Source organism: Microcaecilia unicolor, chromosome 9, assembly GCF_901765095.1.
Source record: "Microcaecilia unicolor chromosome 9, aMicUni1.1, whole genome shotgun sequence".
Lineage (NCBI taxonomy): Eukaryota > Metazoa > Chordata > Amphibia > Gymnophiona > Siphonopidae > Microcaecilia > Microcaecilia unicolor.
Genome location: NC_044039.1, coordinates 165,306,824 through 165,578,168, shown reverse-complemented (window position 1 = coordinate 165,578,168; position 271,345 = coordinate 165,306,824). Strand labels below are relative to the sequence as shown.

General features: G+C 44.3%; 2 protein-coding genes across 3 annotated transcripts; one reads left to right on the top strand and one right to left on the bottom strand.

Moving 5' to 3' along the window:
• Positions 1–117,627: 117,627 nt before the first annotated feature.
• Positions 117,628–223,449, top strand: NID2 (nidogen 2). Of its 2 annotated transcripts, none has more exons than XM_030214717.1 (20): positions 117,628–117,912; positions 121,935–122,237; positions 124,908–125,140; positions 131,797–132,500; positions 134,598–134,747; positions 134,828–135,073; positions 143,159–143,359; positions 146,818–147,045; positions 161,179–161,328; positions 166,455–166,598; positions 176,713–176,838; positions 179,415–179,657; positions 182,473–182,694; positions 198,343–198,512; positions 211,364–211,493; positions 214,163–214,334; positions 215,319–215,476; positions 220,313–220,436; positions 222,264–222,376; positions 222,686–223,449. In XM_030214717.1, the coding sequence occupies exons 1-20, from the start codon at positions 117,715–117,717 to the stop codon at positions 222,688–222,690; spliced, it is 4,020 nt and encodes a 1,339-aa protein (XP_030070577.1). In that variant the 5' UTR covers positions 117,628–117,714; the 3' UTR covers positions 222,691–223,449. The 2 variants fall into 2 exon arrangements, with proteins under 2 accessions (XP_030070577.1, XP_030070576.1); XM_030214716.1 differs by having other exon boundaries at positions 131,797–132,524.
• Positions 223,450–224,652: 1,203 nt separating this feature from the next.
• On the bottom strand, positions 224,653–242,261 carry RTRAF (RNA transcription, translation and transport factor). Its single transcript, XM_030214974.1, has 8 exons — positions 242,076–242,261; positions 240,471–240,595; positions 238,813–238,912; positions 237,762–237,839; positions 234,165–234,253; positions 228,963–229,031; positions 226,823–226,871; positions 224,653–224,965 (listed from the first exon to the last, which is right to left on the bottom strand). Exons 1-8 carry the CDS (start codon positions 242,134–242,136, stop codon positions 224,811–224,813), a joined length of 726 nt encoding a protein of 241 aa, XP_030070834.1. The 5' UTR covers positions 242,137–242,261; the 3' UTR covers positions 224,653–224,810.
• Positions 242,262–271,345: the final 29,084 nt, after the last annotated feature.

Here is a 271,345-nt window from a genome sequence, read left to right as displayed (position 1 = left end):
TACAACAGTCGTACAGAGGACTCTAAACCATGAAGGGAGCCAGCTTTTCAAAATGATTGAGGGGGGGGGGGGGGGGGGGGGAGGCTTAACTCAACACAAGTGAATGCTCTCTGATCACAGTAATGGAGCTTGCTCAATATTGGGGGTGCTCAAGCACCCACAGAGCTGGTTCCTATGAGCTTTACTGAACATTTGCTCTTTAATACGTGTTTATTACCGGCAGCTGTGCAGTATCTAATTCCTCTGACCTGTAAGTGCTACTGGTGACTGAGGATCCGGCGAATCTGTTTTTTTTTTTCTGTCTGCCCTCCCCTCCAGGGACCTCACACCGTCGGGAGGCATTTTGTGGGCTGTCACTTTACGCTGTTAAACGCATGGCGCCCTTTTAGTTAAACACACTTCATCTTGTAAGTCTGATAAAAACGCAAGTTGGCTGAATCAGCAAGGGAGACGTGCATTATCCATTCAATTTTTGTACTCGTAGGATTCTTCATTGGCATTCAAGGAAAAACTTGTAACAAATTTGGAGCCACTGGTGTCTGAGGTAGGGATGGATGGGTGAGTGAGGGCACAATATCAATTTGTTGTTTATATACCGCTGTATCCCCAGGAAAGGTTTACCACGATTTATATAGGAAATCAGTGAGCCATTTTCATATGTCGGTGTGCCTTATACATGAGATTGTATCCATTTTACAAACGGTTTATAGAGGGTCGTCGTTAAGACAGTAATCAATTTTCTTATCGTTATAACAGCAACATCTGAGCCTCAGAGATGTGACCAGGTTACAAGCCTTATCTAATATTTGCATTAAGGAGATAGTACCAGTTTTACTTCTGGTATCAATCATCATATAGGAAAGCTTTCAGTTTCTGAAAGAGAGATAGGAGGGTTCCAGAATGGAATGACTATAAAGCGAATGCTACATACCTGTAGAAGGTATTCTCCGAGGACAGCAGGCTGATTGTTCTCACTGATGGGTTGACGTCCTCGGCAGCCCCCTCCATCGGAAACTTCTCTAGCAAAGTCCTTTGCTAGTCCTCGCGCGCCCGCGCATGCGCGGCCGTCTTCCCGCCCGAAACCGGCTCGAGCCGGCCAGTCCAGTATGTAGCAAGACAATACACTTCAAGGGAAGACACAACTCCAACGGGGAGGCGGGCGGGTTTGTGAGAACAATCAGCCTGCTGTCCTCGGAGAATACCTTCTACAGGTATGTAGCATTCGCTTTCTCCGAGGACAAGCAGGCTGCTTGTTCTCACTGATGGGGTATCCCTAGCCCCCAGGCTCACTCAAAACAACAACCATGGTCAATTGGGCCTCGCAACGGCGAGGACATAACTGAGATTGACCTAAAAAATTTACCAACTAACTGAGAGTGCAGCCTGGAACAGAACAAACAGGGCCCTCGGGGGGTGGAGTTGGATCCTAAAGCCCAAACAGGTTCTGAAGAACTGACTGCCCGAACCGACTGTCGCGTCGGGTATCCTGCTGCAGGCAGTAATGAGATGTGAATGTGTGGACAGATGACCACGTCGCAGCTTTGCAAATTTCTTCAATGGAGGCTGACTTCAAGTGGGCTACCGACGCAGCCATGGCTCTAACATTATGAGCCGTGACATGACCCTCAAGAGCCAGCCCCACCTGGGCGTAAGTGAAGGAAATGCAATCTGCTAGCCAATTGGATATGGTGCGTTTCCCTACAGCCACTCCCCTCCTATTGGGATCAAAAGAAACAAACAATTGGGCGGACTGTCTGTGGGGCTGTGTCCGCTCCAGGTAGAAGGCCAATGCTCTCTTGCAGTCCAATGTGTGCAGCTGACGTTCAGCAGGGCAGGAATGAGGACGGGGAAAGAATGTTGGCAAGACAATTGACTGGTTCAGATGGAACTCCGACACGACCTTTGGCAAGAACTTAGGGTGAGTGCGGAGGACTACTCTGTTATGATGAAATTTGGTGTAAGGGGCCTGGGCTACCAGGGCCTGAAGCTCACTGACTCTACGAGCTGAAGTAACTGCCACCAAGAAAATGACCTTCCAGGTCAAGTACTTCAGATGGCAGGAATTCAGTGGCTCAAAAGGAGGTTTCATCAGCTGGGTGAGAACGACATTGAGATCCCATGACACTGTAGGAGGCTTGACAGGGGGCTTTGACAAAAGCAAACCTCTCATGAAGCGAACAACTAAAGGCTGTCCCGAGATCGGCTTACCTTCCACATGGTAATGGTATGCACTGATTGCGCTAAGGTGAACTCTTACAGAGTTGGTCTTGAGACCAGACTCAGACAAGTGCAGAAGGTATTCAAGCAGGGTCTGTGTAGGACAAGAGCGAGGAGCTAGGGCCTTGCTGTCACACCAGACGGCAAACCTCCTCCACAGAAAGAAGTAACTCCTCTTAGTGGAATCTTTCCTGGAAGCAAGCAAGACGCGGGAGACACCCTCTGACAGACCCAAAGAGGCAAAGTCTACGCTCTCAACATCCAGGCCGTGAGAGCCAGGGACCGGAGGCTGGGATGTAGAAGAGCCCCTTCGTCCTGCGTGATGAGGGTCGGAAAACACTCCAATCTCCACGGTTCTTCTGAGGATAACTCCAGAAGAAGAGGGAACCAGATCTGACGCGGCCAAAAAGGAGCAATCAGAATCATGGTGCCTCGGTCTTGCTTGAGTTTCAACAAAGTCTTCCCTACCAGAGGAATGGGAGGATAAGCATACAGCAGGCCCTCCCCCCAATCCAGGAGGAAGGCATCCGATGCCAGTCTGCCGGGGGCCTGAAGCCTGGAACAGAACTGAGGGACTTTGTGGTTCACTCGAGATGCGAAGAGATCCACCAAGGGGGTGCCCCACGCTTGGAAGATCTGGCGCACCACTCTGGAGTTGAGCGACCACTCGTGAGGTTGCATAATCCGGCTCAGTCTGTTGGCCAGACTGTTGTTTACGCCTGCCAGATATGTGGCTTGGAGCACCATGCCGAGACGGCGAGCCCAGAGCCACATGCTGACGGCTTCCTGACACAGGGGGCGAGATCCGGTGCCCCCCTGCTTGTTGACATAGTACATGGCAACCTGGTTGTCTGTCTGAATTTGGATAATTTGATGGGACAGCCGATCTCTGAAAGCCTTCAGAGCGTTCCAGATCGCTCGCAACTCCAGGAGATTGATCTGTAGACCGCGTTCCTGGAGGGACCAGCTTCCTTGGGTGTGAAGCCCATCGACATGAGCTCCCCATCCCAGGAGAGACGCATCCGTTGTCAGCACTTTTTGTGGCTGAGGAATTTGGAAAGGACGTCCCAGAGTCAAATTGGACCAGATTGTCCACCAATACAGGGATTCGAGAAAACTCGTGGACAGGTGGATCACGTCTTCTAGACCCCCAGCAGCCTGATACCACTGGGAGGCTAGGGTCCATTGAGCAGATCTCATGTGAAGACGGGCCATGGGAGTCACATGAACTGTGGAGGCCATGTGGCCCAGCAATCTCAACATCTGCCGAGCTGTGATCTGCTGGGACGCTCGCACCCGCGAGACGAGGGACAACAAGTTGTTGGCCCTCGTCTCTGGGAGATAGGCGCGAGCTGTCCGAGAATCCAGCAGAGCTCCTATGAATTCGAGTTTCTGCACTGGGAGAAGATGGGACTTTGGATAATTTATCACAAACCCCAGTAGCTCCAGGAGGCGAATAGTCATCTGCATGGACTGCAGGGCTCCTGCCTCGGATGTGTTCTTCACCAGCCAATCGTCGAGATATGGGAACACGTGCACCCCCAGCCTGCGAAGTGCCGCTGCTACCACAGCTAGGCACTTTGTGAACACCCTGGGCGCAGAGGCGAGCCCAAAGGGTAGCACACAGTACTGGAAGTGGCGTGTGCCCAACTGAAATCGCAGATACTGTCTGTGAGCTGGCAGTATCGGGATGTGTGTGTAGGCATCCTTCAAGTCCAGAGAGCATAGCCAATCGTTTTGCTGAATCATGGGGAGAAGGGTGCCCAGGGAAAGCATCCTGAACTTTTCTTTTACGAGATATTTGTTCAGGGCCCTTAGGTCTAGGATGGGACGCATCCCCCCTGTTTTCTTTTCCACAAGGAAGTACCTGGAATAGAATCCCAGCCCTTCTTGCCCGGATGGCACGGGCTCGACCGCATTGGCGCTGAGAAGGGCGGAGAGTTCCTCTGCAAGTACCTGCTTGTGCTGGAAGCTGTAGGATTGAGCTCCCGGTGGACAATTTGGAGGTTTTGAGGCCAAATTGAGGGTGTATCCTTGCCGGACTATTTGCAGAACCCACTGATCGGAGGCTATGAGAGGCCACCTTTGGTGAAAAGCTTTCAACCTCCCCCCGACCGGCAGGTCGCCCGGCACTGACACTTGGATGTCGGCTATGCTCTGCTGGAGCCAGTCAAAAGCTCGCCCCTTGCTTTTGCTGGGGAGCCGCGGGGCCCTGCTGAGGCGCACGCTGCTGACGAGAGCGAGCGCGCTAGGGCTTAGCCTGGGCCGCAGGCTGTCGAGAAGGAGGATTGTACCTACGCTTACCAGAAGCATAGGGAACAGTCTTCCTTCCCCCCAAAAATCTTCTACCTGTAGAGGTAGATGCTGAAGGCTGCCGGCGGGAGAACTTGTCGAATGCGGTGTCCCGCTGGTGGAGAGACTCTACCACCTGCTCGACTTTCTCTCCAAAAATGTTGTCCGCACGGCAAGGCGAGTCCGCAATCCGCTGCTGGAGTCTATTCTCCAGGTCGGCGGCACGCAGCCATGAGAGCCTGCGCATCACCACACCTTGAGCAGCGGCCCTGGACGCAACATCAAAGGTGTCATACACCCCTCTGGCCAGGAATTTTCTGCACGCCTTCAGCTGCCTGACCACCTCCTGAAAAGGCTTGGCTTGCTCAGGGGGAAGAGCATCAACCAAGCCCGCCAACTGCCGCACATTGTTCCGCATGTGTATGCTCGTGTAGAGCTGGTAAGACTGGATTTTGGCCACGAGCATAGAGGAATGGTAGGCCTTCCTCCCAAAGGAGTCTAAGGTTCTAGAGTCCTTGCCCGGGGGCGCCGAAGCATGCTCCCTAGAACTCTTAGCCTTCTTTAGGGCCAGATCCACAACTCCAGAATCATGAGGCAACTGGGTGCGCATCAGATCTGGGTCCCCATGGATCCGGTACTGGGACTCGATCTTCTTGGGGATGTGGGGATTAGTTAGAGGTTTTGTCCAGTTCGCAAGCAATATCTTTTTTAGGACATGGTGCAAGGGAACAGTGGACGCTTCCTTAGGTGGAGAAGGATAGTCCAGGAGCTCAAACATTTCAGCCCTGGGCTCGTCCTCCACAACCACCGGGAAGGGGATGGCCGTAGACATCTCCCGGACAAAGGAAGCGAAAGACAGACTCTCAGGAGGAGAAAGCTGTCTTTCAGGAGAGGGAGTGGGATCAGAAGGAAGACCCTCAGACTCCTCGTCAGAGAAATATCTGGGGTCTTCTTCTTCCTCCCACGAGGCCTCACCCTCGGTGTCAGACACAAGTTCACGAACCTGTGTCTGCAACCTCGCCCGGCTCGACTCAGTGGAGCCACGTCCACGATGGGGGCGTCGAGAGGTAGACTCCCTGGCCCGCATCGGCGAAGCTCCCTCCGCCGACGTAGTCGGGGAGCCCTCCTGGGAGGTGGCCGCAGTCGGTACCGCACGCGGTACCGACATCGGGGACCTCACCCCGGGCGATGGGCCAGCCGGCGCCACGCTCGACGGTACCGGAGGCGCAAGCACTGCCGGTACCGGAGGGGTAGGGCGCAACAGCTCTCCCAGAATCTCTGGGAGAACGGCCCGGAGGCTCTCGTTCAGAGCGGCTGCAGAGAAAGGCAAAGAGGTCGATGCAGGCGTCGACGTCAGAACCTGTTCCGGGCGAGGAGGCTGTTCCGGGCTGTCCAGAGTGGAGCGCATCGACACCTCTTGAACAGAGGGTGAGCGGTCCTCTCGGTGCCGATGCCTGCTGGGTGCCGACTCCCTCGGCGACCCAGAGCTCTCGGTGCCGACGCGGGGAGGCGACCGGTGTCGATGCTTCTTCGATTTCTTCCGAAGCATGTCACCGGAGCTCCCCGGCACCGACGAGGAGGACGTAGAATCCAGCCGTCGCTTCCTCGGGGCCGAGGCCGAAGGAGGTCGGTCTCGGGGGGGCTGTACCGCAGGAGCCCTCAGGGTAGGAGGAGACCCACCCGAAGGCTCACCGCCACCAGCAGGGGAATGGACAGCCCTCACCTGCACTCCTGACGATGCACCACCGTCCGACGACATCAGCAGACGAGGTCCCGGTACCACCGACGTCGATGCAGCTATCCGATGTCTCGGCGCCGATGCAGAGGCCCGATGCCTCGATGCGCTCGATGCAAGGGCGGCCGAGGAAGATGGTCTGGACGCTGACGACGTCGATGCACTCGAAGATCCCGGTGCCGATGCCGACGAAGAGCCCGAGAACAACACGTTCCACTGGGTTAGTCTCGCTACCTGAGTCCGCCTTTGAAGCAGGGAACACAGACTGCAGTTCTGAGGGCGGTGCTCGGCCCCCAGACACTGAAGACACGACGAGTGTCGATCAGTGAGCGAGATAACCCGGGCGCACTGGGTGCACTTCTTGAAGCCGCTGGAAGGCTTCGATGTCATGGGCGGAAAAATCGCGCCGGCGAAATCAAAGTCCGAAATGACGGAAAAAGAGCACCAAAAAATTTGTAAGGGAGAAAATCTCGACCGAGGCCGAAAAGAGGCCTACCCCGACGATGAAAGAAAACTTATCGGGGCAAAAAGCTGGAAGTACGGGGAGGATTAACACGAAACCCGGGGGGGGGGGGGGGGGGGGGTTCCGGAGCACTTCCCGACACTTGAAAGACTTTTCCGAAGAAAAAACACGTCAAAATAAATTTGGACGCGCGAGGTCGACTTTCCGGGGCTCGACACGGCGAAAACACGACCGTACCGAGTGCGGACAAAAGAAGACTGGCCGGCTCGAGCCGGTTTCGGGCGGGAAGACGGCCGCGCGAGGACTAGCAAAGGACTTTGCTAGAGAAGTTTCCGATTGGAGGGGCTGCCGTGGACGTCACCCATCAGTGAGAACAAGCAGCCTGCTTGTCCTCGGAGAAATTAAAATAAAGCATTAAAGAATTTGAAAAGGCGGACATTTTTGATGTTTTGGGGCAAAATATCAGAAAACTAGTAAAAAAGGCCCGTTTCTGACACAAATGAAACAGGCGCTAGCAAGGTTTTCCTCGGAGTGTGTATGTTTGAGAGAGTATGCGTGAGAGTGACTGTGTGAAAGAGTGAATGTGCGAGTGTGTGTGTGAGACAGAGAGAGAGTGAGACTGGGTGCGAGTGTGTCTGTGAGAGAGAGAGTGTGTGTGAGCATGAGAGTGTGTGCCAGGCCCCCTTCCCTCCCAGTTCCAGGGTCCCCCCTCCGAGTTCCAGGGTCGTCGTCCCCTCCCTCCCTCCGAGTTCCAGGGTTGTTGTCCCCCTCCCTCCCTCCCTCTGAATTCCAGGGTCATCCCCTCCCTCCCTCCCTCCCTCCAAGTTCCAGGGTCGTCTCCTCCCTGCCTCCCTCCGAGTTTCAGGGTCCCCTCCCTCCCCTGCATTATGCTCTCTCCCCTGCATTCATCCATATGCAGGCAATGTCCTCTGTGCCCTGCCCCCTCCATCTATCCATGTGCAGCATCTCTCCCCTGCCCCCTCCACCTCCCTCCGAGTTCCAGGCCCCCCTCCCTCCCTCCTTCCCCCCTCTGAGTTCCAGTGTCCCCCTCCCTTCCATTTCCAGGGTCCCCCTCCCTCTGTCCCTCCCTCCCAGTTCCAGGGTCCCATGGAACTAGGAGGGAGGGGGGATGGAGAACGTTGGAGGAGTGATGTCAGCAAGTGATTATGATCCCAGTGAGACACATTGGAATGTTGGAGGAGCAAATTATTATATTAGATATTGCAGCTGTGCAGAGTGTCCAAATAAGAAATCTTTGAAGATATTGGTCAGCATTTCCAAGGTTAGTCCCTATACAACTTGAAATACTACACAGTCAGTTTTAAACTGGATTCTCTTCTGAATGGTAGCAGTTTTAAGTAAGACAAGACGCTATTATATTTTTAAAGTGAAAATCAGGTGGGCAGATATATTTTGGATGAGTTGGGAGCTCGGACATTTAGTTTGAGAGACCTAGCTAAAGAGCATTGTAGTAGTCAGTGTGAGAGAGAGCAAGCATTTGAATAAGTAAGGCCAAGGATGACTGACCAAAGTTGCATCTGGTTAGTCTTAGCTGTTTAAGTTTGCAGAATGTTTTTTTGCCACTATTGATTGGCTTGTGGTTCGAAAGACCGTGAGGAGTCTAGGGTGACTCCTAGTACATTGGATTTTTCCTCCACTGGTATAGATAGGCCAGGGGATAAGGTTAGTGTGTTTGGGGTAGAATCATTTGGTGTGTGAAACCATAATAGTTTGATTTTGTTCGTATTTAGCTTTAGCATGTACTTGGTGGCCCAGTTTTGAATGCGGTCTATGCAGGTGGAAAGTCTGGAGATGGTTTCTGATAGGTCGGTGAAAGCTACGTATGAAGATGTCATCTGCGTATGAAAGTAGAAGTTTATCTTTTGCAGGATAATATTCTTCAGGAATGACATGAACATGTTGAAAAGGAGCTGTGAGAGAGGGGAGCCCTGTGGCACGCCACAAGATGGTTTCCTACGGACACAGTAGCTTCTGTTGACCAAGAAATTATGGAACCAGTAAAGCACTGATCCCGATAACCCAATCTCGCTTAGCTTTTCCAGTAGAAGATTGTGATCTATTGCATCAAAGGCGACTGAGATGTCAAATTGTAGTAGTATTGTTTGCTTGCCCAGTGATAGGTGTGCTTGCATATAGGGGGTCAGAACCAACAGTAGGGTTTCTGTGCTATAGGCGTTCCTAAATCTGAAGTAAGTAGGATGTAAGCAAGAGTGGTCGTTGAGGTATTTCAAGAGTTTTTGGCTGATGCATGTATCAATTAGCTTAGTGATCGGTATGCTCGCCTCCGGGCGGTAACTGGCAGGCATTGTTAGATCTAGGTCTCCTGCCATTGGGATGGGAGTTTAAACTATTTGGCCCATCTCTGTGGGAAGAGTGCTTTTGGTTAGCAAATTGTTGATCATATCTGTTATCCAGGAGGTAATTGGAGGGGGGGGGGGAGATTGAGGAGAAGAGGTGGGAGGGGCATCCTTCTAGTGTGCAGTGGGAGTGGGCCAGTTTTTTTTTTTTTTTTTTAGTAAGGAAGGAAATTCTTCTTTGGAGATGAGTGTAAAAGTACTCCATTGCTGGTCAGCTATAACATCGTTTTGTGTCCAAGAAGTATTTGTCTCAAATGAATTAGTATGGAGGACTTTGACCTATCCATCAAGCTCTGATCAGATCTGAATGATTTTATTCTCGAAAGTCAGCTAGTGCTTGTGGTGTTGGGCTTGATGTCTGGTTTGCAGGTTCTGTTGTTCAGGAGGAAGTCAGGCCTTTGACTATGCTGAATAATCTTTTGATGTTTAAGCAGTTGTCAGTTTGGAATAGAAAGTTCTCCAAGCGTCAGTAGTTTTCTTTTCATATGCTTTGAATTGAGGCTTCCAAGCTTGCCTAGCAGCAGGATCTTTGCTTTTTCTCCAAAGTTTTTCTCTCTGATGGCATTCAGTTTTCATTTTAGACAGTTCAGGGGTGTACTAAACAGCGGGTCTTCTCATAGTCCCACTAAAAATGAAAAACATTACTAGCCGCATTGAGCCTGCTATGAGTGGGAAAGTGCGGGGTACAAATGTAACAAAAAAAAATCTTATCTAATACTGATGTAGTTAGTGAGTCCCAGTGAGATTTCATCTTGTGGGATTCTAGAGGCAAATCGCTTTGGTTCTGGGCTACTGCCGACCATAACACCTCTGCATTGATTTTACCTCTGGATTGAATCAATTTAGGGGAATTTGGATGAATCGGTTTAGATAAGCACATATTTAATACTGCCTCCAGTAGGTAGTGATCCAACCATGGTACAGCCCTCCAGGTGGAAGAATCCTCCAGGCATGGAGGGAATACCCCCAGGAAATCAAGGGTGTGACCTTTTTCATGCGTGGGGCTTGTGATAGCATAGGATAGTTCCCAGGATGACAAGAACATTTTAAGGTTCATTACGTTAGGATCTGTGTCATCTTCCAAGTGTAGATTCATGTCACCCACAATGACGACCCTGGAGAATTGGCAGAAGGTTTGAACAATAACCTCCAGTAATATAGGTTCCATTTTGGGCCAAGAACCAGGTGGTCATTAGATCAATAGTAGACCAATGGAGTTGGAGGAGATTGTTTTGTCTTGGAGATTACATAGCATTAGTTTCATTTCAGGTAAGACCATAGATTTAACCATGGTAAGGTGAAAAAAACTCTTATGTACTATTGCCAGTTGTCCACCTGGTTTTCCCAAACAAGGAGAGTTTAAGATTTTATATCCCTGAGGGTAGAAGTGTGGGATGAGAAGGTTTTTGGTTTCTGCCAGCCAGGTTTCAGCCAGAAACATAATACCTAACTCTTGGGATGTTATGAGATCATTCAGTAATTGCAGCTTATTGCCTACTGATCTAATGTTAATGTAGTTGAATAGTACTGGAGTGGTGGTCCCAGTGGTGTAGTCTGATAGGGTATGCTTGATTGGTTTTAGGTGGTCTATCTTTCTGTTCGAGGAACTTGTATGTCTCAGATTGTCCTTTGCACATGTTTCAATCTGAGAATGGAATAAAGAAGCGCAGTCAATGAGGCATCTGTTAGCTAGAAAGTTGCCCCTCCTGGGTTTGTGATTACATCAAATGGTATACAATACTAGCATGTTTTAATAAGTAAGTCATTGCCAGCAGTGGCCACATTAGGAAGACCTAGAAATGCTAGCAGTATCATCCATGGTCAGAGCATTGTTGTAGTGGAAGATATGGAGTTACTGAGAAGAAGAAAAAGTTGATTGTGGTCTATGTGCAGGCTTCATAAGGGAATAGTTAGAGAGCTTAAGAGCTTGAAAAAGGTGTCTGGGCTATTTACAGGTTGCAGGTGGAGTCCATGTAAAGTTGCATACAAAGTCATGTGAGATCATCAGTATTATAGGCAGGAACTGCTCAAGGCAGCGAGAAGTAAGCTCAGCAGAGATATGAGCAAGAGTTGAGGGTGTCAGATGACTAGGGTTATTAACGTGCAGGTTCAGGGCAGTGAGAACTAAGGACTTTGGCGGACCGGAACTGAGATCAGCTGGATCATGTGCCGAGTTGAAGCAGGTGGGAAATGAGAACAGCTGAATCATATTCAGATCTAAAACTAGATTATCAAAAATGTAGGCATGAACTGGGGACTGAAGCGCAATCAGAACTAATAAGAATAGAAATTAAAAGTTCCTGTGCTCTTCACCAAGCCTTCAAAGAAATAGGCGTGACTGAGATCAGCTGGTGTGTAGGTAGAACCAAGATTAATTAAATAGAAGTTCTTGTACTCCAAGTGGTTCAGAAGCCAAACCCAACTTGCAGGAAGCAAGTGACTAGCTCGCTGTTCGGGAGCGCTCACCTGTCTCGGCGGATCAGGTCCAGCGATTCCCCAGTCATCTCAGTTGGAAGCTCCAGCATGGTACTCCATCTATGGCAGAAGATGGTTCAAAACTGGCAAGAGCACTAGAAGTTCAACACGGTGCTGCCTTCTTAGTCGGTGGCCATCTTTACCATTTTTACCCTGTGCTTTATTCTGACCCGAGGAAATAGATTAAGATTAATGGAAAAGTTCATGGAAAAGTTTGTGCTTGACATTGAGTTCTGCCTAAGTATTGATACCATATTTAATGTTACTTGAAAGTACATAATGAAGTAATGATATCATAGTTAATGCTCTCTTGGAAGCACATAATGGACTCCCATATGGATATTTAATGCTCTCTTGAAAGTAATGGACTCTCAGGACAGGAATTGATAGCATTATCATATTAAATGAAGTAATTTGTACTATATGGAATAACAACATGCTTAGGGCTAGGGATGATGTTTCACATGAATCTCTGGAAACCTGTCTAAATCTCAAAAAAGAGCTCAATGGGATATCCAACAATTAATAACTCATATAGCCCTACAAGTATCCCTAAATATTTCTGATGTATCAAGATAATTTTAAATAGGAGGAGAAAAAAACCTCAAATTATAAGGGAACACTCCGTCGTTGGTACAACCAGCATTAGGGAGGCCCCTTAAATCATCATGGGTAAAAACCTCCTTTCATTATTTCAAAAGTATGGCTTCTGCTCAAAAATACTTATACAGATAAACCGTCTATATATTTACACAACGGATCGTATGCACTTATCTTTTTTACTCAACAGTCCTTTAGACACCTTCCACGGCCCGACTTTGGCCTAAGTTTCGAATCCTTCTTCAGGGTCCGTGATGTCCAACTCTCAAGATACAGTGCTTCGTGATCTGTTCGCTTCAGATGTGTTACCCAGGCCCTTTGTGCCCACTGAAACTCTCTGCCTGTCTGCAATCCAAGCCTCCCCAGCCACTGACAGGGATGTTGTGAACTGAAGCGGTAATGTATGGTTTATGATTTACTTACTTGAATAAAGTTTATTTAATAACCTTTGACCGGCTCTATAGTCTATGTCTGACAGAGATATACTCAAAAGAACCTAAAGCCTACAGTGTATCTGGAGCAATGGGGAAGAAGCTATAGCTGTTAAGAATGGGTGGGCCGGATGGTACAACCACCCACCTACTCCCAGAAGCAGCAGCCTTAGCCTTTTCCATCTTATTAGACAAAAGGAATTTCACCATCTCACTGTCCAGTCCTCTTAAATAGTCCTGTACTATCTTCCTTTAATTCCCTGAATCAGGGATGGCTCTAAGGCAGGGGTTCTCAATCCAGTTCTCAGGACACGTCCAGCCAGTCAGGTTTTCAGGATACCCACAATGAAAATGCACGAGATTATTTGCACACAATGGATGCAGTACCTGCAAATTTATCTCATGCATATTTACAGTGGATAAGTTGAAAATCAGACTGTCTGGATGTATCCTGAGGACTAGGTTGAGAACCCCTTCTGTACGGTAAATGGTGCCCTGGGTGAAAATTATCATTGCTGCACCCCCCCCCCCCCAAGTCCGTGGTGGGCATTAGTAGGGTGGGGATGAATGCAAGTTTTCTCTAATCCATCCCCATGAGATTAGAATGAGAAGGCTGGGGAGGAGGCTAAGGGGGGGAGGGGATAACCTCTTTCCCCTGATTCACACACTCACTTTCTCATACATGCTCTCTTTTCCTCCTACCACCCCAGCAAACACATATTCCTGAACTTGAGCCTGAATCTTAGCATTGGTCCTGTGTTTCCAGTGGTGTCTCTAGAGAGACGCATTCGGAGGGCAAGCTAGGTGTGGAAGTCAACGTGACCTTTCCACAGATCAGGCTAGATTCTGTATATGGCGCTGAAAAATTGGCACTGATAAAATTTTGTGCTAAGTGCTATTCTATAAATGGCACTCAAAGTTGGGTGCCGTTTATAGAATAGTGTTTGGTGCCAGGATCTGCACCCAATTTTAGGTGTGAGGATTTACACCAGTTAAAACTGGCATGGATCTTCCTTGTGCTATAAAACTGTGCAATAAATTCCAGGAACGCCCCCCAATCCTCCCATGCCCGGCTGCACCACTTTTTCAGATCTACATTTATTTATTTAATAGGATTTATTTACCGCCTTTTTGAAGGAATTCACTCAAAGCGGAGTACAGAAAGAATAGATCAAACATGAGCAATAGACAATTACAGTAGTAAAAATATTCAAAACATTACAAAATATGGCATGGTATACTACTTACAATGTCAACACAATACGTAATAGAACATTATAATTGATAGTGAAGGGTAAAGCAAAGATGTAACATATAGATAGGTAAGAAAGTAGGAAGAGTTAAAAAGTAAGATGACTGATTTAAAGAAAGTTGCACATGAGTTCAGAGAAATGGTTAAATATTATCTCTGCTAGGGTAGGAGTGGATAAACATGTCCTGCTGTAGTATATGCAGCCTGAGTCACTCCTTGTGTGTGTGAGTGAGACTAACAAGTTAGTTACTTCTTCCTGAAGTAGAGATAGTCTTGTGTTAAGCGCAGTCTTTCAGGCAGTGCATTCCAGAGTGTGGGGGCTACTCCGGAGAAGGCTCGCTTGCGGGTATCACATCGTGTAATGCCTTTATGCAGGATCCCGATGCCTAAACATATGCACATTTAATTGCCAATTAGTGCCCATAATTGATTATTAGCACCCAAATATGGGCACTAATTGGCTTGTTCAATTAAATTGTGGGCAGAAATTGGGCATGCACCCAAAGATTTAGTGCCATATATAGAATTAGGCTGATCATGCCCCCTCCCAACATGGGCCCTGCCACTCCCTTTAAAATAATTATAAAAGTTACGTGACAGGGAATAGTCCCAAGAGCGTTCTGTATTTAAAGAAATCTCTGACCAATTTCAACCATCTAATAAAACTGCTATTATTGGATTTGACTTTATTGTATGCATGTAATGTACCTCCTCCTTTGTGGGCCACGAGGGGCTTGCTGACCACCTGGCATGGTTATCCCATCTTCCTTTTGGGAAAAATTGGTTTATTTAATATGATATTGGCTCCTCGCTGGCTCCACCTTTTTCAGATGCTACCATTATTTTTGAAACTGCTAGATGAGTGATTACTACACAAAGACCTTCTGAGGTTTTTTTTTTGAGGGGGCACTGAGCCAGGTTGCCAACTGCAGTTCTTCTGAAGCTGCGGGAGCATGAGGGGCTGGGATTACTAAATCTATGCTACTGGGCGGTGGCGTGCTGTATGAGGCACATTAATGACTAGTTTGGGGTCTCTGGATTTTTCTGCGATTCCCCTGGAGGAGGTTTTTCCCTTTGCAGAACATTTTAGCTGGTTACGCCACATTATTCCTGGACATCACCTAGCTCCCTATGGGGTAACATCTTACTGCACCCAGTGAGAGCAACATGGCATTGGCTATGTAAGTGTCATCATTTCAGCACGGCGGTGAAGCCATTTTTGTCACAAGAACATAAGAGTAGCCATACTGGGTCAGACCAATGGTCCATCTAGCCTAGTATCCTGTTTTCCAAACAATGGTCAAGCAAGGTCATAAGTACCTGGCAGAAACCCAGATCGTGGCAACACTCCATACTACAAATCTCAGGCCAAGCAGTTGCTTCCCTTGTCTGTCTGAATGCTTTTTAAACTCAGATACACTAACTGCTGTTACCACAGCCTCTGGCAAAGAGTTACAGTGCTTAACTATTCGTTGAGTGAAAAAAAATTTCCTCCTATTTGTTTTAAAAGTATTTCCATGTAACTTTCTCGAGTGTCCCCTAGTATAAACTTTTGGAACAAGTAAAAAATTGATTTCATTCTACTCGTTCTATACCACTCATGATTTTGTAGACCTCAATCATATCTCCCCTCATCTGTCTCTTTTCCAAGTTGAAGAGCCCTAACCTCTTTAGCCTTTCCTCATATGAGAGGAGTTCCATCCCCTTTATCATTTTGGTCGCTCTTTGAATCTTTTCTAATTCCACTATATCTTTTTTGAGATACGGTGACCAGAACTGAATGAAATACTCAAGGTGTGGACACACCATGGAACGATACAAAGGCATTATAGTATTTTTGGTCTTATTCACCATCCCTTTCTTAATAATTCCTAGCATTCTGTTTGCTTTTTTGGCCGCCACCACACACTGAGCAGAAAATTTCAGCGTATTATCCACAGTGGCACCCAGATCTTTTTCTTGCGTGCTGACCCCCAGGTGGACCCTAGCATCAGGTAACCATGATTTGGATTATTCTTTCCAATGTGCATCACCTTGCTTTTGTCCACATTAAATTTCATCTGCCATTTGGATGCCCAGTCTTCCAATTTCCTATGTCACTTCACCATATCTGGACTTTCCTCCTGGCTCTGACTCTGTAGCGTTTCATCATTGGGGTAGATTAGGACTCAGTTACCTTTATCAACTGCTAACAGATGAGGGTACGCTTCAGTCTTTTGCAGACCTCCAGACTGCTTATGCTGTCCCTGTCTCTGACTGCTTTGCTTATGTACAGCTGAATCATTAGGTATGAATTTTGGGCTGCAAAAATGGGCTCCCAAAAATCAAGTTCCCTTGACCTTTCATCGTAGATATTATTGCAAGATACAACTGAGGATCTGGTCTTTACTACGTTGGCGTCACAGTGGACTCTGGAATGGAGATAGCTGCTAATCAGGTTAGATGGTGTGTCCTGGGAATTCAGCATCACTTTCAGAGTACACAGCTGTGGGAACTTCAGTACAAATTTGTGTTTCGTTTATACATTGCTCCAAGTAGGGCATTCAAAGCAGCTTTCTTCCCATCTCCGGCATGCCCCAAATGTCTGCATTCTCCAGTACACTTAGGTAATTTGTTCTGGTTGTGCCCATGGATACAAACATTTTGGGCAAGGATTCTTCATTCCATTTCACTTCAGTGGGCTCATTGTATACCCCATTCCCCACGGTTATTATTTGATTGTCATCAGATTGCAAGCCCTGTTCCAGCAGGATTATCGGGTTTTCTCAGTAGAGCTGTACTGATGGGAAAGAAAACTATCTTAGTTCATTGGCGCTACTGATGCAGTAATCAGGCAGCATGCACCAATCTGACAGTCCTGCTGATTACTGCCAAGAATGCCCCCTGTGGTAGAACACGTTTTGAAATTTCTGTTATAAGACTTTGTATTTCGAATTACTATCAGGCTCATTTTCAAAGCACTTAGCCTCCCAAAGTTCCATAGAAACCTATGGAACTTAGCCTCTCAAAGTGCTTTGAAAATATGCCTCTATGTAAGCTGCATTGAGCCTGCATTGTGTGGGAAAGCACGGGGTACAAATGGAATAAATAAATAACATAGAAAATATTTTCTACTGTGGGAAACAGCACACGCCAACTTTGAAATTACCACCGGGTACCCGCGCTAGCCTGGTGGTAGTGTTGATTTGGCGCAAGCTACCCACACAGCCCTACCATCTAATATAATAAAACGCACCGTGAACGTTCTAATGAGGACAACGTTCTGAAGTCACTAAAACACTCCCTGAAGGGTTCGTGGCGTTCGTGGTGTGAAGCCAGCCAGGCTGCCAGCCGTCTCTGCCCCGCCCTCGCGTCAAACGTCATGACGTCCAGGGCAAACGTCATGACGTCGACGGCGCAAAAAAAAAAAAACGTAGCGTCAGAGAAGGAGGCGGCGCTCCCGACGTCTCTAGCCTTCCCTTCGCTGTGTTCCGCCTTCTTCTGATGTCAAGGATGACGTCAGAAGAAGGCGGAACACAACGAAGGGAAGGCTAGACGTCGGGAGCGCCGCCTCCTTCCCTGACGCTGCGCTGCCGGAACCGCCGCCACGGAGGTAAATTTAAAAAAAAAAAAAGGATGTAGGGGGAAGAGAAGAGGGTGGGCAGTTGAACAATGGGAGCGGGAGAGCAGATGAGAAACGACAGCAAGGATGCGAAGGGGGGGGGGAAGAAGGGGGCGGGACATGCTGGGACATGGGAGACAGAAGAACATGGATGCGAGGGGGGGGGTCATGGAAGGGAGAGAGGGGAATTGCTGGAAAAGGATGAATGGAGGGGGCAGGGGACAGAGAAGCATGGATGGGCATGGATTGAGATGGCAGGGCTCAGGGAGAGAGGGCAATTGCTGGAAAATGATGGAGGGGGCAGGGGACAGAGAAGCATGGATGGGCATAGATTGAGTTGGCAGGGCTCAGGGAGAGAGGGCAATTGCTGGAAAATGATGAATGGAGGGGGCAGGGGACAGAGAAGCATGGATGGGCATGGATTGAGATGGCAGGGCTCAGGGAGAGAGGGAAATTGCTGGAAAAGGATGAATGGAGGGGGCAGGGGACAGAGAAGCATGGATGGGCATGGATTGAGATGGCAGGGCTCAGGGACAGAGGGGAATTGCTGGAAAAGGATGAATGGAGGGGGCAGGGGACAGAGAAGCATGGATGGGCATGGATTGAGATGGCAGGGCTCAGGGAGAGAGGGGAATTGCTGGAAAAGGATGAATGGAGGGGGCAGGGGACAGATGGGCATGGATTGGGAGGGCAAGGCTCACACTCTCTCATATACAATGTCTTTCTGACTCTCACTCTCACACACTCTGTCTCACAATGTATCACATTCACTCTCTATGTGCCACACAGTCACTCACACACTCGCTTGATCTCATACACTCACTCTCACAGAGAATCTGTGTCTCACACACACTCTCTCTCTCGCACACACACACACACTCTCACACTGTCTCACATACACACTTGCACACACTCTCATTCTCACACACACACACTCTCACAAACACACTCACACCCAGACTCACTCTCTCTCTCACAAACACACACTCACACTTTCACTCTGACTCTCACACAGTCACTCTCACATACACTCTCCCAAACATACACACTCCGAGGAAAACTTTGCTAGCGCCCGTTTCATTTGTGTCAGAAACTGGCCTTTTTTACTAGTATCTTAATAAAAGGACCCCTTGGTCTTCTCTCGATTCACATTCAAATAATTACTGGTGAGCCAAAGTTCAATTAATTGAACAGCACTTGTTATATCAGACAGAGTGAAAAGCCAATCTTTTGAAATTGGTAACAATAAAGTAATATTGTCTACATAGATGTAGAATGGAATTTGTAATTGTTCATTACCTTACCAAAGGGTTGAAGCAAAACATTAAACAAAGAAGGGGACAAAGCTGAACCCTGGGGGACACCACAGCCTGACTTCTAGTTCATAGAAATATTATCATCTATCTTCACCCTATAACTTTGCATAGTCAGAAAACCCGTAAACCAGGATAGCAAAAAATGCACCAATACCTAACTCACTCAACCTATACAGAAGATCATGATCAAGCAAATCAAATGCTGAGGAAAGGTAGAACTGGATGATAATAGTGTTCTGACCTTTGCTCAATTAGGATTTGCCTTGTTCAATGAAAGCGCCTACCACCGTTTCTGTACTATGATTTTTTTCTTATTCCAGATTGAGAATTATGTAAAATGCTATGATCATTCAGATAATCATCCAACAGTCTGACCACATGTCCTTCAATCATCTTTACAAACAGCGGGATAGAGGCTATGGGTCGATAGTTGCTCATAGATTGAAGATTGCATCTAGAATTTTTAGATATATTAGTGTAAATACAATGGTACAGGACAGACATCTGAGATTATACAGGCACCAGAGGGAGAGGAGAAGGCCAAGAAGAAGTAGGCATGACCACGCCGAGAACATGTACAGACTCTCCAGGTGGCGATAAAGGTCAGGATGATGGGGGCAATGTTGCTGGAAGTCTCCTAATCATGAGGGAGGAACTTGAAAATGGTTCAAAAAAATTTGACAGGGAGAGATACATGAACTTATTAATGAGCCACTGGCGGATGTGACCAAACTATGCGACGTGGCCACGTTTCGCCCTCAGGCTGCGTCAGGGGTACAAACTATAAAAACAAAACACAAATATAAAAACATATATAACCATTTAACAATGTCATAAGCATGATTCAACTAATAAAAAGCAATTATTTAAGACGCAATTATTTTAAAAAAGATTCAATATATATAAAACAATCCTCTCAATAAAAAAATGTTAAGATCATACAGTTAGAATCAAAAAAATTCAATGAAGAGGGGAAGAAATTTCTTTATACATACCTATCAAAAGTGTACATAAGTATATTATATACACTAGTAGTGAGATGAGAACAGTTACTCCAAAAATCTAGTTCTACACAGATATAAAAAACAAAAAATAAAAAACAAAATTATCATCAGATAAGATGCATATCTAAATGTACACTAGGTATAAATGTGATATAATTGTAGATTAAAAATTTTACATGTATGATTTTAATGATAATTATAAATATTTGTTTTATAGATGATATCATGTAGGTCCATACATGTTTTTTAGAACTTTTGAAGGATTGTTTTATATATATTGAATCTTTTTTAAATAATTGTATCTTAAATAATTGCTTTTTATTAGTTGAATCATGCTTATGACATTGTTAAATGTTTATATATGTTTTTATATTTGTGTTTTGTTTTTATAGTTTGTACCCCTGATGCAGCCTGAGGGCGAAACGTGGCCACGTCGGGTATTATTCCAAATAAGTGCATTTGATTCCACTGCTTTGTTGTTTTTTATCTACTGTTTTGTAAGCAGTTGTGTGCCTTTTTGTTTTTTTTTGGTGTGACCAAACTATTAAACTAGTGCTTGAAAGCCGAGATTGGGAGGCGGGGCTGGTGTTTGGGTGGTGGGGCTAGTTCTGGGCAAGACTTCTACGATCTGTGTCCTGAAAATAGGGCTAGTTCTGGGCAAGACTTCTACGGTCTGTGTCCTGAAAATGGCAGATACAAATCAAGGTAAGGTATACACAAGAAGTAGCACATATGAGTTTATCTTGTTGGGCAGACTAGATGGACCGTGCAGGTCGTTTTCTGCCGTCATCTACTATGTATGTAAAATAGCTAAGAAAAGATAAAAAAATCAAGCTTAAAAAAGTATATTTGTACATTGTTTATAACTATATATACTGTCCAAACAGAATTTAAATAAAAAAACCGAATCTATACTGAAACTCATCCAACCTCATCATACTAGGAGATATTAACCTACACCTGGAAGAACTCACTACAACAAGTACCCAAGACTGTAAAGAGTTCCTACAACTTTGGGATCTACAAGGATCAAATACGCAACCAACACACTTAAGGACACACATTAGACATCATAACATACAAATTTGACCACGACGCAAACTTAACACTAACAAACACTAAAATGGTCACCTATACTGTGGTCAGACCATTACAAAGCACATATCACCCTCCAATATAGAATGAAAGACTTACCTGACAAACAAATATGAAAAACTTACACCACGAGAGGAAAAATAGACCCGGTTAAATTCTGGCAACAGATCTATATCGATGGATGGACAATAAAGACAGACACAATCCAATTCCTATCAAAATGGGACAATAGATGTAAATTAATACTAGACAGCATTGCCCCAATCCAAACCAGAACCTCACACAGAAAGAACTCAATACCATGGTTCAACGAAGAACTGAAAAAACTCAAAACACAAGTCAGGAAACTAGAACGCGCGTGGAACAAAAAGAAAGATGATCCCACTCTTAACGCCTGGAAGCAACTCCGAAGGAAATATAAATACTCCATAAGACAAACCAAAAGGCAGTACTACAAAGCTGAAATCGGACCAAATTATAAAGACACACACAAACTCTTCCAAATCGTGAATAAATTATTAGATACCACTCCAGTCACTAACAATAGCAAAGACATACCAGGAGCTGACGACTTGGCGAAGTACTTCAAGGAGAAAATTATACAACTACAACTCAAAATACCTGTCAGCCCCATCGAATACACCACACTCCTAGACTGCCTAGACCCAGACCCTGGAGCTTACCCAGCAGACAGGATCTGGACTGAATTCACAATACTACCGGAAGACCTTATCTCACAAATGCTTAAAAGATTCGCTAAATCTCACTGCAAATTGGATATATGCCCAAACAACCTCATGAAGTCGGCCCCACAACAATTTATAACGGACCTAACAAACTACGTGAACTTTATGCTACAAAATGGTCTCTTCCCAAGGGAGAAAGGTAATATTCTACTCACCCCCATACCCAAGGATGCAAAGAAAAATGCTAATGAACTACAGACCAGTAGCATCCATACCCTTAATTACCAAAATAACAGAGGGTATGGTGACCAAACAACTCACAGAGTATCTAAACAAGTTCTCAATTTTACACGACTCCCAGTCAGGATTTCGCTCTAATCACAGTACTGAAACTGTACTAGTTACGCTCATGACCAAATTCAAACAACTGATAGCAAACGGAAACAACATACTACTGTTACAATTCAACATGTCGAGCGCATTTGACATGGTTGATCATGGAATTCTACTACACATCCTCGAATACTTCGGAATTGGAGGCAATGTTCTCAATTGGTTTAAGGGGTTCCTAACTACACGCTCATATCAAGTGACATCAAATTCGACTACATCAGCTACATGGACACCTGAATGTGGAGTTCCACAGGGATCCCCCCTCTCACCGACCATATTCAACCTAATGATGACACCCTTGGCCAAACTACTATCGAACCAAAACCTAAACCCATATATATACGCTGATGACGTAACGATCTTCATCCCATTCAAACAAGACTTAAGGGAAATCTCCATCAAAATCAAACAAAGACTACATATCATGAATTCCTGGGCAGATGCATTTCAGCTGAAACTTAATGCAGAAAAAATCCAATGCCTAGTACTCACCTCACAATACAATAAGAACAAATTTACCACCATCAACACACCTAAACTAAATCTACCAGTTTCGGACACCCTAAAAACTCTTGGAGTTGCCATTGATCGACACCTAACACTTGAGAACCATGCGAAAAACATAACTAAAAAGATGTTCCATTCAACGTGGAAACTAAAAAGAATTAAACCATTTTTTCCAAGGACTGTCTTCCACAATCTGGTACAATCATTAGTACTCAGTCATCTGGACTATTGTAACTCACTCTACGCTGGCTGCAAAGAGCAAATACTTAAAAAACTCCAAACAGCCCAGAACACGGCAGCCAGACTTATATTCGGCAAACCAAAATACGAAAGCGCAAAACCCCTACGAGAAAAACTACACTGGCTCCCACTTAAAGAACGCATCACGTTCAAACTTTGCACCCTAGTCCATAAAATCATCCATGGTGACGCCCCAGCCTACATGTCAGACCTAATAGAACTACCACCCAGGAACGCAAAAAAATCTTCTCGCACACCCCTCAATTTGCATCCTCCCAAGTGTAAAGGCCTGAAATACAAATCAATGCACGCATCTACTTTTCTTATATGAGCACGCAATTCTGGAACGCGTTGCCACGTGACCTGAAAACGGTTTATGAATTGACCAATTTCTGTAAATTATTGAAAACTTATCTCTTCGACAAGATATATTATAACGGTCAACACATGTAACTGTACTATCCTTAATATATCCAGAAATGTCATTTAATGCCTTTTGCTTTAACGCTTTCATGTATCTTACCACCATGTAACCCATGTAAAACCAAATGTATATTCTCTTCTATTTCCAGTATCCATGACGAATTGTAAGCCACATTGAGCCTGCAAAGAGGTGGGATGATGTGGGATACAAATGCAATAAATAAATAAATAAACTCTAATGTGTAAACATTGTAATGTTACTACTCCACAGGCAGTAAATGATATGATTACATATCTGAAGAAGTATGTATATATCCCTGCGATAATGTAAATAGATGTGTGTGGGACACAAACATGCAATGAAATATCTTTTATATAAATAGCAATCCATCAACCTATCACACACTGAACCTTAGAAATCCCACTGTAAACTACTGTACAAATAAAACACTGAAAGCGAGCATATTTATTCTAACCACCATCATCGCTAAAGTATACTGAACAAATTCATGGTCTCTACAAAGATGCTATCAAAAAAAACATGGGTTCGTAACCAAAATCATTTAATTGAACTGCCCGTAAGTATTCATTAATATGACACCAAAAAGAAACAGTCCAAACAGCAATGTTACAGAAAAAAATTATGTGAATGATGTACCAATAAGATTGAATGAATGACAATGAGATGATAAAAAGAGAAGCACGAATATCAGATAATGCTGTATGCTGACTTCCCATTATTTTAAATAAAAGTAGGCATTTCAACAAAAGAAATATAAAACTACTTAATTATAAAACCTAACACATCAGTGGTTTTAACAATATTTTATTAGACACTAATTGCATGTTTTGATTAATTGATTACTTTACTTTCTATTTTCAAGCAAGTGTTTAATAGTTTTTTGACCTTGTCCATGAACAAATACATTATCATTTTGTGTAAATTTCTGATTTTTAACTTTTTAAAGGAAATTTGGTAAGCAAATATAATTACAGAGCTGTCTATTATATGATGGTACAATTTGTTTTGGGTAAAATTTGAATAATTTACCTATATACTTACAAACAATGTTTTGGGGGGGGATGGGGTTCCCATGTGTATAGGTTCTGGTATTTGGAAAACAGACAAAGCAGATACGTATATGAAAAAAACAGTATTTAATGGAAATTCGATGAAAATGAAATTAGAAAGCCTGACACAGGCCGTGTTTCGCCTAACTGGGCTGCATCAGGGGCTACAAAACAAACAATTATATGACAAAAGCACAATAAATGTTAAAATAAGCATTACTCATAATTTAAAATATATAACCATAAATATATATAACCATAATTGAAAACTCGGCAGATAATACAAAACACCATGATGATACGATCTAACACATAAATAAAATATCATAAAGATAAACATGAATATACAATTATAATTCAACAAATGTAGACTAATAACATACCCTCTAAAAACAGACAATATCTATATCATAAATAGAATACGAATAAAATACATACTATAATGCCAAAAAATATATAAAAAATTATTAGTTATACATGATACACATAAAAATGCATTTTATAATATCAAATGATAAAAAATAATAATAATCGTAAATAATGAATAATATACACTCTAAAAATAGACAATATGTATATCATAAATAAATAAAATACATATTATAATGCAAAACAATAAAAAATTGATTATATGTGATACACATAAAATACATATTAAAATAATTAATAAAGTATATGCTGCAAAATTACCGAGACAACTAACTGTGCGTGTATTTAAAATAAATAAATTGAACACCTACCTAATGGATATCTGTGTGATCATATAATTTCCACTTAAAAATCTGAAAAAGAATAAAAAATAGAAAATAAAAGAATTAAAATATATATATATATATATATATATATATATATATATATATATATATATAAATGATAAACAATAAGTGAGAAATAGATAAATTAAAAATGAAGAAAAAATGAAAAATAGATAATACTCAAGCAAGTTATGGAATTAAAATTTGTTTTTAATAAAACAGTATTGAAATTAAAATTTTTTTTTAATAATGTAGAAGAATTTATTTGAACCAGTGGTAGAGTTGAAATGATTAAACAGTATTAAATAAATCAAACCATAAATTTTAAAAGTTTGTGATGGATAATATTAAATAAATCAATAATATTGATTAGATTGGACAAACCATTAATAATGATTATTAATAAAATGAAAAATAATGAGATAAATTACCTATTTGTTGAACTCACAAATGTAAAATGGATTTTCCATTAAATACTGTTTTTTTTTTCCATATACGTATCTGCTTTGTCTGTTTTCCATCTTGGAGTTTGCAGATTGGTTACCCTGCTGTTTTCTTAGGTTCTGGTATTTTATAGTTTCCATCTTACACCAACTCAGATTTATTTTCCTATTCAAAGTTAGTTCTCTCTTGAAGATGTTTATAGGATATTAATTAATTGTATTGCCTAATATCATGATTCTTAAAACCTTCCATTTTGTAGCTTGTATACTCTGTCTTATTTTTCTGTAACAATGCTGTTTGGACAGTATTTTAATATATTTATAAGTTTTTATCAGCTATTGTTTAGTGTGCAGTCTTGTTTGTATTTTCAAATGTTTTATTTATTTATTTGTTTGTTTAGGGCCCTGTTTACAAAGGTGCGCTAGCGTTTTTAGCGCTCACTAATCATATAGACACCCATAGGAATATTATGGGCATCTACATAGCACATTCTAATTTTTAGCATGTGCTAAAAATGCTAGTACACCTTTGTAAACAAGGCCCTTAATATTTAGTGTTTGGATGGGAAACACCTGTCTGCCTCAGGGGTCAAACACGGCTCCTTGTTGAGTCTGATGCATGAGTGGTGCCTAATAAAGGGTTTTATACTACCCACCTGGCTGCAAGAGTCTTTTTTGGTCCACCCCTACTTTTGGATTTGACTGTTCTGCACCACACATAGGGGTTCCTGTTCCTTTTTGGTTCTGTTCAAACAAGGGAAATGCCATGTGATTCTCAGAAAGACCTGGATGTGGGATTTTAAAATACATAGAGCTCATCACTTATTGGCGCTATCACCAATAATCTGTCATGTGATATTATCTTGTTCCTCCATTAATATACTGTTAAAGAGTGTATACCCACAGCTATGAGATCCCTACAACATTTTGAGTGGAGAGGACACCAAGCGGTTATCTATGCAGACCTGGTGCAAGCCATGCTGGATTTGTAAAGGTGTCATGCTTTACAAATGGTTATACCCTGCAAGGATCTCCTTCTTGGTAAAAGGAACATCAGTATGAGCAAAGAAGCTGGAAGAGCAGTACAACTGGCTGGCATGGGGGATGAAATTGTGGAGCTTTAAGTGCAATTGATGGAAAGACCTCAAGCTCCAAAGTCGCAGCGGCAGAAAAGGGAAAGGGAAACGGAAGTGGTGACCAGTGGAGAAGGAAGCACTAGAGAAATATGGAGGAAATATCACTGTTGACATGGACCTTTTCTGTTGAATTAAGTACAGACCAATGGTTATGGCCTTATGAAGAATGGAAGAAAAGTGAGTGAGCTTAAGTGTGAAATAAGAGTAGGCAGAGTGGGTGATTTCATGTTATATTTAGATTTATTTATTTTTGTTACATTTGTACCCTGTACTTTCCCACTCATGGCAGGCTCAATGCGGCATACATGGGGCAATGGAGGGTGAAGTGACTTGCCCAGAGTCACAAGGAGCTGCCTGTGCCTGAAGTGGGAATTGAACTCAGTTCCTCAGGACCAAAGTCCACCACCCTAACCACTAGGCCACTCCTCCTAGGAGGTGTACTATGATATGCAGGAGTGAGAGTGGTATGCAATATGTTTAAGGGCATGGGATAAGGATGGAGGGACTTCTACAGCAGAGTGTGTGTGATATATATATATATATATATATCACTCATTCCCTCTTCACTTCCAGTTCCTTTCTTATTTGTCACCTCCTTATCCATGCTCCCGGTCCCCTTTACTTTCACTTTTCCACCCTCTTTCACCTTCTTCACAGACCTGTCCCCTTTCTTTGTTCCTCACTCTTTCCATAGCCTTCTTCCTCTTTTTCTTCTTTCCATAGCATCCATTGCTCCTGCCTCTCCCATATCCCTGGCATGAATTCTCTGCATCTTCCCCTATACCCCTTTCTGTATTCATTTACCGCTACCTATCTTCCTCCCTGCCCCCAGCATCCATTCTTCTACTCCGTGTTCACCTTCTTCTTCCAATGCTCAGGCTTCTCCCCTGACACTGCCCTGCTCTTCCTTCTCACCCCTCCCCCGCATCAGGGGTTCAGCCAACCCTCTAATTTTGGGGGCTCCCAGGGGTGCACTGGGAGGCAATGCATTCCTCCCTCTTCCTCTACCCCTCCTCATGTGCATACACATGCTAAACATCTCTTGCTGGCGGGGATGCCAAGACCCCACCAGCCAAATAAATATAGTGGTGCCACTCCCCTTCTTCTCATGCTGCTTCCTTCCTGCAGAAGTTGGTGGTGTGCCTTCAGCCACTGACACAGGGACTTCGGTGTGAGAAATCCCAGTGTTAGCAGCTGAAGGCATGCCAACAACTTCTGCAGGTAGAAAGCAGTGCAAGGATTTGGGGAGCAGTGACACTATATTTATTTGGCTGGCGGGACATCAGCATCCCTGCCAGCAAAGGTAAAGGGGTGCTACAGCTCTGAAGGGAACCTGAGCCCAAAGTGGGAGGACCCAGGCTCCCAAGGCCCCCTGCAGCTACGTCACTGCCCTGCATTCTCCTCCTCCTTTGCCACCTTTCTCTCAGCCCCAACCCTTGCATCAGCTCTTAAGACTCCTTCTCCCAAACCATCACCAGACCCTTCTCCCCAAATCATCTCCCTTTTCCCAACTCAACCCCTTGCCTCAGAATCTGCCGGTCAACTCACTTCTCCCATTCCCATCATCTGCCCCTCTTTTCCCTCCCTAGCTTCTTTGTTCCGTTCCTACCTTCAGACCCTTCTTTTAACAGGATGCCCCCTTATCACCTACCTGTTAGCCCCTTGCTGCAGCCTCCTTGTCTCTCTGCCCTCCCCATCCAGCATCTGTTTTCTTTCTCCCTATTACATCCTTTCTCTATCCATCATCTTTCCTCTACTCCCCCTCCTCACATAGTTTGGCATCTCCTGTCTCTCTCCTTTCCACCCTCTGATCCAATATCTCCACCTCTTCCCCTAAACCCTCATTTATTCCTGTGGCTGTGGCCACAAATGTCTGCAGTAAAATGAGAGGGAGCAGACCATGGAGTCTTGCATTAAAGCACTGGGGGAGGGAGGGGGGGTCTCAGGGCATAAGGTTCTTGGACTAGAGAACCTCCATAGTTAAAACAGTGGTAAAGTTAGGAATTCATTTTATTTCTGTCTTAACACTTAAGCTATATTAAAATAAAGCTTATGTTGAAGTTAAATTTACTATTTTTTTAACATATTACTTTCAGTTTAGGGCTATTATTTTACTTTGCTTCCATTTTATCACAGTTTATTTTGCTGCTTTTTGTTCATAATTAGCTTATTATATCAAAATGATTCATTATCCATCCAAATTAGTTTGTTATTATTATATTGCCCTCCAGGTAACTGGAATAAAGCTGAAGAGGAAATAACCAAATTCATCTGCAATACATGTGTTCACTCAGATAATGTTTTAATAATAGGTGACATCAACTTACATCTGGATAAACCAAATGATTCAAGCTTTTTGAACTTCCTGAACACATGACAATTTTCTGTTCTGTCTTTGTTCACTGACAACCAATCTCATAATAATGGTCATCAACTAGACATTTTAGCATATAGATTCACATGCACCAGTAATTTTCAAATCTCTGAAGTGACTTGGTCGCCAACACCCTGGTCAGATCGTTACAAACTAAATTTTATACTTAACTGGAAAGAAGACAATTCAAACTCTGTCATAACCAATAAAACAAAATCCACCTTTAAAACAAGGGGTAAAATTAATGCTATTAAATTCTGGTCCAAAGTTCCATATGATGAACTTTATGCAACATCATTTAGTAGCGACTTCAATCACAAATGGAATAACTTATGTAAAACAATACTGAATGAGAGAGCACCAGAAAAAAACAAAATCTAAACCCCTTAAGAAAATATCCCCCTGGTTTTCGGAGGATATCCTTAAAGCAAAAAGAAGTTGTAGACATTTGGAGACTATGGTCAAAATCCAATACTATAATAAATTGAGCTAATTGAAGAAAATCATAGAAACATAGAAACATGACGGCAGATAAAGGCTATATGACCCATCCAGTCTGCCCATCCTCTATAACCCCTAATTCTTCCTGTTCCTAAGCGATCCCACATGCTTATCCCATGCCTTTTTAAATTCTGGAACAGTCCTCGACTCCACCACCTCCACGGGGAGGCCATTCCATGCCTCCACCACCCTTTCTGTGAAATAATACTTCCTTGGGTTACTCCTAAGCCTATTCCTTCTTAACTTTGTCACATGCCCTCTCATTCCAGAACTCTCCTTCATTTGAAAAAGGCTCTCTTCCTGTACATAAATGCCCTTGAGATATTTAAACGTTTCTATCATGTCTCCTCTCTCCCTCCTCTCTTCCAGCATTTACATGTTGAGGTTCATAAGCCTGTCCCTATAATTTTTGCATTCAAGATCACTTACTAATACAAATATAAACTCAAGAAAGCCAAAATGTCCTATTATGCAAAATACATAGGAGAATTCTCACTAAATACAAGAAAACTCTATGCCGTAGTTATGTCTGATAAATACCCAACCATTAACTGTTGGCAGTGAATTAGCTCCATCTGCAGACCACTTAGCGATCTACTTCTCACAGAAAATTATCAACATTAGAAATAACCTGAAAGGCTAAAAAACTACTTTAGCAGACCATCTCATTAATCCTAACACTTCAACTAAGTGTTTACTAGCAGACAGAATATGGCTTTCTTTCTCCCAACCATCATTTGACTCAGTCAAACATTATTTACATAAATACGCTTCATCTCAATGTTTACTGGATTCCTGTCCCAATTACCTTCTAAAACCAGCACCAAATGTATTCATACAATGTCTACAATCAAATCTCTCATTCATGTTATCTCAAGGCACTTTCCCTCAAACAATGGCAAAATAATCCTAATTCCTATTCCTAAGAATCCCCAGTCCAGCATGAGTGAAGTCTCAAATTATAGGCCTGTAGCCTCGATACCAGTATTGGTGAAGGTGATGGAAGGCCTGGTTGCTTATCAACTTATGGATTATCTCAACTCTTTTTTGATCTTACATACTTCTCAATTTGGCTTCAGACCATCATATAGCATTGAGACAGTCTTAACTACCCTAATAGCAAACTTCAGAACAGAATTGAGCAAGGAAAAAATAATTACCATTTTACAGTTTGACACGTCCAGTACTTTTGATACAGTTGACCATGAGATATTGCTAAACTTACTAGACCACTTTGGGATATGTGGCAATGTACTTTGTGAAGAAGGGGATAAGGGAACAGAGGGGGGGGGGGGGGGTACTGGTGGAGGAGAAGACAAGGCCCAGAGGAGGGGACAACCTAGATTCTTAGCTCAGGGAGTTCCACATGTCAGGAGAAAGCATAGATCTTTTTCCCCAGAGAGCTGGAGGCAGGGTAAAAACTATGATTCCCAGCAGCCCTTGAGGAAGTCTTACAACAGAATCAAAGACTTCCTATCCCAGCAGCCCCCAGTGGAGCCCAAGGGAAAGGCAGGTAAAGGTGAAACCCAAGGCACGGAGGGGAGGCCAGGAATGGAGGGGGAGCCTCTAAGCAGAGCTAATCAGGGGGAGGAGGATCAGCTAGGGAATGGGTGGGGTGAGGAGCCCATGGAATGGAAGGGGCAAGAAAAGGAGGAAGAAGTGAGGCAAGAGGAGCCGATGGAGACTGCAGCTCTGGCAAGATCCAAAAGTAAAAGGTTCAGACAACAGGTAACCACTTGGTGCAGGGTCTTGGTTAACAAGGGAAGGCAGTGGCTATCGTGGAGGAGCCAGGGAGCGACGGGGTCAAGTGGGAGGAAGCCAGGAGATAGAGCTGGCCAGAGGAGGGAGGGGACCCCTGGGAGCTCTCTGCCTCTGAACTGCTGATGGGATTTCTAAACTGCCTGTTTGGAAGTGCTTGTTTTCCTTTGTGGAACGTTTTTTGCTTTTGGGATTACTTATTTTGAATTGCATCATTAGGACTGATGAGATTCATGTCCTGTTGGTTTTTGAACTGCATTTTTGAAGCTGTGGAGATTCCTGAACTGCTTTGCTTTTGGAACTGTATTATTAAAAACTGCTTTTTCTAAACTGTTTGTTTTTGGGATTGCATTCTTGAAACTGCTGGAATAATTTCCCTGGCGGATATCTCGGGAGCTGTGCTGGAATAGTACTGCTGACGTACCTCAGGTCAGAGGGTACACCTGGAGGATTACAGGAAGTTGTACCTAAGTGGAATATCATGTAGAAAACTTGGGCCGGAGGCCAGAGTTTTCCTGAGAGGAGCGGAGGGATCCTTCACAACTTCAATGGCTCAAGGGCTTTCTCATATCAAGATATTACCAAGTAAAACAGTTGGGCCTAATCTCCTCTACTTGGTCCCCCAACTGTAGTGTACCAGAGGGTTCCCCTCTTTCACACATCCTATTCAATATAATGATGGCAACATTAGGCAACATACTTGAATCTAATGGATTTCACTCTTTCATGTACGCTGATGATGTTACCATTTGTATCTCTTTTGTCAAGGACATCAAAGAAATTAAAACAAAAATCAAATCAGGGCTAGATTTAATGGAAACCTGGGCCAACAATTTCAAATTGAAACTTAATAGAGAAAAAACTAAGTTCCTAATTCTAACAAATCCTTATCACCCAATACAAACCAAAAACTTTGTTATTGATAACATACCTTACCCCATTAGAGTCCACTATGAAAATTCTAGGAGTAATAATTGACCAACAATTATTGCTTGAACTACAAGTATCCAATGTATTTAAATTACTATGGTCCAATCACTAGTTCTATCTAAATTTGACTACTGCAATGTCATCTATGCAGGACTAAAAAACCCCACTAATCAGAAAACTACAAACTTCCCAGAGCACAGCAGCTTGTCTTGTACTTAGAGCTCCCCACTACTCTAAAGCGACTTCACTATTAATAAAATTGCATTGGCTTTCAATAAATGCATACATCACCTTCAAATTATTTGTATTCACCTATCAAATAATATATGGCATAGGTCCAGCTTACATTTATTTATTTATAGCATTTATACCCCGCTCTTTCCCGCTCGATAGCAGGTTCAGTGCGGCTTACAAGGTATGGTACAAAGTATCACAGAGATAATACAAAGTATGATACGTGGAGGGGCATAATCGAACGCAAACGCCTATCCCCATGGGCGTTTATCTCCAAGAACGGGTCCGTGAAGGGGTGGGCCGAACCGTATTTTTGAAAAAATGGACGTTTTTGAGCTGGGCGTTTGTTTTTTTTTAGCGATAATGGAAACTAAAAACGCCCAGCTCAAAAACGTCCTAATCCGAGCCATTTGGTCATGGGAGGGGCCACGATTCGTAGTACACTCGACCCCCTGACATGCCAGGACACCAACAGGGCACCCTAGAGGTCAGTGCGGTGGACTTCAGACAATGCTCCCACATGCATAGCTCCCTTACCACGGGTGCTGAGCACCCAACCCCCCTTCTCCAAAACCCACTACCCACAAATGTACAACACTATCATAGCTCTTAGGGGTGAAGGGGGCACCTACATGTGGGTACAGTGGGTTTTGGAGGCCTCCCATTTACCAGCACAAGTGTTACAGGTAGGGGGGATGGGCCTGGGTCCGCCTGCCTGAAGTGCACTGCGGTACCCACTAAAAGTGCTCCAGGGACCTGCATACACGCAGGCCTCTAGGACTTGTTGCTGCTGTATAACATTAGCACACCAGTTGACACCTGAAGACTAATCTCTCCGAAAACGTCCTTTATTGGAATAAGCATGTTTACTCACAGTTAACTGCAGAGGTTGTGCCCCACTGGCAACGAGTCTCCCTGGTACTGAGATTAGCAGTAGGTCAGAGCTGGCAGAATGCTGTACAATGCCCTCTTTCAGCCACATTCAATGTAAGAACTAAGTTGTCTAACGTGGCTAACACAGGAAAGGGAACTAAAACTGGCTTACAAAAATGGCCACTACCGCATGGACTACAACAGGAAACACAACAGGGCACACTCTGACCCAGTAGGCAGGGGGAAAAGCACCATGGGAGGAGCCTGCCAACTACCAACATCGTGAGACTGTAACACAAGCTAATGAAATCACGGAGCCCAATACCCTACACCCACCACAATGCAATGCTGATGTGACCCTGTAGTGCACCTGAGAGCCACATCTGACCCAGGGAAAGGCTGTGACAGGATCGAACACATTCTGCTGTCATGGAGGTGGGTACGGCATTTGAGGCTGGCATACAGGCTGGGAAAAAAAGTTTTTTTTTTAAATTTATTCATATTATTCAACTTATTACAAGAAAACATCTTGTTTAGGAAAGTATCTAATAACTAATAAAATATTTAAACATAATAATCAAATAAAAAGGAAAACAAAAAATTTTTTCACTTTCATAGGTAAATTATACTCAAGTCCATAAATTCTGATCCAAGATTTCAGAAATTTACAGGAGACATTAATAACAAAAAGGGGAAAAAAGTTTTTAAAGTGGGTTTTTTTTGGTGGGAGGGGGGTTAGTGACCACTGGGGGAGTTTGGGGACGTCATCCCCGATTCCCTCCAGTGGTCATCTGGGCAGTTGGGGCACTTTTTTGGGACTTGTTCGTGAAAAAAAAGGGTCCAAAAAAAGTGACCCAAAATCGCGGTAAATACAGATGCCCATCTCTCCTCGGCTGATAACCACGCCCCAGTCCCGCCTCCAACACGCCTCCGACACGCCCCCATCAACTTTATTTGTTTCCGCAACGGAGTGCAGTTGGAAATGCCCAAAATCGGCTTTCGATTATACCGATTTGGGCGCCTTTGCGAGAAAAACACCCATCTCCTGATTTGGGTCGAAATATAGGCGTTTTTCTCTTTCGATTATAAGCTGGAGAGTGTCACAAAGATATCCCAGTTATAGAGAGTAGGACAGTAGGACGAGACGTGAGGGAGAGGATTGGAGTATGGGTGGTGCTAAAGGCGTGGATTAGGCTTGAGATTTACGTTGGGTTGTTAGGGTAGGCTTGTTTGAAGAGAAGTTGGATGCGTAGTAGGTTTTGTATTTGAGGCCTTTGCAATTGGGAAGATGAAGATTGAGATATGTTTGAGAAGATTTGGACCCGTTTCTGGCTGGTAGGTCGATCAAGTCTGCCATGTAGCTTGGAGATTCGCCATAGAGGATCTTGTGGATCATTGTGTGGGCTTTGAAGTTTATGCGTTCCTTGATAGGGAGCCAGTGAAGTTTTTCACGTAGTGGTATTGCACTTTCAAATTGTGATTTGCCAAAAATGAGTCTGGCTGCTGTGTTTTGGGCGGTTTGGAGTTTTTTCATGATTTGGGCTTTGAAGCCGATGCACAACCTTATTAAGTTGCCAATGACCAACACATTGAAATCTTCCAGAGACTTCCTTGTTCTCCACTTCCCAAATTGCAATACAATTCAGTACAAAACAATTCATAATGCTGGATTCTTCTATCAATGTTGTAATGGATGGAACTCCTAAGTGATTATCAGGTTCATTTTCGAAAGAGAAGGACATAAATCGGAACATGGACATCCATCTCCCAGAGACATCCAAATCGGTATAATCGAAACCTGATTTTGGACTTCTCCAACTGCAGTCCACCTCAAGGACGTCCAAATTTCAAGGGGGCATGTCGGAGGTGTAGCGAAGGCAGGACTTGGGCGTGCCTAACACTTGGACGTCTTTGACCCATAATCGAAAAAAGCAAGGACGTCCATGATGAACACTTGGATGTTTTCATCCAGATGTGTTTTTTTTACGAATAAGGCACAAAAATGTGCCCGAAATGACCAGATGGCCACTGGAGGGAATCGCGGATGACCTCTCGTTACTCCCCCAGTGGTCAATAACCCCCTCCCACCCTCAAAATAAATCTTTAAAAATATTTCATGCCAGCCTCAGATGTCATACTCAGGTCCATGACAGCGCATGAAGGTCCCAGGAGTAGTTTTAGTGGGTACTGCAGTGCACTTCAGACAGGCGGACCCAGGCCCATACCCCCCCTACCTGTTACATTTGTGGAGGAAACAGCGAGCTCTCCAAAACCCATCACAAACCCACTGTACCCATATATAGGTGTCCCCTTCACCCGTAAGGGCTATGGTAGTGGTGTACAGTTGTGGGTAGTGGGTTTTGGGGGGCTCAGCACACAAAGTAAGGGAGCTATGTTCCTGGGAGCATTTTATGAAGTCCACTGCAGTGCTCCCTAGGGTGCCTGGTTGGTGTCCTGGCATGTGAGGGGGGCCAGTGCACTACAAATGCTGGCTTCTCCCACGTCCAAATGGCTTGCATTTGGGCGTTTTTGACTTGGACGTCTTTGGTTTCGAAAATCGCCGAAAGTCAAAGACGTCCAAATCTAGCACGTCCAAATTTAAGGACGTCCTTGGATTTGGACGTCTCTGACGATAATTTTGAAACGAAAGATGGACGTCCATCTTTTTTTGAAAATACGGTTTTCCCTGCCCCCGGATTTCGACGTTTTGCAAAGATGTCCCAATCACAACTTGGACGTTTCTTTCGAAAATGCCCCTCCACATCATACAACTGACTATTTCATATTTTCAAATTGCTAAAAACTTAGGACCTCTTTTACAAAGCCTTGCTACCGATTCTTGGTGTGGCAAATGAGAGGAAGCCCATTCAATTCCAGTGCGGCTTTGTAAAAGAAGCCCTTACTTATTAAGATCATCTCTCATTGACGAAAGCAACTAATTCACTGTTCAATCTTTAAGATGTACTATTCATGTTGATTCTGGCATTCTATTATTATTATTAAATTGTATTCACATAAGTTCTTTCTTTATAACTAATGTAACTTGGATTTGTTATCAAATGTTCTACTTTTAATGTGAGCCACATTGAACCCGAACTTGTTTGGGATAATTATGGGACACAAATGTCATAAATTAATAAATAAATAAAAGTAAAGCAAAAAGAATTGTGTGAAAGTAAAAAGAAAACCCTGCTTTTTTAAAAAATGCTGATTTTTAATGCTGTTTTATTACATGATGAGGTTCACTTCTGATCATTGCAGTAGAGGTCCTATGCTGGAATCCTGTAATCAACAGCCGTGATTCTCGCCACTAGATGTCACCCTTAACCAATCATCATGATTTCATTCCCTGTACAAGCCAATCGAGGAAGTACTGCATGGCCCTTAAGCCACCAAGTTAGCCCGCAATTTTCAATATTTGTGTGTAACCTGGGTCTTGCCGCTACTAGCTCAGGTCCCAACCCTGACCCAGGTCACAAGGATAATCCCCTCTCTTTCTCTCCGGTCACAGTGTCACAGGGGACCGCATATACACACACTCAAGTCCCAAATCGCCTACAATTGAGCTGGGAGTGGGTCAATGGCCAATAATAGAGATTCAGGGTATTGGGAGCTTAAGAGAGACTTACTAGTGGTACTCCCTTCTCAGTCTGGGAGCAAGCATCCACCTCCTCCCATGCCAAAAGAATCACTCTGTACTTCATGAGTTGATTTTAATGCAAAGCAACTTTACTGGAACTTCTGCAACCAGCAGGTAATTGCTTCAGAGCTCTTTATGTACATTGTCCACCCAAGACTATTAGTGATAATCTTAGCCACTCTACTTCACACTTAATTATTCCAAAGCTGTACATATTTAAACAGGCTCCTGTCCTTTACCCATCTTATTGTGCCAGTAATAAACCCAAGGCTGCTCCTGATACCAATTCAACTCCTTCAGGCATAGACCCTTTAGGTTGTCCTTCTTCCAGCAATGCACCTCACAGGGCTACACCCCGGCCTTGAACAGGTTTCCCCTGCTCCATTCTTGGCTCAAGACCACCCAGCGATAGCACTACACTGCTCTATCCTCTCTCTCTTCTGTGGTGTCCCAGCATCTGCGTTTCTGCCTCTGAACCCCATCTCTCTCTGGTGTACCGTACAGGAGTCCTCGGCGCCTGCAACGATTCATTCTCGCTGCTTACACTGGCCCTGCAGGCTTCCATCTGCTGCGCTGCACCAGACAGGAAGCAGGCAATGACATCAGTGACGGCAGGATGAGGCAGATGGAAGCTTGCAGGGCCGGTGCGAGAATGAATCTCTGCAGGCACTGAGGATGCCTGAATGGTACAATGGGGAGGGATGGGGGTTCAGAGACAGAAGTGCAGGTGGCAAGACACCACAGAGGAGAGGAGGAGATGTGGGCTAGGTAAAAAAAAAAAATATGTATTTTAAAAACTAACTCCTGAAAGATATTTGGAGGGGGGCACAGCATGTTGCTTATGGAAGGGCCCATCCAATTTACCTCTTGGCCCATCCAAAATACCGAGCCTGGCTACTCCTCTGGCTTCCAGGTTGGATTCCCCTTATCCACCTGAAGCTCTGTCTCCTCCTCAGTTGCCACTTATAGGGGCAGCAACTACTCCTTTACTCAGCCTGCATTTATTTCTTTCACTCCAGGATCCCCTAGTGCTCACAAGGGTCCTGGGGGGGGGGGGGGGTACAGGCAACCAAAGACCTCCTGAACCTTGCTTCAATCCTCTTTATTATTTTCCAAATCCACCCCTGCTGTCACTCACCACAGGGAACCACTTTATCTCTGCAACTTCTCTGCCAACCCCTCCCCTGGGCCACCCTCCAACTCTCACTCGCCAGCCCACTGGCAAGGACATCCCTTCCCCCAGGGCCTCTGGAAAAAATCTCTCTTATATCATGGGGTATTATATGTATGCACTGTATATACTATTTATAGTGTGATCCTGCAGTAAAATAAAATGTAAAGTGGATGCTAGTAGCATTGCATAGACATGTTTCCCTTTCCCATTCTTGCCCCTTGCTACCAACAATCCTCTGTTTCTTTTTTCTCCTTCTTGCAAGTTCCCCCCCCCCCCCCCCATTCTCTCTCTCTCTGCCTCTCGCTCCATTCACCATAACATGGAGCATGACTGATGATGGGGGTAGTGGAAATGGAAGGAAAGAGGTGAGGGAGAGAGCATGGATTGGTGGGTGAGTGGAGAGGAGTAAGCCATGTGTGTGTCTCGGTTGCTTCAGGGTGGGTAACTGTACATGTAAGAGAGAACTTTGGGGTGGGTGAGATGTAAGCATGTAGGAATGCTGAGGGAGAAGTAAGGAGGAAGCATTATATATGCTCCATACTTTCTTGCAGCCTCCAATCCTTCTAACCCCTCTCTATCTTCCTCTTCGCCATTTTTTCATACACTCCCTCATCTGCTCTCCCAGGAACCTCCATTCCCCCTCTCATGTTCCTCCCCTTTTCTCTCCCATCCTTTCCTATCCTGTCTTCCTCACTCAATCTCCCTCCACCTTACTACCCTGCACTCTCTCACTCCTGCAAACTCCCCTTTGCCCCTCCTCCTCCACCCGTTCACTCATCCTACCATGATTTTTTCCCCCATTCATTCTCCCTCCATGCTCACTTAGCCTCATATTTTAACTCTTCCTGTAGGCTCTCTTGCCCCCCACTCCCACCCATTCTCTCTTCCTCCTACACATCAGATAGCTGAAAGTTATCCCACAGCTCCACCCCAAAATACCACACAAAAAAACACCATGGCATGATTTAATCTATGAGCATTCAAATTACTGCCACGTTAAAATCGTCAGTACCTGAGTGGCATCACCATCTCTCTCCCCTCCTCCCTCTCAAATACTGGAGATTCTAGTCCAGTGTCCCTCCCAGTCACCTGCTACTACTACTACTACTACTACTTAGCATTTCTATTGTGCTGCCAGGGTTACGCAGCGCTGTACAATTTTCACAATTTGAAAATGTCCCTTGTAGTCTAGTGGTCCTTCCTGAGAGCCAAAATCCTTTCCTTAAATAAAAAAAATTAAATCCCTCATGTCTAGTGGCACTGTCCCCAGCCCAGCTGAGCCTACCCCACTGTACTTTAGAGGAGAGGCAGGAGCAATGCCAGTACCCACTCACTCATGCCTCTGGCAGCACCTTGCCCTGTGCAGTGCATCGTGGGGATGCACTGGGTGGGGCCTTCTGCCATGCAAGGGAATTATTTTTATTTAAGGAAAGGAGTTTGGGGCTGGGGGAGGGAGGGGGTGGGCAGCTAGATTACTAGAGACATTTTTTAATTGTGGGTGGGCCACTAGACTACCAGGGATTGTTTGGGGCCTGGGAGGGGCCAATGCAGACTGCTGCGGGAGGGGGAGTAGGTCATGTTGAGTGGATCATGTTGAGTCATTAGGGGGACTGCCGATGCAGGCTTCCAGGATATGGTGGTTAGGTTGGGGGGGGAGAAAGGATGCTAGTAGACACTCACTTCTCTCAACTAACCCTTTTAGGTTGCCCTGGACCCTGGCGTAAATTTTCCTATGGTTACTGAGTGGCCAAAGCTTTTTTTTTTGTATGCTACAGGATAGCAAATGCACTGCAATTTGCATGCATTGAATGCATAGCGGTAAGGGTTTCCATTTGAATTAACACCAGTGTTGAAATCCTTTCTGCATTGCTATCTCATGGTAAGACTGAGCTAAACCCACGGTAACCACGTGGGAAACTTTCTACATTGGCTCCAGAGTTAGCATCTGGGGGGGGGGGGGTTACATAGGACCAGATACCACACTCCCCCAGATCTTCAGCCTTGGAACCCTGCGGGCACTTCTCCTCCCTCTCAGGGTACCTCTGGATCTTTACTTGAGGAAACTTAGGGATCCTAGCCAGGACTTGGGGATCCCAGCCAGAACTTTTCTCCACTTTCTCCCATCTACTCTAGATCTTTAGTAGGCAAGGCTTTTGGAAAGCTGGAGTTTAAATTCTCTTTGGATATACATGAGAACCACAAACACAGTGGAGGAGTAACTCATTAGAACAATGGGCTGAGAATCAAGGAAGCCAGGGTTCAAATCCAACTGATGCTCCTTGTGATTTTGGGCAAGCCCCTCCTTAACCCTCCATTACCTCAGATACAAACTTAGATTGTGAATTCTCTGAGGGTACCTGAATACAACCCACCTTAAGTTACTACTGAAATTGCATGACATAGATCAGGGGTGTCAAACTGCAATGCAAGAGGGCTGCAAAAAATCTGGTTTCAGGATATATTTAATGAATATGCATGAGATATATTTGGTAGCACATGCAAATATGTCTAAAGAATATTCATTAGGGATAGCCTGAAAACCTGACTGGTATGCAACTGTCCAAGACTGGACATTCCTGAGCTAAATCAGAAAAAATGGCATGAAGACAGATAGAGACAACCTTAACTATAGATGGTCTCACTGAAGTGAAAGCTTAAAAAGGAATGTGCCAGGATTCTCAATTCTAAGATACCTAATAATTGAATATAAACTGGAAGCCTAATTTTTTTTGAATTTTATTTGGGGAGAGGAGATTGGGAAGGATGTGGGCATCCTGTACTGTTGCCATGTTGTGCTGGCTGCCTACAGTATGTGTTAGAGCACTGTCCCTTGGGACACATTTATTGATTTCTTAATGCACTACAGAAGTGTGGAACATGCATAACATCATCTGCATGAAATATTTCAGGAATGCCACTAGTTATTCGCTTGAGGTTCACTAAGGCTCTATTGAATAGAAAGTTAAATGCCAAACTGAGAGTTAACTCACCATATTCTGCTCTGATGGATGCATGCATTCAGCAAAGCTATACAACACATTCCTTCTGTGTCTCCTGCAAACTATCTGAGATGCTGCATTTTCAACAAAAGACCACATTTATTTAAAGAATGTGATTATTAGTTAAAGTCCCTTTTACTCCAGGGAGGAAAAACTAAAACTTACTTCTCTTTACTGTCTATACTTTGGTGCTGCTAAATTGTAAAATCACAGAAGGAGGATTGCTGCATATGGCCGCCACTTGGAATTGAAGTAAAATGAAATGTATGGTCAGAAGTCCTAGGCTAGCTTCGTAGTTGTGATTGTAGCAAGAAATGTCTTGTCTGGCCATGCTAGACTGGTATGATTGTAATTATTGTTCTTAGTAGGGTAGGGTGGGGTGCAAACAGAGCCCCATATGAAAACTGAAATTGGTGCCCTCCCTTTAGAGTTAGCAGCTACTTTCCTTTATACTAGTGTGGCAGCGCAAATATGCACATATAATCTAGACCACATTGCCGGTATAAATGCTTTTGCCTAGATTGATAAAAATCACATATAAATTATAGTATTTTATAATTTATATGTGTAACTGATGCCCAACCCACATTCCACCCAGGCTCCACCCATCTGTGTGCCCACCTTTAAACTATGTGCCAACGCATTTAGGTGCCATTTGATAGGATAGTGAATAGCCAGAATATCAGCATGTGCACACGAATGTAGACACATATGCCGATATTCTGATCATTTACATGCCTATTTTGTAAAGACACATAAGTGCCTATGTCCATATAAAATACTAGCACAAATCCTGCAGAAACCACAGGCAAAATGAACTCACATTTACAGCTGTCCATCCCCTGGAGCGGGGAAGATGGTATAAACAGATAAAGGGGACTCACTGAGCTCTGTGGGGCACTGTTGACGAGGGAGTGGGTGGGAGGCAGCAGGAGGATGCAATCTCTGGGGAAAAACAGTAGATTTTCCTTAATATAGTAACATGGTAACGTGGTAAGTGACAGCAGATAAAGACCTGGATGGTCCATCCAATCTGCCCAACGGTCACATTCATTCTCAATTCTAGATTAAACAAACAATGAACCTGATATTATATACTCGATCATGGTCTTTCTTTGTTGTTTCTGGGACTTTGACTGTAGAAGTCCGCCCGGCTCTGTCCTTATGTTCCAACTACCGGAGTTGCCGTCAAAGCCTGTCCAAATCCAGTAAGAAAGTGTGTGGCTCTCCTCACATGTGTTTAGAAGCGTCCTGAGGAAGGATTTATCTGTGTACTGTCCAGGAGGGTTAATATTCCCAGGTCATGAGGATATTTATTTATTAGCAAGTATAGACTAGATGTCCTAACAGGGTCTCCCTTTCCCTCTCTCCAGTTTTGTGCCTATGGGAGAAAGGTTTAGTCCATCTGAGATCTTCGGTTTCTTCTCCTGCCTTTACATTTGTTATCTTCCATAAGCAGTCTCTCCTTCTCGTGTTGGCTTTACATGAGCTCCCACTGTGAAGCTCTGCCTGGCTCCAAAGCCAGGAGCTTTGGGTGCCTGGGGTTGTGGGGCAATGGGAAAGTTGGAATGCATGCGCCAGTGATGAGATACAGTTGCTGGAGATGCAGTGATGAAAGCTGGTGCCTTGGCACTGGGGAAGCAGGGATTCTGATACTTTTGCTTGTGGGACAGAAGCATAACTCTTTTGTTTTTCCTTTGGAATTTGCTGGTCCTCCTTGGTGCTAGGAGAGATTACAGACATGGTTGATGTCATGGTTGATGTCATGCTGTAGCTGAAGGGCATAAAGTGCCTCCTAATAACATTATTCGTGTGACAATAGAAAGCCCCAAGATGGTCAGTGGTCTTCATTATAAAGCCAGACAGACTTAAAGATCTTCATATGTATATTTGGAAGTAAGGTGGGAGAAGGGAGATATGATACTAAATCTGAAATCAGGGTACTAGGGGTCTTGCTTGATTCTTCACTCACCTTCTCTTCCCATATTAACCAGCTATGGAAAAAAAAACACTATTCAAAATGAGACAGCTACGTCTAGTCAGATCATTCTTCGAACAAAAAGCCTTCGCACTAGTACTCCAAATGTTAGTTCTACCTCATTTGGATTACTGTAATGTTCTATTTCTTGGTATTAAGTGTCAATGTCAGAAAAAATTGCAAATCATACAGAACACAGCTGCTAGACTTATATACAGACTGAATAGATATACTAGTGTTTCAGCTCATCTAAACAAACTGCACTGGTGGCTTCCCATAGCAGAAAGGCTTAGGTTCAAAGCTGCTTGTTTAGTTTTTCAAATCCTACAGGGCTTCACCTCTGAACTACTAAGACCACTTCGCTATATCTCTTCCAGTCTAACAGACTGAAACAACAACTGATGCTAGCATCACCATTCCAAAAGACAATTCGAAATCAGAATATTTTCAGCTCTCTACTCCCAGTTCTTGGAGTCAAAATATGGAACTATCTACCTATTTGCATCAGAACAGAAAACAGCTACCTCATCTTCAGGAAGAAGGTTAAAAACCTTTCTCTTCCCAAAGACTGCTTCATAACAATCCATCATGACTTCTACCTCCTAGTAAGGCGGTAGACCGAGAGGACATGAAATGAGATTGAAGGGGGGCAGACTCAGGAAAGATGTCAGGAAGTATTTTTTCACGGAGAGGGTGGTGAACGCTTGGAATGCCCTCCCGCGGGAGGTGGTGGAGATGAAAATGGTAACGGAGTTCAAACATGCATGGGATATGCATAGAGGAATCCTGTGCAGAAGGAATGGATCCTCAGAAGCTTAGCTGAAATTGGATGGCGGAGCAGGTGGGGGGAAGAGGGGGTGGTGGTTGGGAAGCAAGGATAGGTGAGGGCAGACTTATACGGTCTGTACCAGAGCCGGTGATGGGAGGCGGGACTGGTGGTTGGGAGGCGGGAAATACTGCTGGGCAGACTTATATGGTCTGTGCCCTGAAAAGGACAGGTACAAATTCAATTCAATTCAAGGTAAGGTATACACATATGAGTTTGTCTTGGGCAGACTGGATGGACCATGCAGGTCTTGTTCTGCCGTCATCTACTATGTTATTATCCATTCTTTAATGTTTTTAGTCTCGTGCATTACACCAATGGTCTCTAATGTTTCTCATACCTCACACTAACACTATTTGCTTTTGTATCACCTAGAATGAAAACTGCACTGAACCCTGGAAAGGGGATGTTAGCAGTATACAAGAATTGATTTCACTTGAATTGAATATCTATGTGGCATAAATACACAGGAGGCGAGTCTCTTTCAATTGAAAGGATGCTCTGGAACGAGGGGGCATAGGATGAAGGTGAAAGGGGATAGACTCATAAGTAATGTGGGGAAATACTTGTTCACAGAAAGGGTGGTGAATTCATGAAATGGACTTCCGGTGAAAATGGTGGAGATGAAAACTGTATCGGAATTCAAGAAAACTTGGGGCAAGTACATAGGATCTCTAAGGGAGTGATAGGGAGAGTAGATAGCATAGATGGGCAGACTGGATAGGCCACATGGCCTTTATCTGCCATCATTTTTCTATGTAAGAGCAGTGCTGGAAGAAGCATTGGGCTGCAGGTAACTACATGTGAATCAGTTAACCCAATTATTTGTTTTAAAATGTTTTAAATTTGTTAAAATTTGAATACATAAATCTTGATAATAGCATCTTATGGGGATAATTCTTTAAAGTGGGCACAAACAGTTATGCGCTGATTGCTAGGGTGGACATTTAGTGCACTATTAATTCTAGACATTTTTTAAAATTTGAACTAGGGTTTTTAATCCTGACCAAAATTTTAAGTCCCCTCCATGGTCCAGCATTGCTTTCTCTCCCCTGCCTATCCTATTTCATATCGACATAATGCAGCAGAGGGAAGGCACTGACATCTGTTGCAAGTAGCATGTGGCAATCCCTGCTGGAGACCCTATGAAGAGCCAGATAAATGTTAAGATAAATAGGGGGAGGGGGAAGAGATGCCAGACCTGTGTGCTGGGGAGGGGGTGGGCAGTATCTGCAACAGGAGAGGAGAGAAATAGAGGTCTGTGTATCATCGTGGTAACAGGGCTAACAGCAGAAGGGGAGACACTTGGGTGTATGTACAGCAGAAGGATGCAGCAGGAGAAGAGAAAGGTAGGTACATGTATGGGGGGGGGGGGGGGGGGAACAATGTGCTGTGGGAAGGAAGTATGTCAATGCAACTTTTCATTATATTCAGCAGGTTTAAAAAATTTCCATACAGTCTGCGCAGTGGACAATTATTAGTACACAGCAATTTAATGTGATTAAAATGTGTAATATCACAATTTCAAGGAAAGATTTTTGTGTTTGTGGCCTATGCATGTATTTATTTATTGGGATTTGTTTACCACCTTTATAAAGAGATTCACCCAAGGCAGTGTACAGTAGGTACAGTTTAACATAAAACGTATAATTTTGTTAACTATATAACAATAGTACAATAACCAAGAATAAACATAAATACAATAAATAAGGTAAACTTGAAAACAGTACATTGAAACCTAATAATAGAACTACTCTGATACAGTATCAAAAATATACACATTTAACAGCACTGGAATTCAAATACCAGAGATATAATACAATGTTAGCATAATACTAATGATACACCTAAGAAGCATGAATTCGAACATTCAACTAACATAGATATGATGCTAAATAGTTTCTACAATACGGCTTACCATATAGCTGAGGGACCAAGAGCAGATATATGATGGGAACAAGATGAGTGGTACGGAGAAAGTTGGGATAATTTGATAGTTAGTTAAACTCAAGGCAAGTTTATTGTATAGTTAAGCAAGAGATAAGGAACTGATGTAAGTTACAGTGTGTGTTCAGCAAGCTGGTCCAGGTGCAGAAAGAGTGTATAGTCAGTTACCCTATGTTTTAAAGGCTTGGGAGAAGAGCCAGGCTTTCACCTGTTTCCTGAAGTTGAGGTAGTCTCAAGTTATACGTAGCCCCTCTGGGAATAAATTCCAGAGTGTCCTAAGAAGGATCACTGGCGGGTATCACACCGTACAATTTCTTTTGACGAAAGTACAGATAGTGGTGATCCTTGAGAGGACCTTAGAGGCCTTAAAAGTGTGTAAAGGGCTAACTTATCTTTAAGTACTCTGGCCCATTTTGTCTGAGGATTTTGAAAATCAAACATAGAGTTTTAAATTTAGCCCTGTAAGGTACTGGTAGCCAGTGTAGCTTTTGCAGGAAGGGTGTGATGTGGTCATTCCACTTGCAGCCTTCTATCAGTCGTGCTGCAGCATTCTGAATTATTTGGAGCTGATACAAACTCTTTTTGGTTTGGCCAGTGTACAGGGCATTACAGTAGTCTAGTTGTGATGTTATCATGGCACGGACCACTGTGGTCAGACTCATCTTTTCAATATATGGAGAGAGATTTCGTAGCTGCCGTAGATGATAGAGACAGTTTTTGAAGGTTGTTTGAATTTGTGGGATCAGAGTGAGTGATGAGTCTAGCAGTATCTCAAGATTCCTGACCTGTGATTTTAGGGGGAGTTCATACTTCCCAAAAGACATTTTGTACACACACATATATGTAAATGCCCAAAACCCACCTAAGCACTGTTCTGTAAATACACACACATCTTTCATAGTGCGTGGAGTCTGGGCACAGCGTGGCTCTGACTTATAGAATACTGTCAGCTACACTCCTATCTCCATTGTTTACATTCAAGCACTTACAGCAGCTCTATGGCTGGTGAACGTTCTCACACTTAAGGGCGTTTGCACATATAGACCTGCTAACATTAGTGGTCTAGAAAGGAAAGTTGGAGCCTGCTGAATATTATCCACCATAGTTACCAAAGACTGAGCCAAAATTAATTTCCTTATATTTTTCTCATCTGTTTTCTGCTCTTTGCCAAATTTCTTTTTTGCCAGTAAAAATCCAGGTGTGGCTTATTTTTGAGTGGTGTGACAGTGAGTGGATTCCCTAGGCCTGCCACCATCCTTTTACTGTTCACAACCTGAGAATCCTGAAAAAACTCAAATATGAAGTTGCTGAACTCTTCTTAGTGATCTGTAACCTTTTGTTAAAATCATCCGTAGTACCTGAAGATTTGAGGGTGGCCAATGTAACGCCGATTTTTTAAAAGGGTTCCGGAGGTGATCCTGGAAATTACAGACTGGTAAGCCTGACTTCAGTGCCGGGGGAAATAGTGGAAACTATTATAAAGAATAAGATTATGAAACACATAGACAAACATGGTTTAATGGGACAGAATCAACATGGGTTCAACGTAAATAAACATGTGGATAAAGATGAACCGGTTGATGTAGTGTATCTAGATTTTCAGAACACTTTTGGCAAAGTTCCTCATGAGAGATTCCTGAGAAAAATAAAAAATCATGGGATAGGAGGCAATGAGGGGCATTTTAGAATGGGGAAGCCCACCTCTAAGGGTGTCCACCTCTGAGGATGTCCCCGCGAAAGGGCGGGGCATCCCGTATTATCGAAACAAGATGGGCATCTATCTTTCGTTTCGATAATATGGTCAGGGACGCCCAAATCTCAACATTTAGCTCAACCTAAGAGATGGTCGACCTAAATGTTGAGATGGTTGACCTTAGAGATGGTCGTCCCCGGTTTTTGGCCATAATGGAAACCGAGGACGCCCATCTCAAATACAACCAAATCCAAGCCCTTTGGTCATGGGAGGAACCAGCATTCATAGTACACTGGTCCCCCTCACATGCCCTAGGGGGCACTGCAGTGGACTTCATAAATTGCTCCCATGGTGCACAGCTCCCTTACCTTGGGTGCTGAGCCCCCCAAAACCCACTACCCACAACTGTACAACATTACCATAGCCCTTAAAGGGTAAAGGGGGGCAGCTAGATGTGGGTACAGTGAGTTTGTGGTGGGTTTTGGAGGGCTCACATTTACCAGCACAAGTGTAACAGGTGGGGGGGATGGGCCTGGGTCCGCCTGCCTGAAGTGCACTGCAATACCCACTAAAAACTGCTCCAGGGACCTGCATACTTCTGTTATGGAGTTGGGTATGACATTTGAGGCTGGCATAGAGGCTGGCAAAAAATGTTTTTACATTTTTTTTGGTTGGGAGGGGGTTGGTGACCACTGGGGGAGTAAGGGGAGGTGATCCCCGATTTTCCTCCAGTGGTCATCTGGTCATTTCGGGCACCTTTTCGAAGGCTTGGTCGTGAAAAACATTGGACCAAGTAAAGTCGGCCAAAAGCTCGTCAGGGATGCCCTTCTTTTTTCCATTATCAGCAGAGGACACCCATCTCTTAACCACGCCCCTGTCCCGCCTTTGGTACACTGCCAACACGCCCCCGTGAACTTTGGTCATCTCCGTGACGGAAAGCAGTTGAGGACACCCAAAATCGGGTTTTGATTATGCCGATTTGGGCAACCTTGAGAGAAGGACGCCTATCTCCCGATTTGTGTCAGAAGATGGGTGTCCTTCCCTTTCGAAAATAAGCTAGAATGTCTTTCTGTGAATTAGAAATTGGTTATTGGACAGAAAACAGACGGTAGGGTTAAATGGTCATTTTTCTCAGTGGAGGAGGGTGAGTAGTGGAGTGCCACAGGGATCTATACTAGGACTGGTGCTATGTAACATATTTATAAATGATCTGGAAATTGGAATGATGAATGATGTGATTAAATTTGCAGCTGACACAAAACTATTCAATGTTCTCAAAACACATTCAGATTGCAAAAATTGCAGGAAGACCTTAGGAAACTGGAAGACTAGGCATCCAAATAGCAGAAGAAATTTAATGTGGACAAATGCAAAGTGATGCACATTGGGAAGAATAATCTGAATCATAGTTACCTGATCCTAGGGTCCACCTTAGGAGTCAGCACTCAAGAAAAAGATCTACGTAGATAATACGCTGAAATCTTGTGCCCAGCATGCATTAGCAGTCAAAAAAGCAATCAGGATGCTAGGCATTATTAGGAAAGGGATGCAAAATAAGACCAAGAATATTATAATGCCTCTGTATTGCTCCATGGTGCGATTTCACCTCGAGTATTGTGTTCAGTTCTGATCTCCGTATCTACAGGGCAATGGCTGGTGTAACTGGGAGCACCAATCAACACACGCGACTTACAGTATTCTATGAGTTGTGCATGTTGTTTGGTGCCATGCCCATGGCCAGCCCATGCTCTACCCAAGTATATGCCCCCCCTTGCAGTTACACAGTACAGCACTTGGCGCTAGCTTATAGAATAGCACCTAGTTTACATTTACATATGTGCATCACTGCATCACTGCTGACCAGTGGCGTGTACTTCTAGGCACCTTGAGTAATGCGGTCAGTTCTGGTCACCATATCTGAAAAAATATATAATGGAATTAGAAAAAGTTCAAAGAAGAGAGATCAAAATAATAAAGGAGATGGAACTCCTCTCATATGAGGAAAGGCTAAATAAGTTAGGACTCTTCAGCTTGAAAAAGAGACAGATGAGGGGAGATATGATTGAAGTCCACAAAATCCTGAGTGGTGTAGAACGAGTAGAAGTAAATAGATTTTTTTACTCATTCCAAAAGTACAAAGACTAGAGGACACTCGAGGAAATTACATAGAAATACTTTTAAAAGAAATAGGAGGAAATATTTTTTTCACTCAAGGAATAGTTAAGCTCTGGAACTCTTTGCCAGAGGATGTGGTAACAGCGGTTAGCATATCTGGGTTTAAAAAAGATTTGAACAAATTCCTGGAGGAAAAGTCCATAGTCTGCTATTGAGACAGACATGGGAAGCAACTGCTTGCCCTGGGATTTGTAGTATGGAGTGTTGCCACGATTTGGGTTTCTGCCAGGTACTTGTGAACTGGCTTGGCCACTGTTTGGAAAACAGGACTCTGGGCTAGATGGACCATTAGTGTGACTCAGTATGGCTACTCTTATGTTCTTATAGAATTGCTCTGTTATGATATACTGCACCTTCCAAAGGTGAACCCCAACCTCTACAGAGAACATTCCTAATAAAAGAGGGGTTACATTGAAATAATTGTTTATATTTGATAAAATAAAGCACTTGTGTTGAGGGTGATAAAGGTTGGAGCCTAAGTGAAGTTATTTGGGGGGAGTGCAGGCTGAATGTGGTAAAGGAATTAAAACTATCACAACACAACAGGAAGCGTGCCCTTCCCTACCTCTTCCTCTTGAAACTGATGTAAACAGAATGACTGCTTTGTGTGAAATCAATACAAGTGAATTTTTATTTCACTGCAGTTGAGTTGCAGGAACAATTTTTCAAAGCATTTCTTTGAGTTGACTTAAAAATGATTTCAAGCTAAGCACTGGCTGTACTGTAAGAAGTTTGGAAAGATTCGTGAGTTTGGGTTCTCAGCTCCAGTATAGTAGTATTTCAGAAAAGCTGCTTGGAAAGCCAGCACTGATGAGATGTTCTTCCCAGGGTGTGATACAATTTCAATGACTCCCTTCTAAAATTATCAGTTATTAACAGTTGTCTTCAAACCACATAGGAGAAAAAAAAAAGGAGGAAGAAAGGAGAGAAAAGCCTCAAAAGAGCTCCTATTAATTGTTGCACAGCCTACTTTATCAGGGAGCTGCAGGAATAGTGCACCGGACGATAGATCAGTAAATGAGAGCCACCACGGACCCTGAAGAAGGTTCGAAACTTTGCCCATAGTCGGCCATGGCTTTTGGAGAACACTGGGCATCACGCACAGATAAGTTTAGCCAAAAAGCTCAGCTAGAAAAATTTTTTTTATATATTAAAATACTTTTGTATATTGAAATTATAGTAAAAATTAAAAGGAGGATGGAGATTTTTTGCTAAAAACATACATGAAATATGTGGTTTGAAGTCAACTGTTAATAACCGATAATTTTAGAAGGAGATCATTCAAATTGTATGATATAAAGATCCTCTTTAGCTCGCATTTATATTTATACTAGTAAAAAAGCCCCATTTCTGATGCAAATGAAACGGGGGCTAGCAAGGTTTTCTTCTGTGTGCATGTGGGAGTGTGTGTGTCCCTGCCCTCTGCCCTCTCTCCCCTCCCCCCTCTGAGTCCTTCACTGTTACAGAGAGAGCGATTTGATTTAGTGCTTTGCTGTGTTTTCCTTCACTGTTTGTGTTACAGAGAGAGCGAGGGCGGGGCAGACACTCATGAGGAAACCGAATATCTCTCCCCCTTCACACTTCTGGCTGGAGGCTTCATAGAACGTTGGTGGTGCCTTTTATATAGAGAGATATAATAGAAGCTTCCCAGGGTGTGAACATAAGAAGACAAGATAAGTCACTCCGAGGCAGACCAAGGTCTTTTGAACTCAACAACCCATCTGTGATAGTGGCCAATGGCAGCAGCGGTTTAAACTGAATGCTGCTTGATGGTGTGTGGTCTCTTTCCCCAGCTGCATCCCCACTGCCCCTCACAATTGGGGGACCAAGTTGAAGAAGTAGATCCAGACATTTTGACTCGATATGTCAAACCACTTAAGAATGGCTACACAGATACCCAATTTGTCCAGTAGTGTTAATAATATGTTATGATCAACAAAATCAAATGCACTAGGCATATTAAATTGTAAGATAATTTTCTTTCCTGTACTCGCCATTCTTCTAAATTTGGATAAATGTGTGGTAAGCACTGTTTCAGTACTATAATTTTCTCTGAACCCAGATTGTGACTTGTGCAACAAGGAGAAGTAGGAAAGGTATTCCATTAGTTGGTTAGCTACTAAGCCCTCCATGGCTTTCACAAACAAAAGGATCGATGCGACTGGTCTATATGCCACATCACTAATCTTGGCTAAGGGTTTTTTGGAAATGGGAGTCAAGACAATGTTACCCTTCTCTTCAGGGAAAGCGAATGCTACATACCTGTAGAAGGTATTCTCCGAGGACAGCAGGCTGATTGTTCTCACTGATGGGTGACGTCCACGGCAGCCCCTCCAATCGGAATCTTCACTAGCAAAGTCCTTTGCTAGCCCTCGCGCGCCCGCGCGCACCGCGCATGCGCGGCCGTCTTCCCGCCCGAAACCGGCTCGAGCCGGCCAGTCCAGTATGTAGCAAGACAATACTCTTAAGGGAAGACACAACTCCAAAGGGGAGGCGGGCGGATTTGTGAGAACAATCAGCCTGCTGTCCTCGGAGAATACCTTCTACAGGTATGTAGCATTCGCTTTCTCCGAGGACAAGCAGGCTGCTTGTTCTCACTGATGGGGTATCCCTAGCCCCCAGGCTCACTCAAAACAAAAACCATGGTCAATTGGGCCTCGCAACGGCGAGGACATAACAGAGATTGACCTAAAAAAATTTACCAACTAACTGAGAGTGTAGCCTGGAACAGAACAAACAGGGCCCTCGGGGGGTGGAGTTGGATCCTAAAGCCCAAACAGGTTCTGAAGAACTGACTGCCCGAACCGACTGTCGCGTCGGGTATCCTGCTGCAGGCAGTAATGGGATGTGAATGTGTGGACAGAAGCCCACGTCGCAGCTTTGCAAATTTCTTCAATGGAGGCTGACTTCAAGTGGGCTACCGACGCAGCCATGGCTCTAACATTATGAGCCGTGACATGACCCTCAAGAGCCAGCCCCGCCTGGGCGTAAGTGAAGGAAATGCAATCTGCTAGCCAATTGGATATGGTGCGTTTCCCTACAGCCACTCCCCTCCTATTGGGATCAAAAGAAACAAACAATTGGGCGGACTGTCTGTGGGGCTGTGTCCGCTCCAAGTAGAAGGCCAATGCTCTCTTGCAGTCCAATGTGTGCAGCTGACGTTCAGCAGGGCAGGAATGAGGACGGGGAAAGAATGTTGGCAAGACAATTGACTGGTTCAGATGGAACTCCGACACGACCTTTGGCAAGAACTTAGGGTGAGTGCGGAGGACTACTCTGTTATGATGAAATTTGGTGTAAGGGGCCTGGGCTACCAGGGCCTGAAGCTCACTGACTCTACGAGCTGAAGTAACTGCCACCAAGAAAATGACCTTCCAGGTCAAGTACTTCGGATGGCAGGAATTCAGTGGCTCAAACGGAGGTTTCATCAGCTGGGTGAGAACGACATTGAGATCCCATGACACTGTAGGAGGCTTGACAGGGGGCTTTGACAAAAGCAAACCTCTCATGAAGCGAACAACTAAAGGCTGTCCTGAGATCGGCTTACCTTCCACATGGTAATGGTATGCACTGATTGCACTAAGATGAACTCTTACAGAGTTGGTCTTGAGACCAGACTCAGACAAGTGCAGAAGGTATTCAAGCAGGGTCTGTGTAGGACAAGAGCGAGGATCTAGGGCCTTGCTGTCACACCAGACGGCAAACCTCCGCCAATGAAAGAAGTAACTTCTCTTAGTGGAGTCTTTCCTGGAAGCAAGCAAGATGCGGGAGACACCCTCTGGCAGACCCAAAGAGGCAAAATCTACGCCCTCAACATCCAGGCCGTGAGAGCCAGAGACTGGAGGTTGGGATGCAGAAGAGCCCCTTCGTCCTGCGTGATGAGGGTCGGAAAACACTCCAATCTCCACGGTTCTTCGGAGGATAACTCCAGAAGAAGAGGGAACCAGATCTGACGCGGCCAAAAAGGAGCAATCAGGATCATGGTGCCTCGGTCTTGCTTGAGTTTCAACAAAGTCTTCCCCACCAGAGGAATGGGAGGATAAGCATACAGCAGACCCTCCCCCCAGTCCAGGAGGAAGGCATCCGATGCCAGTCTGCCGTGGGTCTGAAGCCTGGAACAGAACTGAGGGACTTTGTGGTTCACTCGAGATGCGAAGAGATCCACCAAGGGGGTGCCCCACGCTTGGAAGATCTGGCGCACCACTTTGGAATTGAGCGACCACTCGTGAGGTTGCATAATCCTGCTCAGTCTGTCGGCCAGACTGTTGTTTACGCCTGCCAGATATGTGGCTTGGAGCACCATGCCGTTCCGGCGAGCCCAGGTCCACATGCTGACGGCTTCCTGACACAGGGGGCGAGATCCGGTGCCCCCCTGCTTGTTTACATAATACATGGCAACCTGGTTGTCTGTCTGAATTTGGATAATTTGGTGGGACAGCCGATCTCTGAAAGCCTTCAGAGCGTTCCAGATCGCTCGTAACTCCAGAAGATTGATCTGTAGATCGCGTTCTTGGAGGGACCAGCTTCCTTGGGTGTGAAGCCCATCGACATGAGCTCCCCATCCCAGGAGAGACGCATCCGTGGTCAGCACTTTTTGTGGCTGAGGAATTTGGAAGGGACGTCCCAGAGTCAAATTGGTCCAAATCGTCCACCAATACAGGGATTCGAGAAAACTCGTGGACAGGTGGATCACGTCCTCTAGTCCCCCAGCGGCCTGATACCACTGGGAGGCTAGGGTCCATTGAGCAGATCTCATGTGAAGGCGGGCCATGGGAGTCACATGAACTGTGGAGGCCATGTGGCCCAGCAATCTCAACATCTGCCGAGCTGTGATCTGCTGGGACGCCCGCACCCGGGAGACGAGGGACAACAAGTTGTTGGCTCTCGTCTCTGGGAGATAGGCGCGAGCCGTCCGAGAATCCAGCAGGGCTCCTATGAATTCGAGGTTCTGCACTGGAAGAAGATGGGACATTGGGTAATTTATCACAAACCCCAGTAGCTCCAGAAGGCGAATAGTCATCTGCATGGACTGCAGGGCTCCTGCCTCGGATGTGTTCTTCACCAGCCAATCGTCGAGATATGGGAACACGTGCACTCCCAGCCTGCGAAGTGCCGCTGCTACCACAGCTAGGCACTTTGTGAACACCCTGGGCGCAGAGGCGAGCCCAAAGGGTAGCACACAGTACTGGAAGTGGCGGGTGCCCAACTGAAATCGCAGATACTGTCTGTGAGCTGGCAGTATCGGGATGTGTGTATAGGCATCCTTCAAGTCCAGAGAGCATAGCCAATCGTTTTGCTGAATCATGGGGAGAAGGGTGCCCAGGGAAAGCATCCTGAACTTTTCTTTTACGAGATATTTGTTCAGGGCCCTTAGGTCTAGGATGGGACGCATCCCCCCTGTTTTCTTTTCCACAAGGAAGTACCTGGAATAGAATCCCAGCCCTTCTTGCCCGGATGGCACGGGCTCGACCGCATTGGCGCTGAGAAGGGCGGAGAGTTCCTCTGCAAGTACCCTCTTGTGCTGGAAGCTGTAAGACTGAGCTCCCGGTGGACAATTTGGAGGGTTTGATGCCAAATTGAGGGTGTATCCTTGCCGGACTATTTGCAGAACCCACTGATCGGAGGTTATGAGAGGCCACCTTTGGTGAAAAGCTTTCAACCTCCGTCCGACTGGCAGGTCGCCCGGCACGGACACTTGGATGTCGGCTATGCTCTGCTGGAGCCAGTCAAAAGCTCGCCCCTTGCTTTTGCTGGGGAGCCGCGGGGCCTTGCTGAGTCGCACGCTGCTGACGAGAGCGAGCGCGCTGGGGCTTAGCCTGGGCCGCAGGCTGTCGGGAAGGAGGATTGTACCTACGCTTGCCAGAAGAGTAGGGAACAGTCTTCCTTCCCCCGAAAAATCGTCTACCTGTAGAGGTAGAAGCTGAAGGCTGCCGGCGGGCGAATTTGTCGAATGCGGTGTCCCGCTGGTGGAGAGACTCTACCACCTGTTCGACTTTTTCGCCAAAAATGTTGTCCGCACGGCAAGGCGAGTCCGCAATCCGCTGCTGGATTCTATTCTCCAGGTCGGCGGCGCGCAGCCATGAGAGCCTGCGCATCACCACACCTTGAGCAGCGGCCCTGGACGCAACATCAAAAGTGTCATAAACTCCTCTGGCCAGGAATTTTCTGCACGCCTTCAGCTGCCTGACCACCTCCTGAAAAGGCTTGGCTTGCTCAGGGGGAAGAGCATCAACCAAGCCCGCCAACTGCCGCACATTGTTCCGCATGTGTATGCTCGTGTAGAGCTGGTAAGACTGGATCTTGGACACGAGCATAGAGGAATGGTAGGCCTTCCTCCCAAAGGAGTCTAAGGTTCTAGCGTCCTTGCCCGGGGGCGCCGAAGCATGTTCCCTAGAACTCTTAGCCTTCTTTAGGGCCAAATCCACAACTCCAGAGTCGTGAGGCAACTGAGTGCGCATCAGCTCTGGGTCCCCATGGATCCAGTACTGGGACTCGATCTTCTTGGGAATGTGGGGATTACTTAATGGCTTGGTCCAGTTCGCAAGCAATGTCTTTTTCAGGACATGGTGCAAGGGAACAGTGGACGCTTCCTTAGGTGGAGAAGGATAGTCCAGGAGCTCAAACATTTCAGCCCTGGGCTCGTCCTCCACAACCACCGGGAAGGGGATGGCCGTAGACATCTCCCGGACAAAGGAAGCAAAAGACAGACTCTCGGGAGGAGAAAGCTGTCTTTCAGGAGAGGGAGTGGGATCAGAAGGAAGACCCTCAGACTCCTCGTCAGAGAAATATCGAGGATCTTCCTCTTCCTCCCACGAGGCCTCACCCTCGGTGTCAGACACAAGTTCACGAACCTGTGTCTGCAACCTCGCCCTGCTCGACTCAGTGGAGCCACGTCCACGATGGGGGCGTCGAGAGGTAGACTCCCTCGCCCGCATCGGCGAAGCTCCCTCCGCCGACGTAGTCGGGGAGCCTTCCTGGGAGGTGGCCGCGGTCGGTACCGCACGCGGTACCGACGTCGGGGACCTCAACCTGGGCGATGGGCCAGCCGGCGCCACGCTCGACGGTACCGGAGGCGCAAGCACCGCCGGTACCGGAGGGGTAGGGCGCAACAGCTCTCCCAGAATCTCTGGGAGAACGGCCCGGAGGCTCTCGTTTAGAGCGGCTGTAGAGAAAGGCTGTGAGGTCGATGCAGGCGTCGACGTCAGTACCTGTTCCGGGCGTGGAGGCTGTACCGGGCTGTCCAGAGCGGAGCGCATCGACACCTCCTGAACAGAGGGTGAGCGGTCCTCTCGGTGCCGATGCCTGCTGGGTGCCGAATCCCTCGGCGACCCAGAGCTCTCGGTGCCGACATGGGGAGGAGACCGGTGTCGATGCTTCTTCGATTTCTTCCGAAGCATGTCACCGGAGCTCCCCGGCACCGACGAGGAGGACGTCGAATCCATCCGTCGCTTCCTCGGGGCCGAGACTGAAGAAGGTCGATCTCGGGGGGGCTGTACCGCAGGAGCCCTCAGGGTAGGAGGAGACCCACCCGAGGGCTCACCGCCACCAGCAGGGGAATGGACAGCCCTCACCTGCACTCCACCCGATGCACCACCGTCCGACGACATCAGCAGACGAGGTCCTGGTACCACCGACGTCGATGCAGCTATCCGATGTCTCGGCGCCGATGCAGAGGCCCGATGCCTCGATGCACTCGATGCAGGGGCGGCCGAGGAAGATGGTCTGGACGCTGACGACGTCGATGCACTCGAAGATCCCGGTGCCGATGCCGACGAAGAGCCCGAGAACAACACGTTCCACTGGGCTAGTCTCGCTACCTGAGTCCGCCTTTGAAGAAGGGAACACAGACTACAGTTCTGAGGGCGGTGCTCGGCCCCCAGACACTGAAGACACGACGAGTGTCGATCAGTGAGCGAGATAACCCGGGCGCACTGGGTGCACTTCTTGAAGCCGCTGGAAGGCTTCGATGTCATGGGCGGAAAAATCACGCCGGCGAAATCAAAAGCCGAAATGGCGAAAATTGAAGCACCAAAAATTTAGAGGGAGAAAAAATCTCGACCGAGGCCGAAAAGAGGCCTACCCCGACGACGAAAGAAAACTTACCGGGGCAAAAAGCTGGAAGTACGGGGAGGATTGACACGAAACCCGGTCGGAGGGTTTCCGGAGCACTTCCCGACTAACAAAGCTTTCCCGAAGGAAAAAAACACGCTCAAACAGAATTTGGATGCGCGAGGTCGACTTTCCGGGGCTCGACACGGCGAAAACACGACCGTACCGAGTGCGGACAAAAGAAGACTGGCCGGCTCGAGCTGGTTTCGGGCGGGAAGACGGCCGCGCATGCGCGGTGCGCGCGGGCGCGCGAGGGCTAGCAAAGGACTTTGCTAGTGAAGATTCCGATTGGAGGGGCTGCCGTGGACGTCACCCATCAGTGAGAACAAGCAGCCTGCTTGTCCTCGGAGAATAAGCCATTAAAATAAATAGTTGTGGAAGAAATCAATGAAAAAATCCAGGGCTGTTGATGAGATATGCTGGAACAGACATCTAGTATGCAATGTGAGCGAGAATATCTGTAAAGAAAAGCTCTAACTTCTAAGCTAGATAAAAGGCTAAAGCAGGACCAGATTCTATTTGCTATTGTACTGTCATCAGAATGTAACGTGGCTTCAAGGAATTTTATCAATATTATTATTTGATTTCAGATTATTTTATGATCTTTTGTTCAAAATAATTTGTTAGTTCAGAAGCTGATGGGACAGGCTCATTTGATGACTGAAGGTCCTTAGTATTGAGTAGATTGTGTTCCAGACTATAAAGTCTTTTTATGGATAATTGACCCTCTCCAATATAGGTTTCATAGTATTTATATTTGCCACTTCTTACAGCCAATTTGTAATCACTGTAATGCATTCTGCTACCCTCTACCTTGGCCATTTTGATTATAAAGACTGTGGATCACCTGCCTACTACAAGTTGACTTGGAGAGCTCCTGACAACTGGGATATAAGAGATACAGTATTAAGAGATTACTGTATCTTGCAGGGTCTGGCCATTCAGGGCAAACATTTTGCTGATGCACCACATCACCATCTTCAATGCTGGCTGCTGTTTGCCCCTAGTCAGTTTTGCTGAACAGCATCCCATCTCCTCAGTGTTGACTTGCTTACACAGGCATTAGGTCTTCTTGCCTATCAACTCACTTGGGGCAGAGGGTGGGGTCTGAGGTTGGGAAACAGATTTCCAATTTCTATAGCTTTCCTGGAGGACCGATCCGCCCCCGAGCCCACGTCGCTGGGCGCTGCGTCGGCTCCATTGGTTACTTCCTGTTCCAGGGCACAGAGAGCAAGGAACCAACTGAGACGACACCCCCCCCAGCGGCGTGCACCCGGGGCGGACCGCCCCCCCTTCCTACGCCACTGCTCCTCAGCCATCTCTTTATCAAGCTGAAGAGCCCTAACCTATTTAGCCTTTCCTCATATTGGAGCAGTTCCATCCTCTCTATCATTTTGATCACTCCTCTATTGAACCCTTTCTAATTCCGCTATATCTTTTTTGAGATATAGTGACCAGAATTGAACACAATACTCAAGGTGAGGTCACACCACGGAGTAGTACAGAAGCATTATAATATTTTTGGTTTTATTTACCATCCCTTTCCTAATAATTTCTAGCATTCTGCTTGATTTTTTTGGCTGCCGCCACACACTGTGCAGGAGATTTCAGGGTATTGTCTACAATGACACCTAGATATTTTTCTTGTGTGCTGACCCTAGCATCAGATAACTATGATTCAGATTATTCTTCCTAATGTTCATCACTTTGCATTTGTCCACATTAAATTTCATCTGCCATTTGGATGCCCGGTCTTCCAGTTTCCTAAGGTCTTCCTGCAATTTTTGCAATCTGAATGTGTTTTGAGAACATTGAATAGTTTTGTGTCATCTGAAAATGTAATTAACTTACTCATTGTTCCGATTTCCAGATCATTTATAAATATCTAATATAATAAAACGCACCGTGAACGTTCTAATGAGGACAACGTTCTATGAAGCCATCTGACGTCACTCCCAGGCTGAGGCTGAAGGGTTCGTGGATTCGTGGTGTGAAGCCTCCCTTCAAGCCAGCCAGCCAGCCGTCTCTGCCCCGCCCTCGCGACAAAACAAACAAATCCGGAAGCGAAACGTCAGGGAAGGAGGCGGCGCTCCCGACGTCTAGCCTTCCCTTCGCTGTGTTCCGCCTTCAAAATAAGGCGGAACACAGCGAAGGGAAAGCTAGACGTCGGGAGCGCCGCCTCCTTCCCTGACGCTTCGCTGCCGGAAACGCCACGGAGGTAAATTGAAAAAGAAGAAAAAAAAAAAAAAAAACGATGCATGGATGCGAAGGGGGAGGGCAAGGATGCGAAGGGGGGGAGGAGAAGAGGGCGGGCCAGGCTGGGACATGGGATAGAGAGGAGCATGGATGCGAGGGGGGGGGGTCATGGAAGGGAGAGAGGGGACTTGCTGGAAAAGGATGAATGGAGGCGGCAGGGGACAGAGGAGCATGGATGGGCATGGATTGCGAGGGCAGGGCTCAGGGAGAGAGGGGAATTGCTGGAAATGGATGAATGGAGGGGGCAGGGGACAGAGGAGCATGGATGGCCATGGATTGGGAGGGCAGGACTCAGGAAGAGAGGGAAATTGCTGGCTAGGGATGAATAGAGGGGACAGATGGGCATGGATGGATATGGATTGCAGGGCAGGCCTCAGGGAGAGAGGGCAATTGCTGGATAGGGATGAATGGAGGGGCCAGGTGACAAAGGAGCATGGATGGGCATGGATTGGAAGGGCAGGACTCAGGGAGAGGGGAAATGCTGGATAGGGATGAATGGAGGGAACAGATGGGCATGGATGGATATGGATTGCAGGGCAGGCCTCAGGCAGAGAGGGAAAATGCTGGATAGGGATGAATGGAGGGGGCAGGTGACAAAGAAACATGGATGGCCATGGATTGGGAGGGCAGGGCTCAGGGAGAGAGGGGAATTGCTGGAAAGGGATGAATGGAGGGGGCAGGGGACAGAGGAGCATGGATGGGCATTGATTGGGAGGGCAGGGCTCAGGGAGAGAGGGGAATTGCTGGAAAAGGATGAATGGAGGGGCCAGGGGACAGATGGCCATGGATTGGGAGGGCACGGCTCACACTCTCTCTCTGATATACAATGTCTTTCTGACTCTCACTCTCACACACTCTGTCTCACACTGTATCACATTCACTCTCTATGTGCCACACAGTCACTCACACACTCGCTTGGTCTCATACACTCACTCAAACAGAGAATCTGTGTCTCACACACACTCTCTCTCTCGCCCACACACACACACTCTCTCTCACACTGTGTCTCACATACACACTTGCACACACTCTCATTCTCACACACACACTCTCTCACAAACACACTCACACCCAGACTCACTCTCTCTCTCACACACTCACACTTTCACTCTGACTCTCAAACAGTCACTCTCACATACACTCTCCTAAACATACACACTCCGAGGAAAACCTTGCTAGCGCCCGTTTCATTTGTGTCAGAAAAGGGCCTTTTTTACTAGTGTTAAATAGCACCGGTCCCAGAACAGATCCCTGTGGCACTCCACAATTCACCCTCCTCCTTTGAGAAAGATGGTCATTTAACCCTACCCTCTGTTTTCTATCCAATAGCCAATTCTCAATCCACCTATCTGGATAGGTGTCAGTGCAGTACATACCCTCTAATTCTATAAACTTCCATGCCCACTTTTATGCTTAGTGTACAAAGGGGCTCATTTTCAAAATCTTGTTACAAATGGTATTTTGGGGAAAAAAGAGACATTTTGCTTTTTTTGAAAATGGTTACATTTGCTATTCAGATTTGGGGCGTTAGTGCAAAATGTCCAAGGTCTGAGTTAGACGTCATATTGAGAATGCCCTTAAAGTTGCACATGGAACTTAATTTAATAATTAGCTGATAATTTGATATTAACTCCCAATTATTGGCTATAATTGTGTTAATTGGCACTAATTGGTGCTAATAAGCAGTTGCGTGTATCTTTAATCAGTATTTTATAAATTGTACACATGAAATCAATTGCGAACAACTGTAAGCGGGCATGGAAGGGGCATGGGCAGGTTAGGGACAGGTTCCAGATTACTAGGAGTTACATGCCCTGAAGTTAGGCACACAATTGTGGACTTAAGCTAGTACTCTATAACAACAATTGTGTGCACAATTGTTATAGAATTGGCGCTTAGCACACATCATCCCGGTGCCTAACTGTAGGTGATCTATACAGATTTTACCCCATAATGGTGATATTCACTTGATACACAGGTAGCTAAGTGATTTAAGTTAGGGCAGTAATTTTCCCCCTAATTTTAACTGCTTTACTATATGGATAATGGTTAAATATTGTCATTATCTGTGTAATTGGACAAAATGCACTTGCTCTGCCCTGGAGCTATTCTGATAGTGCTGGAACAGAAGGAATTTTCATAGACAGCTGCTATATTATTCCCTTTGAATATTCAGCCCCAGATTTCTCACCCTTTTATGGTGTGAAGCCCCACCCATACATCCCAGGATACACTGGGCAGGGCTGGGCACTGCCATTTTGCAGGTGGTGCCGATGGAAGAGGAGGGAGGCCACCTCCTTCCTCCAACCTAAGGTAGGGGATGGGGGGATTGACCGTGGCCCACAAGGCCACCAGGGACTTCTCAGGAATGCTGGGGGGGGGGGTTAGGGGGGTTGGAGACCCACCGGATCTCCAGCCCCCCCTGAACCTGCATGCTGGACAGGGCTCACCATTCCTCCTCAATGGTCTCCAAACCCTAACGCCAGCTCCGAGCTGGCATAGGTTTTGCCGCGGCCAGCGAGCCAATATTTGGCGTGCTGGTCGCTGATCATTGGGGATGAATAGGTTTAGCATGCGTTTGCATGCTACTTGTGCTAAGAGCCCTGTTTTGCATGCATTTGAATGCTAGTTGCATTCAGAGCTCGTGAGCGCATTGTTTCACGTACTCGGGGGCTCTGATCATGGGGCGGTAGCAAACGCAGGTCTTAATTTCTGCTAGCATTCTACACTCTGTTTCCTCATCCGCTTGACTTACAAATACAGTATGTACTTTTTATAGCTATGTATTCCAACTGGCAATAGTAAGGCTTCCATACAGGAAAAAGAAACAATAGTTACCCGTTTCCTCAGAGCAACAACAGACAGCACACACATACACACACAAGCACTGCTCAACACACCTCAGGCTTGCATTCTTAAGGGTCTCTAGAGCACGGACAGACATGAATCATCAGGAAAACTCTGTCCCTTGATGCTCAAGAGAACAGAGGAAATATATAGGTTGGTAATTTTTACAAAACCAAGAGAACAGTGCAGATGTGCTGTACCATCCCGGGAAGGAAAGTTGAATAATTCTCTTCCTGAATTACACAGTAATGACCAAAAGCCACATCCCAACTGAGTTTACCAGGCAGCTTTAGCTTGTGCACAAAGATACCTGTGAAGCTATTTATAGTGGTGCAGCTCAGACTCCACCAGCGCTGTTTGTTTTTAGCAAAGTCAGACTAAACAGGGAGCAAATCTAGCTGCAATTGCACTGAACTGCTGAATCCAGCTAGGAATTTTTCCATTGCTGGTATTTATTAATTAATTAATTTATTTGGAAGGGGTACTTTTCGAAATTGTTCTAGGGCCTTGTACAGCCTTAATCTGGCCTTGAAGTTTGGAAATTTAGGAAATTCTGGATGAAAACTAGTCTTTACAGTTCACAATTCATCAATGCAAGCAGTACTGTATTTCCCTGAAACTATTATTATTTATTATTATTATTTATTGCATTTGTACCCCACATTTTCCCACCTTTTTGCAGGCTCAATGTGGTTTACAGAGTGTTATTATGATATAGTCATTACATGATCTTAAATACAGTCGATAATAAGCTGAAGGTAGATGAGGATTTAGAAGGAAAGGTGTTAGGTAAGGTCGTGTGAGAAGTGTTTTTTGAAGCACTTGGGTGGCTTAAGGAGTGATTTGTTCCATTAAGGCTGTTTTATGCAGGTAGAAAAGGGGGAAAAGAATCCTTACTCAGGGCCGCTGAGAGTCAAAAGTACCCACCCTGACTCACCATCAGTCAGGAAACACAGGGGTGTAACTAACAGACCATGGGGGGTTGGGGTCTGGGTGGACCCATTCCTTTTTGATCTCTCCCCGACTCCATTCCCTCCCCCACTTTGCTGGCGGGGTTGCCCAAGCCCCGCCAGCCAATTAGCTCAGCGGCCCAAACTTTCCCTGATGTAAGGAAGTTGGCAGTATGCTTTCTAACCACCAAGCCTCCTTGCACATGCTCAGTTCATGAACGTGAACTCAGCATTCATGGAGTTCCGGAGTCGGCTGCTAAAAAGCATGCTTCCTGACTTCCTTACACCAGGGGAGGTTCGGGCTTTGGAGTTGTTTGGCTGGTGGGGCTTGGGTACCCCCACCAGCTATTCAAGGTACTGCAGTTGGGCGTGCCTGAGCCCACACAAAGTGGAGAAACCCAGGCCCCCCATGCCACTGTGTCAGCCGGGATCCCATTCAAGGCTGGGTTTGGGGAATCTTACACCCCCATGAGCCTGTCCTTACTCAGAAATCATCTATTAGAGGTTCTGCCCAGTTCCAATATCCCAGCTTAACTGTGCAGATTAGATTCCAGCATTGTATGATTACTTTATGTAGACCTTCTTCTAGACAGGTATTTAGTTTTGAGGGTTTACAGGCTTCCAGGTCAACACTGCAATGAGCTACTAAGGCAAAACTTGGTATGGATTCTTCGATGAGGAGAGGATAATTGACTCTAAGACCTTAAAAGGACTATTCTATCAACTAGATTTTCTCTCCTCTCATGCCATCCTTGATCCGCTTCAATCCGGCTTTCGCCCTCTACACTCGACAGAAACAGCACTATCTAAAGTCTGTAATGACCTGTTCCTTGCCAAATCCAAAGGTCATTACTCCATCCTCATCCTCCTTGACCTATCCGCCGCTTTTGACACTGTCAATCACAATTTACTTCTTGCCACACTGTCCTCATTTGGGTTCCAGGGCTCTGTCCTCTCCTGGTTCTCCTCTTATCTCTCTCACCGTACCTTCAGAGTACATTCCCATGGATCTTCCTCCACCCCCATCCCACTCTCTGTTGGAGTTCCTCAGGGATCTGTCCTTGGACCCCTCCTTTTCTCAATCTACACCTCTTCCCTGGGCTCGCTGATCTCATCTCATGGCTTCCAATATCATCTTTATGCTGACGACACCCAGCTTTATCTCTCCACACCAGACATCACTGCGGAAACGCAGGCCAAAGTATCGGCCTGCTTATCTGACATTGCTGCCTGGATGTCCAACCGCCACCTGAAACTGAACATGGTCAAGACAGAGCTTATTGTCTTTCCCCCCAAACCCACTTCTCCTCTCCCTCCACTCTCTATCTCAGTCGATGGCACCCTCATCCTCCCCATGTCATCTGCCCGCGACCTCGGGGTCATCTTCGACTCCTCCCTCTCTTTCTCTGTGCATATCCAGCAGATAGCCAAGACCTGTCGCTTCTTTATAACATCAGCAAAATTCGCCCTTTCCTCTCTGAGCACACCACCCGAACTCTCGTCCACTCTCTCATTACCTCTCGCCTTGACTACTGCAACCTACTCCTCGCTGGCCTCCCACTTAACCATCTATCCCCCCTTCAATCCGTTCAGAACTCTGCTGCGCATCTTATCTTCCGCCTGGACTGATATGCTCATATCACCCCTCTCCTCAAGTCACTTCACTGGCTTCTGATCAGGTACCGCATACAGTTCAAGCTTCTCCTACTAACCTACAAATGCACTCGATCTGCAGCCCCTCATTACCTCTCTACCCTCATCTCCCCCTACGTTCCTGTAACCTCCACTCTCAAGACACATCCCTCCTTTCAGTACCCTTCTCCACCACCGCCAACTCCAGGCTCCGCCCTTTCTGCCTCACCTCACCCCATGCTTGGAATAAACTCCCTGAGCCCATTCACCAGGCCCCCTCTCCCTGCCCATCTTCAAATCCTTGCTTAAAGCCCATCTTTTCAATGTTGCCTTCAGCACCTAACCACCATACCTCTATTCAGGAAATCTAGACTGCCCCAACTTGACATTTCGTCCTTTAGATTGTAAGCTCCTTTGAGCAGGGACTGTCCTTCTTTGTTGAAATGTACAGCGCTGCGTAACCCTAGCAGCGCTCTAGAAATGGTAAGTAGTAATAGTAGTAGGTGCCCACAGTTATGTGCACCTAGCATGCACATGTGCATAGAATTCAGGCACATCCACATGTAAATGTACACTTACCCTTTCCTGGAGTAACTATTGAGCAAAATAAGTATGTGCTTAGGGCAGAGAAGGGGGGGGGGGGGCACCGAGTTTGCTCCTCTAGCTATCATGCCCTTAACGCTTTCATTGCCATCTGTCACACCCATTATACAACATGAATTTCAGTGTTTTTCTAATCATTATAAATATAGATGATGTTTTGTTTTGTACAATAATGATATTTCTCAGCACTTATTGAGTCTATTCAGTTAAGCAATGGAAGGGCTGAGGAGCACCATTGTTGAGCTGTGCTTTTGGCATCAATTGGTCTTAATCTGGCCCTGCACTTACCTGTGAAAGTGCCAACAGGATGCCCAAGTGTGATTCTTCAATGATGTGCAAAACTTAAATAGTGCATAAATGCAGAGGGACTTACACAGGGGCACAGCATGGGCGGGGCTTTCAGACTGCAAGTTATGCACGTCCTTACCACGTTTACACTGTCACAGTTTTGCTAGATCTATGGCTTGTATAACTGTGGCGTACAAATGTCAGGCACGTTGATCCCAGATTACGCTAGCATTCTATAACACAATCTGTGCATCCAGATGCTGTTCTAGAATCAGCTCCCATCTAAGCAGAGGCACACAGTTGTACAATTTCCCCTTAATTATATTTCTCTATCATAAAGGATCATTGACTCAGGTGTGGTGTTCCACAACAGAAAAAAAAATCTACTGAAGAAAGAAGTCAAATCTCAAAATAGTTTCTTGCTGAAATGCAGTACGGAATGGGGTGGGGCTGGATCAAGATGGCAGACAGCATATGTTGAATGGCTGCAGAACTTATCCTTACTGAATATTTCCTGGCCCAAATGGGGAGAAAGAGAAAAGGAGGAAGTCAGGCAGTCAAACCATCTTTACTGATGCTTCCAGTTTTGGGTCCAATGGACCAGCATCTACAGCGTCCTAGCTTGAGTTCGTCACCTGGTTTGCAGCCATTGGGAACACCAGAGGAGCGTTAATTGACATTTTCCATGGCATCGGAGACATCTTTGACAGCCTCCCCCAAATCCCACAGCTGGGAGAACCCCTGAACCGGAGAAAGAAGCTGTGTTGGTACTTCTAGACAACACAGCCCCTGGAACAGAAGCTCAGATGGCCCCCACAGAGGTGTAGATGATTTAGGGAGAGTTCTGGGTGAGAAGCAGGATGAGAGAGAAGTGCTGAAGCCAGTAATGACATCTTTGGAATTTAAATTTTCTCTACAGTGTCCCCTGGAAAGTGGGACTTGATATACCGCCTTTCTGTGGTATTTTGCAATTACATTCAAAGCGGTTTACATATATACAGGTACTTATTTTGTACCGGGGCAATGGAGGGTTAAGTGACTTGCCCAGAGTCACAAGGAGCTGCAGTGAGAATCAAACCCAGTTCCCCAGGATCAAAGTCCGCTGCACTAACCACTAGGCTACTCCTCCACTCGGAAATCTCATTGGACTCTATATGGACTAGTATTCAGGAGCTGGGTAAACTGCTGTCCCAGCAATTTGCTTTCCAGGCTAATGTGAATGAATCTTTTACAGGAGCTTAGCCGAGATTGGGTGGCAGAGCCGGTGGTGGGAGGCGGGGCTGGTGGTTGGGAGGCGGGGATAATGCTGGGCAGACTTATACGGTCTGTGCCAGAGCCGGTGGTGGGAGGCGGGGATAGTGCTGGGCAGACTTATATGGTCTGTGCCCTGAAGAGGACAGGTACAAATCAAGGTAGGGTATACACAAAAAGTAGCACATATGAGTTTATCTTGTTGGGCAGACTGGATGGACCGTGCAGGTCTTTTTCTGCCGTCATCTACTATGTTACTCATGTTACTATGTTACAGATGATATAAAAACTCAGGGCCAAGAATTGGAATCATTGGCTGTACATGTTCAAGCAGTGGAAGTTAAATCTGACTCATTATATCAACAAAATGCACTTTGAAAAAGATAATTTGCTATTGCAAAGTTAGAGAATGTGGAGAATGTTTTGCACTGCAAAAATTTGCGTTTAATACGTTGTGCTAAAATGCCTAATAGGAAATATTTGGTGGAAATTTTAAAGCTGTCTCCATCCTATGGTTCTTAAAGCATACTATATTCCATCTAGATCTAAGCAGTTGCCTTCTGGAGTTGTACTGGTCTCTATAGAGCAAGAGCAAGCTCCTGAGGCTAAAGATATGGGACTCACAACAATTTTAGAGACTTCTATTGAACTTCAAGCTATTTCATCAACACTAATTGTGACTTTATCATTGGACATAGATTATGATCTTGTGTTGAAAATATTTTTTCAAAATAGAGACTCTTTTTTATGTGGCCTGAAAATTCATATTTTTCTAGATGTAGCTTGTGCTATGCAGAGAAAAAGACACCAGTTTCTCCTGCTCTGTCCTAAGGTGCTCCATATAGAAGCTACCTTTTTCCTTAACATATCCATGTAAATATGTAGTTAAATATAGAGATACGTGGAGGGGAATAATCGAACGGGGCGCCCAAGTTTTCCTGAGGGCATCCTCCCAGGACGTCCCCGCGAAGGGGCGGAGAAACCCATATTATCGAAACAAGATGGGCGGCCATCTTTCATTTCGATAATACGGTCGGGGATGCCCAAATCTCCACATTTAGGTCACCCTTAGAGATGGTCATCCCTAGAGATGGTCATCCCCGATTTTTGGCAATAATGTAAACCGAGGACGCCCATCTCAGAAATCCAAGCCATTTGGTCATGGGAGGATCCAGCATTCATAGTGCACTGGTCCACCTGACATGCCAGGACACCAACCGGGCATGCTAGGGGGCACTGCAGTGGACTTCAGAAAAAGCTCCCAGGCGCATAGCTCCCTTACCTTGTGTGCTGAGCCCCCAACCCCCCCCCCCCCAAACCCACTCCCTACAACTGTACACCACTACCATAGCCCTTATGGGTGAAGGGGGGCACCTACATGTGGGTACAGTGGGTTTGTGGTGGGTTTTGGAGGGCTCACATTTACCACCACAAGTGTAACAGGTAGGGGGGGATGGGCCTGGTCCCACCTGCCTGAATTGCACTGCAGTACCCACTAAAACTGCTCCAGGGACCTGCATACTGCTGTCATGGAGCTGGGTATGATATTTGAGGCTGGCATAGAGGCTGGAAAAAATATTAAAAAAAAATCTTTTTAGGGTGGGAGGGGGTTAGTGACCACTGGGGGAGTAGGGGGAGGTCATCCCCGATTCCTTCCGGTGGTCATCTGGTCATTTAGGGCACATTTTTGTGGCTTGGGCGTAAAAAAAGGACCAAGTAAAGTTGGCCAAGTGTTTGTCAGGGACGCCCAAGTGTTAAGCATGCCCCAGTCCCATCTTCGCTACGCTTCTGACATGCCCCCGGGAACTTTGGTCGTCCAACGTGACGGAAAGCAGTTGAGGTCACCCAAAATCAGCTTTCGATTATGCTGATTTGGGCGACCCTGGGAGAAGGACGCCCATCTCCCGACTTGTGTCGAAAGATGGGCGCCCTTCTCTTTCGAAAGTGAGCCCACAGGGGGCTCAATTTCAAAAGAGAAAAACGTCCAAAAAGGGCAGATGGCCGTTTTTCTCAGAAAAATGTCCAAATCGCTATTTCCAAAACCCATTTTTTAGATGTTTTTCTATGCTGTTCATCTGCAATTTATCTAAATCACAAGGAGGCATGTCAGGGCTGTGTTATGGGTGGAATTTGGTCATTCCTAACACTTGGACATTTTTCTGCCATAATGGAACAAGACAAAAACAACCAGGGCTAAAAGTTGGATGTTTTGGTCTAGACTTCTTTTAATAATGACTAAGCCACAAATAGTGCCCTAAATGGTGAGATGACCACTGCATGAATAAGGAAATGACAGCCCCTCCCACCCCCTCAAAGATTTGAATGAAACAGTATATATCAGCCTGCTTCAGTTTAATTACATGTTGAGTGAAAATAATGAGTGGAGCGGAATGGGTAGACATGAATCGCTTATTTACTGTTTCCAAAAATACTAGGACTAGGGGGCATGCAATGAAGCTACAAAGTAGTAAATTTAAAACAAATCAGAGAAAATATTTCTTCAATCAACATACAATTAAACTCTTGAATTCGTTGCCAGAGAATGTGGTAAAAGCAGTCAGCTTAGTAGGGTTTAAAAAAGGTTAGGATAACTTCCTAAAAGAAAAGTCCATAAGCCATTATTAAGATGGACTTGAGAAAAATCCACTGCTTATTTCTAAGATAAGCTGCATAAAATGTATTGTACTGTTTTTGGATCTTGCCAGGTACTTGTAACCTGGATTGGCCACTGTTGGAAACGGGATGCTGGGCTTGGTGGACCTTCAATCTTTCCCAGTATGGCAATGCTTATCTTCTTATGAGAAAACACCAGTCCTCCCAGATCGAACTTGTAAACAACAGCTTTTAACTATTGAATTTGGTTTCATATATACAGCATATAGATAATAAAAGAAATTTCCAAAAGCTGTTTGCCCAGGTAACTGAAAACTGCCCGGTGTCCTGCAGGTAAAAGTACATGCTGATGGTTCTTTGAGTGAGTGTAATGTCAGGATCTATTGTTATGATTTGATTGCTGCTGTTCTTTGCCACTCTCTAGAATGTGATGGCCCCAGATGGTAACCTCATCTATCAAATGGTGAAGCAGGCCTTAGGGCTAGATGCACTAAACAATCCTCAGTGTGCTGCTGCGGCTAAGAAAGCGAATAGAATGTTGGGTATTATTAGGAAAGGTATGGAAAACAGGTGTGAGGATGTTATAATGCCATTGTATCGCTCCATGGTGCGACCGCACCTTGAGTATTGTGTTCAATTCTGGTCGCCGCATCTCAAGAAAGATATAGTAGAATTGGAAAAGATGCAGCGAAGGGCGACTAAAATGATAGCGGGGATGGGACGACTTCCCTATGAAGAAAGACTAAGGAGGCTAGGGCTATACAGCTTGGAGAAGAGACGGCTGAGGGGAGACATGATAGAGGTATATAAAATAATGAGTGGAGTGGAACAGGTGGATGTGAAGCTTCTGTTCACGCTTTCCAAAAATACTAGGACTAGGGGGCATGCAATGAAACTACAGTGTAGTAAATTTAAAACAAATCGGAGAAAATTTTTCTTCACCCAACGTGTAATTAAACTCTGGAATTCGTTGCCGGAGAAAGTGGTGAAGGCGGTTAGCTTAGCAGAGTTTAAAAAGGGGTTGGACGGTTTCCTAAAGGACAAGTCCATAAACCGCTACTAAACGGACTTGGAAAAATCCAACATGTATAGAATGTTTGTACGTTTGGGAAGCTTGCCAGGTGCCCTTGGCCTGGATTGGCCGCTGTCGTGGACAGGATGCTGGGCTCGATGGACCCTTGGTCTTTTCCCAGTATGGCATTACTTATGTACTTATATCCTTACAGCCCTTCCCTTACCGATTCCCTTAGTGAATCGGTAAGGAATGGGCATGCATCAAGGAATAGGAATGCAAATGAGCTGCTCGTTGTAGCTCACTTGCATTCTCTATTCCATCGTTAAGCAGTTGGCCAATCGGCCGGTCGTGCATGCGCAGAGCAGCCAAGCGTTATACTGGCTGCTCTGCGCATGCCAAATACGCCTCCCTGTGGCTCTGCCTTCCATCTAAAATCAGGAGAGATTTAACATGTGTTTGAGGAGGGGGGATACCATTTTTAAAACTACCTCAGTAGTAGACCAGAGATAGGGGATTGATTAGGAAGAATGGGCCATTGCAGTGCTGCTCAGTGAGAAACTCTGCTTTCGTTGCATGCAGATCTATTCATGCATATTCTTTGGATATCGTCTCACTTGAGAAATAGTGATCCAATGAATGTATGAAAATTTGTGTACTTTGACTGGAATGAATGAGCAATGACACCAAAACATGTTTCAGAAGTAAAGTAGAAGTCAACCACCTGAGTGGAGAAACAAGGTCCACTACAGGTAAACCAAGACAGAACAAAAAGAAGGAGTGACGTGACCAACAAGACTCTTCCAATGAAGCCCAGGAGACAGAGAAAATGTTATTGGCTTTATTCCATAAATAGTAAAATGGACTTGACACAGCATTAGTGCTTGCCTCAGGAGTCTGTATTAAGTTTACTCAACTCAAGTGCAATAGTTTTTGGTTTTAAAAAAATGTGCCAAATGTTGGCCAAGTCTTTAAAAAGGCTATTGCTAAATTGCGCCAAAGTTACGTCCGGCTATAATTTAGTGAAAGTACCTTATATATTGAATGATCCAAAGAAGCGAAAAGTGATTAGCACCATGGTCTTTACAGTGCTCATCACTTTTCGCTTCTTTGGATCATTCAATATATAAAGTACTTTCACTATATAGACAGATGTAGCTTTGGCACAATTAATTTACCGATAGTCTTTAAAGACTTGGACCAAATTTTGGCACATTTGTTTTGAAACAGCAACTATTACATTTGAGTTGAGTAAACTTAATACAGACTTCTGAGGCAGGCACTAATGCTGTGTCAAGTCCATTTTACTATTTATGGAATAAAGCCAATAACATTTTCTCCATCTCCTGGGCTTCATTGGAAGAGTCTTGTTGGTCTCGCTACTCCTCATTTTTGTTTTGTCCTACCAAAACTGTTTGCAATCTTTTTCCTTGCAACTTAACAGTTATTTATTTATTTATTTATTTATGAGGATTTATTTACTGCCTTTTTGAAAGAATTCACTCAAGGCAGTGTATAGTAAGAATAAATCAAACCTAAACAACAGACAATTACAGCAGTAAAAGCTTTCAAATAACAATACAAAGTATGGCATGGTACACTACTTACAATGTCAACACAATATGTAATAGAACGTTTTAATACACAGCGTAGGGTATAAGTAAACATGGGACAGACAAGATCCTGTTTACTAAGGTGCGCTAGCATTTTTAGCACACGTTGACGCTAGAGACACCCATATATTCCTATGGGTGTCTGTAGCATTAGTGCACTAAAAATGCTAGCACGCCTACAGTGCGGTTTAGTAAACAGGGCTCATAGATAGGTAAGAGGAGTTAGAAAATAAGGGGACTAATTTAAACTGTTAACACGCATTATTTTATTGTAGGTCCTATTTGATGCAAGGGGACCTAATTACTAATAACATGCATTAATGGCATTAGTGCATGGTACAAATCAGTCTATCAAGCATTCTAAAATGTCTGCCTCTCTGCTTGTTGTTACGTTCCTCACCTGTGGTGCGATCCTCACGGTCGGTTCGCCTCCAGACGCTATCTCGGTAGCGGTGGCCGGCCATGTTGGTGGTTAGCGTCAGTCTTGTTCGCTTCAGTCGCGTGGCTGGCCATACCGATTCGCCCTGAAGGCCAGCCACGCGGACTGTCAGCGTCGGTGAGGTGGGGCTTCCTTTCGGCGCAGTCCTTTGTCCCACCTGATGGCGCGGGATTGGCCGCCTCCCGCTACTGCTTCACCCCTCTCCAGCAGCCGGCCAACCCGGGATCGTTCTCCCCAGCTGTCTGATGTTACTGCCGACAAGGGGACTATTTAAGAACCGCAGACTCCTTCATACTTTGCTTCGGCTTCTATCGTTGTAGAGGTCTGGTGCTTGTGATTGAGCGTTCTGCAGTCTACTTTCCTGTTTGACCTGACTCTCGGATTGAACCTGACCATTCTCTGCTTTGCTGCCTGCCCTGACTCTCAGATTGAACCTGACTACTCACTGCCTTGCTGCCTGCCCCGACTCTCGGACTGGACCTACTGTTCTCTGCTTAGCTGCCGGACCCCGTTGGCATCCAGAAGTCCTGGTGGCCACCTGCACCTGGGGGCTCAACTGCTGGGGAACGGTGGTCACTCCCAGGTGAAGCTGGGGTTGTTTGACTGCCCGACCGAGTGCGGCACTACTCTTCTGTCTACCATGCTCAGGCAGGGCACAAGGGCTCACTACCATCGTTCTAACACTTGTAGAGTTTTGTATGACTTAAGCTCTGCTCAGCATTTTTCAGTTACTTTGACCAGAGAGGAATGTTGTAATTCCAAGTTTTGATATCTTGGCTCAGCCCAGGTCTATGGGTCTGAAATTTCCCCCCATTTTGGGACTATGGGAAAAAGCTTTGTGAATCAGCCCTATGTCAGGATATTTGCTCAAAGTTAACTTCAGTGGTTGGTTAATATGGAAATAAAAAAAGCATCCTTCAGAGAACCCAGCAGATGATTGCATACTAAACCACATCAAGAACAGATTTAAAATTATTTACAGATGTGAACAAACAACACCACGGCTTTATTACCAAATCTAACTTCACTACCAAAAATGCCTGCAAGACCGTGTGGGGACAAAGTAATGTTTCCTCCAGGTCAGGGTCTGTAAGATTGTTGAACACAATACTTCCTCCTATTGAAAATTTGAATCATTATACCAAATGTTTGTCTGATTAACAGTTCCCAGCTACAACATCTTGAACCATAATTTATCTTAAAAGAGCTATGGCATTTAATTATAGCTATATGCATAAGTCTAGCAGGAATGGGGGAGGAGGTCACCCTTAACCTTTTAATTTCATTGCTAGTTTTCATTTGAAAACCTTTGTTTTAAAATCTTTTTCATCTCAATGAAACTCTTCATCAAAAATTGGGTAGAATATGACATGGGGTTGGTTTATGATTTGAACTCTACTGGGATTGAGCTTTTGTGTTCCACATTGGTGCAAGACCAAAATATAACCATAAAGAATTATTTAAATTAACACAAATTATGGTTTGGTTGTGTAACCCTGTTCCCCAACAGATTTGAAAGCGCATCACCTCTTTGAGAGAAGCTTCATTGGCTCCCCATCAGAGAAAGAATAAACTTCAAAGTCCATACAATGATTCATAAGATCATATATGGAGAATCCCCTAGCTACATGAGTGACCTGATCAACCTCCCAATCAGAAACAGATCAATGTCCTCACGTACTTACCTCAACTTACACCTTCCCAACTGCAAAGGAATTAAATACAAAACCTCCTATGCATCCAGTTTCTCATTTTTGGGCAGCCAGCTTTGGAGCGCTCTACCAAGATCCATCCGAACAATTAACGATTATCTACCCTTCAGAAAAATGTTGAAGGCACATCTCTTCAAGCAAGCTTACCCTAACAACCCAACTTAACCTTATAAGCCCACCCACATAACTCCTATTCTGAAGATGATTATACACCCAAACTCCTTATACTCATACCCAGTCTTCTCATCTCCATCTTCCCTACACCATACCCCTCCCAATCTCTTTCCTTTTGCCTATTTTGCCTTGTTTACCTTTCCATGTTCAATACACATATCCTTAAAACCTTACTATTACTATGTTTATTACAGGTTGTAATATTCTCCTTACAATACTTTATAATTCTATTTACTATGTAAGCTGCATTGAACCTGCTGTGTGTGGTAAAGCGCGGGGTACAAATGTAATAAATATTTTTATTTTTGTTACATTTGTACCCCGCGCTTTCCCACTCATGGCAGGCTCAATGCGGTTTACATACTCTATCAAGTCCCATGTTCTGGAGCCATTTATGTAACCCTGGTCTCATCATATACAAAGTCCGGGTACCAGCTAGCTTGTCATGGGTCTAGGGTACCTGAGACCAGGGCCACAACGAAAATCTACTTCTTCACACTTTACCAAGTTCTTAGTCCTTCACCATTGAATTCTTGTTCCTTTCCTCTGCTGGTAGGGGGATGGGTTCTCCACTAGCATGTTCTTCCACAGCCTTTTTGATGGCTTGCTCCTCCCTTTGTTGGGCCTATCCTGCTTTGTACTGCCAGTGGGGAATGGAGGCCCCCCTCCCACCAGCAGGTTAAATGGAACCCCCAAAATGAATAGAAATTCCAAGAGTGACAAGGAAGAGTACTCTAGTAGGGGTATTTTACCAACTGCCTGTCAGGATGAGGAAACAGAGTGTAAAATGCTAACAAAGATTAGGAAAGCTAATAAAATTGACAACACAATAATAATGGAAATTTTCAATTAGCCTAGTATTAATTGGATAAATGTCATATTGGGACAAGCTAGGGAGGCAAAATTCCTATATGCCATAAATGACTTCTTCATACAGCCATAAGGGAGCATTTTTATAATGTGCACAGAAGTGCCCCCTAGGGTGCCCCATTGCTCTCCTGGGATGTCTGGGGGACCAGTCTGCTAAAAATGCTGGCTCCTCTTACATCCCAATAGCTTGATTTTCCATATTTTGCACGTATTCATGGTTTTTCTCCTTTGCTCCCTTATCATGCCCCTGAACTCTCCAAAACCCACCCAAAACCTACTGTCCCCCAATGTACAGTATACAATAGCCCTTATGGGTGAAGGGGGAACCTATATGTGGGTACAGTAGGGTTTTGGTGACATTGGGAGAGGTCACAGTTTCTACCAGAAGTGTGTGTCAGGTTCTGAGCCCGCGGGACCGGGCTCTGGAGCAAACGTGAGCCCTTGGGCTGCTGACGAGGAGCGACAGCAGCAGGCAAAACCCACCAACCAACACTGGGTAAGCACAACGGCAGGGACTGCAGGCACTGCCCAGCGAACCGGAACACCTGGACTGGAATCCCCCGGACTGGAGGACACAGGACTGGAACACTGGACTGCAATCCCTCGGACTGGAACACACACCGGACCGGAACACACTGGACTGGAGCACACCAGACTGGAACACACACCGGACCGGAACACACTGGACTGGAACCCGGACTGGACCTAGGCTTCACCTACACTTGACTGCCTACCCCCTAGGGTTGAGCCTTCAGGTTCTGGCAGCCGGTAGGACTTACAGGGGCAGCAGGAATGAAGATCCAGGGGTGCCCCCTGGCACCTAAGCGATGGCAAGGCAGACAGACAGGGAATGTCCGGGTTCTGGCAGTAGGTAGGTTCAAAGCAATGGTCACAGAAGGGCTGGAAGCCCACAGAGCAATAAACACAAAAGGGCAGGGAACCTACAGAGCAGTAAACACAGAAGGGCTGGAAACCCACTAGCGATAAACACAGAAGGGCTGAAAACCCACAGAAGGGTAGGAGACCCACAGAGCAAATAACTACCGAAGGGCAGGGAACCTACAGAGCAAGAAACACAGAAGGGCAGGAAACCCACAAGCGATAAACACAGAAGGGCTGAAAACCCACAGCGCAATAAATACAGAAGGGCTGAAAACCCACAGCGCAATAAATACAGAAGGGCTGGAAACCCACAAAGCGATAACCACAGAAGGGCAGAACACCCACAGCGCAATAAACACAGAAGGGCAGGGAACCTACAGAGCTATAAACACAGAAGGGCTGGAAACCCACAAGCGATAAACACAGAAGGGCTGAAAACCCACAGCGCAATAAACACAGAAGGGCTGGAAACCCACAAGCGATAAACACAGAAGGGCTGAAAACCCACAGAAGGGTAGGAGACCCACAGAGCAAATAACACAGAAGGGTAGGAAGCCCACAGAACAATAAACACAGAAGGGCTGAAAACCCACAGAGCAAAAGACAAGGAAAGCAAACGGTGCTAACAGCACACTAACCTCGGGACCTAAAGCACTGCGGAGGGAATGGCAATGCAAAGGCCAGGACTGTAGTCTTCAGGTGACTAATAAAGCCCATCAAGACCAGAGCCACAGCTGCAGCAATCACCTTGCAACCAAACAGAGGCTTGACACACAAAGCAGTCATTCCATAGGAAGGAACAGCGGGAGCCATCTTGGAAACTGGCAAGGAGGAAGAGGCGGCAGCCATCTTGGAAGAGGCATAGCCCACACAGGTGAGGTTCAGTAGGGCAATCAGCACACAGAGCCAGAGAGAAACTAAGACAGAGACAGACACAGAGACAAGCAGAAGCCAGCACAGCCACTGACTCCCAGAAACAGGGTAAGTATGAGGGTGGTCACGGCCACAAACGTGACAGTACCCCCTCCTCAAGACCCCCCTCTCGGTCCCCCTGAGGAGTTCAGGTGTCCAGGGGTAACTATGGTGAAACCTCCTGATGGGTCTCAAAAGCCCGACATAGATCACTGGACTGGAAGTCACAAAGAAGTTCCAAAGTGGCAGACAGGAGCGGAACTTGTCAACAGGAGGCTCCTTCCAATCCCCGCTGGGCCAACTCAGGAACTTGGAAGCATCAAGAGGAACCTCATTCAAAAGGCACCCTTCTCCGAGGGACCCCAGACTGAACTCAGGAAGCAAACCGGGACTGGGACCCGGACTAGAGTCAAAAGCAAACCGGGCCTGGGACCCAGGTGGGCGTCAGAAGCTTGACTGGAACTGGAACTCAGAGCAGGCTCAGCATCTTGGCTGGAAGTGGAACTAGGAACGGACTCAGCATCTTGGCTGGAACCGGAGCTAGGAGCAGGGTCAGCATCTTGGCTGGAACTGGAACTTGGAACAGACTCAGCATCTTGGCTGGAACTGGAGCTAGGAGCAGGGTCAGCATCTTGGCTGGAACTGGAACTTGGAACAGACTCAGCATCTTGGCTGGAACTGGAGCTAGGAGCAGGCTCAGCATCTTGGCTGGAACTGGAACTTTGAACAGGAGTTGAACCGGGACTGGGACCCGGACTGGAATCAGAAGCTTGACTGGCAGGGCCCCTCAAACTGGACTCAGGAGCTTGGCTGGGAGCGCCCCGCGAACTGGACTTTAACTGAGGCTTGGCAGAACACACCCTTTGGACAGGGATCGGAGGCTCGAGCGGAAGCACCACTCGAACTGGCGCTTCGGAGCTTGATTGGAGGTACCCTCCAGACTGGAAGCGGAGGTGCCACCTGAACCACCCTGTGGACTGGCATCGGAGGCTTGGTTAGAAGCCCCCCTCGAACTGGACTCAGTGGCTTGACTGGACGGGTCACTTGAACAAGAACCGGAGACTTGACCCGAAGCGCCACTTGCACAGGAATCTGAAGCTCCATCAAAGGTTTCCCTCGGACTGGACTCGGAGACTTCAAAGGGCGTGCCACTTGAACGAGGACTGGAGGCTCGACCCGAAGCGCCACTTGCACCGGAATCTGAGGCTCCGTCAGAAGCACCCCACGGACTGGACTCGGAGACTTCAAGGGCGTGCCACTTGAACGAGGACTGGAGGTTCGCCCTGGAGCGCCACTTGCATAGGAATCTGAGGCTCCGTCAGAAGCACCCCACGGACTGGACTCGGAGACTTCAAGGGGCGTGCCACTTGAACGAGGACTGGAGGTTCGCCCTGGAGCGCCACTTGCATAGGAATCTGAGGCTCCGTCAGAAGCACCCCACGGACTGGACTCGGAGACTCGAATGGAAGCGTCACCTGAACTGGCATCGGAGGCTCGGTCAGAAGCGTCCCTCGGACTGGACTCTGAAGCTTGGGCTGGACGTGCTGCTCGGACTGGATTCAGAGGCTTGTCTGGGCGCGCTGCTTGAATGGGACTGGACCCCTGCTGGGCCCAGAGCATGGAATTCCCAAGACGTCTCCTCTCTGCGACAGCTTCAGGAGTATCCCACAAAGCTGGATTCAAGACCAGGCTGCGGCGATATTCAGCGAGCGTTGATAAAAGGGTCCATATCTGAAACTGGGTTTTCAGCGATTCCAAGCCACCGGACACGTTTTCTCTCAGCTGCCGCTTCAGGGGTCTTCTTCAAAACAGGATGAGACAAAGTTTCCCACGATACTGACGAAGAGTCATAGAAGGATCAGAACAACGATGGAGCTGGACCCCAGCTGGGTCAGCTGGGTGGGGTTCTTGCCGGGCTCATGGCCTTTGCATTCTGTCACGCTTCTCCCCCGAGAGCACTGGGTTCGTGAGCCCATGGGCCACTACCGTGGAGCGGCAGTGGCAGGCAAGATCACCTCCAAGGTAGAGATGAGACAAAACTGGACCGGAACCCCGGACTGGAGTTCTACACCGGAATACTCAGAACTGAACGCACCGGACGGGTGCGCACTGGAGTGGGGCCCGCTGGACTGGACACACTTGGACCTAGGCTTCACCTACACTTGACTGCCTTCCCCCTCGGGTTGAGCCCTCAGGTTCTGGCAGCCGGTAGGACTTACAGGAACCGCAGGAATGAAGGTCCAGGAGTGCCCCCTGGCCCTAGGCGATGGCAAGGCAGACAGGCAGGGAATGTCCGGGTTCTGGCAATAGGTAGGTTCAAAGCAATGGTCACAGAAGGGCTGGAAACCCACAGAGCAAGAACACAGAAGGGCAGGGAACCTACAGAGCAATAAACACAGAAGGGCTGGAAACCCACAAAGCGATAAACACAGAAGGGCTGAAAACCCACAGCGCAATAAACACAGAAGGGCTGGAAACCCACAAAGCGATAAACACAGAAGGGCTGAAAACCCACAGAAGGGTAGGAGACCCACAGAGCAAATAACACAGAAGGGTAGGAAGCCCACAGAACAATAAACACAGAAGGGCTGAAAGCCCACAGAGCAAAAGACAAGGAAAGCAAACAGTGCTAACAGCACACTAACCTCGGGACCTAAAGCACTGCGGAGGGAATGGCAATGCAAAGGCCAGGACTGTAGTCTTCAGGTGACTAATAAAGCCCATCAAGACCAGAGCCACAGCTGCAGCAATCACCTTGCAACCAAACAGAGGCTTGACACACAAAGCAGTCATTCCATAGGAAGGAACAGCGGGAGCCATCTTGGAAACTGGCAAGGAGGAAGAGGCGGCAGCCATCTTGGAAGAGGCATAGCCCACACAGGTGAGGTTCAGTAGGGCAATCAGCACACAGAGCCAGAGAGAAACTAAGACAGAGACAGACACAGAGACAAGCAGAAGCCAGCACAGCCACTGACTCCCAGAAACAGGGTAAGTATGAGGGTGGTCACGGCCACAAACGTGACAGTGTGACAGGTAGAGGGAGATAGGGACCTGGGCCACCCACTCCATAGTGCACTGCTCTGACCACTACACTACTCCAGGGAGGCATGCTGCTCTAGTAGACTTGCCTTTAACATCTGAGGCTGTCTTAGAGGCTGGTAAGTTATATTTTTATTTACGTTTTTGGGGGTGGGAGTGAGTTAGTGACCAGTGGGGTATATTGGGGGTCATCCCTGATTCCCTCCAGTGGTCATCTGGTCCTTTAGGGCACTTTGCTGTGCCTTATTCATTATAAAAACAGGTCTAGATCAAAACATCTTAGTTTTAGTTTTGTTTTGTTCCATTATGGCTGAAAAATGTCTAAGTCTTAGGAATGCCCAAATTCCACCCTTAACACGCTCACGACATGCCAGTTTGAGATTTGGATGCACTGCAGATGAAGAGCATAGAAAAACATCTGAACAATAGATTTTGAAAATACTGATTTGGATGTTTTTTTGAGAAAAAAGAAATAGAACTCCATAATGGAATAAATTCTATATAAGGCACCAGAAAAAGTGCTATTTTATACAACGTGCTTAAAGTTAGGAACAGTTTATAGAATAACGCTTATGCCTGGGAATCACACCTAATTTTACGAGTGGTCATTTGCACCAACTAAGACATGGTGCAAATGTCCACATGTAAATTTAGGTGCAGATGTCCTTATTCTATAAGTATGCACGTAACTTAAAAGGAAAGCTCCGATCCATCCATGACTCACCCATGACCTGCCCATGTCCCTTCCATTTCCATGCCCTCTTTTTTGACTCATGTATAAAATTTAAGCACAGATCTTGTGCCTAAATTTACGCACGTACATTTCAATTAATTCTAATTAGTGCTAAAAATGGCTTCTTAAAAAGCCAATTAATGCTAACTAGCTCATTATTCAATTAAATTTGCCACTTGTATTTTTTAGTGCTTTTTATAGAATTTGGGGGAATAGTGCAAATTGACAAACTAAAGAGAAACAAACTACCAGAACTGGTCATAGTATATGTGGCTAATCAGTGCATTTTTTGTAGCGAAAAAGGTGCTGGTGCTCAAATGCCAGGCCACCCTTCGGGATGAGGTGATCAATGATGGACACACCCCACAGTAGCCAGGCCCCCTGCAACCAGTCACAGAATCTATGGCAAGGCATAAATAGCATGTAGAGCCTGAGCTCTTTCATTAAAATTCGGGGACAATGGGTCAATTTTAGCAGACAATGGAAAAGGTGTACCACCAAGTACCCCCTCAAAAAAAAGCCCCGTGGCTAATACAAAAAGGTTCGAGGGATGATCCAGAAAACTACAGACCAGTAAACCTGAAAGTGGTTCCGGGCAAAATGGTAGAAGCTATTATACAAATCAAAATTACTGACCACAAAGATGGGAATGAGTCAGCATGGGTTCAGCAAAGGAAAATCTTGCTTTACTAACTTAATAGATTGTTTTGAAGGTGTAAACCAATATAGATAAATGTGAGCTGGTTGACATATTGGATTTTCAGGAGGCATTTGACAAAGGCCCTCAAGATTGACTCCTGAGGAAATTACATTGCTGTGGGATAGGAGACAGTGTTTTATTGTGAACTTATAACTGGTTAAAAGTTAGGAAACAGAGAGTGGGACTGCATTGTTTTCGAAATGGAAAAAAATTTAGTAGTGGAGTGCCCCAAGGACACTGTACTTACAAATGATTTGGGAAAAGGAGCAACAAGAGAGATGATCAGATCCGCAGATGATACAGAACTATTTAATGTCAGTAAAACAGCACTGGCTATAGAGGAATTGCAGAAGGATTTTGTAGGACTAGGAGACTGGGCATCTAAACAGAGGAAGAAATTTAATGTGGAAAGATACGGAGTGATGATGCATAAAGGGAAAATTAATCTCAACTACAGAACATAGCGCTGAGTTCTGTGCTAGGAGTGACCACCCAAGAAAAAGATCTTGGCGCCTTTGTGGATAATAAGTTGAAATTTTCAGCTCAGTGAGCCACAGCTGCCAAAAGAGCAACTAGAATGCTAGGGATTACTCAAAAAGAAATGGAGATCAAAACGTGGAGGGGCATTTTTAATAAGCTGTCCAAATGGTGAAAAAAAAACATTTAGTAGAAAACATTTCAAAAACCAAGTTCATAATGGAAGAAGTAAAAAAATATATTTTTTCCAATATTCAAAAATACACTGAAAAAAGATTTTCCTCAGGAGTCAAAGGTATTAATCTGCAAACTAACCTTTTCCGGAGATGCGAAGGCAGTAGAACGAGAGGACATGAAATGAGATTGAAGGGGGGCAGACTCAAGAAAAATATCAGGAAGTATTTTTTCATGGAGAGAGTAGTGGATGCTTGGAATCCCTCCCGCGGAGGTGGTGGAAACGAAAACGGGTACGGAATTCAAACATGCGTGGGATAAACATAAGGAATCCTGCTCAGAAGGAATGGATCCTAAGGACTTAGACAAGATTGGGTGGCAAAGCCGTTGGGGCGGGAGACGGAGATTGGTGCTGGGCAGAACTTCTACGGATCTGGTGCCAGAGCCGGTGGGGGAGCGGGACTGGTGGTTTGGAGGCGGGGATATGCTGGGCAGACTGATATGTCTGTGCCCTGAAGAGGTACAGGTACAAATCAAGGTAATTATACACAAAAAGTAGCACATGTGATTTATCTTGTTGGGGCATGACTGGATGGACCGTGCAGGTCTTTTTTCTGCCATCATCTACTATGTTACTAAAAAGGTGCATCGCAAACGTCATAGACATTTTGAGAAAAATGCACTCCGCCAACTGGAAAAAAAACTACGTAAAGATGTGCAACTGCGTAATGGTCCCAACAGAAACAGCAGCATGTTCCCTCCATGGTGCAAAATGTGCATATATACCCCTGCACATGAAGACCTTCCCTATTGTGCTCAGCATGGTCTCTGCACAGCAAGCCTAATTTCTCTGTGCAAGAGTCAGAGCTCCCGGTCCACAGGCACAGGAGAGGCATTTTCAAGCACCACCATCACCACCTGCCACCTCACAACATCTCCATGAGGGCATGGAGATCCATAAGGAGCATCCTTGGAAGGTGAATGTGAAACCTCACTCATGTAAAAGCACCATACATAGGCAGGGACAGATACAGTGAGTTCCTTTTGTTGTTGCAATATATTTTATTGAGGTTCCATTAGAAAGAATAACAAAACATTGCTGAAATCAGAATGTTCAGAATATTCAATGAAAAGTAATTATGGAGCCCCCTTCTGCTAACCATTAACGAGGGGCTGCACATATCTGGACCCCCTACCCCCTGAGCCCCAGCTTCCTGTCCCACACCTACATATAGTTGATTTATTTATTTATTTGTTTGTTTGTGACATTTATATTCCACATTATCCCAACAAGTTTGAATGCAATGTGGCTACAATAAACAGTATAGGATACCTAAAGAATTATGCATAAGAAAGTAATTTGTTATAAGAATCCAATTTTACAATACAGTATCATAAACATACTGGGATAGCTATGGATGTATTAAAACGTTATAAAATCTATTATGAATGAGAAAATTGTACATGAAGCAAAGAGAAAGTTAATGGTTAATAGAGTAATAACCGATTCACTTCTCCTTTTTAGGCAGCCAACGTCTGGAATGCCTCCCCATATCCGCCGATCAATCAGCGACTACCTACCATTCCGGAAATCACTAAAAACCCATCTGTTCAAACAAGCCTACCCAAATGACCCAAACTAATCCTAAGAACCCATCTACCCAACACATATCCAGAAGACTACGACAATGACCCAAACTACATCTCCCACCAAATTTCTCTATGCTTTTCCCGTATCCCATCCCCCTCCCGCCTCCTCTACCCTTCCTCCAATGCTCAACTACACCTTGCTCATACCTCTCCTACTCCCTTCACCCTTGCCCATCTCTACCTACCTATCTCTTTTATTATTCTGCTTTAATTAACTTATTTTCTCTTTATCAATTCTCTGTAATTCTTATTATTAGGTAAGCCACTTGAACCTGCCTTGAGTGGGATAGCGGGGGTACAAAATGTAATAATAAAGAAATAAATGTAATAATTAGGTGTTTGAGATATGGTTGTTTCTTTGTGAGGGTTAGTTATAGTGGTAGTTGCACTTGATAACCGCTCACAGGGGCCCTTTTACTAGGCGCCTAGGCCCTGGGCGGTAATTCCATTTTTGATGCATGTCTAAAACACTGGGGCGGTAATCAGCAGTTTACAACACGCAGAGACGCTACTGCCCGGTTAGCGTGTGAGACCTTACCCCAAGTCAATGGGTGCAGTAAGGTCCTCAGGCCGAAAAATGGACGTGCACTGTTTTAAATTTGCCACACATCCATTTTTAGGCACAAAAAAGGCCTTTTTCCAGGTGCGCTGAAAAATGGACCTGCCTGCATCCAAAACACGCGCCTACGCCAGCACAGGTCACTTTTCAGCAAGCCTTAGTAAACGGGCCCCTAACTGACAAGTAGAGTTGAGCGGTGTACAGGCTAAATAAAACAATGAAGAAAAGAAACTACAGTTCAAAATAGGACAGTAAACCATACACACAGGAAATATATAAGGAAGAGGGGAGAAGGAGGCAGGGGTAAAAGACAGCACACAGGGAAAGAAGTCTAAGCTTCATCTGGTGATTCCAGTCAGTCTGTATCTCTGTAGGCCTGTTCAAAAAGCCAGCCCCCCTGTTTATTAAGCTGTGTGGCCGCTAGTGCGGCCTAGTAAACAGGGGGACAGGTCTTTTAAAATGTTTAAAGGAAGGGTTGCTATGGATAGGGAGAGGAAGCCTGTTCCAAATGAACGGTGAAAAGAAGAAGAAGGCCTGTACCTCTAGTAGACACTGTCTCTGGATCCACATATAAATGCCCTAGTTAACAGTTCATGCTTTTTACTAAGAAAAATGAGACATGTTAGGACATTTTTCTAAATTGTTCAATTTAGATTGTTAGTTCAGAGTTTATTATTGTCTAAGCTTGACGACTGTAATTTTATTTATTTAGATGGCACTAAACAAATGTTTAAAAGACTTCAGACAACATAGAACACCACAGTCAGTTTGATCTTTGCTTTAAACAAATATGATATTATCTCAGGGTATTATATTAAGTTACACTGGCTCCCTATAGAAACTAGGGTTTTATTCAAGTTTTCATGATTCTTCTTTAAGGTTTTAGATGGGGCTTGTCCAGAATATTTGCCTTCTCATTTTCAGGGGTCCTTTTACTAAACCGTGTAGGCACGTTCACATGTCCTATGCTCATCAATTTTGAACTAGCACAGGTGGTAATTTAATTTTTGACGCACGTCCGCTACGTGCACCAGAAAATATTTTTTAATTTCCGGCATGCAGTGCTAACCAGGTGGTAATTGGCATTGTACATGCCCTGACGACTATCACCCACTGGATTGATCGTGGCCCACTGGGCCACCAGGGACTTCTTACAATGCTGGGGGGAGTTAGGGGGGCTGGAGACCCACTGGATCTCCAGCCCCCCCGAACCTGTGTCGGGGAGGGGGTCAAGGGGACCGGAGGTCCACCAGACCTCCAGCCCTCTGTCACTGGGGGGGGGGTCGTTGGTCACCCATTGGGCCACCAGAAACTTCTTACAAATGCTGGGGGTGAGGGGGTTTGGGGGGCTGGAGACCCACCGGATCTCCAGCCCTTCCTGAACCTGTGTTTGGGGGGGGGGGGGGTCGGGGGGACCAGAGGTTCGCCAGACCTCCAGCCCCTGTTTCACCTTGCTTGGGGCAGGGGTAGTTGGGGTCTGGTGGCCCCATGGACCTCCAGCCCCTGTGTTTGACCTGTCTGGGCTTTTGACAACCCAGACCTGTCAAACAAGTGCGGGAGGATTGTGCTTGAACGCATGCTCAGACACAATCCTTCCCCACTTCTACTCCATGATCAGAGGGAATTGCATGCTTAAATTTGCATGCAATTATCTCTGATCATAGGTCCAATAACACCCTGCGCTGTTCCAGCGCTATTTTAGAGTGCTATTTGGAACAGCACGGGGCTTTTGATCATCTGCCTGTCACAATATTTCAGTAATGAAATCCTGAGAGGCAGAAAGAAAACCGATTCTGATGTCTGCCTAACCTAGAAGAAGCTGTGAATGAAAAGCACAGCACTAGATTTTTAAACAAGAAATAATGCACCCTTGCCCAGATGCTCAAAACTCCAGCGCTGTTGAAACAGTGCTGAAGAATACATCCCGAGCAGCACTGCAACACAGCTTCCTAATGCTCAGTGCTAATGACATGCAAATTTAGGTGCTATGTCAGTGCTGAGCATTAAAGACTCTTTGAATGCATGCCCAGGTACAAGAAAAGCCCCAACCTGTCAAACAACCCTGGTGGTCCAGTGCACCTCAGACTCCCCCCCCCCTACTGCAAAGACTACATCCCTCCTGGACCTCCCAACCCCCACAGACTTCCATCCCTGGTAGTCCAGTGGACCCCAGACCCCATCCCCCCAAACTAAATACAGCCCTGGTGGTCCAATGGGATCCCTAGCCATGCTTCCCCCATCCTGAAGGGTAGCCCCAGTGGCTTAGTGGCCCAAACCCCTCCTACCTTGATGAAGGAGGAGGGACTAGGAGTTCCCATATATGGTTGTTAAGCCCCACTCAGTGCATCCCAGGGAGCTGCCATTTTGGCGAGGCACCCAGCAGGTGGAGGGAGGTAGTCTCTCCTCCATCAAGGTAAGAGGGGTTTGGGCCACTAGACCACCAGGGCTAGCCTTTGGAATGGGGAGGCACGGCCAGCGGTCCCACCGGACCACCAGAGCTTTATTTGTTTTTTTTGGGGTGGGGTCTGGATTCCAATGGACCACCAGGGATGGAAGACTGGTGGGGGTGTGGGGGGTCTGGAAGGGATGGGAGTCTTTGTGGTAGGGGTGGGGGGGTCTGGGGACAACTGGACCACCAGAGATGGAAATATTTGTGTTGGGGGATCTGAGGTCCACTGGACTACCAGAGCTGTGACGGCCAGTCTCCCTATTCCTCCCCTGCTTGGCAGAACCCTAACACCAGCTCTGAGCTGGTGTAGGAATTGCTGCGAGAGGAGAATGCTTGTTTGGCATGCTGCCTGCTGAGCACTGGGGAGGAATGCGGAAGGCCCTCATTAGCATGCATTTGCATGCTTATTGCATCCAGAGCCGGTGAGCTCATTATTTCACATGCGCACTGGCTCTGAGCATTCTGCAGGAGCAAATGCAGATCCTAGTCCGGTGCTAATGGCCTCTATCCTCTGCATTTGCTTCTGAGCATCAGGGCCTCTATCCCTGAGTAAGGATGAAGAATTGGAGACAATTGTTGCAAAAAAAAAAAAAAAAAAAACAAAAAAAAACAGCTCCACTTTAAAAAGAAAAGTGAGCAGCTGTGAGTGATTTACTTGAAAGCCAGTGCATTAGACTTGATTTCTCTGTAGGAAAGATTCTTAGGTGCTGAGATCTTTAAAATCTCTTATCTACTCTCCTGCTGGTTGGAATTTTGTTAGCATCAATTTGAAAGGATTTATTTTGTTTACTGTACTTCAAAAAAAGAAAAAAAAAGCTATGAAAGCCTTGGAGGAAAGGGGGGAGGGATGTAGAGGAAGAAATGGAGAACTGAGGGACTGATTCTCAGAACTCCAATGCTGTATGGAACAGCACTGGGAAATACCACAGAAACAGGACAGAAAAAAAACTTCCTAATGATCATTAGTATGCAAATTATATGCACACTGTTAGTGTCAAGCATTGGGAAGTTAAAGGGGAGAAATGTGCCTGGTGCATGAGCCCAAGAGTTTTGCAGTAAGCGAAGCTCTTGTGCACATGCCCAGGCAAAACAGGAAGTGCAAGCACACATTGTCATCATCCTTCTGCACCCTTAAATATAAGCTTTTCAAAAGTTAATTTTTTGTAAAGCTCATATTTAAAAGAGCAGAAAAACAGGCACAAATGTTAGCTTTCACTTTCGGTCCCACCCGGACTCGCTCACATGTTTGTTTCTTCGCTGTCAGCAGCAGAGGCTACTCCGACTTCCCCTCTGCTTCAAAAAAACCGGCAGCAAAATTTAAAAATCTTGAGGAAATCCTCTCAACAAACCCCTGAATGCCACCTCTGAGCTGGCGATAATTTTGATGTGTTCTGTTTCTGTGCTGTGTTCTGAGCATTGGGAGGAATATCAACTTACCTCATCAAACAGGCATTTGAATGTATTTAAATATATTCAAATACAAACTGCACACATCTTTGGTGTGAATGTTTGTAACGGGAGCTCAGCTTAACACCGGTGCTAGTCCGGTGCAAATCACCTCTAACGCTGGTGTTAGTTCTGAGCATTGCTCCCTGAAAGAGTACGCGGACTGTATTTTTTCCCCCTATTGTGAAACAAAGAATTTTGATTTCCGTACCCCCCCCCCCCCCCCCAAGGATTAAGCTCAACATGCAAAAAAAAAAAAATAGATGGCAGACAACAAAAATAAATTAAAAAAAAACCCCACCTTAAATGACTACAGTGGGTGGATGTGTGAGTGATGCTTGGACGGCTACTCCAGCTGTAAAGAACTAAGGCCGGTGCCAGGCAGACTTGGAATTTTTAACAAACTTTAGTATTTTGGTATGCATTAATGTTGCCATTAGTGCGTGGCCATTAAAAAATTTAGGGGCCCTTTTACAAGGGTGCATAAGGGCCTATGCGCGTCCAGTGCGTGCCAAATTGGCATTACCGCCCGGCAACTGCATGCTCCAGGCAGTAATTCTGAATTTGGCATGCACCAAAAACATGCAGTAGAAAATATTTTCTGTTTTCTACTGTGTGGTGCTTACCTGGTGGTAAACGGCAGTGGGCGTGCACTGCATGACTACCACTTGGGTAATGTTTATAGTGGAGTAAGTGGTTATATGGTCCCCTCTGGTAACCACCTAGTCTCAGGCTGTAATATGTTGGAATTCTTTCTCTGACCCTTCTACTTACCATATGAAATATACCATCTGGATAAGTGGGGCAATAGGATTTCTGCCTTACACCCACCCCAAGATATAGTGGACCAGCCACCCCCAAGATATGGGGTGCCAGAGAAGACAGAGGCTATGTTCCTTAGAAGAAGAAAGTTTTTATTCCTTACCAAATCTACTATAATAAAACACACCTCCAACGTTCTGAAGCTGATTCCGTGGCTTCAGTGAAGGGTTCGTAACATTGTTACAGGGTTCGTAACATCATAACATTCATAAGTCTGTCACATCTCTCTCTGCTCTGCCCTCGTGCCAAAACGTGATGACGTCGAGGGAGGAACAGTGAGAGTGAAGGCAACGGTGCACACTTACGACGTCGAGGGACGTATCACATGGAACTGTATCGAAAGAAGGGAAGAGCGTTAGGAGAAGGGGTCATTTTCAGTTAGCGAAGGCAATGGTGCACAGTTGCCAGGCAACGATACGCGACGTCGACGGACCTATCAGAGGGAAATGTATGGGAAGAAGGGAGGAGCCTCAGGCAACGGTATGTGACGTCCAGGGACCAATCAGAGGGACATGTATGGGAAGAAGGGAGGAGCATCAGGAGAAGGGCTCATTTTCTCTGAGTCAAGGCAACTGTGCACAGTTGCCATGCAACGGTACATGACGTTGAGGGACCTATCAGAGGGAAGTGTATGGGAATAATGGAGGAGTGTCAGGACGGAGAAGGGGTCATTTTATCTGCATCACGCAGGACAGGAACATCGCTGGAACTACAAGATTGACTGGTTTATTTCTCTGTATTTCCAGTGTACTCATATTTTCCTGTATTTGCAGTGTGGTAACATCCTAACACTTCCATTTACAACATTAATGGCAGAAAGTCATCACCTTACTAGCGCCCGTTTCATTGGTCTCAGAAACGGGCCTTTTTTACTAGTTAGATAATAACAAAGCAATCAGGCAATAACAAATAGCAATTTGTTATGAGAGGGAGAGAAAGAACAATGCTGTAAAGATTTACTTAATGTTGATTATCTCCGCCTCTGTCTAAGTACAATACAGCAGTGACTTATATACTTTTCTGTACAATGGATTGAGCATCAATTTCCTCCCAAATCATACAGCCTTGCAACTTCAGCTAATTTCTGTCTTACTGCATTGTTTACATAGAATGGAACACACTATCTGAATGTTATGGAACACAGCAAGTCCAAGGTTTCTTTTACAGGAGATTGTAGCCGTCATTTTGTTACAGGAATTTCTCCAAGACTCAGGTCTCATGAATTGTTTTGTCTAAAAACCTCAACACGTCTTCACTTTCAAACTGTTTACATTCTTAGTGTCCTTGTTATGTAGAATCAGTGGCACCAACTCTGTCAGGGAGGGGAAGAGCACTCCTTGCTGGATCAGCATGACCTCGAATTCATAACTTTCAGCAGAAAGTACAGAAAAATGCAGCTGTCAGGCATTTTAAGTCATGAGCCCTTAGCCATGCAGTTCATTACTACTACTACTTATCACTTCTATAGCGCTATAAGGCATACGCAGCACTATACACCAAACAAGAAAAAGACAGTCCCTGCTCAAAGAGCTTACAATCTAAATAGGACAGACAAAGCAGACAAAACAATTAAGAGGTAAGAGAATTAAAGAGGTGGGGATAAAAGGGTACAGGGCAAGTGAGTCAAAAGCAGCGTTAAAGAGGTGGGCTTTAGCCTGGATTTGAAAATGGCCAAGGATGGGGCCGTTCATGGGTCATAACTGTCTTGTCAGTGGTCAGAAAAGTGCAAATCAATTCAGTAGCGTGTAAGAGCTTACCACTAAGTCAATGGGTGGTGGTAAGGTCTTAGGTCGAAAATGGGCGTGTGCTGGTTTTTATTTTGCCGTATATCCATTTCCAGCCCCTTAAAAAAGGGCCCCTTTTCCAGGAGGCAGTAAAAACTGGCCTGGCGCGCGCCAAAAAGACGTGCTCATACTACCACAGGCCACTTTTTGCTGCAGCTTAGTAAAATGGTTCCTTATTGCGTTACCACTTACCGACACCCATTTTGTAGGTGGTAAGTGCTCACACGGTAATCCTGTGCTAATCAGCGTGCAGTAATATAACTGCACTAATTGATTAGCAAAGAAATGCCCACTCTTTGCTCCCCAGACATGATCCCTCCATGCAAAAATAAAAGAATAATTTTTGGCACACAGGTGCTATGTGCAGATTATGAATTTACTGCAGGATGCTTGAGTGCATCCTGTGGCAAGACATTTTAATAGTGGTAAGCGTGTGCTAGAACTTACTTGAGCCCATCCAAAATCTTATCGGCCTCAGACTTTATAGATGCAAAGAGTTCATGATGAGGACCATGAGGTCGAGGGAACACTTGTTTAAAATACCAACCCACTTCTACAAAAAATCTTGATCATTACGAAACAATTTAGGTTCTTTAATGATATGCAACCCTTGTGGAATTAATTCCTTTTTACAATACTCAATTAGGGTGGCATTCAACAAGCCTCTTAGCTGTATTGAAAAAAGCAGTCCAAGAGATAGCAATGCCAATACTAGAATCCAGTTGTAAAAAAAGAAGTGCCTCTTAAGGTGTCTGAAACATGTTCAACAGAAAAACTGTGTCCAGTTCTCCAAGTTTGTGATGCTACAAGAGGATCTATTATGAAACAACCCAAAGAAATTAGAATCAACTATAGAAACAAAACGGGTGTGGAATTACCAACGCTAAAGCTATAACTCAAAAAGTAATCCACAAATATTACTATGAAACACAAATCTATAAATAATGGCAAAGGGAAGGAAAAATCTCAAAGTCGCTCGGACAGCTTGCTTGTGTAGGATATGTGGCATACAGCAGTCGGGCACTTTTTGGTTATTTTATTTATTGCTCTGCCTTTAAATGATATGTGTTTCTTTGTTGGGTTTTCTTGTGTTTCTTTTCCAACTTTTAAAGATTTTACTAGTAAATTTTTTTTTTGTTACATTTGTACCCTGTGCTTTTCCCACTCATGGCAGGCTCAATGCGACAGACAATGGAGGGTTAAGTGACTTGCCCAGAGTCACAAGTAGCTGCCCGTGCCGGGAATCGAACTCAGTTCCTCAGTTCCCCAGGACCAAAGTCCACCACCCTAACCACTAATTGCTTTGATGGGACACCAAATAGTGGTATATCAAGCTTTAAATAAATTGTAAACTGTAAATAAACTGTAACGTATCGAAGTGGACCAGCACCAGAGTTGACAACCATTAGGCAAACTAGATTATTGCCTAGAGAGGTAACTTTTGGAGGATGACAAAAAATAGCTGTAGTCAAAGCAAAACAGTAGGATCTGACAGCCATTGCTGACTGAAAGAGTCGTCAATGGCTGCTCTTACCCACAGGGAAGATAGGCAGCCATCGCCTATTTACCCAAGAAAATGGCTTTGGAAATTGTCCTCATTATATATGAAGTAGAAAGCAAAGTGTAAGATTTCAAAATATGATATGCAATAAAGGAGCCCTTTTACTAATGCTTGGCACTTGCTAATGGACATTAACACGCACTAAAATGTTGCGGGTTCTGTTTTATATCTATAGACCACATGGTTAGTACGTGCTTATGTCTGCGAGTGTACGCTGTTGCTATGCTTTAGTAAATAGGGCCCCAAAGAGTTGTTCTGGAGGAATGGTTTTGGGATGATGATGACTACTGAAGTTACTTATCAAAACCTCAGGTTGATGGTCTAGAACCTGAGGGGTCCTTTTACAAAGGCATGGTAGACTCTACGCCTGTGCAGCATGTGCCAAAATGAGACTACTGCCAGGCTAGTGTGCCCCCTGGTGGTGATTTCTGATTTGGCATGCACCCATAACACTGGGACAAATATTTTTTTTTTATTTCCTACCGTGCACAGGGTTTCCGGTGTTAATCAGTAGTTGACGAAAATGGACGTGCACTGGTTTCACCCCAACAGAAACCAACTCAGAGCACATCCATTTTCCAGCCCCTTTAAAAAAAAGGCCCTTTTTCCTAGATGTGGTAAAAAATGGCCCAGCACGCGCCCAAAAGTCGCGCTCGCACTACCGCAGGCCACTTTGTACCATGGCTTAGTTAAAGGACCCTTATAAGTTGAACGGGGAGGAGGGTGGAATGCAAGGCTGAAGGTTTCCCTATGGCATCAAATACCCCTCACAGCTGGCCTTGAGAAGCACAGCAACTGCACTGCTTTATATACACAGAAATAAGAACATGCCAAAACATCATAGAACAAAACTTCTTCAGCTTTCTATAGGACTTAGAGACTTAGCTTGGACCACCTCCAGTTTTTCTACTTAAAAATCAACAGACTTGCTCTGTAATCGAGTGAACACATATCTCTATGTATGAGAATTGAGGTCTGAGGTTATGTCATGGGGTGACAGCTGTTTGAATCCTCATGGAATGTACAGTCTCTGGCCAACATTCCTCCTCTTTTCCATTCTCAGATGTCACTGCATAGATTTATGCAAACTGATAAAGAATATCCAGGCAGCAAAAATGTTTAGATTGCAGCTTTTGAAAGCTAAGAGTAGCCATTAGTGCCTGCAGAGTAAGAAAGGCATCTCAATTTGTTTCACACATACTCATCAGCAGGTTTAGAATATTATGAAAATATATGTCAGGAACTGTACTTATATGGCTGAGTTTAGTAAGGAGTGGCTCAGTGCGTGGTTAATGCAATGAGCTGTGATCGCACTTTCCTATTGACAATTCTTGTCACCTTATGAAGCTCACTTTTGGATATCTTTTCCTTAGCCTGTACACTGCTTTGACCTGCTAAGTCAGTTGTACTCCGTGCTCTTTTGGTGCAAGGTAGCCCATTGGAAAAAACATAAAAAAATAAGATTTAAATATAGTACTTAAAATATATTGCTATTTACTTCTGTGGTGATGGTTCTGAATAGCTCATGGGTCTCTGTGTGGATTTTCAGCTTCTTAAAGACGTATTTATGAGTTCACACCATGATTAATTTGGGCCACAAAAGGAAGACATTGCAAGGGGCATTTTAAATATTCTATGGATTTATGCACATAGGGCTAGATTTTATACATCGCGTCTAAAAAAAATCAGTGCCAAAAAAATATGCCTAGGTATATTCTATAAACTGCACCTAAATTTAAGTGTGGTTTATAAATACACCTAAATCTAGGTGCAGTTTATAGAATATGCTCAACACCCATTTTCTGTGACTATATTTAGTTGTAGCCATTTACACCAATGACAACCCGATGTAAAGCTGATGCATAAATTACGTGCAGAACAGGCATATTCTATATCAGTGCATATAAATTATAAGAATGCCTGTGACCGTCTACGCCCCTTTTCAGATCCGCTTCTTAGAATTTACACGCATCACATTATAGAATATGCTTAGACAGTTCTGCGTGTAAATTCTAATTAATGCCAATTAGTGTCAATAATTTTTTTTTTTTAGTTACATTTGTACCCCACACTTTCCCACTCATGGCAGGCTCAATGCGGCTTACATTATATATATATATACTTGTTAAGTTCAATTGTCGGCGCTGATTGGCTTGTTAAACTAATTAGACTATGACTGGATTTGCATACGCAACTCAAGTCACACTATATAGATTCCGAGGGATAACTTTTCAAAATGTAAATGCATAAATATGATGTTCTTTATAAATCTAACTTTATATCTTTATGTGTAACTGAATTTATGCAATACTTCATGTTTGAAAATCAAGTTATACTTGCATTTGAAATTATGAGGGCAATTTTCACAGAAATTTGAAGGTGAAAAGCATTTTACCTGCATTAATTAACTAAGGGGTCCTTTTTCTAAGGTGCGTTAATGGATTTAGCGCACACTAATGATTAGTGTGTGCTAAATGATAAGCCCATTATATTCCAATTGACAGCTTATCATTTAGCGCATGCTAAATCTGTTAGCACATCTTAGTAAACCCCCCAAATGTTCTAAACTCAACTTTAATAAACAACATATATCAAGTTGTTACTTCAGACCTCAGTGGTGACTCATTTCACAGGAGCATATTTACTCCTGGCTCGCCTGCCTTCTCACAGGACTCAATACACTTTAGTAATTGTTAAAAAAATAATTACTAAAAAATTTTTTGATTATCACAAATCTTTAAAATATTTATCTGTAACTTAGCTTTTGAAGTATATAGGACATGCAGCATGTTTTGCAATTTGCTGCATCAGGGTTGTTGCAGAGGACTGTACCCTGATGCAGTGAATTGTGAAACATGCTGCTTGGTGGCAATCAGTCCTACATACATCAAAAGCTAAGTACAGATAAATATTTTAAAGATTTGTGATAAAAAAATAATTTCTAATTTTTTTTTAGTAACGATGATTAAAGTGTATTGAGACCTATGAGGAGGTAGATGAGCCAGGAGTACATATCCTCCTGTAAAATGAGTCGCCACTGAAGTCTGAAGTAACAACTTGATATATGTTGTTTGTTAAAGTTGAGTTTTGAACATCTGGAGCGTTGGGTGTGTTAAAGTAAATTTTAAGTTTCTTTAGTTAGGACTTTACTGAAAATTTACCCCTTAATTTCTTTTTTTCTTTTAAAAATTATTTTTATTGACTAACCAGGCAGCATATATTGTAAATCAGTCTGACATTAAAAACAAACAAACCAATGTACAAGTAAGAAGAATCTTTACAAAGGGCCTCTTTTACCAAACCGCGCTAGTGATTCCCACCACGGGCATAGCCAGACTTCGGCGGGAGGGGGGTCCAGAGCCCGAGGTGAGGGGGCACATTTTAGCCCCCTCCAGCGCCACCGCCCCTGCCATTGCCGCCCCCTCCGCCACCGCCGCCACCACCACCAACAACAACTTTGACCCCCCTGCCGACGACCCTCTCGACCCCCCTCCCGCCGCCAACCCTCCCCTGCCGCCGCCGGCGGCATCGCCATCGCCTACCTTTGCTGGCGGGGGACCCCAACCCCCACCAGCCGAGGTCCTCTTCTTCCGGTGCAAGGCTTCGTTCTGTTTCCGTGAGTCTGATGTCTGGCTGCAGGACGTCAGACTCACAGAAACAGGACGAAGTCTTGCGCCGGAAGAAGAGGACCTCGGCTGGCGGGGGTTGGGGTCCCCCATCAGGAAAGGTAGACGACGACAGTGGCGGCAGGGGAGGGCTGGCGGCGGGAGGGGGGTCGAGAGGGTCGTTGGCAGGGGGGTCTAGGGCCAAATCTACGGGGACCCAGGCCCCCGTGGCCCCACGTAGCTACGCCACTGATTCCCACACAGCAATGCCGACGAAGCCCATTCAAAGTGCCACACTGGAAATCACTAGCATGGTTTAGTAAAAGAGGCCTAAAGGCATCTACCATGCATTAACTCTTGTCATTCAAGAATGTACTGATCACACAACAGCAAAAATAAGTAAGGAACTACATAACATAGCCCCGACTAGTCATTTTTTGCATTTTGTAGTGGAAAAGATGATCCTTTGTGTTTGGCCTTGATGTCATTTGTCTTCCTTTTTATTATACATTGCTAGAGGACTTGGGAAAATCTCCAATGACCCACTGCTTCCATTTTCATCAGACACGAATGAGTTCAACATGCACAATGCATACACATGTTGGAATAGAGCCAAACTAGAGTCAGAACGAAGCTGGAGTCAATACATTGAACTTTTGCCCCTGACAATTATGACATTCAATTATCTTCTAATGAAAGGCTTCATATAAATGACACACTGGAGAAAGCTGTAAGAGAAAGTCAGAACTTTATGGCTAAATGCCAGAGATGCTGAGTTACCCAGTCCCAGCTTGAGATTTTGTGAGTTTTGGGATTTCTGTCTACCTTATCTTGGTGAATTATGGAACTTTCAATGGGCAGGATCAGGCACTACAAATCCCACACTGCTTTGGAATGTAAGTTCAAAACCAGGATTGGCCAAAAAGTCTCCAGCCTGGAATTTGGTAACTTGGCTCTGCTCCTGTCATTACTCATAAAAGCATAAGACTCGGTGTACTTCCTGTTAAAGTGACCACGACCCCAGTTCATCTCTGGCCTATCCTATGCTTTTCTGAATTATGTACTGTTTATGTTCTACTACCATTCCTGGTGATTTCTGCATCCTAAGGCAGGGGCGTATCTGCGTGGGGCCACAGGGGCCTGGGCCCCCGCAGATTTCGCCCTGGCCCCCTCCCCGCCGTCAACCCTCCCCCGCTGCTTACTTTTGCTGGCGCCGAGGTCCAACCCGCAATCTCCGTTTTTCGTCTTCCTCCGTGGCCATGCTTCCAGGAAGTAACGCTGCAGTGCAGATTCGTTGAATCCAGTTCGGCGTCTGACGTCAGACGTCGAACTGGATTCAACGAATCAGCACTGCAGCGTTACTTCCTGGAAGCATGGCCACGGAGGAAGACGAAAAACGGAGATTGCGGGTCGGACCTTGGCGCCAGCAAAAGTAAGCAGCGGGGGAGGGTTGACGGCGGGGAGGGGGTGGAGAGAGGCGGCGGCGGCGGCGGGGGTGGGGGGGGGAGGGAGGCAAAAATGTGCCCCCCCTCTCTGGCTGTGGCCCCCCCTACCGCCGGATTCCAGATACGCCCCTGTCCTAAGGCAGTTGGTTTTGAGTGTATCAGGAGAAGGAAACACATCGGATCAGACTGGTTCCCAAACCTGGTCCTGGCAGCTCCCCAGACAGTCAGGTTTTCAGGATACCCACAATGCATATTCATGAGAGAGATTTGCATGCACTGCCTCCACTGCATGCGAATCTCTCTCATGAATATTCATTGTGGATATCCTGGAAACCTGACTGTCTGGGGTGCTGCCAGGACCAGATTTCGGAACCACTGCATTAGATGTATACAAAGGCTACCATCTTTTTACCTGTGCTTACATTTTACAGACCCTCTCTAAGAACTCTGCTTCTGTCTTCTCTCAGGTAAGTTTGGTTCATGACATGCTGTTCTAAACCCTTACACAGCAGCTGAGGAAAGTTACAATTCTGCCCATAAAACAGCCCATTCACTCTATAAAGGACATCTGGAGAGCTCAATATGATACTTTAGCATCTGGCATGAACTCTAGTACTTGCTCTTAGCTGCACAAATTTTAAATGGTTTGCTGCATAACCTTTTATTAGAAATGGAATGTCCTTATTTGTCCAGAAACATTTTGGGGGGAAAAAAAGGCAAGGCCTGAAGATGCTCCTCGTGAACTAGATGTCCTGTTCTGAGATAAAGAGAACACAATTTGAAAATTACTCCTACACATCTAACTCTGCAGTTAGGTGCGTTACTAAAAATGCACACCTTAGTATCTAGTAGTGGTAAAGATGATCCATCATATGGGAATCCCCTATAGTGTATATATATTATTGGGGGATTTATTAACTGCCTTCATAAAGGATTTTGAAGGATTAGTGAAAATATCCAGTGACCTCCAGTGCCTGCTACAGCCTCTACTATCACCAGCCATGTTAGGTTGCTTTTTGGTTTAAAGTGCATACATATGATTAGATTAGGTTATAATTCTTCAGGCATAGAAACAAATTAATTGATACCATTATTTGTAGAATATGAAACTTGAAAAGTAGAATACTGGCTCTGGAGAAATCAGGATCTTTGTAGGTTGTGATACTTTTTATTAGGCCAATGAAAGGATAGGCAGATCAAACCTTTTAGCCTGAATTATAGGGTTCTTTTACTAAGGTGCGCTGAAAAATGGCCTGCGGGAGTGTAGGTGCGGGTTTTGGGCATGCGCAGAATCATTTTTCAGCGCACTTGTAAAAAAAGGCCTTTTTAAAAATGTTTTGCTGAAAATGGATGAGTGGTAAAATGAAAATTGCTGCATGTCCATTTGGGGTCTGAGACCTTACCACCTGCCATTGACCTAGCGGTAAAGACTCATGCGGCAACCGGATGGTAATGACGTACGTGCGCCAAATGCTACTTGGAACCGTGTAGCTGGCGCACGCCAGAAAATAAAAAATATTTTTCGGGTGCACGTAGCGGATGCGTACCAAAAATGAAATTACCACAAGGGCCACGTGGGAGCTGGGTGGTAACTTGGAATTGGCATGCATTGGGCACGCATAGGCGCTTACGCGGCTTAGTGAAAGGGCCCCTATGTTTTTTTCCCCTTAAGACACAGAATGTGACAAAGCTTTATTAAATCAGGCTATATGTTTATATATTTACTGATAGAATATAAAGTATCACATACCATGTAAAATAAGTTTATCTTGTTGGGCAGACTGGATGGACCATTCAGGTCTTTATCTGCCGTCATTTACTATGTTACTATTATAATGTAACTGCACTGAAAAGTACTGCAAAGATGAGCAGAACATTATGATTCTCAAGTAATAATCACCAACAAGGAGGAATCTTGTCACCTGTCACTGGTAAATTTCAATATACCTTTTGCTGATAATCCACAGCTGACTAAAGACTACAAAGCAAATGAACTACTGTTAAATTGTGAAATACCTGGAATGTATAATATCCCGCAAAGGAATATGTAAAGAAATAGAACAGTAAAGATAGGGTCAATAGGAGTGAAAAAGGAATTACCTCTAAGGATGGAGGGAGGGGTGGGGAGTGGGTTACGGGGCGGGGGGAGGGGGAGTGGGCGAGGGGAGGAGGAAGGGAGGGAGGGGGGGTTAGGGGGTTGGATATTTAGCTATTAATGGTGGAGAGTGCATATATTTTGAATTTGTTGCATAAAGTTGACGTGTATATGTCTTATGGAAAAATTAATAAAAATCATTCAAACATAATATCCCAGCAAAGGTTTAAAAGTGTCTGGACTTTTCCAGTCAATGTGGATTCAAGGAAATATTCTTCAGATGTGAAAGGATGTATCCATCCTCCATCTGCACCAGCAGAAAGTTAACAGGCAATCCTATAACAATTATCAGGATTCTATTGAATCACTTTGTGCAACACCCTGAACAAAGACTTCTAATGGACAGTCAGTTTGGCTTCCAGTGGGCAGCTCATCTACTACAGGAAAAATACCAGAAACAAAACCTCAGCTTATACTGATCTGACAAATCATTTGCTACAGTCAGTTTGGAGGGCCTCTGGAAGGTCAAGGTAATTTTTTTTTGCCCTTAGAAATGTATTGAACTTTAAACCTAAATTTAGCTCATAAGATTCCACTTACTGGCAAACCCCTCTTACTTGTCATCTGTAATCACACTGCACACTCCTACTGGCTTCATGATTGCTGTCTTGGCATCCCCGCCTGAATCTACTAGGCATGCTGCCTTTTCTTTTGCTGCTCCTTCCCTACGGAATTGTCACAGAGTCCGGAGTAGTGAACCCTTTGGCCACTGCCAGTGACCGGAAGCAGCAGATGAACCACCCAAACAGGAAGCGAGGCTGGACACCAGGGGCGTAGCCAGACTTTGGTGGAAGGGGGTTCCAGAGCCCGAGGTGAGGGGGGCACATTTTAGTCCCCCCCAGCATCGCCAACCCCCCCAGCCATTATCGACCCCCCCCGCTGCCGCTGACCCCCCCTGCCATTGCCGACCCGCCCCCGCCACCTTTGATGACCCCTGCCGATGACCCTCTCGACCCCCCTCCCACCACCAACCCTCCCCCGCCGTCGCCGTGGGCTACCTTTGCTGGTGGGGGACCCCAATCCCTACCAGTCGAGGAGGTCCTCTTCTTCCCGTGAAGGCTTCGTTCTGTTTCTGTGAGTCTGACATCCTGCACGCACAATGTCGAGAGGGTCATCGGCAGGGAGGTCCAGGGCCAAATCTGTGGGGGCCCTGGCCCCTACGTAGCTACGCCACTGCTGGTACAAGCAGGACCAGAACTAGCAGGATGGGAACTGAAGCTTTAGATAGGATTTTCAAACAGGATTCAGGATTCTCAAACAGGCTTGGCTGGAACTGGATTCTGGAACGGGTTTGGCTTGGCTTGACTTGAAGCAAGACAATAAACAAGGCAGGAACAGGATTCAGGATTCTCAAACAGGCTTGGCTGGAACAGGATTCAGGCAGAGCTGGAATGGAAGCTGAAAGCAGACAGGGCTGGAACAAACAGTGGAGGAACTGAAGCTGAAGACAAACAGGGCAAACACAAGCAGGATTAGAACTGAAACTGAAGGCTTTCAGGGCTGGAACAAGCAGGGTTGGGGTAGAAGTTTTCGGTTAGGTTAGGTCGCTTTCAGCACCTAACCATTGTACCTCTATCCAGGAAATCTAGACTGCCCCCAATTTGATTGACTGCACTTTTTTGTCCTTTAGATTGTAAGCTCCTTCGAGCAGGGACTGTCCTCTGTGTTAAATTGTACAGCGCTGCATAACCCTGGTAGCGCTTTAGAAATGTTAAGTAGTAGTAGTAGAAGTTGAATACTGGCAAGACAAGAACTAGCAGGGCTGGAACTGCAACAAACACACACAAAGACGAAAACTCATCTGAAGACCTCTGTTGCAAAGGCAAGCCTGAAAGTTCCCAGGTGCTTAATAAAGGCAATTACAGATGAGGTCACAAGTAAGTCTGGAATGCTGGAACATCAGAATAGGACTGGAATGGGCTTGGCTGGAACTGGATGCTGGAACGGGCTTGGCTGGAACTGGATGCTGGAACGGGCTTGGCTGGAACCGGATTCTGGAACAGGCTTGGCTGGAACCGGATTCTGGAACATGTTTGGGAAACAGGAAGAAGACAGTCCACAGCAGCCATAGGGCCTGGTCACCAGGAGGCGAGGTGAGTGTAGGCATGGGATACAGTCACAACCCTGACAGGAATGGACTCCCTTTCCCCTGAGGGCCAAACCTTTTATCAGCATTTCAAGGCTCTCCTGAAAACACATTTATTCACTTGTGCCCTCCCTGGGTGGTCTGACTCCGCTGGATGAGGATATGAAATTCCACTGCCTACGCTCTCTCTGATTTTTCTGCCTTTCTTCACTACTTTGCTTTTCTTATTTATGATTTGAATTGTAAACCAATTTGGCATCCAGAATGAAGGGTGGTATAACAAACTGGAATAAACATAAACAATAATTTGACAATTTCCTGATGGGATGTTTACTCCTGTTGTGAGGTTATTTTTGTTTGTTTTTTGTTTTTTTTGTAAATGTCTTTCTTCAAGAACAGAAAAGAAAAACATGTAAGCAAGAATATCATCATATAACCCCCCTCCCTCCGCAGCAAGGCTGTGTGATGGCTTTAACCTTCAGTATGATGGTCTCAGCCATGCTTATGAATGCTTTTGATGGCTATTATAATGGGACTGACTACAAGCAAAGATGAAGGTACAGGATATGATTGTCCATTTAGTTTGCTGGATTTTTCTCTGCATGCCAAACCTGAGTCTGACATGCAGGAACATATGGGCCATTTCACTTCATCATACAACTACTTTAGTCTCACAACCAGCATCATGAAGACAAAAGTGATGTACAAGGCTAAACCAGTTCTACATAACTGAAAGATCAAACCCTTTAGGCAGTGGCCAGATCCATCCACCTCTGCAACAGATGTGCTTGCAGCCCATATTGATGATGAAGCTCTTCCAGAATTATCAAAGCAAGTGTAGCCTTTGGGGAAACTGTACATAAATGTGGAGGTATCAACACAAGAGTTAAGGTCTACAAAGTCACATTTTGATAGCCTTGGTGTACGCATTCCTTGCATCCATACTCTGCTAATGAGATCACAAGGGCAGGTCATGACTAGGAAGTTGGATAAATGACTACTAAAGAAATCTTCTGTTGCAAAAACTCTTAGCGAGATTAGAAGAAAAGTTTCAAGGGCTTTCTCTAGTCATCCCTGAAACATTTCAACATTGATCTGAATATCCTATTCAAATCCAGGCTAAAAGCCCACCTCTTTGATGCTGCTTTTAAATCTTAACCTCTTATTTGCTTGTTTAATGCTCATGTTGTTTTAATCATTCCTATAATAAATCAAACTCCGGCTCCCTAATCTCTTATTTATCATGTTTGTCTATCTTGAATAGATTTGTTTTGTAAAGCAGGGATTGTCTCCAACATCTTTGTGTACAATGCTGCATTGCAGTAGTAGTAGTAGAAGTAGTAGTAATATATCCTGCTTATAATTGCTCTGCTTGGTGATGTTTCATCCACATTGAAGCTAGGAATGGAAGGAGTGGATCAGAACTGTCATGGGGGAGCAAAAATGAAACTGTGCAGTCTGAAAAAGCAGCATGTCATCTGTTGAGAATGTAACCCAAAATAGCTTCTTCCGGTCAGTTTGCTGCAAACAATTAAGAGTAGCCACAGACTTGTTCACAGCCACTGATGTTATGGTCATTTTTTGATCTGAAGGACAAAACACAATCACAGCCTAACAATACTCCATATAGAAATGGGAAAGGGAGGAAGTCAAGGAAGTCTTGTGATCTTGTTTTTTGCCCATTGAGCATGGGGGGTGGGTTACTGGTTTGTAAGGTCAGGGCTAAGACCAGCAAGCTGCCTGGGAGGCCACAAGGCACAGTTAATTCAGCGCAAATAAGTCAGTCCAGGGCTACAGGTGCAATTCCAACCAAAAAGATTTTTACTTATGGCTGATATAGGGGAAAAACATTATTTCTCAGCATCAACTATTTACAGTTAGAGGTCTCAATCTCAATTAGTATAAAGGTAATATTCAACACTTCATAGTCTCTCTGTTAGCAGAACAGTTGAACCTTCTACCTTGGAAGAGGTTCTTTACAAAAAGTCCTTTACAGCTGTGCTCTCCTTCTGGGTGCCAGTTCCAGTGGATGGCTGCTATGAGGAAGGCTGGCTCAAGAGGTTGGAATGCCCTGAGCCAACTTTTACATTTGTGTCCCCTGCCCTGTCCTGTCTCCCACCAGTTTTCCTTGCCCTGGAATACTTTCTCCTCTTCTCTCAGCTTTCCTCACCCCAACCGCCTCCCTCCCCAGAATTTTTTCTCCTCTTTCCCAGCTTTCCTCCTCCCAGAATATTTTATGTTCATCTCCCAGCTTTCCTCACACCAAAATATTTTCTCCTCTTGTTCCTTATTTTTCCTCCTCCCCCTAGTCCAACTCAAATATTTTCTTCTTGTCATCCTGCTTTCTTCCCAGCTACACCCCCAAAATTTTCTCTTGTCTTCTCCCTGCTTTTCTCTCTCTCCTCCCCTAATCAACCTGCTAGAAAAACATCAAGTTTAGCTTTTCTCACATTTCCCCCCTGCCTTGTCCCATCTGGATCCCCATTTTTTATACCTTCTCTCTCTCCTCACCTAGCGTTTAAACAGAAGACTCTGGGAGCAAGGGGAGGGGAACCAAGCTACAGATTGAGTTGCTGACTTTGGAGAGAGGCAACCAGAGATGGAGGCAGAGATGGTGGTGGTACCGGGAGGGGGGGGGGGGAACCAAGCTAGAGATTGGCTTTCTGACTTTGATGGGAGGTGTCCAGAGGTGGAGACAGTGATGAGTGAGGAGGAGCAGCTCCTAATTGGCACCCAGAGTTGGAAACAGTGATGACAACAGCAGCTCCCAATCAGCACCCAGAAGTGGAGACAGTAATGAGGAAGGAAGGAAGAAACTGAGTGGCAGAGAAAGCAGTAGCATCCAAGGCAGTGTACTGTGGGGGATGTAAGGAGAAGAAGGACATGCAGCATGATGATGGCTGGAGCATTTAGCTCCCTTTATCACCGGTGCCCTGAGCCACTGCCTCCCCTGGGACAGAGATTTAAGCCGGCCCTGGCTATGAGATTGATGGTTTCTCAGGGAGCTGGGCTTTTTGAGCCTACAGGTACAAAGTCCTAGTGAAGATCCCTTCCTTCCTCAGTGGGAATACTCCACTGGGGTTCTCTGTCCTGGAGCTTCTCATGAATAGATATTTTCATTGCTTCTAGAAACATAGAAAATTATGGCAGATGAAGACCAACCACTGGATTCTATAAAAGTCACCCAAATTAGCATGCCAAAATTTGAGCATGATCTTGAGATGCACGTGCAAATTAAATTGGCTAATACCAATAATTGGGTGGAAACAATCAATTATTGGTGCTAATTGGTACCAATTTGGATTTGCATGTGCACCTTGCAATTTGCTATTTTATAGCACTGCACACATGTAGTAAAGAGAAACCCAAACTATCTCTCTATATAAAACGCACCTCCAACGTTCTAATGAAGCCTCTGTTAGTTAGCCAACATTCTAAGTGAAGGGGGTGAGATCGCATTGTGTCTGCCCCGCCCACGCGTCAAACGTGATGACGTCGAGGGCGGAGCAATGACACTCAACCAATCGCAACGCTCGGCAGCAAAGCGTCAGGGAAGGAGGCGGCGCTCTCGACGTCTAGCCTTCCCTTCGCTGTGTTCCGCCTTCTTCTGACGTCAAGGATGACGTCAAAAGAAGGCGGAACACAGCGAAGGGAAACCTAGACGTCGGGAGCACCGCCTACTTCCCTGACGCTTCGCTGCCGGAACCGCAACGGAGGTAAATTTAAAAACAATAAAAAAAACAAAACCCATGTTGGGGGGAGAGAAGAGGGTGGCCACTAAAGTACAACAATGGGAGCGGGAGGGCAGGGGAGAAACGACAGCATGGATGCGAAGGGGGGGGGGGGAAGAAGAGGGCGGGCCAGGCTGGGACATGAGAGAGAGAGAGGAGCATGGATGCAAGGGGGGGTCATGGAAGGGAGACAGGGGACTTGCTGGAAAAGGATGAATGGAGGCGGCAGGGGACAGAGGAGCATGGATGGGCATGGATTGGGAGGGCAGGGCTCAGGGAGAGAGGGCAGTTGCTGGAAAGGGATGAATGGAGGGGCCAGGTGACAGAGGAGCATGGATGGGCATGGATTGCGAGGGCAGGACTCAGGGAGAGAGGGAAATTGCTGGATAGGGATGAATAGAGGGGACAGATGGGCATGGATGGATATGGATTGCAGGGCAGGCCTCAGGGAGAGAGGGCAATTGCTGGATAGGGAAAATGGAGGGGCCAGGTGACAGATGAGCATGGATGGGCATGGATTGGAAGGGCAGGACTCAGGGAGAGGGGAATTGCTGGATAGGGATGAATGGAGGGGACAGATGGGCATGGATGGATATGGATTGCAGGACAGGCCTCAGGCAGAGAGGGGAAATGCTGGATAGGGAAAAATGGAGGGGCCAGGTGACAGAGGAGCATGGATGGGCATGGATTGGAAGGGCAGGACTCAGGGAGAGGGGAATTGCTGGATAGGAATGAATGGAGGGCACAGATGGGCATGGATGCATATGGATTGCAGGGCAGGCCTCAGGCAGAGAGGGGAATTGCTGGATAGGGATGAATGGAGGGGCCAGGTGACAGAGGAGCATGGATTGGAAGGGCAGGACTCAGGGAGAGGGGAATTGCTGGATAGGGATGAATGGAGGGGACAGATGGCCATGGATGGATATGGATTGCAGGGCAGGCCTCAGGCAGAGAGGGGAAATGCTGGATAGGGAAAAATGGAGGGGCCAGGTGACAAAGGAGCATGGATGGGCATGGATTGGAAGGAGAGGACTCAGGGAGAGGGGAATTGCTGGATAGGGATGAATGGAGGGGACAGATGGGCATGGATGGATATGGATTGCAGGACAGGCCTCAGGCAGAGAGGGGAAATGCTGGATAGGGAAAAATGGAGGGGCCAGGTGACAAAGGAGCATGGATGGGCATGGATTGGAAGGGCAGGACTCAGGGAGAGGGGAATTGCTGGATAGGGATGAATGGAGGGCACAGATGGGCATGGATGCATATGGATTGCAGGGCAGGCCTCAGGCAGAGAGGGGAATTGCTGGATAGGGATGAATGGAGGGGCCAGGTGACAGAGGAGCATGGATTGGAAGGGCAGACTCAGGGAGAGGGGAATTGCTGGATAGGGATGAATGGAGGGGACAGATGGCCATGGATGGATATGGATTGCAGGGCAGGCCTCAGGCAGAGAGGGGAAATGCTGGATAGGGAAAAATGGAGGGGCCAGGTGACAAAGGAGCATGGATTGGAAGGGCAGGACTCAGGGAGAGGGGAATTGCTGGATAGGGATGAATGGAGGGCACAGATGGGCATGGATGCATATGGATTGCAGGGCAGGCCTCAGGCAGAGAGGGGAATTGCTGGATAGGGATGAATGGAGGGGCCAGGTGACAGAGGAGCATGGATTGGAAGGGCAGGACTCAGGGAGAGGGGAATTGCTGGATAGGGATGAATGGAGGGGACAGATGGCCATGGATGCATAAGGATTGCAGGGCAGGCCTCAGGGAGACAGCGGAATTGCTGGATAGGGATGAATGGAGGGGCCAGGTGACAGAGAAGCATGGATTGGACTCACACTTTCACTCTGACTCTCAAACACTCACTCTCACATACACTCTCCCAAACATACACACTCCGAGGAAAACCTTGCTAGCGCCCGTTTCATTTGTGTCAGAAACGGGTCTTTTTTACTAGTAGCTACATAATACAAGGTTCCACATTAGGAGTCACCGCCCAGGAAGAGGATCTAGGTGTCATCATTGATGATATGTTGAAACCCTCTGCCCAGTGTGCAGCAGCGGCTAAGAAAGCAAATGGAATGTTAGGAATTATTAGGAAAGGAATGGAAAACAAAATTGAGAATGTTATAATGCCTTTGTATTACTCCATGGTGCGATCACAACTCGAATGAGCCCCATAGTGGAATTAGAAAAGGTACAGAGAAGGGTGATGAAAATGATAGAGGGGATGGGATGACCAGCTTGGGGAAGAGACGGTTGAGAGGAGATGTGATACAGGTCTATAAAATACTGAGTGGAGTGGAATGGGTAGACATGAATTGCTTGTTTACTCTTTCCAAAAATACAAGGTCTAGGGGGCATACAATGAAGCTACTGAGTAGTAAATTTAAACCAAATCAGAGAAAATATTTTTTCACTCAATGTGTAATTAAACTCAGGAATTTATTGCCAGAGAATGTGGTAAATGCCATTAGCAGGGTCTAAAAAAGATTTGGATAATTTCCTAAAAGTCCATAAGCTATTATTAAGATGGACTTGGGGAAATCCACTGCTTATTTCTAGGATAAGCAGCATAAAATCTGGTTTACTGTTCTGAGATCTTGCCAGGTACTTGTGACCTGGACTGGCCACTGTTGGAAACAGGATACTGGGCTTGTGGACCTTTGGTCTATCCTAGTATAGCAATGCTTATGTTATGTAAAATTTCTAATATAACACATATACAGTGTGGTTTCCGTGTTGATCCACTTGAAAGTGAAGAAATAAAAAGTGCTGGGGTCAATATTCAATTTGGCTTAAGCATGCAAGAGAGACTCCTGCTCACTTAAACCCCACTCAGTGAGCCATCCCAGAATATTCAGTGACACAACCGCACAGTGTCACTGAATATCCAGCACTTTGAATTTAGTGCCAGGACCGTCCATGGGCTGAGTAAGGAAGGAGCTGGCAGTTATAGGACAGCAGAAAAGGCAGTTTTATCTATGCCACTTACCTATGCAGGTGCCAGTACTGAATATCAGCTGACACATGCATAACTTCTGGGTCAATTGCTGACCTGAATATTCAATGCTGGTCCTGGATATGGACCCAACATTGAATACCCAGGTTGGATTTAGCCCCTGGTGGGCAATGTCTTTAAAACTGCTGACTGTCATAGGCTGAAAATGGGGGGAGGGGGGATATCTTTTTATTGTACTGATCAGATCAAATAAAAGAAACATTTGTTTTGACCTGATAAAAGGAGTGTAAGTCTAGAAAACTAGGTCATCTAATAAAAAGATGACACCTTTTGGGTTTTTTTTTATCATGTTATTTTGTTGGTTTATATGTTGTACATCATGCTACACCTTTTTTTTTGTAAGGGAAAGTAATTCATAAATACATCATCAAGAAAACCTTTTTAATACATTTTAACTTTATTTTTTATTTAAAATTTTCAAACTTTACAATACATAAATAAACCAAAACATTAACCCCCCTCCCAGCAATCCCCAAAGTATAGCAAAATAAAACTGCTGGAAGCATGCATATAGAGTTACATATTGGGTAGTACCGACACAAAAGTACTTCAAAACAAAACAATAACAAAACCCACATCCTAAAAAAAAAAAAAAAAAATCCCCTGGACAGTTCCAATTTAAATATTCAGTTATTCAATTCCTCAGTTATTACAAAATGTAAAAGAAAATGTTCAAATGGATGAAATTATAAAAGCATTTCCTCAGTAGTTTAATTATAATCCATGGCCACACCAGTTGCTGGATTCCAAAGCCCCAAGAAATAGTAATAGCTTGAGGACCCCTACATTTCCTAATTAAGAGCATGACCTGAAAAAGAAAGGTCAAGCCAAGTACAATATCAGAGGCTCAGGCAGTGGCGTACCTAGGGTAGTTGACACCCGGGGCCGGTCATTTTTTAACCCCCCCCCCCCCCCCCAAATCCAGTACTAGGCATACCGAGAATACAAAACACTCAGGACCTATAGAGCAATTCTACCATACCATAAGCAGTAATTTCTACGAGCCACACAAGGAAAAGGAAAGCATCTTAAACACTACAGTGAGCACTAGAACATCAATTCACCTATTGTAAAACGAAAACAGACAGATTAGTACAGATCATCAATCCTGCACAGTCAATGCCAACCGAAAGCCATGTCTTTTTCACAAACACAGATACATCCTAATCCACTATAGAATAAGTAATCATAAACTTTCTATTTAGACAAAAATTAAACTGAACCCCCGATGCCAGACTCTGCATACAATGCAACACCACAGAAACCGAAAATGTCCCCTAGTACTGTGCAAAATATAAGTACATAAGTACATAAGTAATGCCATACTGGGAAAAGACCAAGGGTCCATCGAGCCCAGCATCCTGTCCACGACAGCGGCCAATCCAGGCCAAGGGCACCTGGCAAGCTTCCCAAACGTACAAACATTCTATACATGTTATTCCTGGAATTTTGGATTTTTCCAAGTCCGTTTAGTAGCGGTTTATGGACTTGTCCTTTAGGAATCCGTCCAACCCCTTTTTAAACTCTGCTAAGCTAACCGCCTTCACCACTTTCTCCGGCAACGAATTCCAGAGTTTAATTACACGTTGGGTGAAGAAAAATTTTCTATGATTTGTTTTAAATTTACTACACTGTAGTTTCATCGCATGCCCCCTAGTCCTAATATTTTTGGAAAGCGTGAACAGACGCTTCACATCCACCTGTTCCACTCCACTCATTATTTTATATACCTCTATCATGTCTCCCCTCAGCTGTCTCTTCTCCAAGCTGTATAGCCCTAGCCTCCTTAGTCTTTCTTCATAGGGAAGTCGTCCCATCCCCGCTATCATTTTAGTCGCCCTTCGCTGCACCTTTTCCAATTCTACTATATCTTTCTTGAGATGCGGCGACCAGAATTGAACACAATACTCAAGGTGCGGTCGCACCATGGAGCGATACAACGGCATTATAACATCCTCACACCTGTTTTCCATACCTTTCCTAATAATACCCAACATTCTATTCGCTTTCTTAGCCGCAGCAGCACACTGAGCAGAAGGTTTCAGTGTGTTATCGACGACGACACCCAGATCCCTTTCTTGGTCCGTAACTCCTAACGTGGAACCTTGCATGACGTAGCTATAATTCGGGTTCTTTTTTCCCACATGCATCACCTTGCACTTGCTCACATTAAACATCATCTGCCATTTAGCCGCCCAGTCTCCCAGTCTCGTAAGGTCCTCTTGTAATTTTTCACAATCCTGTCGCGATTTAACGACTTTGAATAATTTTGTGTCATCAGCAAATTTAATTACCTCGCTAGTTACTCCCATCTCTAAATCATTTATAAATATATTAAAAAGCAGCGGTCCTAGCACGGACCCCTGAGGAACCCCACTAACTACCCTTCTCCATTGTGAATACTGCCCATTTAACCCCACTCTCTGTTTCCTATCCTTCAACCAGTTTTTAATCCACAATAGGACATTTCCTCCTATCCCATGACCCTCCAATTTCCTCTGTAGCCTTGCATGAGGTACCTTGTCAAACGCCTTTTGAAAATCCAGATACACAATATCAACTGACTCCCCTTTGTCCACATGTTTGTTCACTCCTTCAAAGAATTGAAGTAAATTGGTCAGGCAAGATTTCCCCACACAAAAGCCATGCTGACTTGGTCTCAGTAATCCATGTCCTCGGATGTGCTCTGTAATTTTGTTTTTAATAATAGCCTCTACCATTTTACCCGGCACCGACGTCAGACTCACCGGTCTATAATTTCCCGGATCTCCCCTGGAGCCTTTTTTAAAAATGGGCATTACATTGGCCACCTTCCAATCTTCCGGTACCACGCTCGATTTTAAGGATAAGTTGCATATCACTAGCAGTAGCTCCGCAAGCTCGTTTTTCAGTTCTATCAGTACTCTAGGATGAATACCATCCGGTCCAGGAGATTTGCTACTCTTCAGTTTGCCGAACTGCCCCATTATGTCCTCCAGGTTTACCGTGAAGTCAGTAAGTTTCTCCGACTCGTCCGCTTGAAATACCATTTCCGACACCGGTATCCCACCCAAATCTTCCTCGGTGAAGACCGAAGCAAAGAATTCATTCAGTCTCTCCACTACGTCTTTGTCTTCCTTGATCGCCCCTTTTACCCCTCGGTCATCCAGCGGCCCAACCGATTCTTTTGCCGGCTTCCTGCTTTTAATATACCGAAAAAAATGTTTACTATGTTTTTTTGCCTCTAATGCTATCTTTTTTTCATACTCCCTCTTGGCCTTCTTAATCTGCGCCTTGCATTTGCTTTGACACTCCTTATGCTGTTTCTTGTTATTTTCAGACGGTTCCTTCTTCCATTTTCTGAAGGCGTTTCTTTTAGCCCTAATAGCTTCCTTCACCTCACTTTTCAACCAGGCCGGGTGTCTTTTGGACTTCCGTCTTTCTTTTCTAATTTGCGGAATATGTATGGCCTGGGCCTCCAGGATGGTATTTTTGAACAGCGTCCACGCCTGTTGTACAGTTTTTACTCTCTCAGTTGCCCCCCTAAGTTTTTTTTTTACCGTTCTTCTCATTTTATCATAGTCTCCTTTTTTAAAGTTAAACGCTAACGTATTTGACTTTCTGTGTACAGTTACTTCAAAGTCGATGTCAAAACTGATCATATTATGGTCACTGTTATCAAGCGGCCCCAGTACCATAACGTCCCTCACCAGATCATGCGCTCCACTAAGGACCAAGTCTAGAATTTTTCCTTCTCTCGTCGGCTCCTGCACCAGTTGCTCCATAAAGCTGTCCTTGATTTCATCAAGGAATTTTATCTCTGTAGCGTGTCCCGATGTTACATTTACCCAGTCTATATTTGGATAATTGAAGTCACCCATTATTATCACATTGCCCATTTTGTTCGCGTCTCTGATTTCTTTTATCATTTCTGTGTCTACCTGCTCATCCTGGCGAGGCGGACGGTAGTACACTCCTATCACCATTTTTTTCCCTTTTATACATGGAATTTCAACCCACAGTGATTCAAAGGTGTGATTTGTGTCCTGCTGAATTTGTAATCTATCTGAGTCAAGGCTCTCGTTAATATACAATGCTACCCCTCCACCAGTCCGGTCCACCCTATCATTACGATATACTTTGTACCCCGGTATGACAGTGTCCCACTGGTTATCCTCCTTCCACCAGGTCTCAGTAATGCCTATTATATCCAATTTTTCATTTAGTGCAATATATTCCAACTCTCCCATCTTATTTCTTAGACTCCTAGCATTTGCATATAGACATTTCAGAGTATGTTTGTTGTTCTTATTTGCATGATGTTTAGTACCTGACACTATTGATTTGACATCTTTTGTCTGATCTTTAGTTGTATTTAAGGGCACCTGGCCTACCACGGTCTGTTGTGCAACCTCACTATCCAGAAACCCTATCTTCCCTGTTTGTGAGGTATCTTTGCAAGATACCTTTTCCCGAACCATGCGCTTTTGAGCGACTGTCGGCCTTCCCCCCATTTCTAGTTTAAAAGCTGCTCTATCTCCTTTTTAAATGCCAACGCCAGCAGCCTGGTCCCACCCTGGTTAAGGTGGAGCCCATCCTTTCGGAATAGGCTCCCCCTTCCCCAGAATGTTGCCCAGTTCCTAACAAATCTAAAACCCTCCTCCCTGCACCATCGTCTCATCCACGCATTGAGACTCTGGAGCTCTGTCTGTCTCTTGAGCCCTGCACGTGGAACAGGTAGCATTTCAGAAAATGCTACCCTAGAGGATCTGGATTTGAGCTTTCTACCTAAGAGCCTAAATTTGGCTTCCAGAACCTCTCTCCCACATTTTCCTATGTCATTGGTACCCACATGTACCACGACAGCGGACTCCTCCCCAGCACTATCTAAAATCCTATCTAGGTGACGCGTGAGGTCCGCCACCTTCGCACCAGGCAGGCAAGTCACCAGGCGATCCTCACGTCCACCAGCCACCCAGCTATCTATATGCCTAATGATCGAATCACCAACTACAACAGCTGTCCTAACCTTTCCCTCCCGGGCAGCACTTGGAGACATATCCTCAGTGCGAGAGGATAGTACATCCCCTGGTGGGCAGGTCCTGGCTACAGGAGTACTTCCTACTTCACCAGGGTGATGCTCTCCTTCTAGGAGACCTCCCTCCTCCAAGGTAGCACAAGGGCTACTAGACTGGAGGTGGGACCTCTCTACAACATCCCTGTAGGTCTCCTCTATGTACCTCTCTGTCTCCCTCAGCTCCACCAAGTCTGCTACTTTAGCCTCAAGAGAACGGACACGTTCTCTAAGAGCTAGGAGCTCTTTGCATCGGGCGCAAATATATGACATCTCACCAACTGGGAGATAATCATACATGTGACACTCAATGCAAAAGACTGGATAGCACCCCTCTCGCTGCTGGACTGCTGACTCCATCTTAGTGTTTTTGAGTTTTCCAATATTTTAAAACTTGCTACAGTATTAAGGATATTGGCCTAATATAAAAGTGTCTTACTTTATATAGTGTATTGTATGATTTATATAGTATTTCCTTCCTAGATGGCAATGAAATGTATTTAAAACTCTATAAGAGCACTCCTTACTTGTTACCCTAATTACAATAACTGACTATAAATGAGGAGTTGTCCTAGGGGTGGGTGGGAATACTAAATTAGATCCTGCAGTGGCTGTTAGATTCTGTTAATGCTGTGGTACAAGGCTTTTAAAACTAAGTGGAAAAGACTATGCAGATTAGCTGTTTTCTGTTAGCTGTTGAAATTTGCTTTTTAAGTTTGCCTAACACTAACCTACAATTCCTCCTTTAAACCCCAATCTTTAAGTTCCCAAAGCACAAGCAAAGTAGCGTTCACTTACCAGAGAAATGTCCTCTTCTCTCAGAACTTCTCAGAAAGAAAGTTCAGTGGGACCTTCCCTCTTTATATACTTTTGAATCTAAGGGGCCTCTTTTGAGCAACCTATGCAAGTATTCTACTTCCCCCACACCTTAATTATCACTTAATTGAGGTCACTGGATGAGCTAACTCTCCAGCAGCCAAGGAAAAGAAAAATAACTGCCGTTTAGAACAAAGGAGTTCCTACCTCTAGAAAAGGTTTCAGTTTAAAACTAGGTCACTGGATGAGCTAACTCTCCAGCAGCCAGCAGCCAAGGAAAAGATGTAAATTTGGAAAAAAAAACTAACAAATACCAATCACCACTTTACAAATTAACAAATAGAAATAAAACAAAAATAGAAAATAAAATACCATTTTATTGGACTAATACACTTAGCTGTCAGAGGCCAAAACCTTCTTCCTCAGGTCAATACAGTATAGTGTGTTACAGTGTCCTAACCTGACCTGAGGAAGGGGGTTTTGTTCTCCGAACGTTAGTCAAAATGTATTAAAATTAGTCCAATAAAAAGATTACCTTATTTACGTGTTCTATTATAAACATTTATTAACACAGCTACAATACTACTTTATCCTAAAGCAAAAAAAACAAAAATATATATTTTATTTACAGTTTGTTGTCTCTGGTTTCTGCTTTCCTCATCTTCTTTTCACTGTCTTCCTTCCATCCAGCATCTGTCTTTGTTCTTTCTCTGCCATCCAGTGTCTGCCCTCTCTGCTGTCCCCTCCATCCAATGTCTGCCCTCTCTCCCTGCCCCTTCCATTCACTGTCTGCCCTCTCTCTCCCCCTTCCATTCACTTTCTGCCCTCCCTCTCTCCCCCCCCATCCATCCAAGGTCTGCCCTCCCTCACCCCCCCATCCATTAAGGGTCTGCCCTCCCTCTCCCCCCATCCATCGTCTGTCCCCTCTCTCTCTCTGCCCCTTTTTTCAGTCCCCTGTTCCAGCCCTCTTATCCCACCTGCCCCTAGTTCTAGCCCCAGCCCACATCTCCCACTTGCTCCCCCTTTTCAGCCCCACTATCCCACCAGTCCGCAGTTTCAGCCCCAGCCCTTTTCTCTCACCAGTCCCGAGCTTCAGCCCCAGCCACTTCTCCCTGTCCCCTTTTCAGCCCCCAGTCCCCCCAGCTTCAGCCTCTGCCCCTTTTCAGCACCCAGTTCCAGTACTAGCCCCCTTATCCCACCTACCCTCCTTTTCAGCCCCCAGTTCCAGCCCCCTTCATCCACATGCCTTGCATTAGGGACCCCTTTTCAGCCCAAGACCCATTTCCCCACCAGCCCCAGGCATGGCTCCCATTTTCTCGCATGGCCCCTTCCTCACCCGTCCCCTTCTCCCATCTGAGATCCCCCTCCCCACCCCAGTCCCCTTCTCCCCTCTTCTCCCATAAGACCCCCCTCCCCACGTCCCCTTCTCCCATCTGAGACCCCCACCCCTTCTCCCCAGCCCAGTCCCCTTCTCCCCTCTTCTCCCATCTGAGACCCCTCCCCACGTCCCCTTCTCCCATCTGAGACGCCCAGTCCCCTTCTCCCCTCTTCTCCCATCTGAGACCTTCCCTCCCCGTCTCCTTCTCCCATCTGAGACCCCCACCCCCCTTCTCCCCAGCCCAGTCCCCTTCGCCCCTCTTCTCCCGAGACACCCCTCCCCACGTCCTCTTCTCCCATCTGAGACCCCCCACCCCCTTCTCCCCAGCCCAGTCCCCTTCTCCCCCCTTCTCCCATCTGAAACCCTCCTCGCCCATCTAAGCCCCCCCCCCAATTCGACCCACCTACCACCTTCGACGACAGCCCTCCTCTCCTGCCTCCATCCGGGGCTTTTAAAAAAATTCTGAAAAGCAGCATGGCAGGCAGCGCTTCGTGTCTGCCCTGCCTGCTTGTAAAAGAAAGCGGCAAATCTCCTCGTCGACGTCGCGTCGGGTATTCCCTCACTCAGTGAGGGAAGACCCAACGCGACGTCGTGACGTCGATGAGGAGGTTTGCCGGCGCTTTCTTTTACAAGCAGGCAGGCAGACGCGAAGCGCTGCCTGCCATGCTGCTTTTCAGAATTTTTTTAAAGGCACAGGATGGAGAAGAGACGAGGGCTGACTGCAGTCAGCAGCGGAGGAACCCCCCACCCACTGACATCCGGGGCGGACCGCCCCCACCGCCCCCCCCCCTCCTTGGTACGCCACTGGGCTCAGGCACTGTATGGCATATTAGCTTTCTTAAAAAAAAAAAATAAATAAGAGCTAGCTACACACACACACACACCACAAGCTTCTTTTAGTGGCACAGAAAATGATACTGCGCCCCTGAAGGATCCAAACTTTGCGCACCACCTCCACGCGCCGGGTACCAGGATACACTCGTAGGAACAGCCCAGAGATGAGCAGCTGAGCTAACTCGAGCCAGATGCTCGGTCCCTTGTGGCCGCTCCGGCCTCCCCATTGGTCATTCTGAAGGGTCAATCAGCCAATACCAGGTCTGGGAATGGCCTAGACCCGCCTTCTGTAAACAGGGGAGGGGGGGGAGGGTGGTTCAGGTCCGGCTTCCTCCGGACCGCATTTTAATTGCAAGAAGCCCGGGAGTTAAGGCAGCGGCGACAACAGGAAATCCCACTGGTGACTGTCCCAAAAGTCATGCGGCAAAGAGCGGTTTCGGTGGTGTTCTTGTTGCACTGGTTGCTGGGTTTAGCTGCTGCTATTAGCCGCCAAGAGCTGTTCCCCTATGGAGAGCACCGAGGGGATCTGCTTCTGCAAGAAGGCGACGATGAGACCTCAGTAGTGAAGTTGAAGCAGCCTTTACATTTCTATGAAGCCCGCTTTAGTGATCTTTATGTAAGTTATTAACCTTCAGCTCCCCAAATCTACCTTTTCTCTTCTGCCCCTGCCCTGGCTGCAGTTTAATCCTTGTGAGGTGCTGGCGGGGGCTCCCTTGGGTTTTCTTCTTACATTAATTTACGGTACCATTAAGTATCCCAGGGCGAAGCAAAGTTGGTGCTGTGGTAAGGAAGAGTTTGGGATGTTGAATTCTTCTCATATATTGTTAGCATTTTCTTAATATTTTTTTGTCTTCTAAATGGCCACAGGAAAAAAAAACCGTTTTCTAACAGTCTGGGAGAGAGCAATGGACTCTTAACGCTGGTCGGAACAGAGAAGATCTTTTTAACATCTTTGTACATCTTTTGATGGTTTTAGTGTTGTGTTGAAGCTGCTTGGAAGCCTTCTTTTGGCTCTCTGTTTCCTGTAAAGGAGATAAATGGCATCCTGTGTGTGGCAGGAAAGGTCAGCCTGATTTTTCGGTGTGATTTGGGGTTTTCTCTGGCTTCACTGTGCTTGCTTTCAGCCTCACTCCTCAGCAGTTGTCCACACTGCCGGCACCTCTCTGAACAGAGGACTCCGTGCTTTACATTCCGTTTATTTATCTGAGAAACGGAAAAGTACTTAAGGCAGCAGATCCATACAAGGCTTCTGCAATTAGAGTGGAGCAGAAGCATGCAGAGGGAAGAGCAAAGCTCAAGCTATCAGTTGCATACTTGTAGAAGTGCAGGCACAGTTCAAAAGTTGAATTGTTTTTTCTCTGTCACTTCTAACAGTCTTTTAAGTTAGTGTTTTCAGTAAAACCTACATTGTGGCAGGCTCAGTTCAAGGAATCAGACAAGAATCAAAAATGATGGGGAAAAATCCATTTAAACAGCTCAACTAAATGAATTAATTTGAATGGTTTACAAAATTGGCACATCACCTTCATCGGTCAGCTAGGGCTGGGCAAGGGCCCACCCCTTGCTGTGGATGGCAGGAACCCTAAGCACCGGCAGCTGAAGACCTCCAACTCCAGCGGCAAGAACTCTTCAAAGCTGGGCAGCTGGCAGCATTGTCCCTCAGTTGCTGCTGTCCACCCCCATGCTCTATTTTCACACATGCACACAAACGGCATATTCAGCGGCTGGGCATGTGCCATTGGCTGCCCAGCTTGGAAACGTTCTGGCCACTGGAGGAGGAGGAGGTCTTCAGCTGGCAGGGCTTGGGGTCCCCATCAGCTCAGGTATTTATAGTTTGGGTTGGGGGAGGGCACCAGGGCAGAGCAGCAGTGGAGAAAAAATGTTGTGTCTACTCACTTTGGGCTCAGGGCCACCCAAAATTTGTCATCTGAAGGCAACTACTATATTTCTAAATCCATTGTTAATTGCTCTTTCGTCTCTTCTGTCAGCTCTGTAAAACCCATTGTCATTCAATTTCATCTCTTCTGAGATGTCCTCTTTTCATTTTCCATTGCCATGCTTTCTGCATTCAGGGCAGTTTTCAAAACAATGTGCTTGTATAAACAGTGATGTTCATGCCTGGATCCATTGTCGGAAAATTGCTCTCTCTCATTATGGCTAGCCATGTTAGAGGATATGATCACGCTTCCCCACTATCAATTAAGTTTTATTGGCTACCAGTACATTACTGTACTTGGTTTGAAATTCTTTGTATTGCCCACAAAGCACTTCACTTGAGTGCACCTCTGTACTTGTCTTCACTAATTATCCCATATACCCACTATAGATGTGCATCGCTTGGTTTTGTCACCTCCCCAAAAAACTTCTTATAAATCTACCAGGAATTCTGCTTTTTTTTTTCTTCCTATCCCCTAAACTCTAGAATGATCTTCCTCACTCTTAGGTTTGAACTTTCTTTTTGGAGATTTAAAACACTTCTTAAAACTCATTTTTTTTCCAGCTGTCCTTGGGAGTTTTGCCTTCTAACCCTGACTAGGGTTCAGGTTGCCTGCACATGGATAAGGTCTCCATATAATTATAATGTTATGTTAATATTTTATCTTTATAATTTTAATTGTATTTTAAACTTTACAGTGTGGTTGAGAACCATACTATTATTAATGGCATTCCTTTCCTTTTATTTGCTGTTCATTTTATATTTTGTGACCTTTGATCTGTGTGTCGGTATTAGCGATATGTCAAATGATTGAATAAACAAACAAAATTGGAAGGAAATTACTTTAAAATTGTATTTCATGTTCGGCTAATGTTGTTATGGGACAATATTTGGTCAGATATCAACAGTAGACTTGAAGAAAACAAATCAGTAAGTAAATATCCTTGAAAGGTAGTGCAATTATGGCAGAGTGAGCAAAACACACAGTGCAGATAGATAGGTTGTTATCAGTGAGCGTATGTTATGCATGTGGTTACAATTGGACTACTCTACCAATAGCCAAACTAGGCAAGGGCCTATGGGCAGACACTCTGCGGTGTGAATCAGCACTGTACAGCCTTATGAGGAAGGGCAGTGACCGCCAGCTGTCCACATGCCCAAAGGCAAGCCAAGAGGACTTCCACTGCTTACAGTGTCTCTGCCTGAAGGAGATTACAACCTAAGGACTCTATTTACTTACTTGGATTTAGCTTGCACCTTTTTCAGAAGTAACTTAAGGTGAATTACATTCAGGTACACTAAGTATTTCCCTTTACTAAGCTGTATTAAGCAGCTAGTGCAGGTTTTACCAAAGTATGCACTAGCTAGCGACTTAATGCTAGTCGAGGTGGAGAGTAGGCGTGGCAGGAAGAACAGAGGAGTGACATCAGTGATAGCTAGTAAGTGGGGATAGCTAGTGGATTGTGCACTAGCTGTCATGACTGCCCATAGCGCCGATGCAAATATTGTCACCTCAAGAGGAGGCAGTAAGTACAGCAGAGCTATCGGCAATCTGATAGTGCCACTTCCTTCAGCCACTCCACCTTTCTGTCCTTCCATCCCCCCCAACAAACAAGGTCCCCTTCCTGATCCCACCTAACAAGCATGACAGCCCTCCCGATCCTCTCTGACAAGCAAGACCTCCCACCCCCACCCAGATAGCTCCCTCCTTGATCATGAACCTCAACTTAATTCCTACCCATCCCTCCCCCACCTTCCCTTGACCTTGCTGAGAACTGGGACTTACTCAGGGGTCATCAATGGAGGGCTAGTGGGCCAGGGCAGGAACAGTCCTCCACTCCTACCCGGCCTGGCTCTGTGTTCAAAATTGCATCTGTGGACTCCTAGCAATAGTACCATGAGACTACCACTAGGGGTCATTAGCTGCCACTTTGAACATAGAACCAAGCCAGGCAGGAGGGGGATGGCCCCTGGATAAGTCCCAGGAGTTCTCAGGCAGCTCAAGGGAAGATGGGGGAAGGGTCAGGTATGGATTGGGTGAGGAAGGGCTTGATTTTTGGGTGTGATCAGGTGGGGGCTGTTCATCATAGAGGGAGCCTGTCAGTGGGGGTATGCTTGGCACTGAGGGGAGTGGGACTGGCAAGAGTGGTGGGATGAACTGGGGTCTCTGAAATTTGGCAGTTAATAAGGGGTCCACACAATCAAAAAGGTGGGACCCTCTGACTTAGATCTTCAGGTAATCTGTTAGTTCTTCTCTCTAACAGGATTCAGTTGCAATCAATGCATTGCATTGCTTTCTGCTATTTAGCATCAGGTACTTAGAATTCATTACTGGTTGGTACTCAAGTTTGAAGGTCTGGTTTTTATCCTGAGTTTGAAATCCTGGCTGTTTTCACAGGCATTTCAATGAAATAACTTAAATTCTAATGTGTTTTTCACTGAGGATTTTGAACAGTAACTTGAAAAATTGAAGATTTGTCCCCATTGAAATGATGGGAACCTGAAAGGACAGAAAGCTGATTTTCTAATGGTTTTGTTATTTTGAGTCAATGAAAGTTGTATTTCTACCCTTTTATCCAGCTTTTCTCTTTCTTACTCCTTGTCTCTTGATTTTTTGTTTACATTTTGGTAAAACCACTTTGTTATTTTTCCTTTTTTGAGAGGTGACATATCAAACTAATCATGTTTTCTTCATCCTTTAGGTTGGGACCAATGGAATTATCTCCACCCAGGACTTTCCCCGAGAGACTCAGTATGTGGATGATGGATTCCCAACGGACTTTCCAGTTATAGCTCCTTTCCTGTCAGACATAGACACTACCAATGGGAGGGGGAAAATCTACTATCGTCAAGACAGCTCTAATGAAGTTCTTGCCAGAGCTGCTATAGAGATTCAGAGAGGGTTCCCACAAGCTTCTTTTCATCCCACCAATGTGTTCCTAGTCTCCTGGGATAATGTGGGGGCCTACGAGGAAGTGACACGTCTATCAGGACCATCCAATCAGGTAAGGCTGAGTTAAAGAGATATGCCAGTTCCAAGCATGGCTGTTCTCTTCTGAACTTGATGGAGGAAGAGAAGGGGATGTGTGCTTTTTGAATCTCTGCTGGAACATTTTGGGAGTTTTGTGTTTTGGTTTTATCTGTGTTCTGTTTCTTTGGTGAACTATACTGAGTGATACCCTATGGATTAGAGCACTGTTTCCCAAGCGGTGTGCCACAGTGCAGTAGGGGGTTTTCACACCTAGTCAGGGGTTCCATGGAAAAAGTCACCATTCCCTGATGCTCAGTTCCAAGCCAGCACATGAGTTCTTCTCAAAGCATCTTGCAGTAACAAGACACACCAATGGAGCATAAAAAAAAGTGCTTAAAGGCACACATCATGCTTTTGTCAATACTTAAAGCAGGAGCATAAAACAATGTAAGCTTTAAGTATTGAGAAAAATGCGGTAAGTGTGCCTTTAAACACTTTTTTATGTGCTTGCTTTAAGTATTTAGATGTTTCAAGGACTTAATGGACATAACAGTACATAGTAAATAAAGTAATCATATTAATAATGGAAAGAAATGTTGAAAAATTTGAAGGTTTTTTTGATCAATGATGACTGACTAACCAGTGGGTATTTAATATCAGATAAGTTCTGACTTATACCACTTGTTTTTTTGAGGTCCTTAAGGCGGCGATCCCATGCGGTGTCATGAGCCTTAGACCCCTGGTTGTCTGACCTGTTTTTCAATCCCTTGAAGCACTGTCAGCCTTCAGCTCCCGATTGAATTTATGGATTTCAACTTCATAATATGGCTGCATTTCCACCTTGCAGGGACAAGGCAGAAACTCTGTCTACTTCATTGTCCCAAAGTAGGAAAGCACCTTTCATTTGGTCTTAGATCGCAAAGGTCTAAACTGCTGCCTCTAAGTGTCCCGCTTTCACATGGAAACACTAAGAGCAATCATAGCCTTGGTTCAAACGGGAGAATTTCTCACCACCCTCGATCGAAAGGTGTACTTGAGATCATGGGTGGCCATTACATCAGAGGTTTCTATGTTTTGCGGTGCTGGGCCATCACTTCCAGTTCAGGGCTATACCTTTCAGTCTCACCATGGCACCAAGAACATTTAGCAAGGTTATGGTGGTGGTGATGGCGGCCTTGCTTCATCGCCAGGGAATCAGAGTTCACCTGTATCTCAACAACTGGTTCATTTGTGCGCCATCCGATTCGGAGAGTGTGGAGGCAACGGACAAAGTTTAGGTGCCGATAGCAAGCATATGTTATAGAATACCAGCACTTACTTGCATAATTGGTGCCTGCAATTGAACATTATGCATGTAAGTGCTAGGTGCTATTCTGTAACCGGTGCATGTAAATTGCTTAGTGTGCAACTGCAAGGGGGCATACACATGGGCTGAGCATGAGGATATAATGGGCAAGTCACCAAGCGATATGCACAACTTGTAGAATACTATCAGTTGTGCATCTAATATAATAATTTGCTCCTCCAACATTCCAATGTGTCTCACTGGGATCGTAACCACCTGCTGACATCACTCCTCCAACGTTCTCCTCCAATGTTCAAATGTGTGTCACTGGGATTGTAACCACCTGCTGACGTCACTCCTCCAACGTTCTCCGTCCCCCCTCCCTCCCAGTTCCATGGGACCCTGGAACTGGGAGGAAGGGACGGAGGGACAGAGGGAGGGGGGACCCTGGAAATGGGAGGGAAGGGGGGGCCCTGGCACACACTCTCATGCTCATGCACACACTTTCTCTCTCACAGATACATTCGCACCCAGTCTCACTCTCTCTCTCTCTCTCTGTCACACACACACACTCGCACATTCACTCTCTCTCTCTCTCTCTCTCTCTCTCTCTCACACATACACACTCTCTCAAACATACACACTCCGAGGAAAACCTTGCAAGCGCCCGTTTCATTTGTGTCAGAAACAGGCCTTTTTTTACTAGTGTTGTATAAAGTACTTAGGTGTGTCATCTTACACCAACCATTAACATATTTAGGTGCATCAAGTTACACCAGCCATTGACATACTTAGGTGTGTCAACTTACACCAGTCATTGGTAGGACATAAGTTGGCATGCCTAACGTTTGACATGCCAAAGCAGATTTGCGTTAGTACTTCATAATAGCTTAGCTGCACTCAGTATTCTGAGTGCACCTCCTAAGCCATTATAAAGTACTAATGCAAATCTAATGCAGGGTATTATAGAATTGGTGCTAAGTGCGCCATGTTGTCACACTTATTTTGTAGCACCATTTTATAGAATTGCCCCCTTAGAGTGTGTATTAAGCTTTAGCCTTCATTTTTTATTTTTTGTTACATTTGTACCCTGCGCTTTCCCACTCATGGCAGGCTCAATGCGGCAGTGGGGCAATGGAGAGTTAAGTGACTTGCCCAGAGTCACAAGGAGCTGCCTGTGCCTGAAGTGGGAATCAAACTCAGTTCCCCAGGACCAAAGTCCACCACCCTAACCACTAGGCCACTCCTTCATAATTGCTTAGATATAGTTCGAAGATGATTAAAAGGGACCATGTCATCAAGTTCAATCTCCTAGCTATTTAACTAGTTTTATGGAGGCATATAAACTTGAAGAGTGACAATACTTTTGTTTAGTGTTTGCTTCTTAAATGTGTATTTCCTGTTCTTTTTCCTATATAGTTCAACACTTTTCAGGCGGTATTAGCCTCTGATGATTCGAATACCTATGCCATTTTGCTTTATCCCGAAGATGGGCTTCAGTTCTTCGGAACTCGTCCAAAAGAATCATACAATGTCCATCTGGAGCTCCCAGCTCGAGTAGGTTTCAGCAGAGGTGAATCGGAGTATCTGAAGAGAGAAGGACCCTACTATAGTGTAACCGGCAATGAGCAGTCTGTGAAAAATCTCTACCAGTGAGTATTTCCTTTGCTGGAGAATGTGCCCAGTGGTGGTCTGCCAGTAACTCCAACAGTTTGTTTGGGATTTAAAATGCTTTCGGTGCAATTCTTTTCATCCTTAATTGAAAACACATCATACATATGTCTGCTGTGGTCTTTTTTCACCTCTTTCAACCCCCGCTCATCTCGAGTCTTGCAGCACATTTGTTCAGAGAATGGTTCTGGGAGGTTATAGAAGAGAACTTATTACTCACAGACTAGATGCTGAGGAAAAAATCTGAAAAAGTAACTGGGTTAGAACTTTATTAGCCTTACTGTTGTTACTGAAAATGATGCTTCTTTAAAGCAAAATCAAGAGCGTGTTTTAGAACTGTGCATCTATAACTCTGTTATGGATGTAGAGATTTTTAGATGATGGTCCATACATTATCCAGGCTAAAGCTTTCTGCAAAGGGCTTTGACATATCCTCAGTCCTGGATTACTTTTCATATAAGATCTTTTCCTTGTCTTTAGCAGCAGACGAATCCAGAGACTTGTGGATTATTACAATCTACCAGCAGGTGGAGATAGAGAGTACTAAACTGAACTCTGCCACATAGGATGTTATGCTTCTTGGCCAGTCAGTATTCTCGGTCTCCATCAGGCGGTGGATGCTCTCTCACAAGCTCCTGCTTTTGTGGCTCCTGTTCTGGGTTCCCTGGTTCAGTTGAGCTTGAGGTGTCTAGGTCAGTAGAGGTATCTGACTAGGGGTACACCTGGTGATTCCAGGTCTCTCCCCTCCCTTTCCCCCTCTTCTGCCATTTCCTTCCTCCTCCTCCTCACAGAACTTTGAAAAAAGATATAATGTTGGAAGAGAGCAGGTTTCTTCTTCTGTGGCATTTTGGAGGAGGGGGGGGTGGATTCAGCCACCTGATTGGAGTCAGAAGGCCTGTGTGTACCGGTAAGGCCAGCCAAATTGTGAGTATGAACTTTTATTCTTCCCCTCTGTCATGTTTGTTCTTTTTTGGGTTAGTGCAGCTGTGGTGGTACACTATTTCTTTTTGAGCAGCCTGTGTGGGGGGTTGCTTGTGTTTTCGGGACAGTACCGTTGGGCTAGCACAGGAGAACTTTTTATGTACTTTTTTACAATACCTCTCTTCAGTTCAGTCTTTCTCCTTTTCTGTCTTTGCAGTTTTCAGGCCATTGTGGTGCGGACTGCGTTGATTCCTTTGATTGATTGGAAGAGGTTTTTTATCTGCTCTTCTGGTTTTGGGTCTCGACTCCTTCTCGCATGGCAAATTCTTGCACAGAAGAAGCCTGGACCTTGCTGTTCCTAGGTCACTCTCGACATCTTGGCTGCCTATGCAGCCTTCTCTTCAGCGGCCTTCTCCAGGCTACTCCTCCCGACTGAGTTTTCAGTCTGCTGCTCACTTTTCTTTCTGAGGCTTTGACTATGCTGGCATGGGCTGTCCTCTTTTCCTGGGGGAGTGTATTTCCTTCTCGTCTTGAGCTAAGGGCAACTTGTACTCACAGTTGCCTGGCTTATTCTTTCCCGGCTCCATAGGCAGCCTTTGGCTTGTGCCGACACTTGCAGGGGCATTTGCTGCCCTCTGCTGCATGTACTCTGGGTACTGGATTGCAGTGTTCCTTGTTTTGGTGGCTACAGCTCTATGCCATTTGGACTGTTTTTTCTCCTTCCCGAGGCATGACCATTTTTCTCCTCTCTGATGCAGAGGCAGCTGATGGCCCATGTCCACATAAGTATCTTGTGGTGTACTGCTGCACTTCATTCATCCTGGCATGGCCTCCCTAATGCATCGATCCCATGTGGTGTTGGGAACCTTAGTCTCCTGGTTGTCTGACCTGTTTTTCTGTCCCATGAGGCATGAGGCTCCTGAATGCATGCGGGAACTTCAACTTCAGCATATGGCAGCATTTCCATATTACAGCTCTCTGCACCTTTAGCCACCTTGGAGCCATTCCAGCATGGGCGATTGCCTTCAGATTATTTAGCACATGCAGTATTGGCCTTCAGGCCACTGTAGCCTTGTGGCTTAGAGTAGGTGCCATATGGGATGCCCCATGGGTGCCTGACAGGTTGCATCCTTCTGTTTTTGGCTGCTGATCAGCAGAAGACTGTTTATGGCATCTTCACCTGCCTCTTCATGGCTACTGTTCTGGGACCTTCCTGGTGGGGGCTACGCAGACTGCCTGGCCTCACTGCCCACTGCATAGGTTCTTGCTGTCTCAAGTGCCCTCTCTCTGCTGAATAGGCGGCGTGGTTGTGTTTTTCTGCTTGTATAGGCACTCCACTGTTAGCAGCTCCAGCTGTGTTGGCCTCCAGCAGTTCCTATAGCCATTGTCAGCCTCTGCCTCATAGTGACAACTTCAGCTCAGTGCATGGCTATAGCTGCTTGGCTAGCTCGTGGCTCTATGGTATAAGTAGAATTCAGCTCTTTCATGGCTGTTGAGCTTCTTCCATTGGTATGTGTGGAGAGTGGCTCTATCACTGTCTGTACAGCATGGTTTTCCTTGTCTACATGCTGCACTGCTTGGTATTTGGCTATGGAGCACAGTTCTGGCTACACCTGGTGGTCATATCAGCATATCTAGAGTGGTACACTCGTGCTTCACTGTTCTTATTCTCAGTTAGGTTCCATCTTGGAATGCCATTCCCAGTTTCCTCTCTGTTGATTGGAATGGCTCCATATCTGAATGGGGAGCAAACCCCTTCTTTTTTCTGTGTGGAACGCGTCCTATTCCTGACTCTGAACACGACCGCCTGTGCCTGGTGGCCGTGGCTTCTTTGTGGGGCTCAGTTCTATTCCTGATGACAGGGCACAGCTCTCTCTCTCTGCCTAATGTGCTCAGCTACATCGCTGCCTGTTGAGCGCTGCTCCATTGTTTCCCATTGAGCACTGCCTCATATTTATATGCTGAGCCTTCTGGATTTGCCTGCTGCTGATGACAAGGAAGGAAAAATTATGTCTTACCTGATAATTTTCTTTCCTTTAGTCACAGCAGATGAATCCAGAGTCCCACCCTTTCACGAAGTTAACAGTATCAGTTTAGTCTGTGTCTCTGCTTAGGTTTCTTGCTGTGGTTGCCTGTGCATAGTTCTGCTAGTTGACAGGTTTATACCTCCTTTCTGTGAGGAGGGAGAAATGTTTGCCTTATAATTTCTTCTGCTATGTGGCAGAATTCAGTTTGGTACTCTCTATCTCCACTTCTGGTAGATGGTCATAATCCACAAGTTTCTGGATTCATCTGCCATAACTAAAGGAAAGAAAATGATCAGGTAAGACATCATTTTTCCTTTTTTCCCACCTCCTACTTTGTGTGTAGCTTTCAAGTCATCTTTATGCTAACAGCCACAGAACTTATCCAGAGAACATAAAACCTTAGAGTCCATTTTACTAAAGCTTAGCGCGCACTAACAGACATTGGCATGTGTCAGGGAAATTTAACCATTTATACTCGCAAACAGCACAAGACCAAGTCAGGCTCTAAGCTTTTGTTTCTTGAAAGAGAGACAAATTCAGCATGCATATAGGAAGTTGTCTGAACTTCACAAAATCCTTCTGTTCTTATATATCTTTCTTACACCATTAGATCAGTTCTATTCCCTTATATGATCTAGCGTCCAATTACTTTCTCCATGCCTTACCTCATTCTGCACCTGAGTCATTATTCTTTAACTACTTTTGGATGAACTTCATGACCCATACAATTAACACATTCTTGTACTTTATTTACATTCAGCTGTATCTAAGCTAGAATAACATGTTTTATAGCTAGCCAAAAGCATGTCTAAGACAAATTACAGTGCTTCTTGTCTAGAAACTGTATATGTAAAAATGATTAACCCATTAATTTCCCTAACAGCATGTGCTAAGTGTCACTTCACCCATAGGTATAAAATAGGTATGCAGCATTTAGCGTGTGCTAATGTCTGTTAGCACATTTAATAAAAGGGCTCCTTAGAAGTCAGTATTAAAAAAGTTTAAGGAATCCTGTTAAGAAGGAATGGATCCTAAGGAGCTTAGCCGAGATTGGGTGGCACAGCCGGTGGCGGGAGGCGGGGATAGTGCTGGGCAGACTTATACGGTCAGTGCCAGAGCCGGTGGTGGGAGGCGAGGCTGGTGGTTGGGAGGCGGGGATAGTGCTGGGCAGACTTACACGGTCTGTGCCCTGAAAAGGACAGGTACAAATCAAGGTAAGGTATACACAAAAAGTAGCACATATGAGTTTATCTTGTTGGGCAGACTGGATGGACCATGCAGGTCTTTTTCTGCCGTCATCTACTATGTTACTATGTTACTTGTCTATTAATTTACTGCCTTGCAGAACACATTATTTGGACTACATAAGTTGCTTATGGCTAAAATGTATCCATATAAAATGGGACAGGATTAGAGAAGTAACGGGGCAAGGCAGCAAAATTCAGTCTTTATCCATCCAGTGGCGTAGCTAGGGTAGTTGACACCCGGGGCCGGTCATTATTTAACACCCCCCCCCCCCCCCCCCAAATCCAGTACTAGGCATACCGAGAATACAAAAGACTCAGGACCTATAGAGCAATTCTACCATACCATAAGCAGTCATTTCTACGAGTCACACAAGGAAAAGGAAAGCATCTTAAACACTACAGTGAACACTAGAACATCAATTCACCTATTGTAAAACAAAACCAGACAGAATAGTACAGATCGTCGATCCTGCACAGTCAATGCCAATTGAAAGCCATGTCTTTTTCACAAACACAGATACACCCTAATCCACTATAGAATAAGTAATCATAAACTTTCTATTTAGACAAAAATTAAACTGAACCCCCGATGCCAGACTCTGCATACAATGCAACACCACAGAAACAGAAAATGTTCCCTAGTACTGTGCAAAATATAAAGACAGCAGATGTAAATTTGAAAAAACTAACAAATGCCAATCACCACTTTACAAATTAACAAATAGAAATAAAACAAATACAGAAAATAAAATAATACCATTTTATTGAACTAATACATTTAGCTTCCAGAGGCCAAAATCTCCTTCCTCAGGTCAATACAGTATAGTGCTGTTACAGTATCCTATCTTGACCTGAGGAAGGGGGTTTTGTTCTTTGAAAGTTAAGTCAAAATGTATTAAAATTAGTCCAATAAAAAGATTACCTTATTTACATGTTCTATTTATAAACATTAACACAGCTACAATACTATATCCTAAAGCAAAATAATAAAAATATATATTTACAGTTTGTTGTCTCTGGTTTCTGCTTTCCTCATCTTCTTTTCACTGTCTTCCTTCCATCCAGCATCTGTCTTTGCTCTCTCTCTCTGCCATCCAGTGTCTGCCCTCTCTAATGTCCCTTCCACCCACTGTCTGCCCTCTCTCTTCCTTCCATCCACATCTGCCCTCTATTTCTGCCCCTTCCATCCACCATCTGCCCCAGTCTGCCCTCTGTCCCTTCCATCAACATCTGCCCTCTGTCTCTCTCTCTCCCTCCCTTCCATCCACATCTGCCCTCTATCTCTGCCCCTTCCATCCACCATTTGCCCCAGTCTGCCCTCTTTCTCTCTCCCCCTTCCACCCACCATCTGCCCTTTCTCTCTGCCCCTTCAATCCGTCTGCCCTCCCTCTCCCATCCATCTAGGGTCTGCCCTCCCTCACGCTCCCCCCTTCCATCCAGGGTCTGCCCCCACCCACCCCAATCCCCTTCTCCCCTTTGAGCACCCCTCTGAGTCCCCTCTCCCACCTGACCCGACACACCTACCAGCTCCGTTCTCCTGCTCCCACCCTGTCCTGCCTTAAAAAAAATTTTTTTGAAGCGCCGGAGTGGCAGGCAGCGCCTTGCGTCTGCCATGCTAGTAAAAAGCTCCTCGACGTCGTCGTCGGGCCTTCCCATATTGAGTCCCGCCCTCCCTCGCGGTAATAGGAAGTTACCTCAGAGCAGGGCGGGACTCAATGTGGGAAGACCCGACGACGACTTCGAGGAGCTTTTTACTAGCAGGGCAGATGCGAGGCGCTGCCTGCCACTCCGGCGCTTCGAAAAAATTTTTTTTACGGCAGGACCCCCCATCTGCTGACACCTGGGGCGGACCGCCCCCACCGCCCCGCCCTTGCTACGCCACTGTATCCATCTAACTTATTCATATCAGTGTGACTGCAGAAACAGCAGGTCTAATTTTATATGAATAAGTTATCTGCATAAAGTTGTCCTGGCATATTCTGTGGTCACCTTTGTACAGATAGGATGCATGCAAGGTTTTATGGCTACATTATTCATATACCTTTAATATGGTTGCTGGACAGCTAAATATCTACCTCTTAGAATAGAATAGCATTTAGTTTGCCCCATTTACTTCTTGTTGCAATGCTGTATGGACCTCAGTCAATTTCTAGGTTTCCTTTGTGCTCATTCAAACTTTCTTGCATTCTGTTACTGTTATTCTGCTTCCAACACTTCCGTAAGGAGGCTGTTCTATGCATCTGTGAAGAATATTTCTAATGTTATTCCTGAGCCTACTGCAGTGAAGAATGTTTGCTTCTTAATAACTTACGATAGAACCATCTAATTACCTCAAAATATGTATCCACTTTCTCTCTCTTTTTGAATATTTATTTGTAACAATTGTTCTGTCAAGTCTTAGATATTAATCAAAATACATTTTCCTTTTTTTTTTAAATTTAGAACCAGCAACACTGGGGTCCCTGGAGTGTGGGTATTTCATATTGGTAGTACTTCCAGATTGGGAAATGTAGTTCCAGCTGAAGTGGGTGTGAATCTCTCTGAGGGGCAATCTGTTTTGACTCCAGAACACACTCTTAGCAAGTCAGTACATCACAAAGACCCTGAACCTGAATATACCGATGAGAACATTGATTATCAGGAGCCATTTTATGATGAGAATGAGGAAGATATTGACTACTCACCAGAGCCGGAACCTGAGGTTCATGCTACACCTGATCTATCTTTGCCCTCACATACTGGACCTCTTGATCGTTCAGATTACAATGAACCGAGACAGCCTGATGCTGGTTATGAATCTCTGCACCCACATGTGCCGAACATTAATCATCCATCTCGTTCTAAATTGGGGCCACTAGAATTAGATAAAGAAGTATCTGTATCAGAAGATGAAGTGGACCCTCACCAGCAAACCAATACTAGAATACTTTCATCAGCTAAGAGAAGAAAAGGTCCATTGCCTTTAGCAACTGATGATCTCTCATCCTACAGTAAAAATGAAAATATTCTTTCCTTCCCAGATGGTGGTCCCATTCCATCCGAAACAGATATTCTTCCAGTCTTCCCAGAAGGGGAAGTAATTCAGAGTTTCCCACTGCCAGAAAATACCTTGCCATCTGAAAATGTAAAGCGTTCTGGTGTGGAAGGTGATGTTGGTTCTGAGGCTAACAGTAATTGCTTTTATATTCAAGATTTCAAAGTGCACATTGACATGTCTATTTTAAGGGGCACTGTAAATCTTCTGTTTTATCTTCAAATAGTCATTTGACCACTGTAGAATAGGAGGAGTGATAGGTTTAAAATCTTTGTCTTGGCCATATTTGAGACTTTATTAATGGTAACTTGTGTGTAATCAGTGACCTTGATTTACTATGAACATATCCATTGGGTAGAAACAACTATCCAAAGCCTTCATTTAGATAGCAGCAACCATGATCTGAATAATTGCCTTTCCTGTGAATTTTTAGTAGCTTCCTGTGAGTGGCAGTATCCAAATAGTGCTGATGAAAATTCTTACAGGCTGTCCGAGATATTGCCAGGATGGAGTGAGGGTGCAGCATTGGCATTTTAACTTTAATCTGCATAGCAGCTGAATGTCACCACTATCTGTTTAGCTAGCACCGGTCACTGCTCAATATAAGTTTAAGTTTATTCAATATACAGCAAATCATATTTACAGTCTAAATAGTTTTTGTTAAAATCCATAAAATAAACCAGCAAACAAATCAACAGACAGGAAGACGTTGGGAAGAATAATCCAAATCATAGTTACTTGATGCTAGGGTCCAACTTAGAAGTAAGCACCCAAGATAAAGATCTAGGTGTCATTGTAAACAATATGCTGAAATCTTTTGCCCAGCGTTGTGTGGTGGTGGCCAAAAAAGCAAACAGGATGTTAGGAATTATTAGGAAAGGGATGGGAAAAAAGACCTAGAATATTATAATGCCTCTGTATCGCTTCAAGGTGCGACCTCACCTTGTAGCAAAATAATCCTTGACATTTCACACCCTAACAAAATAGCCCTTGACAAAATAGCCCCTACACAAAATAGCCCCCTTAACAAAACAGCCCCCTAAGAAAAAATAACACATCACAAAAAATATAATAAAGTACAACTGAAATCTTCACTGATAAAGACTCCTAGCAGCATTCAATTGCATAAAGCATATATAAATAAACAAAATTCTATAGCTACAAACTGGTATTTAAAGAAACTATTCTTCCATCAACATGCTAATTAAAAAAAGCCAATATTGTCATCATTTTCATAGTCTTACCAACCTTATCCTGTTTGGCAAGGTAAAATTATTAGGAAAAAAAATGCAGTCCCAGATTCTGGGCATCCTAATCGGGCCCTTTTGTCATGCGGCTAACTTGTCAAGGCTTATATTGTGGGTAGGCCGTTTTGACAGTGGCTGTTATGTCAGGGACTATTATGTCGGGAACTTTTTTTGTCTGGAGCTTTTTTGTGTGATGTGGTTCCACACATTGTTCAGTCAAGAAAAGCTCCTGCACGGCTTTAACCCAAGTCCCTAATCCGCGGAGTCGTGCATTTTCAGGGGAAGCCAGTCAGCCATGCGGAGATAATAGCGGCTGTGGAGAGTGAAGCGAGGACTTAGTGTGTATGCCGAAAAAAACGTTTAAAGATAAGTTCCCTTTTATTGATATAAGTTGTAGCACTATTTAGATAGGCAATAGCACACACACAAAATTAAAAAAGAGATGCCCGATGAAAGAAGTGCTATGCCACCTGGCAAAAGAAATGTAATTGCCTGAAATGAGTGGTTTTTGCTGAGGGCACTCTTAAGTAAGAAAGAAGAAAAAAATAAATTACAAAAAAGACATATAAGGCTACATATGTGTGGTTATATTGCTGTTAGCCATTTTAGTGTAGCAGTAATAGTCTTGGTTCCAGTTCAAAACATTAGTACATAGCCATTAATACAAAAAGGCCATTTTAATGGCTATGGTAAAAATGGCCTTAGTACGCAGGAAAAATCTGTGTAAGGGTGTGCTAAGGTCATTTTTTACTGCAGCTTGGTAAAATACATCCTGCTGTTGATAGCTCCCTAATTTATTTCATTTTAGAAACAAAATGAAGGTTATGGAGATAATAGGATCAAATAAAATCAATCATTTGACTGAAATATTTTAAAATGTTCTAGATAGTGTTGACACTTTGATTTGTGACACTGTTGGGTTTTTTTTTTTTTTTTACTGTTAACTTCTGCTTTGGATGTAGTGCACACAGGTAATCCTGCCAGTAAGGAAACCTGTGAGAAAAACTACGGCCAGTGCTCTCCGCATGCCTTTTGCACAGATTATTCCACTGGATTCTGCTGTCACTGTCTGTCAGAGTACTATGGAAATGGTAGACATTGCCTACCGAAAGGTAACTATTCAAGATGCATGTTGTACAATTCTAGTGTGTTAGCGGTGCCTGGATGAATAATTGCTGTGTTGTTTTCTCAGGAGCCCCACACCGTGTGAATGGCAAAGTGAGTGGAACGTTCTCAGTGGGAAGAACTCCAGTACATTTTAACAACGTTGACCTACATGCATACATTGTTTTAAATGATGGGAGAGCTTATACTGCTATCAGCCATATCTCTGAGCCAGCTGCCTGGGCATTATTGCCGCTAACTCCTATCGGAGGACTTTTTGGTTGGCTTTTTGCTTTAGAAAATGCAGGCTACAAGAATGGCTTTAGCATAACTGGTAAGTGAAATGCGGCATGATCATATGATTGTATGGTTAGAAATGTACAGCCAGATTTCAGTGCTCATTGTACTGGCCTTCATTTCAGTATGCAGGGCTGATTTTTATTTGTATTTGATAATAAATTCAGCTGCAAGATAAATGATGATGATGAGCCTGCAAAGCTCTTAGAACTGTTCCCTGTCCTATTTTAATGATAATAATAAAATTTTATTTCTTACTCATCCTGTAGTCTTTTACTAAAGGTTAGCTCGAGTTATCTTTAGCAGGTCCCATTTTATTCCTATGGGCCCTGCCACAGATAACTTGAGCTAATCTTTAGAAAAGACCCCCTCTAAGCGGGGAACAACAATACATACAAAATAAAATATACCAATACAACAATAAATAAATAATACAACACTGAAACAGAATCTTACATTATCACAACACTAGTACAGGATCATACATTGCAGCGAAACAAAACTATATCGTCCAGGTGTGCGGATGTTATAATGCCGTTGTATCGCTCCATGGTGCGACCGCACCTGGAGTATTGTGTTCAGTACTGGTCTCCGTATCTCAAAAAAGATATAGTAGAATTGGAAAAGGTACAGCGAAGGGCGACGAAAATGATAGTGGGGATGGGACGACTTTCCTATGAAGAGAGGCTGAGAAGGCTAGGGCTTTTCAGCTTGGAGAAGAGACGGCTGAGGGGAGATATGATAGAAGTGTATAAAATAATGAGTGGAATGGATCGGGTGGATGTGAAGCGACTGTTCACGCTATCCAAAAATACTAGGACTAGAGGGCATGAGTTGAAGCTACAGTGTGGTAAATTTAAAACGAATCGGAGAAAATTTTTCTTCACCCAACGTGTAATTAGACTCTGGAATTCGTTGCCGGAGAACGTGGTACGGGCGGTTAGCTTGACGGAGTTTAAAAAGGGGTTAGATAGATTCCTAAAGGACAAGTCCATAGACCGCTATTAAATGGACTTGGAAAAATTCCGCATTTTTAGGTATAACTTGTCTGGAATGTTTTTACGTTTGGGGAGCGTGCCAGGTGCCCTTGACCTGGATTGGCCACTGTCGGTGACAGGATGCTGGGCTAGATGGACCTTTGGTCTTTCCCAGTATGGCACTACTTATGTACTTATGTACTTATGTACTTATGTTAATCTAACGACCCATATTCTTGAGCAAATGAGTCTTTAATTCTTTCTTAAACCGGGTAATGTTCTGCACAGAACAAAGTTCAATGGGAAGGTGTTCCACAACTTATGGCCTTTAACATAAAAAATGGAAGTCCATTTGGACTTACTGAATTTACTGGGCTTTTTCATCTCTGCTCTGTTTTGTTGTTACTTTTAAGCTTAGACATCAACTTGGGTGCTATTTTATAAACAAAAGTAGGTGCCTACTTTTCTTTATGAAATACTAGTGTACATAGCATAACCTGCGCCTGCAGTGCAGGTATGGACATGTACATGAGCCCTAGATCTGGTTTAAATGCCTGCACCTAGATTTCTAAAGAAAGCAGAAGAATTCTAAGGGTCTGATATTCAAAAGGGTTTAACTGGGCAGCAGAAGCTCCTGTCCGTTTAAACTCGCCAAGCAAGTTTAACTGGACACAATATTCAGCAGCACTCGGCCAGTTAATACCGCTGAATATGTCTGCTAACCAGCCATCTCCTAACCGGATAGCAAAACAGCTGTCCTAATTTTATTCACATACAGTGCCGTGTCTGGTCCACTTCCGAGAGCCGTGCATGCCTCAGCATGGGTTAGTTCAGCCCATGTATGGAAACAGCTTACCAGCCAGTCGCACCTACAAAATCGGTGCTGAAATCAGTGCCGACTAAGCGTATTCTATAATTGGTGTCTAGATTTAGGTTCAGATTATAGAATACATTTATTTGATATTTCAGTGCTTAAATCTATGCGCATCTGTTTGCACCATCGAAAACATGGCGTAAATCCCATCGCATAGATTTAGGCACACTGAGCTATAGTCTATAAAAAGGTGTATAAATTTTGGAACGCCCACGAAATGCCCATTTCCCCGCCCACAACCACGCCCCTTTTTGCCTGCCTGCGTTAGAAGTTCGGCACACAGCATTACAGAATACGCTTAGCAAGTTGTGCGCCTAAATTCTACTCGGTGCCAATTAGTGTTCATTACTGCTTGTTAAGAGCACTCATCAGTTTGTTAAGCTTGTTAAATTACGTGCATTGTTATAGAATCTGCGCCAATTTTGGCGCCGATCTCTAGGCGCGCTATATAGAATCCGGGGGTTAATGTGAGGGCTGAATATCATGCCTAAATTTCTATAATCTACACACATAATTGTATGCGCCACCCATGTGTACACCCACTGTCATAATACACACCATCCCTTCTATACACGTACTTGTTCTACTGTTTAATGTGTATATTTCCAATACTATATTTTGTTATTCCTTTTTTTAGGATTCAATCTGCCATCGCCACGTTTTATCTCATTGGTTGCATTTATGCTCATGTGTGATCATTTCACTATTGTTATTTTCCGCCAAAATCGTTATACCCACACTAGCCCACTCCTGAAGTCACTTCACTGGCTCCCTGTCCGCTTCCGCATACAGTTCAAACTTCTCTTACTGACCTTTAAATGCACCCATTCTGCTGCCCCCCATTACCTCTCCACTCTCATATCTCCCTACATTCCTCCCCGTGAACTCCGCTCACTGGACAAATCTCTCTTTTAGTCCCCCTTCTCCTCCACTGCTAACTCCAGGCTACGTTCCTTTTCCCTCGCGGCACCTTATGCCTGGTATAGACTTCCTGAGCCTGTACGTCTAGCTCCATATCTACCTGTTTTCAAATCTATGCTGAAAACCCACCTTTTCACCACTGCTTTTGGCTCCTAGCCTCTGCTCAATTGCCCTCCCCTTGTTCCTTCTCACCCAGTACTTCCCTCACCCTTAATTGTCTTGTCTGTCTGTATTTTAGATTGTAAGCTCTATTGAGCAGGGATTGTCTCTCTGTGTCAGTTGTTCAGTGCTGCGTGCGTCTGGTAGTGCTATACAAATGCTAATAATAATAATAATAATATTGTTTTGTTAACAAGATTACAAGTTTTATGCAAGACTGTACCAACTGTACACTACCTTGGGTGAATCTCTTTATAAAGGCAGTTGTTATTAAATCCCAATAAATAAATAAAATTGCACTCGAGAAAAGAGCCTATTTAGATACGTGATTCGACACATATACATTGTAAAATGACTAAAATACTTCCATTTACATGTTGTCTTAGCACCTAAATCTGGACACTTCCATTTAAAATTAACGAAGTTGTTTGACATATGGCTTGAAGGTTGTATTGGCTATATATCATAGATGGTTATACCCACTTCTCCTCTCCCTCCACTCTCTGTCTCAGTTGATGGTACCCTCATTGTCCCCGTCTCATCTGCCCGCAACCTCGGAGTCATCTTCGATTTCTCCTTCTCTGCGCATATCCAGCAGATAACCAAGACCTGTTGCTTCTTCCTCTACAACATTAGCAAAATTCGCCCTTTCCTCTCTGAGCACACCACCCGAACTCTCATCCACTCTCTCATTACCTCTCGCCTTGACTACTGCAACCTACTCCTCACTGGCCTCCCACTTAGCCATCTCGCCCCCCTTCAGTCCGTTCAGAATTCTGCTGCACGTCTTATCTTCCGCCTGGACCAATATACTCATATCACCCTTCTCCTCAATTCACTTCACTGGCTCCCGATCAAGTACTGCATACAGTTCAAGCTTCTCCTACTAACCTACAAATGCATTCGATCTGCAGCCCCTCCTTACCTCTCTACCCTCATCTCCCCTTACGTTCCTACCCGTAACCTCCGCTCTCAAGACAAATCCCTCCTTTCAGTATCCTTCTCCACCACCGCCAACTCCAGGCTGCGCCCATTCTGCCTCGCCTCACCCCGTGCCTGGAATAAACTCCCTGAGCCCAAACGCCAGGCCCCCTCCTTGCCCATCTTCAAATCCTTGCTCAAAGCCCACCTCTTCAGTGTCGCCTTTGGCACCTAACCACTATACCTCTATTCATGAAATCTAGACTGCCCAACTTGACATTTCGTCCTTTAGATTGTAAGCTCCTTTGAGCAGGGACTGTCCCTCTTTGTTAAACTGTACAGCGCTGCGTAACCCTAGAAGCACTCTAGAAATGTTAAGTAGTAGTAGTAGTATACTTGTTCAGAGAGGTTTTTCTTCTTTGTATTTTGTAGAGTTGCATGTTTTCAGTAAAAACTATTAAAAGAAAAATTAACCTCTTTAGGTAGACTTGAGGGTCTTCTGAAATGATCTTTTTTTTGTTGTTGTTTTTTTGTTGTCATCATCAGATGTCTCAGTAAACACTGTGGATAATGAGGAGTGTAAACAACAGCTCTTCTGTGGCATGTACTTGCCAGTTTCATAAGCTTGCACATGCAGATAAATTTGCCATATTATCTCATTTGCATGGGAAAATCATTCTGCTCTTAGGCAAATAATTTTTGCAGAAAGATGATTTGATAAATATTGTCATTTGTTTGGCTTTTCTTGAATTGTGCTGTGTCGTTTCAGGCCTCTGGACTTTCTTCCTTTTTAGGCTCCTGTAGAATTTTCTGTGAAATTTGATTATCTTTCGACAGTGTGGAGTGCTGACCCGTTTAGTGTTCATGCTTGTTAAAAGAATACTTCGACCAGATGACTCAGAACTTGGCAACACTGAATTGCTTTCTTAAGGATTTATAGCACTAAATTCTGGAACTCTACTCCCTTGAGAGAAGAAACAATTTTATGTCTCAGCTGTTTTCTCTCCTCTGGGTTGAAGGCTACCTGACTTTTAACCCTCTTCCCTCTATGCTGCATTGGGGCGTTCGGGACTTTTTGAGTGTAGCCACAGGAGAGCAGAACTATGCGATAGGGTCTGCAAAGGCTCGGGATAACATTGGGCAGAGAACAAGCTGTTGTTTGGTGTGCACTTTGGTTCACAATACAGATAAAACAATTTTTTGTAAAGAAACAGTTATTTTCTGTTCCTCTGGATTGTAGTGCTGTGTTTGGCATGGGGCATAAAGCATTCATATAGAAGCACTCCAGTGTAGACCTCAAGTAAGGTGGATTGAAATGCTTAGGAGTAATTTTATAAAGGTTTATCTATGTGTAAAAGCTTTTTTGTTTACACATGGAAAAGGCCCTTTATAAAATTGCTCCAGAATATTATTGTTAGGATTTATTTACCGTTTTTTTTAAGGGATTCACTCAAGGCGGTGTACAGCAAGAATAGATCAAACATAAGCAATAGACAATTACAGCAGTAAAAATATTCAAACAGCAATACACAGTATGGCAAAATATACTACATTACAAATGTCAACACAATGAACATTTTAATAGACACCACAGGATATAAGCAAAGATGGACCATACAGATAGATTAACAGGAGTAAAAAATTAAGTTGCAAATTAGGTCAGAAAGGTACTCAAATGTTATCTTAGCTAGGGTAGGAGTGGATAAACATGTCCTGCTATATAGTATGTGCAGCCAGTGTCATGAACTTAAGCACCTGCCTCAGCAAGATGGTCTTTAGTCATACGTGGTATAAGTAGACATTCCCTGGAGCAGAGTCAGAGTAAAGTTGCAATGTAGCTATATATTTAATAAATACACAAGTAGATGCATACAGTACATACATGCATTTGCACCTGCTTCAGAACTGCTGTGAATGTATGCATTGACATTTGCATTCATCCTATGTAGCCTAACTTTGGACGCTCAAATGGCAGGCTCCAAAATGGCGGTGAAATGGCAGTTAGGCACTTAAGTACACTTGGGCGCTATTCAATAACTTGGTGCCTAAGGGACCCTTTCACGAAAGCTTAGCGCACACTAACGGACATTAGCGTGCACTAATTGCTGCATGTCCTATTGTATACCTATGGGCCACAGCACTTAGGGTGCGGTTTATAGAATAGTACTTATACTCGGGAATTGCGCCTAATTTTAGGCACAGCCATTTGCATCAACTGAAAGGTGGCACAAATGTAGGCGTATATGCCCATCTAATATTATAATTTGCTATGTGAACATTCTAAAGTGTCTCACTGGGATCGTAACCACCTGCTGATGTCACTGGCCAGCAGTAGAACCCTGCGTGCCTGACGTCAGCAGGGGGTTACAATCCCAGTGAGAGACGCGTGCTGAAGAACAGCGGGAGCGGGCAGAGATGTCCCTAAGTGCATGTTGTCCCCCCCCCTCCAAAATCGCCAACCCCCCTCTGCTACCCTCCCCTCCCCCCCTCTTACCGGGGTCCCGGCGGCAGCAGTGAAGAGCCTCGCGAGTCTGCTGCCGTCCCTTCTCTTCGCTCTCAGCTCTGACTCTGGTTCCGCCCTTGCGGAAAAAGGAAATGAGGGCGGAACCAGAGTCAGAGCTGAGAACGAAGAGAAGGGAAGGCAGCAGACTCGCGAGGCTCTTCACTGCTGCCGCCGGGACCCCGGTAAGAGGGGGGAGGGGAGGGTAGCAGAGGGGGGTGGCGATTTTGGAGGGGGGGCGACGCGCATGTAGGGGGATAGGTGGGGCCAGTGTCGGGGAGAGGAGGGCCGTGGGTGGAGGCATCGCAAGGACATGTCTGTGAGACAGAGAGGAGGGGGGACTGGAACTCGGGGGAGGGACAGAGGGAAGGAGAGAGAGGGAGGGAGGGAGGGCCTGGAAATCGGAAGGGAAGAAAGGGGGCCGTGGGACTTGGAGAGGACAGAGCGAGCGAGGGAGGGAGAGAGGGATAACCTTGCTAGCGCCCGTTTCATTTCATACCGAAATGAGTCTTTTTTTTTTTACTAGTTATACTATAACAATACAAGTTAATTTTAGGAGCGCCGCTGTTCCACCCATGCCCCTCCCATTTTCATACCCCCTTTTTTAAGTCTTGTGTAAAATTTAGGCATGGATCCCGCACCTAAATTTACATGCATAAAGTTCAATTATATTTAATTAGTGCCAATTTAGTGCCAATAATTGCTTGTTAAGCCAATTATTGGCGCTAATTAGCTTGATCAATTCTTGGTGACTTTTACAGAATTAGGGGGTTAACATACCCTAATGTTGGTTTGTGCATGCTGAGGTTTAGTAAATGGGCTCCTAAGCATTCTAGTGTGGAACTGGGTGTTTTGACTTTGTAAGCGTGTGCTTTATTGAATACTGTCAACATTTACACCAGACATAGAGAAAGCATATGGCATTGGAGCCTAAATATGGCCACCTAGTTGCTGAGTTCAGCTAGTATTCTATAACAGATTAGGTGCGCAAATTTGCCTTTATAAAATAGTAGCATAACACCTAGATTTTGGGTGTCTAACTTTTAGTTCCCTCTATAAAATTGCCTCCTATTGGGGCTGAATCTGGGTATGTATTTTATAAATGTATATCAGTGGTATAGCCACTGGGAGCCTTGGGGGCCTGGGTCCCCCAATTTAGGTTCAGGCCCCCAAGTTCTGCTGGTTTGGCTGGTTGGGGTCCCTAAGCCCTGCCAGCAGAAGATTTCCTGTGGTGATATTTGCTGCCATGCTGCCTGCTCTGCTTCCCTCTCCCTCGTGCACGTGCTTGGTTTTAAATGAAATTGAGCATGTGTGAGTTTCGCACATGCTCAATTTCATTAAAACCGAGCATGTGCACCATAGCGGGAAAGCAGCACTGTATCACCATAGGAAGGCTTCTGCTGACGGGGCTTGGTTGACCCCCACCAGCCCAGGCATGTGGGGTTGCGGCGGGGGTGGAGAGCGGTGGGGAGGTGGGGCAAAATGTGCATACCCCACTTTGGGCTCAGTCCCCCCCCCCCCCCAAGTCAAGGTCTGGCTACACCTCTAATGTACATAGGTGCCTGTGTCATAGGTACCTTTTTGGACTTCTTAGGCCCTTAAATTCTCATTTGTTCTCTGGCATCTGATATTACTATTTACAATCCTACGTTCTGGGCTTTAATGTAACAATGCAGTGTTAAAGATATGGTAAGAAATATATAAAAACCTTTGTAATAAATATAAGTCTAGTTCTGCTACTCTATCAGTGATTTCTTTTTCCAATTTTAGGTGCTCGGTTTACTCATAATATTGAAGCTACCTTTTATCCGGGAGAGGAGAAAGTTCGTATCACTCAGACAGCTCATGGTCTTGACTCAGAGAATTACTTAAATCTTAAGACTAATATAGAAGGCCAGGTACCATATATTCCAGAGGATTCTACAGTTCAGGTTTCACCTTACAATGAAGTATACCACTACTCTAGTTCAGGTAAGTACCAGCAAGAGATAACACTATTGTAAAAGCCCATTGTCCAGTATACATGGGGAATAAATGTGCCAGTTAAATGCTGGATGAATTGGTGTTGGGTGGGGGGGAGGGGGCAGGCAGAGCAAAGCAAAGAAGAGGTGTGCTGCTCTCTAATGCAGGCCTCTCCCTTCCCATAATTTCCCCTCACCTCCTTTTGTCTTTTCTAGGGACTTTTATTGGGCCCAACAAATCAACAGTAATCCAGTTCACCTATATCAAGCACTCCTTCTACGCATAAATTAGGGCTTTGCAGAGGTACTCAGCTGGCAACCTAATACTTTCCAAACATTGCAGTGGTAGATGCAATGCTAGCACCGAGAGAGGGCAACCTTGATATGACTTCTGAATTTCTGGTTTGTTCATATGATACTTACACTGTGAACAAAGGCATTTATAGGTTGCCTGCTTAGATGGGGGTGGGGGGAAGGAATGTTCATCAGCCCCCAAAGCATTAAGATAGTACTTCAGTGGTATCCTGAGGCTGCTGTGAGAGGTCATGGCAGCAATTTTGTTTAGGCAGCTGATGTGGGCAGGAGCGAGTGGCAGTGGCGTAGCCAGACCTGACATTTTGGCTGGGCCCAGAGCTAATATGGGTGGGCACTATATAGATATATAGATATATATATATAGAGAGAGAGAGATGAGTAGTGTTTCTTGGGATACTACTAGAAATCAAACAAAATAAAACATGGAAAAGAAAATAAGATGATACCTTTTTTATTGGACATAACTTAATACATTTTTTGATTAGCTTTCGAAGGTTGCCCTTCTTCGTCAGATCGGAAATAAGCAAATGTGCTAGCTGACAGTGTATATTTCCGATCTGACGAAGAAGGGCAACCTTCGAAAGCTAATCAAGACATGTATTAAATTATGTCCAATAAAAAAGGTATCATCTTATTTTCTTTTCCATGTTTTATTTTGTTTGATTTCTATTGATAACCTTAAGAGTGGACTAACACGGCTACCACACTCCTCTACTTTGGGATACTACAAAATAATGCCTTAGAATGCACTTGATGATGGATTTCTAAGTATTCTGCCCAACAGCTGCCCTGCATCAACATAAACCACTTACTTAATGTAAATAAAAAAAAAAAAAAAGCACTTAAAATTTTATTACCTGCAGTGCTGGGCTGGGCTGGCAGCTGCTTGGCAGCACCACGGTTCAGTACCAAGACAGGAACTCGATTCGATTCTCGAATCTTCTAAAAGAACCTTCCCCACGTTTCCAGGGCCAGGCAAGCTGAGGCTCGCACTAGACAGCTCAATGTTCAACACTGCGTGCAGCTATTTTTTTAACCTACCACCCTGATGGCCACGAGGCAGCGAGCGGAGTGAGAGCGAGGCTGAGCACGCCACCGCGCACAGCCACGTCATACGGTCATACCGCGGATGGAACAAGAATGACGAGCTGCGCGGCTGCGACGTGACCTGCATTTCAGTGCCCAAGTGCCGACTGCCGAATCTGCCACTCTGCTTCTGCAAGCCCAAAAAGTAGGCAGGCTGGAGCCTGGAGATAAGCTGAGCAAGTGCCGTCTGACTCTGCTGTGGTACGCTAGGTAGGCTGCTGCAGTGTGTGCGCTTGGGTGGGCGGGCCTGAGCCGAAGATCAGCTGAGCGGGTTCCGTCTGACTCTGCCGTGGTGCACTAGGTAGGCTGCTGCAGTGTGTGCGTTTGGGTGGGCAGGCCTGAGCCGAAGATCAGCTGAGTGGGTGCCGTCTGACTCTGCCGTGGTACGCTAGGTAGGCTGCTGCAGTGTGTGCGCTTGGGTGGGCAGCCCTGGGACGAACTTGGGTGGGCCTGGGCCTACCCAGGCCCATCCGTAGCTACGCCCCTGGCGAATGGGGTTTGCTCCTGCTGCCTTCACCCCATTGAACCACCAGGGACTTCAGGTAGGCCCAGGGGAGAGGGGAGTATCATCAATGGAGGTGATGTTTTAAGAAGGTGTATGAACCTGGGAGGGGGTTCTTGGGTTTCCTAGGGGGTGAAAGTGGTGGTGGTCGGGGGGGGGGGGTCTTACCTCATGGTAGGGGGGGTCTTGCCTCATCAGGATGGAGAGGCTGTGTACTTCTGGGAGGTGGGGGGAGGAAGGAGGAGACTAGCACCACATTTGGCTAGGATACTCAATGACGTTATATAGAAATACTTTTAAAACAAATAAGAGGAAATATTTTTTTCATTCAATGAATAGTTAAGCTCTGGAACTCATTGCCAGAGGTTGTGGTAACAGCAGTTAATGTATCTGGGTTTAAAAACAGCTTTGACGAGTTCATGGAGGAAAAGTCCATAGTCTGTTATTGAGATAGACATGGGGAAGCCACTGCTTGCCCTGGGATTGGTACCATTGAATGTTTCCACTGTTTGGGTTTCTGCCAGGTATTTGTGACCTGGATTGGTCACCTTTGGAAACAGGATACTGGGTTACATGGACCATTGCTCTGACCCAGTATGGCTATTCTTATGTTCTCATAACCTGGAGGTAAATCAGGTACTGGCCAATATTCAGACCACTGCTTGGTTAACTCCCTGCATAAAGTTAGGACAGCTTTTTTCTGTCCTAAGTTTATGCAGTTGTTCTGCCAGTTAGTAAACTGAAAATCTCTGCTAACCGGCTAAGTTTCCTCTCTGCTCCCAGACTGCCCATAAACCAGCTGAATTTGGCATGGGTGGTTACAGGGTATATTCAGTATCACTGTCCACTTAAGAGCTGCTGAATATTCCCAGATAGCCCAACAGAAGCGATTTAAGTAGCCAGGAGACTCTCCTGGTCATTTCAATCACTTTGAATATCTACCCCCAAAATGTCACCTGAAGTCAGAACATATAGGACAATTAAATGTTCCTTAACTGAAAATGTCTAGGCAATCTTATACTAAGAAAAATCATTTCAATATAAGGTGCCTCAGATGTGGCCTTTAGGTGTGGATTGAAAACATGGCCACTGTAGAAGACCGGTGAATTATTGAGTCTCATGTTTATTGAGGGTCCACCATTATTCTGGGAATAAGAGAGGGAAATGTGATTGTTGGATGAAGAGAGTTTCAGGGAATGTTTTTCAGTGTTCCAGATTTATGTATTTTCAGTTCATTTGTTTCAAAATTAGATCTGGAGGGAGGAATAGATGCAGCTCCTTGAAAAATAGAGTGAGGATGGCAAGTTATTACGATGTTTCTTTAAAATATCTGTCCATGTTACTTTGTGTGAAAATTGTTTTGCTGTTTTTTGTTGTGATCTGTTTTGAGCCGTCCATGGGTAAAAGGGACAGATATTGAATAAATAATAAGTTGCATCTCTTAAGTTCAGAAATGCATTTCCTTATTATAAAATAAAACAGTTGGAATAAACTTCTGCTGTATTTTTAAAGATAAGTGTTTATGCTCATTTAAATCATGCAGCTGTATTCTTTCTTGTATGCAGGTGTGACCTCTACAGCTTACAGAGAGTATTCCATTAGCTCCACCAGAGGTGATACCCAAAGATTGTCCTACCGAATGCGCCAAAACATTACTTACCAGGACTGCAGCCATGCCCGCAATATTCTTCCTGGCACGCAGAAGCTCACCGTGGATCGTGTTTTCGTGTTGTACAACAAAGATGAGAAAATTCTCAGATATGCCATGACCAGCCATATTGGACCAATACAAGGTGAGTGCCAGTTTGCTGAGAGATGCTTTCAGTTCTTAGCACAGTACTTCAAATCGTATCTGTGGTGGTCTTTTCAGTCAATGTGCATAGTTTTTGCTGAGGAGGTGGGTATTGATTTTATGTTTTATGTTTTTATTGTATTGCTGTAGTTTGCACTGTATGTTATTCTACAGTATTAATGTATGTTATTTTATAGGTTGTTTTGACATTTGTTGTACATTGCTGTGAGATATTTTAAAAACGATTAAGAAATACAATGAACAATGGTGCAGCCAATAGATGTCTGGAGAGGTGGTATGTTGTCATGTAAAATTTCAGAAATATGGTTGGTGTTTCTTCTTGCCTGTTGCCTGTTCAGAAGGGGGAGCAGCTCTGTAATATAGATACATCCATAGATTTTGCACCATTAATGAACTTTTATTTATTTGACTGGGAGAACATTTAGAAGAACAGAGTTAAGCAAGCATATAGTAAGTGTAGATACTGAGAGCTTGCTTTGATATGTATGACTGTTGCTACAGTGAGATCATCTTTCAGAAAAAAAATGTCCTTGGGATCCAGATGTAGTAGAATGCTCTTAAAACTATGTTTTCCATACGAAGGAGCAAGCTATGAAAATATGGGAGTGGGGATGAGGTGTTCTCCAGAAACAATAGGAACGTTATTTATGTATAACTGCAAGACCCTGTCCTCACTGCTTTCCATTAAGTATGGTGGGTCTCAGAAAGCAAACAGGCAAGTAGTCTGCAAATGCCAGAAAAGCAGACCAAACTGATCCAATATGGTCCAAAAATCTAGTTTACTCAAATAGCAGCAACACAGAAGGGGTAATTAGTTCTATACCCCCTTCTGTGTTGTTGCTAAATGGATAATTTAGATTGTTGGACCATATTGGATCACTTTGGTCTGCTTTCTTTTTTGCTATTAGGTATGGTGTCCAGGGTTTACTTTGCAGTCTTTGACATCTCCCTCCTGTTCCTTAGGTGGGTTAAGGACTGTCAGTCAAACCCAGCCTTGTTCATAGATGAGTGTGAGTTGACCACTTGGGCAAAAATGCTGCTTTAAGAAAATAACTTATTGAAATACTTGTCTATAAATTTTTGGACCTTATTGATCTTTTATTATCTCTTATTATCTTTGTTGTTTTAAACGATGCCTATATGATCACTACCTTACTTTACATTGTTTAACTTTATTTTACTGAACTGTAGTCTACCCTACGGTATTGTGTAAGCCACATTGAGCCTGCGACTAGTGGGAAAATGTGGGGTATAAATGTGTTAAATAAATAAAAATAAATATAAGGGGTCCCTTTACAAAGGTGCGCTGAAAAATGGCTTGCGGTAGTGTAGGTGTGGGTTTTGGGCGCGCATAGATCCATTTCTCAGCGCGCCTGCAAAAAAAGCCTCTTTTTTTTTTTTTTCCAGAAAATGGACGTGCGGCAAAATCAAAATTGCCATGCATCCATTTTGGGTCTGAGACCTTACCGCCAGTCATAGACCTAGCAGTAAAGAATTTGGGCGTTAATGATCTACGTGTTTTAGATGCCGCTTGGCGCATGTCCGCTATGGTAACTCCAATTTGGCGCACATTGGTCGCTTGTAGGTGCCTACACGGCTTAGTAAAAGGGGCCCTTAATTTCTCTCTCTCATTATAGGCATGTAATGAGAGGGGTAGTGTGGTTGTCTTGGCTGACTGGATATCTGATGTTAAAAAGTCTTGCTGACCATTCAGCTTTTGAACTGTTTGTCAAGCAACCAGATGATCACATTGCCAGCTCAAAGCCCCAGTTAGTTTCTTTTCAAGTTGCTGAAAAGAGCTTCCCTTCTCAATTCTGTTAAATCATCTAGTGTAATACTTTGTAATACATGTACACCTGTGAGTAGAATGGATAATTCTGTTAATTATTAATACCCTAAATACTGTATGCCTTTGTATGTTATTTTCTGGTTGTGTCTGAGGCTTCGGCCTCCTCACCATGAATGCATGTTAAAGTTGCTTCCTTTTGATAAACTCTTATTAAGATGTGTTACATTGTAAAATATCTTAATACAGGGCTTCACAATGAGTATGCATGAGATAGATTTGCAAACAATGGAGGCAGTACATGCAAATTTATCTCATGCATATTCATTGGGGATATCTTGAAAAACAGACTGGCTTGGTGTGTCCCAAGGACTGGGATGAGACACCCCCACACCCACCCCCCAATCTTAATAGTATAGAGTAGTGGTTCCCAAACATTTTCGGTTCACAGCATCCTTCGTGTCCGAGCAATTTTTCATGGCACCCCCCCCCCCCCCGGCCACATCGATCTCTGCCTGCCCCCCCCCCCCCCAACCACACAGGTCTCCGCCACCCTAGCCACACCGATCTCTGTCTCCCAGGACACATAGGTCTCCAACCCCCCCCCCCACCCCCCCTGGCCACACAGGTCTCCATCTTTTTCTCTACACAAATATAACAGTGCTAGGGTGTCCCTATAACTAGCCCCTCCAAATGACACACTGATTACGATTTTTAACAAATTACTACTCTACCTATGAAAAGTTATTCCATTATTATACTTCCTCTGTGGAATGGAGCGCATGAAGCGTTTGTTTACACTTTCTAACAATAATAGAGCCATGGGACATAAGATGAAGCTAGAATGTGGTAGATTTAAAACAAATAGGAGAAAGTTTTTCTTTACTCAGAGTGTAGTTAGACTCTGGAACTCGTTGCCGGAGAATGTAGTGACAGCAGTTGGCCTTGCTGAGTTTAAAGGGGGTTTGGACAGATTCCTGAAGGAAAAGTCCATTGAACATTATTAATTAAAATTTTTGTTTTGTTTTTGGGTTTTTGCCGGGTTCTTGAGGCCTGGATTGGCCACTGTCGGAGACAGAATGCTGGGCTTGATGGACCCTTGGTCTTTTCCCAGTAAGGTGGTGCTTATGTTCTTATGTTCTTACATTTGTATGCTGCACAAGCCGGTATGTTTCGAAATATAAGTGAGATTAAATAGAAAAATGCTACCAACAATAAAGAATGATAACGTGGATGCAGCAGCTCATACGTTTGCTTGCTAGGTTTGAATGCTTTGTTTTGAATGGGTAGAGCAAACAGAGACTGACCTATTGGCTTCAACTTTTTTTTGACTTCATCCCGTCTCCTGCTTTTCATCTAAACTCCTTGGCAGCAAAAGTGAGTCCTGAAGGCCATCTGCTCTGTGTCCCCAGTGGCTGCAACAAAAAGAAAAAAAAAAAAAGCAGGTATGGGACCGCAGCAGCTTTCAGGCATGTGCCGTCGGCTCTGCTGGTCCTCTGCCTCCGCTGACATCAACTTCCAGTTCCGGGGGCAGAGGACCGGCAGAACTGACAGCTCATGCTTAAAGGCTGCTGCAGCCTTCACTTGCATTTTTTTTGTTGTTTTTCTGCCGCTGCTGTTCGGGTGGTGGCGGGAGGGAGGGAGGGAGGGAGGGATTTGCCGTGGCATCCCAGAGAGTTTGCTGTGAAGCACCAGGGTGCCACAGCACACAATTTGGGAACCGCTGGTATAGAGCCTGATATTCAAAGCAACTTGTCCATTTGCCAGCAAGTGGCAAAAGCATAACTTGCTTGTGTGTGTTTTATGAGCCCTTATCAGCCTGATTTTATTACAGCATGTTTATATTGTGAGAAGTCCAAAAAGGTGCCTATTTTATAAAGGCAACATAGGTGCCTAGGGCGCTCATTTTCAAAGCTCTTAGACTTACAAAGTTACATAGGTTGCTATAGGGTCCTTTTATCAAGCTGCGGTAAAAGGGCCCTGCTCTAGCGGCGGGGGCCTTTGTTGCCACATGCTGCAGCCCATTTTACTTCAGCGGGTAAAAAGGCCCAAAGATGGCATGGCCATGTGGTAAGATTTCACTTATCAGGTGGCATTGTGGGGGGGGGGGGGGGGGGGAACTTAACATCACCCATTAAGATGGCGTTAAGAGCGTGCTAACCCAGAGATTACCAGGTAGCACACGGTGCTGCCCGACTACCACTGGGTTAGCGTTGTGCTGGAAAATAGCTAGCTATTTTCCCTAGCGTGGCAAATGGCAAGTGCTGGAGATGGAACTACCGCTGGCAGCCATGTTGGGCCGGCGATAGTTCCAGATTAGCATGCGGTAAGCCTGTGTTGGGCTTACTACTGCTCTGTAAAAGGGTCCCTATGTAACTTTGTAAGTCTAAGTGCTCTGAAAATACACCTCTTTGTGTCTTTATAAAATAGGCTGTCAGAACCAGTGACAAAAAGAGTGCGCAAATGCTGACACACACATTTATAACTGCTCCAAGTGTGTTCATGTGCTCTGTAAATGTATTGTAGATTTTACACGTACATCACAACTTTGCCACACACTCCCTAATTCTATAATCTTGTGTGCACATTTTTGCACTTAGCTCACAAATTTGCACGTGCAGGTTATAAAATAATGGTAGTTATATGTGGAACCAAATTGTTAAATTAGGTGCTATTAAGGTGGAGTTGACCTTTACACATTAAGAGGCCAATGCTCAGAAGTAAACACGAATGCTAGAATCCATTAGCGCCAGACTAGCACCTGTATTTACAAGTGCATTATGGCCAGAGGCCTTCACCACAGGAAACAACGAACATGGGAAGAAACAGCACAAATGGTATGCAAATGTAGGCAGAAATATGTATATGAGGTCATCTCATATTCCCGTCCGATGATCAGAAAACAGCACACCTCACAAGGGCCCCCTTACTGCTGTAAACTCTACGCCAGCTTGGAGCTAGCATTAGGGTATCTGGGGTACCCAACCGGCAATAAATCATGACACATTCTTGGAATCGGGGGCAAAAACAGACCTGTCCCTGTGCAGCAAAACAAACAGGCTTGCTAGCGGATTCTCACAGACAATCCCTGCACCCGCTGTGGGTTTCTCCCACCAGTTGAGCCAACTATTGAGCAACCAACACCCACATTCTGCAGCAGTCTAATCTGAAAGTCAGCAGTGGCAAGTGACTTCCTCTTCAATAAGGATTTTTTTTCATAGGGGTGTGTGGGGGGGGGGGGCGGAGCGTTAGAATAACTCTATCTTCGATTCAAGTAGAAATAAAACAATTGCAAGAATTTAATTCAGCAACGGTTAAAGATAAAACAAATTTACATAGAAGAATAGAACAGATCGAAAATTATAATAGAAGATTAAATCTCCGTCTTCTGAATTTCCCAAAAGTACCGGGTTAGTTACCTCTGGACTTATTTAAAAGATACTTGCAAGAAATTTTAAAAATTCCTCAGGACGCTATTTCTCCTATCAGTAAGATTTATTATTTACCTCAAAGACCTGGGAAACAAATTGGGGAAATCGAAGGAAGAGAAGGAAAAATTGATACCGATTTGAACAATATATCAACTATTTTGGAGCAATCCATAGAAAATGCATCTGAGAGAGCTACATTATTGGTCTCCTTTGTCTTTGAGCAGGACTTAAATACTATCTTGAGACTATATTTCAAACACTCTAAGGAATTTTTTGGATCTGAAAAAATCTGGATTTATCCAGATGTCATAAAAACGACACAAGAAAGGAGAAAGGTTTTTCTAAATTTGAAAAAAGATGTGGTGGAACTTGGGGGTATATTCTTTTTAGCCTATCCATGCAAATGTTTGATTCGATTTGGTGAAACTAAATACATATTTTATACACCTGAACAATTAAAATCTTTTCTAGATTTGAAAAGGCTTAAATAATGTTAGAATAAGAAGATAAATGGAATATCACGTAGCCTTTAAATTGTAATATATGCTTTATATGTACTCCTATAATTTCCTGTTTGACACGCCTCCCACGTGTAGTGGTCTAAGAAAGCCAATTTAAATTTTGAGATAATAGTATAATATTTTTCTTCTTTTATTTGTTACGATTTTCCAGGCAGTATTTCTTTGAACGAGTGTTTACACTTGTGAAATTTGTTGGAAAACTTAATAAAAAAAAAAAAGAAAGAATAACTCTAAATCTCCTCTTTACTTCTCATACAAGGGTCAACCACTGGGAGCTAAGCTTATTTGGGAGCCAGTGCCAAAAATCCGGAGCTGGGCAACCGGCACCTCCTCCCCCCTCTGTCGTTCTGGGCATGCGGTCAAGAGCTGTGCTTAACACACAACTCTTGAGTGCATGTGCCAGGCACCATCCTTGCCTTAACTTCAAAACAACTCTCTAATGCTAACAGCACGCCTATACTAGCATCTCATTAGTGTTGAGCATTAGGGAGTTTTTCCTGCTGCGCTGTTCCAGTACTGTTCAGTACAGCACCAAAGCTTTGAGCTTCAGCCCATTAGGGATAATCTATAACTGGGTGATCTCAAGGCTATACAATAGGAGTCTTTTCTATAACAGAACTAAGGTGCATAAGTAATGCCACACTGGGAAAAGACCAAGGGTCCATCGAGCCCAGCATCCTGTCCACGACAGCGGCCAATCCAGGCCAAAGGCACCTGGTAAGCTTCCCAAACGTACAAACATTCTATACATGTTATTCCTGGAATTGTGGATTTTTCCCAAGTCCATTTAGTAGTGGTTTATGGACTTGTCCTTTAGGAAACCGTCTAACCCCTTTTTAAACTCTGCCAAGCTAACCGCCTTCACCACGTTCTCCGGCAGAGTTTAATTATGCGTTGGGTGAAGAAAAATTTTCTCCGGTTTGTTTTAAATATACTACACTGTAGTTTTATCGCATGCCCCCTAGTCCTAGTATTTTTGGAAAGCGTGAACAGACGCTTCACATCCACCTGTTCCACTCCACTCATTATTTTATATACCTCTATCATGTCTCCCCTCCACCTTTTCCAATTCTACTATATCTTTCTTGAGATGCGGCGACCAGAATTGAAAGCAATACTCAAGGTGCAGTCGCACCATGGAGTGATACAACGGCATTATAACATCCTCACACCTGTTTTCCATACCTTTCCTAATAATACCCAACATTCTATTCGCATTCCTAGCCACAGCAGCACACTGAGCAGAAGGTTTCAATGTATTATCGACGACGACACCCAGATCCCTTTCTTGGTCCGTAATTCCTAACGTGGAACCTTGCATGACGTAGCTATAATTCGGGTTCTTTTTTCTCACATGCATCACCTTGCACTTTGCTGCCTAGGTTTTGTTGTAGAATACAGGCAACGTGGTCACTGATCATGCGTATATTCAGTGGACACTAGTTAAATGGATTGCACCACCAAATATACAATAAATTTAAGCATCATTGTCAGCACATTTTCACCTTATATGCCCATAATAGTCACCATCCTGCCTTAAACATGACCTTGTTCAGTGTGTGGTATCTGCAGCGTGGAAACAGACTTTTTGGACCTGTCTTCTGTGGGAATTGATCTGTAATTGGCATGTAAAGCAAGACAGTTGCATTTGTGCCTGATGAGGGGGAACTTCATTGTTTCCCAGACTTTGGAACAAAGTGCTGGCTCTTTTTTTTTTTTTTTTCCTTATCTGCTGTTCCTAACCAGTGCTCATTTACTGGCTTTTTGATCGGCATTATCTGGAACAGCAGCCGATCAATACGCGGGAGCAGCACTGAAAAATAGCTCCCCAATGCTCAACCGTACAAAGATGCAAATGATATGCGTGCTGTTTGAGTGAAAGCAAAGGGGAGGAACACGCCTGGTGCATGTGCACAAGAGTTTTGTGATAAGCACAGCTCTTGTACGCATGCGTCAGGCAAACCTGGAAGCAAAGTACACCGGTACCGTTCTTCTGTGCTTTAAATATAAGCTTTTCAAAAAAAATTTTCACCTGAAAAGCTTATATTTAAGTGCAGAAAACAGGCACCTATGTGTGCTTTCACTTTCAGGTTTGCTCTAACTTGCATACATTCATCTCTCACTACCAGCACTTTAGAGTCTTACATGGGCTTCCTTCTGCTTTCAAATTAAATAAAAACTAGCAACTATTAAAGAAACAATTGTGGGAAATCCCCAAATGTGTGCTCTGAGCTGGCGTTAGGTTTTCAGCGGTTACGGCGGCTTTGTTTTGTGCACTATTCTCTGAGCATTGGGAGAGAATAGGAAATGACCTCATTAACATCCATTTGACTACATTTGCTTGCCATTTGTGCTAATCTTTGGTGCGCACATTGTCTCATGCAGTAGAGCCCTCTGAGCATTCTACATTCACTAATGCCAGCGCTAATTGCCTCTAGGGCCGGCGTTAGGTTTTGAGCATCGGCCCATGATTACCTTCCTCCCTGATAAATCTGAATCTTGAAACCTGTTTACTTTTCGAAGGGGCAGTACATTGGATTTTGCAGCCCTTCTTCTTCCTCAAACCCCCATTTAGAAGAAACTATTCTGAAGGGTTTTGTTCCAGTGCATGGTCTGGGAGGGACTGAAGGAGTGGACTGTCATAGAGATGGTGCATTTAAATGCTTCTTTCCAACAAAACCCCTTTTTTCACTCCCTCCCACATTGACTGCATTGAGTAAATTGGTTGCAGATCTTAGGTCAGGAAGTCAAGCAGTTTAATGTGTGTCAGAAAGAGCCATTAAGAGGCAAAGCTACTATTCATCAAGCAAGTACAATAAGGGAGATAAGGAGCCTTTTGAGAGACTGAACAACAAAATCCACATTGCCAGTGTCAGAGCAAATTACATGGCTGTGAAAGTTAAACACAAGCTATAATCACATCAAGTGTTCAATGTTGAGTGTCTGCCTGAAGTGTCATTTCCTGGTCAAGAGTCTTTTGTTAACCATGTGGCTTTGCTTCACGCCCTCAACTGTCTTGGGGGAACTGCTGCAGATCTGGAGCCCTCACCCTCAATATGTTCAAAGAAAAATATTCTATTTCCTTACTTCTGAAGTCATTCTCTCCCTAAGTCTATGATCTTGTGCACCATTGTCATGCTTAGCATGCAAAATTGTGCACACAGGTTATGCAATACTGCCAATTTATGTGCGTAACATTATTATTAGGCATTAATTGGTATTAATCAATAATTGCCTGTAATTTGAGTTAATTTGCACTAACTTGCAGTTACATGCATAACTGCACTCAGGCAGTATTCTGTAACCTTAGCGTGCAATTTCTGTTGTGTGCGACTGTTAGGAGGTGTGGACGTGGAAGGAGCATGGCCAAATGCGCTAAGGCTATACAATACTGTTAGTTATGTGACTGATAGCAGTTAAGCACCAGCATTTGCACCAGCCATTGAGTTAGCGTAAGTGGTTGCGCCTACAGATAGGTGTGTAATTGTGGACTTAGGCTAGTATTCTATAATGGCAATTAGATGCATAATTGTCATTATAGAAATGGCATTTAGCACACATACTTTAGGCAAACTTTTGAGAATTACCCTGTGTGTCTGTTCTGGATGTCACTCTATGTCCCTCTTGTTGGAAGGAAAGTGTGGTACAAATTATTTAAAAAACAAAGAAGAAATAACCCTTGCTGTGAGCAAACAGAAGAAACACAAAAGCAAAGGTGACAAAGAGGAGTCCCAAACAAATGATTCTTGATGATATAAAATGCTTTATTATGTTGAGTGAAAGACTTGACTCTCCACAAATTCGTGTTTCGGCCAGAGGCCTTCTTCAGGAGTCTTATTTTACAACTCTTACTCAAGTAAAGCGCTCTTAAACATATGTATTCACCTTCAGGATATGGCTAAAATGAAGAGCAAGTCTTGTGGCGCAAGCCTATATGCTTACCACAATAAACTCAATTCTAGTGTCGCTGAAGCTGTCATAGAGCCTGGTATGTACTTTCACTGTCACATTTATGGGGGATGGAAGGGGATAAGTGATCACTGGTGCATTAAGGGGAGGAGTCATGCCTTAATCTCTCAGTGGTTATTTAGGGCACCACTTTGTAACTTAGAGGCATATTTTCAAAGCACTTAGCCTTCCAAAGTTCCATGACTAAGGGGCTCATGCGTGAAACAGGTCTAGACAAAACCGTCTCAATTTTTGTCCCACACGTTGGTTTTGTTCCATTATGGCAGAAAAACATCTAACTTTTGGGAATGCCCAAAAGTCCCACCCAAACCACACCCCCAACACGCCCCCTTGAAATTTGGACAAAGTGGCATCTTTCTCTGCCCCCCTGCCCCATGGTCCTCCAAACACGACAGATCACTGGCAGCAGAAGCGCTACAGACAGGCTGCCTCTGGCTAACTTTTGCGCCTTTTGTCTTCTGCACCCCACCTAGTCTGATGCAGCTTCCTGCAGCTGAGGATGCAACAGAGGGAAGGAGCTAAGGTTGGCTGGATGAGGTCTATCTGTAGCACTTCTGCTGTTGGTAATCCGCTGTAAGTTTGGAGGAAAGCGGGTGGGAGGGACAAGATGCTCAACCCACAATGGGCACAGTGGGGGGGGAGGGAGAGAGATGCCAAATCCATAGTGGGAAGGGGAGGAAGGGATAGAGGTGGGTGAGTAATGTTTCTGTCCATATTTTGGGGGGATGGGAGGGGGTCAGGGACCATTGGGGGAGTAAGGGGGTCATCCCTGATTCCCTCCAATGGTCATCTGGTCATTTAGGTCACCTTTTTGTCCCTTATTCATTTTAAAAGCAGGTCTAGCCCCAAGCGTTTAGATTTTCGCCCAGGACGTTTTTGTTTTGTTCCATTATGGTTGTAAAATGTCCAAGTGTTAGGCATACCCTAAGCCCATCCTATTCCTGTCTCCGCAACGCCCCTGACACCTCTTCTTGTGATTTGGATGTGCTGTAGGAAAAATGCATAGATAGATGTCTGCAAAACAGATTTTGAAAATACCGATTTGGATGTTTAGAGAAGAAATCCTCCCAAGTCTTACTTTATGACACTTTCTGAATGTTTTCTTTTTTTAGCCCAAAACAGGTGATTTAACTGACCAGGAGCTGTTTCTGGCTGCTTAAATCGCTTTGAATATAGACCCAACAAAGGTGCCTAAAAACATCCAAATTGGCATTTTCAAAACCAATTTTTAGACATTTTTCTATGAAGTCCATCAGAAATGCATTCAAATCACAAGAGGGTGTGTCAGGGGCATGTTAAGGATGGGACATGGGCGTTCCTAATACTTAGATATTTTTCTGCCATAATGGAACAAAACAAAAACATCCAGGACATTTTAGTCTAGATCTATTTTATTAACGAAGAAGCCACAAGAAAGTATCCTAAAATGACCAGATGACCATTGAAGGGAATCACAGATGGCCTTCCCTTACTCTTCCAGTGGTCACTAACCCCCTCCCACCCCCCAAAAATGTTATTAAAAACATTACTTACCAGCCTCTATGCAGGCCTCAGATGTTATACTCAGGTTCATTACAGTAGCATGCAGGTCCCTGGAGACCCAGGCCCATACCTCCCCCTTCTTGTTACACTTGTGGTAGAAACTATGAGCACTCCAAAACTGACCAGAAACCCACTGTATCCACATATAGGTGCCCCCTTCACCCATAAGGGCTATTGTAGTGGTGTACAGTTGGGGGCAGTGGGTTTTGGATGGATTTTGGGGGACTCAGAAGACAAGATAAGGGAGCAACAGTGAGATATTTACCTGGGAGCATTTACCCTAGGGCACCTCATTGCTCTCCTAGGATGTCTGTGGGGCCAGTCTATTAAGAATGCTGGCTCTTCCTACATCCCAATGGCTTGATTTTGTTGTACAGTGCAAGGGTCTGGGACCAAAGAAATACATGCAGTTAACCTGAGCATGCACTTAACTGTTGTGACCCAAAGAAGCTTGACATCTGATAAACATATGTACAGTACTGTGTATTATATGTACAGTATACAATCTCCATTAACTGACGTTATACAGTCTCCGTTAACTGACATTAGGCTTACTTGAAGTAATCAGTCATAGTCCTCTGTACACTCTTGTGTCTGTGAGTTCCATAGACTACGTCTGCCAGACGTTAAAAACTGTCATACCACTGACATCCAGTAGCCTCCAGATAGACCCGCACGGTGTTGAGACTCTCCAGCGCTCTTGCAAAAGTGACAGGAGGTTGTTGAATTTCATCAGCATGTGCCTCGCTGCTCATTTCATCATCTGTTTCATCATCAGCCGTTGCCTGCGTGTAGGCGCATATCTCGACATCAGTGCTGTCGTTAGCTGTTTGTAGATCGTAATCAACAGCTACGTAGTGATGAAACTCCTCTTCAGTAACACCGGCTGGGATGTCAATAGCCTGTTCATCTGACGCATTTGCAACAGCTGCATCTGTTTCGTCCCTCTCCATATCCTTAACAAAGCTTGCCCACTTGTAGCAGTTCACAATGATTGCCTGTGTAACATGATTCCAGGCTTCTTTCTGCATATGTAGGGAATCCAACAGTGATAGATTACGAGCCAGTTCAACAGCACATTTATCCTTCCCAGTCTGGTCATCCATAACGCTCATCAGACGACGTAGCACAAGAGCCCGATAATGTTGTTTGAAATTGGCTATTATGCCCTGATCCATAGGTTGGATCAGAGAGGTAGTGTTTGGTGGCAGGAAGACCACCTTGACGTTAGCCTGACATCATCACTGTGTGCAGCACAATTATCACAAAGCAACAAAATCTGACGCTTTTGTGCCCACATTCTAGTGTCTAACTTCTTTAGCCACTGCTTCCAAATTTCCCCAGTCATCCATGAATTTGCATTAGCCTCGTATGACACAAGAAATCGCTTAACATTCTTGAAGCAACGGGGCTGCTTGCTCTTTCCAATGATGAGTGATTCCAACTTCTCACTCCCATCTATATTACAGCAAAGGAGGATCGTCAGTCGGTCCTTCGACGTTTTACTTCCTGTAGTTTCGGTTTGTTTGAATGCAAGTGTTCCATCAGGAATTGCTCGCCAATAGAGACTGTTTTCATCAGCATTTGAAAATGTTATGAGGTGCAAACTCATTCAAGATGGTAAGAAGAACTGAAACAACCCAGTTTTCAGCACCAAAGTCATCAGCGTCTTGTTTTTCACCATGCTGTTTCTTGAATTTTATGTTGTTCCTCTCCTTCCATCTTTCCAACCATCCAACAGTGGCTTTCAATTCAGTTAGTCCAAGACTTTCAGCTAGCTGATTAGCTTTCTCCATAAGCAGTGGACCACTGACAGGAAACTGTCTGCTCCTGACTTGAGAAAACCACCGAAGAAGAGCATCTTCTACATCCTCAGCTTTTGCCGCCCGTTTTCGTTTCCTGTGTGGATTTGTATTGTTTTGCCAGTCTTCCAGAAGCTGATCTTTCTGCTTCAAGATACGTGAAATTTGACTGGGATTGACACCATATTCTTTAGCAATAGATGCTTGACTTTGTTGTTTTCTAATTTTTTAAGAACTTCTATTCGTTCATCCAGTGTTAAAGTCTTACAGTTGCGTGATGGCGACGACTCCAGTGTACACTCACAACATTCGTTCACTTATTCTGACTTTGGCAGTTAACCAACAAGATATCAAATTTACCGCCCCTTTGTCACATGCCAATTGGCTTCCATATTCCGTGCGTGCGCTTATGCGGAGTCTTTCCTGCAGAGGAGCGATCTTAAACCATGCATATAAGCGAATCTTGCACTTATCAGTGGTGTGCTAAACTGAAGTTTGTCCCCATAGAAATTGATGGCGCCCAAAACGGGACCGAAGTATGGCATGCAGTTAAACAGAGCATGTGCTTATCTGACGTGCACTTAAATGGAGTGCACTGTACTTTTTTTTTTTTTTTTAATGGATCAAAGATAAATGAACAGAGCACAAAAACATCTAGCTAGCAGTCACTCTTGAAAAAAAAAAAAAAGATAGACATTTTTCTGTTTTAAAAATAACTATATTCATCACTTTAATTTTGGGCATTTTTAGCAAAACGTCCAAAGTTGGACTTAGACGTTATATCGAAAATGCCCTTCTATGTGTCTAGATAAAATAGGCTTAAATAGGCACATTCCTGCCCTATTAACTTAAGCACCCTGTTATAAAAAAATACACCCCTACTGTATAGCAGATGCACCCCTATGAAGCTGTATTATGAATAGGTAGCCAGTGCATAGATGGAGTTATAAGTGTGCATCCCATATCTTCCCTTGTGCTAAGAGAAGCTGTACAGTCTCAGAAGGTGTCCACCATCCCATTGTTCTGTCTGCATGTAATCGCATATTACATATGTCTCTTCAGGTCCTGCCGATCCTGACACCCCACCAATAAATCCTTGTTATGATGGGACCCATATGTGTGGTGCAAATGCTCACTGTCAGCCAGGATCAGCACTGGATTATACCTGTGAGTGTGCAGCTGGATTTCAAAGGGATGGAAACATTTGTGTAGGTAAGCGCAGAATGGTTTGTTCTTACCCAATTGCTTTAATTCTGTAGTGTACACCATGGGCCTGATATTCAGCAATCCGAGTAGGAGTCATATCTACCTGGATAAGTCCTGCTTATTGGGGCCATACCCAGATTTTCAGTGGCATTATTCAGATAATGCCGCTGAAAATCCAGACAGACTGCCTCGGCCCTATCCAAGTAATTCTAGGACGGTCCAGGAGTGGATACTGTCTTAAGTTAACGGGATGATTATCCAGGTACTGACACTAAATATCACTAATACCCAGATAATGGTTCCGGATATCTCTGTACCGGAATTTTCAGCCCAGTATCTGGATAGCAGCTGATTCAGAAAATCCGAGTATATTTTTAAATGCTGTGGCTGATGTTTAAGAGAAAAGCCAGCCGTGGAGCTGTTTATGAAAAATATCAGCTGTGGAGTTTATATTTTGGGGGAGTGGGAGGGGTAGGGCATGTTTATTCATAAAGTATTTCCTTGCATGCTTTCTAGTCTTTTTTTTTAAGGAGGTTGACAAAAAGGAAACATGACTTCTAGCAGTAGCACAGTAGCAGCGTGAGACTACCACTAGGGGCACCGTTTTGGAGATGGCTCCAGCAAGGGTGAAAAGGACAGTCCTTTCAGAGTCATTGGCATTTATAAATTACATTCCTGACTTTTCTCAGACTTCAGCAACCATGGCTCCAACAATGAATAGGGGTGTTTTCTTTCGAAAACAAAATCAGGCTGGCTGCTTTGAACAAGGACTGGGAGCCTTTAGCATAGGCACCGACTCTGTGGGTGCTGTGGGTGCTCGAGCACCCCCAATATTTAACCCACTGGAAGTTCTCAGCCAGCCCAACCTGCCCACCCTCTTCTCCCTCAACAGTCCTCCGCCCTCACTTTCCTGCGTGCTGCCCAGAATTTAAAACTCATCTTACCTGGGGGTCCCGGCGGCAAGCAATGAATGGCGAGCAGGCTTGGCGCTTCAGCCTTCCCTTCTCTCTCAGCTCTGGTCCTGCCCTTGCGGTAACAAGAAATGAGGGCGAGGAGTGGATGGAGGACTGTTGTGGGAGAAGAGGTCGGGCTGGGTTTGGGACTGGCACTCGGAGGAGAGGGGGGCCTGGAACTCGGACGAGAGGGAGGGGGCCTGGAATTTGGAGGAGATGGAGGGGGCCTGGAATTCGGACGAGAGGGGGGGGGGGGGGGGGAATGCACCACCTGTAAAAAAAAAAATTCAGCACCCCCAATCATTTTGAAAAGTTGGCTCCTATGGCCTTTAGCCTAACAGCCTGCACACCCTGGATGGTACCAACATACTTTTAATTCTTCCAGTACCATCCTCCACAAAAGAAAAACATTGAGCTGATTTTCTCTTTCTCAGCATCTAACCTCCTTCTGGTAATCATCAATAGAAATAAAACAAAATAAAACATGAAAAAAAATAAGATGATACCATTTTTATTGGACATAACTTAGTACATTTCTTGATTAGCTTTTGAAGGTTGCCCTTCTTCGAAAGCTAATCAAGAAATGTACTAAGTTATATCCAATAAAAAAGGTATCATCTTATTTTCTTTTTCATGTTTTATTTTGTTTTATTTCTATTGATTACCTTTAAAAGTGGACAAACACGGCTACCACACCTCTACTCAACTTCCTTCTGGAAAGAGGTATTTAGTACTTTTCTTTAAATGTCCAGCCTTGCCAAAGCATACATTCCGCTTGCAAGACATTCCTCACCACAGGTTCTTCAGGCAGCATTTCCAAGTAGGCTTCTTTGCCTCAGTCAACTCTGTGTCATAGGTAGTTCCCTCTTCTGCTCCGCCTTCTTGTCCTTGGCAGACTGACTTTTATATGCTGGATGGGAAGAATCTGGAATGTGCCTGCCCTGTGACACACTCTCTGCTTGCCCAGATTTCCCTGCTCTAGGCTTTCCCATGCACTGAGAGTAATTGGGACTCCCTTGTCTCCCCCTTCCCTGTGGGATTCCAGCCCAGGATTTCCCCTCATCCTAGGGCTTCGAGACAAGCTTACTCTTCTTAGGTGTGTCTTTAGCCAGTTCCACCTATGAGATCCTTGCCAAGATTTCACCCTATGCAGCCTTCCACATTTAAGCCACTGGATATCCTAGCTACCAGGGTGGCAAGGGAGGACAGGGAAGTGCCTAAGCAGTGGCGTAGGAAGGGCGGGGCGGTGGGGCGGTCCGCCCCAGGTGCACGCTGCTGGAGTGTGCAGAGAGCAGCCGCGTGCCTGTCGGCTCCGCTGGTTCCCTGCTCCCTCTGCCCCGGAACAGGTTAATTCCTGTTCCGGGGCAGAGGGAGCAGGGGGCCAGTGGAGCCGACAGGCGCGCGGGGCTTGATGCGCTGGGGAGGGGGGTGTCATTGCACCGGGGGGGGGGGGGGGGGGTTCGTGCTGCACCCTGGGGGGATGGACACCACTGCACCCAGGGAGGGGGGGTGCACAGCGGCGATCCGCCCCGGGTGGCAGCCGACCTAGGATCGCCACTGTGCCTAAGACAGCTCACTAGGTGCCATTCTGTAAGGTGACAACTGAAGGACTTACGCATGTAACTGCAAGGGGGTGTACATGTGGGTGGACAATGGGTGAGCTATGGGCATGTCTCGCAACTTATGGACAAAGGAGGGAATTCTATAAATGGAACTCAAAACTCGGCACTGGAAAAGAATCAGCACTAGGTTCATTCCGTTAGAGGACGTGCACCCTTTATAGAATCATACTTAGCACTGATTCCGGCACCTAACTTTAGACACCAGCATTTATGTCTGCTGAAACCTGATGTAAATGGCGCTCAAATTAGGTGCTCTGAGGCTGTATTGTATACTTACATGTGCAACTTTTCAGAACACCCCTGACATGCCCATGGCCATGTCCCCTTTTGAGTTACGCACTAGTACAGTTAGGCATCATGCTTTAAAGAACAGCGTGCAGCCAGTTGCACACACAAATTTTAATAAATGCCAATTAACTTCAATAATTGGTTGTTAGCACCCAATTATCGATAATTAAGGGCTTGTTACTCAATTCATTTGCGCACACATCTTGGGCATGCATATCTGGGCGCCATATATAGAATCTGGGGAATAACTTGTAGAATGCTATAACTGTTGTGCTTCGCATGGTGCATTTAGCCACATGGATTTATGCCTGCCATTAACTACTACTACTACTTAACACTTATATAGCGCTACCAGGAATGAGTTGAAGCTACAGTGTGGTAAATTTAAAACGAATCGGAGAAAATTTTTCTTCACCCAACGTGTAATTAGACTCTGGAATTCGTTGCCGGAGAACGTGGTACGGGCGGTTAGCTTGACGGAGTTTAAAAAGGGGTTAGATAGATTCCTAAAGGACAAGTCCATAGACCGCTATTAAATGGACTTGGAAAAATTCCGCATTTTTAGGTATAACTTGTCTGGAATGTTTTTACGTTTGGGGAGCGTGCCAGGTGCCCTTGACCTGGATTGGCCACTGTCGGTGACAGGATGCTGGGCTAGATGGACCTTTGGTCTTTCCCAGTATGGCACTACTTATGTACTAAATGCGCATACCTAAATTTAGGCATGCAAATTCTGGTTTATGCTAACATTTTCTAATGTACTCAACCATAATCAGGTGCTTCAAATTTCATTTAAAGTAATAAGGTTCACCTCAAAAATAACTTTTTAAGTGTTATTTCCAAAAAGATTGTGCTTGAGCTTCAATGTGCACAGCTAATATACTTCATAATTTTCAATATAGCCATTAAGCACTAATTCATCATCAGCCCAATCATTATAAATTTGTGCTCAAAATGCATTTGTGGAACGGAACAGTGGAAGTTGAAATTGCTGTTGGGGGGGTTGGAATCGTGAAAGTTGTTGTTGGGGGGGGGGAGGGAGGGCGATATTATGGAAGTTGCTGTTGGGAGTAGAGGGACTGGGAGGGTAATATTGTGCAAGTTGCTGTTTGGGGGGGATGGGACTGGGAGGGTGATATTTGTAAGTTGCTGAGGGGGCGGGGGAGAGTGTCTGGGAGGGCAATCTTGTGGAAGTTGCTGGGGTATGTAGTTTGTGCAGTTCATATCACCAGATTGTCCCCAATGTAGGGGGGCAAAAACAAAGGTTGGTCTGGGGTACTCCAACCTCTTGAGCTGGCCCTGGACTTACCCTATTAGCAGCAATATGCAGTCTGCTAGCTAGGTAAGTGCCCCAAAAAAGTTAGGCCAGTAAAAAACTTGCTCTAACTTTATCTAGACACTTAATCAGGTACTGGGCTGATTATCAGCCAGTATCTGGATAAGTCACAGTGACTGGACATACCCAAATATTCAGTGCCGGAATCTGGGTAATATTGGGCACTGAATATCTAGCTATAAAAAACCCATGCTAGCTGGTATTTAAGAACATGTTGACCACCACAGGCTAAATATTGACCTGCCTGAGATTCATTTTCAGTGGTGGGCTGTCCACATAAATAGATATCTGTTGAACTTTATGTGAATTGTCAGTGGTGCTATCTGTTTGAGTGCTGCCACTGAAGATCCACAGATATGACATCCATTTAACTTTATACCTTCTATTTGTGCAGCTCCACTTAAACAGAAAAGTTATCTGTTTAATAGCTGAATATCACCACTTAAATAGATAACTTTTTACCTAGTCCTGGAATGCTCCTAGCCACATCCATTTATAAAAGATTACTTTGGCTGTTTAAGTGCCTTTAAATGTCGACTCTCCAAATTATTATTATTATTATTATGCCTTCATGTGTGGTACATCACAGCCAAGGTTGACTGATTTTAGTTCTAATAATTTGTATCCTACCAAATCAGTACAAAATGTAAGCTGTTCCAAGTAGGGTAACTATTTCAAAATTGATGTAGCAATGTCTTTTAAATTTAAAATTTCCAAGTCTTTCAGGAGTCTAATTGAGTATTGCTCCAACAGCTCCAATCACAATTGATACTACCACTGATTTTTTTCTCTCTACTTCAGTTTGTGAATCTCAGTCATTTGTTATTTTTTCATTATTGTTACTAATGATATATAGAAAATTATGTAATGAAGCTCTAATGGTCCTTCACGTTCACATCTGGGTTTACTGTGATAAATTGTTTCCCTTTCTAGCTGTATCGCCACCACGGAACCCATGTGAAGATGGCAGTCATAACTGCGCTCCAGCTGACCTGGCACGGTGCGTCGCCCAGGCAGGCAGCTCCTACAGATGTGTTTGCCTCTCGGGTTATGTAGGTGATGGACGGAATTGTACAGGTAAGTAAGGCCAGATTGGTCCTGCCCACAGGGGCTATGACTCTTCTTATCTTACAGCAGGGGTAGGCAACTCCGGTCCTCGAGAGCCACAGGCAGGTCAGGTTTTCAGGATATCCACAATGAATATGCAGGAGATAGATTTGCATACCATACCATGGAGGCAGTGCTTGCAAATCTATCTCCTGCATATTCATTTTGGATATCCTGAAAACCTGACCTGCCTGCGGCTCTCGAGGACCGGAGTTGCCTACCCCTGTCTTAGAGGAATCTGCTCTGGTAATGAGTCTTACTCTACCTTATTCTAGCTTGGTGCTGTTAGGCTGAAGAAGTTTGCTTGAGGCTGAGATGAGTACATACTCTGATAAATGAACCTGAATTCAGGCTTGCAGATGATAGCATTTTGCTTATGGAGCTAAAGAAATTCTAGAAGGGAATTGAAAATGCTGTAAAGAAGGGCAAAAATAATGCAGAAAGCTTAACAGTCTATTTGCACAAATTTGAAATGGTTCATCAGTTGCCCAAAGATTTCACTTTCTACAGTTATGGGAAGGAGAACATTTTACAGAAAAAAGTGCACAAAATACAATTGCTTTCAAACTTCTCCTTGGATCTTAAATTTAAAATGTGGGGAAAAAATTCCACAGCTCTTTTTTTGCGGGCAAATTTGCATAATTTGTGGCATTTTTATCACTTTCGCAAGTTGCAGTGAGTTAAACCCCCATGAAACTAACTGTGCAAGGAAACTAACTTGCAGACTTTTCATGTTATTTTTTTTGTCCAGATTTTGTGTGAAAGTTTAAAACATCTCACTACTGTTGGGCCACGTTAAAATTCATGCTTCACCTCCCATCTTCAGACTTTAGTAGTGCACTGCTAAGTATGAATACTGATTCTGTATTTCTCCTTCACGCTTGGTGCTCCATTTACAAGATGAAATAAAAAATGCAGACCTGTAAATCTATCTCATGCATATTCATTGTCGGTCTCCTGAAAACCTGACTGGCTAGGTGTGTCCTAAGGATTGGGTTGAGAACCCCTGGTTTAGAAGAAAACACTCCTAAAATTACCCAGATGCTATAGTGGCCATCAGCAGATTACAGAAAATTCTGTGGGAATGTTTATATATTAAAAACAAAAAGTTAGAGCCTAGACTCTGTTATAATATGTTTGCCTTTAAATTTATGTTGGTGCCTGAAATGGAGATACCCAGAAAACTAAATTGTTCCCAAAAGAATGAGTCTGAAAAGGGGACTCCGGAGTGTTTAACTGGCCTCATTTGCTTCTTGTTCTGTAAAGACAAGCTAAGTAAGGACGCCGGGATCTGCCAAAGAGCTCGCTAAAGAATCCTAGTGCTTAGGCCCTCAGTTTCTAACTTGTATACACCAGAAGATCAGTTATGTTCATGCTTATAAAATTACAGTCTAGATGTGTTGCTTGGAGTGTTGGGTGACTACACTTTAATAAATACAGTAATCCATTTTGGTTTGTGGTACATCTTTCTCAGATATATGTGTATTTTGGTTTGTTTTGGGGGTTTTTTTTTTTTGCTTTTAGGGTTTTAGGGGGTTGAAGACAGTCCCCTTTTGTTCTTTTGGTTAAGATGGAACCCATTGAATATCCAGGGATAATGCCCTGCCGTTAGACCCCCTTGTGGATCCTCTGATTTAATAGCCTCCTATTATAAATAAATAAATAATAAGTGTTTCAGTTATGTCCTGCAGTACCTAGCAGTAATAAAATTCACACCCTGGCACAGCCATTCCCATAACTATCACATAACTGTTTCAGCATTAAGCAGAGCATGAACAGAATTTCATGGTAATGTAACCCCAGGAACTTATGAATAGGTTTATAGAAAAATCACTTGTAAGTGAGAAAACTGGGGGGAAAGCCAGGAAGAGAATAAACTGTCTTTTCTTTTTCCCCAGAGCTAACTGTACAATTTGTTGAGTGTGCTGCTAGTCTCTCACAAGAGGCATTGCTCTCCTCATCCCTGCCCCCTCCTCCCAGCCCTCAGCAATGAGCCTGTTGTTCCATTTGCCATGGGGTGTTTCCTGTAACAGGATTTGGTGGTAGGAAACCTCTGGCATCTAGTAGCTGGGTTCCAGGAGAGGCTGTGACAATATAACATTTTGAAGGAGTAGATTCTCCTTTTCTTTGCATTCCTGTCTCCCTGCCCCCCCCCCTTTTTTTTTCCAGGCTGGCTAGGAGTTTTCCTATCATCACACAGATATTTTTCTGCACAGAAAAGCACATATAAGAAACAAGATCCTGAAGGTCATTAAAAAAAAAAGGAGCTCTGCAGTCCAGGTCTGGCCATGGGACATAGTTTTAGGTCCCTGTATTGAATGGTTAAAAACAGTAAAAGGGCAATTTATTTATTTGTTTGTTGCATTTGTATCCCACATTTTCATGCCGGAGAGGCGATTACTGACTCCGGTTTGAACAAATACAATGTGTTTTGTGGTAAGATAATCGTAGAGCGGAAGAGTTGAGTTACGTTCATGACGTACTTTAATTTTTAACTGTGTGCCTATAGTTATGTGCACTTTGCTTGCATAAATGCAGTAAAATGTGCCACTTATGCATTCAGGCACCCTAAGCACTCTGGTGTAAGGGTGCATATAAGTGTGATAGCATGTAACTGTGAGGAGGCACACATGTGAGCAGAGCATGGGATGACATGAGTGTGTCTCTCATTTATGCGCCCAAGTAGAAATCTTCATTGGCTGATTAACTTGCTGAAATCATCTATTACCACCAGAAATTAAAGGCTTTCTAAATAGTAATACTGCTAAATCTCTTTACTTTCTTAATTTCATGTAATGATAAGACAATAATGAGGAGGAAAAGACTTCAGTGTTTTATCAGAACCTTATTAGTATATTGACTACACTTAAGGTTGCTGAAGTTTTCCATCACTAGTCGCAAAAACCTCCACCTCCTTTATTATATCTCTATTTTCCTTTTTTAAAATTTTTTTAAACTGTTTTCTAAAATGAAGTTATAACATTGTATTTTTTAACAGCAGTGGGAACTTAGCTCTATCTCCGTTTCACAAGGATTGCTTCTTCAGGAGCCGCTGAATTATGCAGCTCCAACATTACTCCATCGTTTACCACTATTCTTCTTCTTACAAGAGCCACTGGCGCTACATAATTTCACGGCTCCTGAAGAAACAATCCTTGTGAAACGGAGAGGCCCCATTGAGCCGAGCCGATACAGTTAAGTTCCCACTGCTGTTAAGAAATATAGGGCTCCTTTTACTAAGCAGCAGTAAGCCCAACGCGGGCTTACCACTCGCTAAACAGGGAGTGCCGCCGGGCTACCACTCAGTCTTGCTTGTTGACAGAAGAAGCAGTGTTGCTCATCTGTAATACTTATTCTCCGAGGACAAGCAGGCTGCTTGTTCTCACTGATGGGTGACGTCCTCGGCAGCCCCTCCAATCGGAATCTTCCTAGCAAAGTCCTTTGCTAGCTCTCGCGCGCCCGCGCGGCCGTCTTCCCGCCCGAAACCGGCTCGAGCCGGCCAGTCTTCTTTCGTCCGCACTCGGTACGGCTGTGTTTTTGTCGTGTCGAGCCCCGGAGAGTCGACCTAGCGCGTCCGTTATCTAAATCGACGTGTTTTTCTTCGGAAAAGTTTCATTTTCGTTCGGAAAGTGCTCCGGAAACCCCCTTGGGTTTCGTTTGCCCCTTCCCGTATTTCCAGTTTTGCCCCGGTAAGTTTTCTTTCGTTGTCGGGGTAGGCCTCTTTTCGGCCTCGGTCGAGATTTTTCTCCCTTAAAGTTTTGGTGCTCCAAATTCGTCATTTCGGATTTTGACTTCGCCGGCGTGATTTTTTCCGCCCATGACATCGAAGCCTTCCAGCGGCTTCAAGAAGTGCACCCAGTGCGCCCGGGTAATCTCGCTCACTGATAGGCACTCTTCGTGTCTTCAGTGTCTGGGGGCCGAGCACCGTCCCCAGAACTGTAGTCTGTGTTCCCTCTTACAAAGGCGGACTCAAGTAGCGAGATTAGCCCAGTGGAACGTTTTGTTCTCGGGCTCTTCGTCGGCATCGGCACCGGGGTCATCGTGTGCATCGACGTCATCAGCGTCCAGACCTTCTTCCTTGGCTGCCAGTGCATCGAGTGCATCGAGGCATCGGCCCTCTGCATCGGCGCCGAGACATCGGATAGCTGCATCGACGTCGGTGGTACCGGGACCTCGTCTCCTGATGTCGTCGGACGGTGGTGCATCGAGTGGAGTGCAGGTGAGGGCTGTCCATTCCCCTGCTGGTGGCGGTGAGCCCTCGGGTGGGTCTCCTCCTACCCTGAGGGCTCCTGCGGTACAGCCCCCCCGAGATCGACCCCCTTCGGTCTCGGCCCCGAGGAAGCGACGGATGGATTCTACGTCCTCCTCGTCGGTGCCGGGGAGCTCCGGTGACATGCTTCGGAAGAAGTCGAAGAAGCATCGACACCGGTCCCCTCCCCGCGTCGGCACCGAGAGCTCTGGGTCGCCGAGGGAGTCGGCACCCAGCAGGCATCGGCACCGAGAGGACCGCTCACCCTCTGTTCAGGAGGTGTCGATGCGCTCCACTCTGGACAGCCCGGAACAGCCTCCACGCCCGGAACAGGTTCTGACGTCGACGCCTGCATCGACCTCCATGCCTTTCTCTGCAGCCGCTCTGAACGAGAGCCTCCGGGCCGTTCTCCCAGAGATTCTGGGAGAGCTGTTGCGCCCTACCCCTCCGGTACCGGCGGTGCTTGCGCCTCCGGTACCGTCGAGCGTGGCGCCGGCTGGCCCATCGCCCGGGGTGAGGTCCCCGACGTCGGTACCGCGTGCGGTGCCGACTGCGGCCACCTCCCAGGAGGGCTCCCCCCGACTACGTCGGCGGAGGGAGCTTCGCCGATGCGGGCGAGGGAGTCTACCTCTCGACGCCCCCATCATGGACGTGGCTCCACGGAGTCGAGCCGGGCACGGTTGCAGACGCAGGTCCGTGAACTTGTGTCTGACACCGAGGGTGAGGCCTCGTGGGAAGAAGAAGAAGATCCCAGATATTTCTCTGACGAGGAGTCTGAGGGTCTTCCTTCTGATCCCACTCCCTCTCCTGAAAGACAGCTTTCTCCTCCCGAGAGTCTGTCTTTTGCTTCCTTTGTCCGGGAGATGTCTACGGCCATCCCCTTCCCGGTGGTTGTGGAGGACGAGCCCAGGGCTGAAATGTTTGAGCTCCTGGATTATCCTTCTCCACCTAAGGAAGCGTCCACTGTTCCCTTGCACCATGTCCTGAAAAAGACATTGCTTGCGAACTGGACCAAGCCACTAAGTAATCCCCACATCCCCAAGAAGATCGAGTCCCAGTACCGGATCCATGGGGACCCAGAGCTGATGCGCACCCAGTTGCCTCACGACTCTGGAGTTGTGGATCTGGCCCTAAAGAAGGCTAAGAGTTCTAGAGAGCATGCTTCGGCGCCCCCGGGCAAAGACTCTAGAACCTTAGACTCCTTTGGGAGGAAGGCCTACCATTCCTCTATGCTCGTGGCCAAAATCCAGTCTTACCAGCTCTACACGAGCATACACATGCGGAATAATGTGCGACAGTTGGCGGGCTTGGTTGATGCTCTTCCCCCTGAGCAAGCCAAGCCTTTTCAGGAGGTGGTCAGGCAGCTGAAGGCGTGCAGAAAATTCCTGGCCAGAGGAGTTTGACACTTTTGATGTTGCGTCCAGGGCCGCTGCTCAAGGTGTGGTGATGCGCAGGCTCTCATGGCTGCGTGCCGCCGACCTGGAGAATAGACTCCAGCAGCGGATTGCGGACTCGCCTTGCCGTGCGGACAACATTTTTGGAGAAAAAGTCGAGCAGGTGGTAGAGTCTCTCCACCAGCGGGACACCGCATTCGACAAGTTCTCCCGCCGGCAGCCTTCAGCTTCTACCTCTACAGGTAGACGATTTTTCGGGGGAAGGAAGACTGTTCCCTATACTTCTGGTAAGCGTAGGTACAATCCTCCTTCCCGACAGCCTGCGGCCCAGGCTAAGCCCCAGCGCGCGCGCTCTCGTCAGCAGCGTGCGCCTCAGCAAGGCCCCACGGCTCCCCAGCAAAAGCAAGGGGCGAGCTTTTGACTGGCTCCAGCAGAGCATAGCCGACATCCAAGTCTCAGTGTCGGGCGACCTGCCAGTCGGAGGGAGGTTGAAAGCTTTTCACCAAAGGTGGCCTCTCATAACCTCCGATCAGTGGGTTCTGCAAATAGTCCAGCAAGGATACACCCTCAATTTGGCCTCAAAACCTCCAAATTGTCCACCGGGAGCTCAGTGTTACAGCTTCCAGCACAAGCAGGTACTTGCAGAGGAACTCTCCGCCCTTCTCAGCGCCAATGCGGTCGAGCCCGTGCCATCCGGGCAAGAAGGGCTGGGATTCTATTCCAGGTACTTCCTTGTGGAAAAGAAAACAGGGGGATGCGTCCCATCCTAGACCTAAGGGCCCTGAACAAATATCTCGTAAAAGAAAAGTTCAGGATGCTTTCCCTGGGCACCCTTCTCCCCATGATTCAACAAAACGATTGGCTATGCTCTCTGGACTTGAAGGATGCCTACACACACATCCCGATACTGCCAGCTCACAGGCAGTATCTGCGATTTCAGTTGGGCACACGCCACTTCCAGTACTGTGTGCTACCCTTTGGGCTCGCCTCTGCGCCCAGGGTGTTCACAAAGTGCCTAGCTGTGGTAGCAGCGGCGCTTCGCAGGCTGGGGGTGCACGTGTTCCCATATCTCGACGATTGGCTGGTGAAGAACACATCCGAGGCAGGAGCCCTGCAGTCCATGCAGATGACTATTCGCCTCCTGGAGCTACTGGGGTTTGTGATAAATTACCCAAAGTCCCATCTTCTACCAGTGCAGAAACTCGAATTCATAGGAGCTCTGCTGGATTCTCGGACAGCTCGTGCCTATCTCCCAGAGGCGAGAGCCAACAACTTGTTGTCCCTCGTCTCGCGGGTGCGAGCGTCCCAGCAGATCACAGCTCGGCAGATGTTGAGATTGCTGGGCCACATGGCCTCCACAGTTCATGTGACTCCCATGGCCCGTCTTCACATGAGATCTGCTCAATGGACCCTAGCCTCCCAGTGGTTTCAGGCTGCTGGGGGTCTAGAGGACGTGATCCACCTGTCCACGAGTTTTCTCGAATCCCTGTATTGGTGGACAATCTGGTCCAATTTGACTCTGGGACGTCCTTTCCAAATTCCTCAGCCACAAAAAGTGCTGACAACGGATGCGTCTCTCCTGGGATGGGGAGCTCATGTCGATGGGCTTCACACCCAAGGAAGCTGGTCCCTCCAGGAACGCGGTCTACAGATCAATCTCCTGGAGTTGCGAGCGATCTGGAACGCTCTGAAGGCTTTCAGAGATCGGCTGTCCCATCAAATTATCCAAATTCAGACAGACAATCAGGTTGCCATGTACTATGTCAACAAGCAGGGGGGCACCGGATCTCGCCCCCTGTGTCAGGAAGCCGTCAGCATGTGGCTTTGGGCTCGCCGTCTCGGCATGGTACTCCAAGCCACATATCTGGCAGGCGTAAACAACAGTCTGGCCGACAGACTGAGCCGGATTATGCAACCTCACGAGTGGTCGCTCAACTCCAGAGTGGTGCGCCAGATCTTCCAAGCGTGGGGCACCCCCTTGGTGGATCTCTTCGCATCTCGAGTGAACCACAAAGTCCCTCAGTTCTGTTCCAGGCTTCAGGCCCCCGGCAGACTAGCATCGGATGCCTTCCTCCTGGATTGGGGGGAGGGCCTGCTGTATGCTTATCCTCCCATTCCTCTGGTGGGAAAGACTTTGTTGAAACTCAAGCAAGACCGAGGCACCATGATTCTGATTGCTCCTTTTTGGCCGCGTCAGATCTGGTTCCCTCTTCTGGAGTTATCCTCCGAAGAACCGTGGAGATTGGAGTGTTTTCCGACCCTCATCACGCAGGACGAAGGGGCTCTTCTGCATCCCAGCCTCCGGTCCCTGGCTCTCACGGCCTGGATGTTGAGAGCGTAGACTTTGCCTCTTTGGGTCTGTCAGAGGGTGTCTCCCGCGTCTTGCTTGCTTCCATGAAAGATTCCACTAAGAGGAGTTACTTCTTTCTGTGGAGGAGGTTTGTCGTCTGGTGTGACAGCAAGGCCCTAGCTCCTCGCTCTTGTCCTACACAGACCCTGCTTGAATACCTTCTGCACTTGTCTGAGTCTGGTCTTAAGACCAACTCTGTAAGAGTTCACCTTAGCGCAATCAGTGCATACCATTACCATGTGGAAGGTAAGCCGATCTCAGGACAGCCTTTAGTTGTTCGCTTCATGAGAGGTTTGCTTTTGTCAAAGCCCCCTGTCAAGCCTCCTACAGTGTCATGGGATCTCAATGTCGTTCTCACCCAGCTGATGAAACCTCCTTTTGAGCCACTGAATTCCTGCCATCTGAAGTACTTGACCTGGAAGGTCATTTTCTTGGTGGCAGTTACTTCAGCTCGTAGAGTCAGTGAGCTTCAGGCCCTGGTAGCCCAGGCCCCTTACACTAAATTTCATCATAACAGAGTAGTCCTCCGCACTCACCCTAAGTTCTTGCCAAAGGTCGTGTCGGAGTTCCATCTGAACCAGTCAATTGTCTTGCCAACATTCTTTCCCCGTCCTCATTCCTGCCCTGCTGAACGTCAGCTGCACACATTGGACTGCAAGAGAGCATTGGCCTTCTACCTGGAGCGGACACAGCCCCACAGACAGTCCGCCCAATTGTTTGTTTCTTTTGATCCCAATAGGAGGGGAGTGGCTGTAGGGAAACGCACCATATCCAATTGGCTAGCAGATTGCATTTCCTTCACTTACGCCCAGGCGGGGCTGGCTCTTGAGGGTCATGTCACGGCTCATAATGTTAGAGCCATGGCTGCGTCGGTAGCCCACTTGAAGTCAGCCTCCATTGAAGAAATTTGCAAAGCTGCGACGTGGTCATCTGTCCACACATTCACATCTCATTACTGCCTGCAGCAGGATACCCGACGCGACAGTCGGTTCGGGCAGTCAGTTCTTCAGAACCTGTTTGGGCTTTAGGATCCAACTCCACCCCCCGAGGGCCCTGTTTGTTCTGTTCCAGGCTGCACTCTCAGTTAGTTGGTAAATTTTTTAGGTCAATCTCAGTTATGTCCTCGCCGTTGCGAGGTCCAATTGACCATGGTTGTTGTTTTGAGTGAGCCTGGGGGCTAGGGATACCCCATCAGTGAGAACAAGCAGCCTGCTTGTCCTCGGAGAAAGCGAATGCTACATACCTGTAGAAGGTATTCTCCGAGGACAGCAGGCTGATTGTTCTCACAAACCCGCCCGCCTCCCCTTTGGAGTTGTGTCTTCCCTTGAAGTGTATTGTCTTGCTATATACTGGACTGGCCGGCTCGAGCCGGTTTCGGGCGGGAAGACGGCCGTGCGAGAGCTAGCAAAGGACTTTGCTAGGAAGATTCCGATTGGAGGGGCTGCCGAGGACGTCACCCATCAGTGAGAACAATCAGCCTGCTGTCCTCGGAGAATACCTTCTACAGGTATGTAGCATTCGCTGTTTTCCGTCAGGATTGATAAGGTATACAGTTCCGCCCAGTTCCCTGAGAGTTCCGTGCATGGAGGTTTGACACCAACTGTTGAGGAGACTGCTGTGCATGAGGAGGGCTTCACATGCAGAGAACTTTTCAATAATTTCTAAGCTCTGGGAGAGGAGTTCCAGCCTGGCACCATCAGACAGCATCACCCACTTGTGTGCTGTATCAATTTTGCTGTCTACGGAAAACATCTGTTACAGATGAGCATTATGGAATATCATTTTCCATTGGAAAAGTCTGTGGGAGTGATCCAGAAGAAACAATATTAATCTAAATTCTGGATCTGTGCAAGGATGAGTTTGCTGACCTGGGGCTTTTGGTGTTCTAGTAGAGAAAGGATATACCCATTGTAAACCAATGTTGTCTGAAGTATTAACATTTCCTTTTCTTTATCCTTCTTGATGTAAGTGTCTGAGGGATGTCTGTTTCTGATAGACTTGTCTCTCGGTTTAGTCCCATGTGTATTGCAAGTCATTACAGCTCCCAGGCTTATATTATTTACCATGAAGCAATCTACTTGATTTTTGCAGATGTTGATGAATGTATTGAAGACAGATGTCATCCAGCTGCTGCCTGCTACAACACACCAGGCTCCTTCTCTTGCCGTTGCACACAAGGCTATGAAGGGGATGGATTCCACTGTTTACGAAGACCAGGTGAAGCATGCCCTCCAGTACTGAAATGCTTATAAAGTTAAAGGTTGCTTTAGCACCTCTCAATAGACTATTTTATTAAGAAAAGGGGTGCTGACTTGTCTGTCATTTCCTTTAACTAAGTATTCATTAGGTTTATTAATGCACACATGAGGACAAAATGACAATTCTTTCACAATTAATGAATAACAGCACATATAACAACAGAACCTTCAGGACCAGGATATAATGAAGCACCCAGATGATAGTTAAACACACAAAAAGAAGGGGACTTAAGTAAGAGACCTGTTTCCTTGACTTTAGGCTTATTTCGCTAAAAGTACATTTTTTCCTTAAAAACATACATAAAATAGTAATGATGGAGCACACAATTTCTGTAGCAAGGGCTGACCTACTTGTTGCAGCTACTGTCTATCTTGCTAGTATCTGTCTTTAAAACACCTGTTGTTTTAAATAAGGTACTTTAGACATAAGCCTTTACACAGTGGTGCACACATGAAAGCCCGTAAGCAGCTTGCAGCTCTTTGGGTAGTCAACCTAATTTTCAAAGGGAAACATGCCATGGAGTTTCAAAGTGAAACTTCTGTGCCAGCTTTACAGCAAGTTCAAATCCCTCTGTGTACTTTGTTCCCCACCACCCCCACCCCCACCTCCCACCTATCCTCAGTCCAGTTCCACCACTTTTCTCCATAGCTTAACATGTATATGCTTATCCACTGAGGGAAAGGCAGTTGTCAAGCTGGGTAACTACTTTATATACCTGGGCAAATCACTTTGAAAGCTATTTTGCTGTGCCTTGAAATTTCTCAAATATGGGAACAAAATTCAGAAATGTTGCTGATCACTAAAATCCTGACACTCAACTTAATCAACATCTTTATCCTGTGGGCATCATGAAATGCTAGGAGCGAATGCACACAACATGCAGCCATTACTGGAGGTTTGAACTGGTAGCCCTATGATTTTTGACCCACTGTGTGGAAAAGATGGGAACTTATGAGTAGTAATAACAAAATCAGGATATTTAAAAATGTGCATGATGAAGGGTATTGACAGGTCAGTATTTAAATCCACATTTTTTTTTAACACCGGCTGTTGTATTTATAGATATTGGCTCTTATTTTAGAAGCCCTAATCACAAGTTACAAGTGTAAATCCCGACAGTTACATGTGTATATTGAATAAATCCCGACAGTTGCATGTGTATATTGAATAACATGTGCATACTGAATAAATCTGCAAAGGCAAGGGGACGTGTTTTGAACGTGGTTTAGGCAAGACCAAAAATACACATATATTCTCCATTTCATAGGGGGAATGCACATCTGTGATCATCACGATGAACATTGGGCTTTATAGCTGCTACCAGATATGAATAGATTTAGGAAAAATGCTTGTTTGGCATGTATGGTTGGGGAGGTTGCTCCCTTAATTCCACAGTGTTTCCCCCACCCAAATTGATTTTGTGGAATGATTGCAGCCTCTGTACTTAATTGGGAGCATTTAGACATATAGCTGACTGATATCCAAATCAATTTAAGATGAATATCATCTCTGACTGCCCATCAGGTCAGGGGTGGTACAAGTAATTCCACTTGCTTAGCTATGCGGGTGCCAGCACTGAGTATTGATCGGCACCCGCATAACTATATTTTACCTTTAAAGAAGCTCCAATTCCCCTCCTGGCCTCCAAAACTCCCCCTTCTTCCTATCCCTCCTCCCCAGCCCATGAGAATCAAAGCCCTCCTCCCCAGAACAAACCCCTCCAAGGTCTAGGCACCCTCCCCCCATCGTACCTGTATCCTTGATGGTCCTAGTGGGGGTGTTGGGGGCTAATCTAGCTAGCAACAATAAGTGTTTTTTTAAAAAAAAAAAACAACCACTGACTGTCAGTGGCTGAATATCAGCAGGGTGGGTTTCCAAAATGGCACACATACATGTATGTGTGTCAGCACTCACTCATCTAGGTTCTGAAATACCAACTTTGTGTAAGTGCTGACGCTTAGGGGCACAGGGGTCGATATTCAAAGCGATTTAAATAGCTTATCCAGGCTCAGATACTGCCGCTGAATGCACCGATGTCTGATCATTGGAATGAATATAATCATGAACTTACTGATTTGCAGTTTGTGGTGCTCATATAGATTGTTTTGAAGTTCACTGGTGACATTTCTCAGGTACTACATCATAAAGAACAACAATTTATATTTAAATGGAATACGGTTATTCCGGAGTGTCTCGACAGAGAGACAGAATGGGACCGATAGTGTCTCTGAATTGTGATAAGAAGGTTGTGGTTGGTTGTGACAATTCAAAGAGTACCGAACGCAATGAGGCCTGCCCTGGAATGCCCATGTTAGCCAGTTTCAGTGCAGGCCCTATTCATGAATATCGGCAGTTAGCCACAGACAAGCAACTTAAGTGGGCCAGAGCCTGTCCTTCCTGTTTAAATCGTTTTGAATATAGGCCAGATAGTAGCTGCCTCTGCACAGATAAGTGGTTTGAATAACGAACCTTGTATTTTTATCTTATCTTGGATACAAGTGTTTCTGTTTTAATTTCTCCATTTTGACGTGTAGAAAATAAGCCTGAAAAGACAGACTGTTTGGAAAAACGGGAACAGTTACTGGCAGAGCTTAGACCTCGAGGACCTCGGCCATTCTTTGGATTTCATATACCACAGTGTGATGATGAAGGCAACTACCAGCCTCTCCAGTGCTCCAGCAGCACTGGCCACTGCTGGTGCGTGGATACAAGTGGTCAGGAAATTCCTGGCACAAGAACACCACCGGGAAATAATCCCCCACGCTGCGGGATTCCAGGTTTGTGATCTCTGCAACCTCCATTTCCTTTTGTTGATAAAATAGCATACATTTCTGCGATGACTCCAAACCAGGAGGAAAAAGTAAAGCAGAAAATATTACAGGTTTATATATTTTCCAAAGAGCACCACAACAGGAGAACATTCCATGAAACTGACCAGCAGAGAGCAGACTGAAAATACATTGTAAGGTTTTTGACAGTGCATAATTAAATTGTGAAATCTATTGCTGAAGGATGTGGTCAAGGCAACCAATATAGCAGAATTTGAAAGAGGATTGGACAAGTCCCTGGAAGAAAAAGTCATTTAAAAAAAATGTCAGCCAGGTAGACTTAGAAGAGCTTTCACTGAATCCTAGAAATGTACTGTGGGAAGCAGATCTGATTCATGGAATATAGCAGAGCAAACTATGGTACAATGTACCAGTGTGCAGCCAAGGGCTGTACATTGGGAATGTGACCTGGACTTCAGTGAATGAAAGAAGGGAGAGATTAGAAGCAAGAGAAAGCTCAGACATGTCAATAATTCAAAGCTACAGGTTGTAGTGATGCAGTCTGTGTATAAGTGCAACCCTCCTTGACTCTGGTCAGCTGATAAAAGTCCAGAATCAGATCAAAATTCCTCTGCCCTTATAGGGGATAGTTCTGTAACAGTGCACCTTCTCCTAAGGGCATAACAAGATTAGTTATGATAGTTTTCGGAAACATCTGAAGCCTGTTCTTTTTAAAAGATGTGTTAGTTTTGGGGGGTTTTCTCAATTTAATTTTATGGTGCAATTGTAATTCCCAAGGTTTTGTCTTGGCGTTTGGCTCTATATTTTAATGTAAACTGCCTAGAAACTTATGGGTCAGGCGGTCTTGAAATCCAATGTAATGTAATATTAGGTGCATAAATGCTGAAGATACATGCATAACTTACACATTCTATGATTTACTTATGAGTCCTGTCCATGTGTACACCCATCTGTCAAATCTGCGCTTTGTAAGAATAGTGCTTAAGCAGATTTTTGGTCTTTATGCACATATGTGCACACATGTATATGTCAGTATTTTAATCAGTTACATGTATATTCAGTGCATAAATGTTAGCACCCACTTTGTAGAATTACCTCTGTATAGTGCTATGTCATGCAGCGTGGTGCTTGATCTGTGTGTATTCCTGGTCTCACCACACTCACACAGTCCGGGCACCAGCTAGCTCATCGCGGGTCAGCATCAGGGCCACAGAGTCACAGGGAGGTTGATTACTCTTTAGTCATTTCTGACTCACTGAGATGGGCGTGGGCCAGGACAGGATAAAAATCTGAAAGGCTGTAGGGTATTAATCCAGGGCTTTTATTCTTTGTACACTCAGCTCACTTTTCTCTCTTAGTTTAGAAAGCAACTAGATTCCCACTCTCCTCAAAGAAAAGACTCCAGTCCAAGGTTTTATATGAAACAACAAGAACTTTACTAAAGATTCTGCAACAGGCAGTTCACATCCTTTTCGAGACAAACAATTAATTTGTAATCCACTTGGTATCCAACAACAATAAATCCAGAGCCAAACTCAGGGATACGGTGTAAATCCTTCAATTTACACCATATCCCTGTTCATATGCCCATCCTTTCTGAGTGAAACAACCTAAGGCTGTGCCTGTAGCACTTCTGCAACAAGCGATCTTCCTTTGGACCAGACCTCCCTGTCCGTCCACACCAGGGGCATAGCCAGACCTCGACGGGAGGGGGGGGGGGGGCCAGAGCCCAAGGTGGTCCGCCTCCCCGCTGCCGCCACTTCCGCCCCCCTGCAGCCGCTAACGCCTCCCTGCCGCCACCCTCCTGCCACCACCTCTGCCCCCCCCCCCCCCGCCGCCGCTCCCCCCAATCGCCACTGCAAAGGTACCTTGGCTGGCATGCACAGTGACTGGGCGCCAGGCAATGTGAGACCAGTGTGGGACAAACGCTTTAGCTGGCAGGGTTGGGGAGCCCCGCCGGCCAAACCGGGGGTCCCAGATCCAGTTTGGGGGTCCAAGGCCCCCATAGCTATGCCACTGGTCCACACTCTTCCAAAGGAGTACCTCTTCGAGCTACCATATTTGGCTCCAAACAAACTCTTTTCTGTTTCTGCTCCCAGACTGGGATCTCCTACTTTCCACCTGGAGCGTTCCTTCACGGTTAATGCTTTACTGGCAGAAGTCTCCCTCTTTGGTCAGCCTTAGTTTCATGAACCCATCCAGGACATCTCCCTCTCCACAAGGGTCTCGGCAGTTCTATCCCCAAGAACATTATTTATTAACGCCTAACTCCTCCCCTACTATCATTCAACAACCAGGAACATTTCCCACAGCGCTTTCCCATAAACACTTCCCTTGGGGCTGGGCTTCTCACTCTCCCTTTGTTCAATCAGTTCCCTCCCCCCAGAGACTCCAGGGAAGGGTCCTTCAGCAGTTCAGTAATCCCTGTTATAATGGAGGATTACATGTTCATCTTTGTATGCTTGGTAGTCTACAACTGCAGTATCAAACTGTCCCCAACTTCCAAAATTCCCCAGTGGCATCTTAAAATATTTATGAACTACTTTGCACTGTTGATTTTGAAGAATATTGGTTACATTTAGGAACCTGGCCAAAGCTGGCCAGATCTTTTTCTATTTTCTATTTTGGCATAAAATCCACATGTAGTTGGGATTTTGTATAGATTGTAGAATGACTAGAAACCCATTTAATAAGAATTTTCCCCATCCTCATAATATTCATTGAAACTGAAGGAAACAGTAAATCTTTTAGGTGTTTGTCATAGGGAAGCTGCATTGCTAATAAATCTCTGACTCTTCTGTAGAGCCCACTCGGAAACCAGAAACTGTCTGTGAACGGTGGAGACAAAGCCTTCTGGAACATTATGGTGGTCAACCAACAGATCAGCAGTATGTGCCACATTGTGATTACCTTGGCAACTTCAACCCTCTGCAGTGCCATGGAAAGAGTGGGTACTGCTGGTGTGTGGACAAGGATGGCAGAGAAGTTCAAGGAACTAGAACCGAACCTGGATTTACCCCCGCATGTAAGGATGATCACATCATGAGTCCATTGATAATATTCCTTTTGTGTTAAAGTAGAAGCTGCTTAACATCTTATTTTAAAAATTATAGGGGTCTTAGTCTGCAAGGGAAACCTTGTGGTCTGACATGTTTATATATCATTGCTTTTGGATCATTTTTAAGTTGGGTCCATTAAGTCATATCACAAGCTGCTTTCTTCAGGCCCTTTTAGAGTTGTACTCTAAATAAGAGATTTGCAAACATGAATTTGAGCATGTATTAAAATTTCCAAAATTTGAGGGGTCCTTTTACTAAGGTGCAGCAAAAAGTGGCCTGCAGTGGTGTAGATGCTTGTATTGGATGTGTGCAAGTCCCATTTTCAGCTCACCTGCAAAAAAAGGCCTTTTTTGGGGATAAAAATGGACGTTCTGCAAAATGAAAATTGGTACGTGTTCATTTTGGGCCTGAGACCTTACCACCACCCATTCACCTAGTGGTAAGGTCTCAGGCGTTAACCGGGCGGTAATCATCAGCACGTGTACAATGCTGATTACTGCCCGGTTAGCGCCGCGCACCGGAAAATAAAATATATTTTCCAGTGCGCGTAGTGGGTGTGCGTAAAAAAAATGAAATTACCGCCTGAGCCACATGGTAGCCGGGCGGTAGTTCTGAATTGGCATGCATTGGGCGCGCATAGACGCCTACGCGGCTTAGTAAAAGGGCCCCTTAGATTTTGCATTGATAATTGAGGCTAAATAAATATATTACATCAATAACAAAATGCATAATAAATAAATCATTGTAATCACAGAGGATACACACTATCCTACTAATATGTGTTATAGTATATAAAAAACACAACTAATGACCAAAGAGTTCATAGATTATATAAACTGACTTAATGCACAAATGTAATTTGAATTTGAATAGTGATGGTTCATCCCATCTCTTAATTCAGATGAATTCCTGTAATGGCTATGACGTTTGTTGATGCTAGTGTCAATTCACAACTAGGGCAGAATAAAGATAACTGGGTGGGGGGGGGGAGGGTGGATGACTTAAGAACATATTTACTGAAAAAACAATAGAATAATGTAGTGCCGACGGGGAAGAGTGAGATGGATAAATGTGAATAGGATTCCACAGATTCTGACAATTGTAGGGAAACATTATTTTTTCACAAATTATCATCCCCGAGTCCTGAAAGAGCTCAAAGATGAAATTGCTAACCTGTTACCAGGGGTGTAGCCAGACTTCGACGGGAGGGGGATCCAGAGCCTGAGGTGAGGGGGCACATTTTAGCCCCCCCCCCCCCCCCCCCCCCCCCCGGTGCTGCCGACCCCCTCGGCGCCACCGGTGCCACCACCACGACCAACTTTGACGACCCCTGCCAACGACCCTCTCGACCCCCCCCCCTCTTGCCACCAACCCTCCCCCGCCGCCATCGTCGTGGGCTACCATTGCTGGCGGGGGACCCCAATCCCTGCCAGCCGAGGTACTCTTCTTCCCATGAAGGCTTTGTTCTGTTTCTGATGTCCTGATGACGTAGAGTAACACTGCCAATTTATATTTTTGAAAGTATAAACAAATAAGTTTATGTGGAGGGGCATTTTCAGTATAATGTCCAAATTCAGTTTTGGACGTTTTGTAAAAAACGTCCAAAAATCCCAGTGCCAAACATGATCATTTTCGAACCAGAAAAATGTCTATCTTTTTGGTTTGCAAATCACCCTATTTTAGATGTTTTGGTGCTCAGCGCATTTTTCTTTAAGGGCCATTAAAAAAAGAAAATCCAAGGGAAAAACACACAAAAACAAGCCATTGGGAGGTCTAGGGGCTAGCAGTCTTACTGTAACTGGACTGGCCACACAGACATCCTAGCAGAGCAGTGGAGCAGCTTAGGGGTACTGCAATGAATTTCACATAAAAGGTCCCAGGTACACATCATATCATCTCTATATTGTATGGTGAGCCCTTCAGAAATACCAAAAAATAAAGTCTTGTCTTGTCTCACCAATTCAATTCATTTCTTTGAAGGCGTGAATAAACATGTCAATAAAGGTGAACCGGTTGATGTAGTTTATCTAGATTTTCAGAAAGCTTTTGACAAAGTACCTCATGAGAGACTCCTGAGAAAATTAAGGAATCTTAAGATAGGATTGAGAATTGTTTATAGGACAGAAACAGAGGATATGATTAAATGGCCATTTTTCTCAATGGAGGAGGGTGAATAGTAGAGTGCTACAGGGATTTGTACTGGGACCGGTGCTATTTAATATATTTATAAATGATCTGGAAATTGTAACGATGAGTGAGGTGATCAATTTGGAAAAGACACCAAACTATTCATAGTTGTTACATACGGATTGAGAAAAATTGCAGGAAGACCTTAAGAAACTGGAAGGCTGAGCATCCAAATGGCAAATGAAATTTAATGTAGACAAATGCAAAGGGATACACAATTGGGAAGAATAATCTGAATCATAGTTATCTGATGCTAGGATCCACTTTAGGAGTCAGCACTCAAGATAAAGACCTAGGTGTCATTATAGACAATGCGCTGAAAATTTCTGCCCGGTTTGTGGTAGCAGCGAAAAAAGCATTTAAGATGCTAGGAATTATTAGGAAAGGGATGCAAAATAAGACCAAAAATATTATAATGCCTCTGTATCGCTCCATGCTGCAACCTTACCTTTGTACCCCGTGCTTTCTCACTCATGGCAGGCTTAATGTGGCTTACATATTGTATACAGGTACTTATTTGTACCTGGGGCAATGGAGGGTTAAGTGACTTGCCCAGAGTCAATTCTGGTCGATCTCAAAAAAGAAATAGCGGAATTAAAAAAGGTTCCAAGAAAAGTGACCAAAATGATAGAGGGAATGGAAATGCTCCCAAATGAGCAAAGGCTAAAGAGGTTAGGTCTCTTCAGCTTGGTAAAGAGACGGCTGAGGGGGAATATGATTGAGGTGTACAAAATCCTGAGTGGTGTGGAGCGGGTGAGGTGAATTGATTTTTTACTCATTCAAAAAGTATGAAGACCAGGGGACACTCAATGAAATTGCATGAAAATACATTTAAAACAAATAGGAGGAAATATTTTTTCACTTAAAGAATAGTTAAGCTCTGGAACTTGTTGCTGGAAGATGTGGTAACAGCAGTTAGCATATCTGGGTTTAAAAAAAGGTTTGGACAAGTTCCTGGAGGAAACGTCCATAGTCTGTTCATGAGATGGACATGGGAGAAGCCACTGCTTGCCCTGGGATTGGTATCATGGAATGGTGCTAGTAATTGGGTTTCTGCCAGGTACTTGTGACCTGGATTGGCCACTGCTGGAAGCAGGATACTGGGCTAGATGGACCATTGGTCTGACACATTTGGCTGTTCTTATGTACTGTACACCACTACAATAGACTTTATGCAGCAAGAGTCACCTATATGTGGGTTCAGTAGGTATGTTGTGGTTTCTGGGGCACTCACACTTTCCACCACAATTGCACTAGTTAGGGTTGGATATGAGCCTGGGTCCCCTTCTCTACAGTCCACAGAACTGACTACTAGTCTACTCCAGGGACCTGCTTGCTGCTCTAAGAGGGATGGCAATTATATCTGCAGCTGTCATAGAGCCTGGTATGTACTGTCATCTTCACCTCTTAGAGGGGTAAGATGGGGTTGATTAAGGAGGTCATGTCTTTATCCCTTCAGTGGTTATCTGGTCAGTTTGGGCACCTTTTTGGCACTTAGTTGTTATTGAAACAGGTCTAATAAAAAAAATGGCCATTTAGTCCTACTTTCTGTCTTTTAGCCAGTTTACAATCCACAAAAGAGCATGGCCTCCTATCCCATGACTCACTTTCAAAGCAATCCCTTGTGAGGGCTTTGTCAAATGCCTTCTGAAAATCCTAATACAACATGGGCTCATTTTTGAAACAGAAAAAAGTCCAAAAAACAGCACAAAGCAGCAAATGGGTGAGGTTTTTTTTTCCCCACAAAAACATCCAAATCGCTATTTTCGAAACTCAAGGGAGCGTATTTGATGTGTGTTTTGGGCAGGACTAGGGCCGGCTTACAATTTGGATGTTTTTCTGTGATAATGGAACACTGTAAAAATGTCCATGGCAAATAATAGGATGTTAGCCAAATAGAAAAGGGTTAGGAGTGTAGTTTGAATGGTCCTGTGCTATTTAACATATTCATAAATGATCTGGAGACAAGAGTGAGATGATTGCATTTGTAGGTGATACAAAATTATTTGCAGTCATCGAAACAGAGAAAATTACTACTACTACTTGAACAGTTCATTAGAATAGCGTCACCAGGTTTCAATACTTAGCTAAACAGTCCGTTCTTCCTTCAATACGCAGACCGTCTAAAGAAGAAAGGACTATTTAGCTAAGTATTGTAAGCTGGTGATGCTATTCTAATGAACTGTTCAAGATAATTTTGACTTAAGTTGTCATTCTCAAAATACTGTAACCATTTTTAAGGAGGCTTTTTGCTGATGATGAACAGTCCTGCTCCCGCTGCTTGTAGCTGGGAGCTTCTTGAGGCTTTTTCCTCCTTATTTCCAACATACCTATTTACTGCTCATGTTTAGTTTTATAAGAGAATCTTTTTGTTTTTGTTGTAGCACATAATTGTTGCCAGATGGTGTGATCAAGGGGACTGACATAGCTGGGCTCAAAAGAGGTTTGGGCAACTTCCTGGAGGAAGAGTCCATATAAAATTATTAGTCAGATAGACTTAGGAGAGTCAGAGCTCATCCCTGGCTCAATGGACTTAGTCTGACTGAGCAAGTTTTTTCTTATATTCTTGCCAAAAGTGTATTCCCATATCATTGGCAATATGTTTTGTTGTATTCAGGGTTATTTTTGTTTTTCTTTTTTTCTTTTGGGGGCAATGTCAATACTGCCCTGCCATTGCAAAAGGAAGTCCATAAGAACATAAGTGTTGCCATACTGGGACAGACCGAAGGTCCATCAAGCCCAGCATCCTGTTTCCAACAGTGGCCAATCCAGGTTACAAGTACCTCGAAAGATCCCAAAACAGTACAATACATTTTATGCTGCTTATCCTAGAAATAAGCAGTGAATTTTCCCCAAGTCTATTTTAATAGTGACTTATGAACTTTTCTTTTAGGAAGCTAGCCAAACCTTTTTTAAACCCCGCTAAGCTAACTGCTTTAACCACATTCTCTGGCAACAAATTCCAGAGTTTTTTTAACACATTGAGTGAAGAAATAGCTTCTCCAATTTGTTTTAAATTGACTACTTTGTAGCTTCATTGCATGCCCCCTAATCCTAATGTTTTTGGAAAGAGTAAACAAATGATTCACGTCTACCCATTCCACTCCAGTCATTATTTTATAGACCTCTATCATATCTCATCTCAGCCATCTTTTCTCCAAGCTGAAGAGACCTAGCCGCTTTAGCCTTTCCTCATAGGGAAGTCGTCTCATCCCCTTTATCATTTTCGTCGCTCTTCTCTGTTCCTTTTCTAAGTCCACTATATCTTTTTTGAGATGCGGTGACCAGAAATGCACACAGTATTCAAGGTCCAGTCGCACCATTGAGTGATACAAAGGCATTATAACATTTTTGTTTTCCAAACCTTTCCTGATAATACCTAACATTCTATTTTCTTTCTTAGCTTCCGCCGCACACTGAGCAGAGGGTTTCATCGTACCATCAACAACGATGCCTAGATCCCTTTCCTGGTCGATGACAGATGGGAATGTGCATTTGAAAGGACATTCCTATCTTTTTGTGTAAAATTAGTTCAGAAAGTTGGATTATAGTAATAGAGCCTACGTAGCCTGTTCAAAAGCTGTATACAAGAAATTACAGACTATTCAAAATACAGTGGTCAGGCTTATCTTTGCTGCAAGAAAATCTGATAAGATGACTCCTTTTTTTATTCAATTGTATTGGTTCCCAGTTGAGTCCCATGTAAAATTCAAAGCCTGTATGATGGACTTCAAAATACTTTACGGGATAGCACCTCCATATTTAGCTGGTTTCATCTCACTGTCTCATGGCAATGTGCAGTATTGTTTCTGAAATCAGATGAATTTAGATTTCTCTACTGTAAAAGGTATAAAATCCTTGAAATATGGTAACTCTTCGTTATTTTATTGAATGGTTTCAATTTGGAATTCTCGTCCTATAGAAGTTAGAGGTTTAACTGATCATCTTTCATTTAGAAGAGCAGTCAAAACTTTTCTGTTTAGGGAATACAGTCTCTGTATTATGTGGCCCTAAAATTGGAATTAGAATTTCCACCCAGTTTGGGATATCATCAGCCAAGTGTTGTTTCTGGATTATGATCATGGTTATGGTGAAAACAGTTTGGCACAATCCCAGTGAATGTAACAGCGCTCCTGATACGTTCCAGAACTTTAAGAAACTTATTGGGATTTTCCCAAATAGGTTTTAGAAAACCTAGCATCACCAGTCCAGAAAAGCACACCCATTCAATAATATCTGAACTTATAGGTGAGGGCTGTTATAATCATTTGAATAAGGGTTACTTTGCCCATTTCTACAAGTTAAAATGTAAGCAACACCAGTACAAAGTAACTATTATTATTGACTAGCATAGGTGATACCGTGTGATCCTCATTGACCAGAAGAAGCTATGCTAACAATAGTTTTTTTAAAATATACGAAAAGTAGATTTTTCATCTGGCTGATTTTTTTTAATATATCTTTATTAATTTTTAATCAAATTAACAATACAGTTACATTTGAATAAGCAATGCAGAAAGGAAAATTTAAATTTAAGTAGAACATTTTTTCCAGAAGAAACAAAATTATCTTCTTTAGACCACAATTGGTGGGGGGTTATCTAAGCAAATATGAAGACTACAACAAAGTAAAACAAAGTTAAGTAGGTAATATGCTTAGCATGTATACCTAGCTTATTAACAATTATTTATTCATCAAGACCTACGGTTTACCAAGTTTCTTCATATTTATAAATGCCTTCAGCTGTTCAGGCTGGTAAAAATGATACTTAAGACCCAAATATTTAATAACACATTTACAAGGAAAATTAAGGTAAAAGGAGGCCCCTAAATATGTTACTTCTGTTCTCATTACTAGGAACAGCTTCCTCCTTTCTTGGGTCTGCTATGTAATATCGGGATATATCCAAACCCTCTTTCCCCTGAACAGAGTCTGCATTTTCTTAAAATATATACGCATCACCGCGTCCAGATCTTGTTGAAAAATGAACGATGCAATTAGGGTCGCTCTTTCAGAGTTTGAGTCCAAAGTTGTTTCTAATAATTCAGATATATTCAATCCTGGCTCTTCAGGTGGAATTACTGGAAGAGAGGTTTCAGGAGGCTTTTTAATTGGTATATAGTATACTTTATTCAATGGTGGAATGGTTTCTGGGGAAAAATTTAAAACCTCCTGTAAGCAGAGCTTAAAAGCATCCAATGGTGTAATTCCAAATTCCTTCGGGAAATTCAATAGTCTTAGATTGAGCCTCCGATTGTAATTTTCCATCATCTCTAACCTACATTGCATGGAAGTGTTATCTTTTACAATTGTAGTCGTAACTTCGTTTAATTTAGCAACGTCCTGCTTAAGAGCTCCTAATTGTTCTTTAGTTTCTTGTTTCGCGGTGTTAAATGAAAGGGAAAGGTTTTCAACAGTACTTACAAGATCTTTTATCTCTTTTGCCGAATTGGCCACCGTAGCGTCCACCCTCTGCAGAGCCGCCCAAATGCTCTCAAGGGTCACCGCAGCCGATTTCCTCATTGGAGCGCTGTGCTCTACCCGATATTCTCTCAGTATTGGGTCTCCCTCCGACGTTGTCTCTCCCGCGCCTTGAGTCGCTTCCATGTCTTCAACCACTTCCAGGTCAAGTCGGTCGCGCCAGGAGATACACTCTTCGGGGAGCGGCGGTGGATGAAAATCCGGAGGGGAGAGTGAAATTTCAAGCCCCAAATCCCCGAGGGAGTCTTCACCAACGGGGAACGCAGGGCCCCTCTCGGAAGCTATGGTAGGTGGCTTCAAGGTGTACTTCTCGATCGTTTGCTGAATAGGTGAGGACGTCCCGGCAGTCGAAGAAACTACCTTAAGCTTCGCCTTACGCTTAGTATGAGGCATTTTTCCTTTACAGATAGAGAGGTAATTTCAGCAAGCTACGGGAGAGTTCCACCAAGAGCTCTCAACATGCAGCCATCTTGAGACATGCCCCCCCTGATTTTTTTTTTGTCAAAATCTGGCAAAAATGTTTGATGAAAAAAGCAAAAGAAAGTGACTAGCTTTTCTAAAACAAAAAATGAACGAGAAATTCTCATGATACTACTAGTTTAAAAATAACCAACAAAGTAGATGGATAAGAAAAGATTTGAATTTTAAAATCCTTCTAAAATTAACATCTCTGCCCAGTTATCTGCTGAGTTATCTTTTAAATAGCATTTTGAGAATTTTCCATTAATATTAATGGGACATAGTGGGGCATTGCGTTTGAGGTGCAAATTAAAGCAGAAGTGCTATCTTTCTCAAATTGCTATGGATGAAAAAATAAAGATTAATGCGTTGACACATTTTGCTTTTCATTGCAAACTATTGTATATCTGAAGTTCCAGATGTTGCTGCCTGCTGAAGATTAGCATATATTAAAATCTGGAAAGGTCCCCACTTTGATGCCTAAGGAGTCCTTTTACAAAGCTGTGGTAAAAAGTGGCCTGCGCTAGTGTGGGCGCGTCTTTTTGGCATGAGCTGGTCGACTTTTTACAGTGGCTGAGAAAAAGGCCATTTTTTAATGAGCCAGGAAATAGGCATGTGCAAAAAATTAAAAGTAGCGCATGCCTATTTATGGCCTGAGCCCTTACCGCCAGCCATTGACCTAGCGGTAAGGGCTTGTGCGCTACGTGGCCACGCTGCTGGTTACCACTGGGAACGCCCCCATGGTAGAAAATAGAAAAATATTTTCTGCCGCAGGATTCGGCACATGCCAAACTTGGAATTACCACCAGGTGCATGTGGAACCCCAGCGGTAGTGCCGATTTGGCACACGCTACTCATACATTAGCCCTCCCGTAGCTTTGTAAAAGGGCCCCTAAGGTACATCTTCTGTCCCCAGAATGGTCAGGGCTGATCATGCTGTAAAGACAAGATTCAGAGCCCCACTATGGGGTGGGGGTGGGGATACTGTCTTCACTCAAATGTCATAATTGATGGATGTATTTGGTGCTCATGATTACTAAGTTGTAGAGGGAGCATTAGTGCAAAGCCTGTGGCTGAGCACCATCACTACAATCAGACTAGATATGTTAGGCACATAACCAGTAGTATTCTATAATCTGTATGTGTAATTGCTAGGCATGCCTCTGACCCACTCATACTCCATGCCCCCTTGAAGTTATGTGTTGTAGATTTTATGTGCTCAATTTGTAGTTTCCTCAGCGACCCTCCAGACCGGTCAAGACGTGTGGGTTATGCACTCCTACCAGCAGAGGGAGACTGAGAAAATACTGAGCTTTGGATACTGTATATATAACCTGTGCAGTACACCCACTAGCCAGTATTTTCTCAGTCTCAGCAGAGGTAGAAGGACAGCCTGTGCAGTCTTCACTGGTCTGGTGAGGTAGTTTTCCTCATAGGAAGTAAGAATTGGGTTGTTTGTTCCAATTTGGTTAATTCTGTGTCTCCCTGTACGTGGATAAAAAAAAAGGAAAAAGTGTGCTGTGGGGCCCAGTGTTTCCCCTGGGGTGTTACACCTGTGTTGCGGGTCCCTCCCCCTAAGCTGCTCTCCATCTCTGAATAAGTGGCAGCTCTGTGCCTCGGCTGCTTTCTCTGTACTGGAGCCTTGAGTGCCTCACAATTTTCAGCTGCCAGCAGTGTTCTGGGCCTTTAAGAGCCTTTTATTATTTATTTAGTGCGGAACGGAAAGGGAGTTCAGTTCCCTGCACTAGACGGGAGAGCAGTGCGAAGTTGCTTAGCAGAGTATTTGGCGCGAAGCGGACTGTGTGTGGGTTTGATTATGACCGGCAAGCTGCTTCGATGTCGCGCCTGTTCGCGGCGGGGGTTAGAGACGGCGGGCGGTCAGTGTCGCCTCTGTGGTGAGCCTAAACAGCCGATTTCGGCTCCCCCCGTGTTGGCCGCGGAAGTGCCGACGGGTTCGCCGGTGTTGGTGTCAGCGGGATCGCAGGCAGGCGCGATGTCGGCGGTTGCAGTTTCGGCGGGAACGGCCGCCATTTTGAATCAGGCGCGATCCGCGGATGCGCCGAGTGTGGGGCCAGCTTCCTCCGGTTTAGGGCAGAAAGTTCCCTCGGAGGGCTCAGGAAGTGTCGGTTTTCCTCCAGATTTTGTGTGGACCCTGTTCCAAGCCTGGAAGGCCGGGCCTCCTCAAGTGGAGGAGGGTCATGGCTCTATGCTAACTAAAAGACCAAGGTTGGAATGGTCAGAAGATGGGGACTGTTTCTCAGCTGGGTTCGGAAGACCCAATAGGTATTGAGGAGGAGGTAGAGGGGTTTGAAGACTCTCTTAACCTTATTGATGCCTTGCCTGGTGAGGACCCCTCTGTTGTCAGAATTTTCCATAGGGATGAGCTTGCGGAGCTCATAGACCAGGTCACGGTGACACTTAAGTTTGAGCCTGAGGTGCCCGTGGGTGAATCGGGACAGGACCCTTTGGTAAAGGGTATTCACAGTAAGGCGCGGTCCTTTCCTATGAACAAGGACCTCCGGGAGATGATTTCCCAGGAGTGGAAGTCACCGGATGCTCCATGCAAGGTCTCTAAGGCAATGGCGCGGCTCTATCCTCTTCCTCAGCAGGATAAAGATTCCTTGAAGGCCCCTACGGTAGATGCAGTGGTTACAGCAGTGACTAGAGCGACGGCGATCCCGGTAGACGGCGGAGCCGCTCTCCGCGACCCCCAGGATAGGAGGGTTGACGCCTTCCTTAAGCGTAGTTTTGATTTGTTGGCGCTCGCGCTCCAGGCCTCTGTATGTGGGGGTCTGGTAGCCCGAGCATGTTTTCGCTGGGCCGAGAAACTCCTGGATGAGTCAGTGGAGGTTGGGGCCTCCGGAGTTCAGGAATTAGCCAAGCTCGAGATGGGTTCGTCTTTCTTGTCGGATGCCCTTTATGATTTGTTGAGGGCGTCCGCCAAGAATATGGCTATGATAGTGGGAGCGCGTAGGGCCCTATGGCTGAGAGGCTGGGTCGCGGATGCGGCTTCTAAAGCAAAGTTGTGTTCTCTTCCCTTTAAGGGAACCATGCTCTTTGGAGAGGATTTGGACAATTTGGTGAAAGGCCTTAGTGATGCTAAGATTCCTCGCCTGCCGGATTTACGTCCCAAGTCGGGCACCAGGGGGGTGTCTGCTCGTGGTCGTTTTGCTGAGGCCCGGCGGTATAGGCCGGGACGGACTAGTGGGTCTTTTAGAGGACGGTTTTTTCAGCGCACCCAGTCCTTTCGAGGGAATCGTCGCGGAGGGCGTGACTTTGCCTCGAGAGGACAGTCTTCCGGACGGAATGTGCAATGAAGGTGTGCGGACCCAGGCTCTGGTACAAGTAGGGGCTCGGCTGAGTTGGTTTTACCAGAGCTGGGTCCAAATCACGTCCGATCAGTGGGTTCTCGAGGTGATTCGAGATGGTTATGCGCTGGAATTCGAAGAGTCGCCTCCCGAGAGGTTTCTGGAGTCCCCGTGTCATTCAAGAATCAAGAAAGCAGCAGTTCGAGACACGTTGCGTCGCCTTCTTGCCCTGGGAGCAGTGGTTCCTGTTCCTCCCACGCAGAGATGCTTAGGGTGCTATTCCATCTATTTTGTAGTACCAAAGAAGGAGGATGCCTGGCGTCCGGTATTGGATCTCAAGGGAGTCAATTCAGCGCTCAAGGTTCTCTCTTTTCGCATGGAGACGTTGCGGTCCGTTATTGTCGCGGTGCGGCAGGGAGAGTTTCTGACGTCGCTGGATTTGACGGAAGCTTATCTTCACATTCCCATTCGGACGGCGCATCAGCGTTTTCTGCGCTTTGCGGTCTTAGGAAAGCATTTTCAGTTTTGTGCTCTTCCCTTCGGGCTAGCAACAGCTCCCCGAACCTTTTCCAAGGTCATGGTAGTAGTGGCGGCGGCTTTGCGGAAACAGGGCGTTTTGGTGCACCCGTATCTGGACGATTGGTTGATTCGGGCCAAGTCTCAGTCGGAGAGCGAAGTGGCTACAGCGCGAGTGGTAGCCTTGCTGGAATCGCTTGGTTGGGTAGTGAACCACAGCAAGAGCCATCTCGTCCCATCCCAATCTCTCGAGTATCTAGGAGTGCGCTTCGAGACGCTCAACGGTCGAGTGGTGTTGCCGGCTCTTCGGATCCGCAAATTACAGGAGCAGATTCGTCACTTCCTGGCGGGGGACAGACCGACAGCGCGTGCTTACCTTCAGGTCTTGGGCATGATGGTGGCGACTATAGAGGTGGTTCCCTGGGCCAGAGCGCACATGCGGCAGTTACAGTCGGCACTTCTCAGTCGGTGGTCTCCTCAATCGCAGGGGTTGGAGATGCGTTTGCCTCTGACAGCTCTTCCGCGTCTCAGCCTCCTTTGGTGGCTAGACGCTCGAAACCTAGTGAAGGGAATGCCACTGGAAGCTCCAGAATGGGTAATTCTCACCACGGATGCCAGCCTGTCAGGTTGGGGGGCTCATTGTCTCGGACAGGTGGCGCAGGGACGGTGGTCTCAGGAGGAAGCCCAGTGGTCCATCAACCGGTTGGAGACACGGGCCATTCGTTTGGCTCTTCAGTATTTACAGACGCTGCTTCAAGGCAAGGCTGTCAGAGTTCTCTGCGACAATGCCACGGCCGTAGCATACGTCAATCGGCAAGGGGGCACAAAGAGTCGAGCAGTCGCAGAGGAAGCAGCGCAGTTGTGCCAGTGGGCGGAACTTCATCTTCAGGCCTTGTCGGCAGCTCATGTGGCCGGGGTGGACAACGTAGACGCCGATTATCTGAGCAGACATACTCTAGACCCCGGGGAATGGGCTCTTCATCGATCGGTTTTCAATCGCATTGTGTCGGTGTAGGGGATTCCAGTGATGGATCTCATGGCAACGGCGTGCAATGCGCAAGTGCGGCGGTTCTTCAGTCGCAGAAGAGACCCGCGGTCGGAAGGAATCGACGCCCTGCTGCTGCCGTGGCCTCAGGAGTTGCTGTACGTGTTCCCTCCGTGGCCGTTAGTGGGGAGAGTAGTTCAACGCATCGAACGGCACCCGGGTCGGGTGATTCTGATAGCTCCAAATTGGCCGCGTCGCCCGTGGTACGGAGATCTGGTGCAGTGGCGGAGCCCCTGCCGTTGACAGAGACAGTGTTGTTGTGTCAAGGTCCCATCACTCTCCAAGATCCTGCTCAGTTCTCGCTTATGGCTTGGCTCTTGAAAGGAGCAAGTTGAGGAAGAAGGGTTTTTCTTCCAGAGTTGTTGCTACGATGTTGAGTTCCCGGAGGCAGTCCACTTCACTGGCGTACGTTCGAGTCTGGAGGCTTTTTGAGCACTGGTGCCTGGCTCGGGATTTGAGGGCGATACACGCTTCGGTCGCGGATGTGTTAGAATTTTTGCAGGATGGTCTGGACAAGGGGCTGGCCTTGTCTACTTTGAAGGTTCAGGTGACAGCCTTGTCTTGTTTTCTGGCAAGGTTCAAGGTAGGTCATTGGCTTCGTCTCCGGATGTGATTCGATTTTTGAAGGGAGTGAAATTGCTTCGGCCTCCGCAACGCCGGCTGGTTCCTCCGTGGGATTTGAATCTGGTTTTGGAAGCGTTAATTCGGCCTCCGTTTGAGCCGTTGGCTTCGGCTACGGACAAGGATCTATCCTTAAAGACGGTGTTTTTGGTAGCCATTTCATCAGCGCGCAGAGTTTCGGAACTCCAGGCTTTGTCTTGTAGGACGCCCTTCTTGTCTTTTTTCCAAGGAAAGGGTTTCTCTGCGACCGGTGCCCTCATTTTTGCCCAAGGTAGTGTCCGACTTTCATGTGAATCAGGTCATTTCTCTGCCAGTCTTGGGGAATCTAGCTGGAGACTCGGAACAGCGTCGACTGGCGAAGTTGGACGTGAAGCGAGTGTTGCGGTGTTATCTATCTAGAACTCGAGAGTTCAGAACATCTGATCGGCTGTTCGTTCTTTTTGGCGGTTCTAAAAAGGGAGCGGCTGCATCCAAGGCAACGATAGCTCGGTGGTTGAAGGAGGCGATTGCGTCCGCTTACGTCTTGAAGGGTCGTACGGTACCTAAGGGTTTTTCGGCTCATTCCACCAGGGGAGTAGCAGCCTCTTGGGCGGAAAGTAGTATGCTTCCTCCTCTAGAGATTTGTCGGGCGGCAGTCTGGTCCTCTCTGCATTCGTTTGTTAAACATTATCGGATTGATGTTCATGCTAGAGAGGAGGCAGGTTTTGGGGCTGCTGTGTTGACCTCTGGCCTAAGGGGGTCCCACCCGTAGAGATTTACTGCTTTGGTACGTCCCACGCGTCTTGACCGGTCTGGAGGGTCGCTGAGGAAGGTGAAATTAGATCTTACCTGCTAATTTTCTTTCCACTAGACCCTCCAGACCGGTCAAGGGCCCGCCCGGTGGTTTTCTGTAGGCCAGGAGGTAGACTTTAGTAATTGGATATCTCTTGGCAGCTGATGATTGTAGTTTACATAATTCAGACTCTGGTTGTTTTCAGATGATTGTTAGTATGAGTCTGAATCAGGTGTGGTTGGATAGCCCACCTGTGGAAGCACAAACAGAATTCAGTGAGTAAAACAGATAAAAAGAACATAAAGTTGTTCTGCCATTTGGCAATGTCCACGTACAGGGTTGATAGTTTTGGTTAGGGTTTTAGTTTCTCTGCTTTGTTACGGTTATACTGGCTAGTGGGTGTACTGCACAGGTTATATATACAGTATCCAAAGCTCAGTGTTTTCTCAGTCTCCCTCTGCTGGTAGGAGTGCATAACCCACGCGTCTTGACCGGTCTGGAGGGTCTAGAGGAAAGAAAATTAGCAGATAAGATCTAATTTCACCATATCAACTAAGGAAAGTTATGCACATAACTGCAAATTAGCGCCAATTAACACCATTTATAGCCAATTATTGGCTAATGCTAATTAGCAGCTTAATTTATGTGTGCAACTGACAGTATTCTATAACTTGCATGTGCAGTTTTCCATGCTAACCCTTATATTGTGCATGCAAGTTCATAGAATTATGGGAATGGTGCTTTTTGCCTGTCACAATCCTTGTTCCAGTTTTGCTAGAGGTAAAAAAGGAGCAAGAGGAAACTACTGGGCCAAAAGGAATTTATTGAACATGCCTAGTGTACTTTCCCACAGGATGTTTATGTCTATTAAAATGTAATATACTGCCTTTCTTCAAACAGGTAAGCAGTCTGTTCATATACCATTTTTCTCTAGATGCAAATGAGCTGTGTCGCAAAATTACATGCAAAAATTAGCTACAGGGCCCAGCAGAAAATAAGAGAACTGCATCTTATCTGCAGGGATAATTCCTCCTCCTGTGGTTGAGTTTAAACAGAGAATTGACCAGTAAACATGTGTTTTTTTTAATTCACAGTGCAATAAACATGCATGTTACTTCAGCAAGAACATCTGGCTTTGATTAAGTGGTTCATGAGAATCTTGTTTCTTGTCTCTGTCAGAATCTTGCCTGTGGTATTCAATTGTTTTTCTCTCAAAATGTCACAGGTATACCCACAGTTGCACCCCCTCCCATGAAGCCTTCACCACGTCCTGATGTGACTCCTCCAGCCGCAGGCACATTCCTTCTCTATGCTCAAGGACAGCAGATTGGTTATTTGCCTCTGAATGGCACTAAACCTCACAAGGAGGCCGCCAAGACCCTGCTCTCACTTCACGTAAAGTATTTCCTTGTGGATTTGTCTATGTACTGCTACTATGATCATAGGCAGAAGGTGGGGAAGTGTTTTCATGCCAGTGAATGAATATAAATTTTTTTCAAAAAATAAGATGATACCTTTTTTATTGGACTAACTTAGTACATTTTTTGACTAGCTTCTAAAGGCAATACCTCTTCTTCGAACCAGAAATGGCAAAAGATGACAAATATCGGAATATATAAGCGAAGCTCAAAAGCATTCCGATGACTGTTTCACAAGGAAAGTAGGGGAGGAGGTGAGAAAAAGGGAGAAATAGATGGGTGATCAGAGGGTGATAAAGCAGTATAATGTTCTGGTGTATGATATAGACAAAAATAATTCCCATTCTGAAATATAATACAGTGTAGAGTTTATTAACAAATACACTAAGTTTTTAGAAGGTGTGCTCATATAAACGAACAATTGTAGACTCAATGGTCTTTCTCTGTGTCCGGGCTTATAATCATAGCACAATACTTCAAACAATAACCCACAAGTGCCAAACTTAGGGGTCCTTTTACAAAGGCGCGCTGAAAAATGGCCTACGGTAGTATAGACGCAGGTTTTGGGCTCACGCAGAATTATTTTTCAGCGCACCTTTAAAAAATGCCTTTTTAAAAATTTTGCCAAAAATGGCTGTGCAGCAAAATCAAAATTGCCGTGCATCCATTTTGGGTCTGAGACCTTAAACGCCAGCCATTGATCTAGTGGTAAAGACTCACGCGGTAACCAGGCAATAATGACCTACATGTGCCAAATGCACTTGGCGCGTGTCTGATACGCGCGGCCAGAAATAAAAATGATTTTTCAGACATGTGTATCGCATGCGCGGCAAAAATGAAATTACCGCAAGAGCCAAGCGGTAGCTGTGCAGTAACTCCATTTTTGCGTGCGTTGGGCATGCGTAGCTGTGCAGTAACTCCATTTTTGCGTGCGTTGGGCATGCGTAGATGCTTACATGGCTTAGTAAAAGGGCACCTTATTATGTGAAAAAATAAAACTATACTTATTAAGCAATATTAAGCAAGTTAAGTACACTTGTATTTTTTCACATAATAAGTTTGATACTTGTGGGTTATTATTTGAATTATTGTGCTAAGATTATAAGCCCAGACACAGAGAAAGACCATTGACTCTATGATTGTCCATTGTATACATATGAGCACACCTTCTAAAAATTTCAGTGTATTTGTTAATAAACTCTACACTGTATTATATTTTAGAATGGGAATTAGTTTTGTCTATGTTGTTTGAATTTTCCTTCCTTTGAGATTTCCACCCCGTTTGTTTTTTTATGGTTTATGTATGACAGGAAACCAGATCTTTGTTAAGCCCTGTCTGGTGGGTGTCAAAGTATTTCATCATCTTAACTTCAAAGATCGTACATTCCTGTTTTTTTTTTTTAATTTCCTCTTAGTATTCTGACCATAAAGTCATTGATGACATGCTCTGGTCTTGATGTGTCATCCTGGTTAGCTTTGTGGTGTTTAATGTGGTGCCTCCTTAAGCTGATTCTTGTCTTAAGCATCTGGCCTATCTCCCCAACATTCAGCTTCTATTGGAGGTTTGCTTTTCACTAATTCTTGCTTCAGATTATTCGGATTAGGTGGTTGGCCTGCCAGCACGTATCACAGGATCCCACAGTTACTCATATAGGAAAAGCATTCATCTTAAGCGTTCCTACCCATGCTCGTCTTCAAATTTAGTATATATCATTCAGTGTAAAAATGTGAAGAAGAATGATATGTTGGGGAGATAGGCCAGACAAGAATCAGCTTAAGGACACACACCGCATTAAACGCCACAATGCTAACCAGGGTGACACTTCTGTGGGAAAGCTGTTTGCAAAACCAGAGCACTGCATCAATAGCTTTATGGTAAGAATACTAAAAGGAAATTTTAAAACAATCCAGGAGCATATGATGATATATTTTGACACCCACCAGACCGTACTTAACAAAATCTGGGTTTCCTTTCACATTATAAAACCATAAACGTATACTGCTTTGTCACCCTATGATCACCCATCCAGTTCTCCCTATTTCTCACGCCACCCCTCAACCTTATCTTTCCCCCGTGATTGGAATGCTGTTATGTTTCACTTAAACTCGGGTATACATATAAAGTATCACATACCATGTAAAATGAGTTTATCTTGTTGGGCAGACTGGATGGACCGTACAGGTCTTTATCTGCCATCATTTACTATGTTACTTACATATTCTGGTATTTGACATCTTTTCCTCATTTCCTCATCTAACGTTTCCTGCTTTGACAAAGCTTTTTACGTTTGAGTCAGCCAGATGGATACAGTGTGCTGCTGTACTTATTAGCTACACTGTGCTGTCCCACCAGATCTCTGGGTAATAGTGGGATACCATTTGCCTTGGAATTCAGTCCCTTACTACAAACCCTTTCAAGGTGGCTATGTGAAAATGTAACCTGAAAGTACCAAGAAAAGTTAGAAATGATTCAGTCGGCAGTTAGTTCATCCTGACTTGAAAAAAGGAGGTTCTGTTTTTTGTTCCCATGGAGACATTCATGTATATGGTTCTGAAAGCTCCTTCTACTTACACGGGGATGATCAAAAGCAAACGCCGGCGCTAGAGGCTGTTAGCGCCATACTAGCGCTGGCGTTTGCTACCGCCCAATGATCAGAGTCCCCGAGTGTGTGAAACAATGCACTCGAGGGCTCTGAACACAACTAGCATGCAAATGCATGCAAAACAGGGCTAAACATATTCATCCCCAATGATCAGCGACCAGCGCGCCAAAGATTGGGTCACTGGCCGCGGCAAAACCTACGCTAGCTCTGAGCTGGCGTTAGGGTTTGCAGATCATTGGGGCGGAATGGTGAGCCCTGTCCAGCATGCATTTACATGCTAGCAGGCCCCCATTCCCCCAAACAAATCAAACCTGGACCCCCCCCCCCCCCCCCCCCCAGCGACAGGGGGCTGGAGATCCGGTGGACCTCTGGTCCCCCCAACAATCCCCCCCCCCCCCAGGTTCAGGGAGGGCTGAAGATCTGGTGGGTCTCCAGCCCCCCCCCCCCAACCCCCCAGCAAAGGGTCCCTGGTGGTCCAGTGATCTACCCCCACCCCCCTTCCTAGTGGGTTGGAGGAGGGAGGTAGCCTGCCTCCCTCCTCTTTCTTCTACGCCGCAAAATAGCGGCACCCAGCCCTGCCCAGTGTATCCTGGGATGCGCTGGGCGGGGCTACACACCATATAAGGGAGAAACTCAGTGAATTAGAGAAACCATTATCAGCAGAATCCCATCTGGTTATCACACTAATATGTGCAAAGCATAAAGAACTTGTAAGAAGAATGAACTCAAAAGTGGGGCTTTTTGAATGTGAGGGAGGTGGTGGAGATGAAAACGGTAACGGAATTCAAACATGCGTGGGATAAACATAAAGGAATCCTGTTCAGAAGGAAGGGATCCTCAGGAGCTTAGCGGAGATTGGATGGCAGAGGCGGGGCTGGTGGTTGGGAGGCGGGGTTAGTGCTGGGCAGACTTATACGGTCTGTGCCCTGAAAAAGACAGATACAAATCAAGGGGCTGGTGGTTGGGAGGCGGGGCTAGTGCTGGGCAGACTTATACGGTCTGTGCCCTGAAAAAGACAGATACAAATCAAGGGGCTGGTGGTTGGGAGGCGGGGCTAGTGCTGGGCAGACTTATACGGTCTGTGCCCTGAAAAAGACAGATACAAATCAAGGTAAGGTAAACACAAAAAGTAGCACATATGAGTTATCTTGTTGGGCAGACTGGATGGACCGTGAAGGTCTTTTTCTGCCATCATCTACTATGTTACTATGTTACTTTACATAGAGACATAGAAAAATGAAGGCACATAAAGACCAACCCCCCTCCCCCATATTCAGTGCTATTTAACTGTCCAGAACGGCTGCTGACCAGTTAAATAGTGCTTAAGCAGCTATCCGCCAATATTCAGCGGGGGATAACCGGCTATCCCCTGCTGAATATTCCTGGTTAGCGGCCAGCAGATAGCTGGTTATATCGCCCTATATAATCAGCTATCCGCCTATTTTTAAAGCCAGTTTAGCTGCCATATTTGGCCACCTGTAAAGGTGGGATATTTTTTGCCTGTTTAAAGATAACTGGTTATCTTTAAACCGACCAAAAATAAACTGGATATTCAATGCCAGTCACTGAAATGGCCCGACCTTGAATATCCAGGCTCAGTGCCAACCAAGGGAGTTGGCCGGTCTAACTCCCGTGGTCTGAATATCAGCCCCCTTATGGCCTCTCCAGTCTACCCATTCATACCATCTACTTTCCTTTACATATTCTATGTGCTGTTCCTCAGACAAAGAAAGAAATTAACTCTGTGCATATGCCCTGGTATTTTTCAACATCACCTTGTTGAAAATTACCTAAAAATCTCCCTAGTGGGGCCACTCTCAATAACTTAACCCGTAGAGCCATATGAATCCTATTTTTACCCCTTTTCATCCCTTCCAAAGTTTTGTTTGATAGGCATATGTTAGGGAAATTACTGTTCCTCTAGATAGATGAGCAGACAAAACCTTTGTGCATAGTACTAGCAAAGTGTAAAGAAATATAGGAAATAAAAAAAGAAAGGAGAGCTAGAAATAAACAACGATGCCATGAAACAGGCTAGTTGCTATTCTAGGAAAAGAGAAGATTTTTTTTTCTCAACAGTAGAGAGCTGATTCTAATTTAATATAACAAATTTCCCTTCTGCACTCTTAAATAAAAGAATTCTGTATATAATCCATGTGAAAATAATTATTGGCTGCAGGAACTAATTGGTATAAAATGGGGCATTGTGAGGAACACATACTTTACATCTTCCCACAAGAAATATTTAACTTACTGCACATCTGAAACCAAGTTATGTATAATCCTTTGTCTGACATGAGCTTTCTTGGAGCCCATCTGGATGTAGAGGTTTGCCTTGGTGCATTAGGCATCTGTCTCTTTAAAGAATCTATCCCCAGGAGGCACCCAAGCTCTGATATCTCATTTTCATGTGGACTGTATGGCTGATACAATCCATGCAACGTAGACAATGATGGCAGATAAAGACCATATGGTCTATTCAATCTGCCCCTCCCTACCATCTATTATCCCTTCCTGTCCCTTAGAGATCCTCTGTGCTTGTCCAATGCTGTCTTGAATCCAGATACAGTCTTTGTCTCCACTTCTTCTGGGAGGCCATTCCACACATCCACCACCTTTTCTATGTTTAAATCTGTTTATTAAATTTGCAAAATATAGACAAAGATCAACCACAGAGCAAATAAAATCATGTTACATGAAGCAAAATGCAAATCCCCAAAATATACCACCAAGGGCCTGGTTTCTTATAGCCCTTCACGAAGATTCAACACCTCCGTCATGAACAAATTTAATGATGGTTACAAAGTACTCCTAGTATGTCATCAATTGCATAGTTAAGTTTTTAAGTGTGAATACTGTTGGGTGTATAGCACCTACACCAAGTGGCCTACTGGTACTCAACCCATCAATCATGCTGAGTACAACCCAATTCACAGAGAATTACGCCACCTCATCTGTATTGTCACCCTTAGGTGCAATCAGTATTATCTTTTCAATAATTGCATTGATGATATCCTAAACCAATACATGTACTCCAGTGACCAAATAGCAACTCTGAAGTCTTGTAACATTTAAACAATCAAAAATTTGTTTGTGTTTTGTCCCCCTTTTCTTCCTCCCCCCCCCACCTGTTGCCCTAAATAATGTATACTTCCAACCACCCCCATACAGAACTAACTTAGCGCAAACCCCCTCCACCCCTTTCTGTAAAGAAGTATTTCCTCAGGTTACTCCTGAGTCTGTCCCCTTTCACCTTCATCCTATGCCCCTTCAATCCAGAGTTTCTTTTCAAGAGACTTGCCTCCTGTGCATTTAGGTTACAGAGGGGCCCTTTTACTAAGCCGCGTAAGCGTCTACGCATGCCCAGCGCGCACCAAAATGGAGTTACTGCCCGGCTACCGTGTGGCTCTTGTGGTAATTTCATTGACATGCGTCCAAAAAGTTTTGGACGCACATATTGGGCGCGTACCAAGTGGCATTTGATGTGCATAGGTCATTACCGCCCGGTTACCGCATGAGACTTTACTGTTAGGTCAATGGCTGGCGGTAAGGTCTCAGACCCAAAATGGACGTGCAGCAATTTTCATTTTGCAGCACATCCATTTTCAGCAAAAATTTTAAAAAGGCATTTTTTACAGGTGAACTGAAAAATGATTCTGCGTGCACCCTATCTGTGAATTTTCAGCAGTGCTGTATGGCTAGTGCTGCTGAAAACTCTTACAGACTTCACTGACTTGATAATGATCGGGCCAAATGTGGGTTTTCCGACTAAATCTATGGATAGCCAGCGATGTTCAGCTCTGTCTATGTAGCTATATGGATACACTTAGGCCAACAAAAGGCTTCCCTAAGTTTATCTGTAACGCATCTTTTGACCACTTACAAACAACACATTAAAGAGGCCAAAAAGACATATTACTCCAGATTGGTGGGAATTGATCATCCTGATCTAAACAAATTATTTCAGTTTATAAAGCATCTTAATATCTCTTCCCCTTTTGCATTGTCTATTATTTCTACTCAGAAGAGCGAATGACCTTCTCAAATAACTAACTGCTATTTCTCAAATAAGGTAGAGACAATGCATCAATCTTTTCATGCAATACCAAATTATATTTACTGCTGAGAAGGTGATAAAATGGATTTTTGATATCCTTGTGGACAGAGAATGGTCTGTTATTAGGGTTTGAGCTCCGTTGGGATGATATAAAATCATTCCTGAGATTTTCTTCTACGAGTTGCTCTTTTGATAAATTTCCATCATTTTTAATGCTGGACCCCCACACCCTCCAAGAGGTAATTACTTGGCTGGTTTATTTGTCAATTTAACATTCTCTTGGTTGTATCCTCACATCTATCAGAGATATTGTATTGACTCCTATTCCAACTTGGATTTGTCTCAGGTTGCTAACTTTAGACCTATTGCTAATATTTCTTTTCTTACAAAGTTAATTGAATTTTTTGTTAGTTCTCAGCTATCTGATAATATAGAGAGGTTTAATTTACTACAGATCTCCAGTATGGATTTAGATGTTTTTATAGCACTGAGGTAAGGAAAGTGCTGAATAGAGGCGGGCATGGTCCTGTTGCAATTGGTTTTTTGATATTTTTGCAGCATTCGATACTCCCATGATATTTTGGTAATCAAAAGATCTGAATTTGGATTCGTTATCATTGTTTTTAATTGGTTTTGCTCATTTCTGAAAAATAGGCGTTACTGTGTTTATAAAGGAGGGAGTCTCTTCATCTTTTTGGAGTCCCTTATTTGGAATCCCTCAAGGGTCGCCAATCTTCCCACTTCTATACAATTTATACATGAAATCCTTGGGATTAATTATTTTGGAAACGGGGGAATTTATGTTCTCTTATGCAGATGACATCTTGATGGTTCCTTTCAATACAGATATAGCTGGATGTTTTACCAATTAAAAAATTGTATAAAGAAAATTAAAATTAGATCTCTTCGTACCATCTTAAGTTGAACACTGATAAAACTAAAATCATCTAGTTCAGCCTGAATTTGATGTATCCATTTTAAATGTGGATAAGCTCTCTAGAGCTTGGGATTCTGTTGGATTCTTCTTTACGTATGGCACCTCAGATCACTATTAAAAACGTTTTTTAAACTTAACCAACTGCATTTGGTTTGCTCATATTTTCTTAGAGATTGTTTCAGAGTGCTTGCACAGCTGTTAGTGCTCTCTGTTGGATTATTGTAATTTTCTTTACTCAGGTATCTCTTTTGAAATTGATGAACATAATCCAACTGATCCAAAACTTAGACGCATGTCTTGCCACTGCTGGTTGAACTCCATAGGTTACCACTTAGAGCTCTGGACTATTTAAAGTTTGTTATTTAGTTTTTAAAACCTTAGAAGGTCATGTTCCGGAGAGCTTATCTTTTTTATTTCCATTACTAGGTTTTAATAATTACCATTGAAATGCTGATTGTCTATTATGTTTCTCATCTGTGAAGGGTTTACAATATAACATTGTTCATGAAAATTCCTTTATATATCAGTCAGCCAAAGTCTGGAATGCCTTACTGCAGGAAATCCGTTTATGTTCCTCCTATCTTTAGTTCCGGAATGTCTGAAATCATATTTGTTTAGGAAATTTTTCTTATAACAATTTCTGTTCAGTGTTTTTATTAACATTATGTAATCCTGATATATTGTCATCAGTCTCTTAAGGTTGTTGTACTGCTCTGAACCTTGAATTTAGGGATAATGTTGGTTACAAATATCTATTATTATTGTTATTATTAAAGCCATACAGATGGAGGCTGAATATCGCCAGCTATCCATATAGTTGTGGTGTCACTGTTGTTTACATATATTCAGTGTTCCTGCTTCTGCAAATAATGGCACCAAATATAAATAAAGGGGTCTTTTTAGTCAGGCGTGCTAAATGATGACACCCATTATATTCCTATGGGCATCTTATCATTTAGCAGCACACTAAATCTGTTAGCACACATTAAAAGACTCCAAAATGTCTGAAACCCCACAGTTGGTATTTTAAAAAAATACTGGCACTTGAATATTGAACCATAAAGTCTCCACTAGATCCAGTGCATATTCTTATTTAATGGGAATAAACATGGCCTCAGCTGTCTGCAGTACTGATATTCTTGGCGAACAGTCAGTGCAATAGTTCATAGTTCTCTTTTATTTGATATACTGCCAATAATCAAATGACATCTCAGTGGTTTACAGTGTAATGCAATACAATAAAAATCAGGGAAAAGGAAACAAGACAAAATAAAAGATTACATCAGAAAGGGAATAGTGGAGAGGTAAGCAACACAGGCTTGCGCGATAGGAATAACTAATACATGTCTTTAAAATCCTACTAAAATCAGATCAGCAGATGAAGGGATCCTTTTACTAAAGTGTGGTGATATTACATTAAATTACATGACATTAATTGACATTTCCCTTCACTAAACCCATGTTGACTTTGTCTCATTAATCCATGCTTATGTATATATTCTGTAATTTTGTTCTTTATAAATACTCTGTACCTTTTTGCCCAGCATTGACGTCAGACTCTCCAGTCTGTAATTTTCCGGATCACATCTGGAACCCTTTTAAAAAATCGGCATTACATTGGCCACCCTCCAATCTTCCGGTACCATGCTTGATTTTAAAGATAAATTACATATTAATAACAATAGTTCTGTAAGTTCATTTTTCAATTCTGTCAGTACTCTGGGACGTATACCATCTGGTCCAGGCAATTTGCTACTCTTCAGTTTGTCAAGTTGCCCCATTACATCTTCCAGGTTTACAGAGATCTGATTCAGTTTCTATGACTCATCAGCATTGAATACCATTTCTGGCATTGGTATCTTTTCCACATCTTCCTTAGTGAAGAATGAAGCAAAGAATTCATTTACGCTCTTTGCTATGGCCTTGTCTTCCCTGAGTGTCCAACTGATTCTTTTGCCGGCTTCATGCTTCTAATATACCTAAAAAAAGTTTTTACTATGTGTTTTTGCCTCCAATGCAATCTTCTTTTCAAAGACTCTCTTTGCCTTCCTTATCAGCACTTTGCATTTGACTTGCCATTCCTTATGCTGTTTCTTATTATTTTCAGTTGGATTCTTCTTCCATTTTCTGAAGGCTTTTCTTTTAGCTCTGATAGCTTCCTTCACCTCACTTTTTAACCATGCCGGCCGTCGTTCGGCCTTCCTTCCTTCTTTATTAATACATGGAATATATCAGGCCTGGGCTTCCAGGATGATATTTTTGATGTAAATTTTTGACCCTCACTGCTGCTCCTCTAAGGTTTTTTTTCACCGTTCTTCTCATTTTATCATAGTCTCCTTTTTGAAAGTAAAATGCTAATGTATCGGATTTCCTGTGTTTACTTACTCCACAGCTTATACCAAATCTGATCATGTTATGATCAATGTTGTCTAGCGGCCCCAATTACCTCCTGCACCAGATCTTGCACTGCACTAAGGACTAGGTCTACACGTGTTCCCCTTCTTGTTGGTTCCTACTACTACTACTACTACTACTTAACATTTCTAGAGCGCTACTAGGGTTATGCAGCGCTGTACAATTTAACAAAGAGAGACAGTCCCTGCTCAAAGAGCTTACAACCAGCTGCTCCATAAAGCAGTCCTTGATTTTATCAAGGAATTTTACCTCACTGGCATGTCCTGATGTTACATTTGCCCGGTCAATATCAGGGTAATTGAAATCACCCACTATTATTGTGTTCCCTAGTTTTTTAGCTTCCCTAATTTCTGATAACATTTCTACATCTATCTGTTCATCCTGGCCAGGTAGACAGTAGTACACTTCTATCACTAACCTTTTCTCCTTTACACATGGAATTTGTATCCATAGGGATTCCGAGATAAGTTTTGTGTCCTGCAGAATTTTTAGTCTATTTGATTCAAGACCCTCCTTAACATATAATGCTACCTCTTCACCAATTTTATCTACCCTATCACTGCAGTATATAATTTGTACCCTGTTATGACAGTGTCCCACTAGCTATCCTCCTTCCACCAGGTCTCAGAGTTGCCTATTATATCTATCTTTTAATTTAGTGCAATATATTCTAACTCTCCCATCTTATATTTTAGGTTTCTGGCATTTGCATACAGACATTTCAAACTATGTTTGTTGTTCCTATTTACAACTTACTGAGCAGTTGACAGTGATAATTTGCAATCTTGAGAATCTATCTACTTTTTATTTAAAGACACCTAGAGGGGCATAATTGAACGCAAACGCCCATCTCCGTGGGCGGCCATACGAAAAGGCGGGACAAACCGTATTTTCGAAAAAAGATGGGCGGCCATCTTTTTTTCGATAATACGGGTTGTGCGGGGCAAATGCCTAGGATTTGTTCGTTTTTGAGCTGGGCGCTATCGGTTTTCAGCGATAATGGAAACCGAAGGTGCCCAGCTCAAAAACGAACAAATCCAAAGCATTGGGTCATCGGAGGGGCCAGGATTCGTAGTGCACTGGTCCCCCTCACATGCCAGGACACCAACTGGGCACCTTAGGGGGGACTTTTACAAATTAAAAAAAACATTAAAAGAGCTCCCGGGTGCAAACCACCCTTCCCTTGTGTCCTGAGCCCCCCAAAACCCACTGCCCACAGGTCTACACCGTTACCATTAGCCCTAAGGGGTGAAGGGGGGCACCTAGATGTGGGTACAGTGGGTTTTGGAGGGCTCAACATTAACCAGCACAAGTGTAACAGGTAGGGGGGATGGGCCTGGGTCCGCCTGCCTGAAGTCCACTGCACCCACTAACAACTGCTCCAGGGACCTGCATACTGCTGTCAGGGAGCTGGGTATGACATTTGAGGCTGGCATACAGGCTGGGAAAAAAAGTTTTTAATTTTTTTTTTTTTTTGTGGGAGGGGGTTAGTGACCACTGGGGGAGTCAGGGGAGGTCATCCCCGATTCCCTCCGGTGGTCACCTGGTCATTTAGGGCACTTTTTTGGGACTTGTTCGTGAAAAAAAAAAAGGGTCCAAAAAAGTGCCCTAAATTCTCGCTAAAAACGCCTATTTTTTTTTCGAGTATCGATGAAAGCTGCCCATTTCTGTTCAGCCGATAACCACACCCCAGTCCCGCCTTCACCACACCTCCGACACGCCCCCGTCAACTTTGCCCGTTTCCGCGACGGAGTGCAGTTGAAGGTGCCCAAAATCGGCTTTCTATTATACCGATTTGGGCGCCTTTGCGAGATGGGCGCCCATCTCCCGATTTGGGTCAAAATATGGGCACCCATCACTTTCGATTATCAGGTGGCTAGGCTATTGTGGTCTCTATTGCAACCTCGCTATCAGGATGCCCTATCTTCCCTGTTATGGTGATATCTTTGAAAGATACTTTGTTCTAACTTGTAACATATCAAAAAATTTGGGATGCATATGTGACATGGTCCTCTTGTCCAGATCCCACTCTTGGACTTTCATAAGGGAGGGGGGGAGGGGGACTGGGGGGGGTTAAGTTTTGGTTAGTTATACATGTATAATTGCTTATTGATCTATGTTATTGATATCAGATGTTCAATGGCCAAATGTGAAACACCTTTTGTTGTAATGGCATGTATTTCTAATAAAAGTCTGTTTATAAAAAAAAAAAAAAAAGAAAGATACCTTGTTCTGAACCATGCACTTTTGAGCAACTGTCAGCCTTCCCCCAGTTTTTAGTTTAAAAACTGCTCTATCTCCTTGCCAGCTGGAGCTCATCATTCTGGAATAAGGCTTCCCCTTCCCCAGAATGTTGCCCAGTTCCTAACAAATCTAAAATCCTCCTCATCCACACATTCAGACTCCGAAGCTTTGCCTGCCTCTTTGGCCCTGCGCATGGAACAGGGAGCATTTCTGGAAATGCAACTCTGGAGATTATGGATTTGAACTTTCTATCTAAGAGCCTAAATTTGGCCTCTAGAACCTCCCTCCTGCATTTTCCTATGTCATTAGTACCCATACGCTTTATGATGAAGACCACTGACCATTTTAGTAGCCACCCTCTGGACTGACCTGTTTATATCTTTCTGAAGGTGTGGACTCCAGAACTATACACAATATTCTAAATGAAGCCTCACCACAGATATTAGCTACTGCTAGGCCATTGGCCTCCGCTGAGGTACAATCCAGAGAAGTGTGTTGGACTGAGGGCCAGATGTTGCTTTGTGGAATATAAGTCTTATTGCCTTCCTTAAAGCTTTTATTATTATTTTCAGGGTTCAATCGTAGTGGGAATCAACTATGATTGTAAGGAAAAAATGGTTTACTGGACAGATGTTGCTGGTCGTACAATCAACCGAGCAAGTCTGGAGCCAGGTGCTGAGCCAGAAACAGTTGTTAGCTCAGGTAAACTGCATTTCCTTGCAAGTTTTCAGACTTTTGATTGGAAATGGTTTTGCTGGATTCATGTCAAGCAACTGTTGTCTAAATGCCAAAAAATTATAGATAATCTCAAGTGTTTTTCCTGGAGTTCTGACATGACCATGAGTCAGAAGTGAATTAAACCCTACTGGCCTTTACACATGAAAACACTTCCTAGGGATATTTGGTTTTGTGCCCAAGAGAGATAGATTCTGCTTTGTAGCTGTGAGGGGTAGAAAATGTCTGTGCAACTAAAACAGAGATCATAATTAACTCCTGAAAAACCGGCTGCTCGCTTGTATATTCTCTGTTGTAATGAACAATTTTTTTTTATTCACTAAAAGGTGCCTTTAGGAGGACAGTTTTCAAAGGCATTTTTACCTTGGTAAATTGTCCACTTTAAAGCATGCAGGCTAACACGCTGTCCATATATTTAGCTGACTTATTAAGATGGAGATAGGTCAGGGGAGGAGAATGGCACATGGACCTCTTATTTTCAAATGTGCACATATGGGACTAAATTCTATAAATGGTGCCGAAAAAAAATATCACTTAGCACTATTCTATGGTGCTCAAAGTTAGGTACGATTTATAGAATAGCGCTTAGCACTGGAATCTGCAACTACCTTTAGACACAAGTATTTACACCAACTGAATCCTGGTGTAAATTCCTGTACCTAAAATAGGCACAGATCCCCCTTATAACAGCGTGCATAAATTGCAGGTATGCCCCTGATCCACCCATGGCCGCGCCCCTTTCTGGAGATGTGTGTAAAATTCATGTGTGGATCTAGGTGTATATATATGTGCACGTAAATTTAAATTGATGCCAATTAGCACCAATAATTGATTGTTAGGGCATAATTATTGATGTTAATTAGCTCATTATCTAATTGCGTGTCATTTTTAGCACCATTTATAGAATTTGGGGGATGCTGTTTTAACACCCCCCCCCCCCAGCAGATAAATAGAATGCATGCTATCTTCGTGTGTGCACACAAATGCATTTTCACAGCTAATTTTCAGAGGGCTGCAACGCGGCTACTTTGCCTTTTAAAATTAGTCATAAGGTACATGTGTACCATAGAGCCAAGTGTGCTATTGAAAACTGTCCCCAGAATTGCCATCTCTGTCAGGCTTCATAAATAGAGTTACTAAATATCATAACTGTAGTTAATTTCTTTTTGTACTAATCATTCACTGTACTAGAAGCGTCTGTCTCCTATTCATATCCGATCTATCATCTGAAATTGTTAGAAACCTTTTTTTTCACTTGCTTACTGGCTTCTGAGAGCATGACTGTTTTTAGCACTGAGAATTGAGACACCAAAGGCCCAATATTCAGCCAGCAACTCAATGCCGGGCTATGTCCAGACACCAGCATTGAATTTCCAGGTTTCTGGAGCCAGCTAAGTGTGATATTCAGCATTTAACCGGCTATGGATTACAGTATAAAGATAGGACTGACTTTTATGCAGTCCTATATATGCCGTTAACTTGGCTGGTTAAGTTGTGAATATCAGCACTTAACCGGCCAAGTGCTGACTCCACCCCCAGAATAGCCAGTTTTCAGTTCTGCGCTAACCGGTTATTTTCAGCAGCACTAAACAGTTAAGTGGCGCTGAAAATTAGGAGTTAGGCCCGAATAGGTGAGTTAACAGGCCAGGAGTCGGTTTGAATATCAACCCCTTAGTTTTCTATGTTTCCACAGCCCTGAGAAGTGCTACAAAGCATGACACCAGCCTCAAACAGCAAAAGAGCAAGATGTGGCCTGAGGTGCCACACTACCACGGTTCTTAGCCTATAGCCAAGCAAATATGGGCGGGGCAAGAGAGTTAGTGAAAGAATGTGTAGGGCAAGAGAGTGAGTGAAGGGAACAGAGCGAGTATGGGGTTTGAATGTGGGGATCAGAGGAGCTGTAGGGTGTGTGGTTTGTCCCCCATTATCCCTCTTCCTCTCATAATCCTCATTTAGGAAACCATCTTTTTTTTTTTATCCCTCTCCCCTCTTATTCCTCTGGTTCCTGATTTCCCCTTCTCATCTGTTTTCTCTTCCTCTCCTGCTTGAAATCCATTTGCTAGTCCCCTCCTCTTGAGAATTTATTATATTACATTACATTAGGGCTTGTATCCCACTAACATCTGTTCAGTTCTAAGCAGTTTTAGAAATCTGAACATTCCTCTGAGAATTACAATGGATTGTTTTAGGGATAAGTGGGATTATAGTTATAGTGCATGTTTCTTAAATAGAAGAGTTTTAATATTTTTTTAAACTTGAGATATGATTGTGAAGGTGAGAATGTTCTGGCGATGTCTTTCCAGAGTCTGGCTGCTTGGACGGCAAGACATTTGTTGAAGAGTGCTAGTCTGTTCTTACCCTTGGCTTATCTCTTCCCTCTCCCATCCTCCAGATTATATCCTCTTCTGCTATTCTCTGTCCCTCTTCCCAGAACCATTTCTAACATCCCCTTTTCCCTTAAAATGGATCAAACAATAAATAAACTAGATACACAAGAAATGTCAGAAAAGTAGACTATTTGAATGTTAAAATATGTAAATATAAGCAAAGTTATTCAAATGGCATATATAATTGCCACAGAATAGCAAATCATGATTCATTCTCTGCAACCATTTGTGTCCCTGTCATTTTTGTAGGATTGATGAGCACAGAAGGGCTGGCTATTGACTACCTCCGTAGGATGATGTTTTGGACAGACAGTTGGCTTGACAAAATTGAAAGTGCCAAACTTGATGGTTCTGAACGGAAAGTTCTCTTTGATAGTGACCTCGTAAACCCCCGGGCCATCGCCGTGGACTCTTCTAGAGGGTAAACTACACCTTTCCTGTTTCTACAAAGGTCCTATCTATTAAGTTGAGTGCTGTATTAAGCTTCATGTTCTGAACCTTGATTTTGAATCTGTGTGGCAGTCCGCTGTGAAGAGGCCAGGAATGAAAAAACTGGGGAGACAGAAGGGGCAGCTGTTGGGAGATGCTTGTACAGTAATAGCTTTCATAATTTATATGCAACATTTGTGTATATAGTGTGATTTGCTTGATTCGCTACTTATGGAAGACTCCTTACTGAATAATCCCATATAGGGCAGATAAGTCTTCTTTTTTTGCATCCCCCCACCGAAAGTGCATGTGATTAAAAGTATACACACTGGATGACAGCACACGTACTTTACCTGAATAGTGTTGGGGATGGGGGTTAGGATAGGACAACAAAATACCTACAAGACTATCATTGGCACTTTCCCATTGGTACTTTTGCACCTGCTTCCAAAGTGCCCACTATTGTGTGGCTGTTTGAACCTTCAAAGTCTTACAAGCTTGTAGGTACAAAATTTCTGGAAGAGTTGGACACAGGAAGGGTAAATTTCAAAGTTTGCAGGCACAGGTTGACACAATTATATCCAGCTCTAGTTGTTAACCCGTGGTTATCACCTTTGATTTTACAGTTGAGCAAAAGGTTCCCTTTTAGCTTTCTTAAAATATTATTGATAGAATTATTTGGATTATAGAGAAGTTTGGATGCCTGCAAATGTCAGGACTTCTTTTTTGACATCCCACCATTTTGATTAAAACAGTGAGATGGTTTCTTTTGGATTCAGTAAAATAAATTGATCACAGAAGAATGCAGCCAGTGCTGCTGAAAGGTCTGAACATTGTCAGGATGATGTAAAAAAAAGCAAGATAACCATCTACTGTACAGGGAAAGAATTAATATACAGTCTGTGGCTTTCCTTTTGAAGAAAACTCTGGCTACAGCCCTGTTTAAAATTCTTCCTTTTTACAACTCCCCCTGCAGCAACCTGTATTGGACAGACTGGAATCGTGAAGCTCCTAAAATTGAAACCTCCTTTGTAGATGGATCAAACAGAAGAATTCTGGTGAATGATGAAATTGGACTACCCAATGGTTTAACCTTTGACCCTTTGTCTAAACAGGTCTGCTGGGTAGATGCAGGTACTGTAACTTTATTAACTGAATATCTGATTAATAGACTTCTTTGTGTTTTGTTTTAATTGTTTGAATCTGTATATTTGGAAATTTGCACAGAAAAGGTAAGAAATTAAAAAGAAAATATTCAAAAAGAACTAAACAATCTCCCATCTGTAATCCACTTAAAGAAGAGAGGAATCCATTTAAACAAGAAATAAAAATAAAGGTAACATCTAGAAAATATCTCACCGCTGTTATGTATAACCCAATTAATCCCTACACACAATGCTGGCAGACCAATTTAAAGAAACATTATATTTCAAGAAAAGATCTGATCCAGTAAGTTATCTATTCCATGATACTGAATAACACACTTGCATGGAAATATAAGAAAAAATAGTGTCACTGAGCTACCACCTGAGACCATAGCTATGAAAAGGCTTTCCTCTTTGCTAGTGTGGCCTTAGCCACATCTAGGAAAAGAGTAACCTGGCCACAAAACAAAATATCCTTAAATTTAAAGTAACACACAAAAAGCAGGGCTGCATGTTGTGATTAACGTGTTAAATGTTGCATGATTTAAAATTTTAATTGTGATTAATGATCACATGCTGCCTGCCTTCTCCCCCCTTCCTGCTCCCCCTCCCCCAGCGTTCTCTCCTGGACCTCCCCACTGCTCTGTCTCAAGTGCCTGGCTGCCTGGTGTACCTTGTGAAAAGAAAGTAAGTCTTCAGCCCTGCAGCATCAGGCATCCATACTCAAAGGTTGCATGTAGCCTGCAGCAGGCCTTTCCCTCTGACCCATCCCACCCATCCTAAAACAGGAAGTTGCACCAGAAGAGGCAGGATGGGTCAGAGGAAAAGGACAATGCTGGCCATAGGCAGCCTTTGAGTATGGCTGCCACTGTGGGGCTGAAGAACTTGTTTTCTTTTTAAAAGGTACACTGGGCGGGCACTTGAGAGAGCCACAGGCAGGTCTGGGAGGGGAGGGAGAGATGTTGGACTGGGCAGGTGGAGGGAGGAGGAACTTCCGAGAGAGCAAAGGGCAGGTCCGGGATGGAAGGGAAAGATACTTGTGCTGGACCTGTTGGGGGGGGGGGGGGGGCGGAGGAGAAGGAGGGAATTGAGAGAACCTTGGACAGGTCCAGGAGGTAAGAGAGAAATATCAAACCGTGTTGGGGGGGGGGGGGGGGGGGAGGGGAGGAAACAGAGAGAACTGTGGGCTGGGCCGGGAGAGATGCCAAACTGAGGGAGAGAGGGAAGCGGAGGGAGAAGAAGAAGAGAGAGGGAGAGATGTTGGACTCAGAGGAAGAGAGAGAGAGATAATGAACCTGGAGGTAGAGGGAAGGAAGAAAAATAGAGGTGTTGGACTAGGGAGAGAGAAAGATAATTGGCCTGGGGGGAGGGAGAGAGAGTTGGACCTGGGGGGCGGGATAAAGGAAGATAGTGGGCCTTTAATCAGTGGCATATCCAAAGGGAGGGCCTTGGGGATCTGGGCCCCCCCCCAAATTTAGGCTCAGGCCACTTCCATGCAGTACCTCTTCAGTGGCTGGTGAGATAGCTGAAGCTCTACCAACCAAACAAATCCACTGCCTGAGTTGCCCCTTTCCTCTTCATACTGACTCAGGAGCGAAGAAGTCAGCAGCGTGCCTACAGCCACCAACTCTTGCACTCCCCAAGTGTGATCAGTTCGTGCATGAACTGAGCTGCCCGGGGAGTGCTGGCATCGACGGCTTCATTGCTCCCAAGGCCACAAAAGGAGGAAGGGGCTTTGGCAGTGGATTTCTCCAACTGGCGGAGCTTTGGCATCCCCACCAGCAAAGGTATGATACCTAATGCGGGGAGGAGAAATCTGCCCCCGCATGGACTTCTAGCTAAACTCCTGCCTTTAATTGTTTAATTGCAAGATCAAGTTTTAATTGCGTGATTAATCATGATGTATAATTTTTAATTAAAATGCAGCCCTAAAAAAAAGCAAAGATGATCTTCTTCTACCACTATAGTGTCTCTCATCGGGAATTTCCCATTCAATGATACCAGAAAGACTGAAAGGTCTAGAGCATTCATATGATGCCATTGCCTGTTCCTCCAAATGCTCTTCTCAGCTCCCAGTTGGTACATAAAACATGTTAGAGATTCCAGTTCCTTCCGGATTGTTAGAAAGGAAGTCGAGACAAGATCCTGACTTGAGGATGCTTAGTATACATGTATCATAAGAACATAAGAATAGCTATACTGGGTCAGACCAATAGTCCATCTAGCCCAGTATCCTGTTTCTAGCAGTGGCCAATCCAGGTCGCAAGTACCTGGCAGAAACCCAATTAGTAGCAAGATTCCATGATACCAATACCAGGGCAAGCAGTGGCTTCCCCATGTCTGTCTCAATAGCAGATTATAGACTTTTCCTCCAGGAACTTGTTCAAACCTTTTGTAAACCCAGATACACCAACTGCTGTTACCGAATCCTCTGGCTACGAGTTCCAGAGCTTAACTATTCATTGAGTGAAAAAGTATTTCCATTGAATGTCCCCTGGTCTTTGTACTTTTTGAAAGAATAAAACCAAAATCGATTCACTTCTACTCATTCTACACCATTCAGAATTCTGTAGACCTCAATTATACCTGCCCTCAGTTGCCTCTTTTCCAAGCTGAAGAGCCCTAACCTCGTTAACCTTTCCTCATCTGAGAGGAGTTCCATCCCCTTTATCATTTTGGTTGCTCTTCTTTGAACCTTTTCTAATTCTGATATATCTTTTTTAAGATATGGTGACCAGAACTGAACGTAATACTCAAGGAGAGGTTGCACTATGGAGTGATACAGAGGCATTGAGTATTCTTGGCATTCCATTGCTATTCACCTATTCATTTTTAATACACCTTAGCACTGTCACAAGGGTGTTAACAGCCACAGTCCGATATAACCCAGCGCTGGAATTGAACATGCGTAACAGATAAGTGCCACCCCTCTTAGTTCCATTTTTTCAAACTCAGAGAAGTTTAATCTTTCTGGAGTAGGTAGGAAGGCAGGCACAGTGCGATGATGGTTCGGGGTTGTCAGGCTGTATACTGTGATCATTCACAATGGTAATTAAGCACGACAACAAACACTAAGCACAGCATATATGAAAATATAAAAATAAACCGGATTGAAGAATTAATTGAATATCAACATACTGGTGAAAGTGAATTGTCATTATTATATCCCAGACCAGTTATCAATTTACTGAACCCAAAGAGAAATTGCGATCAGTTAAAATGTAATGCCAAGAAGTGCAGAGTGATGCAATTGGGGTGCAGAAACAAAAGTGAGAGATACCGAATAGGAGGGGAGAGATTAGAGATGAGAGAGAGAGACCTTGGGGTGTTGGTGTATAGAGGATGGGAAGGTGAAGAAACAATGTGACAAGACATCAGCCGTGGCCAGAAGGATGCTAGGCTGCACAGAGAGGGGTATAACCAGCAGAAGAAAGGAGGTGTTGATGCCCTTGTACAAGTCATTGGTAAGCCCCACTTGGAGTATTGTGTTCAGTTTGGAGGCCATATCTTGCTAAAGATGTAAAAAGACTGGAAGCCGTGCAAAGAAAAGCTACAAAAATGGTATGGGATTTGCGTTGCAAACTGTACGAGAGACGCCGACCTGAACATGTATACCTTGGAGGAAAGGAGAAACAGGGGTGACATGATACAGACGTTCAAATATTTGAAAGGTATTAATCCGCAAACGAACCTTTTCCTGAAACGGGAAGGTGGTAGAACTAGAGGACATGAATTGAGGTTGAAAGGGGGGGGGGCAGACTCAGGAGTAATGTCAGGAAGCTTTTCATGGAAAGGGTGGTAAATACGTGGAATGCCCTCCCACGGGAGGTGGTGATGAAAACAGTAATAGAAGTCAAACATGCGTGGGATAAACACAAAGGAATGGATCTATGGAATCTTAGCAAAGATTGGGTGGCAACGCCGGTAATTGGGAAGCAAAACCAGTACTGGGCAGACTTCTATGGTTTAAGCCCTGATCGTAACTGAATAGATATGGATGGGCTGCCGTGTAAATTTTAAGGGGCTTCGATGTTAGCTTCAGAACTTTTAGTAGAACAGTGCTGGGCAGACTTCTACGATCTGTGGCCTGAGAATGGCAAGGACAAATCAAAGTCGGGTATATAAAGTATCACATACCATGTAAAATTAGTTTATCTTCTGGGGCCGACTGGATGGACCATTCAGGTCTTTATCTGCCATCATTTACTATGTTACTATTTGGGAGATCCTAAAAACCTGACCTGCTAGCAGCCCTCAAGGACTAAATACTGCTAAACTAAACCAGTGTCTGGGATATGACTTTGTTTTTTCACCCTGTGAAAAAATACTTCATGCTCGTTGCCCTTGTGCAGTGTGCTTACTAAGTTGAAGAACTTGTCAAGACATGTACCCTAGACTACACACTTTGGTTCCCTTCCCACAATTTCTGGAGCCCACAGCTTATAAAGCTTGACTGTCATAGCAGCAGCACACATTTTTAAAAATGTATTTATTTTTAAATTAAGAAGAACCAAACCCAGTCCTTCCCCTTCCAAGAGGAAAAACAGGCCTGTATGCAGGTCTTAAGCTCAGCTTTGCTCATGAAGTCATAGCTGTAATTGAGGACTATTGCTTTAGGTTTCAGTATAATGCAGAAATGTAGACAAACAGAATCAGGTTACAAATCAAGAAATTTTAAAAATAAAACTGTAGTTCTATTACTGGAACATTCAAGCCAGTATTATTGCTTTTCAATATACCTGTATTACAATCTCTTCACTACCAAGGTAGTGAGAAAAGAACTTTGAATATTGTATATTGACTTTTTTTTATTTTTATTTTAAAGGAACCAGGAAACTGGAATGCATATTGCCTAATGGAACCGGAAGACGTGTGATACAGGATAACTTGAATTACCCCTTTAATGTTGTTGCTTATTCAAATCACTTCTACCATACAGACTGGAGACGGTAGGCCTAACAGGCTATCATCATTACCCAGCACTGCATTGTAGCACAGAGGCCGATGTTCGGAACAGCGTGGGGGTTTTCATCAATGCTGTAAAAGGGACAGAACAGCATGGGGCAATAACGCCCCTATGATCAAAGCTAAGAGCATGCACGTTATTAGCTTCAATCATCAGGGTACTTCAATCCTCCCACAGAAGTTGTTTGAGAGGTCTGGGCTGTTTAAAAAAAAAAAGCCTGAACCCATCAAACCAGCCTGCTGGAGGTCCAGTGGCCATCCATACCCCCCCCCCCCCCACTACACAAGGGGCTAACCCCCAACAACTCCAGACACAAAGGACAACCCCCAGTGAGGGAGGCAGGGTGGAGTGCGGGAGGTACTGAGCAGGTTCCAGTGTGTCTGCTGCACAGGGGGCCTGAACTGTGTCCACCACCTATCTTAAGAAAACCCTGGTGGTCTAGTGGCCTCTGCCCGGTACCACCACACCTTCAATCAAAATTGCTTCAGAGACTACCGCAGAAGGTCCCAGTGGCCATTGAGACTGGAACCAGCCTAAACAGGAGTAATCTCAAGATGGCTGCTGGGAGCTCCTGCGGCAGTCTCACGAGACTGTAACTAGCGATCCCAGAAGCCATTTTGAAAGAGGAACTAGCTGTGCACAGGAATGGGGGATCATTTCTGTGGCCACTACCCACAATGACATAGTAGGCCCAGTTAGGGGCTACTGCTGAGGGCTGGGTTCAAGAGAGGTGGGGATGGGGCAGGGCCAGTTTTGTTTTCATCTTTGGTTTCAGCCAGGCTCGACTTGTACTATTAAATAAGAGATTTGAAACCTGTTAAATCCTTACTGAACATACAAAACACAGGAGATAGATGTACACAATTCCACTAAATGTATACTAGAGCTTGGTAAAAAAAAAGTATTTTGACCCCAGTACAAACTATTTTTTTTGTAATGTGCAGCTGGTACTAACACACAGCTGCTTGTGTTAACATGCAGAATTATCCTAAAGATAAACCAATGTGCTGGCGTCAGTGCTATTCACCAGTCAGGGTACCAGGTAAGGCACTAACTCAGGACAGGGCCGCCGGGGGGGGGGGGGGGGGGGGGGGGGGGGGCAGGGGGACAAAATGCCCCTGGCCCGGGCCTCCAAGGAGGGCCCGGCGCCACAGTCCCCTCCACCACCGGGCACCCCTGAATTCAAATCATAGCACCTCACCTCGACCTTGCTCTTTGTGAAAGAAGCGCAGCAGCAGTGGCAGTCTGCAGATCGCCTCCCCTCCCTGTGTCGGGACACAGGGAGGGAAGGCCCGAAGGGAGGCAATCTGCAGACTGCCGCTGTGCTTCTTTCACACAGAGCAAGGTCGAGGTGAGGCGCTATGATTTGAATTCAGGGGGGGGGCCCAGGCGCAAGACACCAATGATAAAGGGCAAAAAATCAGTGTTCCCCGCCCGGCCCAAGCCTACAAACTTGTCTTTGCTCCTAGAGGTTGCCAGCAGTGATTCATATAAGCTGCCTGTGACCAGCCCGGTGCCTTACTTCTGCTGTGTCCCATCCCCCTCTGACACACCTTCTTGTGTCTGGCAGGGCTGCATGCATCTCTTAAGGAAGGCTCTAGGGCCAGCCGCATCTGTGAATTGTTGCTGCTGCAACCTTTAGCAGTAAAGATAAGTTAGGAGGGCTGGAGGGGAAGCCCCCCCCCCCCCCCCCCCCCCCCAATGCAAAATGTTGGTTCAGGATGCTACAGTCCCTGATTCACCCTGTTTGTGATGCATTTTGATCTTCCTTTATTGTGAGGGTACTGAACAGACTATTGTCTCTTACCAGGGACGGAGTTATAGTTGTGAATAAGGCGACTGGCCAGATTACAGATGAGTATCTTCCAGAACAGCGGTCGCATCTATATGGAATAACTGTAGTCCAGCCATACTGTCGTTCAGGTGAGACACCACTTAGCATCCAGCCTAGATAGGCTGGTGCAAAATATTTAGATGAAGTGGTAGGAGTTTTGATGCCTTTTTTTCTCCAGCTAGTCCCAATGTCCTCGTTTGCTAAGAGTACATATGCTGATGGAGCATATGTACTCTTAGCCACAGAGGGCCAGAACCAAATTTTTAGAAAGGGACACTAAATGTTCTCATTCAGGCTAACGTATTCAGAGAAGTATCTGCAAGCTGATTGCTTTCGATCACTGTCAGACTGTGGTTTTTTTTCCTGTTTTATTAAAGTGGACTCTTTCTTTACTCTAGGGTAAAAGTAATCAATTGATGTCAAGCTGAAAAACCAAACCACAGAAAGACAGAGAAACAAAGTCAGATGTTGGTCTACTTGTTGAACAATGCTGTCCTATGTCATCTTACAGAGGAAAAGAGGGGGTTTTTTTGGGGGGGGGGAGGGGGAAAGAGGAAAAAAAAAGCACTACAGGAACAAAGGCCCTCGACACAGACTGAATGCAAACAAAATGACCTATATGACTAAACTATTTTCAAAGGGACTTTTTACCTCACTTTTTTTTTTAAACTACTGTATATATGTGTGTGTGGGGGGGGAGCAGGTTGTATGCTTTTATATAAAAGCATAACTTTAGCCATTACCCCAGGCTGCAGCCTTAGGTTTATTCAGGCAACTACATACAGCATACCATTTTTGACATGACATTCCCTCTTTAGTCTGGTCTTCCCATCCTCCACCCAGCAAAACTGTTTTACTGTCTATAGTAACAGGGTTATATAAGAAAATATTAAAATTAAAAAGATGCTCCAAAGACATTTACTAAAGGATACGCAAGGGGGTAGCGTGGTGCGTTAATATTGCTGTGAACAATCTGCATTTTTTAGTATTTATACTAGAAATAAGGTGCTATAAGTAACTTTTTTTGTAATGTGTCTCCTAGACCCAGCTGCTGTTGAAACCCTGTTCCGGAACAGTTATTAAGCTCTAACCTTTGTTACAGTACTACTTACATTACCCAAACAATTCAATAAAATGTGTAAACATTAAGTAGATTCCATTATTCAACATGTCTATGCTCATTAAAAAGTGACTAAGAGAAGATGATGGATGTGAGCTTTCAGAATCTCCCTTCCTGCATAAACCTTTGAATAGAAACAGAGAAAAAATAAAGAGACAGATAAGACTATTTGGTCTATGTAGTCTGCCCACCTATATCATCCTCTTCCTTAGAGATACTATGTACTTGTCCCAAGCTTGCTTGAATTCAGATACAGTGTCTCCACCACCTCCAACAGGAGGAGGCTGTTCCATGAATTCACCAACCTATGAAGAAATATTTCCTCAGATTGAGTCTCTCTCTCTTCACCTTCATCCCATAACTTCCTTTCAGTTGAGAGATTCGACTCCTCTGCATTAATGCCACAGAAGTATTTAAACACCACCACACCTCCCCCTCGCCCACATTTCTTACAAAGTATACATATGGAAATCTTCAAGTCTGTCCCCATACATTTTACGACGATGACCACTGACAATTTTCATAACCACCCTCTGGACAGACTATCCTCCCGATATCTTTTTGAAGGCGGGGTCTCCAGAACTGCACACAGTACTCTAAATGAAGTCTCAGACGTATATAGAGGCATCATCACCTTCTTCTCCACTGGCCATTGCTCTTCCTATACACCCAAGTATCCCAGCTGTTTTGCTGTTCAGCTACTTTAAGAGCACATGCAATCACACCCAAGTCCTGCTGTTTTGTGCACAGAAGTACTGCACACCTAAAATGTACTGCTCCCTTGGATTTTTGCAGCCCAAATGCACGACCCTGATTTTTTTTTTTTTTTTTTTTGCATTAAATCTTAGCTTCCAAATTTTGGATCATTCTTCAAGCTTTGCTTCCAAATTTTGGATCATTGTTCAAGCTTTGCTAGGTCCCTTCTCACACTATCTATACCATCAGGGGTGTCTACCCTACTGCAGATTTTGGTTATCAACCACAAACAGGCAAACCTTAGAGAAATTTTGCTGCAGCCGGGTGCGACTGGATCAAGCTACTGTTCTAATGGCTCAAGAGAGTTTTAGAACCTACTATCAGCCAACGATTTTTTTGGTACATTCACCTCTGGGAAGCAACATTCACTAAAGCAAAAGTGCTTTTATTGTAAAATTTAAAACTGTCCTTGAATGCTGCTGAGTCAAGTCATAGAACAAGAATGTTTTCTACCACTTTGAGGGTATACACAAGATCTACACACACTAGTGTACATGTTCCACATTTATTAAACTGAAGAACCATTACATTCACAGTTACATTGTGCGACTCAAATCTGTAACACGAGCTTTCACAACGCATGCCTGTTCTGTACATAGTTCCAATCTAACACTACATACCAACAAGCTTTTAAAAATCCTGAACTCTCATCTTCCAACTTTTCCAAGTCGGTGGTCTGTCTTTGGGTCAGCAATTATTGCTTGAACAGCTACTATAGCTTCATTAATCTTGGTCTGTAGGTCTCTCAGTTCCTCTATGTGCAGCAAGCGCAAAATTCTGGCAGCTTCATTTAGAGCAGCATCTAAAACAGACAGAAAAACACATTCTGCATCTTTCTTAATTAAAATTAATATTCTGTAGGGTACCCGGGATAACCCGCAGGAGAGAGACACCGTGGATATGCTATCTAGTTGAATTAGAAGGAAAATATACCCTTAGATATTATGCAAAGGCAATCATGTCGTCAGTACCAAAACTGTGTGACACCTGCCTTGCAGAAGACCAGAGTCAGTCAATTCCTGAACCTAGTTCCTGCACATGGTTCCATTTGTTGATATGCTGGGTACATGGGCTACATATACCAGGCATATCAGAACAGCAAAGCATAGATGGCATTTCAGTGTGTGCGCACCAGCTGCAGAAGAACTGAGGCTCTGTACTCTACTGACTAAGGCAGAAACTAAGCCCAGGAAGCTATTGACTGAAACTGCTTTTAATTAAGATATCTCTCACCAAGCTAGAAGCTGAAAGCTAAAATAAAAGTACTACCACCTCAATTTTCTCCCCTTGCTCTTTGCACTGCTTCCTTCCTAACCAGATTTTGCACACCTGTCCTATTGCGACTCTGCAGCCCCATATGCATGAGAAATCTTGAAAACCTACTCATTACAGCTATTCATATATTGGATCTTCATCATATGCAAACTGCAATGCATACCATTGCAGATATCCTGAAACATCTGTCTAGAATTACTAATACAGGCTTGGGAACACTACTCCACAAACATTTGTCAGAATTATAGAGTACCTCATACTCCTTGCCCAAACTGGCTATAATCCAGTAAAAGTGGCTTCTTACGCTAATAAAATATTAAGTCCACAACTTACAAAAACACCACACATGCTAAGTTTTTGGAATGTTCTGCACAACACACATGGACAGGGCACCTAGGCAGGAAAGGCACTTAAGCATAGCATAGTTTATAAAGATCTCATACATGCTTTTGTAAAATATCACCTCCCCTAGGAAAAGTGCTACACAGGTATCTGCTCTGAGGTGTGCGCATGCGACACAAGAAGGGAAGAGATTATGCACATATTTTATAAAATGCATGCAAAAGTGCCAATCTTGCCCCTGGCTGTGCCCATTTTCCACACTCAGGAACACCTATAAGTATTTTATATAAAACTAGGCACAATGTTTTCTTAGGACCTACTTTACTACATCTACATGCCAGGACAATTTTAGGAGTATATAAAATGCTGTTCTATATTCAAGTCACTTAAATAAAGCCTGTACATTGAGGGGGTAATTTGTTTTTCTTAAACTGCAGACAGCTGGCCTGTAGCCATAGGGTTTACAATTCCAGCTGTGATCCACAGTACAGAGATTGCAATCAGAGAAGTGGTTTATGATTGCTGAAGCATGAAGTTTACTCTTTTTTTAGGGGTCTGATAGGTATCTTCCATACACAATGCCTTTAAAGAGGGAACAAAGGGTAGCGAGTAAGGTTTGGCAACTCTGTATGTTACTGATTCTTGAAAGAATTATTCATTGCAAAGAACTTATGCTACAAGTGGATATTAGGATACAGTAAACATTAACTATTCAAGGTAGAAAGTAATTATGGCATGATCTTATTAACCAGCTACAAGGCTCCACAAAATCAAAATTCATTATACAGCTTTTAATTTTCCTTAACAAAAGTTCAGTAGCTTCCCTTTGCTCTTGGTGGTACTAAGTTCCAAACTACAGCAGAAGCATGGCCAGGGGATGAATGGTGCACATACAATTAAGATGGCTAACAGTAACTCACTCAAAAGGCTTAACAAAAAATTTGGTCACAAAAGTCAGTGGAAGCAACCTTTTCATGTACTCTTACCAAAAGATCAAGAAAGTAAAACTGAAGAAATGCACAAATACAAAATGGACTCTTACCTCCAGTGTCAAAACCGAGGATGTGTTTGTCTAAAGCAATTGGTAACCCCTTTAAAAGAAGAGGAGGAACATTAACACAGTTATCTAAAAAGGACATGCCTACCTTCATAAAATGTAGTCTAAGTCAGTGGTTCCCAAACCAGTCTTCAAAATACGGCCAGCCAGTCAGTCAGGTTTTTGGGCTACCCACAGTGACTATGTATGTGAAATTTGAATGTACTCCCCTCTGTTGTATACAGATCTCTCAGGCGTCGTGGCTACCCTGAATGCCTGACTGGCTTGGTATGTCCCAAGTACTTGTTGAAAACCAATGAGCTACAGGGTGACACTTGTCCATGCTTTCATCATTTCAAATATACTAAATCATGGGACGGTCTGACCCAGAAGCAGCCATCATCTTGATCATCTGAATCCAGTGCCTGCATGCTTTACTACTATTAAAGGGGAATGAAAGTCTGGATATAAGTCTCTGACCATGCTGGAGCTTGCCTGAACCCCCAAGGGATCACTTTGTAGACTAACAGTATGGCTTTTCTCTGCAGGCTTGTCCATGTCATCTTTATGGACAACATCCCAATAACAGTACAATTACTGAACGGCTGGGCTGGCCCACGCACCGGGGGGTGGGGGGGGGGGGGGGGGGGTTGTCTGTTAAATGCCAAGATGCAGAAGTGTTATCTGATTCTGAGCCACTTGGAAAAGGGGTCTTGGTGGTGGCAACCAAAGGAAAGCAACAGTTTGTAGTGGACACTAGGTTGAGGTGGAGCAGAACTTCTTTTTAATTCCTACCTAAAATGTTAAAGTTCAGCACTACAGAAGCCAGTTTATTGATATATGAGATACCCAGGAGGGCCAGCTTAGCCCTTAAGTAGACTAAGTGATCATCTAGGAGGTGGTAAGGAACAGCTGAACAATAGGCCCTCACAGCCACACAAACGCAAAGATCCATCAGAGTGTACTTGTATCCACAGGGAGAGGGGATACTTTCCATAGAAGCCATTTACTTGGGTAAATAGCTTTTAGAAATTGCTTTTATGGATCTATACACACAAAACAAAGACATTTTAGATAAGAATATGGGTCAGCATTTAAAAGTACTAAAGCGATCGATACTGTCACCAACCATAATATAATGTTTTTTTAATTTGTCATTTATGACTATAGCTACTATTTGTGTGTTATTTTACTGCTGGTCCCATTTTATGCAGTGGAGTTGGCTTATTTATAATATGGGTTTGTAGTAAAATATGATTTTAATGGTAGTATAAAATCCTTATAACATGCCTGTCAACTTATTAAAAAAAGGGGGGGGGGGGGGGGGCACAGCAGGGGTACTCCACAGCTGACCAAAAAGTCATCCATTTAAGTAGCATAAAATTAATATTTGACTACTGCATCAGCTTGCAGCAGAAAAATCACTTTATGATGTCCATTTATTTTATTGGAATTTATTAAACACCTTTATGAAGAGATTCACCCAAGATGGTGTACAGCAGGTAACATAAAACACAGTTTTATTAACAGCATAATAGTAAACTAACCAAGAATAAACATAATTTTGCAGGACTGTTCTGTGAGAAGTGGTTGTTAAAGTTAATTCTCTATGTGCCTGAAAGTTGAACTGAGGTGGGACTTAAAAGCTGCAGGTTCAATTAATGCACCTGATACCAAGACAGAAAGATCTGTTATAAACAGAAGAATTACAATTGATAGTGGTCTGATTATTTACTCGAACATATGTTTTGCTAGCTGAGTGGTTTTATTTGTATGTGTTATTGTGGGAAATTGTGAGTTTTTTCTCTTAATTTTGCTTGGCTTGAATGTCCTACCATTTTAGAGCTTTTGGTTTAGATCTGTAATTTTCTCCTCCATGTCAAGTTATTTCTAAAAGTTACTGTACCAAAAAAAAAAAAAAAAAAGTTAAAACTACATCATGAATGAGCCGATCACTTTTAGGTTACATGCACTGGATGAAAGACAATAGGTGAGAACTATAATAATTTTAGTTTTTGGTTACAAATTCATCCGGTCCAGGTTATCAGATCTGAAGACTTCCATTTACAGGCAGATTGGATGTTACCCTCCGAAAGTTAAACACAGAACAAGTGCAAGTGTCAATCTCTTTACTGGATCTACTTACCTCTTTTGATTTGTTTGCCTTAGCTATAGCATCCTGAGTTAAACGCTCTTGAACTAGAATACGAATTGCCTGCAAGTTTGAAAAATGACAAAAAAAAAAAAAAGTTTCAATACTACAAGTCATAGAAAGTACTAAGACTTTTTTATAAACACACAAAAAGTCAGAAATGCTTTTTTAGTAAGCAGACATAGACGGAATATATATGTAAGCAAATTATAGGGCCCTGTTTACTAAGGTGCACTAGTGTTTTTAGTGCATGCAGAAAATTAGCATGTGCTGTGTAGGTGCCCATAATATTGTGGGTGCCTAAACAGCACACACTAATAACGCTAGCGCAGCTTAGTAAATGGGGCCCATAGTTAAGAAAAAAATGATTACATATAATGAGGCAAATGCACCATATTTTAAATATTCCAGAAAAAGTTTAATTTTATATCATTTGGCATGAGTAGAAGCTTAAACAGACAAAAGGGTCAGCAAAAGTAAAATGGTTAGTATAAACCACCATGTGCTACTTAAAAGCTATCTGGATGAGTGAAGGAACAGCAAGTTCTCTTTAAAACGTTAAAACATTAAGGCAATTCACCTGCATTTAATCCATGTATTTCACTACTGATCCAATAAAAATGCAACCTTTTTAGGGCTCTCCTGTTTACTCTCAAAAGCAGCAACTTTGACGACTGTGGTAGCCATTTAGTACTCATGCTAACCATTCCCAGATGCAGTAAACCTTAAACCAAAAATGTATCTAAGGAACCCTGAAGCAGCCTGGCAAAATGCTGGCCAACACTGGATATGGATGAAGAATTTCAATTTTGGGGATTCAGCATTCAAGATATTGAGGTTATACATCTACTATAATAATTTGCACCTCCAACGTTCTGAAGCTGCCAGGAAGTTGAAGCCCGGTTCGTAATGTCTGAAGCCTTCCAGTGACGTCACCGTGTTGCCTGGGAAGCCACGACGCGTCTGAAGCACAGGCACTACGAGTTCGCACCACCATCTCCATCCCCTCCCAGTTCAGCAGTCCACCCCCCCCCCCCCCCAGTACACTACAATTTTTATGCTCTTAACAAAACTGTAAGTTTTATGTTAAACTGTACACTGCCTCGGGGGAATCTTCATAAAGGCGGTTAATACACTGCAATAAATGAATAGCGCATTTTGAAGACATGATTTAATTAAATCTAAAATCTATATCTATCCTGGTGACCTCAGAGGCAGTTAGGTTTTCAGGATATCCACAATGAATATGCATAAGGAATTATACATTGAGATGTGTATACCCTGTGTCAACAATGCACGCTAAATTTCTCATGCATATTATGCATATTCTGAAAACCCACTGCCTCTGTGGTAACCAAAAAAGTTTTGGAAAACCTTAGGTAAAGGAAGTAGAGAAAACTGAAGCAAAAGTGGGAGGAAGAATCCATCTCTTCAAATTCTATAAAAGTCACTAAAAATTGCACACACACAATTTAATTGAAGCCAGTTAGCGCCGATAACTGGCTTAACAAGCAATTATTGGTGCTAATTGGAATTAAGTTACATGCAGGTCCAAAAAGGGGGCACAGTCATAAGCAGATCAGGGGCCTTCCCACAATGTGTGTGTGCTATAGAATAACGGGGACCTGCACCTACCTTAGGCATGGGGATTTATACCAAGGCTTTGTTGGTGTAAATGTCACGGTTCCCAGTGTTAAACATATTTCTATAAACAGCACCTAACTTTAAGGTGGATGTGAAGCGGCCGTTCACGCTATCCAAAAATACTAGGACTAGAGGGCATGAGTTGAAGCTACAGTGTGGTAAATTTAAAACTAATCGGAGAAAATTTTTCTTCACCCAACGTGTAATTAGACTCTGGAATTCATTGCCGGAGAACGTGGTACGGGCGGTTAGCTTGACGGAGTTTAAAAAGGGGTTAGATAGATTCCTAAAGGACAAGTCCATAGACCGCTATTAAATGGACTGGAAAAATTCCTCATTTTTAGGTATAACTTGTCTGGAATGTTTTTACGTTTGGGGAGCGTGCCAGGTGCCCTTGACCTGGATTGGCCACTGTCGGTGACAGGATGCTGGGCTAGATGGACCTTTGGTCTTTCCCAGTATGGCACTACTTATGTACTTATGTACTTACAGAATGGCATCAAGCTCTTCCCCCCCAGCTCCAATCTTTCAGGCACCATTTATAGAATTTAGTCCCATATGTCTAGACAGATCAGGACACACTAGGGATGTGAATTTTAGCTAGCCTATTCCATCTTTAGGAATGTCAGATCTAGGTCAACCTTGCACCTAAAGGATACAGGGATGCTTCCTTCTAACTGAACTAACAGAAATACTTTTGTGAGAACAATGTCTGAATTCCAAACATTTGGAAGACTTAAGTATCATATTTGTAATGGTAGGTGCTATCTAGCAGCCGAGGCAAGGGTTATTAGAGATGGAATCCAGAGAGAGGTCCCGTATAAAAAACAAGATTAGCTGAGAAATCACATTTACAGTTACCTGCCTCATGGATATGAATGAAGGGCCAGCTCCTTGAAAGAGAGCCTTCTCACACACCAGGGTAATGGGCCAAAATGGATATCTTGCAGCCAGGTTACTGCAATTGAGGTCCTAAAAGACCCACTGGAACTAACATTTTGCTATTTGTGTTTAATAGAAATGGGGTGTGTGGGGGGGGGGGGGGGGGGGGAGAAGTCACTTGACAGTAAAAGAGAATATATTTTATATATCACAAAATGACCGCCATTTGTAATCCCTTGGTTGCCAATGGTTGGTCTCATCAAAATTCTTCAGCTGTCATTGATGCACCTCTTTGCTTCCTGTCAGCTACACAAAATACATTTCAGAACAGGCGGGTCCCAATCAATTGTATTTATCTCCTCTACTTTATTCAGCATGTAAGCAATTTGAGCTGTTCTGCCAAGAATACAAGCCCAAAAAGCAAAGAAACAACATTTCCTTTCTATTTTGTTTTTTAATAGAAACAGACGCCAGTTTTACTCTCCCCCTCCTTTACACAGCTGTGCAGCAATGTGTCGGCATTACAGATTGGGGAATATCTATTTCACCAGCCAATCCCGAGGTTGGATAGATAGATCTATCTATATAATCTCGAAAAGAAACAGGTCAACATTCACAAACTTCTTAGCTGTGAAAACTTGGTGTGCACTAGACACAAAATGTTAAGGTGGGAAAATTGTAATCCTTTTTTTTTTTTTTGAGGGGGGGGGGTTGGGGAAAGAGAAGGGAAGCAGGTTACAAATACTGTAATGTGTGTGAGTATGGGGAGAGAACACCCCCCCCCCCCCCGTTAAAGGGTCTGTGGAGTGTTAAGAGCCACTACTATCCGATGTAGAGAGAGAACGACACGGGGACAAACTTTGTCCCCAAGTCATTTTCTACTCTGAAGCACGTTAATGAACGGGACTGTTATATTTGAGTGATGCAGACAATATTTTGATTTTTTGGGGGGAAAAAAAAAAAAAAAAGAAGACGATATTTTGGAAAAACAAGCAACCATGTTGGCCACAACTAGCAAAATTTGCATGGGGGATCCTATGCATTCCTATTACCAAGACAACTTCTATTGCAGGAAGGACTATGGAAGACAGGAGAGCTAGACTGAATCCTGAGATTGATGATGACTTTCATCCACAGATTAAAAAATCATAACAGTGCTTCATAGGGCATATTTCGCCCCCGCTAGGGTATACAAAACAGGTTGTATTTTGTACCCCTGGACATTTTAATAGGGTGGATTAGGATGCCTTGGGGTAGTAGAAATCAGCTATTGTTGGGGGTTAGAAGAGTAGTTGCTCATTTTTATTGTTTTCTATTTGTGATTTATAAACAGTTGCACAGCATATTGTTCCTTTTTATACTTTAATAACATTGAAAATTAATCTGGCTGCCTGAGTACTTCACAATTCAATAATAGCAAGCATTTCCAATTTTACTTTTATCACTAATTGTGTTCTGATATGGGAGGAAAAGACCTCAGAAGCTCAGCCTGTGGAGTTTGTATTTCACCACAGTAGCTGGGCGAACCTCATAGGTCTAAAAAAAAAAAAAAGTTTTTTTTTCTTTCCAAATAGTGATTATACTACTTAAGCTTTGCTTCTTTTTATCAATAATATTATCTTTAGACATTAAATGGCACTTATCTGAGTGTATAGCTGCTTTTACAGTTAGCTCAACAGAGCACCTCCGTTTCACAGTTTGCTTCTTTGGGAGCTGAACCATTGACCATTTTGTCAAAGAATCCTGCTAGAAGTACCTACGTGGTTCTTGAAGCAGGACCACATAGGCACGTCTAGCAGGTTTTTTTTTTTTTAGACCTATGAGGTTCGCCCAACTACTGTGGTGAAATAGACTCCACAGGCTGAGCTTCTGAGGTCTTTTCCTCCCATATCAGAACACAAATTAGTAGTAAAAGTAAAATCGGAAATGCTTGCTATTATTGCATTGTGATATACTTTAATAAAAAATTTAAAGTCACAAGTGTTCAAGGCTTCTGCAAATGAGGACAGAGCCCACAGGGATTTGGGAGAGGGGGTAATGAGGAAACAGAGACAGGGCCTGCGGGGACAGAGACAAACTTTGTCCCCTTGTCATTCTCTAATCCGAAGTCATCAGGCTTAGTGTAATCCTTGGAACACTGAGTAGAGACTCCAGAACTATCTTGTTTTTGAGTTTATGTATAAATGGATTAAGGAGAGGTGAACATCTGGTTTTCATTTGTTTTTTCTGAAGTCCACTCTCTATTTCCCATTGTTATTTGTACCCCCTGTGTGCAGCTACGCTGGGCTCCATTAGCACTTGTTTTAAGACAAGCATGACAGGCAGGAATTGAGATACTGTTCACTGTAAGCCATAAAAGACACAGCTCCTCTCTGCTATCAGAGGACAAGAATCATCACTGTGATTTTAAAACAAAATTCAGACACACATCTACTCTGATCCTGGAACAGCCAGCTGAAATAAACTCCTCACAGAACTAGCTTTTATTATCTTTACCCTGCAAATGAAGAGAACATATAGAACTTTGCTAGTGAAATGAGGAGAGAGAGGGGAGAGGATGGAATACAACACAGTAAGATTACAAAAGAAAGAAGTTAGTTTTGTGAATAAATGGCCATTTAAAAAAAAATGTTGCAAGTACAGAATCCAAAAGAGAAAAATACTACTCACCTTCAGCATTACCAGATAATCATCATGTCGCTGGATCTGAAGAAGACTAGCCAATGCCAACACCCCAGCCTTAAAATCAGGATTAGTGACTTAAAACAAAAATACATATTGTTAAATTCTTCCAAGAGACCGAGTACAGAAGTGTGAAGCACTTTTTTTTTTCTTAATCACATAGAACACTATCATCAAATACAAACTTGTTCTGTGCCATAAAGTGCTCCAACTAAACAGTGATCATTTTAAACTAAGCTTATTTATGCTATTACTCTTTAGTTTGGCACAGAAAAGGGCTTTGAAAAAAATATTTTGCATAGTTATATGCAATAATCTGCATGGACACAGCTACTCCTACCAGTCTGTGAAAGTCCAATGAAAAAACTATGAGCACATTATATCAATTTTTGGTAACGTTGAAATATAAGTAGCAGCTGGATTAGTACTTTTGGGATTCTATTCTATATGTGACAAGCCTTTTCTTATTAGAAAGCCATGGTAATGCCCTTCTTCTTGTGGTGGAGTCTCCAGAACCTAACACCGGCATTAAAGATGATTAGCGCTGGACTAGCACTGGTGCTAATCTGCACAGAATGCTCCGAGGGTTTTAATGCAGGGAAATGTGTGCACCAAAGATAGCCACAAATTGTATTTAAAATGTAGTCAAATAGAGGTCATTCGCTATGCCCTTGCAAAACTCAGAGAAGAATTCACAAACAAACCATGCTCTTAAACCTACCGCCAAGCTCGGAGCTGCCATTGTGTGTGTGTGTGTGGGGGGGGGGGGGGGGGGGGGGGAGGGGTGGAATTTTAGAAAAGGATTTATGATTTTCTGTTTAAAATCTGCCAGTTTGGATTTATTTTAGAAGTGGAAGGAAGCCTGTGCAAGACTTATGTGCCAGTACTGAGAAACAAATGTGTGTGAGTCCGAGCAAACCTGAAAGTACACAGTGGTGCCTGTTTTCTGTGCTTAAATATAAGGCTTTCAAGTGAAAACATTTTTTGAAATGCGCAGAAAAATGGCACTGATGGGTGCTTCACTTCAGGGTTTGACTGGGCATGCACACAGGAGCTGCGCTTACTGTGAAACTCTTCTGCACATGTGTCAGGCACATTCCTCCCCTTAAGGTCTCACATTGTGTATATAATTTGAATGCCATTAGCTCTTGAGAACTAAGGGCTACATTTCTGCGCTGTTCCTGCAGTATGGACAAGCACTGTTCACTTCAGCGCCAGAGCTTTGAACATGAGGGCCACAGTTAGGAAGTCTGAATTAAGGTCTGTGGAAATTGTAGGTTAACGTTTAGGTGTTTTGGGAAGACTTTGCGACTTGTTTTTAGATACACTGATTATGCATACCTTGGGTTGCTGGCATTCTATGGGTTGTGCTATTAGTGGTTTTACTATACACAGCCTTGGAGGAGGCAGGAGAATTATTATTATTATTAAAGTTCATTAGGTCAGTGTTCTTCACTCCTGATCCCTGGGCCACCAAGGGGTCAGGTTTTCAGGCTATTCCTAACAGGATTTGAATACAATGGGATTAACAAATAAATATATTCATTACAGATTGCAAAACCCTGACCAAGGATAGCCATTGGACTGATGCATTAGGTGTTATGGGAAATACAATTATCTACTGTGTTCTACTAGCAGCGGCGTACCAAGGGTGGGGCGGAGGGGGCGGCCCACCCCAGGTGCACACCGCTGGAGGGGTGCAGAGAGCAGCTGCACGCCTGTCGGCTCCGCTGGTTCCCTGTTCCCTCTGCCCCGGAACAAGTCACTTCCATACTTCCCCCTTACTGTCCGTGTACTGCCCTTTCCATAACCACGCACACCAGTTCCATTTATCTCCCCTTCTCCTCCCTATTCCCATACCCCGCTCATTCATACCTGTTCCCAGCCTTCCTTTATTGACCTGCACTCAGGCGTACTGCTGGATCATGCCCTCTGCCTGACAGGAAATGTATTACAGAAGAAAGGCCCTGCACCAGTGCTGAAACCACTTTGGAGGCTGGGAACAGGTATGAATGAGCATGTGGACAATAGGAAGAGGGGGAAGGGAAGATACTGGAACCAGCATGGATAGATGGCAGACTCGCATATAGGTCAGCAGTCAAAATGATCAATTATTTTGCAACCTATACATACTAAAATATGGCTGTTCACACTAATGCTTTTAGTTTTTGGTCCCTATGTTAGAAATTACTCCAGTTTGTTGGGCAGATCTTTATGTTAAGAGTATCTTTTTCATTAAATATTAATCTGGGAAAGCATTGTGTTATACATAGGAAAAGGGTGGAATCTGCTTGCTTTTATTTTACAGGGAGAAACTTTTACTAAGGCTTGTGTGCACTAAATGCTGCATATCCTATTTTATACCTATGGGCCACGTGGCATTTAGCGCATGCTATGGTTTAATAAAAGGGCCTCAAACATTTCACCACTGTGATGGGAGCAAGGAACAGCATACAACATAACTTATATCTAATTAGTACGTAACTAAATGTAAACCACTCCCTACATAATTGCTACAATGATGAAAATCAAGTTACAAATGCTATACTAATTTTTTTTAATACTTTAGAGAACTTCCATTAAAAGTAACCCCCCCCCCCAAAAAAAAAAAAGAAGAAAATTCACATTGAACATGGAAACAAAATCTCAAAGAAAATCAGCTAGAAATTAACACTCCCAGCTATTAATACACATCTCTACACCAAGGAAAATACAGTAACAATAACCCAGTGAATTCTGGATAGCAGGCCCACAATAAGGCTCAGCACAAGGAGCCAGGTTTTTATAGACTGACAGAATACAGCACCGTCAGAGATTCCTAAAAACTGTACTGCCAACAGGCAACCATCCTTATATTTCAACTGTTCATGTGAACAAACTGCTGAAATTGTTAAACAAAAGTGGCTGTTATTTAAATATATTTTGGCATATCTGACATAAAAACCAATCACAACTCAGTACTGGGTTATCTGATATTTCCGTTTTTTGTATTTACTATAGTACATACATATTCAAGAAACCTTATGTCTTATAAACTGTCTTCATTTTATTTTTTCATTTGCTATTACTTGTGTATAATTGTGTATAGTGCTCATTCTCAATGCATTACACCGGCCATGATTGGCTCTTGGTAATAACACCCAAGAGCCAATCATGGCCGATGTAATGCATTGAGAATGAGCACTATACACAATTATACATAAGTAATAGCAAATGAAAAAATAAAATGAAGACAGTTTATAAGACATAAGGTTTCTTGAATATGTATGTTCTACCATAAAAACCAATGCCAAAAACTCAGCTGTATTCCAGCTTTTCATTCTGTTAATTGGACTTGATGACATTTTACAGTCAGCCACCAACAGATATTCTGTCTCCTGCTTGAAGAGTCATCCAACAATTTAAACATGATTGCACAGTCAACAAGATTATTCTTAGAGCATTAATAGGAAACAAATGTGTCAGTAAAGAAAAGCACACACAACTTCCCCATGCATGCGGAAGCTTGAATAAGCATGTGATAATCAATTTCTAGCCTGCAAAACCATCACTGTAAAGAGAATTCAATATACGGTAACAACCTACCATCTAAATTTACCAGAGTCTCAGAATCTTTCGGTACACTCCCAGCATTAGTTGGTGTAGAATTCTTGTATTTATTAGCTGGAAAAAAGAAAATGCTCTTATACAGCCATAATGATAGAACTTTTTTTTTAATACAGTTGCATGAGTCTAAGTCTAAAAATCATTTTTCCAGACAACACAGAAAACCACAGGCCCCGATGCTCAAAAGTAAACGTGGGTGCTAGAGGCCATTAGCGCTGGACTAGTGCCTCTATTTACCTGCGCACAATGTTCAGAGGCCTGAAGCATGGGAACGAGCACGCAGACAAACAAAGCAAGTAGCATGCTAATGTAGTCAAGCTCATGAAAATGAGATCATTTTGTATTCCTCCCCGATGCTCAGAAATGAGCGTCCAAAACAAAACCGCCTAACTGCTGCAAATATAACTCCAGGTCAGAGCACGGGTTAGGATGCTGGAAGAGAGGGCTTCTCATGGTTTTCTTCAAAATCTGCCGGTTTTGATTGCTTTTGAAAGCAGAAGGAAGCTCATGTAAGCCCTTAAGCTCTAGTCATGAGAAACTAATATAAGCAACAGCAGACCCAAAAGTTGAAAGCACACATTGGTGTCTGTTTCCTGCATTTAAATATAAGCGTCCAAACAAAACACATACATACACAAATTAAAAATTCAACACACATTTAAGCCACAGAAAACAAATGTTAATATGTGCTTCATGTTCAGGTTTTGCAAGGTGCATGCTCACAGGAGCTGAGCTTATCTCAGAACTCCTCTGTGCATATGCAAAGCACAATCCTCCCGCTGAACTCCCTAATGCTCAACGCTATGAATGCACCTACATTGGAATCTCATTAGCACTGAGCATTAGAGAGTTGTTTTTCTGCGCTGTTCCAGCAGTATTTTTACAGAACTGTTTCAAACAGCACCAGAGTTTTGAGCATCTGGGCCTCACCGAGTAAGACAGGATGCAACACCTATTAAAAGGTGTTGCATCCTAACGTCTTACTCGGTGAGGCCCAACTTTTTTTCTTGTACTCCATTAGTTTTCATACCATTGTCACCATATTCAAGCCTAACTGCCAAGCCGAGCAGCCAGTCAATGGATTCTTGTCGTTCCTGTACACTGAAGGGGCAGTTCACATCTGTAAGATACTTTGGGGGGGGGGGGGGGGGAAGGAGCAGGAGGAAGAAAGAAACACAAGAGATATATATTCATTGCTCACGTATTCTTTTGTGACCTAAAAACTGCTATGGAAATATGTTCTAGAAAGAAAATATTGTATTATGGACACAAACATGAGAAACTAGTTTGTAATGAAGACACATTGGCTCAAGGGAATAACCTCAGAGCTACAAGTCTTTCACCTCTAGATCTCTGGTTCAAACTCAGCTTCAGTCAATAGTGGTAAGAGGTTATCACCACTTGAAAGCTATTTAGTGGTTCCATAGTTGGAAGTCTCGGTCTAAGTCAAAGGCTGTACAGACATGGAAACTAAAAATCATCCACTCCCATACCACAGCAGGCTTGTGGGGAGTGGACAGTTTGTGTTACCACTGTCCATCCAATACATGTTCTGTGGATAAATGAACTTATCTTTCACAAATCTAAATCGCCAAACAAAATGGAAGCGAACAGTCAACTAATATGCAAACTCATATTTTGAGGATATCTAGTCCCACAGCCATTAGTCATTTTAAAAACCTAAAAAGCATGAACACCTAGCACTTTCTGTATCTGCAGCAACAAAGTGTAGAAACCATTAGAAAATTCAATAAGATCTGCAATAGCAACTACAACATTTAACTATCCAAGTTTCAATTTTTTTCACAGCAAATGACAGCTGCCTATGCTAAGGTTAAGAAGCGGTATATCAAATGGCATAGGTAAATAAAAGGCCATACAAAAGCCCTTATCCATCTTTTTCAGGCCGCTGAGGTGCGCTGTAATGTCATGCTTACATACTTCAGGACAGTGTCATTATCCCATTTGGGTTTTCAACCCTCTCTTTGGGAAGCCTCTGTCATATGGCCTATCCAGTCTGTTCATCTATACCATTTATCTCCTCTTCTCCCTAAGAGATCCTATGTATTTGTCCCATGCTTTCTTGAATTGAAATTAAGTCTTAGTTTCCACCACCTCCATCAGGAGACCAGCCCTCGCATCCACCACCCTCTCCATAAAGAAGTATTCCTTTAGATTACTCACTTCTGAGTCTGTCCCCTTTCACCATCATCCTATACCCCATCATTCTGGAAACCTTTTTTCAGTTGAACGACTCGCCTCCTGTGTATTTATGCCATAGAAGTATTTAAGAGTCTATCATATCTCCATCTTCTGCCTTTCTTTCAAAGTATACATACTGAAGTCTTTAAATCAGTCCTCATATGTTTTATAATAAAGATCACTAACCATTTTATTACCCGCCCTCTGGACCAAATCCAAAAGAATTAGACTTAGCATGAAACATGCATTAGTTAACATGAATTAACTTATTTATTTAGATTTTGCTCACACCTTTTTCAGTAGTAGCTCAAGGTGAGTTACATTCAGGTACTCTGGATATTTCTCCCAGGAGGGCTCACAATCTAAGTTTGTACCTGAGGCAATGGAGGGTTAAGTGGGATTTGAACAGGCCACCCCTGGATTGCAAGTCCGGTGCTCTAACCACTAGGCCACTCCTCCACTTAACATGAAACATGCATTAGTTACCTTTCCATAATGATCTGACCATTCATTGCTATGGATATTTCTTAAATTCCCTCGATCTTCAATCTTGTAATGTCTTATTTTCTGGTCTTCCAGCCAAACAATAAAGTTTCTAAATTCAGTTTCATCTGTGACAAAAGAAATACACATTAGGAAAAAAAAACCCCACCAACAACCATCTTCATTTGAGATCTCTGAAGCAGTATACAGACCCTTTTGCTATTATCTATACTTTTTTTTTTTTAATGAAGCATTCTAACATGTTTGTATAAGCTATGTTCTGAGGAGTTGCTGTACTAGACAGCAAGGACCAATATAATTATGAACCCCATCACTAATAAGCATCTTACAATACCAATACTATATTTATATTCCATAGTTACCACAAAAGTTAAACAGAGATCACAATAAGAAGTGTCAGTAAAAGAACTGGGAAACTACATTAACAAAAAATGTAATCATAAGTTCTCAATTTATTCCTAAACTTTCCATTTCTACTTCTTACTTAATGGTATATGACAAATTCCAGACCTTTACCAATTGATAAGACATCAAGAGATAACGTACATGTATATATTTAGTATAACCAGTGAAGGAAAGTTAAGACTCCACTAATAGTTAAAAAGCAAAGTCTTCTGCCAGATGAAGAAAAGGACAATATCTGCATTAATAGTAACAGTACTAATCCATATTTAATATCTTGGAAGTGCTCAGGAAGTTTTGATTCAACTCAGAGAGAACTTTGGAATTAAAGTCATTTAGCCCCTGAAGCAGCCGTTCAGGCACAGCGAAACAGGAGTATATGTGGCAGAGGCAATAAGTCCTTGTTTTATAAGTATATTGGTGATTGAGAAAAACAATTAAAAAATAATTTTTTTTCAGTAGATAAGACAGTGGCAGGTTAAACTTTTAAGATACCTGCAAAACTCTGAGGCTTTTTCTTCCAGATATTAAATATTAATACACATAATTTGATTAGTGCCCACGCCTCTTTTGGCAAACACTGTAATTGTAATAACGAGGTTACTCTTTCCTATCTATTCCCATGTGCTACATAACCTTATTTCCTATAGCTTTTTCTGACACAACCACCTTGCTTTTTCCCATCTATTCCCATGTCTTAAATATTTCCTATAACTTTTTTCTCCACAGATCGAAAACAGTGAAAACCTTTAGGAAACAGATCTTGTTGTATTAGGTCTCACTTAAAATTTCCAACATCTTTTTCTTGGGGGGGGGGGGGGGAGGGGGGGGAGAAAGACATCTGAAGGCATGTTTTATATTCATATACTTAACAGTTATATTCGCTATTCCCTCAAAAAGCCACCGATAAATGACCGGCCAGACAGAGGGAGCCCCCATTTCCAACTGCTCTTACTGCTGCCAGCTATGAAGCCTACTACTGACACGCAAAACAGGAAAGTACCCAAAGAGACCCTGCCTTCGACCGCGGAATGCGGTTCGAGTAGCTGCAAAAACCACCAGCGAGGTCAACACGATTCCGAGGAACGAATATCCCGCTAAAGCAGCAGCGGTGGCGACGGCCTAACCCAAGCGCCTCCTCTGGCGCACACCCTACACCCAACCAGACCCTTCCCTGCCACTCACCTTTGCAGTTAAAACCCGAGGGATTGTGGTAATCTAACGCCTGCAGTTTCCGACGGAACATATTACGTTAGCAAGAAGCCCTGTTACCGGATAATTAAGCAAAACCTGTCCCGAGACCGTCCCCACCACAGCCAACACTCAGGCTCAGCACTGCCACACGCTGCTCCCCACCCGTACAGGCCCGGCACAGGCGAGTGGCTGGGAGCTGGCCAATCAGAGTGCGAAGCTCCAGCTGGCCACCAATCAAAGCACGCAGACACTGAGAGAACCTCAACCAACTTTATTAGCAACAGACAACTCTGGCTGAGGGCAGTTTGTAAAGGATTAAGGTAATAAATAGAAATAAAACAAAACAGATAAAAGAAAATAAGATGATACCTTTTTTTATTGGACTAACAATGCAGTTTTTGATTAGCTTTCGAAGCTAACCCTTCTTCTTCAGATCAGAAATAAGCAAATGTTGCAAACATCAGTATATATAACTGAAACGCAAAGGCAAGGCATTTCAATGACGGTCTCACAGAGAGGAAGAGGGTGGGGTGGGTTAGGTGAAAAACAGGGGTGGTGGGTGGATGAGAGACAGGGAGAGATGGATGGTAGATATGAAGGTGACACAGCAGTAGATTTTATGATTTATAATGGGCTACAAAACCCAGATCTTTCTTAAGTCCTGTCTTTTGGGTATCAAAATATTTAGTCATTTTGACCAAAGGTCTTACTTCCTGGGGTGTCTTAAAGTTTACTTTTAGTATTCTCACCATAAAATCATTGATACAGTGTTTTGGTAAAGTGCTGTCCCACAGAAGTGCCATCCTGGTTGGCACTGGCATTTTGCATTTGTTGTCTATCTAGATTAAATCGCATCTTTAGAATCTGGCTTGTTTCTCCAATATAGCACCCTGCTTCACACTTTTTACATTGAATGATATATACCATATTGGAAGATGAGCATGTGAAGGATTCCTTTATGTTGAATATTTTTCCTTTGTGAATGATTGTGGGATACTGTGAAATGTGTTGGCATTCTTTGCAGCTAGATATATTTCAAGGATGTATGCCACTCTCTTCTTGAGTTTCTATCGGGCTTGCTTTTCACTAGTTTGTGTTTTAAGTTGAGTGGCTCTCAGAAGGCCAGTACTGGTGGGGATGGGAATATCTCTTTCAGTAGCTGATCCTCCTGGAACAGTGGCTGTAGATCTTTTATGATTCAATTTTTCTAGCTCTGGAATATAAGAGTAGGAGCATGGGCGTAGATTGGGGGGGGGGCGAGGGGGGGCATTGCCCCCCCAAACGAGTCGCACCGGCGAACTGGCGGGGCTTAATTGTGTCTTCCCCGCCGGCGCTGCCTCAGTCCCTGACTCCCTGCAGCATTTTTGTCCGTCGCCGTCAGCGCTGCCATTCATTCTCACAGGCAGCCTCGTTCCCGCTCCCCTTTGCCGCTTCCACTCCTCCGACCGGCTCTCTCTGATGCACTTCCTGTTAAACAGGAAGTGCATCAGAGAGAGCCGGAGGACGCGGCAAAGGGGAGCGGGAACGAGGCTGCCTGTGAGAATGAATGGCAGCGCTGACGGCGACGGACAAAAATGCTGCAGGGAGTCAGGGACTGAGGCAGCGCCGGCGAGGAAGAGCGAGGCAGCATGCTGGCTGGTGGCAGGGAGAGACAGTCACAGGAGCACTGTTGAGGTGATGGGGTAATGCTAGGTAGAGGTGAGCGAGAGAGGTGGGGAATGTTGGTGGGGGGAGATGCATGGGGGGGAGAGAGGGAGAAATAATACTGGATGTGGAGGAGGAGGGAGGGACAGCAAGAGAAAAGGTGAAATGTTGGAACATGGAAGTGGGAGGGAGGGAGACAGAGAGAGATGCTGTATGGGGATGGGAGAGATGCTAAAAGGGGAAGGAAGAGAACGAAAGAGATAGATGTTGGGCCCAGGGTGCAAGGAAGGGAGATACTGAGAGTGATATGGGCAGTGGGAGAGAAGAAGGAGGGAAGAGAGGTTGTACATGGGGATGGATGAGAGGGAGGGATAGATATACATTAGAGGGGAAAGAGAAAAAGAGGGAGATTGTGGATCCAGGGACAGAAGGGAGTGAGGGAGAAATGCTGGACAATTGGAGGGAGGGGAGAGAGAGAGGAAGAAATGCTGGACCACAGGGAGGGGGGGGGGGGGGCTGGAAGATACTGGGGTGTGGATGTGTGTGTGGAAGGGACAGGGAGATATTAGGCTACAAGGGGAGAAAGGGAGCAGGCGTGCTGGGCTAGAAGGTTGGAGGGAGGAAGATGCTGCAAATGGTGGAACTATTTGGGAGAGGCCAAAGGGGAGGTGGGAAGGAAACAAATGAGAGGATGATAGTGATGGGGGGGGGGGGGGGCAGAAATGTGGTAATGGAGAGTTGATTAAAGATGAAAGGAAATGGAAGGTTGGAGGAAGGACTGAGAAGAGGAATGGGGCAGCTAGTGGGTGAGAGAAGGAAATGGAATTTGATAGCTGAAAACTAAAAAGGAGAAGGATGAGGACGAGGGTGAAATTTAAGTGAACAGAGAGGCAGCAAAGAAAAAAAAACAGAGGAAACAGCTAAAAAAGAAATAATGTGTCAAAGGTAGGTGTAGTGAAGGAATGGAATAAGACAGGAGAGAAGAGAAAAGACAAATGGACAGCAAGCAGTTGAAGGAGAATTAGCAGAAAGACAGGAAAAGAGGAAACTGGAACCAGCATGATTGAACAGTAAAATGTCCAGACAACAAAGGTACAAAAAAGTATTTTATTTTGAATCTATTAAATGGAATATCAAATGGAAAGAAGATACTGCATAAAACAGAAGACACTGGGACCAAAGCGAATAGAAAAACTAAATGATCAGACAACAAAGGTAGAAAAAAGTATTTTATTCAGAATTTATTAATTGGAATATGTCAGCTTTCTGTGAAATTTTGCATGTAAGTTTCAATTTTTCTGGTATTGCTGCATGCTGAGTCTGACATCGAGTTAACTTTCCAGTTCAGTATTTTGCCTTCATATTTTTTGCTTTCTAGTTCCTTGTGTCATGTCTGTTGTGTCATGTGTTTTTCACAAGGTAGTGTATTGGTGTTTTAGAGCCTGGTGTAATTACAGTTCTGCCTTTTCACGCATAAGGTTGCAGCTTGTCCTGTCCTTGGAATTAGTGCTGTTATGGTTTAGTAAGGTTATGAGTGTGTTTTTGCACAAGTTTGTGTATAGTGTGTTGCAGTGGAGAGATTGTGTGTTGGCTTTACTGAGGTGGCACCAAAACATCAGAAAGGGTGTAGAGCCTAAATCATGACACACTACCTCTTGAAGGATCTACATATAGAGCTTATGCATTTCTAAGGTCAACACTGGCATGGTATGGGAAAAGGGGTGGGGAAATACTACTGGAGTGGAAGAAGGAAAGAAGGAAGGGAGAAAGAGCTGGCTTGATATCTCATACATATTCATTATGGTTATTCCCAAAAAAAGCCAGCTTTTTTCCCCTTCCTTCCTTCCTCCATATTAGCATATTCATTTGCATATGTATATATGCAAATGATATGCTAATATGCTCCGCCCCATCCTTTGCCCCCCCAAATGAAACAGTCAAACTACGCCTATGAGTAGGAGGTTAGATTGTGAACAGGAGCTGGCTTGAGACTATCTGGTCCATTATAGGGGCTAAAGCCAATCATTTTCGCCCACCCAAAACAATAGCAAAAGATTATTAGAAATAAAGGAATGCCTATGTATGGTCAACCTGTAAAAAGTCAAAAGCTGTTCCAGTTGGATAGGCAGTGCCTTAAAAGGTGGCAAGGACAAAGTCGAGTTCAAGTATAGGTATGTAGTATCAGATCGTACCTATGAATTTATCTTGTTGAGCAGACTGGATGGACCATACAGGTCTTTATCTGCCATCATCGACTATATATTTTTTAAATACTCTACCTGGTCTTAAATATTTTTTTTGGCTTTTGTTAATTCTGTTATTGTAACTTGATTGTATTTAGCCTGGATTTTGTCCTATGATTGTACAGATATTACCTACTTTCAACAGGCTTGCAGCCTTTGGAAAGATAGGTTATCTATCTCGGATTAAATTAAACCTGCATCTATGGAGCAGTGTCTTCATACTTCCGCTTTTCTATTTAATTCACGTATTACTCCTCTTTTTCCCCTAGTGGGACACCCTTTATTGCAGCAGAAAATCTCTAGTGATAGCACAACAAACAAGAATTCTTGGAGGGTGTTACATCATTTATTGAATCTACAAAAGTGTTGCAGTGGACAGGACTTTGATCTGTGCCCGAATCACTAGGCGCTATTTGGTACTGCAATAGTAATTCAGTTTCTGTTTCACTTACAATGTATGCTCAGATGTTTGTATGTCTCCAAACTCCAGAAAGCTCTGGGGTGGGGCTAGTGATGAAGTGATTACCTCAGGCCGCAAGTGCAAACATTCATCTTTTGATTCTGTTGAGATGTAAAAGACACTCTACCTATCTATCAAGTATATAGCAGGGATGATGGAGTGAAGTAATTAACCTACATATTCGTTCATAGATTCAAAATTAACACTAGCTTTCTTTCATGGTTATGGCACTTGCAGACAAGCCTAAGAAGCTAGAGAGGGCTCATTTTATCCAGTGTAGCACTTGTATCCACTAGATGGCGTTCATGACCAAAATCATTAGTGGCAGACTTGATTCCTATTTTCAAAGCCAAGATAGTACAACTGATGTAGTGAAAGGCAAGAGACCATACTTCAGTATTGTACAATACGGGTAAAACAAAGAAAAAATACAATATCATTATACAACTGAAAAAATTAAAAATAAACTCCACTCTCAAAAACAGGAATGTAGGAAAAGAGGCAATGAATGGGATAGGAGCCTAGGCAAGACTACCTGAAAAGGAGAAAGATTTATAAGTATATAAGTATTGCCATACTGGGAAAGACCAAAGGTCCATCGAGCCCAGCATCCTGTTTCCAACAGTGGCCAATCCAGGTCACAGATAGCCGGCAAGATCCCAAAAATGTACAAAACATTTTATACTGCTTATCCCAGAAATAGTGGATTTTCCCCCAAGTCCAATTTAATAATGGGCTATGGACTTTTCCTTTAGGAAGCCATCCAAACCTTAAACTCTGCTAAGCTAACCACCTTTACCACATTCTCTGGCAATGAATTCCAGAGTTTAATTAGACGTTGAGTGAAGAAAAATTTTTCCGATTCTTTTTAAATTTACTACTTTGTAGCTTCATCGCATGCCCCATTTCTTATTATTTTTCGAAAGTGTAAACAGACGTGTCACATCTACCCATTCAACTCCACTCATTATTTTATAGACCACTATCATATTTCCTCTCAGCCGCCTTTTCTCCAAGCTGAAGAGCCCAACCTGCTTTAGCCTTTCCTCATAGGGAAGTCGTCCCATCCCCTTTATCATTTTCATCGCCCTTCTCTGGACCTTTTCTAATATCTTTTTTGAAATGTGGCGACCAGAATTGAACACAATATTCGAGGTGCGGTCGCACCGTGGAGCAATACAAAAGCATTATAACATCCTCATTTTTGTTTTCCATTCCTTTCCTAATAATACCTAACATTTTATTTGCTTTCTTAGCCGCAGCAGCACACTGAGCAGAAGGTTTCAACGTATCATCAACGACGACACCTAGATCCCTTTCTTGATCTGTGACTCCTAACGTGGAACCTTGCATGATTTAGCTATGATTCGGGTTCCTCTTTCCCACATGCATCACTTTGCACTTACATTAAACGTCATCTTCCATTTAGACGCCCAGGCTCCCAGTCTTGTAAGGTCCTCTTGTCATTTTTCACAATCCCCCCGCGATTTAACGACTTTGAATAACTTTGTGTCATCAGCAAATTTAATTACCTCACTAGTTACTCTCACCTCTAGGTCATTTATAAATATGTTAAAAGCAGTGGTTCCAGCGCAGAGCCCTGGGGAACCCCACGAACTACCCTTCTCCATTGAGAACACTGACCATTTAACCCTACTCTCCATTTTCTATCATTTAACCAGTTTTTAATCCACAATAGAACACTACCTCCTATCCCATGACTCTCCAATTTCCTCTGAAGTCTTTCATGAGGTTATTTGTCCAACGCCTTCTGAAAATCCAGATACACAATATCAGCTGGATCACCTTTATCCACATGTTTGTTCACCCCTTCAAAGATATGTAGTAGATTGGTGAGGCAAGATTTCCCTTCACTAAATCTATGTTGGCTTTGTCTCATTAATCCATGCGTATGTATATGCTCTGTAATTTTGTTCTTTATAATAGTCTCTACCATTTTGCCCGGCACTGATGTCAGACTCACCGGTCTATAATTTCCCGGATCGCCTCTGGAACCTTTTTTGAAAATCGGCGTTACATTGGCCACCCTCTAATCTTCCGGTACCACGCTCAATTTTAAGGATAAATTACATATTACTAATAGCTCCGCAAGTTCATTTTTCAGTTCTATCAGTACTCTGGGATGAATACCATCCGGTCCAGGAGATTTGCTACTCTTCACTTGTAGAACTGCCCCATTACATCCTCCAGGTTAGAGAAAGAGTAAAGAATAAAAAGAACAAACTGAAATTTCTGTTTTGATTCCAGAATTATTTTCTTCATCTGAATGACAGTTCTCTTTAGACAAAATTCCATACTAATAATCAGATAAGGCTTTAAAAGAAATTAAAAAAGAAAACCCTTGTGAACATTTCTATTGGCCACTGTTCACTAAGGGGACCGTTTACTAAGGTGTGCTAACAATTAGTGCATGCCAAATGATAAAATGCCTATAGGAATATATTGGGCATATTATCATTTAGTGCACCTTAGTAAAAGGACCTCTTAGTTGTTAATCATTTTTCACCCTGCTTTGGGATGAAAAAGAACATTGCACTTTATCATTGTGAGGACTGATTTTTCCATTGACTTAATTATTAAACTGCCCTTCAGATCAATGCCCTCAACAACAATATCTGTAAATTTCATTTATATATATACTAGTAAAAAAGCCCCGTTTCTGATGCAAATGAAACGGGGGCTAGCAATGTTTTCTTCTGTGTGCATGTGGGAGTGTGTGTGTCCCTGCCCTCTCTCCCCTCCCCCCTCTGAGTCCTTCAGTAAAAAAGCCCTGTTTCTGATGCAAATGAAACGGGGGGGGGGGGGGGCTAGCAAGGTTTTCTTCTGTGTGCATGTGGGAGTGTGTGTGTCCCTGCTCTCTGGCCTCTCTCCCCTCCCCCCTCTGAGTCCTTCACTGTTAGAGCCAGCGATTTGATTGCGTGCTCTGCTGTTTTCCTTCACTGACTGTTTGTGTTACAGAGAGGGCGGGGCAGACACTCATAGGGAAACCGGATATCTCGCCCCCTTCACACTTCCGGCTGGAGGCTTCATAGAACGTTGGTGTTGCCTTTTATATAGAGAGATATTTTTTAATCATATCTGAAATGCTTTTAGACATGTTTTTAGTCCACCTCCTGTTCAGAATCATATAAAAGTACTGTAGATTTCAGGAAGGTGCATGTACCTCTCATTATGAAGACTGAGCAGAAGTGGTATGCTAAGAGTTGGGACACACTGGTGTGAAGCAAGAGCTGGGAAGTGTCACCAGAAATTTCCTTAAACATATGGGAGAGCACAAGGCAAGGAAGCCAGATAGCAGCTGCCAGCCCCAATTGAAATGTTGCAGGTCTGCTTCCCCCTTTTTTCTCTTGCTATCTACCAGCAATTAGTATCACTGCATCCTGAAACTACCTCTACTTCTACCATGATCACTGCTGCCACCAGTTCAAGCTGGAAAAGCTGCCATTTCTAGAATTCTAGGTTCTTAATTTCTTAAGCACTCAGGCCAGTAAAATAGTTTAAAAAATGCCTTTTCATTACTTAAGAAATTAAGGGTTATCCGGAAGTATGTTGACTTAGCTGTATTTCTGGTTCTATCTTTAGTATTCAAACAACTTGATTTTTGTAATTCAATTTACATTGGCTGCTCAAAGGTTCTGAAAGCTGAATTATAATGTTCTATTACTTATTGTGCTGACATTGTAAGTAGTATAGTATCAATGAAACTCTTAACACAGGCTCACACTCCCCATGTAATTGTAATGTGTAACCCCCACTCAGTTAGCAGCTTAATCCAGTATTTTTAAAAGTGGAGGAAAAAAAGCTTCAGATTCGCCACCCAGCCAGTCCAACTAAGCAGACTATAAAGGCTTGAGCTCGGCGTGCCATCATATAGCTTCAAAACAGTGGCGTTCCTAGGGAGGCTGACACCCGGGACGGATCGCTGATGCGTCCTGCCCCCCGGGTGCAGCGCGACCCCCCCCACGGCGAAAGGACACCCCCCACCGCAAAAGAACCACCCCGGGTGCACGCCGCTGGGGGTGTGCCGCGCGCCTGTCCTTCGTTCGTTCCATGCTTCTTCTCTGCCCCGGAACAGGAAGTAACCTGTTCCGGGGCAGAGGAAGCATGGAACGAACGGAGGACCGGCGCGCACCCCCCCAGCAGCGGCATGCACCCGGGGCGCACCGCACCCCCTAGGAACGCCACTACTTAAAAAAAAAAAAACTCCACTCCTATGTGTGTGTTAAATCTCAAATCTCCAAATCCACTATGTGCATTGCTGTCTACTTTGTGTGTCCACTATAACTTATGTCAATGTACTGTATACTACTAGTGGAATTCTTAAATCAACCAATAGCCTGTAGAATGCAAGTAACAAGTCTATCGTGAAGGTGTCACCCGAAACCACTTAGCTCAGTACTGTCGCTCTAGTGTTCCTCTCCAGGCAGCACTCTCCACTTCATAACCCGACAGGGAGCCCCCGCTTCACTAGTGCTGCGTCAGGGGTTGTTTCCAAAATTTTCCACACAAAATTACATCCACAGTTATTCCACTCCGTTTCCTGCTCAAAGCTCCTACAGGTCGGTAAACCTCCGTCGATCACAGACGCCATTTTAAAAGGAGCATAAGCTCCTCCCATCTTATCCTCAAACTCAGCACATAGCCTTTCTGGATGTATGGGTGCAGAAAGAGGGAGAAAGTTTTAACACTACAGTATTTTCTAAACTGACAGACCGCAATTCCCTTTTACATTATGGGAGTATGCATACTTGTATTATTGTTTGAATATTTTTACTGCTGTAATTGCCTCCTGCTCATGTTTGATCTATGCTTACTGTACACCGCCTTGAGTGAATTCCTTCAAAAAGGCGGTAGATAAATCCAAATAAATAACTAGCTAGCTAGCTAGCAAAGGGTGCCGAATGCTGCTGTGAGGGTAAATTTTGCTGTTGGTGAATTTGAACCTATCACTCCTCTCTTGCAGAATTTTCGCTGATTGCCTATAGAGGCCAGATTGCCAGTTTAAGGTATCTGTGTTGGTTTTTAAGACTCTCCATGGGGAGATCCCCATGTATCTGATTGATTTCTTTTCTGTTTTGAATGGAGGTAATTTTAGGATTACAAGAAATCGATATCTGTTAGGCTTTCCGACCCTTCTACTCAGGAAAATTAAAGCAGTGCGACCATTTAAGGCCTCTCTTCTCATATTAGGCAGCATCATATTGGAACCATTTACCTCTCTTCCTTAGACAAACAGCCAACTATTGTCAGTTTAGAAAGTTGCTGACAATGTGTTTGTTTAAAAGTTCTTTGTGAGCCTAAATCAATGATCTTCTTTCATCAATTTAAGTGGGCTTGTTTTGTTGTTACATTAATCATTGTAAATCTCTGGAGAATGTTCTGGATCTCTTATTTTTACCCGCGTTGAACTTGGTGGTTTTTGCAGGTTAGAAGATTGTTATGTAATGTAATCTTGCTCCGTCCCCTGTGGCTGCAATTACTGCTGCTAGCCTGGAGTAAACATGCAGGGTCTTACTCCCTCCTTCCCTTTGGCTGTGTTTTCTGCAGGAGGAGATAAAGGGAAACGGGATGGGATTTGATTACAATCAAAGTGGTTTACATATATGCAGGTACTTATTTTGTACCTTTGAGGACACCCCCCCCCCCCCCACCCCAGTACTCTTTCTTCTTTTGCCAGCTCTGAGCATTGGGTGGAAAAAGTGAATTTTAAAAGGGAGTCTGGTGGCAGGAGGGGTGTTGAAAGGGGAAGAAAGGGGATACACATAGGGGTAGGGAGAATGAGAGAGAAGGTATAAACTTGGTACAGTAGATTCATTACAGGAGAGGAACCCCAGGATTGGCAAGTGTGCCCCTCCAGAATAATGACTTTCAGGATTGAAATTGGGTAGGGATTGGATGATTAAGGAGAACAGAGGGAATATGGGAATTTGAGGATGGTGGAAGTGAGGACAGATATTAAGTAGGGATTCAGGCATTAAGAGCAAGGTAATTGGGTGGGGATATGTATAAACATGTGTTAAAGGGGATGGGATATTTGAGACAAGGCATAGAAAGGAAGGCTGTGATGAAGAGATGGTGTGAAAGTATGAAGGAGATGGAGGTGCTAGGGAAGGGATAACAGAGGAATCAGATTTTGTACGATGTAATAAGCCAAAATTGAGAAATTAAAAGAGTAGCAGATCAACTGGACTGGATGGTATATATATCCCAGGGTACTGAAATAACTTAAAAATAAAATTGCAGATCTACTGTTGGTAATTTGTAACGTCACTAAAATCAACCATGGTACCTGAAGACTGGAAGCTAGCCAATGTAATGCCAAATTTTAGAAAGGGTTCTAGGAGTAAGCCAGGAAACTACCGATCAATAAGCCTAACACCAGTACTGGGTAAAATGGTAGAGACTATTATAAAGGACAAAATTACTGAACATATAAACAAACGTGGTTTAATGGGACAGAGCTAACATGGATTCAGCCAAGGGAAGTCTTGCTTCATCGATTTGCTACCCTCTTTTTTTAAGGTGTGAATAAACATGGATAAAGGTGAGCCAGTTGATGTATAATGTATATAGATTTTCAGGAAGCTCTCCTGAGAAAATTAAAAAGCCACAGGATAGGAGGCAATGTTCTGTTGTAGACTGGGAACTGGTTAAATCAAAGAAAACAGAGGGTAGGGTTAAATGGTCAATTTTCTCAATGGAGGAAGGTGAATGGTGCCTCTAAGCTCCTTGCCTAAAGCTCCTCATTTTATTTGCAGCTAGGTTCCACTGCCCTCACTCACAAGCATGGCCTCTGCCAGTGCTGGAGTTAGACATTAAGGGGCCCAAGGCAGAAACCAGGAAGGGGCCCAAAAGATGGCCTTCAGCATATGCTTCCTTTAGCTTGAAGCGGGTTTGGGGCTCCCAATGGTATGGTATGGGGACCCAGGGCAATTGCCCTCTTGCCATCTCCTAATGCCTGCCCTTGCTTCTGCCTTAACCTAATCCTTTATTCTAATTACTCTATCTCCATCACTGTTCTTCCCCTTATTGACCAATATTTCATCTTTCTGGAGGAGAGGCTTCTTTCACTGGAATCCCTGGTCTGACTTGGCCCATTTTTTTTTTAACTCAGTGGGGGGGGGGGGGGGGGGGGGGATTTGATAAATGGCACCCAAAGTTGTGCGCTGGGATGATCCATGCTAAGCTGGTCTTCTGTAAATAGTGCTCTGCACCAGGGGCGTAGCCAGACCTCACAGTGGGAGGGGGCCAGAGCCCGAGGTTGGGGGCACATTTTGAGTGCCGCCCCGCTGCCTCCCCCCACTGCCACACCTCCTCACCCCCCTCACCGCCTCGTTGCTCCCCCTGCAAAAACAAATACCTTTGCTGGCAGGGATCCCCAACCCCGCCAGCCAAAGCCTTCTTCAGCACCGGTCTCTGACGCAGCCATGTTCGCTACCCTGCTCTTCTTTCTTCTCCTGTGCACACCGATGCTCCTTCTCAGTTTCACGTAAAGGAGCGTCAGTGTGCACAAGAGGAGCAAGAAGAAAGAAGAGCAGGGCAGAGAACGCGGCTGCGCCAGAGAGCAGCGCTGAAGAAGGCTTCGGCTGGTGGGGGTTGGGGACCCCCGCCAGCCAAACCAGAGGCCTGGATGACATTGTAGGGGGCCAGGCCCCTGTGGGCCCCCCTGTAGCTACACCGCTACTCTGCACAGAATGACTTTTACAGACCAGCAGCTTAGGAGTTCTTTTACTATGCTGTGGGGAAAAAGGGCTGTGCGGTAGCGGTGAGAGACGTTTTCTCCGTGTACCAGGGCCCTTTTTATTGCAGCGGGTAAAAAGCCTTTAAAAAATGGACATGCGGTAAGATCACTTACCGTGTGGCCATATGGGGGGGGGGGAGGGGGGAGATTGAGGTAGTGGTAAGGGCTCCTGCGTTAAGCGCGTGGCAATGCCCCAAACCACCGGGGTTAGCGCCTTGCAATAAAATTTATCCAAAAATGCACGCACTCAAGGCACAACTATCGTCGGCAGCGTTGTTGGGCCGGCAGTAGTTCCAGCTTAGCATGCGCTAAACTCATGTTGAGCTTACCGACGCTTTGGAAAAGGGCTCCTTAGTGTACATTTCACATCTAACTTTGGACATGAGCATTTACACCTGTTAAACATTGCGCCTAAATTCCAGGAACACTCCTGGCTTGTCCATGCTCCGCCTATGTCCACACCTCTTTGGAGTAAAGTACAATGAAATTTAGGCATGCATGCTATAGAACAGGGTATAGGGCTAGTGAACACCAATAATTGATTGTTATTACCCAATTAACTAATTATTTTACACATGAATCTGTGAACTGTGCCCAACTTTGGGCTACCTATACAGGCGGAATGTATCTTTTTACCGGTCTTGCCCATATGCCAAGTTTCATCCCATTCTGTTAAATTTGGGGAATTCTTTTCAGCCCCAGACAGGCAGACGTTTTCGACCACCTTTTCTATAAATCTTCCCAACTTCCATTGGGCTGGAAAGAATAAAAATGCCACATTTAACTTTTCAGCACTGATTATTTGTTCCTGCTGTTCAACTGCATTTCTTAGGTTAGGTTTTTCTGGAGCCATATGGTAACCCTATCTTAGGTCAGGACAATGTTAATGACGCAGGGGGCTCTCTGTATAGGCTGCTTACCCTTACAGTTTTCTTGCCAGAATCCAGGAAGAATGATTGCTTAGTGAGGGGTTCTAACTACCAGTGAGCTTATTATTTTTAACTCAGGAAAGAAAACAAATGTTAAAAAGAGCAAACTACAGATTTAAACAAAAAAATTGCTGAGAATGTTTCTTTGTTGGAGAAGGCTGTAAAGATGCAGAGCACTATAAAATGTTCAGTTTCTGCTTGTCATTCCACTGGCCACAGGAGAATAAATCTCTCCTAGGGGCAAGACTACGAAGAGTTAATTAGAAATGTATAACTCAAGGTGTTCCACTGTGCACAGATTACTTCAGGTGCTGGCAGCAAGCAGCACACTAAAATGAAAGCACTATTACTGAAAGACAAAAGGCCCGAAACTCTAGTATTAAACATCATGAACTTGATTAATTCATGTACCAAAAAGCCAATGGCACTTTCACTTTATTTAGTACTAGAACACCTTTCTGTGCACTTTCCAGTCAGTCATTCTCTCTGAATGTTAGCAAACTGAGTTCCAATCCAAGCAGCCATGGGAGTGATGCTGTTAGGTCAGCTGCCCCATCCGGCTGGTTGTTTCCTGAAACACTGAATTGCTTTGTAGAGTGGGAGAATGTTATTTAAGACATTGGCCTGATGAGTAGAGTCGTCATATACCAAATGCATAAATTAAAGCAGTAGAAATATGCATTTACCATGACTGGTGTCCTTGTTTCACATGCTTTATAAACAGGTTAAGAAAAACGACTGGTAGCAAATATATTTGTATATTCCTGCCTGTTTCTGTGTCGAGAGTGCACACTGGTATCCCTGTGCCGTATCTAGAGGGTTCTATCAAACACTCCAGTTAGGGAGGAAAGAGGTAAGTTAAAGTGTATATTAGAACAACTGCTGACTGGTTAAATAGTGCTTAACCAACTATCCACCAGTGTTCACCTTTATATAATAGACATAAAATAAGTAGTTTTTGAATTTTTTTTTTTTAGGTGGCTCATTATGAATTTACCCTTCACTTGTCCAATCTGTTTCTGCAAGAGCTTTCATGCTGCCTTAAAAACACATCTATACAGCCTTGCCTGTGATTTACAGACTATTTGACTGAAGAGTTCCAGGGTTACTGTACCTAGTTGGAGTCAATGATTGTGGTTGATTACATCACAATGTTACTTGTGTGTGTCTTAGGTCTGAATGTGTGATTACGATTGAAAAGATTCTAGAACTCATCTCGCCCACGGATATCTTCTGGGTGTGTGCGATGTTAGGATCTTTTCTATCCCAGAAATGGATTTCTCTTCACTCTTTGTTGTTCTTGGTTTTGTACACTGTTTTGCAGTATAAAAGGTTCTGAATAAACCATAAACTATAACACCTTCTAGGGCCGCTGAGAGACTGAACCGGGCCCGGATCACGGCCGTTCCCCCACAATGGTCATCGCTACCCCCCCCCCCCCCCCCCCCCCAGATCGCTGCCGAAATACCTTGTTGGCTGGCGGGGATCCCAAGGCCCCGCCAGCGGAAGATGTTTTCCTGCAGCACTGCTCTTCTACCGATTGGCTGCCCCTGCTTTTTCTCTCAGGGCATGCGCAGTTTCAAAACCAAGCATGTGCCCTGAGAGGAAAAGCAGCCGCTGAGCTGGGCAGAAGAGCAGCGCTAGAGTTGCTCCTCAGAGTCCTCCCCAGTCTCCAAGGGGGGCCTGGCCATGACCAGAGCTGAGAGAGAGAGAGAAGGGAAAACTGAAGTAAGCGGCGAGCCTGCACGCTTTTTATCACTGCTGCTGCTGCCGGCCGCCGTAACCCCGACGAGATAAGTCAAGATGACTTTTAAAATTCGGAGGGAGGGGCCTGGACCTCGAAGGGAGGAAGAGAGGGATGACGACCCTGGAATTCGGAGGGGACGATGACCGTGGAACTCGGAGGGAGGGAGGAAGGGAGGGACAACGACCCTGGAACTTGGAGGGGACGACGACCCTGGAACTCGGAGGGAGGGAGGGAGTGAACTTCGAGTCGGCGCCTATGGGTGAGCCGGACCTCACAAAAAAGGTGCCGGTATGCTGTACCGGCACGTACTGGCACAAAAAAAGCACTGCTCAGGTGTGAAACTTCCCTCTGTGCTACACTGGAAAACAAGAGAAGCCACATGCTTCTTAATGGTGATGCGGTGACGTCACCAGGGGGTCTGTTGGATATGCCGGATGGTTAAATCAGCAAAGTTTGGATAATCAGGACTGTACTGTACTACAAGTTACATGGGTATCTCTAGCACTTAAACCAGCTGCATGGCGTGCATTCAGGGGCGTAGCCAACCTCGCGGTGGGAGGGGGCTAGAGCCTGAGGTAGTGGGGTATGTTTTGGTCTGCCACCCCTGCCTCCTCACTGCCCCCCCTCACTGCTGCAGCAAATACCTTGGCTAGCGGGGGTCCCCAACCCCCGCTAGCTGAAGCGTTGTCCATCACCAGTCTCCGGTGCCACCGCAATGCCTGCCCTGCTCTGTCTTCTCTTCATGTCCTGCACGCTTCTTTTAGTGAAATTGAGCATGCTCAGTTTCACTAAAAGGAGCGTTCCGGATGTGAGGGGAAGACAGAGCAGAGCAGGCAATGTGGTGGTGCCAGAGACCGGAGCTGGGCAACGCTTCAGCTGGCGGGGTTGGGACCACCACCAACAAAACCAGGGGTCCAGGCCCCTGTGGCCCCACAAAGCTACATCATTGCCTGTTTAACCTGTTATGCTAGTATTCTACAAAGGTACTTTCCTTTACAAAATAGATGCCACATAGGTGGCCTAATAAAGATACACTGTTGTAGAATTACCCCCAAAGAGCTATTCAAGGCCTCCAGACTCACTTATTTTTTTATTTGCCTCACCAGATCCAAATACTGGAAGTCTGCAGAGGTAGAGAGCTAAATTTCCACAAATGGTCTCAATCCTTTAACTTGGCCAAGGGTTTCAACAAAGAGAAGGAATGAGAGAGAATCCACCAATACACAAGGGAAAGAAGCAACAGAACTTGGAAAACTAAATAAAAAGATCCTTAAAGAATCAGACAAGCAAACAAGGAAAAACAGTTTGCTACAGCAAAATACAGTGGGAATTACTTCAGAAACCACAGGTAGATCAACAAAAGACACAGAAATGGTTTAAGACAGATTAACTTGAATCTAAAAAAGAGATTGAGAAGTGCAGCAGAGGGCACTGGGCTATGGATAAGGTCAAGCGGCTACTTTTCCCCTGTTTTTAGGCCCCTTGTACCCCTTCCCAAATTAGCATATACCAGCCATCAACAACTTGGGGGGGGGGGGGATAAAAGAAACCAGGGCTATGTGCATATGAGAAAGTCAATTGTTTATTTACTTACCAAATACAGATACAATTATAGTTTCTCATGAGAGATCAGTACAGTTACATAAAAAGATGTTCACTGTGACTGCATCTCTGAAATACTGTTCTGAGACGTTCAGACAATGATTTACATGACTTTTTCTGCAAATTATCCTTCTGCTTTACTAAACCTGTTAAACCACATTCTTCCTTTTGTTTACACTAGTTTCTTTCCCAAGTCTGCTTGCCCGTAAGGGTATCATAATAGATCATAAATTCCAGAGATCATAAATTCCAGAGTCACACAGACTTATCAATCTCTGGCCTTTTGACCCATTCCATAGTGCATGACTGTGCTCATAATTCTACACCCCTCAGAACAAAGCATGTGTGACTTGAGAGAAAAAGCATCCGCAGGGGCAGGCAATGTGGCAGAGGAAAGAGCAGCACTGGAGGAAGATCTCTTCTGTTGGCAGAGCCTCGGGATCCTTGCCAGCCATGGTATTTGCAGTTCCGGTGGGCAGCGATTCTGGGGGGAGGGGGGGGGAGGGCAGCAGTGGCTCTGCTCCGGGTCCGGCAGCAGCCCTGACCTTGGGGGGAGGGAGGGTGCATGCAAAATGCAAGCAGTTCAAGGAAGCAGCTCTGGGTCTTAGCTGTCACTTCTGGGATTTGAACTGGCCACTACAGCATAAGCGATCAAGCTTTCTAACTACTAGATTACCTGCTCCCTTGCCAAACTGGACCTCTTACAAGAGGGAAGTCTGCCTCCCTGGGGAGGCAAGTGGAACTGCAGCCAAGTCAGGAGGACTTGGGGTGGGGTGGGGGGTACATGCAAAATGCAGGCAGGTCAAGGAAGCAGCTCTGGGTCTCAACTGCCACTGCCAGTATTTGAACTAGTCACCATGGAATGAGTGGCCTGTATATCATAAATATTATAAATATTTTCACCCATAAGTGTGTCTAAATTAAGTTCTATCTCATTTGCTGGCCTCTCTGGCAGGCCCGGCGACCAGAACTGAATGCAATACTTAAGGTGCAGTCGCACCATGGAGCAAAACAGAGGCATTATAGAATTTTCAGCCTTATTTACCATCCCTTTCCTAATCATTCCTAGCATCCTGTTTGCTTTTTTGGCTGCCACCACTGCACACTGGGCAGAAGATTTCCGTGTATTGTCTACAATGACACCTAAATCCTTTTTCTTGGCATAGGTAACTACGATTTAGATTATTCTTCCCAATGTGCATCACTTTGCATTTGTCCACATTAAATTTCATCTGCCATTTGGATGCCCAGTCTTTCAATTTCCTAAGGTCTTCCAGCAATTTTTCACAGTCTGCATGTGTTTTAACAACCTTGAATAGTTTTGTGTCATCTCCAAATTTAATCACTTGTCACTCCAATTTCCAGATCATTTATAAATATGTTAAAAGCACTAGTCCCAGTACAGATCCCGGCAGCACTCCACTATTCACCCTCCTCCATTGAGAGAAATGGCCATTTAACCCTAGCTTCTGTTTTCTGTCCAATGTATTAAGTTATGTCCAATAAAAAAGGTATCATCTTATTTTCTTTTCCATGTTTTATTTTGTTTGATTTCTATTGATAACCTTAAGAGTGGACTAACACGGCTACCACACTCCTCTACTGTCCAATAACCAAATTCCTAATCCATAACAGAATATTTACACCTATCCCATCACTCTAATTTTCTCAGGAGTTTCTCATGAGGAACTTTGTCAAAAGCTTTCTGAAAATCTAGATACACTACATCAACCAGCTCACCTTTATCACCCACCCTTTGTGGGTGTAATTCTCTAAAAGATATAGTAGAATTGGAAAAGGTACAGCGAAGGGCGACGAAAATGATAGTGGGGATGGGACGACTTTCCTATGAAGAGAGGCTGAGAAGGCTAGGGCTTTTCAGCTTGGAGAAGAGACGGCTGAGGGGAGATATGATAGAAGTGTATAAAATAATGAGTGGAATGGATCGGGTGGATGTGAAGCGACTGTTCACGCTATCCAAAAATACTAGGACTAGAGGGCATGAGTTGAAGCTACAGTGTGGTAAATTTAAAACGAATCGGAGAAAATTTTTCTTCACCCAACGTGTAATTAGACTCTGGAATTCGTTGCCGGAGAACGTGGTACGGGCGGTTAGCTTGACGGAGTTTAAAAAGGGGTTAGATAGATTCCTAAAGGACAAGTCCATAGACCGCTATTAAATGGACTTGGAAAAATTCCGCATTTTTAGGTATAACTTGTCTGGAATGTTTTTACGTTTGGGGAGCGTGCCAGGTGCCCTTGACCTGGATTGGCCACTGTCGGTGACAGGATGCTGGGCTAGATGGACCTTTGGTCTTTCCCAGTATGGCACTACTTATGTACTTATGTACTTATGAAGCAAATTGGTGAGGCAAAACTTCCCATGGCTGAAACCATGCTGACTCTGTCTCATTAAACCATGTTTATTTATGTGTCCCATAATTTTATTCTTTATAATAGTTTCCACTATTTTACCCAGCACTGACGTCAGGTTTACTGGTCTGTGATTTCCCGGAGCACCTTTGGAATCCTTTTTAAAAATTGGCGTCACATTGGCCACCCTCCAATCTTCAGGTACTACAGATGATTTTAACAACAGGGTACAGATTACTAACAGTGGAGGAGTGGCCTAGTGGTTAGGGTGGTGGACTTTGGTCCTGGGGAACTGAGGACCTGAGTTCAATTCCCACTTCAGGCATAGGCAGCTCCTTGTGACTATGGGCAAGTCACTTAACCCTCCATTGCCCCATGTGAGCCGCATTGAGCCTGCCATGAGTGGGAAAGCACAGGGTACAAATGTAACAAAAATAAAATAGATACTATTGGAGATTCTACATGGAATGTTGCTACTATTGGAGATTCTACATGGAATGTTGCTATTCCACTAGCAACATTCCATGTAGAAGGCTGCGCAGGCTTCTGTTTCTGTGAGTCTGACGTCCTGCACGTACGTGCAGGACGTCAGACTCACAGAAGCAGAAGCCTGCGTGGCCACATTGGTGATCTGCAAGGGCCGACTTCTACATGGAATGTTGCTAGTGGTTAGGGTGGTGGACTTTGGTCCTGAGGAACTGAGTTCGATTCCCACTTCAGGCACAGGCAGCTCCTTGTGACTCTGGGCAAGTCACTTAACCCTCCATTGCCCCATGTAAGCCGCATTGAGCCTGCCATGAGTGGGAAAGCGTGGGGTACAAATGTAACAACAAAAAAACACATCAGCAATTTCATGTTTTGAGTTCTTTCGGTACCCTTGGATGTATGCCATCCAGTCCAGGTAATTTATTACTCTTTAATTTGTTGATTTGGCTCACTACATCTTCCAGGTTCACTGAGATTTCTTTCAGTTCCCTCACATCATCACTCCTGAAAACCAATGGTTCAGGTAGATCTTACATTTTCTTCCATAAAGACCGAAGCAAAGAATTTATTCAGTTTCTCCACTATGGCCTTATCCTCCCTGAGTGCCCCTTTTGCTCCTTCATGATCTAACTGTCCCATGGGTTCCCTCATAGGCTTACTGCTTCCAATGTACCTGAAAAAGTTGTTACTGTGAGTTTTTGCTTCTGCAGCAAGTTTCTCTTCATATTCTCTTTTAGCCTTCTTTATTAATGCTTTGCCATCTAACTTGCCAGTGCTTTTGTTGGCAGTGGAGGAGTAGCCTAGTGGTTAGTGCAGCAGACTTTGATCCTGGAGAACTGGGTTTGATTCCCAGTGCAGCTCCTTGTGACTCTGGGCAAGTCACACAATCCTCCATTGCCCCAGGTACAAATAAGTACTTTGCACATACTATGTAAATAGCTTTGAATGTAGTTGCAAAAACCACAGAAAGGCAATAGATCAAGTCCCATTCCCCCCTCCCTTTATTATTTTCTTGATTTGAGTTCCTTATCCAGTCTTTGAAGGATGCTCTTTTGGCTCTAATAGCCTCTTTCACTTCACTTTTTAACTATTTATTTAAATATGCATGCATTTGTATCCCACATTTTCCCACCTATTGTTAGGTTCAATGTGGCTTATGTGAGTCAAGAGTCAGTTGGTTACAGCAGGTAGGTTAGAACAGGTTACAGTTTAAATGGAGCAAAGAAAATTTGTCATAGTTGTGTGGTGCTGGGGTGTGATGACATGCATATGTGTTTGTGTTAGGGTTGGAGATGTGCTTAGCATGTTGTCTGATTTGATAGTCTGCGGGGTTAAGTTGGTTCGGTAGGGATGAAATTTATGAAGAAGTGGGCCTTTAGATGCTGGCTGTCACTTTTTCTTTTTTTCCACCTTTATAAGAGGAATGCATCTGGTCTGGGCTTCCAACATGGTATTTTCAAACAACATCCATGCCTGATTTAATGTCCTAACCTTTGCTGATCCTTTTAGCTTCTTTTTAACCATTTTCCTTATTTTATTATAGTCACCCTTTCAAAAATTAGAATCTGTGGGTTTGTCTATGCGGAACCGTGTCAAAGGGTTTGCTAAAATCTAAATACACCACATCTAGCCACTCTCCCTCAATCCAGTGTGCATTTTTGATGCACACTGAGGCCCCCTTTAACCACAGCGGGTAAAAGGTTGTCTTTTTTTTCTCAAGAAAAGAAAAGAAAAGGCTAGTCAGTAAAGTGAATCACTTGTCCCGCAGCCATTTTGGGTAGGAGCAGTTACTGCCACCCAATGAGGTGGCAGTAAGAGCTCCCATGCTGCCAGATTACTGCTGGTAAGCACGGTGCTACAAAACTAGAAAATAATTTTGTAGCACCGGAAATGATGCACGCTGGGGGTGGGAACTACCACCAGGCTCCTGTGGTAGCCAAGTGGTAGTTCTGGGTTGCCGCACGCCAACCCTTTAGTAAAAGGGCCCCCCTAAAGAGGGAGTATAAGTTGGAGCCATAAAGTTATTATCAGTGGTTGCAGGTGAGGCATTGTCTGCAGGACTAAGGTCTGGTTGTGCGGGTGGTTGGTGGGGATTCAGAGTTGAAGGACTTATGTTGAGCTAGCCAGGGTGCCTAAGAAGGCTTCCGCAGTGTATAGGACGTTTACATTTAAGAGTCTGTTTGCATGTGTTACATTGGAACACAGCTGGGAGTATGATTTGGGGGAAAGTTTTTCTAAGTTGGTATGGGAGAAATTTAGGGTTAAGATTTGTAGGCCTTCTTAGTCTGCCTCAGTTTTGCAATTTTTGTTCCATGTTGCCCATAGAGCATTGTGGACTCCTTCTAAGGTGCCAACATTGACTGAGCATGGGTTTAGTAAGTGTTGGTCCTGCAAGTCAGCTGTTGTTTGTCTAAATTTAAAACATTTTGGGGGATTCAGTTTGGGAAAGGATTACAACAGGTACTGGGTATTCAGATTGAATTAAACTATAAAATAGTAGCAATGCAATCAGCAGTCATTTTTCCTTTTAGGCGAGGATAGAGTTAAGTTGTTTGATATGCTTCTGGGGTTGGCTAAACAACTGGTTTTATCAGAATGGAACGATAATACTGCTTTGTCAATGAACGCCTGGTGGAATGTTGTCTGTTTGGTTCGTAAATATGAAGTGGCTGCTATTAAGAGATGCAACATTCAACAGTTTAAAAGGGTGTGGGCACCACTGGTTGCTTTTTGCCAACTTGTTAATGTTTAATTGTGCTGGGAACTCAGTTATTTGAGATTCTGTTAGTTGGGAATTTTATATATTTGAATTTTTCAATAAGAACGTTGAAATATTTTTAAACATTTCTTAAGAAAAATTTTTTTTTTGACGTGTGGTGACTTTTCTGTGGAGGGGGCTTGGGGACTCTCGTCACTCAAGGTATGTGTTGTGGTGGGGGGCTATATTAGAGTAGAAGATGCTGCAGCTTGGAGGTTAGTCTTTCAGTCCCCTTGCATTGATGTTAGGGGAATAGCCCTGTTTGGGGGGCTAAAGAGGGTAGGGTCAGGTGTGGGGCTTGCATCCATAATTGTCTGACAACACGCAAAAAAAAAAAGTAAAAGTCACAAGTAATATGTTTTATTAAATGTAGATATTTATCATATATCAGCAGTGGTAACAACATTAAACAGTGAAGACTTCAATGTGTGTGTGTGTGTATATATATATATATATATATATATTTTTTTTTTTGTCATGAGCCCCTCGTAGCCGAGGGCCCACTCCATCTAATCTCCACTCTCACTGGAGATTCTATTGGGATTCTGATCACTTCAGTCCATTAAGGCTTTGGTGTGAGTTTCCTGGTTCACCATAAACTTGAATGTCACGAGTTTACTCTGTGTTTACTCTTCAGAACATTATGTGATGGTGCTCCCTTGTGGCTCATGTCCTGTACCACAAGCTCACTGCCAGGGCTAACCAGATGGGTGTTGACTTTTCCTGAAGTTCCACCTGGGCTGTTATTTTAGGATGGCTCATGGCCTGCCCCACAAGCTCACCGCCAGGCCTCCAAGGCTTTGCCTCTAAGAAAGGCTCAGACACCGTTCTCTATAGCAGCCAGTATTCTCAGTATCCTGGATTGGGGACCACTTTACATTTAGGGTGACTCACCCATATACTCCAGTCCTCCAATCCAACTACCCTTGGTAAATCTTTCCGGTAGTTAAACAATAGTTCTGGTACTTCGCAAGCGTTCCTTGGGACTCCTATAGAAATAAATACACTTAGCAGGTTTCTTGAGGTTATGCAAACCGACTTCAATTAGTCTTCCTAACCACTCTGTTAGAAGGAAATTCTTCTCATAAGCAAACAGTTCCTCTTTCACTCTTTAACTAAGTCCTCCTTCAAGAGACCTGGGTCTCAGTTAAAAACAGCCACCACCCCTAGACAGGACTTTCAACTTTCACTTTAACTTTTCAGTCCTGTCCTCCACCTCCAGCTGTTCGTCCAATTCTTAATTCACATCCTCCAGTGTTACCTCACACTGGGTTCCACAACAGTTATTTATTTTATCATCACATCATCAAGGTAAGTACCTTTTTTGGTTGTGGGGCATGTGAAGTTGTCTCAACATCTCCAGGCATCTGGCAGAGGTCCTCTCCTCTGGCCCTCTTAGTCCGGCTTATTCTTAGGGGTCCATGCCCCGGGTTTACAGCCCATTCCAACTGGTCTCTCAGGTTACCAGGTGCACTGCATGCCTCCTTCCTCTTCAAATTCCCTTTTACTTCTTCCTTCCTGGAGGGCACCTTCCCTTCTCAGCTCATTCTAGGTGCTCTTTATAGGGCTGCTAATAGTCCACCACACCCCTTCTGGACCCATCCTCCTGGTTTCAGAAGGGTCCAGTACCTTCTCCAGGGCACTTCCTTCTAAAAGAAAATTCACTGCTATGTGTCCTCCCTGGCCCCTATGTTCCTGGCCTTTGCTGGAGCTCCCTCTAGTGACCCCTTTACTGCATTTCACTGGTGTCCCCCCCATTGGTGCTCCCTCTAGTGACCAGATCATAGCAGGGCATGTCCTATAACTTACCTTTGAGTACCCTTTAGCGGCCTTCTTTAGGTCACTACACAGGTGTCCTCACTGGAGCACCTTCTTGTGACCAGATCATGCAGGGCATATCCTATACGTATCACAACATATATATATTGGGGTTTAAACCAGGCACCCCTGGTTCTTAGGCCCTGCTCTAAACTTCCCTCCATATGATGACTTTCACACTGTAGCATAATGTTGTTTATAAGTACCTGAAAGTGATTAGATCACTTAAGAAAGTCATATCTGATAAACATTTATTAACATGACACAACCCATTTAGTAGACTGATTAATGAAAAGGCTATAAAACGTATATGCTTGTACTGGGACTGCTGTATTGTTATGTCTCTGGCTTCCTGATGCACTACTGGCTGTGGTACACTTTAGAAATCAATGGACACTTGGATGGAAATCAACCTAACAGCACTAGAATACAGAGTATTTTCTTGCCATTATGGAACACCTACAGTTCATGACATAGAGGTAGATAATACCTTCCATGTCTTCAACTTCAGACCTGGCCTGCATTCTTAAAATTTAAATTTGGCATATGATTTCAAAGCCGACATGATGGGGTTGTCAGTCAGTTAAAGTTTAGGTACATTTCAGTCAGAACCTACTGGCAGTAGATAATCCCTCCTGTCTCTTCAACCTCAGACCTGGTGTGCATGCTCTCCCTCTTAGTCCCACTCCATTTTCATCCCCCCTTTATTCCTGTCTCTCCCTATCCATGGCCTTATTCCTACTCTTTCCCTCCTCCCACAATGAAGCAGTCCAAAATAAATCTGAATCGAATCGATACCATTTTATTTTTTTGTTACATTTGTACCCCGCGCTTTCCCACTCATGGCAGGCTCAATGCGGCTTACATGGGGCAATGGAGTGTTAATTGACTTGCCCAGAGTCACAAGGAGCTGCCTGTGCCTGAACTGGGAATCAAACTCAGTTCCCCAGGACCAAAGTACACCACCCTAACCACTAGGCCACTCCTCCAAGCCTGCCTGGCTGCCTTTCTCTGCTGCAGTCTGCATGCTAGCAATCATAGCAGGCCTGCCTTCGGGACTCTATGTTCTTCCTGTGTCACGACCCGCCCTTGTGGAAGCAGGAAGTTAAGTTGCATCAGAGGAGCCAGGATGTGTCATAGGTTGAAGGCCAAGTACCGAGGCAGTCCTGCTATAATTACTAGAATGGATGTAGACCCGAGACCGCTGTCCGTGGTGCTAGTGTGCAAGTTGAAGGGGGGGGGGGGGGGGGAGGACAACGGGAGTCCTGGGCTGGCAGTCAACCAGTGCAGAAACATAATGACAGCTGGTCCAGCAGCAGCTAATTCTATTCCTGTGCTATGCAGGTCTGCTTGCAGCTGGGGAGGCTTAGCCTCCCCAGCCTCTTATACCAGGCACCTATGAAGGCCAGGGTCTATGCCAAACCCTGGTGCCTTTCCACAGATGGTGCTCTGGATGGAGACACAAGACTCTCTCCTGGGCTGGATATTTATGCTAGCCTTGTTTTTCCCTCCAAGGGGTGGATCCTCTTACCTTGTCCAGCAAGAAAGAAAACAGAGCCCTGTTCTGGAAACTGTAGGGGTTAAGGAAAGGTCACAAATGCTTCTAAGTCTGGTACAGCACCGAGTGTTCAGTGTTCCAGTACTGCTGCAGAGGCAGAACCTTGGCTATCTCCACATGGGTCAGTTTTATTGCAATGCCCCAATATTTAATCTGGGAACCTTGAAACACTGCTGCTGCTTTCTTGAGCATTGCATTTCATTAGCTCATATGGCTCTGATTAGCTGGATTTTAGATCTAGCAGATTATAAATAAATAAAATAAAAACAGCAGCCTCCAGGCACTCAGAGCGTATTAGCATGAGAGCTGTGTAGTAAGGATGTACATTTTCATAATTTTAGCATGTGCTATTTTGTTTAGCATACCTTAAACATGTTCTAAAACAAATGATTGTTGCTTCAAGTTAGCTCATATTTCCTGTTACCACACACTAAAATGAAACTCAAAATGAGTGTCAATGAAAGTTCCCCTCCCAAACTCTCCTGCACTCTTACAGTTTCGACATTACTTTAAAATCAGAAGCTCATGCAGTTCAAACAAAGTTGAAATAGATAAACCGGAGCTTCCAAACTGCTGCTCTCACAAATAAACGTGAGATTCTGGTTATGTATTATTTTTCAAACTTTTAGTTGCGAGATTATTCTAACCCACTGTTGAAAGAAAAAAGTGCATCTGTCACTGAGGAACATGTTGATTGCAACATTACTACAACTCACACCCTTGCAAGGTCAGCCTTACTAACTACATCTTTTGTATTATGTTTCCACTTTTCTACAAAGAATCCCTTTGGGTCTAGTATTTTTCTTCAAGGTGGAAATACCAATTTGTATACTTGGTTACAGTAATACACATTACATGCTGTTTTGGCCTCTTTTGTAGTTCTCCTTTGTGGATTGTTCTAATATATTTGATTTCATGCACTTTTGCATTTTGAAGTAAGGGTGTGCATGCTTTACAAGGAACACAGCTTCTTTTATGAATCCACATGAACCATTTGTGCTACATTAGACCTTGTGCCCAACTTCAGATTCTAACGGAGATCAACATAGCAGTGCCCAAATCACTTAACCCTCCATTGCCTCAGGTCCAAACAGATAGTAAAGCCCTCTGGGGACAGGAAAATATCTACTCACCTTGAGCTACTACTGGAAAAGGACTCAGCTAAATCCAAAATTCCCAACCATGGATCTGAGTAGAAAAAGAATGGTTAGAGCAGTGATCTGAAACCCAGGGAAGCCAGTGTTCAAATTTTGGGTCAGTCATTTGACTCTCCATTGCCTCGGGTACAAAGAGGTTGTAAGACCTCTGGGGAACAAAGAACTATCTACTGTACCCGACTAACTCACCTTGAGCTATTCCTGGAAAAGGTGTTTGCTAAACACCAAATCCCTTCCCTTCCTTTCTTCAGGCAATTAAGAAAAATCAGGAATACACTGGAGACCCCATGGGCCCATCAAAAATGACAAGGGGAAAACACATATAGAATCACCCTCTGTTCCTAGTGGTTGGAAGTACATATTCACTCTTTCCCTGGCCAGTTGCTGCCCCTGCAAACACTTTTTCTCACTGGTTGGAAGCATCCATGCACTTCTCTCAGTGAACAAAAAGCACCGAGTCCTTTTGCAAAGGTACACTAGCATTTTTAGCGTGTGCTAAAAATAAGCACACGCTAAATGTTAGACGCACATATATTTCTATGGGTGTCTCTATCGTTTAGCCTGCACTAAAAACGCATCTTTGTAAAAGGACCCCATAGACTCTTACACAATGTGACAGTCACATCACGATGAGTTACTTTTATGTGCATTGAGGCTGAGAAACGTTCCCAAAGCTGTTTTACATGCAGAAAGCTGAATTTTTTTCATGTTCATTTTAGATTGTAACCAGGTACCTCTAGGTGCAGCCATGGATAGAACAATCTCCTCCAGCCACAGGCTCCCGGTACAGTCAAGAAATAAGTGTCCACCAGCAACTTCAATCTTAAAGGCTTTATTCCATGCAGGTTTCTGGTAGACCTGATACACAGTTCCAACAGCAGCAATCACCTTCAATCTTAAGCACATATAAGCCACCTGAAAGTGTGTGGCAAATAGTCCCCTTTAAGCAGTAGGCTATCAGCACATACCAGGATTCAATACAGGCTTACAGTCAGCTCCAGTCTGGGATCTTTATCCAGTGCACAATAAGCAGTAGTTCAATTCCCAATAGAAGCAGTTCTTTCAGTTCATCATCACAGTTAAATCACAAAGCAGCAGTTTCTACCTTCTACTCTCTTTACCTTCGGGAGAGTTCAATACTTTAGGGACTCCTCATACCTAAGGGATTTCACCCTGCATCAGCTTCACTGGTAAATTCAGTACTTTAGGGACCTCTCTTACCCAAGGGTTTTCAGCCTGCAACTGCTTCTCTCTCTCTGCTTCTCTCCACTGGGACTCCTTCCCACCTGCCTAATCAATCCCTGGCTTCTGCTCTCACAACCAATCATTCTCCTTCCATTAGCTTCCCCCACACCCATACCAGCTGAGTTAAGCATTAGACTGATGAGCTCCTGCACACAGGGTTTCCTATCTCTCTTTCCCCCTAGTGGCAGCCAATCTACACATCCTGCCAGCTTACACCCATGTCTTCCCCTATTGCAGCTAGGAGTCCAGTCCGGGTTCTTCATCTCACCCCCTGGCTCCTTGCCTGCAATGCCTTCTGGGACTTGTATTTCAAATTGACACTGCCTTAACCCAACTATCCTGGATGTGACTATCACAAGATTAACACACTTTTATACAGCTGGTCTTTTTTTGCTTCTTTCTGCATTCTCTTTGTGTGTCTGTCACGGCATGACTACTCAAGAGGCCCATTTACAAAGCTTTGCATGTGCTAATGCAGTGTTTCCCAAGTCCGGTCCTGGATTACCCCTTGCCAGTCAGGTTTTCAGGGTATTCACAATGAATATGCATGAGCTTGATTCGCATACGGTCTCCATTATATGCAAATCTCTTTCATGCATATTCATTGTGGATACCCTGAAAACCTGACTGGCAAGGGGTAATCCAGGACTGCACTTGGAAAACACTGCACTTATGGATATTGGCATGCGCTATAAAATAGGACATGCAGCATTTAGAATGCGCTAAGTTCTGTGCATAATCTGGTTTGTACCAGGTCTGCTCAAGCAAGAGCTCCTAAAGGCAACTAGCGTTGGCCTTATTAAAAAGTCAAAGCAATGAAGAAAAAACAAAACACAGCATAGATAAGACCACCATGGGAAATTAATCCAAAAGTTTATTTCAAATCATTACATTGCTTCACATGGGCCGAAAATGAAGATTATGGGTTTCAAGTGTTACTGTGATTAATAATAATAAAACCCCCAAACTGACAGAGGTTTGTTTATATGCCTCCTTTCCCTTTTAAGAAATAGGAGTGTGTACAGCAGTCCAGGTGAAAGGATGCAATGTATATGGGTCACTCACTACTGTCACAAATACCATGCTACCCATACCTCCAATTTCAATTTGCTACACATTACACAAGCTCTTCCATGTTGGTGAACGAAAGCACTCCCCTCCCCTCATTCACTGCAGCACTGAGAAGTATAAAAAAAGACAAAACCAGCCATGGAGCTAATATCATCATCTATCTGGTATCAATCAATGAAATATGTTTCTGCTGAGCACCTTTGCAATTCCACTGAACCTCTGCATAAGAGCCACAAATTTAATAAATTCTTCTTGAACTGATTGGTTCTGTTGTATATGATGTCACAAAGGCCATCACATCACGTGCACTAAATGAACCAATCAACCCAAACGTGGTGAAAGGGTTCTTTCTTTTTAATGGATAATGCAGGAGTATTACCTCTGTATCTACTGTGAGTGGTTTTGCTA

Bases quoted from the DNA above. Each gene is read 5' to 3' on its own strand.
- RTRAF (XM_030214974.1), bottom strand. From the start codon at position 242,136: ATGTTCCGTCGGAAACTGCAGGCGTTAGATTACCACAATCCCTCGGGT. The intron at 237,840-238,812 runs GTATGAAAACTA...TCTTTTTTCCAG, and splicing joins GCTTGAATATGGTGACAATG to CTAATAAATACAAGAATTCT. The intron at 226,872-228,962 runs GTAAGTAGATCC...CTTCTTTTAAAG, and splicing joins AGGCAAACAAATCAAAAGAG to GGGTTACCAATTGCTTTAGA.
- NID2 (XM_030214716.1), top strand. From the start codon at position 117,715: ATGCGGCAAAGAGCGGTTTCGGTGGTGTTCTTGTTGCACTGGTTGCTG. The intron at 117,913-121,934 runs GTAAGTTATTAA...TTCATCCTTTAG, and splicing joins CCCGCTTTAGTGATCTTTAT to GTTGGGACCAATGGAATTAT. The intron at 161,329-166,454 runs GTAAGCGCAGAA...TTCCCTTTCTAG, and splicing joins GGATGGAAACATTTGTGTAG to CTGTATCGCCACCACGGAAC.